A 274,765-nucleotide genomic window follows, 5' to 3' on the forward strand; every position below is an offset into this window, starting at 1 on the left:
TTCTTCTTTCGAATGGGCCACCAGAGGACCACGTGCCAATTTCAATTCCTTCTTCTTTGTTCTTTCCTTTTCTTCCAGTACGCTTTCATCTGTTCACTATGTTTCTTCTTTCTGTCTTCAGACCACTTTGAACCAGTCTTTTTTACTTTCCTACCTTGGAATCCTTCTATTTTCAATACTTTTTCCCGAAAGCCTTCTCTATTATTTATTTCTTCTGTTGTTATATTGTTTTTTTCTAAATCCTTTCTTACTTCATTGACTCAGCTTGTCGTTGATTTCTTACTCCACAAATATCTGAAAATCTTACTGGTTAATCTACTATCTTGCATTCGATATAAATGTCCAAAAAACATAAGTCTCCTTTTCCTCATTACATCTGATATATTTTCTATTTTTTGATATATTTCAGCATTACTTCGTAATTTCCAACCTTCTGCTGTGTTTTGTGGGCCTACTATTTTCCTCATGATTCGCCTTTCTAGTATTTCTAGCTTATCTAAATTATAGTTTAATGCCAGACACTCGCTTGCATATAGGCATTCTGGCTTCACTACTGTGTTGTAATGCCTTATTTTTGCATTTTTGGATAGGCATCTTTTATTGTAGATATCTTTGGTGACACCATAAGCTCTCTCCATTTTATGTACCCTCTCCTCTACTGCAGATTTTTCTAAACCATTTTCTTGGATTATTTCCCCTAGATATTTGAATTTTTTTACCCTCTCTATTTGGCCAATATCTGTTTTCAGAAATTTTGGTGCATCCCAAATATTTGTTAAAAATTTTGTTTTTTCTGCAGAAATTCTTAAGCCAGTTCTGCTGGCGATTCTTTCCAAGACATTTACTTGGGTTATAGCAGATGTCACATTTTCAGAAAGTATTGCAAAGTCATCTGCAAATGCAAGACAATTTATTTCAATCCTTTTGTTTCCTCTTCCTAACCTTATCGGTGAAATGTTGTTCAATAAGTTTTTCGTTCCAAATTCTCACTATTTTCTCTAGGACACAATTAAAAAGAATTGAGGATAGTCCGTCGCCTTGTCGTACACCAGTTTTTATTTTGAAAGGCTGTGATATCTCTCCCAGAAATTTCACTTTAGAGACTGTGTCTGTAAGTGTTTCACGGATTAGATTTGCCAGTTTAGACTTTATGCCAAATTCTCGAATTATTTTATATATAGTTTCTCTGTCAACAGAATCAAAAGCCTTTTTGAAATCTACAAACATGACTACAATGTCCTTTGAAGTAAGTAACCTGTGGCGAACTATTGACTTAAGATTAAATATTTGTTCTGAGCATGTTCTTCCTTTCCTGAAACCACCTTGATATTCACCTAAATGATTGTCTAGTGTTGTTTCTACTCTGTTTAATAAAATCTTGGAAAATATTTTATATGCCACTGCTAATAAAGATATTCCTCTGTAGTTATTAACGTCCTGTTTATTACCTTTTTTGTGGAGTGAATGTATCAAGGCTACTTTCCATTCCTCAGGAATTTTTTCAGTTTTCCAGATTTCTTCAAAGAGTAATTGTAGCTCATTTGCTATATTTGGCAAGGACCACTTCAAAACTTCCGCTGTAATAGAATCTTCTCCGCTAGCTTTGTTGTTTTTGAGGGTTTTAATTACTTCTTCAATTTCTTTTATAGTTGGTGGTATGTCTTCTTCCAAATTTTCATCAATATCTTGAAATTCTAATTTATGACTTGGTTCAGGACAGTTCAAAAGTTGATCAAAATATCTTGCTAATATCTCACAATTTTCAGTATTGCTTAGTCCAATTCTGCCGTTTCCATCCTTGAAACTAACATTTATTTTATTTTATTTTATTTCATTTTCATTCAGCGAAAATCTTTCTTGTAAGCCCATGTTCTTCAAAATAGATTCATTTAAACTAATTCCTTGTCCGCGTCTTGGCCACCACTCGGGTTGTCGGATCTTACATATATACGCACAAATGTTTGAAGATTCCACTGGGCATATATCTTTTCCCCTCACTTGGTCTTTCAGTCCCCCGCTGGCATATATTCTATCTAGTTGAGAAGCGCCATCTTGGTAATAATACGTGTACCCTGCTGACCTCTGTTGCTTCACTTCCCATGTGTTTTTTCCTTGTCTGTGAGCCTGATGGGGTATAGATGTAACAGTTAATACTACTACTTCTAAAATGTATTCATTCCTCCCCTGAAGGTGGAGGCGGGCCTCTTAGACGGTGACGCCGTCTCGCGGGCCAGGAAATTTGTTACGGTGAAGGAGATGCTCGGAGAAGGTGAGGGGGTTGGCGGCCGTGGCCTATACTATGAACTGTCTCGACATTCGCCTTAGTGAGGAGCATGGAAAACCACGGAAAACCATTCCCAGGACAACCGACATTTGGGGCCAGTCGTGAGGTCCAGCCCTGTCCCGTCTCCCGAATGCAGAGGTGTAGAGCCACGGTATAGCCTTGGCCACCCCTCCGTTACTCGGTTGGCCGGTCAGAGTGCAGAGCTGTTGGACCACGGACCAGCCGTGGCCACTTATGGGCCGAGACCCACTCTGTATCTACCGACAGTTTATAGTTAGTAAGTCCCGAATACGTATGCTGATTCCTCGTGAATTTGCTAAAAGTGCTGTGTCCGAGTATGGTATATTGTCCTTTAGGTAGTTGGCTGTACCGCGTTTGTGCTCGTTAACATTAATAATTTTATCGTATCCAGGAATGGTAGCAAGGTCTTCGGTTGCCACTTCTTGCAACATAACTATACCCACCTCCTGGTCAGGAATAATCTGTGTAAGAAGCGACTGTTTACTTGTAGTTTGTATACAGTTTATATTTAGTCTCACCAATGTGTATTTTAACAGCATCCTCAAGAGAGTATGCATGTTTTCTTCTCCTAATAAATTCAACGGAGATGAGAGGAGGGACACTATCGTCTATCTCCTACTCGACGTAATCCCCTGCAGCCATGGGTCTCTTCCGTTGTACGGGTTCTGTGTTTCTTCCCTCGAATGTCGATGTGCTTTTACTTTTTTTTTCCTTTTTTTTTTTTCGAAATGGCAACTTCTTTAACTGGTGTTTCATCTGCCTTCATGCTTTCTTGATCTCGGACCTCGTCTCTTGTATTTCCTTAAGATTTGAGGTTTCCGCTTCGATCGCATCGGCCCATTGCATGCTATTGGTCGTAGTGTCTTGAATAACGCTCTTACTCAATGGTTGAATACTTATAGTACGCGCACTTTTTAGTGATAGATTTTTGTACTCGGTTGAGGAGTAAGAAGGGAGCACTGCCGATTCCGGTAGTACTGCCAACTGAATGAAAATGAAATCTGAATTGAATCGATATTATGATCGATCGATATGAATTTTCTAAACCTTTATTATCTTACGCCAACAACTGTGTCACACACACAATATATAATACTATATAACATTTCTCGATGCGAAACTTGTTCCTAGCATGAATTCTATAGTTTGGTTTTGCTGTGTAAACAACAACAGTACGAGTACGTAAAGTGAACGCCAGATGTCGCACAGCGATGATAAGCGATTCTTAGTTTGTGTTTCAAAGGTTGCCAATACGCATCTCGAAGATAACCGAAGTCGGCCGATTCAGCACTAGAGTGTAAATCTATCGCTAAAAAGTGCGCAGATAATATGCCCCCCCTCTCCTGGTTTCTCTAGTGTCCTAGCATTTATGTTATTCTCCGCTTCAGTGTTGACAGGTGTGTCTACAATTTCCTGTTCGAGATTGTGTATTACAGAAATTTCTCTTCCTATATGACCTTCATTCTTGTATTGACTATTATCGGATGTTTGTTGTTGCTCGTGTTCGACTTGTTTTGATAGTTGTATTTGTTGTTGTGTGCATATTTCCTTCGGTGATGCTGACTGGTTGACTTGTGTCGGGGATAAGGGATTGGAGTAAGTGACTCATCCACTTCATGTTCTGCAGCCTGTGTTTGGACTGTGGCATGTTTCTCTATGTGGGGCATGCTTGTGGGTATAGTGTCCGGCTCGAATACAGCAGGTGAATCAGTGTGACGTTCTGTGTCAGCAACTATCTCACTGAATAATCTGGTCCCTGTTTTGTTTTCTTTCTCGCCTCGCCTTATTGGGCATTGTCGTCTAAAATGATCCATGGCGTTGCAGTAAAATCAACGTGGTATTGCAGTTTTAAATTACATGCGCATAGACCTGAACCATTGTAAATGTTCTGATTTCCCTTACTTACCGATACTTGCTAATAAATTATTATTTTCTCCTTCCACATTTCTATTGGTAGGTTCATCACTGTCCGCCTCTGTGGTGTAGTGGTTAGCGTGATTAGCTGCCACCTCCGGAGAGCCGGGTTCGATTCCCGGTTCTGCCACGAAATTTGAAAAGTGATACGAGGACTGGAACGCGGTCCACTCAGCCTCGGGAGGTCAAATGAGTAGAGATGGGCTCGATTCCCACCTCAGCCATCCTGGAAGTGGTCTTCCGTGGTTTCTCACTTCTCCTCCAGGCAAATGCCGGGATGGTACCTAACTTAAGGCCATGGCACTTCCCTCCCTCTTCCTTGTCTATCCCTTCCAATCTTCCCATCCCCCCACAAGGCCACTGTTCAACATAGCAGGTGAGGCAGCCTGGGCGAGGTACTGGTCACTCTCCCCAGTTGTATCCTCCGGCCCAATGTTCACGCTGCAGGACACTGTCCTTGAGGCTATAGAGGTGGGATCCCTCGCTGAGTCCGAGGGAAATATCAACCCTGGAGGGTAAACAGATTAAGAAGAAGAAGAAGAAGAAGAGGTTCATTAACCAATTTGCTATCGACATCTGCACGCGTTGAAACAATAGCAGAGAAGACACCATTAAATTTTCGTACCTGTGATTTTCCGTTTGTAGTTAGTAATATCTTCTCCATCACTAGTTTACAGGTCAGTTTGATGTAAACAGCGGTCTCCAGACTGTCGAACTGGATGGCTTCCAATTGATCAACTTTAAGTTTCAAGGTTTGCTGAATCCACTCATGAATTTCTGCTGGTCCTGGTTTATTTGTCTTGTCGGTAAATGCACATTTGATTATATTTCTCCTAATGCTAATTGGTTGCCATTTATACTTCTCCTTATTTTACTGAAAAATATTGACGCACCAGCGTCACACGCGATGAAGGCAAAGTGCTGTCCGTTGGTTTAAGGGGCTCCGGGTTCGATTCCCGGCCAGGTTGGAGATTTTAACTTTGTCTGGTTATTTTCTCCGGCCCGGGGGCTGGGTGTTCTTGTTCATCTTAAATGTATAATTCATTTTTCATCAAGTCAATTCATAATTAATAAGAAACAAACAAAATTCAAAAAGTAAATTCATAATTAATAAAAAACATACAAAATTGTAGCTGGCTAAATGGTCGATAGAACCTAAAGCCAATTTTAAATTAAAAATTTAAAAATTATAGGGTACAGCCAACCGCTCTTTGCCACAGCTCAAGCCGTAATTGCCCATGAGGTATAGAAGCTGTAAAATATAACCCCAAGAAACATTTTTATTTATTGTGGACGAATGCTTGTTTCGGGTGAAATGAACTGTGCTTTTTCTGTTTGCATGTATTATTGTTTCTGTTGGATAAAAATGTGTTTTGGTTACGTATATTTTGTGCCTACTTCTCAGTAAATGAGTGATAATGTATTTATTATTGTACCGGGAGGTACACCTCAACACCGCGCATTTGAACTCCTCTATTGGTCAAACAGTGACGTTGATAACACAACAAGTTGGAACTTTAATCAGATGTCTCCACTGAAATGTTAAGTAATTTTGTTATTGTGCAGTTTCCTAAACTGACTGAATTTCTCCTTGTTTTGTTTTGATATACATCAAGAAGTTTGGACATTTTTCTACAGATGACACTACTAAAAACTATGATCATGCACTCTGGCTCAAGGTGGAAGAACTTATAATTTAAGGAAGTTTTTTAGTTCTAGGTTTTTGTAACTGATCTGTGTTCATTTATTTTTGGGTTGGCAATACTTCCTTTCTCTTTCCGCCAATTTTGAATCTGGCCAATCAAAGATTTATGTAATCAATTATCAACATATCATAGGCTTCTTGTTCGATTTTGAGTGTTGCGTTTGAACTTAACCAATAAAATTAAGAGGGTCTGTCCTGGTTAGTCTTCAATGGTCTCGAACCTTCGCCGAGGGTATATAAACTGCAACTTTTTATGTTACTTGGCCAATTGATCGTCGTCTTTCTGAGTGTGTGTGTGTTTAAGCAGGAGGCGGGCGGCCTCTTTCGTCGGCATTTAGAACATCTACAAGGTAATGGCCACATAACTTCATTCTTTCTTGCTACCTCCACAAATTATTCCGAGGGGAAGGTCCGAATCTTTAGTTATGTAACAAACTTTTCTAAAATGTAAATCTTCTTTCGGGTAATGTAAAAACTTCATAAAATCTTTAACTGTAAATCGGGGATAGAGAGTGAGTTACCCTCTCGAGCTCCCCTTCATCTTGGTTTGAGGTGGCTACGTTTTCGCAACCTTTCGTTTCTGTAAGGTATTAAAATTATTTCCATACGAGCCACCTCAGTAGTGTGGGAATAGCCCCAGTTTCATCGGCCAAGAGCCCTGTAGGATTTTATATTTCATTATGTGGAGTGCAGGGTACGCCTCCATTCATTTTATGTTTGGGCCAGTTATCTAACCTGTTCGTTTTTCACAAAGGCCGTGTAGGTTGGGTACTAGATACCCCTGTGTAGAAACCAATTCAATTTGTAAATTGTGGCTTGAGAGGACAGAGATTGTACATCTTGATGTAATGTTGCCTTGTGTAGGCTTGGAAAACTGAGAGCCTGTTAGCTCCTTTTTCGAAGTTTTGTAACAGTAAAGGGTACCTCTGGGAGGCTAGATATTGTGATTTAGGGAGCAAGTGCTCTTGAACTAAGGGATCTCTGCCCTTAACTAAATAATACCACTTCCATTTGTAAAATTGTAAAACTAGGGGCTTGAAGCCCAGAATCTGTAAAAAAAAAATCACTAATCTTGGATTTTCCTAGTCTTGTTTCAAGATTGCTATTTGTACCTGTCATGTTGTTATGTTCACTCAGTGAAAAGATTGTTAAGTTTGTTTTTGGAAAAGAAATATAACCTTTTAAAGTTTTAATTCAATTTTGATGTCGTAGTTAGACCCATTCACCCCGGCACCTTCTTTAACCTCTTTCTGCTCCACGGGTAACCCCGGAACAATTATATCTCTTTCTTGCTAGGTAAGCTTAAAGTCGGTAAAAAGACAAATATTTTCTTGAGCCACTGTATTAAAAAAGAAAGATAAAAGGCTGCTCTTAATTAGTGTTCGTTCATCGTTCGTGTATACAAATGGTTCCGTTAGGCCTTGTCGAAGAATGTGTCAGCCATGCCTGCAGGTTGCTGACTTTGATCGCAGGAGAACTGCAGGTGATCAGATCTGTGGATTATCGATCATCGTGTAAGGTGAAATGCAGCCAAAGTGCTGAGAATATAAGATCAGTGAATCGAGATTCCAAAGAATCCATCGTACCACCAGTTCAACATTGCTACAGTATCGACAAAAACTACGAGTACCCAAAGCTCCAAGTGTTTTGGTTATTTTTGACTGCCCACTAGAAGCAGCTGCAGCTGCGATGATACCTAGAAAGTCGCATATGGAGTGACAAAAGGATCGAATGACAAAATGCATGTCGACGATTTCTTTTCTTTCTACAGCACTATATTGATTGCATACGTATCTGGTGGTATTCCATTATGCTTCGCATACTGGGGTACCGTTAGATTCCAGTCTGGCTCTTTGAATTGTCAGCTTCTACAACGACGACGAAGTCGTTTTCATTCGGGGTGGGCCACCTAGAATTTGTTGGCTGTGGTGACTGCGTGTGAGGCGACGTTTGTGGTGCGGCTTCTGCTGTGGTAGTTGAGGTCGTAACCACTGTTGTAGTAGATGTTGTGTGTAGATTACCGGTATGCTGTTGTTGAAGGTAGTGGGGAGGATGTATAGTAGACTGGGTTGTTCAGGGGTTGGTGGCATAGGAATTGATGATGGCAATGACTGGTGAAGGACGTGAGAGTGCGAGTATGGTGATGGTAACGTATGGAAGGTTGAAGGCAGATGTCGTTGTTGTTGTTGTTGTTGTTGTTGTTGTGGTGGTGGTGGTAGTCAATGACAGACAGGTAGGAATACATGACGGGGAAGCTGACTTCCAGTCGTGGAGTCATCTGCTAGCTTTAAGTATCCGGCAAGGAGCTTGGAGTAAACGGTGCTGATGCACCCGGCCGGTCAAAAAGAGATGATGAATAGCTTCTACGAAGTAAGGAAGTTCGGAGATATTCGAGTTCGGAGAGAGGATGTCAGCTTCGAGGCATTCGGTTCAGAGGATCCTGGGTTAGATCTCCCAATCAATCAATCAATCAATCAATCAATCAATCAATCAATCAATCAATCAATCAATCATCAATAAGCTGCATTTAGGACTATCGCCCACGTGGAAGATTCCCAATCAGTTGTCATCTTAGTGTTTTAAACTTTTTATTATTCAAAGAACTTGGATATTTATCGAACATTCCTCCTCATCATATACATGAATATTTGCCCCAAAACGCCCTCCTGAATTCCAACTTTATCGTAATATTATGATCGTTCCTAATTTTAAAAGCTTCGCTGAAGCTTATTCGTCTACTAATGTCATCCCACGCCATCTTTCTTCCGACAGCTCGAAACATATCCCTAGAAAGCGGAAGTTCAGGGTCTAAAAGGTAATGTTTTAGGCGCCTAAAATAGGCTCCCTAACTGCTATACTTAGGTACTAAAATTAATAATAGGCAGATATATATTTAAAAAACTGAGCAGATATCAAGAAAACAAAACATTGATGTAAGATGACCTTAACTTAATTTAATGAGCGAATTCGGTATTAAAAGAAACCAAATAAATTTTACAATCGGTACATATAACTCTCAATAGGTAATGTACTGAAACACTACCAACAGATGTCTCACGACTAGTACCCGATATGCGCTTGTCGATCGTCATTTGTTTGTATGTGTTTTTAATGGAAGTTACCAAGTTAAATGCTGAAGTTAAAGATTTCATATATCGTTACGACAACAAAGATAACAAGAAAATTGTGATGCATGACTATTACTGTGTTCCAATGTCCCAAAATCAAGGTCGATCGTATTCATACCATCAATTTCCTAAGCAGGATCCTTTCCGTAAAAAGTGATTGCGTGCGATTCGTAGGCAGGACCTACGAAATAAAAATGTGGTTCCTGATATCAAGGTCTGCTCGAAACATTTTACAGTTGAAGATTATGTCATTACTGAAACTGGTAAGTAAGGTAATTAGTACTAATTAAGAAATAATTTTATAATAAGGTAGTGACATTCTGAGGAGTTAATATGACCTATTTCAATAATTTTAGGCGAAAGACGAAGACTTGAAGAGAACGTTGTACCTTCGATATTTTCATGGTGTGGCACCGGTACCATGGATATAACTCCGAGAGCAAGAAGGTATAGAAGTAGGAAAACAGCTATAAGACGGTACCCTGAATCACACAGTGACCTATAATTTAACACTGAAGCACCATCGATTTCAGACTTCCTGAACACAAAATAATTCAAGCATTCCAAATCTGAAATACTTATATTTGTTTTATGGTCCGAAACAAGATCCTGAAACTCGTGCGCTGCACGGAAATGAAGTTCAGTCTTACTGGATGTAGCCCCAGGCACTGCTGTCACACCAATGTCATGCCTTATGTACGCCTCTACCCTACAAAGAAAACAAAAATACCGTATTAGGAATGTTTTCAAAATGCTATTTGTACTCAAAGAATTCAATCTTAACAAAAACGCTAAAAGGAGTTGCTGCATTTAGTCCTTCCCTTTCAATCAACTCTTGCATTTTTCCGGTATTTTTCCGCCCCTTTTCTTCAATTCTGCTTCCAAATCCGCAATCGCCATTACACCTATACCATTTCCCGCCTTGTTAAAGACATTAGGTGAATATGCTTCCATTTTCATGCGTTTAAACCAAAAGTTTCGTTTTGATGATCACAAATGTAGGAGTATTCAATATAAGTCTCATGTAAAACAATCGAGCAGCGGAAAGAGCATACCGGGTATTACCATTACGCTGCCTAGCGGATAAATTTTGCGTGATACATCCCTAATAGGGAGGATAAACATCATGTCCGTAGTTGGCTTCAAAGTAAATAATAAGCACTTTCTCTAAATTGCCCATGGAAAAGTTATGGCGCTCGTCAATAATTTTCAATTTGTACGGTGAGAAAGAGCGTTCAACGTCAACTGAAGACGCAGGGCAATATTTTAAGTTTTTATAAGATATACTGGGATTTCACTTTCACCTTCATCTTCATTCACTCTCGTTAAAATGTTAGCGGCGACGAAGAAACTCTTCAAACCGATGTTTTTCTGAAGAACTGAATCAAAATTATTGATCACTTTTTCAGCTGCAGCTCCAGGTGCTTCAGGTAGTTTCTTCTCTGCTGTGTTCACTAGCTCAATTTGTTCACAAAGAGGTTTCCCATGACTTTCAAGAGCCGTAGTAGTATTTGGAATGAATGTGAAGTGAGCCCTGATGTACACCAAGTCATTTTCAATACGAGAGTCATTCAGAATTTTCTTAGCGTTGGTTACACAAACGGAATCATCCTCAAAAGTTGACACAAGTTCTTTGACTACTCAGTGTAGTAGTCTACTGTTCTCAGCCATGTTCCCCATCGAGTGAGCACTGGTTCTGGAGGAAGGGGAACATCTGGAAGTTTCTGCCTAAAAGCCTGTACTCTCAATGCAGCTTTTACTAAAACTTTCTTCACAGACGAGATTATTTTATTCATCTTCAGAAATTCGAGTCTGATCTGCTCCGTTACCTTACTCAATTTAGGCCATGGGCCAAGCGGGTGACATGGACAAGAGAATGGAAAATCACCTCAAGTGTACGCATGACAGATGCCATATACGAAGCAGCATCTATCAAGATTTTAAAACTTCGTCTTCATCGAGATTTATAACTTTAAGTCCACTGTTCACAAAATGAGCCACTGCATTTTGATTGGTATTCCTCAACTGTTTCGTGTAGATCAGATAAGCTCTTGACGGTGTATAAGGATTAAGCTTTCCAACGATGACAACATACCGCCCAAGGTTGTCAGTAGTTTCATCAACCGAGAACCACAAATATGAATTTCCAAAATCCACCTTTATCCTAGAAAGAGCATCCTCATACTATCTTGTAAATATGTTTTCCAAAGTGTCGACTCGGAAGAGACTGATTGGTGGCAGTACTTCAATAGGAAATTCCTGAAATGGAAGTTTTGTAAAGTTTGAAATGAGATGTTTGCTGCCACGATGACACGACAAAAATCAGCACTGGATGAAGTTGAACCCTTGACTTACCATTCCATCGTTGGTCGGCCACAGCTGCTGCAGTAGAGCAATATCGAACTCTTAAATCTTGGGGTCGTAGCGGGAATAATTCGGTCACGATCTTAACCAAAGGGTGAGGTTCAGAAGAGAGCCTAACTACTTGAAATGAGGAGCAAATATGTGCTTACTAACTTTTATTGAATCAATTAACTGCACACACAAAATCATTTATATAAAATCCTTGATCAAGAAAAAATTTAATTATTTAATGTTTCAAACAGAGTCACATTGCATGGCGTTAGTTTTATTGATTACAGTATCGAAGAATTATCTTCAGAGAAAAGTAGAAATATCACAGATTAGTGGACAGGGAAAACTAGAAAAATGGAAAGTAACCTGAAAATCGGGCACCTATTGATCCAAACGATAACTGAGAAATAACCCACACGATCCATTTAAAATCTGACCTTCAACAAATAGAGTTCCAGATTTACTTTTAATTAAGGTTATCCACCAGTCAAATACCCTGTCGGATATGGGAACACCCGCCGAATTGACCCTTAATCGAACCAAATTGACTATCAGTTGCTTTGGATAGGTTGCGAAATATTACTGGAAAGCATGGTGTTCACTACAAGTTAACAGCAGCATTCACAATTGAAATTAAAATTCCACCATGTACAGTATTGTCATCTCGTAACACCCTTAAGTTATAAAATAATCCCGATGATGAAACGTGCATCATCCAAACAGCTGTTCAGAAGTAACCAACAACAACTCGATCCGAGAGGATCTTACGTTACGTCGTTATGAAGGAACAAAACTGAGAAATGCAGGAAATATTTATTCATCACGCATTTAGAAGAAATGCCAAACACTGAAGTTAAATAAAGAGTGGTAAATCACTTTAAAAATATTATTATAAAACCAACTTTCAGGTTATAAACGGTTACGTTACGTTTAATAAAATTACAAGTCCACGTGGTAAAATAAAATAAAAATATAGGAATTATTTCCTCTACAACAACGACTACCATTACAGATCCATCTACATATTGTTTGTCCCAACAAACTACCTACAAAGTTATTGATCGACCACGATCAACTACGTATATAGATGAAAGAACGAAAAAAATTGAAAAATAAAATATATTCCCGGCTGACGAATCGAACCCGCATTCGTAACTCAAGTCTTACACAACTAAGCTGAGTGTCAACACGCACACTAGCAAAGCAATCGGACGTCAGAACGACAAAACAAATAAGTCCGTAAGTAAAATACTGAAGTTCAATGAACCCAAACACGCGTGGCGAACTGCAGTAATATTCGAATCACCGTTAGCTCCGTACCCAATATTGGACAACCCTCACGTTCATGCCACTAGTGGTTCCATAATCTTAGGTAAACACCTTCCAGCTAGTAAAGTCTGTGCCAAGACATGGCCTCAATAGTACTTAGCTAACACTCTTCGCATTGCATATACTACTGCAGACAGTGCCATCGCTCAAGTCACTTCGCAAAAACACCTAATCTAAGACTTGAGTATATACAGCCGACACCCTAATTCTATCGTCGGGCCTACCTAATGTCTGCACACCCTGACACTAACCTCTATGTACATACACACACCTTCCTAAACCTATCGATGAGCGTGAACTAGGACGTCTCATCATCAGTATACTCCTAGGATAACATGTGGCGTCCTAAACATATTGTCGAGCGGAAACTGGGTTGTCTACGCTTCCTCTACAATGTCAGGCGAAATCGTAACTTCAAACACACTCTTCGATATTTTAGCTGTAAACCTTGTCGAAACTAATAGCACACAATGAAACAAATCTTGCCACAGAATGAACGCAAGTCGGGAAATGCAACTAAGTCCCTATCTTGTTAATGAAACGTGAAATTGAAAATAAATAACGCGTGGCAAGCAATCCACAACTCAAACACGATCTCGACATGCGCGATAAAGTTCGGAAAAATGATAATGACTTTCAGCACACGTCTAACATTACGTGAATATCGCCAAAACAGTAATCATCACCACCGCAAAAATCCACACTATAATTCTAGGGTGAGGCCCTCAAATCGCCTACCATCTCACTATTCCAACTATCCATATCCACTAACTATCCAGTGAAGCGAAATTCAGTGAATCTACACAGCCAAACTATTTATTGGGGCAAACAAATTCTAACTACAACATTGATAGAAATATAGTCACAGACCTGTAATCATAATCGTCATCCTGGATTCTGGCTACATTTAGCCAGCTGGCCTCGTGCCTAGCCTTCCATGGCTACATTTGACATCATCTTCTTATATATATATTCTTAAGTTATATAGATTTTTATACTAGGTGTCGATTAACACCGCAAATACCGCACTTCCTACGCGTTTAACATTCGACGAGCACGCTTCTCAGATGGCGACTGCCACAGTTTTCTCAAAACCCTGCTTCCGTTCACGCTACTGCTGGCCAGGTGTTCAAAACAGGTAAGAAAATCAGAGCTCACTGGTAGCCTCCAGACTTCCCTTTTACAAATATCAAACACACATGCGCTTGTAATACGGAGAGAAACTCAGCTACGTATTTTAACCAAATATCTAAACCTTCACAGTTATCATCGACGGCAGTTCAGGAAAACTTCTATCACCTTCCATTTAATATTCTATTTGAACCATTGACACGAACATAGGCTATAACAAGTTACTTTGAGAACAAAACCCCGCACTTTCTTGCAGACGAGCGACGTGGGTTTCACCGTTCAAATCGTCAGACAGAATGTATAAAATAGGCGGAGGGGGTTTCTTTTATACCCTCTGAGAGGGACGCCACCCTCTCCACGTGGATCGGTTATGCAATCTGCTAATTCCAGATCCACTGGACCAATTTTCTTGAAATTTATTCCATAACTTTGGACAGACTTATAAATCATTATCGTGTTAATTTCATATTTTTCCCGTAATTGCAACGGATGTAATGAATTATTTCTGCCACTGAGTTTCGCGGCTTTTTCTTCAGGAAATTGACCTCGCCACGTGTCGCAGAATCCGCGAGCAGGATGCACTTTTCTCCAGGCTTAACTGCATTTATATTTACCCTGGGCATTCTATCTTCACATACGGTTAATAAATAATTTAGATCCTTTGTTCCTGGATTTACCATGTCGCCAAAATCTCTCGTTATGAAGGATTTCTCGAAATTGACAAATTATTCATTACTCGAGGTCCACCGAAGTGTACCAGGATTTCACGAGCTCGCGGCTCGCTCGTCACGGTAAGTTCGTTCCCATGAGAAAGCGAGGCTCTTGAAATAAAAACACGGCTACTCTCAAAAAGTTGTTTGTAGCTGAAATAAATATTTGGAATTATTAATTTTTTCAGCGTAGAATTATGGGTTCAAAGTCTCGGATGTGTGTGTCAAGTGTGCCTGCTTCAGTTTAGATTTCCGTTGTGTTTGCTTTGTGTAGAACACCCTGCGCGTGTTGTATAAGATGGTACTTTTTACTGGAAACAGGAAAAAGCAAACATTTAAATATTTATGTCATTATTTGCTAACTATTAGTTGGATACAGAATTGTTTCTACTAAGCACGACTAGTTTTGTCATCAAATTATCATATGAAAGTTGAGAAAATCGTCCTATCTTCCTATTTGTTGAGTAATCGGAGAATTCAAGAAGCCATTGTCGGATTAATGATACTTTAAACCCCACGGCACTTAACGCCCTTGAAAGGGCCTTGGCCTGCCCAGTGATCGCTACTCAGACTGAAGGCCTGCACATTACGAGGGGTCGTGTGGTCAGCACGACGCAGCCTCTCGGCCGTTATTGTGGGCTTTCGAGACCGGGGCCGTCATCTCACCGTCAGATAGCTCCTCAATTCTAATCACGTAGACTGAGTGGACCTCGAACCAGCTCTTAGGTCGAGAGAAAAATCCCTTACCTCGCCAGGAATCGATCCCGGGCCACCCGAGCGAGAGGCAGGCACGCTACCCCTACACCATGGGGCCGGCTTAATGATACTTTAGATGATTTTATTTTCGGGATTACGTTTTCTTCAAGTGAACACGTCAAGCTCTAAAGTCCAATAGTACACACGTACCAGATGTGCGGCTGTTGTTCTAGTGAAAGTTTTGGCAAGGTTATACAGTAAAACCCCGTTTATCTGAAATAAAGAAGGCGGAGCCACTTCGGTTGACGCGTTTTTCCGGATGACACATGGTAAATATATTCGAAATAAAAATGCATAAACTTTCTTAAGCAAAAGCGCATACCGTACATTAATATTAAAATGTTTACATTGTCACTCATTGTATAAAATCAGTGATTTTCTTCTGAATTTTCTTGGTGCAGCGCTGTCGTGCAACTATATCACGCCACCGTTTAATCAACAATACATCAGCTGGTGTAGATTAATTGCTTTGTTTAATAAAGCACAAGGCAATCTAAAATAATGAAACAATTTCTTTTGCAATGGGGTAAGAAAAGCATTGGAACTACAGTACGAAGGTGGTTTGAAAAGTCCGTGCAAAGTCCGAGAGATGGCACCACCGGCGCGTATCGAGGTCATGTTTAGATAGTAGTATCTCCTGAATGAACGCACACCAAGTTTCAGCCATATTGGTCTATTTCTTTGTGTTTGGCATTCGTGTGAATCAAGGAAGTCGAGTGATTTTCAAGAAATGGACGAAAAAAAGAATTTCTTGTGGTGATTAAACATTACTTTATCAAAGGCAAAACGCCTCAGGTGACTAAAGAGAAGCTTGATAAACATTATGGTGACTCTGCACCTTCGATTAGAACAGTTTATAAGTGGTTTCAAAATTTTCGGACTGGCCATATGGGCACAAGTGACGCTAAACCTTCTGGACGGCTTGTGGAGGTTACGAATCCAGAAATCATTGATCAAATCCATGATATGGGGATGGATGACAGAACAGTTAAGGTGCATGAGATTGCTAGTGCTGTGGCCATCTCGACTGAACGGGTACATAATATTTTGCATAAACATTTAGACATAAGAAAGCTATCCGCAAGACGGGTGCCACGATTGCTCACGCTTGACCAAAAACCGAATCGTGTGAAGTATTGCAAGGATGGTTTGCAGCTGTTCCAGAAGAATCCGTAGGATTTTAAGCGTCGTTTCGTCACTGTGGATGAAACATGGATACATTACTATACTCCTGAGACCAAACAACAATCTAACCAATGAGTTACCAAAGGGGAATCTGCACTAAAAAAGGCGAAGGCCGTTCCTTCGGCCGGAAAGGTTATGGCGACTGTCTTTTGGGATTCGCAAGGGATAATCCTCATCGACTATCTGGAAAAGGGTAAAACTATTACAGGTGCATATTATTCATCGTTATTGGACCGTTTGAAAACCGAGCTGCAAGAAAATCGCCCGCGATTGGCCCACAAGGAAATCCTTTTCCATCACGACAACGCACCTGCACACACCTCAGCAGCTGTGGTCACAAAATTAATGGAAATAGGTTTCCAACTCGTTTCACATCCCCCCTATTCTCCAAACTTGGCTCCCTCGGACTACTATTTGTTCCCCAATTTGAAGAAATGGCTGTCGGGACAAAGATTTTATTCAAACGAGGAGATGATTGCAAACACTAATGGATATTTTGCAGACTTGGACAAATCCTATTATTAGGAAGGGATCAACAAACTAGAACATCGTTGGACGAAGTGTATAAACCTAAAAGGAGACTATGTCGAAAAATAAAAAAATGTTTACCCCAAACACGTAAGTAGTTTTTATTTTGGATTTTAACCTTCATTGGTTAATTCCAATGGCTCGGGGGCTGGGTTTTTGTGCTGTCCCCAACATCCCTGCAACTCACACACCACACAACACTGTCCTCCACCACACTAACACGCAGTTACCTACTCATGGCAGATGCCGCCCACCCTAATCGGATGGTCTGCCTTACAAGGGCTGCACCCGGCTAGACGTAGCCACACGAAAAACCGCACGGCCAGTGGAACGACCTTGGATGAAAGAAAAAGATAAATGGAGAAGGGTCGCTTGACTTCCAAGGTCCCCTAACAGAAGCTGCACTGCTGCAGTAGTGCTATAGTCCGAGCAGTAAACATGAATTGTGTTAACATGTATCATACTTAAAAACATTTAGCTTGAAATAAATTGTTCTGTCTAAAAAGGGTGAGTTTACAATTATTATTCACTAGCTGATGTACCCGTGCTTCGCTACGGAATTCTATATTGTATACAGAATTCTAGGTTAGGTAGTGTACACGTTGTGAGCAAGATTGTATTAAATTGCAAAGCTCTTAACGTTACCCTAGAAACGCGACGGGGAAGTCACCAAACATCTTTTCTCATATGAAGACTGAGTTAGGGATTTTCACTGTAATGGTAGACCCGCCTGCATACCATCAGTCACAATAAGGTTGGGAAGCTTTCATTTTAATGGTAGACACTCACTCTCCACCTACCTTTTTACATCCTCAGAATGACTGTCTTACTGTTTTTCCCAACTGAAATGAACAAACATTACAGTAACCTCAGTAGGAATGGTGCAATTAAAAACAATGCTTTCATATGAAATACTCGATCAAACACAAACTACACATTTTCTCACTTTTAACGAACAGGTCTAAGCTCCCGATATTGCAGTCCAAAGTTTCAGAGCTGGGATGAGCAAGCCGCAGACAGCCGTGATCCGTGAACACTCTTCGTCTCTTTTTCGGCTGGGAGGAGGTCGAATAGTGGAGACTCCTAGGGCAAAACTCATGCCCTTTTACTAATCTATTTCCTAGGAGTACACGATGAGTCGGTAAATATAAATTCACTACACTGGCGGCGGAAAAATCTGACTTAGAGGCAAATTTCTCCTCCAAGCCCGAGTAGAAACCCCTTCTTCACTGCTAATTTGGAATAAAATGCCTGTAGAATTTAATAAAAGTGAGGAGGAAGAAGCTTAAGAAACGGCTCTTTTCAGGGTTGAATTTTGAGTCATGTAGTGAATTGTGGTGCTATAATTTGGAAGAGGCCTAAATTGTTATTCTAGACCAGGCCATAGGCCTACTACTACTGCTACTACTACTAGTAAGTGAGCCTCTGCCTTATGTATGCACACTGCGCGTTCAAAACAGCGCGTCAGAGTGGAGATCAAACAGCTGGAATACTATGATGAGCCGGTGTGTCACGTACTGTATCAGAAAATGTATGAACCAGAGGAATGGCATGCTAAAGAGGAAAGTTTTCTAACTCCCCGGCTATTTTCCGCCAGTAATCAGTCAAGTTATTATACTCGGTACGCAGCAGTAATCCCATATATCGGAGTTGAGAGGCAGCATAAGAGATAAAGAACACCGCCACTAACAATGGTCAAGGTAATGTTATTGTTTATCAATGTTATGCGCTTTCGATATTGTAGGCCTTCACATTTAGTTTTCTTCCGACTCTGAAACACCACTCCTATCATAGTCGGTACGGTAAAACTGAATAAAATATACATGGTCGGAAATTGTATTCTCTGTAACATTTGTTATGTAGTACTTTTCGATAGGACCAATAACATAGGTATTTTAGGCTCCCTCCTCTAAACTACAATTTAATTCAGTTTGAATAAAATTGTTTATAGCTTAGACAGTAGTTTCTTATTCGCCGTCTCTATTTGCCGATTTTCATTAAATTCTGTTGACCCATTTTCTCGTGCCTCGGCGCTGGGTTATTGATTTTCCGTGAGTGGATCAGAGACCTTGACGTGTGAAAATATATTGTGAATGTTTTAGTCACAATTACACAAGCAAAAAAACAGAAACAGCTCAAATACTGGGTATTCAAATGTGATACCCAACTCGCAAACGTCAGATATAACTGTACTAAGTAGTTCTTGGAACAATCAATCTATAACAATAAGGCACTCATATTGCCAGTACATAACGTATGTGACAAAGAAGCAGATGACAATATGCACATCCCTTAATTACATCCCTTAATTACTTAATCTGCTTACCCTCCAGGGTTGGCTTTTCCCTCGCACTTTGCGAGGGATCCCACCTCTACCGCCTCAAGGGCAGTGTCCTGGAGCGCGGGACATTGGGTCGGGGATACAACAGGGGAGGATGACCAGTACCTCGCCCAGACGGCCTCACCTGCTATGCTGAACAGGGGCCTTGCAGGGGGATGGGAAGATTGGAAGGGATAGACAAGGAAGAGGAAAGGAAGCGGCCGTGGCCTCTTCTTAGGTACCATCCCGGCATTTGCCTGGTGGAGAAGTGGAAAACTACGGAAAATCACTTCCAGGATGGCTGAGTTTGGAATCGAACCCCCCCCCCCTACTCAGTTGACCTTCCGAGGCTGAGCTGAACCATCGTACCACTTTTCAAATTTCGTGGCAGAGCTGGGAATCAAACCCGGGCCTCCGGGAGTGGCAGCTAATCACACTAACCACTACACCACAGAGGCGGACAATATGCACATAATCAATCAATAATGTTAAATTTATTTATTTATTTATTTATTTATTTATTTATTTATTTATTTATTTATTTATTTATTTATTTATTTATTTATTTATTTATTTATTTATTTATGGTGCTACAGAAAAATGCTGAAGGTGAGATGGATAGATTGAATCAGGAATGACGAGATACTGAATCGAATTGGTGAGAGGAGATCGATTTGGCTAAATTTGACAAGAACAGGAGATAGAATGATAGGCCACATCTTAACACACCCAGTAATTATAGACATGATATTGTATAGGCTTTTGGGCTTGTGCCGTGTCATGTCTATAAGTACGGGCCGTGAAAGCATTAATGGCAACACCCAGGAATTGTTCAGTTGTTTTTGAGGGAAGTGTAGGTGGTAAGAACGGTAGGGGTAGACCAAAGTATGGATATGACAAGTCGATTAGAGCAGATGTAGGATGCAGTAGTTCCGTAGAAATGAAAAGGTTAGCACAGGATAGGCTAGCATGGAGATCTGCATCAAACCAGTCTATGGTCTGATGACTCAAACAACATCAACATTTATTTATTTATTTATTTATTTATTTATTTATTTATTTATTTATTTATTTATTTATTTATTTATTTATTTATTTATTTAATCCGTTTACCCCGCAGGGTTGGTTTTTTTCCCCGGACTCAGCGAGGGATCCCACCTCTACCACCTCAAGAGCAGTGTCCTGAAGCATGAGAGATTTGGTCGTGGAGACAACTGGGTGGAGGACCAGTACCTCACTCAGGCAGTCTCACTTGCTATGCTGAACAGGGACCATGTGGGGGATGGAAAGATTGGAAGGGATAGCCAAGGAAGAGGGAAGGAAACGTTCTTGGCCTTAAGTTAGGTACCATCCCAGCATTTGCCTAAAAAAGAAGTGGGGAAACCACGGAAAATCACTTCGAGGACGGCTGAGGCTGGAATCGAAACCCCTCTACTCAGTTGGCATCCTGACACTGAGTGGACCTCGTTCCAGACCTCGTATCACGTTTCAAATTTCGTGGCAGAGCCGGGAATCGAACCTGGGCCTCTGGGGATAGCTGCTAATCACTCTAAACGCTACACCACACAGGTGGAGCTTACTTTTAATAATATTGTAATTTCAATGGCCAGGAGTGTTGCATTTCATGTTACTGCAGATCATTTCACAGGTACTTGGCCACGCCCATAGGAGAGCTATTGTCACCATCCGACGGCTCATCGATCGCATCAGATGCTATTCCATAATGGTTTAACTGTGGAGAATTTCTTGCCATTGTGACCAAGTTTAACCTATCGTTACCAGAGTTGAACGTGATGATTTGAACAGGAGTATAGGAATATGGTTACAACAATCAAGATCAATTTTATGATATCAAGTTTTAGATGAAGATACAGAAGCTCCTAAGCAAATTTCTTTGTAGTTCTATAATAATAACAAAAAAGAATCAAAGAAAGGGCTGTTCGCATTTAAAAAGTTTATAATCTAAACAGATAACAAAAATAATGCGTTGATTTTTTATACTTAGAGTCACAAATTATGGTAACGTACCTAAACACTTCTCAACTGCAAGGTCATAATTCTTCAGAAAATAAATAACTTACGATAAATCGAGCTGGATTTCTGCAATACACAGAGTTTGTATCCTCAAACGTAATTAGATCTGTTTGACGCACACAAAGGGATTAGCAAAATGGCAGGTTCACACGACACAACGAGCCAATAAATTAATTTCTACCGAAAACTCCCATAGTGTATTAAGGCTTCAACAGAAGCCTTAATTACAACGGAAGTATAAACTCCACACACATTTATCAACTCAGCACGTAAGGTACCATAAAACCGACTCGTTTTAAAGGCCTGTTATATTAAGCAGCCAACTTACTAAATTGCGTCTTGGCTCCTAAAATATTGGGGTCTCGTCTCCATATTGCGAAACGTATAACTTTCTAAAATAATTTTTATTTTTTGAGTCCACGTTTTCAATACATTATATTTTTTATTGATTTATATAAATATTTATACATTGTTGTTATATCATAAGCGGGACATGTTTCGCTTATTTTAGGCATCTTGAGCCGCTGTTCCTACTGTCTAAGATCTGGTTTCTGGCACTGCTTCCATTTAATTATATTAGTATTTTCTCTTTAATCTTCTTTCTTCCCTCATCAGTTTGGAGAATTCATCTTAGTAAGAGTAGTACTTTTACTTTTATTTGAGATGATTTATTTTTTCTGAAAATTACAAATTGAGGCTTTCATGAGGTTCTTTAAGTCGGTGGACATTTATTCTTTACCTCCTGGTCCACGGTGACGCCGAGATGGGACTGGGAAAATAGCAGCCATGTCTTTCATTAATGTACAACACCAATATTTTCCTGGATTAAAAGCGAAATCCCATGGAGGAACATCTTCAGGGTTGCCGACGGTACGGTTCTAACCCACCCTCTTCTGAATGCAAGAGTGGGAAAAAAATAGTAGATTTGCATACTATACATAATTCCACGTTAAGAAAACAGTATCGCTCTCATCGACCTACAGGGAGTGAACATACCCCCTCTTAGACACCAATAATTCCCCGTAATTAAGGACTATTATAATGTATTTCTTTTTTTTTTTCATATTATGAAAGAAAGAAAAAAGGATGAGGTGCTTTTTACCCGTGCGTTATTAAAATAACTACTAAAGATTTTCTGTTCCATAAACACATTCGCAGGGAGAAAGCACAATGGCGGAAACAGCTGTCGCTTTGTTGCCTTCCTTCATTTTCCTTTTGTGTCGTTTTGGTAGATGCATCTAAAGGCCGGTCTTCATTGATTAACATTTAACACCAACATGTTAAATTTAACATGTTACAATTGACATGTATATTGTGATTGTGTCTTCCAGTTGACTTCGCATGTTAACTCAGAATGTTGAGGTTATTTGGCGTGTTTTCAATTCGTTGCTCGTGAGATGTTGGCACAGCTGCGGCAACTTCCTTTCCGTTTCCATGTCAACAGATAGCCAAAAGATGCAAACGACGTGCTTCTCGTGAAGTAGGATTATATTTACAACACTCCGCAACACTCATTCTCTTTGTTATAAGCTACAAATACAGTACTGGTACCGATACGCGCACGTGTGTCGTTCTCTCTGCACTATACTAAAATTTATATATAGTCATAAACGGAGTAGAGCAACATTACTTTGGACTTAATTAATGATATAATAGAAAGGCCTTGTTTGTGGAAGGGATGTCTCATCAAAGGAATGCAGGGATTAAGCGAAGAAAGCCGACATTTTTCAGGAACTCTAAATCATCTGTAATTATTCCCGCGAGTGCATCGGAAAAAACCTAGCGTCCCTCCGCTCCCAGTTCAGTCGAGTATTGCAAAAAAATTAGAAAAGTCGGGGGCGGGAGCGAACAAAATTTATACTTCAAAGTGGTTTGCTTTCGAAGCAATGGGCAGGATGAGGGGAGGAAATATGTCTAATAGAACTGCATTTCTAAATCATAACAAGAAGCAACCATGGCAATAACAAAGGCCAAATCCTCTTCAACTAAGTCCATTGTCCTTGTTTGAAAATACCAGACACCACCTAAAAGTATTACCACAAATTGATATGATGAACTAACTACATATAAACAAAGAAAGTCAAGTTTAACATGTTTATTAAGTGTGGACACAATGTTAGATGAAACAGTATTCAACATTTAACATGTTGATGGGGTCACCAGTTAACATTTAACATGTTTTTGTTAAATGTTAATCAGTGGAGACCGGCCTTAACCGATACACTATGAATCGCTGGCAACTTACCACTGTTGCAGAGAGTTCGTATATTTACGAGATGCATATGGTTTTTTTAGTCATTATATGAAAGCGTACTTATCTTCAACGTAAATACTGATTGTCACCAATGTAGGCTATATGGCGCCGTTTTCCCATTATGCTGTGAATATCAAATTGAACGCCCTCTAAGCCTCCAGTCTCCTTGAGTTCATAAAAATAATTTTCAGATTAGTTTCTTCCCTCGTTTATCTTCAACTTAGATACTGAGTTTCACAAATGTGGGTGCCGCCCTCTTCCCGCGATGCCGTTGAGCAGAGCTGTTCGAAATGGCAACCATGTTGTCATAAGAACAATACTGTTTTGTTAACATGGAATGATCTATAGGTGATTTCAATCTGGAAGGAAACATCATTTAACATTAAAATTCGGCAGTAATTTCTCAATAGAAAATATGTGTAAGTTGTTTTAGTTTTAATGATCTCGTGGGTAATAATATTCCTTTCATCCAACATAAAACCTAAAGCTCTGTAATTAATATTTGGTCGGATCTAAGTAGGCCTATTATTCACATCAATGCTCTCCTAGAGTCACAGAAAAAAATACATGCTCAGTCTCCACCAAAGAAGCTTGTTACACCAATCTAGACATAATAAATCATTGGAAGATTGTATACATTTTGTCTAAATATTAATTATTTAGCTTTTTCATTTCACAGGATTTGTACAATATTTACATGATTTGCGAGAATGTGCTTGAAAATGATAACAATTTCAAAATTACTTTCAAAATGGCAAATTAAGTTATTTGAGAAAACAACATATTTTCGTCCTATCAGTCTGATGTAACACAGGCCTCTGCAAAATTCCATTTGACCGGCGGCATGTGTACCGAGAAATCAACCTAGAATTCAGTTGTATTGAAATCTGAGTAAACCCTATGGCCATGTATCTCTCCCGAAGAGGTACATGGGTTCTGAATTTATCAACTTCCAGACGACGCATCGAAGCACGTGTTTCCGGAAAATAAGAAAGGCATATCTTCCTCCACAAGAAACATAAAACCATCTACAATAGCATAATGATCGTCGCCAAATTACAAAAGCTTTCAAGAACACTGCAATAATTGCTGTACTGAAATCCAATAAATCAGCTACTGCCCAACTGCTCTCCTTAGCTCTTGCTACAATATAAGTTCTTGGAAAGACTTTTCTTAAATAGAAGAGCTTCAAATATGCTTCATACTTGAAGGTGTGCCCCTCGAGAATACGGATTCAGACCGAACAAAAACTGTACTAAAGAAATACTCAGTCTCTTTACGCACAGAGACTGGGTTTCAACGAAATAGGAAAACTAATGCAGCTTATGTCGATCTTGCAGCTGACTGTGACACAGTATGGAGAAAAGGATTAATTTATAAACTATTTGGTAACATATAATATTAGATTATTAAAAAATGTGCTGACAGGAAGATCTTTCCATGTAGTATTCAGCAACCAAATCGTACTCAACAGAAACTGAATAATTGGGTCCCTTAGGGTTCAGTTTTAGCACCAGTACTCTTCAACTTGTACATATCAAATATGCCCAGAACTCATTCAAGGAAAGTTGGCTATGCTGATGATCTATTCCGTAGCAGAGTACTGTGCTTCGGTGTGGCTCAACAGTTCCCATGTCAAGAAAACTGATACTTAACTCAATTCGGTTATGAAGACCACGACTGGTTGCATCAAATCTATTTTTTTTTCTTTTTTGCTTTAACCCACATTGCACCGCCGAAGTTGCGAAGACAATAATGTTCTTATGAGGGACTACCGGTATCATATCCGGCTCCGTGGCTAAGTGGTTAGCGTGCTGGCCTTTGGCCACAGAGGTCCCGGATTCGATTCCCGGCAGGGTCTGCAATTGTAACCATCATTGGTTAATTTCGCTGGCACGGGGGCTGGGTGTATGTGTCATCTTCATCATTTCATCCTCATCCCGACGCGCAGGTCACCTATGGAAGTCAAATCAAAAGACCTGCACCTGGCGAGCCGAACATGTCCTCGGACACTCCCGGCACTAAAAGCCATACGCCATTTCATTTTCACCGGTATCATAAAAACAAACTCGACCACCTCTTTAAAGTGTTCGTACCGGTCATGGAATCTGTACGGACAGTGTATTCTAGTATGGTCAGTTTACCTTACCTAAGAGTCACCGAGATCCAGGCCATACAACACATTGTGAGCAACTGTAAAATGACCTCGATAATGTTGTGAGACGGACAGTAGGCAATGACATGATGATAAACGGGGTTAAAATTCAGGTTGTGAGTTTCACAAATAGGAAAACTCCTCTCAGTTTTAATTACGCCGTTGATGGGATGCTATTGGTGTACTCAGCCGATTAAAGTACAAAGTTTCTCGTGGCCTGTTGAAGAGTATTTATCATGCACTAATTGAAAGCCACCTGAATTACATGATTCATATCTGGGCATGTTGCAGTAAAGAACAATTTGAAAAGATCAGTATCTTACAGAAAAGAGCACTGAAAATACTCTTCAACTTACCCATCTTAACACCAACCATACAGGTCTACCAGTATTGTAATGTGCTGTCACTAGATGGTCTTTGTAAAAAAGCTTCAGCTATTATGTTGTATAAATAGAAAAATGGACAAACTCATTCGAACACACTTTGCAACTTGAATTCTGATATACATTCAAACAGTACAAGAGGATCTACTAAAATTCACTGTAAATCATCAAAGTCTACTAAGTATGGCACTAATTCTTTATCGCATTTCTCTGTAAAGTTTTTCAATAGCCTTCCTGAGCATATTCGAAAAGCCGCTAAATTACCCATCTTTAAAACCAAGCTTGTTAATTTTCTAAAAGTAAAAATGCCAAGCCTGTAGAGTACTGATTTAGTATACTATATCAATGCTGTTCATGTTTAATTTCTATCACTATGATACCTTATTATTATTATTATTATTATTATTATTATTATTATTATTATTATTATTATTATTATTATTATTATTATTATTCATTGTACAGTGTATTATATTTTTGTCCTAGAAGCTGATGTTCTCAAGTTCTCATGTTGTTGCCAAATGTAATTAATTGTATTGCACCATTATGAGCCTTGGCTCAGGTGCCTATTTTGAAATAAATTAAATTAAAAATAAAATAAGTTCCCTTTGGGGATCATTCTAAATACTTAGGTATCAATACAAGGAAAGATCTTCGTTGGGGTAAACACATAAGTATGATTGTAAATACAGGGTAAAGATCTCTGCACATGGTTATGAGGGTATTTAGGGGTTATAGTAAGGAAGTAAAGGAGACGGCATATAAGTCTCTAGTAAGACCCCAACTAGAGTATGGGTCCAGTGTATGGGACCCTCACCAGAATTACTTGATTCAAGAACTGGAAAAAGGATCCAAAGAAAAGCAGCTCGATTTGTTCTGGGCGATTTTCGACAAAAGAGTAGAGTTACAAAAATGTTGCAAAGTTTGGCTGGGAAGACTTGGGAGAAAGAAGACTAGCTGCTCGACTAAGTGGTATGTTCCGAGCTGTCAGTGGAGAGATGGCGTGGGAGGACATCAGTAGACGAATGTTTGAGTGGTGTCTTTAAAAGTAGGAAAGATCACAATATGAAGATAAAGTTGGAATTCAAGAGGACAAATTGGGGCAAAAGTTCGTTTATAGGAAGGGGAGTTAGGGATTGGAATAACTTACCAAGGGGGATGTTCAATAAATGTCCAATTTCTTTGTAATCATTTTTAAAAAAGGTTAGGAAAACAACAGATAGGGAATCTGCCACCTAGGCGACTGCTCTAAATGCAGATCAGTAGTGATTGATTGATTGATTGATTGATTGATTGATTGATTGATTGATTGATTGATTGATTGATTGATTGATTGATTGATTGATTGATTGATTGATTGATTGATTGATTGATTGATTGATTGATTGATTGATTGATTGATTGATTGATTGATTGATTGACTGCAAACTGGGGGCCTATCAGGAAAATCTTGCAGACATGCGTGCTGCCACAAATTGCACTTACATGGGTAGAGGAACATAGTATACGTTTAAATATGTACATAATTATGTAAATGTGTCAGTATGAATTTGTACCTCAGCCAACTAATTATTAATTAGTTAATTAATTAATTAATTAATTAAGTAAATACATACTTAAATCAATAAACCTCAGTGAACATCGTGACATCATTCTTCAGTATACTCATCAAGAATCTACGGATATTTCGCTTCATATCGGTATGTCAAATGTTAAGTAAATCACCCCAGCGTTTTACAGCTTTAGAGACCCACGTGGTTCTGGCACTTTCATTATATTAGTATTTTCTCTTTGACTTTCAGATCCTCAATAGATCGACTATTTAATCGTTGAGCAACTTTTGGATGATAAACTGTTCCGCTTTCCGTTGTTCCTTTGTTTATCCAACAGTATTATTCTTATTTATTATTGCCTTATTCATGGTGAAATTAGGGATCTAGGCCGTCTCGTTCACGTAACCACAATGTTTATAATCTAAAATAATTAAAACAAATACATAAATATAATTAACAATAAATGTAAGTAACTAACAAACTAAATTAATGATAATTTAAGTTAAATTTAAGACTTAAAATAAAACATCAAATAATTAAGATCGTAATTATTAAGTAATTAGAAATGTTGAAAGCTAAAATTAAAGAAAATTCTTCCTCCTCTACCTCCTCAACATCGTCCACCACCACTCATGTATTTTTATTGAGTAAAACTTTCGAATGTCATATTTTTCATTAGTGATAATATGTTCGCATGAAAACCACTGAAGTATTGCAAAAAACACTATCCTTTGTATAATTTTGTTTGCTTGCTTTTATACATATTTCTGACCTAATTTGAAAGTCAGAATAGTGAGGTTTTTTGATAAAATGTTTCAAAAAGAGTTTAAATGTTCCGATACCTAACGAAAATTTTATTTGCAGATCTCACGTACGTGAAAGAATTTAAAATAACTACCCTACACACGTGCAGATTAAATAAATCAAATCTTAACAAAAATAGAAATAATATTGTCGATGACTAAATTAAAAAAACGCTTAAAGCCAATAAAATCTACAAGATTAAATACTGCATATTGTTAGGCCTACTTTTTTTTTTTTGCTAGGGGCTTTACGTCGCACCGACACAGATAGGTCTTATGGCGACGATGGGATGGGAAAGGCCTAGGAGTTGGAAGGAAGCGGCCGTGGCCTTAATTAAGGTACAGCCCCAGCATTTGCCTGGTGTGAAAATGGGAAACCACGGAAAACCATCTTCAGGGCTGCCGATACTGGGATTCGAACCTACTATCTCCCGGATGCTATTGTTACTTTTCACTAAAGTAGTAAGTACTAAGATAAGCAATTGTTTATTTTAACTTATGACTAACAAAATCCCTACATAACAAAACTAGCACTACCGGTAGGCCTACCTTTGAGGACATAATTTTGTTTACCTTCTTCAAATTTTTCCGTGCAGCGTCAGCACACGCACCCGTAGTCCGGCTTTCATTCACTCATCTCGTGTTTGCTCTGTTGTTATTCATTTTTTTAATTCCAATAAATGAAAAAGTTTCTCACAAAACACGTATGAGCAAAGTCGTCGACTTATACCCATAATACTAAAAGGAGCGTTTTGACAGATAGGGTTGAAGGGAGGAGGAACTCTAGTGCCATTGCAAGAAATCGCCACATTCCTGCATTCTCTTCTCTTTCCCCTCGCTTTTGGCGCACTTGTTCGTTCGTTCAGACCGCTGTGTGCTGTTTTATATAATTCAGAAGTGTGAGGTTTGGCAACTTCAAGCAACAGTAGATATCCAGCAGTCTTATCTCAATGGCAACTATAGTGGGTCCGCTCACGTTTCCATGGCAACCATACCCCCTACTCCCTTCTTCAAACCCAGGCAAGCAGTAAAGGGACCTCCCTCTAAGAACTCTCAGAACGCATCTTTCAATATTACGACTATAGATCTGATAATAATAATAATAATAATAATAATAATAATAATAATAATAATAATAATAATTTTTGTTCGGGGGATACCCGGGGAGCAGAAAGAGATTAAAGAAGGTGCCGGGGTGAATGGATCTATCTTCAATATCAAAGTTGAGTTAAAACTTTAAAAGGTTATATTTCTTTTCCAAAAACTAACTGAACAATATTTTTCTCTGAGTGAACATAACAATATATCAGGTACAAAAGCAATCTTGAAACAAGACTAGGAAAATCCAAGATTCAGAACTTTAACAATTTTGGGCTTCAAGCCCCTATTTTACAATGTCAGATATACCGGATTCAGTTTACCAAAACTTTAATTCAAACTAAGTAATTATTTATCCAAGGGCAGAAATCCCCTTAATTCAAGAGCACTTGCTCCATCAATTACAATGTCAAGCCTTCCAGAGGCACCCTTCACAATTACAAAACTTTGAAAAAGAGCTAACAGGCTCTCAATTTCTTAAGGCCAACTTTCTGGCCTTCCATGGTCCAACTAATATTTGAAACAGGAGTATCTAGTACCCAACCTATAGGGCCTCTGTGAAAAAGAACAGGTTAAGTAAACGGCCCGAGACACAAACTGAATGGAGGCAAACACTGCGCTCCAGATAATGAAATATTAAAACCTATAGGGCTCTCGGCCGATGAAGCAGGGCCTATTCCCAAACTACTGAGGTGGCTTGCACGGAAACCACTTTAACACATTACAGGAAGAAAACCGTTATAAAACGAAGTCACCTCAAACCAAGACGAAGGGGAGCTTGAGAGGGTAACTCACTCTCTATCCTCGATTTACAATTAAAGATTTTATGATGTTTTTACATTAGCCAAAAGAAAAGTTACATTTTAGAAAAGGTAGGTTACATAGTAAAGATTCGAACCCTCCCCTCAAAGGATAATTTGCGAAGGTAGCAAGAAAGAATTAAGTTAAGTGGCCATTACCTTGTAGATGTTCCAGCTGTCGACGAAAGAGGCCGCCCGCCTCCTGCTTAAACACACACACTCAGAAAGACGACGATCAATTGGCAAGGAAACATGAAAAGCCACAGTTTATATACCCTCAGGGAAGGTTCGAGATCATTCAAGACTAACCAGGACACACCCTCTTAAATGTTATTGGCTAACACAAAGTGAACAAGAAATGCGGGATAGGTTGAAAATTAATTACAAAAATTCCTGATTGGCTAGATTCAAAACTGGCGGAAAGAAAAGGAAGTATTGCCAACCCAAAATAAATGAACATAGATCAGTTATGGAAAACAGGAATACAAAACTTCCTTAAGTTACAAGTTCGTACACCTTGCACCAGGGTGCATGATCATAGATTTTTGTAGTGTCATCTGTGGAAGAATTCCAAACTTCTTGATGAATGCAAACAAAACAAGGAGAAATTCACTCAGTTCAGGAACCTTCACAACAAAACAATTACTAATTTTTTTAGTGGTGACATCTTCTGATTAAAGTTATAAGTTCCTGTTGTAGTAGTTTCCACTTTTGTTCGATAGAGGAGTTCAACAAGGCGCTTTCGAATGCGCGTTATTGAGGTGTATCTCCCGGTACAGACCCCCCCCCCAAATGTCCTTCCTTGGGATGACAGAAGAATTTGAGAAACCTTATCAGTTGAAGAAAAAGTTTTTTCGAAAGTAGATTTGTAGGAAAAATTCTTAAATCCAGCTTTAGAGTGTCCTTGTGGTCGTTGAAGGTTAAATACATGTTGATAGGTTTGACGGCAAGTCCTGCCGCCGCTGCCGATACACAGGTGAGGTCGCCCGGACCCCCTAAGTACACTCAGACACACCTCTCCCGCTATTATGAGAGGGGTAGTCGTGGTGATGGTCGCCGCAGATGAGATGCATGTGTGCAGTCCGCAGATGAGTTGGCGGTAGGGTCACCGCACTTCACCCTTTGCCGGGAAGATGGACTCCGGCGCGCCGTTCAGAAGGAAGCCTTACTAGAGCGAAATGGGCCCTTTCTTTTCTCTTGTGTCGCTCACAAGATGTTACAGTACGGCGGCAGACAGCTGAGGGGGCACTGAAACAGTAAGATCTAGGCGACAGAGAAGTGTTGTTGCTTGAGATAGGAGAGTACGATCTTTATTGGTGATGCAGAGGGGCGGGCGGCGTGGAAAGTGCTTGAATGCCAATAGTGCGTGGATGCAGGAGACGGGGGCTTGGTAATGCCCAACAGGGATTGACAGGCAAACCAAATTTAATAACATAATCGGGGCAGAAGGCCCCGCATAATAATAAAAAAATATAACCTTCCAACTCCTGCTAAATTTAGCGGCTAACGAAAATAGCAAATCAATTATACAGGTTTCACCTGGGAGAGGTGGACTCTAAAGATCCTCTCTGTGGCTGGATTGCTTACTAATAAGGTAACTGGTATCAAAAAATCTAAAATGACGCACGGCCCATGGGATCTGGGGGCAAGCTTGCCCGCTGGAACAAAACTCCTAACCATGACTTTATCTCCGACTTTTAAATTGGTGGGCCTCCGTCCACGATCATATCTTGCCCTAACCTTTTCTTGAGAAACCTTCAGGTTGTGCTTAGCCTTTTTCCATAGATCCCTAATATTATCGGGACCTATTGTCTCTCGTAAAATATCATTGAGTGAACAAAGGTTAGAGAGCGGCGTGTTAGGAACAAATTTAAACATAAGACAAGCTGGAGTAAACTTATGGGATTCATGAAGTGCCGAATTTAAAGCAAAGGCCAACCAATGCAGGGACGTATACCACCTGGAATGATCTTTATGATGAAATGCGATGAGAGCCGATCGAAGATTACGGTTGACCCGCTCAGCCAGAGATGCTTGAGGATAATACGCCGAAGTAATTACAAGTGATATAGACAGATCAAAACAGAATTTACGGAAGAGGTTGGATGTAAAGGCTTTAGTATTATCAGAAACTATATATTGACAGGGACAAAAAGAAGCAAATATGGTATTTAAACAAGAAATGGTGGACTGGGCGGTTGCCAGCTTAGTCGGAAATAACCAGGAAAATCTAGTGAAACCATCCACACACTCTAGAATGAATTTGTTGGAATTCCCCTATATAGAGGCGTTACATGGGGCGCGACGCTTGGTGGGATGAAAATATACCTAGCTTAATGGGCAAGGCGGGTTTACTAAGCAAACAAGATTTACAAGTTTTTACCAATTCTTGAATTTCGCCGTCCATACCTTTCCAAATGAATATATTTCGGATCTTTTCCCTAGTTTTGAAGATGCCTAAATGCCCTCCTAATGGGGTCTCATGATAGTACTTGAAGATCATAGGTACAGGCACGGCTGGAACCACTACTTTCATCTTTTGGTCATGCCTCGACGGCCAACACAAAATCCCGTTCCTCAATACATAAGGTACGACATGTTCCCCAGAAGAAAGGGTCTCAGTAATAGGGGCCAGCACAGGATCTTCACGTTGATATTTTTCAATGTCCCGAAACAACATGGGGGCATCAGTTAGAATGACATTTACCAGAGAAGGTACGGGTACGGGAAGAGAAGAACTATTTTCTTGTTCAGAGATCTCCACGTCATGATCAAACATGCGGCTTAATCCATCCGCAACCACACTTTCCAATCCTCTAATATGCCTAACATCAAACTGGAAGGTCGAAATCCTGATGGGCCAACGGGCTATACGACCAGTACGCCGCGGCCTAGCTAATACCCAACTTAAGGCTTGGTTGTCAGTATCTAGGTCGAACTTGACATGTTCCAGATAGAGTCGGAACTTCTCTAGTGCAAATAAAACTGCCAAACCCACAAGTTCATAGATGGAATATTTGGCCTCTTGAGCCTATAGTGTCCTAGACGCATAGGCGATGGGTCGCCTTCCGAGTTCAGTTTCCTGAAGAAGCACAGCAGCCACCGCCGATGACGAGGCGTCGGTTTGAACGAAGAATTTCTTAGAAAAATCTGGCATAGCAAGGACAGGGGCGTTGCAGAGAGTTAATTTCAGGTCTTGAAAAGCGGCTTGTTGAGAAGGCCCCCATTCAAATTTGACGCCTTTCCTACGGAGTAAGTTCAAGGGCGCCGCTCTGTTAGCGAAGTTAGGAATAAATTTTCTGAAGAAATTCACCATACCGATGAACCTGGCAATACCTTTGATATCCTTAGGTGGTTTGAAATCACGAATGGCCTGTGTTCTAGAGTGATCAATAGAAACACCCATCGGGCGACACAATATGCCGTAGGAATGACATGGAAGGTTTAGCAAAAGCTACCTTAGATAACGTCACAGTCAAACCGGCCTTACGAAGGCCATTGAGTACTTCCTTTAAATGATCTAGATGTTCCTCAAAGGTCTCAGAAAATAAGACGACATCATCAAGATAGTGATACAAGTATTGAAACTTGATGTCGAAGAAGACCCTATCTAGCAGTCTCGTTAGCACAGCTGCCCCCGTGGGGGGCCCCAAAGGAACGCGGTTGTACTCATACAAATTCCAATCCGTGGCAAAAGCTGTTAGATGTTTCGATTCTTCAGCTAGAGGGATCTCGTTGTACGCCTGATTGAGATCAAGGATGGTAAAGAACTTAGCTTTCCGAAACCATGAAAAACAAGAGTGAAGGTCGGGAAGAGGCACAGATTGTAACACTACCTTCCGATTTAAAGCCCTATAATCACCGGGCGAGTTGGCCGTGCGCGTAGAGGCGCGCGGCTGTGAGCTTGCATCCGGGAGATCGTGGGTTCGAGCCCCAGTGTCGGCAGTCCTGAAAATGGTTTTCCGTGGTTTCCCATTTTCACACCAGGCAAATGCTGGGGCTGTACCTTAATTAAGGCCACGGCCGCTTCCTTCCAACTCCTAGGCCTTTCCCATCCCTTCGTCGCCATAAGACCTATCTGTGTCGGTGCGACGTAAAGCAAGTAGCAAAAGCCCTATAATCAATGACAGGCCTGAAGCCACCTTGGGGTTTCGGCATCAGAAAAATGGGCGATGAATAAGCCGACTTGGAGGGTCGAATAATACCGTCCTTTAACATCTGATCGATGATCTCTTTAAGAGCCTTCATTTTAGGTGGAGACAGCCTATAAGGCGGAAATCTAACTGGGATCGAGTCCGTCACCTCAATCGTGTATTTAATAAGGTCAAGAGTATCGGAAAATACACCCGGAAACGACTGACACAACTTACGAATACTTTCAGCCTGCTCGTCAGGTAGATGTCTAAGGTCTAACAACATCTCATCCTGGGCAGGCGAAACAGATGAACATGACACAGAGTTACATTTTAGCAAAGGAATTTTACAATTATTAGAAAATTCGACTTGCTCTGAATGTCGAGCACCAGACCAGTAAAAGACATGAAATCCGCTCCCAATATTACGGGGCACGACAAGTGCTTAGCCACAAAAAAATGTATTTTCCAAGTGAATTTAGAAATTCGGATTCTGGCAAAGATGAAACCTAAAATTTCCAATGAAAAGGAATTTGCCGAAACGCATTGGACGGAAGACGAACAATTATCAGGAAACTTACAGACAGACTTTAATTTGGAATACCATTCAGCCGAAATAATAGATCAAACACTCCCAGAGTCTAATAGAGCGGTTACAGGTTCACTTATCAGTTCAATTTTAAGAAAAGGTACCATTGCGGAGGTCTCCGCCGCAATCCTGAGGCATTCTTTAGGACCTTCAAATGATAGGTTAGAAGAACTTTTACCCGTATCGGAGCTTTCGTTGGGTTTAACGGGGGCTGAGTCTTGGGAACATGAACTTGCCGACTCAGCCGATGACGCTAGTCACTTTCGATTATTAGAGTTAGCGGAGTTGCACTAGAAGTTGAGCAGGAGTGGGTGCTATTGGCATTAGGGCAATGTTTGGTTAGATGAGAAAGAGTCTCAATTGAAACATCCCTGTGATGACCCTGCTCCATTTTTTGTCCCACTCATTTATATCACTGGGCACTTGTTACGGAGATGTTCCGTAGATCCGCAAGCACAGCATTTGCGGGTGGTGAAGGATCAGCGAGGAGGAGGCCGAAGACTACCAGAAGATGGAGGGGGTTCCTTAGCGACTCGTAAGGTTTCGGCATACCTAACTCCTTGGGCTGAGATCGCCATAGCCTCTAATTTTGAAAAGCTTTGAGGGTGCGACGCGTAACAGAAATGCGACCTGTAGGGTGGGGAAATCCCTTCATCAATCCTTTGCACAATTTGATTTTCAGGGAAATGAAGACCGAATACCCTGGTGTAAAACCTAATATCTTGGATGAAGTCTGCAAGATTTTCATCCAGTCGCTGTACTCTGAAATAGTACTTTTGGGTTAATGAAGACATGGCTCGAGCCGGGATGAAGTTAGCTAACAAATGGGCGTAGAAGTCTTCTATGGAAGATTGTTCAGCTATTGCTCTGACTATTTTGTCCGAGAGGACACATATGGAGTATGGGTAAATAATTTGAAGAATGTGGGAGTAAGAGAGAGGAAACACTAGTGCGTGATCCTGAAATTCAACTAGGAATCTTAGAAATGAAATAACATCATTGGTATCATTGGTGGAGTTTACTGAAAATTTAGAAATTCCCCTAAGCAACATCGCCAATGGATGAGGCAAACTACTAAACCCAGGTGACATAATAGGTAACGGCCTAGAAGGTTGAGAAGTCTCTAACACCGCATTATTTAGAAAGAAAGGTGGAAGTTGTGTACGACGATCAGACTCATGTTCTAATGGGGCAGAAGTTTGTTGAGTTGCCACGGATTTTCTACTTTCTACAACTTTGGACGAATCCTCCTCAGCAGGCAAGTTGATTGAAGGGGATTCATCGATTTTGGGAGCGACTTCCCCGGTCAACAAATGACTAACTTTATTTGACATTTCTGAAAGGTGTTCAACAAGATTACTAGCCTCCTTAGCATGGTTCCAGTGTATGGGACCCTCACCAGGATTACCTGATTCAAGAACTGGAAAAAATCCAAAGAAATGCAGCTCGATTTGTTCTGGGTGATTTCCGACAAAAGAGTAGCGTTACAAAAACGTTGCAATGTTTGGGCTGGGAAGAATTGAGAGAAAGAGGGAGAGCTGCTCGACTAAGTGGTATGTTCCGAGCTGTCAGCGGAGAGATGGCGTGGAATGACATTAGTAGACTAATAAGTTTGAATGGCGTTTATAAAAGTAGGAAAGATCACAATATGAAGATAAAGTTGGAATTCAAGAGGACAAACTGGGGCAAATATTCATTTATAGGAAGGGGAGTTAGGGATTGGAATAACTTACCAAGGGAGATGTTCAATAAATTTCCAATTTCTTTGAAATCATTTAGGAAAAGGCTAGGAAAGTAACAGATAGGGAATCTGCCACCTGGGCGACTGCCCTAAATGCAGATCAGTATTGATTGATTGATTGATTGATTGATTGATTGATTGATTGATTGATTTATTGATTGATTGATTGATTGATTGATTGATTGATTGATTGATTGATTGATTGATTGATTGATTGATTGATTGATTGATTGATTGATTGATTGATTGATTGATTGATTGATTGATTGATTGATTGATTGATTTATGATCTTATTTTAATTTGCGAGACAATAGGTTCCTAACCCTGTGATTAAAATGGAACAGTCTAGCCTGCACTCTTTTAAGTTGGTTAGGAGAAGGATCGCTCACTTCAAAAAAACTTACTACAGATGCTAGCTCGGTGGTGTTACCAGTGATAGTGGAGAGAGTCTCATCAATTTCCTTCTCTCCCAAAAGTCGGGATACTAATTGGTAATTCTAGGGATTCCTTAAGTTTGGCAGTATCTGCCGCAATCGTGCCTCCAGATTGAACATTTCTAATAAGTAATTCATAAATTAAATCCTCCTTGCGCAAGTACCCGGGATGGAGGACTTCACGAGGGCCAGACATGATGATAGAAAATTTACAAATTTAGAAAAAAATTCCAGCGACTGAGAAAATTCTTAGAGTTCGATGCGGATTCTATGTTTAGTCGTCAAAAGGGGCTTAATTGAGACCCATTCAACCACGCTCTGCTACCACTTGTTACGGGGATGCCCGTGGAGCAGAAAGAGGTTAAAGAAGGTGCCGGGGTGAATGGGTCTATCTACAATATCAAAGTTGAGTTAAAACTTTAAAAGGTTATGTTTCTTTTCCAAAAACAAACTTAACAATATTTTTCACTGAGTGAACATGACAATATATCAGGTACAAAAGCAATCTTGAAACAAGACTAGGAAAATCCAAGATTCAGAACTTTAACAATTTTGGGCTTCAAGCCCCTATTTTACAATGTAAGAGATACCGGATTCAGTTTACCAAAACTTTAATTCAAACTAAGGAATTATTTATCCAAGGGCAGAAATCCCTTAATTCAAGAGCACTTGCTCCCCCAATTACAATGTCAAGCCTTCCAGAGGCACCCTTCACAATTACAAAACTTTGAAAAAGAGCTAACAGGCTCTCAGTTTCTTACGGCCAACTTTCTGGCCTTCCATGGCCCAACTATAATTTGAAACAGGAGTATGTAGTACCCAACCTATAGGGCCTTTGTGAAAAAGAACAGGTTAAGTAAACGGCCCGAAACACAAACTGAATGTAGGCGAACACTGCGCTCCAGATAATGAAATATTAAAACCTATAGGGTTTTCGGCCGATGAAGCAGGGGCTATTCTCAAACTACTGAGGTGGCTCGCATGGAAATCACTTTTTAACACATTACAGGAAGAACACCGTTACAAACGAAGTCACCTCAAAACAAGATGAAGGGGAGCTCGAGAGGGTAACTCACTCTCTATCCCCGATTTACAATTAAAGATTTTATGAAGTTTTTACATTAACCAAAAGAAAAGTTACATTTTAGAAAAGGTAGGTTAGATAGTAAAGATTCGGACCTTCCCCTCAGGATAATTTGCGGAGATAGCAAGAAAGAATGAAGTTATGGCGCCATTACCTTGTAGATGTTCTAGCTGCCGAACACACACACTCAGAAAGACGACGATCAATTGGCCAGGAAACATGAAAAACCGCAGTTTATATACCCTCAGGGAAGATTCGAGATCATTCCAGACTAATCAGGACACACCCTCTTAAATTTTATTAGCTAACACAAAGTGAACAAGAAATGCGGGATAGGTTGAAAATTAATGACAAAAATTCCTGATTGGCTAGATTAAAAACTGGCAGAAAGTAAAGGAAGTATTGCCAACCCAAAACTAAATGAATATAGATCAGTAATGGAAAACATAGGAATACAAAACTTCTTTAAGATATAACTTCTTACACTTTGCACCAGGGTGCATGATCATAGTTTTTTGGTAGTGTCGTCTGTGCAAGAATGTCCAAACTTCTTGATGAATGGCAAACAAAACAAGGAGAAATTCACTCAGTTTAGGAAACTTCACAATAAAACAGTTACTTAATTTTTCAGTGGTGACATCTTCTAATTTAAGTTCTAAGTTCCTGTTGTAGTAGTTTGCACTTTTGTTCGATAGAGGAGTTCATTAAGGCGCTTATTTTGAATGCGCGGCTTTGAGGTTACCTCCCGGTACAATTTCGTGTGGCTATTTATAGCCGAGTGCAGCCCTTGTAAGGCAGACCCTCCGATGAGGGTGGGCGGCATCTGCCATGTGTAGGTAACTGCGTGTTATTGTGGTGGAGGATAGTGTTATGTGTGGTGTGTGGGTTGCAGGGATGTTGGGGACAGCACAAACATCCAGTGATCGGGCCACTGGAATTAACCAATGAAGGTTAAAATCCCAGACTCGGCCGGGAATCGAACCCGGGACCCTCTGAACCGAAGGCCAATACGCTGGCCATTCAGCCAACGACATAGATCTGATGATATCTATCAGTTCCTTCATCGCTGCTGGACACTTCTTTAAACCATTTCCATGAGCGCTTAAAAAATTCTCTAAGACTCAAACAATGTTTAACCCCTGGGGAGATGAGTCGGTTAGTCCTTTTCTCAATAAAGCCGACATTCCGTCAAGTTTATAACACTAATGCACTTTCCAGTTTTTGCTTCGTAGTTGAAGCTGGTGGCGGTTCCTTTTTTAGTAACTCAGTATGCAATATGTCCGCTTCTGTGGTGTAGTGGTTAGTGTGATTAGCTGCCACCCCCGGAGGCCCGGGTTCGATTCCCGACTCTGCCACGAAATTTGAAAAGTGATACGAGGTCTGGAACGGCGTCCACTCAGCCTCGCGAGGTCAACTGAGTAAAGGTGGGTTCAATTCCCACCTCAGCCATCCTGGAAGTGGTTTTCCGTGGTTTCCCCACTTCTCCTCCAGGCAAATGCTGGGATGATACCTAACTTAAGGCCACGGCCGCTTCCTTCCCTCTTCAATCAATCAATCAATCAATACTGATCTGCATTTAGGGCAGTCGCCCAGGTGGCAGATTCCCTATCTGTTGTTTTCCTAGCCTTTTCCTTAATGATTTCAAAGAAATTGGAAATTTATTGAACGTCTCCCTTGGTAAGTTATTTCAATCCCTAACTCCCCTTCCTATAAATGAATATTTGCCCCAGTTTGTCCTCTTGAATTCCAACTTTATCTTCATATTGTGATCTTTCCTACTTTTATAAATGCCACTCAAACTTATTCGTCTACTAATGTCATTCCATGCCATCTCTCTGCTGACAGCTCGGAACATACCACTTACAAGTACATTTTAGCATGTTTATTACGTTCACACTTCCGTTTTAAATAACTGACAGTGATTTTACCATCTTGGATTCAAACTATGGGAATTGAAGAAACATCCCCCTTTGATGATTGTGTTTACATTCAAGGCCATCACAGTCTTAATGATATTATAAAAAAAAAGGATCCATTTTAGTTTCAAACTCTCAAAATTCATGTTTAACCACATTTTAATCTTCAAAAACAGTTAATTTACTCTTTTTTAACATACTTTGGTGCATTATCGTTGTTTTAGATGTTATTGTATAATGTTTTACGAAATCATTTTTCAACATTTTAACCTATAATTTATAAGATTAGAATGACTCTTCTTTGTCTATCCCTTCCAATCTTCCCATCCCCCCCACAAGGTCCCTGTTCAGCTTAGCAGGTGAGGCCACCTGGGCGAGGTATTGGTCTTTCTCCCCAGTTGTATCCCCGACCCAATGTCTCACGCTGCAGGACACTGCCCTTGAGGCGGTAGAGGTAGAATCCCTCGCTGAGTCCGAGAGAAAAACCAACCCTGGAGGGTAAGCTGATTAAGAAGAAGAAGTTACGCAATATACACTGCTAACATTTTCAATTAATCCTTTTTTTTTATTATGTAAGCTATCTTCGAGATTGTGCTGCTCAGTAAACTTCTCTATTAATTACGCAATCGAAATCTTCATACTGTGAATCAAACATTTCCAAGTCAGTTTCGGCTGATTTTGTGACTGATATATCATTGTATCATTAGTAACAGCACCGTCTACTTGGTCGAGTTTGGTACAGTTTATGTTTCACATTCTTCCTGTTGCAGTTCCCGGTTTTAAATATGCTATACGAACTTTTGCTCCGTACAGGGATTTTATTCTCTGGGTAATTGTTGGGGGCAGGAAGTAGTCATAAAGCCGTCCTAAGCCACCAATAATAGAAAAATATGACTCTAAAGCACCCTGAATACATTTCGATGCTGGTAGATATTGATATCCTTCAGATTGTAGGTTTCGAAATAATCCCTGCAAAATACGGATGGGAACCATGCAGCCTATTTGGAAAGGCAATAAGTAAGTCTTTCCAGTAAGTCTTGCTGATGAAAATAGATCGAATACAGAGCTGCGCGCCGATGTTGTAAGGACATCCAACCCGTCTCAACATCTCTGTCGAAACGGATCGGCATGCCTCGGTGATGAGCTGTCTACCTCGTAAGGTGACACGGACTGGCCGGCTCTTGTGCATTCTCGTACACCAGTTGTTTTACATGGAACACAGAAAAAAATATAAGGTCGTAAGATCGGGTGATCTGGCGGGCCAGGGGACAGGTCCTCCCCTAGCTATCAATTTATCAGGATACGTCGCATGGAGATGGTCACGGACGACCACCGCCGCGTACGGTGGAGCTCCGTCATGTTGAAATCACATTCTGCATCGGTCAAGGAGTGGTACATGTTCCAAAAACGGTGGTAGTTCATCTTGGAGAAACCGCAGATAGCGTTGGCTGGTCAGATGGCCCTCAGAGCAATGAGGACCGATGAGGTGATCATCCATAATTCCACACTATACATTCACGCCCCATTGTACATGAAAAGCTGTCTATCGCACCCAATGGAGATTATTTACACTCCAGTAATGATTGTTATGGCGATTAACGGTTCCATTGTTGCGGAATCGTGCATCGTCCGTAAATAAGAGAGTCGCTAGAGGAGCAGGATCTGTGTCCAAATGTTGTAGGATCCATTGACAGAGCGCCACCTGGGCATCGAAATCATTATCACGGAGCTCCTGGTATAAGTGCAGATGGTACGGGTGAAACTGGTGGGTATGCAATATCCGCATAACAGACACTCGGCTGATGTTCGTCTCCTGTGCAATGGTCCGTGTGCTAGTATGAGGGTTAAGCCGGATAGTGTCAAACACGACCTCTTCAATGTCAGCAGACGTTACGGGATGATCTCGAACAGGCCGTGTCCTTCCCAGGGATGCAGTATCTCGCAGGTCTCTTTCCACACTCCAAAATGTCATGCCCGTCGGTTGTCGTCCATCCGGAGAGCGTTCTTGGTACAGGCGTTGTGCCTGATATGCATTCTGTCTAGCTTCTCCATAGATAAGTAACATACCTACATACTCGTCGCTGGTATACATCTCGAGGCAGTGAATTAACTTCGTGTTGTGAATTGCTTCGAAGGAGGGAAGTTCGCGCAGCTACATACTTACCTGCCATCGCATGTTGTAATCGTTCCAATGGTGTATATTTTGCCCTACCTGTGGTCTACGTAGCTTGAAACATGTATGACATAGCTAACTGGCCACAGACCATCATCTCCTCATCCTCGTCCAACCCAGCACCGTACCCAATGCAACGATACATACGGTCTTTTACAGGGTCAAGTAAACAAATCAGTCCTTGGAAGCTATCAAGTATGCAACCTTACCACATCCCAGGCAACTGGCTGTTAAAAAAAATTATGTGGGATTCGAGCCTTCTACCTCGAGCACTATCCATTATCACATATCTCCCCGCCCGCGCCGGCTTGCCATGTGAGCTACTGCGACACTTGACCTACGGCGCCTATACAGTACCGTGCTCCCGGTCTGTGCGTCCACCTCCTGTTTTAAAGTACGTGTTCTGCGTATCTGTACTCGTTTTACGGGTTCATTCGAGGTACCCATAATGAATTAACAGTGGCGCTCACGATTCCTGCTGTCTTCTAGCCCGTAAACACACATCTCGTTACATTACTCCGATTTAGGGAGAGGGACCGATGTCTTTCAGAATTGTAGTAAATGTGAAGGGATGTATAAAACTGGATCGAAAGGTGCTAGTGGACCACCCGGTATACTCAGTCATAATTCTTTCTTTCTTTCTTTCTTTCTTTCTTTCTTACTTAATCTGCTTACCCTCCAGGGTTGGTTTTTCCCTCGGACTCAGCAAGGGATCTCGCCTCTACCGCCTCAAGGGCAGTGTCTTGGAGCGTGAGACATTGGGTCGGGGGATACAACTGGGGAGAATGACCAGTACCTCGCCCAGGCCGCCTCACCTGCTATGCTGAACAGGGGCCTTGGTGGGGGATGGGAAGATTGGAAGGGATATACAAGGAAGGGGGAAGGAAGCGCCCGTAACCTTAAGTTAGGTACCATCCCAGCATTCGCGTGGAAAAGTAGGAAAACCACTTCCAGGATGGAAGTTGACCTCGCGAGGCTGAGTGGACCCCGTTCCAGCCCTCGTATCACTTTTCAAAATTCGTAGCAGGACCGGGAATCGAACGCGGGCCTCCGGGGGTGGCAGCTAATCACACCACAGAGGCGGACGTCTTCACTTCGTGATTTAATACACAAAACAGAACACCACACAACTGACAAACGGGCCTTTCGATACGCACTCACTAACAAGCTTACCTTATATCTAAGGCTACGTCAATATGCGCGCACACCTCCTGTGCATTGAAATCGGTAAACTTCTGCCATGTCTCCTATGGCAAAAGAACAGTGCGGCTGGTTCTTAGTTCAAATGATCTTACTTTTCGCTGAGATTATATTAACACAGACAGGTCTTACGGCGACGATGGGACAGGAAAGGTACAGCCCCAGCATTTGCCTGGTGTGAAAATGGGAAACCAGGGAAAACCATCTTCAGAGCTGCCGACAGTGGGGTTCGAACCCATAATCTCCCGGGTGCGAGCTCGCAGCTGCACGTTCCTAACCGCACGACCAACTCGCCCGGTAAGTACATTTATTGATCTACAACTAAGTTCTATCAACTTTCAGACGAAACTGAATTCGACCATGCTTGAAAGATACAGAATGGTACCCAGAGCTGTATAACGCAATGTTATGTCGTGATATAAACGAAAGATACCTGGCATATCCCAGCAATATGGCGGCCAGCATCTTCCGAGTATATTTGATCTTTCTATTGAAAATATTCTCCTATTTGTTCAGAACAGTCGTACTTGTTAGGGAATCAACGATTGACTTTAAAAGAAACACACAATGTTCTTACGGCCGATAGTAAAGAAATAAATCTATACTAATATTATGAAAATGAAATGAAAACCTACAACCTGTTTTCCAGTCAATGACCGGGTCAGGGATGTAATGAATGAAGCAGATATAGGCTATTAGTACGATGGGGTCGCCACTCCCAAAGTGATTTATTCATGACTGATAGATGCTATGAAATGAGAATGGAGAGTGTTGCTGGAAAAGATGACGGAGGAAACCGGAGTACCCGGAGAAAATCCTGTCCCCCCTCCGCTTTGTCCAGCACAAATCTCACAAGGAGTGACCGGGATTTGAACCACGGTATCCAGCGGTGAGAGGCCGACGCACTGCCGTCTGAGCCACGGAGGCTTATACTAATATTATAAAGAGGAAAAATGTGTATATTTGTTTGTAACGGATAGACTCAAAAACTACTGAACCGATTTTAAAAATTACCTCACCTATAGAAAGCTACATTGCCAGTGAGTAACATGGGCTGTATTTTATTTTCAAAACAATACGAGGGGGGAGGGGGCGACGGGGGGGGGATATAAAAATAATAGGCAAATATAAGCGAAATCGAATTTGACATATAAGGACGAGACAAAGCTCATTTTAAGCCCCTTGACGCAAAGAACAAAACTCGGTAAGCCATACGGGCCCGAAAACCATGTTCTAAGGCCTTAAAACCAACCGTTATGGAGATATTGGAACCACACTACCTCTGTTCTAGGAATCGGGTAAGGAAGCGAACGGCCGTAACCATGGCAACGTCAGCTCCAGGATTCTACCGCACCGAGGTTATGCATGTACGTTTGGGCATAGCTGCCAACCAAAATTGATACACATATGACTTACTATCTGAAAAAAATAAACTGTTGTGTAAGACGCTCATGGCACTCCTTTGGGCGGATAGAAAGGGAGTGAAGTATAAAAATAATAGCCCCGGAGATCTCCGTTGTACTGCGACCAGCGGTTGCCGACGGGCCTTCCTTTTTACGTACTGGCTTAGGTATCAGCATTCTGCGGAGTCTGTTACCTATTGTTTGAATTATTTGCTATCAAATCATGGAGTAGTAGGATAACTGATGTTGTTAGTGTCGATATTTTGGTCCACTTTTACGATCATTGTAACCATGAAAACAACCTATAGGCCTATACACAATTGTCAAGACTTGACAAAATATTTCAACATTAGGTCTATACTTAGGTTCATTATATGATGTGCGACATGAATGACAAACCCTTATAACCCGTACGAAGAATGAGTACTTCTGTTATTAAAAGGTAATTTTCAAAAATGCCGAGCGAGTTGGCTGTGCGGTTAGGGGCGCGCAGCTGTGAGCTTGCATCCAGTAGATAGTGGGTTCGAACCCCACTGTCGGCAGCCCTGAAGATGGTGTACCGTTGTTTCCCTTTTTCCCAACTGGCAAATGCTGGGGCTGTACCTTAATTAAGGCCACGGCCCCTTCCTTCCCATTCCTAGGCCTTTCCTATCCCATCGTCGCCGTAAGACCTATCTGTCTGTGTAGGTGCGACGTAAAACAAATAGCAATATATATATACAATTAAAAAAAAACAGATATTGAAAACCCGTATCAGTTCAATATTGCTTCGTGTGGCTATTACTAGCCTGATGCATTAAGCAGACCGTCTGCAGCGAGTGGTTTGCGTAGTTATGAAACGAAACTGGTTGCTAATATAGTTGAGGTCGTGATGTGTGTGAGTTGTACGTAGACAGTCGAACGACCCAGCGCCCGAGTCAATGAAGTAACCGTTCACGGTTAAAATCCCAAGAACATCCGGTAATCCAACCCAGGACGCGGAGACCATAACGGCAAAACGCTGACTTACCAGCCACAGATCCGGGGATATTTCAACAATACTGTCCTCGAAATGAGTTTTTCGTGCGAACGATTCGTTTCAATAGATTTAATTCTTAGTATCGTAGCCTCTTTCTTACATCGTAGCCTATTTCCTGTGGTTTCGGGAATATTATTGGAAAAAAGAAAAGTAAACAGGAGTCCTCTTCTCACTAACTTCGGAGACGTCAGGGTGTCGGAATTTTGGTCCGCAGGAGATCTTTCACGTGACACAAAGCTGACGTAGGGTATTTGAGCACTTTTGGGTACAATCGGATTGGATCGAGATCGAATTCATCTCTAACATCATTTAATTCGTTGAAATAATCGCGAGTACCGGTGCCAAAATTCTAAAATTCTTCGAGTTTAATAATCAATTTTTTACCGGGCGAGTTGGCCGTGCGCGTAGAGGCGCGCGGCTGTGAGCTTGCATCCGGGAGATAGTAGGTTCGAATCCCACTATCGGCAGCCCTGAAAATGGTTTTCCGTGGTTTCCCATTTTCACACCAGGCAAATGCTGGGGCTGTACCTTAATTAAGGCCACGGCCGCTTCCTTCCAACTCCTAGGCCTTTCCAATCCCATCGTCGCCATAAGACCTATCTGTGTCGGTGCGACGTAAAGCCCCTAGCAAAAAAAAAAAAAAAAATAATAATAATCAATTTGTTGTTTTAATGGTGTGTACCGGTATCGGTAATTTATATTTTTACTTTACCGTACTGGGAACGGTACCGGTATTCATGTAGTCCACTATCCCCCTCCCACCTACGCAAAATAAAATTGGCCTACAACAGGCGTCACAATATCCTCTTTTCGAATTCCGTAGGCCTACTCGATACAATTCAGTGCCAACTATTGTAGGACCTGAATAATAATACTAATAATAATAATAATAATAATAATAATAATAACAGCCTAATACCGTAATAATCTGAGAAGCAAATGTTGAGTTCCTTTCTAGATATTAGTAAGTAATGATCAGCGCAATTTCTTTTCATATTAAAACCTCATGTGCATTATTTCATTGTACCGTCTATGTTGTATATATTTTACCAGATATACTGTAGTAAAAATTCTACGTTCACGTTCCTACATATTCGGGCTACTGTTGACTTCTGCGAATGCCAATAAAGAGTACCTATTATTACTGTACTTGAGAATTTATCTCCACCAACCCATTTATAAATTACAATGACTGTATTTCCTTATCAATCACTACACTATCTCTATTGGTGGTGAAAAGAAACAATGGGTTAGTCAAGAAATATAATGCTTTTGTTTTTTGAAGGTTAACATGGATATGAGAATGACTTTACTTAAATAAAATGTTTATCCATAGATGGCGTTGACTACCTCGATTGTTACAGTGAGAATTCACCAACAAATAATCTCGTTCGCTTGCATGCAAAGTTGTAAAGGCTGCTATTGTGCAGCTGGCGATACCGCGGGAACGCACTGAGGTAGTGCTATTATGACTGAAGATTTTCGTTCTCTGGCATTAGTTTCGTGAGTTGCTATTTTATAAATGTGTGTGGTGCTATTGTTAAAATTTTTGTGCAACAGTAAGCTGATTGTTTCGTGAAACATGGCGTGTAACTTGTATTATCGGTCACGCCTAGAGTATTTTGCCTATCGATCAGGTTTTACCATTGTCAAACATTATTTGATAGTTACGCAGATAAACGTTGAGAAAATTGTGGGTGGTAAATTCGAAACATTTTGCGTTTGGAAGATTGCGGTGTGTCTTTGTTTTATCCTGTTGATTTATTATTTTAAAGATAATTTGCGTCTTAACCTAACAAGTGCAGACCATGTTTTCACAGCGCATTTATGACGATGGGATTTTATGAATGGTCTTTGACGCTTTCGAAAAAGAATAGATTTGATTCAATTTCCGGTATGACTTATTTAGGTTCAGCGGGTAGAATTATTATTTTCTGTTTTAATTCGATATTGTGAATCATTCTTGATTGAATTAATAACTAAACTCAAGTGTGAAAATATTTGATAACTTGTGGTGGTACTGTGCGTTGTGTATGAAGTAGTTTACCTGTTGAGGTTATGATCGTCCTTGTTATGAAACGGCGCACGTTTTTTATTGTTCTTGTTTATGCGCACTTCAAGTAGAACTGAGTATTCAGAGTCATAATTGATAAACTATAGATATTTGTACAAACATTTTGTTTCCTGATAAGCACAGCTGTAATTAAATGTAAAATATTGTTTTTTGGCTTTCTAGAAGTAAATTTGAGAGACTACAAGTGGGATAACGTGATCTTTGTTCTGCTTTCGATAACTATACGATTTTCACTTTTCATCCACGTAAAGTAGGGACGAGAATCGTTCATAATTATTATTTGTTGCTTTTTTTTTTTTTTTCTTTAACAAATCAGTTTATTAACCAAGCTGCAATGACTATGGCTATCCTGCATTTAGTTTTATCAAAACTTTTCCTCTCTCAGTTCAGAAAAAAGTACCTTGTGTTATGTCAAGGGCAGCTTGTATCAATCCTAGGCCCCCTCATAAGTGTATTTAGAACATTTATACAGTCCCTGTAATGGTATGGGTACAGGTTATCATAAGAGTATACAGGGCTCATGATTGAAGTCATTCCAAGGTACATAAGTTCAGCTTTTCTTTTTAACTATATGGAATCTAATTCTTGGCCCTGGGGAATGTTTCGTATTTGTCTTAAGGTGCACCCAAAATTTTCACCTTTTTCTGAAAAGCCAATTTTTATCTTGTTACCAGCAGAACGTATTGACAATTTCTTATTTTTAAGAATTTAATGAAATACCTTGATATTTTGACCTTACTTTCATTGCAATATTATCTCTTGAATAATGCTCACAATTTAATTTATACTGTAATAGACCGGGCGAGTTGGCTGTGCGGTTAGGAGCACGCAGCTGTGAGCTCGCATCTGGGAGATAGTGGGTTCAAACCCACTGTCGGCAGCCCTGAAGATAGTTTTCTGTGGTTTCCCATTTTCACACCAGGCAAATGTTGGGGCTGTACCTTAATTAAGGCCACGGGCGCTTCCTTCCCATTCCTAGGCCTTTCCTGTCCCATCGTCGCCATAAGACCTATTTGTGTCGGTGCGACGTAAAGCAACTAGCAATATATACATTTCAAATGGTAACTAACTTATCAAACGTTATCCTCTTTTTAGTATTTCCCATAGATATTTTTCATTGTCAGTACCTCAAGTAGTTTTATGTTAAGATTCTAAAGTGATTCTGGGAAATCAGTCCCTGTACTTAGAAAAGAAGTGGGGAGCTCAGTTATCACTAATTTGAGGTGCATCACATTATTGTTTTAGTATTGGATATTTCTTCTTCTACTTCTTGGCACTTGCCCCAATTATTTGAGGACAGCACTTTGTATGGATTTAGCCCACTTTTATGGCCGGATGCCTTTCGTGATGCCAAATCTGTGTGGAGGGATCCATTCATTATTGCGTGCTTTTGCAGTGGTCTTTTGTGTAATATGTTATTTTTATATGAAGATGTGTATTAAGACTAACACAAATACTCTGTCCTCGAGCTGGAGGAATTAACCAGACAGAGTTAAAATCCCCGAACCTGGGACCCTCTGAACCTAACACCACTATGCTGATCATTCAGCCAAGGACCTGGACAATTTCAAACATTACTTGTCTTCTAGAAATGTTTTTTAAACATAAAATTTATCTTTTGTAAGAATAATTGTGTATAGATGCATTTTTTCTAAAAGCCTCCAGACACTTTTTTCACACTTTATCTGTTAATAAAATTCTAAAATGACAGTTTTTTTAGAGAAAACAAATTCTGGTTGTCTATCAAAATCAGGAGAAAGAAAGATACCATTCTACGCCAACTTTTGCAATGCATTAATCACGTACAATGAAACCTCTCATTTACAGGCATCAGAGGACATAGCCATTTGTATGCATCTGGGAGGTGTCCTTTTTGGGGAGGAAGGTTGCCCTATGTAACTATAAATTTCAAATGTGCGTTATGCATGCCTTCACTCTTTGAATGAAACTGATTACTTCAGTTCAAATTACAGTTTAAATGTTTTAAGATTTTTTTTACAGTAGTCGTGGCTAAGGTTGCGGCTGTTATTCTTTCTTTAACATGCATCGTGAAAACAGTTCCATAAGTCTGCAAGGTGATCCCTAGATATTTAAAGTGTGGGACGATTGCTAGTGGCTCATTCTTGTATGTGATCTTGTCATTGGCTGCTGATCTGCCTCCTTTCCTGAACGTCATTGTCACGGTTTTCTTTTCATTAAGTTGCAGTTCATTTCTGCTGGCCCACTTTTTCCAGTTGGTCAAATCCTTCTTGGTCAGGTGACATAAGAACCATGTCGTTGGCATAGGCCAGTATTTTGTTGTCCGCTAGTGAAAGTCAAATTCTTAAAAAAATCTCTGTGTGTATCAAAGTACACCCGATCGTGCCTGGTATATGTGCTGGCAAGAGAAACTGTTTCATAGAAGATCTCCGCCTACTGCAACTACCCTCTACACCGGCATATCAGAATTTGCTCATAGACCTTCAGAGAAAAAGGGAAGAAATATGGCTGGAGTTCTACTCTACAGACGCTATGTTAAACAGCGAATGGAGAAAGTCCGGATATGAACTTAGACACATAATGACGCGATTTGCTGTTCACGGATTTCACCACCGGATATGCAGCAGAGACAACTACCATGAGCCAAACGAATTACAGTGTTTATGCAAATTGTGCGGGAAAAGCTGTGAGAGGTACCACGCAATGTCATGCACTAAATTAGTGTCACTGACTAAATTCTGTCTCGATGAGAGCTAAAACTTTCTTTGCACATTGTGCGAATCTTTTCTCTATTATTATTAAATGTTTTAAGATTGAATTAGAAAGGGTTAAAACTCAAAAGAATCTGTGCCCACATAACATAACTTCATCTATTTCACGGATTGTCAAACATTTAAATGTTAATGGCACTCCCTATAAAATAGCTGACGAGTGAAAAGGAAAACTAAGTTCGTAGTCTGCCTCAAGTGGTATACTGTTTCCATTGCAGTAGTTTCTATGAAGTAAAAATATTTTGGCGTGATGCAAGTGATGTTCATAACACAGTGAAATTTTCCTTGGCACACAACACATTGAGTGGGTGAGATAACGCGATTACAAGCAGCCACTTGGTTGGGCAATTTTTAGTAAACTCTCAAAGGCCAAAATGCTTCCCATAGCAGTATATGTTTGGACTCTGGACCCATCATTCATGCAACATTATATGGTATTCCTAATTCATCCATTTCCAGCTAACGGTACTAGAGTGCTAGGTGCCGGGGTTAGCAGGTACAGTACTACTTACGGAACTCTTGTTGTCGATACTATATATTTCTTCAGCCCACAGTCCTCTTCAGCAGTGGCGGTTAGAAGGGGAAGAGTCACCACCACCGCCACCACCACTTTGTGGAGAAAACATTACATTTTTTTTCCATTTTAGCTGGCTGAAACTAAGAATTTTAGGAATTATTAAAATAAAAAGCAATTTGTACAAGCCCTGTTTCCTTATCAGCTAATGCTCTCCTGTATTTTCGTTAATTATTAACGTAACAAAATTTTTAGCGGAAATACGCACAAAATGTTTTGTTCGTTTCGGCTAACAGATTTGTACAGCGCCACAGCAAGTAGTGGAAATTTGTATGTGCTGTGAGGAAATGTAGAAGGGGTAAGCTGCTGCTTTTTTTTTTTTTTTTTTTTTTTTTTTTTTTGCTAAGGTATGATTCACCTGCTTGCTGCGAACATTAGTCAGTATGGCAGTCTCTTTGGTGTCTGTTAGTTTCTTAGTGTGTAGTCAAATACCAAATGATTTTTAATTATGTAATCATGCCGTACTTCTGTTTAATTGTAATGCATGTGTAATATTGTTCCTTTAGTGAAAGTTTTATTGTATAGTATTGAATCAAAATCTCAAAAAAACTAGTATCACCGCATTTACTGTAAGTTGGTAAACTGTCAACCTTTACCACTCTGTCAAAATTTGCTTAGAGAGCATCAGAAAACGTACAGTTTTGTAGTCCCTCTCCCCCTTTTCAGTTCTGATGTATGTAAACAACCCACCCACACACTCTTCCAATTACCAATCGCCATTACTGCTAAGGTTTCCGTTTTTTTAATGCACAGTACAGTGTATTAGGTCTCACAATACCAGTTCTGTCCATAGTCAAAAAGATAAAGCAAGTTTTAGGTCTCTTGGACAGTTATTAGTCTATATCTGAGAGTGTCAATAAACTAGAGTTGATTTTGCAGTCATTTCTGTATTAGGGCCAATTTCATTTGAGGCATAAAAATTTGTCCGTATTGGAGGAATGTCCGTAAGGAGACATTTCACTGTTTTTTTTTATTTTTTATTTTTTAAATATTGAACTGGAATGTTGCAATCAACCGTTGCCATGTGCAGATTCATTTTTATTATTTCTCCTCAACAAAGTTACACTTTGATTGATTGTATTTCCAACCCTTGTCCCGTTTCTCTACGGGGTTGGGTATGAAGCGAGATGAATCTTCGTAGCAAGTTTTTACGACCAGATGCTCTTCATGATGTCATCCTCATCAGAGGAGTTAATGAGACGAACTGAATGATGTGAAATGTGGTAGTAGGAAGGGAGAATATTAAACCCAGTGCTGGCACATAGCCTGATCCTGTCGAATAGGACCAAGGGGTCTGCTCAAGGCTTTATGTCCCCATCCAATGGACGAATCACCATCAACAGCATCATATGCTCACACTCCATACAAACACTGCGGAGAGATTTGGAATTGAATCCAGGCTTTTGGCATGCAACTTAGTGATTAAAAATTGTGTACCACCACCTCTCCTACCCTGCTCTCCAACATTCTGATGGTGAAAATGTTTTTGACTAATGGGACTTGAACCAGCTAACCACAGTATTAGACCAGATAGACTTGACTTCTTAACAATTATGACCACCAGGCAGGTCTTGCACTTTCATTGATTGTACTCCACAGTTCTTCTAATTTCACAATAGCTCTAAAAGTGTGTAAATTCATGTAAGGTAAATCATTCGGGTATGGGATCTTTGTTACCATTGCTGCAGCTAATATTGATGGATTAAGAGACAATTACTTTTAAGTCTTCAATATAAGGATATTAACATGTAATCTTGTTACTTTCATTGATCTGTCTCAGCTTTATCCTTGGCTTTGACAAAATGAAAGTGATTGAGGTATGAGTGATGCTAGTAATGCCATTCCTTCTGCAGCCAGTCCCTGCTATGAATGGTGTGAAAATATTGCTCATAGGGTCGGTTGGTGCATGCATTTCAGTGGGCTTGGCAGACTGATATGTAATAGCAACTTCTGGCTCAGTGAGGAAAGCAACGGGAAACTACCTCACTCCTCATTTCCCTAGTACGCCTCTTCAGTGATGCCTAGGCCATCTATGACAGCTGATAGCGGAGCTGTTGAGGATCCAACCAGCCTTCGGGCTGAGGACTAAACATACATACATACATACAATAGAATAGAAACAATGCCAGGACTGTATGGGAAGATGGAGCTACAGAAAGAGGAGGTGAAGACAAACATGAAAACCCAAAGAAATGGGAGTCTTCACCTCTTCATACACTGCCATCTGCATATAGATGGGCTCTTTTATCATAAATCCTAGTTCCGTTCTGCATCCATTTCTTCTCAGCCCCTGACATTTGGGCTTCTCAGCTTCATCAGGAGAGTGGGCTTCAATACTCACTGAGGAGCCATTTCAACAGATGTGGAAAGTGTAAGTAGTAGAATGAGGAGAAAGCCAGGTAAATACAGGAAAAGGAAAAAAGACCATGATAAACATGAATAGGGCCTACATGCACAACAAACGCAGAAGAAGAAAAGAAGCCTGGCAAGTCATTGTAATTTATGGAGCAGAACAAAGGAACCAACAAGTGACAAATCAAGTCTTGTATGGAAAGATGAAACATGAGTAGGAACTCGTAGAAAATAAACACATTGACAGGCCAGTGTCACTGCTAATTGCTTTAAAGCGACGTAAAGCCCCTAGAAAAAAAAAAAAAAAAAAAAAAAAAATTGCTTTAAGCTTGTTTGTCCTACAGTGGGTTCTGTGTTGAATCATTTCTAAATGCTTATTGTGGTGGAATTAAGAATTGGCTTTATGTCGCATTGACACAGATAGGTCTTATGGCGACAGTGGGATAGGAAAGGCCTAGGGATGGAAAGGAAGCAGCCATGGCCTTAATTATGGTACAGCCCCAGAATTTGCCTGGTGTAAAAATGGGAAACCATTGAAAACCATCTACAGGGCTACCGACAGTGGGGCTCGAACCCACTATCTCCCAGATGCAAGCTCACAGCTGCGCGCCTCTAACCACATGGCCAACTCGCCTGGTGTGCTGGAATTGATCCCATCACTTTAAGGTGGCAAGTATCTAACCAACTGTGAATTTGTTGTGCATAACGTTCTTTCACACTTTAATTCTCGTGATTCTTACAAAATGTTGTGAAGAATTGCGAGTGACAGCTTTTTAATGTTGCAATTGCTATGTTTAGCTGTAAGAATTTTCAGGATCTAAGAACTTTTTCACATAATTTTGTACCTCATTTGTATTTTTTCATTACATCAAAATTGTACAGTAGATTGGCATCTAAAATTTAATTTCATTTTTGTGGATAGCATATACCAAGCAAGTTGGCCGTGCAGTTAGGGTTGCATAGCTGTGAGTTTATATTCAGGAGATAGTGGGGTGCCTTATCCTCCCAATCCTAGCCCTTTCCTATCCTTGTGTCACAGTAAACGTTTCATCTGTTAGTGCGATGTTAAATCACTAACAAGAAAAGTAGATAGCATATGTTGTGCTGCTGGTTCCAACACCAAATAGCTGAAAATATTATCACCCTCGAGACTCAAACTGTAATCCTCTGCTCAGCGATGATTATGTTTGCTGACTCTGCAAGACAGTCTACACACGAAAGAGACATACTCAGCACTTTCAGCTTCCTTGGAGACTTTTGATGAGTTAAGACTGAATATGAAGCCTTTAAGTTGCCTGGTTTGATCCTGGCTCAGTCCAGTGGTATTTGAAGGTGCTCGAGTACATCAGCCTCATGTTTATAGATTTATCGGCACGTAAATGAACTCTGCGGGACAAAATTCTGCACATTGGTGCCTCTCAAAACTGTGAAAGTAGTTAGTGGAATGTTAAAGATGTTAAACCAATAATATTATTATCATCATCATCATTTGCTCATGGACCCTGTTGGATCATGCATTGCTTTTATGTTCCGCCTTTCTGGTCTTCCCTATGGCTTTGATTTTTTTCTCTGTGAGCCCTATGGCTTTGATTTTTTTTCTCTGTGAGCTCTCTTCCTTTCTTTAGTCCACTTGGTTCCTGGTCTTCTTGGAACTTCATTCTCGGGCTGTACTACCCATTTGTTTACTTTTTTACAGAACAGATTTCTGTATAATGTTTCTGATATATATATCTGGGCGTTCTCCAGGTCCTTTTTGACTTCTTGGATCCATGGGAGACTCTTCAATTTTCTGCTGTAGGGATCTTGTATGTAAGCCTTGTTGTTGGGAGTCTTTGAACATGTCCATAAAATGTCAATCTTTATTTTCTATTATCTGCTGCCAGGTTGCACAATTTCTCTGTTGTCAGTATCCATCTTCAGTTTTTTCTGGACCAAGAATTTTCCTCTTGATCTTTCGTTTTTCAGAATGGTCTCTAGATTATGATGATCATTATTATTATTATTATTATTATTATTATTATTATTATTATTATTATTATTATTATTATTTCTTAAATGGGAAAGCAACCAATAAAATTCGAAGGTCAAAAATACAGAGGAAGATTCAAGAAGAAAGAAGTGACCTCACTGTCCCCTTCACCATGTTGGAGTTGGAAAAAGTCATCAAAGAATGTAAAAATGGAAAATCAGCGGGTCTAGATGACATTTGAGTAGAACAGAAAAAGAAATTTGGGCCTAAAACCAAAGAATGGGTTCTGCAACTCTTCAATAGATGTGTGAGCAGAGGTCAGATACCAAAGACATGGCAAAAAAGTAGAGTAATTGCTTTGCTCAAACCTGGCAAGGAAGGAAATCATCCTAAAGACTTCAGACCTGTTACCCTTTTGTGTCATCTATATAAATTACTGGAAAGGATGGTCCTAAATCGCATTCAACCCATGATTGACCCTCTCCTCATACCACAACAAGCTGGATTTCATCCGGGTAAGAGCTGCACTGAACAACTACTGAATCTTACACATTTCGTTGAGGATGGCTTTGAAAGACACAAGGTGACAGGTGTAGTCTTTGTAGATTTGACTGCAGCGTATGACACCGTCATCCATCAACTTCTGTTAGTTAAAGTCTACAATCTGACCAAGGATATTAAGATAACCAGATTTATCGCAACCGTTCTTCAGAACCGTAGGTTTTTTGTGGACTTCCAAGGACAGCGCAGTCGGTGGAGGACACAAAGAAACGGTTTACCTCAAGGAAGTGTGCTGCCACCAATCCTCTTTAATATATACACGAATGACCAGCCGGTAGCTCCAAATAGCGGAAGTTTCTTGTATGCTGATGGTCTTGTTCTGGCAACACAATCTAGAGACTTTGAGATAGTGGAAAGGAATCTAACCATCGCCCTCGAAAGTTTGTCATTCTATTACAAGGCAAACCAGTTAAGGCCTAACCCTATGAAAACACAAGTTTGTGCCTTTCATCTCAAAAATAGGGAAGCTCATCGTAAGCTGCATATAGTGTGGTCAGGTGTTGAGTTACAATACTGTGAAACTCCAAAATACCTAGGAGTGATGCTTGATAGAGCTCTTACATTCAAGAAACACTGCATGAACACTAAACTTAAAGTTTCCACCAGGAATCATCTTCTACGTAAATTATCTGGATCAGAATGGGGCAGTCAATCAAAATCTATTCGTGCTTCCGCCATGGCACTATGTTATTCTGCAGCGGAATATGCCTGCCCTGTTTGGTACAATTAATCTCATGCCAGACAGGTAGACATAGCACTTAATGAAACCTGCAGACTTGTTACAGGTTGCCTAAAGTCTACTCCAACTGAAAAACTCTATCGTCTTGCAGGGATAGCACCACCCGGTGTGCGAAGAGAAGTAGCTGCAAATAAGGAAAGGACAAAGGTTAAGCACGAAAGTACTCATCTACTGCATGGACATGAGCTTCCAGTACAGAGACTGAAATCTAGGAAGAGCTTCCTACAAACATCTCAGGAACTTATAGTACCAGCTGAGAAGGCAAGGATACAGCTATGGACGATGAAGATCCCCCAAGGCTCTGAGCAGATGGCGGTTGAGGAACGTTTGCCACCCGGTTGCAATGAGAGCTGGACAATCGGGAAATCTCTCAATAGGTTGAGATCAGGAGTGGGAAGGTCCAAAGTTAATTTGGCAAGATGGGGCTTCATCAATGGCGACAACACCAAGTGTGACTGCGGAGAAGATCAAACCATCCAGCATATGCTTCAGTGTCCGCTGTGTCCATCTTTGTGCACGCAAGATGACCTGCATCGAGCTACGAAGAGAGGACTCGAAGTAGCGTTGTATTGGTCCAAGATTATTTAAATGTTACTTAAAATTATTGTAACTGTTTTTTTTTTTATGTATCTGACACGAGAATAATAATAATAATTATTATTATTATTATTATTACGAAACCACCACTGTGTGCTCTTTATCAACTAGTGCCAGAAACTGATCAATTTTTTCTAAACGAGATGTGACTTCTCTTAAAGGGATCATAATTCTAAAGTGAAACGGCTGAAAATGTAATTGCCCTAGGTTCACAAACTCAAATCACTTGCTCTTCAGATAAGTGCATGAACCAATTCCACTAGGATGGTCGAAGGAGACATGTGGTTCTTTTGATGATGATATAACTACCTTTGTAGACACCTCCCTGACAAGGACTGAATGATCACCGTGAAACCATTTGCTCTACCCAGTGCCAGAAACAGACTCAATTTTTGAAACCTGGAAAGTATTTTATGAGTATTATCAAGTAGTTTCATGATAATCCAATCCTTGCCCTGCTCACCAAAATAGACAGTTTATACCTTGATGAAATGATATTCTGGAGGTACTTTTTTTTTGAACTCTGGTCTTCAGAAATGCTCATTCTCATCGTAAATATGGAAATCTAAATTTAGTGGACATTAAATAATACCAAATTCCATTCTTGTTGATATTTAACCAAATGTTCATCTCATCATAGAGTTCATTTCAACCAGATTTTGTTGTCTATATTTTCTCATCTCTTTAGTTTTAGCTACCCTTAATGGAGAGAAGCAAATCTGGGTCGACTGCATATTTTATGCATAATCTGAATATAACAGATGGAAATGGTGATAATGTTCGGTTGTACGAACTGCTGGGACCATACACCGGTTATTGTGATGCTCCATAGTCATGGAGAAAGCGGAAATGTTTTCTTGTTGACCGAACACTATTTATAATCTTGATTTATCATATATACTATTTATAATCATTACAAATAAAAAGTTAAAAACAGAAAAGCCGATCAAATGAATGTTGTTAAACACAGAATGACGTACACATGATAATAAGCTTTTGGGCTTTAGCCTTGTTAGAAAACGGGGTAAAAATTATTTATGATGGAACAAGAAACATCCTAAATGGAGCTCGGAAGGCTAGCACACAGTGAGCCATCTAATAATGAACTACTACAGACCAATGGTAAAGCATTCTTAAATTAAAAACTTCATTATCAAGAGAAGTTTTGCTCGTGAACAGATGAGATTTTCTTCTGAAGATGTGGAGAAAAGTTCTCTGAGAAACGTAAAGAATTTCACCTTTTTTTTCTGACACACCAGAAGCTTATTATTGTGTCTACAATTACAGGCCGTGAAAGTATCAGTCTAAATAACAGAATGACATGTTTTGTCCAGTCAAATTGACACCTTCAGATTCCTCAAATAAAGATAAATTCACCTTGTAAAATATACACATTAAAGATATGTCATTTATTTAAAAAAATTTAACAGTGGGTTAAATAGTTGGAGTTAAATGTTATCACATAGCCTGTAATAGTAAATATGTTATATAGTAGTGTAGAATGTAGTGTAGGTTGTTAGAACTCTTAGCTTGTTCTACAGTTCTCTTTACTAGATGTCCTCCACTGCACTTTACTTAGCAGCTACAATTCACTATTAAGAGAATATAGTTGTTTTAATCTCTTTTAATAAAGTGTATATTTGTTTGATGGTTTTCATTTTGAGTATCAGTTAGGCTGTGCGCAGTGCATTTTTGTTCTACATATAGTACATTTAGTACTGAATTAAGCAAGGAATAACATTAATTAGATTATTAGACATTTGAATTCAGTAAAACCTCTATTAAACAAAATAACTAGATTCTGCATAACCTGAATTTTGGATAATAAGTAAATGGTGATTTTTGTTGCCAGAAAGTAGAAAATTACTTGTGGAGTTAAGATAAGAAATCCCCACTGGTCTTCTGTGTTAGTATGGAATTCTGCTTCTTGCTAGTGTTTTCCCTCTGGTACAGGATGTGCTGTTTTAATCTTGACTCGTCATATACTGTGTCATGCCGATGCTGCTTTGGACATCTACGTGGACATTCCCCATTAATTTCAAAGGAGTGTGTAAAATTGGCAACTGTTCTAGGTGCAGCATTTAGGACGTGGCCGTACCATTGGAGACGTTATTCCCATGCCTTCTCAGTGATAGGTGCGATGCCCATTTACTGGCAAACAGTGTCGTTTTTAACATGATGCAGAAGTGTGATGCCCATCGACCAATGGAGCATATGCATTTCCACGTTGTGTAATTAGCACTCCGTAACTTTGGCAGCTGGTTAACATTCAGCCACTGTCCAAAGCAAGAGGGCATATTACCATGTGGTATACTTTGGATTTCAGATATAGTACCATCCTTCTGTTGCAGAGTACGCCTGTAACTTCCCTCCGTCTCATCCATGCTGCCTTTATCCTGCTTGCACTTCATCACCTATCCCTCCATCAGTCTGTAGACGAGAATCTAGATACCCAAAGCTTACAGTTTTCGTTTCTCCATCAACTTGGATGGAGCCGTTGCTTGGGATGGTTTCCAGGTATTCGGTCTTATTTTGGTTCAGTCTGGAGCCTCTTCTGGTGATATCAGTGAGTGCGACATCATCTGCATATAAGAAAGTCTAAGGGACACTTCTTTGCAGGTTATAAGCATACACCATGGTCACGAAGTGCATAACATATCGCACAGCGTATGAGATTAGGAGTTACAAATTCATTCTTCAAGCGTCCGGCTCCATGGCTAAATGGCTAGCGTGCTGACCTTTGGTCACAGGAGTCCCAGGTTCAATTCCCGGCTGGGTCAGAGAATTTAACCTTAAATTATTAATTCTCTTGGCTCGAGGACTGGGTGTTAGTGCTGTCCCCAACATCCCTGCAATTCACACACCACATGTAACACTATCCTTTACCACAATAACACTGTTACCTATACCGCCCACCCTCATTGGATAGAAATAGCCAATATAGTTGGTCCGTTATTGGACATTATAAATTTTCCAGCTAACTCATTCCTGGTTGTCAGCGTTTTGCCCCAGTGTGCTAAGTTTGGCTCATCAGTTGGTAAATAGCACACCCACCAAGACGCATGGCTAGTGCATACCATGGAGGCCACTGCGTAGGCTACTTGGAGCCACCGGCAGTGCCAATGCACTATGAGAGACTTAGGCCGGTATTCATAGTCGCAATAAGTAATACTTACGTTCAAGTCGAACTTAAATCTCGACTTTTTTCAGATTCCGGCACAAATAAGTCCTACTTAATAGTGATATACTTCATAAAGTCTAACTTCATGAAGCTGGACTTATTGGAATTCATAGTCATTTAAGTGTTACTTATGTGATGAAATAAGTTGAACTTCGTCAAGTCAAGCAGACCCTTGACTTATTTCGCATCTTAACCTATAAATTGGATGAAGATTTTGAGGAAGTGTTAGAAGAAATCCGTGCTCCAAAGCGATACTTGCAAAATATTGAATTTTACAGTGAAGTAGAATTCTAAAACAGGTTCCTGTGATGGCATTTCATATTCGCCCATACCTCCCGCAATTGTCAGCATCTCGCTATAATAAATTATAACCAAATTAGTGCTAGGTATAATAATACTTGAATTGAATTCTTCAGCAATACTTAACCAAGCATCTTCCTTTTGCTTAGTAGATACCGCGTTCGTCTTCTTATTCTCTACTAGTAAATGTACCCGTGCTTCGCTACGGTATTTTACATTGTATACAGATTTCTACTTGAATTACTGTACACACGGTGAGTGAGATTTTATTAAATAGCATGTCTCTTAGCGTTATCGAAGAAAGGCCACGGGAGGACCCCGTACGTTCTTTCCCGTGTAACGTACGAGTTGTGGAGTTGTGATGATAACGGCAGGCTCACTTGCCTACTGCCATTCACAAACAAGTTGGAAAGTTTCACTATAAAGGCAGGCCCCCTTGTCTACTGCCGGTCACAATCGATTTGGGGAGTTTTCGTTACAATGGCAGGCCCCCTTTCCTACTTCCAGACACATTACAGATGAGGAGCTTTCATTACAATGGCAGGCACCTTCCCTACTGCCAATCAATATTGAGTTATGCTGTTATCATTATAATGACAGGCCCCTTTCTAATGCCAGTCAGCTTACTGTCAGTCACACTCGAGTTGGTGAGTTTCAATTACAATACCAGGCCACTTTGCCTAATGCCAGTCACATTTTAATGGGTAAAATTGTTTATAATGGCGGGCACCCTTGTCTACTGCCAGACACAATCGGGTAGGGGGGATTTGAACAAAATTGCATGTTCCCTTGCCATCTGCTAGTCAAACTGAGAAAGGAATTATTCATTAAAATGGTAGGCCCTTCTTACTAATGCCAGTTATACAAGAGTTGGAGAAGGACCCCATTTTTTTTTTTTTTTTTTTTTTTTTACAAATTGCTTTACGTCGCACTGACACAGATAGGTCTTACGGCGACGAGGGGATAGGAAAGGGCTAGGAGTGGGAAGGAAGCGACAGCGGCCTTAATTGAGGTACAGCCCCAGCATTTGTCTGGTGTGAAAATGGGAAACCACGGAAAACCATCTTCAGGGCTGCCGAGAGTGGGGTTCGAGCCCACTATCTCCCGAATACTGGATACTGGCCGCACTTAAGAGACTGAAGCTGTCGAGCTCGGTGGATCCCATTCTTACTGTCAGTCAAAGTAGATGTGGGGAGAATTTATAACAACAGGAAACGCTCTCCTGCTGACAGTCACTATCAATTTGTAAAGTATTAATAAAAATGACACACACTTTCTATATCGCTCCAAACCGACTTGCTTTTATATATAAATGACAGATAAACATGGGCACGTTTGTAAGTGCAGACCTTCATTTCTAGATATACTGCTCCTAAACGGTTCATCATATCGACAGACGGTTTAAGCCGTCAGACGCCACTTTTATCGTTCTACATGTTTGATCCTCAAAATTTTCTCGTATCTCCCATATTTATGGGTTCAGTTGAGTTAGAAAATTTGAATGGGGTGAAATTTGGATACGTTTTAACACTTTATATTATTTTTCGCATACTTACGTGGAAGCTAGAATCATGAAATTTGGCTCGCATGTAGCCAGCATTGGCCGTGTCAGTTTTCGTGCCAAATTCGATGACCCTCTCTTTCCTATAAGTGTGTCAAACTATGAAATATACCTATAAAAATCACAAAATGTACGTACAATCGAGAAATACAGCCACATCTAACGTATAAGGGAGAGAGATACGACAAAAAATCGGAAGTGAAAAATTAAAAATTCTTGGAATTTTTCCGTCGTTTACAGGCTAAAACATATAACTTCGCCAAATTTCAATTTTCTAGCTCGTCTGGCAGATTGTGCCGCCAGCTTGATTTGGGGGGAAGGGGGATAACAATGAGGAATTTTCTGAAAGTTTTTTTTAAAGCCCACTAAACCTATACGTTATTGCTTTTGGGTAAATATATATAAGTACGTTCTTATGCTGAGCCCAAAATTTGAAACCCTCAGGGAATTTTGAGAATTTTCGATTTTTCTAGTAAGTTGTAAGTTTCTGAGATGCCTGGAACTGCCTGTTTAATTCACGTCTATTTTCATTTTTGTATCTTTATATATATATATATTTATAGACCGACTTGCTTATATTAGATTGTTATTATTTGAGAATGTTTCAAGAAAATATCCTTGAAAGCCTCCTTTTCAACGGAAGTAAAATGGTTGCGACTGCTTTTCATATCCATTTAAGAAAAAGTAACTACAATTTTAGCCGCTGAGGAACAGGTAAAAGACAAATAAATAAACAAATAAACTCGGAATAAGGAGCGCAGCGTGGATCTAGTTGGCCGTGTCTGAAGGATGACTCGCATATTCAATTGTTGTGATGATGGCTGTACTATTTCTCATACTATAAAGTTCAACTTAATTGTGCAGAGCGTCTGCATAATAAGTAACGCTTTATCAAGTCCAGCTTAATAAAGTAGAACTTGACCAAGGACTATGAATACGAGAAACGTTTAAGTCGACTTCATGAATAAGTACAACTTTGTTAAGTCGTTCTTATTAGAGAAATAAGTTGCTGATTATGAATACCGGCCTTAGTCTCATTTTCAGAGTCGATTACCATAGGGAACCTGAAATAAATGTGTCCATTCTACCATCAGTTCTCACCGTGATCTAATTGTCAACAACAATGCCTTTGATTGCCTGTAATAACCTACTCCTGATTCCATTATACCTCTGTTTTCTTTTGGTATTCTGTCATATGCCTTCTCTGTATAACTTCCTATTCCTCTCACAGCATTTTTCAGTCACCTGACACCTACTGAAAATCTGGTCCTGATGGCCCTTCCGTGGTGTGAAACCTCATTGTTTCTCATTTAATTCACTCTCCACCATTAATCGCATCTTCTTTTCTAAAATGTCTACGAACACCTTTCCTATGAAAATGAAATGGCGTATGGCTTTTAGTGCTGGGAGTGTCCGAGGACACGTTCAGCTCGCCAGGTGCAGGTCTTTTGATTTGACTCCCGCAGGCGACCTGCACGGGTGATGAGGATGAAATGATGATGAAGATGACACTTCAACCCATATCACTTCTTAATACGATATAAATAAACATATAAGGAGACAAGCTGATATAAAGAACTTTCTAATGAACACTTTGCTTGTCAGTATCAACCTGCAGTGATGTGTAAACTTAATTTATCTATTTTGGTTACAATGAACATTGTATTAAAATTCTTCTTCTGTTAAGTCCAAGTTGAAGCCCTATTAGAATATTCTTTACATTCTATTGTGTATATACTCACGTGGAACAACCTTTGACTAAGTGTTTGTTTACTTCTTTTAACGTGTCAAACATGGCTATAACGCCACTCTAAAAATGAACCAGACTGTTCAACAGATAAAAGTACGGCATATCAAGGTACATACATACATACATTATCATTATAGACTGTTATGCCTTACAGCGTTCAGTCTGCAAGCCTCTGAGAATTTACTAAACGTCGCCACAATCCTCGATTTGCAACTAGTGTTGTGGCCTCATTTAGTTCTATGCCTCTTATCTTTAAATCGTTAGAAACCGAGTCTAACCATCGTCGTCTTGGTCTCCCTCTACTTCTCTTACCCTCCATAACAGAGTCCATTATTCTCCTAGGTAACCTATCCTCCTCCATTCGCCTCACATGACCCCACCACCGAAGACGGTTTATGCGTACAGCTTCATCCATCGAGTTCATTCCTAAATTAGCCTTTATCTCCTCATTCCGAGTACCCTCCTGCCATTGTTCCCACCTGTTTGTACCAACAATCATTCTTGCTACTTTCATGTCTGTTACTTCTAACTTATGAATAAGATATCCTGAGTCCGCCCAGCTTTCGCTCCCGTAAAGCAAAGTTGGTCTGAAAACAGACCGATGTAAAGATAGTTTCGTCTGGGAGCTGACTTCCTTCTTACAGAATACTGCTGAATCAAAAGCTGATAATAATATTTTACTACAAATATATAGTACCAAAAAAATGAATTTTCTTTTAACATGTCATTCTTTTTAATTATAATTAAATATAATATAAAAAACAACCACTATTGTATTAATGATTATCAGCTTATATGTGTAAATATTATTTTAGTTTTAACATGTATATTTTCTAAATTACTATTACGGTATTACTATAAGAGTCACGATCAATGTATCTTATTGTCTTTGTATAATTTGTCCTAGGCTGATGATGACATGTAGTTTTGTCGAAACCGGTACCAAAAGTTCAAAAACGTGATGATTTAACAGAAATGTAGAAATTTTTAGTAATATATAGTATTGAAAAGGTGGATCTTATCATTTTCTTTGTTTATTTTGAATGTTGATTCAATATGAAACCCGAAGAATGAAATTCTTAACGTTAAATTTCTATGGCTTCCCATTTTCGCACCAGGCTGGGTTTGTACCTTAATGCTTTCACCTGGAGATAAAAATCGATATTTTGGTGAAATTTTTTTAATGACTGAAATTGAAAGGATTGAGTTTCTTTTTTCTTGTCACAAAGTTATTCTGCTAAATTCAAACAATTTATCACTGTAATAATGCTTGGTTTGCCAATTGTAATTTTACATTTAAATCCCATTTTTCTCCCATAATATTCTGTCAAATGTAACAAAATTTGTATGGTATATGTATCACAGCTATATTAAGAAACCTGTTTATGGAATTTTTGATTGCAGAATTTTTTCAAGTAGTAGGAATTTTTAAATCCAAAATTTTAGAACGCAAAAATCACACAAACTTTAGCACGATATGTCTTCTTATATAAATTATGACTTGTGAGTAGTGCCATCATGTGTGGAACACCGTGAGTCTTCGCTCCTTTTGATTAGTACCTCAACATGACACATACCATGGTTCTACTTAACTAGCGATAAGTACCATTCTGAGGGGCCTTTGACCTGGATTTTGGACCCTTTTAGACATCATGCATCCTCGATTCAGGATTGTGCTTTAGAAGTGGTCCCTCGGTCAGTAATACTATTATTTATGATAGTTTTTTGAGTCGGATCCGATTGTTTTAAATTCATGTCCATCCATTCATTCTGCATGACATTTTTTATTTTGGTCAGTGGATGATTTTGAACTTTTACTTTGTCATTTCATTTCGTACCATTGGGGCCGATGACCTCGATGTTAGGCCCCTTTAAACAACAAGCATCATCATCATATAAATTATGTACGGAAAAATCAATACGTAGTGCTTTTAAAATAAGTATTATCTACCTAATTACAAATTTACATTAACATGTTAATTAAATTTCATGAAGAAAATGGAATTAAAAATTTTGAAAACAAAAATTTATTTTGGAAAACTATTAATTATATATGAAAGAAATGTTCGTGATATCTCTACTTTTATGTAGGTGACATTGCCACAAAGTTTTGTGAAAATCCATGCATTAGGTAAAAATATCTTTTTATCTTCGGAGTGTCGCCTTAAGACCAAAGTCACTTTCTTCCCAGTTCTAGTCCTGTCCTATTCCATCATCTCCAAATATTAACAACTTGAGTTGATCCGACAATAAACCTATAGTAAAATGAATAATTTCAGGTTCAGACAATCTTTCTTTTTTGTTGTTCATAGTTTACGTGGATCATTTGATGAAAAGTATAAAATGGCAGAGAGGGATTCAGGTGTGTGAAATTGTAGTAAGTGGCTTGACTGTGCTACTGACAGATGTTTGATAAATTTTCAACTTCCTTGAAATCATTTAAGAAAAGACTAGGTAAACAACTGATAGGGCAGCAGTCCTAAATACAGATTGATTGATCGATTGACAGTGCCGAAAGCCTGCAGTTTAATACCTTCGAATTTTAAGAGGTGCAGCGAGTTTGGTCTGAAAATTAGCATTTCCAAGACTAGAGTAATGCCAGTTGGGAAGGTAACTTGAATGTTAAGTAGGAAATACAAAACTGGAACAGGTGGATTGTTTCAAGTACTCTGGATGTGTATTCTCCCAAGATGATAGTATAGTAAGTGAAATCGAATCAAGGTGTAACAAGACGAATGCTATGAGCTTGCAGTTGTAGTTAGCGGCATTCTGTAAGAAAGAAGTGAGTTCTTGGACAGTGATAGTGTTTTGTGAACAGGAATTACGAGAGATACCGATTACGGAAGCAAATTCATGCTATGCCTTCTCTGTAATTGTTGATGAGACAATTGACATGTTTGGAAATGAGCAGCTGTTTATTGGAAATAGGATTGTAACTAGTGTATCATACATACATACATACATACATACATACATACATACATACATACACACGCACACACACATCTTCGTTGTAGATTGTTATGCCTTTTGGCGGTCAGTCTACAAACCTCTGTTAATTTACCAGCAGCTGCTGCAGTTTTCTGTTTGTGACTAGTTCTGTGGCCTCATTTCATTCTATACCTCTTATCTGTAAATCATTAGAAATCGAGACTAAACATCGTCATTTTGGTCTCCCTCTACTTCTCTTACCCTCCATAACGTCCATTATTCTCCTGGGTACCCTATTCTCCATTCACCTCACATGACCCCACCTCCGAAGCCGATTTATGTGTACAGAGTTCATTTCTAACCTAGCCTTTATCTCGTCGTTCTGAGTACCCTCCTGGCATTGTTCCCACCTGTTTGTACACCAGCAGTAATTCTTGTAATTTCATGTCTGTTACTTTTAACTTATGAAAAAGATATCCTGAGTCCACCCAGCTTTCACTTCCGTAAAACAAGGTTGGTCTGAAAACAGACTGATGTAAAGATAATTCAGTCTGGGAACTGACTTCCACCTTACAGAATACTGTTGATTGCAACTATGAACTCGCTCACTGCATTAGCTTTGCTGCACCTTGATTCAATCTCACTTACTATTCTGCCATCCCGGGATACACTTTCTAAATACTTATTACATGTGATACTTGAAATACTTCATATTATCTGCCTTTTCCAGCTTTGTATTCCAACATTCAATTCTCTTAGGTCTCTTACCTACTGACATCACCTTAGTCTTGGAAAGGCTACCCGTGCCTAATTTCAAATTCCAAGCTTGCAAGTTTTCGGCACAGTCTGCCATTAAGACCCAGGTTGTCAGTGTAGGCCAAACTGCTTACTATATTTTCACCTAACAATCCCTTCCTGCCACTTAATAAGTTACTTTTCAGTAGATGATTCATGTAAACTATAAACAAGAAAGGTGTCTAAGGCCTGTAAGTACCTTGAACCAAGAACTCATTTTACCATCAATTCTCACTGCAGCCCAATTGTCAACATAAATGCCTTCGATTGACTTTTGTGACCAGGGTTAGAAATAATTACAAAACAAATGTTTTTTTTTTTTTTTTGTTTTTTTTTTTGTTTCTATTCATTCTTTTAAGGGAAATATATTGCAAATAAAAAGGAATTTTGATAATAGGGCGGGCCGTTTTCAACTCCAGCCTTCAATTCGACTTTTACCGACATAACTTTGTCATCGAAAGGGGGGTAGCAGCCTTTCGGAAGTTGCAAGGGCGGCAGTCCGGATGATTGACTGATATGGCCTTGTAATAATACTACACATGGCTTAGCTGTGTTGATACTGCTACACGGCTGAAAGCAACGGGAAACTACAGCCGTAACTAACTCCCGAGGACATGCAGCTCTCTCTGTATGAATGATGTACTGATGATGGCTTCCTCTTGGGTAAAATATTCTGGAGGTAAACTAGTCCCCCATTCGGATCTCCAGGTGGGGACTATACGAGAGGGGGCGATCATCAGGAAGATGGATACTGACATTCTGCGAGTCGGAGCATGGAATGTTAGAAGTTTGAATCGTTATAAACGCTGGCAACCAGGAATAAGTTAGCTGGAAAATGTATAATGTCCAATAACGGACCATTTATATTGGTATTATAAATTTACTCATTCGGGACAAATATTTCAGATTCCCTATGGGAATCAGCATCTATATCATATGTAAAAGGTGACAAGAATCTAATTGTGATGGGAGACTGGAATGCAGTGGTAGGCCAAGGAAGAGAAGGTAATACAGTAGGAGAATTTGGATTGGGACAAAGGAACGAAAGAGGAAGTCGGCTGGTTGAATTCTGCACTGATCATAATTTAGTCCTTGCCAATACTTGGTTCAAACACCACAAATGACGGCTTTATGCGTGGACGAGACCTGGAGACACTGGAAGGTATCAAATAGACTTCATTATGATTAAGCAGAGATTCAGAAACCAGGTGTTGGATTGCAAAACTTTCCCAGGAGCAGACGTGGACTTGGACCACAACTTGTTGGTCATGAAATGCCATCTGAAGCTGAAGAAATTGAAGAAAGGAAAGAATGCAAAAAGATGGGATCTAGACAAGTTGAAAGAAAAGAATGTGAGGAATTGTTTCAAGGAACATGTTGCAAAAGGACTAAATGAGAAGGCTGAAGGAAACACAATAGAGGAAGAGTGGATAGTCATGAAAAATGAAGTCAGCAGGGCTGCTGAAGATGTGTTAGGAAGGAAGAAAAGATCAACTAAGAATCAGTGGATAACTCAGGAGATACTAGACCTGATTGATGAACGACGAAAATACAAGAATGCTAGAAATGAAGAGGGCAGAAAAGAATACAAGCGATTAATGAATGAAGTGGACAGAAAGTGCAAGGTAGCTAAGGAAGACAGGCTGAAGGAGAAGTGCAAGGATGTCGAAGGTTGTATGGTCCTAGGAAAGGTAGATGCTGCATACAGGAAAATCAAGGAAACCTTTGGAGGAAGGAAATCTAGGTGTATAAATATTAAGAGCTCAGATGGAAAGCCACTTCTAGGGAAAGAAGACAAAGCAGATAGATGGCAGGAACATATCCAACAGTTGTATCAGGGTGAAGATGTAGATGATTTGGTTCTGGAACAAGAAGAGGCTGTTGATGCTGATGAAATGGGAGACCCAATTTTGAGTTTGACAGAGCTGTGAGCGACCTAAATAGGAACAAGGCACCTGGAATTTATGATATTCCCTCTGAATTACTGACTGCCTTAGGAGAAACCAGCTTGGCAAGGTTATTCCATTTAGTGTGTAAGATGTATGAGACAGGAGAAGTTCCATCTGATTTTCGGCAGAATGTTGTTATACCTATTCCCAAGAAAGCCGGTGCGGACAGGTGTGAAAACTATCGCACCATTAGTTTAGTATCTCATGCCTGCAAAATTTTAACACGTATTGTTTACAGAAGAATGGAAAAACAAGTTGAAGCTGAGTTGGGAGATCAGTTTGGCTTCAGAAGAAATGTAGGAACACGTGAAGCAATCCTCAGTTTGGCTTCAGAAGAAATGTAGGAACACGTGAAGCAATCCTGGCTTTACGTCGGATATTAGAGGATCGAATCAAGAAGGACAAGCCCACGTACATGGCATTCGTAGATCTAGAAGGCATTCGATAATGTCGATTGGACCAAGCTATTTAAGATTCTGAAGGTGGTTGGGATCAGATACCGAGAACGAAGAATATCTACAATTTGTATAAAAATCAGTCTGCAGAGATAAGAATCAAGGGCTTTGAAAAAGAAGCAGCAATCCAGAAAGGAGTGAGGCAAGGCTGCAGTTTGTCCCCCCTCCTTTTCAACGTTTACATAGAACAGGCAGTAAAGGAAATCAAAGAGAAATTTGGAAAGGGAATCACAATCCAAGGAGAGGAAATCAAAACCTTGAGATTTGCCGATGATATTGTTATTTTATCTGAGACTGCAGAAGATCTCGAGAAGCTGCTAAATGGTATGGATGAAGTCTTGGGTGAGGAGTACAAGATGAAAATAAATAAGTCCAAAACAAAAGTAATGGAGTGAGTTGAACGAAGGCAGGTTATACAGGGACTATTAAATTGGGAGATGAAGTCTTAAAGGAAGTAGATGAATATTGTTACTTGGGTAGTAAAATAACTAACAATGGCAGAAGTAAAGAGGGCATAAAATGTAGATTAGCACAAGCAAGGAAGAGCTTTCTTAAGAAGAGAAATTTGCTCACTTCAAACATTAATATAGGAATTAGAAAGACGTTTTTGAAGACTTTCGTGTGGAGCTTGGCATTGTATGGAAGTGAAACATGGACGATAACTAGCTCAGAAAGAAAGAGAATAGAAGCTTTTGAAATGTGGTGTTACAGAAGAATGCTGAAGGTGAGATGGATAGATCGAATCACAAATGAAGAGATACTGAATCGAATTGGCAACAGGAGATCGATATGGCTAAATTTGACGAGAAGAAGAGATAGAATGATAGGACACATCTTAAGACACCCAGGACTTGTTCAGTGGTTTTTGAAGGAAGTGTAGGTGGTAAGACCGGTAGGGGTAGGCCAAGGTATGAATATGACAAGCAGATTAGAGCAGATGTAGGATGCAGTAGTTACGCAGAAATGAAAAGGTTAGCACAGGATAGGGTGGCATGGAGAGTTGCATCAAACCAGTCTATGGACTGATGACTCAAACAACAACACAACTTTGTGTTAAATAGCACTTCCAAAGCACAGAGACATACCTTTTTTGATAATTCGTTGCTATTCAAAAAGAATAATAAAAGTGATATGTTAGAATTTTATTCTAACTGGAATTAATTTCTAAACTGTCTTCCAGCAACCTCAAAACAGGTTTTATACAGCACTTTTCAAATCCTGAATGCTTTGCACTTCTTGAAAATATTTATATTCATTCTGGAATCTCCCTTTTGTATTACTGAGTGATCATTAATGTGGAAAAATGGCATTAAAAGATAGAAATAAAATCCAAGCACTATGGGTCGTATGTGGCCCATTGGCTTAAAATGGGTTAATCCTATAGTCCTCCCAGTATGATGAATATCCTTTCTCTTGGTACTCTGTCATATTCCATATCTAAATCTACAAAACATAACTGTCTATTCTTCTTTAACATTTACCTGGGACATACTGAAAGTTTGATCCTGACAGCCCTTCTGTGATCTGAAACCTCATTGGTTTTCATCCAACTTGTTCCCAACACCTTGCCTGGTATATTGATCAGTGAAATGCATCGATAGTTATTGCATTCCTTCCCTGATTGCTTGTTTATAGATAGGTGCAATTACTGCTTTAGTCTAATCAGAAGGTACCTTTCCAACATTTCATGCTAATCTTGTTACTCTATGAAGCCATTTCATTCCTGCTTTATAGCAATGAAATTCATTTAACTTACCATCCTCTCCACTTCTTTAAGCATAATTTCACCATATCATTGCCCTCCTTCCTATGAGCTTGGTTGTTTGCGACTTCACCAATATGATTTCCTTTTACCCATCACTTTTTTGTATCTTTCAGTTCCCTATCCAACTCCGCATTGAAATTGCCCATTAACACTATCCTATCGTTGCTGTTGACCCTGACTACGATGTCACTCAATGCTTCATAAAACTTGTCAACTTCACCCTCATCTGCACTATCACGTGGTGAGTCCACTGAGATAGTTCTCGTCCTAATTCCTCCAGCTGCCAAATCTACCCACATTATTCACTCATTTACATGCCTAAAAGAAACTATGTTGTGTGCAATAGTATTCCTGATGAACAGTCCTACCCCACACTCTGCCCTTCCCTTTTCAACTCCCGTCAAGCACACTTTGTATTCTCCTATCTCTTCCTCATAATCTCCCTTTACCCGAATATCATTAACTTCCAACACATCCAGATGCACCCTCTTTGCTGACAGCCAGTTCTACTTTCTTCCATAAACTCCATTAATATTGCTAGCTCCCCATCAAATTCCATTTCGTTGGCCAAGTTGTTGCCAAAGAGTCCCTCGCCTGTTGAATGGAAGTGGGACTCCATTATGTCCATAGGTCTGAGGCTTTTCTTTTAACTTTCTGAGCGTACTCATTGAAAATTCTGTGAAGCAGGATACTACCCTACTTACACATAGCCCAGTGAGGATCTTTCTAACAGGTTAGGGATCACCAATGTATCGTATAGTTCTAGCTCCCTGAGCACAAGGAGGGCAATGACTCAGAATATGTCCACTCCCAGTCCATAGCAGCTGGCATCCCAACTCTCAGGGCCACTCAACCGTTGCCCATGGTTCACGAAATAGAACATGACTACAGTAACCCACACCACGAAAGTGATGATTTGAAAATATGTGAAGAATTCCTGGTGGTTTCAACATTTAGAAATTAATGCCAGATCAGTCACAACCACAGTCTTGAATTTTTTTAACAAGCTCTGGTCTCTGTGCTACGACAGCAGGACGTGAAGGTGGTGGTATAAAATTAATACAAGATAGTTACCAAAAGCTATATTCTGTCACTGTGCTAGTCATAAACTTAACTTGGTAATAAATGACATCAGTGAACTCTTTACTTGTGTATAATGTGGCAGCTACCATCAAGGAAATCATTTTATTTCATGAAAACGGACCCTCCTTGGCTCAGACAGCAGCACGTCGGCTGCTCATCGCTGGATTCCATGCTTCCAATCCCAGTCGCTCCATGTGAGGTTTTTCTTCGGGTACTCCAGTTTTCCCTGTCATCATTCATTCCAGCAACACTCTTCTAATATCATTTCATCTGTCAGTCATTAATTATTGGCCCAGACGAGACTAACAGATTTCGGTAGCCACCACAGTTTCTATTCTAGCTGTTGTTTCAATTATTCCATTCCTGACCTGTTTGAAACTGGAAGTGGACTGTGAATTTTCATTTTAATTTTGTGAAAGTCAACTTTGGAGGAAGCAGATCAACAGAAGAGGAAAAACCAATCTTCTTTGCTTAAAAACTCTTGAACTAAAGACAAAATATCCTTGTGTTCTTGCCATAAAGTATCCAATGGTTCCAGAGCACCAAATTGCTGCATTTATAGAAGAAAGTAATGAAGAAGAAGAAGAAGAAGAAGAGGAAAGGGATTGTGCATCTCTTCATCTTGCAACAAGTACGTAATGAAACCCATGGTTTGAACCCTCTATGCTCTGGAGAGCTAGCTATTTACATGTAGCTACTTGAAGTGTTCGGATTTGCACATTGTAATTCTACATTCACTGAGAGACCGAAGTTCTCACATAAATAATTTACTAGTGTGTTATAGCCTTAAGACCCGATTTTAAGCCTTAATTAAAAGTTCTAACAGTAGTAATTATATGGTGTAAACTATCAGATCAGGCGTATATCACTCCTATGCTCTTTTCTCACAAAAGAAAATTACTACTTGGACCATTTGGATATTCAGTTCTCCAGCAACAGCTGTATGCGTGGATGTAGTTTGTAGACTACAGTACAGTTTCTTCTTCTTTTTCTTCCACTTTTCGCATACCTGTGGGGTTGCAGTTGCAAATTACATCACACATGTGGATTTGGTCCCGATGCCCTTTGTTGTATACAAGGAACTCGATATACAAAGCGCAACATAAAAGTTTATTATTTGTAAATCTTTACACAGTATATACAAAAAAGGAACGAAAACTGACTTGATGCTTAAAGCGCTGCACACGTTAAATATTGACGTAAACTAGTAGACTGATGGTCTGAGAAATATGTACAATCATATATATATTAATATTCCTATGTACAAATGCTGTCTATCTTGATAAGATATGACGCTTCAAGGAACGAATGTCTGTGATAGCTGATCACTATCTGTAGTTTGTAGAATTATACAGGGAACTTGGATTAAAGTTCGTGGTAGCAGAATGCTAGGCCGAAGTTGGAAAACTTGCAGGGAACTTGTGGTAAAGTTCATGAGTAGCAGAATGCTAGGACAGGACGCATGTGGGTGATACGGGAGGCAGGATACTTGAGGCGGAGATGTCCTGTGGTGAGACCTCCCGACCAGAATTAGTCCACCTGTTCAGAACACTTTTTTAAGAGGGTACCTCCGTGTCTGACATACGGTGTAGTCTGATCGCTGGACACTGTGAGAGTGCCTGCAGTGGAGAAGACGTCGCCCATTTTATACCCGCTGACTGACGTCACACACGATTACATCAGCGCGCAGCAGTCCATACCTCGTGGTATCTAGAAGCGTCCAGGCTGGGCGAGTTGCGGAGCTTGCAGGCGGTGGAGGACACACACAACACCCTTCCTGACACCAACGCTATATGGAAGGATATAATCATTATTTGTGTGCTTCTGTGGTGTTGTCAAAATATGAAGAGGAGAGTGTTGGGCCATACACAAACACCCTGTCCCCAAGCCAGAAGAATTAATCAGAAGTGATTGAATTCTCCGGCCCAGCCAGGAATTGAACCTGGGACCCTCTGTACCAAAGGGCATTAGGCTGATGATTCAGCCAAGGAGTTGGACAGGCTATAGTACAGTGACATTTTGTAGAAATTATTACAGAAGTGGACTCTGCACTACATGGAAGTGTACATTGTTTTTAAGATGGGCCTCATTTACTGCCTCTTGTACGATTTTTGAATTGTAGAGGGAAGCCTATATCAGGCTGTATGTACATAAAATTGCTGTAAGATGATGTGTAAGTCACAACTAAGAGAAATTTAATTCTTAGCAGGCTCAAGAAAGAATAGATGCAGCTAATTCACACAGTATAATTATCATGCATTCCTGGACTGGCATTGAATTTGTCTCAAAATCTCGTACTAAGAGCTACAGGTAGAATTACGAGATTACCTTTCTTACTAGGCTGAATGGCTCATGCGGTAGAGTACGGACTCTCTTAGTCGTAAGTTGGGAAGTTTGTTTAATGCTCTGTCCAGTGGTATTTGAAGGTGCTCGAATATACCAGCTTTATGTCAGGTTTACTGGCTCATTAAAGAACTCCCATGGGGACAATGTTATAACACTTCAACGTCTATGAAAACGTGTAAAAGTAGTTAGTGGGACGTAAAATCCAATTGCAAAGTTATGCAGTAGGCGATTCAATATCATCATTGTTTTGTTATTTGCTTTATGTTCTACTAACTACTGTTACGAATAAAAGTCCATCTGTTTCATTACTCTAATTTATTTTGACAGTATGACCTAATAAATGCACACACACACATATTTAAACACACACAATTCTAACCAGTTATGAATGGCCACACTTACTCATTACAAGTCTATTCTCAAGTCCCTTTACCTTATGACACAGTAGGACGTCCAGCCTGTTGCTATACCTGCGAACGCTTAACTCTTAATTTCATTTCCCCCAAGTCCAGCCACCTTATACAGCAGTTGTGTATAGAGAGTTAGATCTGAACACAGTGCTACGGGCCACTAGATACATGACGACTGTTCGTTGGTTCATTCCATAGACAGTCCAGTAATTCACAGAGTCACACACAGCGAACAACTGAACAGCTCAACAGTATTCAACAGCAGGGCGATACTCTCAACAGCGAACATTAACACAGGTCCATTTATCCTCACACTCACGATAGCGGCTTACCTTGTCGACTCACGCCGATCCCCGGTCCATAGAAATACACGAACACATAGTACAGTCTTCCGTTCTGTCGTCTCCAGCCCATCTACTCACTGGTCTCTCCGACACCACAACAGCAGCTCCTGGATCAGACCTCAGCGGGACACTAGCGACAGCCAACACCTCTTATAAGCTATAAATTTCATTTTTGTTCTGTATTGAAGTGCAATTTCTTGTAATAGCCAACACCTCTGTCACCCTCAGCCCAGCAACCAAACCCCAACGCACCGATTCTCACACTGACTCCACCTCGGAGCCCAACTATCTCTCCTGTCCACAGCTGGCCTCCCTTTATATAGCTCGTGAGGTGGCTAGAAGCAGAATCTCCAAGAAACTCACACGTAAGCCGGCCGACGAGAACAATACAAACAATAGACGAAAGGCCGACCCCTCCACACAACCCGGCTGGGAGATCCCAGGTCGTCTGAGTCACTATCCCCTTCCTGGAAGTACTGAAAGGTGCTGGCACGTAACACTACTTTTACAGTTTTTGGAGATCATCTTACTTCACCAAGTGACCATTGCCTGCTCCCCTCACTTCAGCAGCATAAAAGCTATCTTTTTTTTTTCCTCATTATGACCAGGATGTTTGGGAGAAAACAAATTTTCAAAAAGCTTTGAAAAGCAAGGTGTGAATCGTCATGATGTGTTTTACCAAGAACTGTGAATGGACAGAACAAATTGCAAGAGGCTTTTGTATAGCTGCAACCTGCAGTCTAATATCTTGGAACTAGAAACTGGGTGCAATGAGTAGTATACAAATTAGCATTTCCAAGACAAGTGATGATGTCAGTTGGGAAGATACCTTGGAGGAGTGAATTTCATTTAGGAAATACGAAACTGGAACAGATGGATCATTTAAATGATGATATTTAGGATGAGTTTTTTCCCAGGCTGGTAGTACAGTAAAAGAAATCAAATCAAGGTGTAACAAGGCTAATGCAGTGAATTTGCAGTTACAGTCAATGATATTCTGTGAGAAGGAAGTGAGTTTTCAGACGAAGCAGGAGGGTACTTGTGAACTGGCTGTTATGGCAGGGTCTTGTGAAACAATTTGAGGACAAGTGCCTCGGAGAATAATGGACTTGGACATTGAGAGGAAGAGAAGCCTTTTGCCTTTTTCAGTTGCTAAATGTTCCAAGAACACATGTATAATGGGCTGATATTCTCAATGCTCTGCCTCTTAAATCAACCACGGCAGTCTCTCTATGTGCAGTATATGCTGAGCTGTATTTGAGCAATTATGCCTTGTTACCTTCAAATTTTGTTGAGCTTCATTATAATTACAGTTTGGTTGCCTCACAGACATCAGTTCAAAAGTGGGTGAACTTTTACAGTATATCAGCAGCAGCCAGGGAGTTCATAAAGGAAAACTACAGTCTTTCCTAGAAGAATACAGCCATAAAACTGGGCCGTATCCATATCTTGCGCCGACCCCAATAATAATAATAATAATAATAATAATAATAATAATAATAATAATAATAATAAGTAGCAGTAGTAGTTCACTACTATTTTCTCTTAATGATTCACTCTTTCTATTTCACTACTGTTTGAACACGCCAAGGGGAAGTACTCTGTTCTGTAATACCTTCGTTCAATAACATTCATTACCATCTCACTATCAATTAATGCAGTGTCTTCATGAGAGAAGCATCAAGATTTCATGGTAGTAGATTTGCAGTTTGGTTTTAAAGTACTGAAAAGGTTTTGGAGGTTCTATAGCTGAATATGGACAAGGGAGGGGGGCTGTGATCTCCCAAAAGTCGGATCAGTTTTGGAATGTTGTCTCAAAATATCATACCGTATCAGCTTATCAATACAGAGATTAGGGAAAACAGACAGCTTTAGGTTCTTACACCCATGTTCCCGCATTAGCCCACCTGATGGATGACCATGATCATTAAGGTGTCGAGGTGGCCTGACACCATGGTTAGCCAGTTCAGGTCCCAGTAGTTGAAAAAATTTTACCATCAGAATGTAGGCCGGCAGGGTAGGAGAGGTGGTGGCATATTCCAATCAGTAGATTGGGTACCAAAAGCCTGGATTCAATTTCAAACCTCTATGCAGTGAGGGAATATGATTCTTGATGGTGATTTGTCCCTAGGATGAGGGCATTAAGCTTTGAGCAGACCCCTTGAGGCTTTTGGACAAGAGCAGGCTATATGCCAGCACTGGGATTTTACCTTCTCCCTTCCTATTACCATATATCACATCATTCATATCATTAACTCCTCTGATGTTGTTCATGGCAGGAAGAGCATCCAGTCATAAAAACTACGAGAATTAATCTCATTTCATACCCAATCCCGTAGACAAACAGGGCAAGGGTTTGGAGACTCACCCATGTTCATGAATTTCTAAATTCACTGAAATGTGTCCATCTACAGTCGGAATATAAATTTCCAGTGGCCCTAGAAATCTCATGGTTTTAGAGGATGACCTTCTAGTCTGTAGCCCACCTCAGAATCTTTAGTGTTATACCTTTTTTTTTTCTTTTTTGGCAACAATGGGATAGAAAAGGGCTAGGAATGGGAAAGAAGTGGCTATGGCCTTTAATTAAAGTACAGCCCCGAACATTTGTCTGGTGTGAAAATAGGAAACCACAACTCTCCTGGTCATAGCTTTTCATACTCCTTGTATCAAACAGAGTACAGATAGTAAGACCATCACACAAATTACACTAGCTAACTTGTTAACAAGGACAATTGTTCCAGATTTTGGGACTGAATGCTTGGTTCTTTTACAATAAGTTGAAAATGGACTTTCATCTTCATATTGAGTTGCTGTGACAGATTTGGAATTACAATCTTCACTCAACAACAAAACTTGTAAGAATTGGTCAACAGACTAATCCAACTCTTGCTTCATCAATGCTAGTAAAGGGCACACATAAACTTTTTTTCGGTTTTGCTTATGGGTGAATAAGGATATCCAGTGTTCCCTCATAACTTGTATACTCACAAATATACTCCTGTTCAAAAGAAGCTGCGAAGGTGATGAGAATTTTTAATTTGTTAGCATCATAAGTAAACTTCTCAAATGTTTTAAGCCATTACTCCTATTCTTTTCCTCTTGATGTAGAGTTGGTGTTAACCTCAAAATGAGTGGACCTTCTGCACAGACCAAAGAAGATATAATAGGCAGAAACTCAGTACACTTCATGTCTCAACACTGAAAATATACCACAGAAAACAACAGATTTTGTGAGCAATATATTGTCAGAATACTTGGACAAAAGAATGTTAAGTATATGGCCAGTTTGCACTGTTTGGCCTTGCGTACATCCCCCTCACTACTCCCAAACAGTCACTGTTGAAGTGGTTCCAACCCTCGTTTACTTGTTGTACAACTAAACGACCGAGAGAGGTTTTCAGCTGGGTGTAATACCGATTTATTTTTCACCACTTAATTTTCTCATATGTAGACTTACGGGTTTTTCTACAGAGATTGAGGTACGTTCTAAAACTGAGGAGGAGCGTATAATGTTGGGGTGCAATATTATCAGATGGAATAACCTTAGTGTCAGTGACTGGCTTTGGGTCACACGTTTGTACTAACCAGAAATCAATGTGTATATTTCTTCAACCACTACTAAAAGTAATGAGGTTCGATGGACGCTTTCTGAAAAAGGTATTGGCTATTGCCACTACACAATCCAAGATTCTGTTCCCTTTCTCATTTCTCTCTCCAAAACCCTGTCCTCTATGTATGTATTCTATCATATCCATTCCTCCGACGTGTCCATTTAAGTCACTACCAATGAAGAGGTTCGTTTTCGTCAAGAGATTGTAGGTGAGTTTCAAGGCTGGTTCAGAATTCATCCTCTTCATTTTCGACACGTCTAGTTTGTGGGGCATACCAGGAGATTATGCGCAACAATTTCTTTCCAGTACTAATCTTGATGAATCAGTTGGTCGGATAAATGGCTAATTACACGTTATAATTCTCCTATTTTGGTCCATATTGAGTGTACATTAAAGTCAAAGAAATATTAACCTATAATAATAAAAGGAAGTGTTTGTCTGTTTGTGTGTGTTTTACATGCTGTAGATCTGAAATTTTGAACATACATGGGTAGATGGAAGGGGGTCCGAATGCACCTTGAAGCCAGAATTTTCATTTTCGCTTTCGTTGGCATGAGAACCTAGTTGATGTGACCCTTTCATGCCAAGGACAGTTTTTAAAAGCTCATAAGATGATCCTTTCAGCATGCAGTCCTTATTTCCTATTTTCCATCAACCCAGTATCTTAAACCTTGAAAGTAACAATATAATAAAAATAAAATAATGTATTTCATGCAATTGACGTCAAAACAAAATGAGTTAATAAATATAATGTTTTAATTTGCTTTCAAATAAATGGTTTAGAAACATCTAACGGTTGAATTAATAAACGCAGGCAAAGCCGCGGGCACATGCTAGTGTTTATTAAATTCCACCAATTCAATACATAAAGTTAGCATGTATTGAATAGGTGGCATTTAATAAACATTAATATTTCTTTGACTTTAAACGGTTCATGTCGAAGGCCACAGCCAGTTCCTTTCCACTCCTAGCCATTTCCTGTCCCATCGTCGCCATAAGACCTATCTGTGTCGGTGCGACGTAAAGCAACTAGCAAAAAAAAAAGTTCATGTCGATGCCGTTATCTTGGATGCTAGGGCTCACAGCAATAGCTATGCCATTGCAGTTAGGTGTTTTCCCGTGGTAGAACAACTTGTATCCTTCATCAATATCTTTAGCCTTTGGAACCAGTCCACTATGTTTCTTGGAGGCAGGCTATTTCTATGCGCTGATTATTCAGTACATCAACAAGTCCTTGACTTCGACTCTTCAGAGTACCAATGTTTATGGATGCGATCCTAATTTTTTGGACTTGCTTCTTTAGCCCACTCCATCCTTCATTGGGTAGCCCTTGCCCATTTCTCACACCATTCAAGCGATAATGATGTGCATCGCTGAAAGCGGGGAACACCCTAGCATTTTGTGTCTCAATATTTCTTCTAGCCAATGTGTTTAGATGCAACATATGTTTTACCAACCGGCTTGTTGCTGTAAGCCTGACGTTGAACCTGCTTGGGACCAGCAACAGCAACTACTGAGCTACTCACTTCACCCAGTAGCAACTACAGGCTGATGGTGCAAAATTGGACAAATTTCTTGAAGAGTATGGTGAAAAGTATTTTAGTACTGGTGGGGAAATAAACATACTAGCAGAAACTTTAGGTAAATGGAACATCAAAGTTAATACAAAGAAAACAAAAACCAGGACAGTATGTAAATCCAAGAAAACACCTACAACACACATCAAAATTGGACCTGATAAAATTGAACAAGTGAAACAGTTTTGCTACCTAGGAACCATAATCACAAGTGATAATCGGAGCATATCAGAAGTCATTATTATTATTAGCGTATGGTAATGTACACAAAACAATACAAAGATTAAATATACAGCACAAAATATTATATACATAATTACAAGATAAACACATAACATTGAAAACAATCGTGCAAGCAAAAGGGTTCAAAGAGTTAGATCTAAGTTCTCTAGCCATTGTATGGCCTCAGAAGGAACCACGACAAATTCCTGGCTGAATCCAGCAAATGCCCTTCCAATTCATTCGGTGACAATATGGTTGATGGTCTGCTTAACTGCACCACAGTCACAGGCTGGAGATGATCTCATACCCCATTTAAACAACATTGATCCACATCTCCCGTGGTTAGTACGTACTCTATTGAGGGCTACCCATGTCTTGCAGGGCAAATCAAAGCCAGCTGGAAGATTCTTATAATTGAACAGTGTCTGCCATTGGATCAGAGCTACGCTGTTCCACTCTTGTTGCCAATCAGTTTTTGGATTGAAATCCCTCCTAACAAGTTCCTGTGCTGTTTGAATAGGAGGAGATCTTGATTTGAGGCGACTGAATCTGACGTTAATATCTTTATGGATAGGGAGATCAGGATTGGTTAATATCTTATTGTATTCTCTATACAAGTTGTTCAATCTTCTAATTCTATAGGAGGTTCTATGTGGCTGAGCACTGGCAACCAGAAAAGAGGAGTCGATTTTACTGTGCCACTTATGACACGCATTGTTTCATTCAAGACCGAGTCCACCGTTTTAGTATGAGAGCTGTTGATCCAAACTGAAGAACAGTACTCAGCTGTGGAAAGCACCAGCGCCATAGCTGAAGTACGCAAAGTAGATGCAGAAGCTCCCCATGTGGAGCCAGCAAGCTTGTGGATGATGTTGCGTGACCTTAATTTGGCTGCTAGGTTGGTTAGATGTTTACTGTATGATAGCATTCGGTCGAGAGCAACTCCCAAGATATTTGAGGTTGGCATTGTGTGGGAGAAGACTTCCATTAAGTGACACTTTCAAGGTGATATTCGCTTGTCAGTTATTTAAATGGAAGAAGCAGGTTTCCGTTTTACTAGGGCTTGGTTTCAAGCACCACGTTTTGAAGTATGCACACAGAACATCCAGGTCTGCATTTAAAGTTCTCTCTATCACATTAGCATCCACATGCTGACTAATTATTGCCAGATCGTCGGCATAGGCAAATTGAGGAGTGCTCGTGACAGGTATGTCTGCAATATACAGGTTAAACAGTAATGGAGAGAGAACAGATCCTTGAGGTAGACCATTGTTAAGTACCTTTATTTTGCTGTGATTTGTATGCATGACTACCTGGATAATTCTATTTGAGAGCATATTGTTAATCAGACGCGACATTTGACCACACTTTGTCAGTTTAAAGAACTTATACACAATACCTTCTCTCCACACTGTATCATATGCAGCTGTTAGATCAATAAACACTGCTCCACTCTTTAATTGCTTTTCAAAACCTGTCTCAATATGTGTTGATAAAGCAAGAAGTCATGAAAGGATAGCGGTGGGAAACCGAGCCTTCCAAAATTAAAAAAAAAAAATATGTTGGCCAATAAACATATAGATATTCAAACTCGGAAGGCCTTTGCAAAAACCTTTGTATGGAACATGTTTCTGTACAGTTGCGAAAGCTGGACATTAGGAGAGCAGAAAAAGATAAGACTAAGAGGCATTTGAAATGTGGAGGAGGATCAGAAGATAAGTTGGATCAAAATGAAGAGCAATACCAAACTCCTTAGAGAGAAAGAGTCTGGTAACCAAAATTAAAACTGGAGAATCAAATTTATTGGTCACATTCTGTGGCATGAGGCGTTCCTTTGTAACATCATCTTTATTTCAAGAACCTGTTTTTGAGGATGAACTGCAAGACGTGCACTGAGTTGAAAAGACTGGCTCAGACATCTATGGCTGCAGCGATAAGGCCTTTAAAATATGATAATAATTATGATGGGCAAATGTTATTTTGAAATATTTGTGAAGTGATTGTTATAGCTCAGAAATGTTTCACAATCCACTAGCAATGGAGTACGAACAGTTAAACATCAATGCTGTTTTGTGAAATGGAAAATAAAAAGATCTCCTACACAGTTTTTTAACAATATTTAATTCCTGTTGAATCATATGCCAAAGTTTTAATGCCATACTTTGATCTTTTTAGAGGAAGTCATAGAAATCCAAGCCATAGGCATCAGCTTATGGTATGATTCATGTGTATATAGGGGATTATTGTAATTTCTGTGGGGTGTTTTTTTATCATATTTTAAAATGATTAAAGTAAGTTCCACATATTCTCTTAATTATACATGTGCTCATTACTATGTTTCTTTTCAGGTTATTGGAAGGAAAACCAATTACATCCACGATGGCTTCAGGTCAACAGTTCAACTTACGATGGAATAATCACACAAACAATATTCTTCAGGTAGTGTACTGTTTAAGCTTCTAAGGGCCTGTACTATGACAGCCAGATAAATGTGCTGTTTAAATTTATGTGGTAGTTTGCACCTTTATCTGGAAGTTTAGTTGAAAACGTGTACTACGACTTTCGTTTATGAGAAATCTGGGAGAATATTCTCGAGTTTAGGTATGCCGAAGTTGGAGAGGCAATTAATGCTCTTACCTGGGACTTTGCTCCTATCGGGGACACTACTGTAAAAACCAAGGTGGCTTACACATCAAAATAAATCTACATCTGCTTGATACTATACAAAGAATAAGTTGTTATAATGTAATCTATGTATATATTTATAAAATATATCATGCTTCCTGTCCAGCTATCACAGAATTTTTAAAGATTCCCCAAGCTAGCAAGTTGTTGCTGCTGATTATGTGAGTTGCACGCAAGCAGTTCATCAGCAAGTTTCCTAGATAGCTGCAGTCGTTACGGCAACATCATTTGATACTACCGCGCAGTTATTTATGGGTTCGAGTCCCAATAGGCCAACATTTTTTTACCTCCTAAATGTTAGTCGGTAGGGTACTAGAGGTGGTAGTACACATTTCCTAATCATTAGAGTGCTTGTCAAAAGCTTGGGTTCTATAACAAATCTCTCCGCGACGCACATATGAAGTAAAGGTATATTATGTTGTTCATGGTGATTTGTCCATCGAATGAGGACATTAAGGTTATATTTCTTTGAATTTATAAGAACTTGCTAAAAAGTATTTACACTAAGGTGTGATAAATGCTTGCTAGTTACTATTCTAACATTGTCTTGGAAAAAATAAACTAACTACTTATTAAATTAGCAACATTAAATTGAATTAATAATAAAATGAATTATCCTACACCGCATACAGTGGCATTAATTATGAATATAAACTTTCACTGTAACACGCATCCTAGTAATTACTTACTTACTTACTTACTTACTTACTTACTTACTTACTTACTTACTCACTCACTCACTCACTCACTCACTCACTCACTCACTCACTTACTTGTCGGCGCTACAGTCCTTATAGGTCCTTGGCCTCCTTTATCACCTGCCTCCATTCATCTCGGTCCTTAGCTTTTCTTCTCCAACGTTTAACTCCTAACTGTCCGACTCGTTGGCTGAATGGTCAGCGTACTGGCCTTCAGTTCAGAGGGTCCCGGGTTCGATTCCCGGCAGGGTCGGGGATTTTAACATTCATTAGTTAATTCCAATGGCCCAGGGGCTGGGTGTTTGTGCTGTCCCCAACATCCCTGCAACTCACACACCACACATAACACTACCCTCCACCACAATAACACGCAGTTACTTACACATGGCAGATGCCGCCAACCCTCATCGGAGGGTCTGCCTCACAAGGGCTGCACTCGGCTAGAAATAGCCACACGAAATTATTATACTCCTAACTTTCTAAGATCATCCTCAACATCATCAATCCATCTTTTCCTGGGTCTTCCTCTCCTCCTCCTTCCATCAAGTTTTCCTATAAACACCTTTTTAACGGTGCAGATTTCTGCCAGTCTCTGAACATGATCGGCCCACCTAATTCTTCCCTGCTTAATTTTAGTAACAATATCTGGCTGGCCAAACAGTCCTTGCAGCTCTACGTTTGTCCTCATTCTCTACCCATCCTGATCTCTTACTGCACCGAATATCTTTCTCAATATCTTCCTTTCCCACCATAACAGCCACTGTTCTTCTCTGGAGGTCATCACCCAGAATTCTGATCCATACATAACTATTGGTCTTAGTATGTTGTGTATATTTTAATTTTTGTATTCCTGCTGACATCCCTGGATTTAAACATATTTTGCAAGGCGTAAAAGCATTGGTTTCCACTTGTTATCCTCTCCTGTATTTCCATGGAGGTTTAATTGTCCTCTGTTATTATAGAGCCTAAATATTTGAAAGATGTGACTCTTTGATACTCCTTCCCATTTAATCTTACTGTGGTCCTTCCTCTTACTCCCTCTGTATCTCCCATCTTCATATATTTTGTTTTGTTTATATTCACTTCTAGTCCTAGGTCCCTTGCTGTCTCTTCTAATACTGAGTAGCTCTCTTCAAGAGCTCTTTCATTTCTTGCAATTATTGCTACATCATCAGCATATGCTATCACTTGTACTAATCTGTTCAGAATGGTTCCCCCTGGGTTGATGGGCAATTAATGGATTACTTTTTCCAATCCTGGTTAAAAAGCAGTGTGGAAAGTACATCTCCCTGTCTTAGTCCCCTCTCCACTAAAAACTCTTCTGACAGATCTTGCTCCACTCTCACCTTGCATACTGTTATTTTCAAGGTCATGTCTGTTAATCTAATCATTTTCCTTGGGATTCCAAATTCTTTCATAATCTTGTAAATTTTACCCCTATCTAGACTGCCATACAAAACATTCATAAAACTTCTCTAGCACTTGTCGTAATATAAATATCTGATCCAGAGTAGAACGATGTTTTCTAAAGCCTGCTTGGTAATCCCCTAATATTCTTTCCATCCATAAGTCCAATCTTAAGGCTAGTACCTTACCAAAAACCTTGTACATTCCATCCAGCAAGGTGATCCCTCGATAATTTCCACATTCTGCCTTATCTCCCTTTTTATGTATTGGGTAAATTATACCCAATGTCCAATCTTTGGGTATTTCCTCCTTTGTACAAACCTCCTTAATCACTTCATAAACAGCCTTTTCTATTCCCTTTCCCCCATATCTCAACAGCTCTGACTCCATTCCATCTTCACCTGGGAATCTATTATTCTTTAATGCATTAATTGCAGCTTTGACCTCTTCTAAGTCTGGCTGTTTTACTGATTCCTCTTCCAATTCTCTTTCTTCCCCATCAACATTTATAATTTCCTCCTCTCTATAATCTTCATTATTTCCATTGAGTAACTCGTAAAAATACTCCTGCCATCTTCCAAGCACTTTGCTTTTATCGCCCAGAAGGTTTCCATCTTTATCCTTGAAGGAAACAGCTCTTGGTTGAAATCCTCTCTTAAGGTCTTTTGTTCTTTCATAGAGCTTTCGTACCTCATTTCTCTCCTTCATTTCATCCAGTTCTTCAATTCTCTTTCTTTCAAAAGCTCTTTTCTTATATCTACATATCTGCTCTTCTTTGTTTCTCTCTATACTCTTCTACTGTTTGTCTTGTTCTCCTTTGAAGCATTCTGTTCCTAGCATTATTCCTCTCTTGGATTAATGTTGACCATTCCTCATCAAACCATTCTGCTTTCTTTACCAATTTCTTCTTTCCCAGGGTACTATCTGCAACTTCACTGATAGTTGTTTTCAGTATCTCCCATTTATCTTCCACTTCTCCTTTCTCCCATAATTCCCTTTTTATTTCCAAAGATTCAGAAATTTTATTTTTGTATTTCTGTTGCAATTCTTCATTTTTTAGACCTTCAATATTCTGCTTTGCCTTTCTTCTTACTTTTTCCGTTCTTGCCAAATCTATTTTTTGTCTGTACTTGACTCTAACAAGATATTGGTCTGTATCTGCATCAGCACCTTTGCAGCTTCTAACATCCATAATATCTTATGCATGTCACCTGTGTATGATAACATGGTCTATTTGATTTCTTGTCACACCATCTGGTGAAATCCAGGTCTCCTTGCGAATGTTTTTCCTAGGATGCCAAGTACTTTTAATTCTGCTTTCCACTCACAAAGTCAATCAATCTCAATCCGTTATCATTACTTACTTCATGCAGGCTTTCTTTCCCTACCAAGTGTTTGTACACCTCTTCTCTTCCAATTTTTGCATTTAAATCTCCAAGGATAATTTTCACATCGTGTCTTTGAACTTGATTAATTTCTTCCTCCAATTTAGTATAAAATGCAGCTTTCTTCTCATCTTCTGCCTCCTCAGTACGGACGTACACACAAAACACAGTTACGTTGAAGAATTTTGCCCTAATTCTCACAGAGCACATCCTATCATTGATTGGAGTAAAGTTGATCACGCTTTGCTTTACCGACTTATGTATGAGGAATCCTGTGCCATTACTGCCTGCTTCTTCTCCACTGTACATCAAGATATGTTGTCCAGACATCATCATCCCTTGCCCTTTCCATCTTAGTTCCTGTAGAGCTGCTATTTTCACTCCATACTTATCCATTTCATTCCTTAATTCTTTCAACTTGCCAGGTCTCTTCAATGTCGTAACATTTCACGTTGCTAATATAATATCCTTTTTCCTTCTCTTTAGCCATTTTTCTCGCCGGTTCATCAACAAGTTTTCCAGTCCTGCTTTATTAATTCTTAAGGTATCCATACCAGGTTTTTTTTTTTTTTTTTTTTTTTTTTTACGAGGTAGGGGGGTTAACCCTACACTCAACCCCCAACCTGGAGGAAGAAAGGTATCACTCTTAGTCTGGATCATGACCTTAGACCTGTCTGGCTTGGGTGGCCCTACCAGGAGCAGATGCTCCCGCCGGCATAGCTCTAAGGATCATCTGACCACACAAGCCTCCAATAAACACAAAGTGGTGATACCTTCGGGAGGATCCTCATAAATAGTATTAGACAAAAAAGAAAATTATACCATGTGGTAGGAATTATTTGATAAGATACATAACCTGAACCTTAACCTTTGTGTCCAGGTTACATTTTCAGTGTTTTTACAACCTGTGACAATAAAGTTCGGTGAATGAAGTCAGAACGGTCGATCTGGCAACACTGGCGACACGCAACGCTGCACCTGCATGGCAGCAGGTTTTGACCACCTGCTCCCAACGTTGTTAAGTTGAGCATCGTGTGTGTGCCATGTAAGACCTGTTGACACAGTGTGTATTTAGTGTGTTGGTTCTGAACTGCGAACAGGAACATGAACGACCAAAAGATCAATGTACAGTTTTGTTTTAAGCTTGGCAAGACACCGAAGGAAATGCATGCGATGCTGGTACGTGTTTAGGAAAATCAAGCACTGTCCTTGAAGTGTGTGTACGAGTGGTTTGCCCGTTTTCGAGGAGGCTGGGAAAGTGTTTCTGACAACCCTCGTTGCAGAAGACCGATGACCGCCATCAGTGACAAAAACATTGAGAAGGTGAGGACATTAATCACGAACGATCGGCGATTAACTGTGTGCATGATAGCGAATAAACTGCAGATTAACCGTGAATCTGTGAGACAAATCGTTACCCAGAAGATAAGGAAGAGGAAAACGTGCTATCATCTTGTGCTGCATCACTTGGCTAACGATCAGAAGCATGCACGTTTAGAGGCTTCACAGGATTTTGTCAAAACGGCAGATGCAACACCAAATTTCTTGAACTGTATCGTCTCTAAGGATGAAACCTGGTGCCTCAGGTACGACCCTGAACCGAAATGGCAAAGCATGGAATGGCGTTCTCCGGGATCCCCTCATCTCAAAAATGTCAGAGCCTATTCCCACGATTCAAACTTGCTTTGAAAGGAAATAGATTTGTTGATATTCCTGACATCCAACGAAATGTGACGAGGCTTTTGAACACCATCCCAAAGGAAGCCTTCTTGCAAAGTTTCCAGGACATGTATCGCCAATCTCAGCAGTGCATAGTTATGGGAGGGGACTATTTCGAAGGACAGTAAGGTCACTGTCGTGCATTGTTCATCTATGTTGATAGTACAGGACTATTCACCAAACTTTATTGTCACAGGTTGTACATACCTGCCAACTTTCCCGATTTAGGCGTGAGACTCCCGATTTTCGGCATTGTTTCCCGCCTCCCGATTATTCTATTATTTTTGTAGCTTACTTTTTGTTGAACTATAAAAAACTTTTTTTTTTAAATCCCGCCATTTCAGCATTGTACGCAAGTGGCTGGAAGTTCTTCGCTCATTGCCGCTTTCAAATTAAATATCGACGTTTATTAATACGAGAATGCACGCGAATGTGCGATGTTTATTGAAACCTGAATATCACGACACGTATTTCGATCGTCAATCTCTTGTTGTCACGTGCTACGTTCGTGTTCGTTCACATCAGTCTAGTCGATTCTAGAGACTAGTTGCTAGGTTTGAAGTTTTTTAATAAATTAGTGACAGAATTTCAAAGATAGCAGTTAGTGACTTTTCTGGAGATTTTAGGAGCCATTCGGAGACAGGAGATTTTAGGAGCCATTCGGAGACAATTCTGGCAAATTTAAGTTTATTGCTATAAAAAAATAGTATTGCGATTCGCATAATCGCGCAGGCGTGTGATGCAATATATTCTATGCACTTGCTAAGTAATGGCATCTACAGTAAATGCATGACTGATTCACACATGTGGAGTATGAGTTCATACTATTTTCGGAAGAATAATCAGAGACCGAATATTCACTCACATACTTCCTGTGAGGGACTAGAGATGTGTAATTTTCAACCTTGTAGCGTCGTATAGCAACAGTCGTGTTTTCAGACAATAAGTATTATAATTTTTCCTGATTTTTGTATCCAAATCTCCTGATTTTTGGTTCTGCAAAGTCGACAGGTATGGTTGTATTTTCTACAATTTCTCAGTTTCATTACATAATTAATTACTTTTAACATTTCTTCATATGTACAGATTTAATTCCTAATTCTGTTTTTGACCTGAACTTCCACATTATAGCTTAATAAGAGACTAGTAATAATAATTTCAAAAGGAATAGTGCTAAACAAATGAAAACACCAGGGAACATGTATACCTGTGCGCTGAATTTCACTATTTTCAGTAACCATATCATCAACGCAATAAAAATGTTACTACATCTTCTGCATAACAATACTATAGTTAAAATCTGTTGGTAGTATGTAAGATAATATTTAACTTCTAGTTTGCAAAACTGCAGCCTACGTATCTGGCTGTTTATCTAACAGTCGTAGTACAGGCCCTAAGACATTTTTACACTGGGCTTTTATCCAGAACAAAACTTCATCTTAATTGATTACACCTTGCACGTCGTGTAGATGTAGGCTTGCCCCGGAGGATAGCTTTCCATAGTTTCCCGTAACTGACCAATCAGATGAGTTAAGTTCATAACACTGCCGGTATGCGCCACATGGTCTTTATCATAACCCTTCTGCTCTGGCATGACTTTAATGTTAATGTCGTCATCAAACCTATATTTGTGCGGTGCATTTTTACTCATTTACGGAAAATGTAAGATGAAGTTTAAGAGAAGAAAAAATCTGTGCATTTTAATATCATTTCATTTCACTTTAATGTAAGTAACAGACTCTATTTTAATTGAAAGGTGGCACTGAAAACCGGAAGTCCTCAATTGGCCTGACTTGCTTAGTCCTCTGTTCAGAATTTTCTCTAAGCAACATATGGCATGATTTCCTGGACTCTTCTTCTTCTTCTTCTTCTTCTTCTTTTATGACCACATAGGATCACTTTAGTCAGTCCGTCGTTCAGGTCTCTTTGAAGGGATTGTTCGGGCTTTGCGGTCCTCCCAGTACTTCTTTAGACGCTCCGATCTTCGTGCCCTTTCCTCAGTTGAAAATGTGCGTGTTGTTGGTTTGTTTTGTGTAAGGGTAAAGCGGAGGTTTGTATTCTTGAGTTTTGTATTCAATTTTATCTTATTTTTGGTGTCTTCTGTTGTAAGGCCTATTTCCTTCAGATCCTCTCTTACTTCTCTGATCCATTTACATCCTGTTGTGGTATTTTTTGAGACGAGATTGTGTTGTACTAGTTGTTTCAGAAGTCTCGAGTCCTGCATCCTCATGATATGTCCAAAGAATCCCAGTCTCCTCTTACGCATAGTATCTGTAATGGGTTCTAGCTCTTTGTACACGACTTTGTTAGGTATTAATCGCCACTGTCCATCTTTCTGATATTTTTTGTTGATACAGGTTCTTCCAATCCTCCTTTCAATTTTCTGAAGTCTGTCAGTCTTTGATTGTTTATTCAGGTAAAAGAGTGTTTCTGCTGCATATGTAGCTTCCGGTTTTATAACTGTGTTGTAGTGTTTTATTTTTGTATTTATTGATAGACATTTCTTTTTGTAGATATCCCATGTTAATTTTTGTGCTTTAGCTAATCTATTTGTTCTTACTTGGATTGAGATTTTTTCATTTAAGTTATGTGTTATTACTTCTCCAAGATATTTAAACTGAGTTACTATTTTGATTTTATTACCATTTATGGTGACTTCTTTTAGCTGTGTTGGTTTTTGGGGCATAATTTCTGTTTTTTCAAATGATATTTTGAGGCCAATTTTATTTGCAATGTTTTGAAGTTCTGATATCTGGGTTTTTGCTTCTTTTATGTCCACTGCTAGTAATGCTAAATCGTCAGCAAAACCCAGGCAATTTGTTTTGATTTTTCGGCCAATCTTTATTTTGGGGGGACATTTTCTAAACCATTCCCTCATTACCATTTCTAGAGCACAGTTAAATAATAGTGGTGAGAGCCCATCTCCCTGCCGTAGTCCAGTTTTAATTTCAAATGTCTCTGATGTTTCATCCCTAAACTTCACTTTTGACTTGGTATTGGTGAGAGTCAATTTTATCATGTTTATTAATTTGGGGTGTAGTCCAAGGTGTCTTAAAATTTTAAACAGAGATTCTCTATGGATGCAATCATAAGCTTTCTTGAAATCTACAAATGTTATCACCATATCTCTGTTTCTTCTCCTGTTATAGTCCATTATCAACTTAAGACTCATGATCTGATCAGGACAGCTCCTCCAGGGTCTGAAACCTCCTTGATATTCTCCTAGTTCTTTCTCAAGTTGTAAACTTATCCTATTAAGGATGATTATTGAAAATATTTTGTATGTTATATCTAGGAGAGAGATTCCCCTGTAGTTATTAGGGTCGGTTTTGTCCCCTTTTTTGTGCAGAGGATGAATGAGGGCTGTTGTCCAGTGTTCTGGTAGTTCTTCTTTAATCCAGATAGAGACAAGTTGTTGATGGAGGGCAACTTTTGCTGAGTTTCCTGCATATTTCCAGATTTCCGCAAAGGTCTGATCTTCTCCTGGCGCTTTGTAGTTTTTTAATTTATTCAGAGCCTGGTAGACTTCCTTTATTGTGGGGGGATTGATGTTTTCTGGTGATGTTTTTATCGGGGTGTTGGTGTCCAAATGAAGGAGTTCTGTAGGTTCCTCACAATTTAAAAGCTTGTTGAAATGTTTAGCCAGAATTTCTGCATTGTCTTTATTGTTATGGGCCAGCTTACCATCTTCATCCTTCATCAGTAGGGTCGGGGGTTCATATTTTTGGAGTTGCTTTCTGAAGGTTTTGTAGTAGTCCCTTGATTTAGTTTTACTGAACTGTTCTTCAATTAACTGCAGGGTGTCCTTATGATGTTGTCTTTTTATTCTTCTTAAGATTTGGGTAGTTTCTTTTCTCTGTTTTACTAGCTTTTGATAGGATATTTCTGTCTTTTGGGACTGATGTAATAGCCATGCCTGATGTCTTTTCTCCACTGTTTCATCACATTCACTGTTCCACCATTGGTGTTTTTTACGTGGTTTAATTGGAGCTAGGTCTTCTGCAATTTGTTTAAGGTTGTGTACTAAGTCTTCAAGTTTGTCTGTGATTTTTATTTTTTCAGTTGCTTTCTGGTAATTTTTGTTGTTGATTAGCTGGGTAGGATCTATTTTTCTTTTAGTTTTAAGGGCTTGCTTTTGTTGTCTCCTCTGGGGAGTGAGTTTAATTTTAATTTTAACTACGTAGTGATCTGAACCTGTGTCTATTCCTCGGAGGACTTTGACGTTATAGATCTCTTTGTGGTGGTATTTGTCCATGCAGACGTGGTCCAGTTGCCATTCTCCTTTAGTGTAGTCAGGGTGTTTCCATGTTTTGAGTTTTTGAGGTTTCCTCTTAAAACATGTAGATTTTGAGATTAAATTATGGTTTCTACACAGGTCAACTAGTCTCTCTCCATTTTTATTTGTTTTCTTGTGTGCTGGCCATTTTCCGATGATGTCACGGTATTTTCTTTCTCTGCCTAGTTGAGCGTTGAAGTCGCCTATTAATAATTTTATATGGTGTTTGGGGATGTTATCTATGGTCTGGTCCAATAGGTCCCAAAATTCTCCTGTTTCCTCCTGGTCTTTTGAGGAGTTGTTTTTATCATTAGTGGGAGCATGGGCATTTATTATAGTATAGATTTTATTAGATGCCTTTAAGGTGAGCGTTGAGAGTCGTGGAGACTGTGATCTGAATTCTTGAACTGAGTTTATTATTTTAAGGCTGACCAAAAATCCTGTTCCAAATTGTGGGACATTCTTCATCACTCTCTTCCCGGGTATACCTTTATAAAGTCTGTACCCTTGAGATTCCAAGGCATCCTGGTCAGTGTTTCTAATTTCCTGTAATCCCATGATAAGAATTTTGTGTTGGTCCATTATGTCGGTGATCACTTTTAGTTTACCGGTTTGCATACATAATTAGTTAAAAAGGTTGTGGTCTAAAAAAAATGAAGGCAAAATCATTTTAAAAAAAGAGAATTACGTAAATCAGTTCTCTAGAAACCGCAGGCAGACTATCTGAAGAGTTGGTGTTATGTTTTATTTGCTTGTGATTTAACGTTGCACTAGCACATTGAAGGTTTGCGGCGGCGCAAGGATGGAAAAGGGCTAGGATTGGGATGGAAGCGGCCGTGGCCTTAATTAAGGTACAGCCCAGCATTTGCCTGATGTGAAAATGGGAAACCATCTTCAGAGCTGCTAACGCTGGGATTCAAACCCACCATCTCCCAAATGCAGGCTCACAGATACACGAGCCTAATCGCTCAGTCAACTCACTCAATGTTCTTGTGTTTATATATATATCTGTACTAAGATAGTCTTACGATGAAGATTTTTTTTTTTTGTCCAAAAATGATTGTTATTGGTTGCAATTAATTATTCTCATCTAATTTTTAAATGTGTTTTGTTTAGGTGTTTTTGGAGCAGCTGACTAGTGAGAACCTAGTTGATGTGACTCTTTCATGCCAAGGACAGTTTTTAAAAGCTCATAAGATGATCCTTTCAGCATGCAGTCCTTATTTCCAGGTAGGTTAAAAATTTTGGTTTTGGAACATATTAGTTACTAGTATATAAGCCTGTCTTCGGCAATCTAAATTAATGTGTGAGAAGTACGATAATTGGAGATTTTAAATACACATGTCAAAATGTCGTATGAATGAAACTTATACAGAGTCTACGATAGTAATTACTGTTTAGGAAGTAACTAGAAATTTTAAGTGAACTTGTTAATGTATCTTATGAATAAAGTTATGCTTTTCATGTTACATATAAGGCAATTGAATAATATCAGAACAGGTATTACAGTATTTCCTAATAAACAATTTTGAATGTAGTTGTAGGTGGGAGTTGTACTTGACGTCTGTGAATTTGTGTACACTTAAGAGAACTAAGCTATGCATGGCTAAACACTGGAGAGGAGAGATTTAACCCAACTTTATGTAAAGTTTGTCCCTGTGACACTGGATGAGTCAGAAAAGCTTAAAATTAGAGGAAATTGCCTTCAATTAAGAACAAATAATATATCAGGATTCTTTCTGCTTCTTCCGGGCCTTTGCCCAATTTCTTGGGGTCTGCACTTCGAATGGATTTAACCCAGTTTTATGGCCGGATGCCTTTCTCGATGCTGGTCCATTGTAAATTGGTGTATTCGCTGTTGTGTTTTCCTTTGGTGGATTGTATAACGTAATTTACTGCATTAAAAATAAAAGAATTATGAAATTTAGAACATTAAATAAAATGTAGAAATGTTAAAACACATCGTAACATCAAAATTAAAACAAGGTTTGATAAGGTTAGGATACACGACATCCAAGGTCAGGATATGGGAAACAGCAGAAGCCCTGCAAGGCAGTGGAACGAAGGTCTTTCATGGCTAAAACTTCAAATAAAGCCAATTTTCCTAAGAGTATTATTTTTTTAAGAAAATATGGTTCAAAATTCAAAAAATCAAAACAAAGAAGTCCTAGGAAACATCAGAACTGAGTGACACAACTAAAGAGGATTATTTAATATTTACAAAACAAATGTAAAAACATTGTTCTCAGTCCAACGGAGTGGAGAATTTTACTGGTGCTAAGAGCACCAACCTACAACTTGTTCTACATTGACACGGAGGGCTGATCCCCATACCTATTAAAGAGAAAGAAAAAAACATGAAAGAAAAATCGAAGCATTTAATTTACATTACAAAGAACCTGACAAATGAATGATGACCGAGTTACATACTTTGTAGCAAATAAAAAAGAGGAAAACAGATTTAAGGAAACAGTGTCATGAGGTAAGTTACTTTTTCTGTTTATATAAAAGGTTAGAAAACACTTTGCTCATCACAATTTAGGATGGAGGTAATTGAAAAATTTCTACCCCATTGACACTTAAAAACTTGGCCAATAGACCTAAGTGGGGAAAACTCGTGCACTTGAAGTTAAATTAAGTTACTTTGCCATATTAGGAAAAAACTAAGTCCGAAAAGAAGCGAGTGCTTACCCAAGAAACACTGAACTCATCCACGGACCACTTCCATTCTCTACAAGAACCAGATCGAAAAGACGACTCGTTGACACACACACACCACGGCTGCTGGAAGACAGGGAATTACCTCATCAAAATTAATATCCAATCAAAGTGCAGGATTAACCTCTCTGAAGTCCGGCTCCATGGCTAAATAGTTAGCGTGCTGGCCTTTGGTCACAGGGGTCCCGGGTTTGATTCCCGGCGGGGTCAAGAATTTTAACCATTATTGGTTAATTTCGCTGGCACGGGGACTGGGTGTATGTGTCGTCTTCATCATCATTTCATCCTCATCACGACACGCAGGTTAGCTACGGGAGTCAAATCAAAAGACCTGCACCTGGCGAGCCGAACTTGTCCTCGGACACTCCCGGCACTAAAAGTCATACGCCATTTCATTTCACCTCTCAATAACACACGGATGTTATTTTGACCAATCCAAGTAATCTTCTTTCTTGCTGATGCTTTGAGAATTAAAATGTTCTGGAGAGCGCAGTATGATGAAACTTCTAAAACACAGTCCTTGTACAATAGGTTGTTCCAAAAGTTTTCCAACAAACAAAATTTTAAACAAATAGGGTTACGCAAATAGACTCTCCGTGGCTCAGGCGGCAGTACACCAGCCTCTCACCTGTGGTTCGAATCCTGGTCACTCCATGTGAGATTTGTGCTGGACAAAGCAGAGGCGGGACAGGTTTTTCTCTAGGTACTCCGGTTTTCCCTGTCATCTTTCATTCCAGCAACACTCCCCAATATCATTTCATTTAAATTTCATTTAATCTGTCGGTCATTAATCATTGTCCCAGAGGAGTATGATAGGCTTCGGCAGCCGGCTTAATTCCTATCCTCGCCGCTAAATGGGGGCTTCGTTCATTCTGTTCCTGACCCAGTCGAATGACTGGAAACAGGCTCTGAATTACATAAATGAATGTCCAAAAGAAAGTAAATATTTCTGACAGCTGTATTTTCCCACTCACAGATTGTAGTGTGAAGCGTTCTCTGTTAGGGAAGATGAGTATTAAGACAAACACAAACACCCAGCCCTTAGCTAGAGGAATTAACTATACGAAGTCACGGCCCTCTGAACCGAAGGCAAGTACGCTGACCATTCAGCCAAGGAGTTTGATAGAATAAATAGGTGCCAAATCTAGTTTGGAATAAAACCCTTTCTTCCTGAAGCTGATATCTGTATGAACAATATTTCTGTACAATGGATCTTGTTCGATTGCTACTTTTGAAAAATTTAAACTTTTACTTGAATGAAAATAACCACCAACTATGTCTTGTACAGTATTTTTTGAAATCTAGTTTTGTGGAAACTCAATAATACCATTGTAACCTAGTTCTCCATTGCCATGTTTTAGAAGACGTTCACTGAAGTTAGGATCTGCAACTCTTATCTTCCTTTTTAGTTTAAAAATCCGAATTTCGGTCCTAGTGTAGAAATTTAACTGGACAACAACTGCCCTGTGACCATGAGGAATTACTGCCAGACAATTTTTGAAGTCTCCACCAAGCATGACCACTTCTCTAGCGAAAGGTGATTTGTTGTTCATTATATATATTGCAGTAGCTGATCTATGCTGACACAGCGTGATGGGGAACCATGGTTGCCTTGTCCCATATGAATAACTTAAGCCTGTCTTATTTCTAACTTTGTCAGTTTTACCTTTGGTTACTCTTTCTGATCTTCATCTTGGAGTTTTACTCCATTGGATGGTCGGCTCATTTATATTTTTATGATTTAATAAAATAAATTTTTACAAGAAATGAGAAATATAACGGAAGATCTGTTTGAATCTCAAGGTTATAGAGTGTACAATGGGAAGCCAGGCCGAAGGGTCATGAAACATTGCCCCCAAATTTGGTGCAGGATTTATAGTAAATTTGGAAATAATAGATTCCGTAGTTGATTTTGAAGCCATCTCACTGAGAATTACAATTCTAACTTTACAAACCACAAACAAACTTTACACCATCATAAATACTCATGCCCCTATGAATGAAAACTATTTCCTAACAAAAACTGTGCAAGAAGTCGATAATCTTTGGCATCTCCTTGATCAGACAATGAAAAAAATAAATATGTCAAGAAGTTTATAATTTTTGGGATCTCCTTGATCAGACGATGAATAAAATAAATGTGAATAACATCAAGATCCTTATAGGGGACTTTAACGCTCAACTGGTTAAGGAAAAGATGCATCGAGATGTAGTAGGAATGTAAGATTCTAAATAGTTTCTTTGTCACCTATTCAATACATTAGAAATTTTAAACATTTAAGAATTTATTATTATTTCCATTTGAGACATGTTTCGCACTTCTTTGAGGGCATCGTCATTCACAGTACTACCTCAAGGCATATATCAGGTACCTGATTTGTAATTAAGTCGTAAATACTAAGATATAAAATTGACATATTGTAGTGGGAAATCCAAGAGAAAAACAATGTTCAATGATATAGATATCACTATATCAACCGTACTGTGACTGATGATGCCCTCAAAGAAGGGCGAAACATGTCTCGTATGGAAATAATAATAAATTCCTGAATGTTTAAAATTTCTAATGTATTCAATAGGTGACATAATAAACTATTTAGAATCCTACATATAGTATCCTCAATATGGACCAATAATGATATTTATCACTTGCAGTGTAGTGGGAAAATGGGCTCCTCATAAATATACTAACAGAAATGGCCAAAGACTCATAGAAATTTGCAAAACCCATGGACTAATCTCCAAATCTACATTTTTTAAAAGAAAACCACACAAACTTAAAAACATGGAAACATCCTGATTGGACAAAAGGAGAATGGCAACTAGACCCCGTATGTATGGACAAATTCTTTCACAAGGAAATCCACAATGTCAAAGTTCTGAGGGGAACGGACACTGGTTCAGATCATTACTTAATTAGAATCGGGATGAAATTTACTCTATTAAGAAGAAAAAGACAAAATAGAGTTGGTGAGAAAAGGACATACGACCCTCATCAGTTAATCCAGAATGCCCAGTAGCAACAAAGAACAGAAACTACAAGCCTAACAGACAATTTAGATGACCTAATACCAATTCTTAAACAGAATGCAGAAGATCTAGCTCCATTAAAACCAAGGAAAAGACATGCCTGGTGGACCTCTGATTATGATAGAATGCATGAAGAAAGACATCAAGCTTGGTTCATGAAAGAATGCGTCTTCCGGAACGTGAAGGGGTAACTTTGCTCACTTTCACCTACTTCGGCGTGTCTACAGTGTGCTTCATATCTGCTATGTTCGAGCGGAATCGTAATTATTTTGTATTCGGCGTATCTAGGAACGCCACAATATCACATAGCAGGCAGTGTACGGAGAGGTGGAATCCGCAAACACTGGCGATTGGAATAATAACAATAAGTTAATTTATTAATTTGACCACCTAATCATTACAATAAGTCTTGTCTTTGTTGATTTACATTGACATATTAACTAAAATGCTACATGTTTCGCCTTGTATACTAGAGGACATAGGGATTTAAAGAATCAGTTACAATATATTAAAGAAATAGCTAAATTCAACGGATTTAATACAGATATAATTGATAAAATCATCAACAAAACCAAATGAATACTAGCTACAAATTTAACTCCATTGAAACCCGTCAAACCAAAATACGCTAAATTCACGTTCACTAACCATAGTATTTATCCGATAACCAATTCATTAATGAAACACTATGTGAAAATAGCCTATACTGCAAAAAACACTAATTGTAATTTATTCTGTAATCATAACTCTATTAACATCACAGACAATAGTTACTCCGAATCAGGGATATACCGATTAAAATGCTCTACATGTAATTTTTCTTATGTTGGCCAAAATGGCCGCAGCTTCTCCACCAGATACGCCGAGCATTACAATGCACAATGACACAATAAATTCTCCGCAATGGCCAACCAAATGAGGGACACAGGACATAAATTCACTACAATTCATATCCTCAAAAGAGTCGAGAAAAAATAAACTCATGACAGAATATGAAAATTTATTCATTTTCCTCGACCAGCATTTTAACAACGATAAGAACTTAATTGACATTATTGATTTAAAAAAAGCCCCTTGTACGAACAGATTTTATTTCTATTACAAGAATCAATTCCCCTCACCAATATATTCTTAAAAATTTTCAACCTCAAATTAATAAGCACTCCCACCTCCTCTACAACTAATACACTCCCCTCCCTTCCCCTCACCGCCAGTACCTCTAATTCAAATGCAACCAATAGACCCATAGCCACACCCACTGTAATATCGCTCCCTCCAATGACATCTCACTGTTACAATACGTGCAGCAATACACTTTCCTCTTTCTCTCCCACCAATAGCAGCTCCTCCCCCCCCAAGTACTACAAACAAGCCTATAGTCACGCCTTCACAAACAGATCCCCCTCCAACACAAACCTACAGCTATAACACTCGTAGGAAGAAGTCGACAGTCAATAATTTTTAGCTCAACGTAACAAGTTACCCTCACCATCGTCAAATGGTAAGTGTACACGACTTCCACTTGAACATTTTATTACGATTTTTTCACCCAATTAACACCATGCTTCTGGTTTCCTTTTACAGATTCAACTGTCACATTGCCTTCTGACTAGAATGTCAATAAACCCATATTCTTAACGTTTTAGCATCGCATCAAATTGAGATGGTCCATAAAGGTCCAATTTAAACATCGTTCATCAACCTTCAACTATAACTTCGTATTTTTTCATCAAAGTGAACCACAACTTCACCATTTGCCATTGACTTTCAACTTTTATCTCATGTAAACAAATAATTACAGGTCACTTGACCATCCTTCGACATTATTTTATTCAACATTATGTTTTGAATAAATACGATTTTGATCGTCATTTCAGTCATTGTCTAATTGTAACTGCTGGTCGGTCAACATAATTTTATAGCAATCTTACCACTTGTTTATAACAAACTGTTGCTTTGTTCATTTTAATTATAATAGTAGCCTTCTAATGTCAATATTGCAAATACTTTCACCAATTGTAAACTCCTCACTCATTGCAATATCTTTAAAACCAACATTGTACAAGTCTTTTACTATATGTTAATTTTAGTTCAAGTCTCTCCAAGGCTTTTTAAAAATTAGTTTTATTTTATTTATAATATGTAAATCAGGTGCCTGATTTTATTTCAAGGTTAAGGCAGTGGCTGATGATGCCTATATACGAGGCGAAACATGTACCATTTTAGTTAATATGTCAATGTAAATCAACAAAGACAAGCCTTATTGTATTGATTAGGTGGTCAAATTAATAAATTATTGTTATTGATTCCAATCAAATATCATCAACACGGATCAAAAATTATATTTATCACATGTAGCACTGGCGATGCCGGCAGTTGGCGAAAAAACGTGGCCTACAATCAATTCGTATGCACCAAACAATATTGCCATTGCCGATGAAACTGCATTGTTTGTTTGCTTTATTTGTTTAAATGCAGAGGTAAACGGACTTATAGTTTTAAAGGAGAGAATTGCCTGCTGGGAAATGTGTGTTGCTATGCAGTGCACAGTGCACCAAGCGAGATACTTCCTTCCCCTGTCATAGGAAAGTTCAAAAGGATGTTTCAAGGGCGTCGGGCACTTTCCATGCCAGTAGAAGGCATCTAAAAATGCAGGCAGTACAGTAATCCAAAAGATAAACCATTTGCACAGGGGAGCCAGCATAATTTTTCCTCGTCTTTGAATCGTGTTTTTCTTCCTTTTCGTTGCGCGAGGTTATGTTTGTCATTGTTTTATACAAGTGCATTATTTGAATAATGTAAATGCACCTTGTTGGATAAATTTCTGAAATAGTATTTTCCATGGCATTTGAAAAGTTTAAACTGAGAATCAAGGTGATTGCATGCATTAATGGGTCTTAGAAGTGCCATGGTGGGAAATTGTACAAGTATAGTCACTGTACTGTTGTAATGTACTGATGTGGATGGAAGTGAGAGACTTCCTCCCGTCGCCATAGGGAAGTTTGATAAGCCGCGATGTTTTAAGGGCATCAGGTACATTCCGTGCAAGCACAAGGCATCTAAAATGCATACAGTACAGTAATCCAATGAATAAAGCACTTGCGCAGGGGAGCCAGCATAGATTTCTCCTCATCTTTGAATCATGTTTCCTTTCTTTTGAGTTCATTGTGTGAGGTTGTGTTTGCCAGTGAGTTATCCAAGTGCATTATTTGAATACTGTAAATGCACCTTGTTGAATACATTTTGGAAATCGTTTTTTCCATGGCGTTTTAGAGCTTTAAACTGTGATTCAAGATTAATTGCATGCAGTAACGGGTCTTGGAATATATTGTGAGGCTGCAAGGTTTGGCATTTCCGAAGTACGTGTTGGCGGTTAATCCGAAATCATGTAATTCAAAGTCCGATTTTTGCGTCCCAACAACTTTGAATTAATGAGGTTTTACTGTAGTGTTTTTTGTTGTGTAGGCTATTTTTACATCGTGCTTCATTAAGGAATTGGTTATCAGATGAATACTATGGTTAGTGAACGTATTTTGGTTTGACAGGTTTTAATGGAATTACATTTGTAGCTAGTTTTTGTTTTGTTTTGTTGATGATTTTATTAATTATATCTGTATTAAATCTGTTGAATTTAGCTATTTCTTTAATGAATTGTAATTCTTTTTTTTAAATTACTAGAAGACATAGGGATTTTTAATGCCCTATATATTAGACTGTGATAAGTGGCTTTTTTTATGTGAGTTGGGATGTAATGAATCATTTTTTATGGTTGTTGGAGAAAAGGTGGGTTTTCTGTATATTTGGAAGTCGAACTTGTTTGATATTCATGTGATTTTGATGTCTAGGAAAATTAAAGAGCTATAGATTTCATCTTCTTTAGTGAATTTAATGTTATTATCCAAATTGTTAAGGAATGATAATATGTTATCACTATTGTTGATTTGCTTATCTATGATTGCAATGGTATCATCGACGAAGCAATGCCAAAGATGGAGTCCGTTGATGTTATTAATTATCTTACTGTGTTCGAAATTATCTAAGTATATATATCAGCTAATATTCCAGATAACTTATATTAGTAATCTTCCAATGTCCATATTGCAAATACTTTCACCAATTGAAAACTTCTCACTCATAGCAGTATCTTTAAAACCAACATTGTACTAGTCTACCATATGTTGATTTTCTTTCAAGTCTCTTCAAAGCTTTTTATAAATTTGTTTTATTTTTTACATGTAAATCAGGTGCCTGATTTTATTTCAAGGTTAAACCAATGGCTGATGATGCCTATATGTAAGGCAAAACATATACCATTTTAATTAACATGTCAATGTAATTCAACAAAGACAAGATTTATTGTATTGATTAGGTGGTCAAATTAATAAATTAACTTATTGTTATTATTTTAATCAGTACTACAGTGCCGATCTAACAGTCTAAAGTTCCAGTGCTGGAATGACCAGATTGCAGACAGCCGTGAACACTCCTCTGCCATTATTCCATTAAATATGCACACTGCTCATTCCAGTCAGTGCCTCAAAGTAGGGATTGAATAGCTCGAATGCTATGATGAACCAGTTTGTTATGTAGTACCAGTAGTATCAGAAAATGTATGAACCAGAGCAATGGCATGCTAAAGAAGAACGTTATCTAACTCCCCAGCTACTTGCCGCCAATATTCAGGCAGGCTGTTATACTCGGTACGACAGGGCAAGTTGGCGTGCGGATAGGGGCGCGCAGCTGTGAGCTTGCATCCAGAAGGTAGTGAGTTCCGACCCCAGTGTCGACAGCACTGAAGATGGTTTTCTGTGGTCTCCCGTTTTCACACCAGACAAATGCTGGGGCTGTACCGTAATTAAGGCTAGAACTGCTTCCTTCCCACTCCTAGCCTTTTCCTATCCCATCGTCGCCATGAGTCCTATCTGTGTCGGTGCAACGTAAAGCAAATTTTAATAAACCTTGGTATACAGCAGTAATCCCATATATTGGGGATGAGTGGCAACAGAGACACAAAGCACATCACAACAAACAATGGTCAATGTAATGTTACTGTTGATCAATGTTATGAAATTTCTGTATTGTAGGCCTTCACATTTAGTTTTCTTTCGACTCTGCAATATTAGGGTGTCTTACAAAATTAATTATAGCCGAGACTGTAGTTCCTTATTCCCCAAGCTTACATACCGATTTTCATTAAATTCTATTTACCCATTTTCTCGTGACTGCACTGATATAGACTTAGCAACAAAAATCCAAATTCAAGAATATCTCTGTTACCATAGCGAGTATGGTAAAAATGTATAAGACATAAATGATCGAAATTTAATACTATGTAACTTTAGTTATATACTAGCTGATGTACCCGTGCTTCGCTACGGGATTCTCAGAAAGACTGATTTGGTGGTTTTCCTAACTGAATTCAACGTAGGTCATTACAAAAACGTCGGTAGGAATGTAGCGATTGAAAGCAATGTTATCATATAAAATACTCGATCAAATGAAAAACCGCACACGTTCTCACTTTCAACGAACAGTACGACGGTGCCGATCTAACAGTCCAACGTTCCAGTGCTGGAACAACCAGGTCGCAGACTGCCATCAACAGTCCTCTGTCATTATTCCATTAAATATGCACACTACTCATTCCATTCAGTGCCCCAGAGTAGGGATTGAATAGCTCGAATGCTATGATGAACCAGTGTGTTACGTACCTGCAAATGTATGAACCAGAGGAGTGGTATGCTAAAGAAGAAAGTTTTCCAACTCCCCAGCTATTTCCCGCCAATGTTTAGTCAGGCTGTTATACTCGGTACGCACCAGTAATCCCATCTATCGGAGTTGAGCGGCACGATGAACATCACAACAAACAATGGTCAATGAGGAGTTATTGTTGATCAGTGTTATGCACTTTGGATATTGTAGGCCTTCTGAAATACCACTCTTATCATAGTCGGTACAGTAAAACTGAATGAAACATAAATGACGGAAATTGTATTGTCTATAACTTTTGTTATGTAGTACCGTACTTTTCGATAGCACCAATAACATAGGTACCGGTATTTAAAAATTAAATTTCAGGCGCCTTCCCCTAAACTACCATTTCATCTCGGGAAAATAAAATTATTTACAGCTTATACTGTAGTTTCTTTATTCCCCGACTCTATATAGCGGTTTTCATTAAATTCTGTTAACCCATTTTCTCGTGGCTCGGCGTTGATATGGACTTAGCAATAAAAATACAAATTCACCAATATCTGTGTTATCAGAGCCGGTACAGTAAAAATGTATAAGACATAAATGATTGGAAACTGAATTCTATATATATTATTTATCGATAGGATTGCTAATAATATAAATATTCTATAATTAAATTTAAGGCCTTCCCCTAAACTACCCACTCAGTGTAAATGAAATGATTTATAGCCTAGATTGTAGCGGCTCACCCCCCGACTTTACATACCGATTTTCGTTAAATTCTCTTCAGCCGTTTTCTCGTGATGCGTGTACATACATACAGACAGACAGAAATTACGGAAAAGTAAAAAGTACATTTCCTTGTTACTATGGACATGACCGATTCAGAAATACCAAAGAGGAGTGGTTCGAAAGGGATGAAAGTTGGGGAAAAAACAGAGTCGGCACGGAAGAATAATTGATGTTTATTTCAAACCGATATGCAGGTTACACAATGCGCACGGCATCGACTCAGTAAGATGTAGGACCACCGCGAGCGGCGATGCACGCAGAAACACGTCGAGGTACAGAGTCAATAAGAGTGCGGATGGTGTCCTGAGGGATGGTTCTCCATTCTCTGTCAACCATTTGCCACAGTTGGTCGTCCGTACGAGGCTGGGGCAGAGTTTGCAAACGGCGTCCAATGAGATCCCACACGTGTTCGATTGGTGAGAGATCCGGAGAGTACGCTGGCCACGGAAGCATCTGTACACCTCGTAGAGCCTGTTGGGAGATGCGAGCAGTGTGTGGGCGGGCATTACCCTGCTGAAACAGAGCATTGGGCAGCCCCTGAAGGTACGGGAGTGCCACCGGCCGCAGCACATGCTGCACGTAGCGGTGGGCATTTAACGTGCCTTGAATACGCACTAGAGGTGACGTGGAATCATACGCAATAGCGCCCCAAACCATGATGCCGCGTTGTCTAGCGGTAGGGCGCTCCACAGTTACTGCCGGATTTTACCTTTCTCCACGCCGACGCCACACTCGTCTGCAGTGACTCTCACTGACAGAACAGAAGCGTGACTCATCGGAGAACACGACGTTCCGCCATTCCCTCATCCAAGTCGCTCTAGCCCGGCACCATGCCAGGCGTGCACGTCTATGCTGTGGAGTCAATGGTAGTCTTCTGAGCGGACGCAGGCCGGGAGTGCAGGCCTCCTTCAACCAATCGACGGGAAATTGTTCTGGTCGATATTGGAACAGCCAGGGTGTCTTGCACGTGCTGAAGAATGGCGGTTGACGTGGCGTGCGGGGCTGCCACCGCTTGGCGGCGGATGCGCCGAACCTCGCGTGCTGACGTCACTCGGGCTGCGCCTGGACCCCTCGCACGTGCCACATGTCCCTGCGCCAACCATTTTCGCCACAGGCGCTGCACCGTGGACACATCCCTATGGGTATCGGCTGCGATTTGACGAAGCGACCAACCTGCCCTTCTCAGCCCGATCACCATACCCCTCGTAACGTCGTCTGTCTGCTGGAAATGCCTCCGTTGACGGCGGCCTGGCATTCTTAGCTATACACGTGTCCTGTGGCACACGACAACACGTTCTACAATGACTGTCGGCTGAGAAATCACGGTACGAAGTGGGCCATTCGCCAACGCCGTGTCCCATTTATCGTTCGCTACGTGCGCAGCACAGCGGCGCATTTCACATCATGAGCATACCTCAGTGACGTCAGTCTACCCTGCAATTGGCATAAAGTTCTGACCACTCCTTCTTGGTGTTGCATTTGCTCTGTCAGTCAGTGTATATAGATTTGAGAATTAAATTTTAGGCCTTCCCGTAAACTACCATTTCACTCAGCGTGAATAAAATTATTTATAGCCTACACTGTAGCGATGTATTCTCCGACTATGCATACTGATTTTCATTAAGATAGGACCGCTAATAACATAAATATTTGAGAATTAAATTTTAGGCCTTCCCCTAAACTACCATTTCTCTCAGTATGAATAAGATTATTTTTGGCCTAGATTGTAGCGATATATTCCCGGTGCAACGTACTGTACATACCAATTTTCATTAAACTCTCTTCAGCCGTTTTCTCGTGATGTGTGTATGTACATATAGGCAGATAGACATTACAGAAAATTAAAAAGTGCATTTCCTTGTTAGTGTAGACACGACCGATACAGAAATGTAATTTGCTTTAAATTCTGAGCAGTGTACAGACAAAACTCTTATTTTATATATATACTACACTGCAGACAAAAATCAACAAGCAGAGAATAGGAAGAGTGTTTTAGGAAGGATGAAACAGTATTGGGTTGACGGAAAAAAGAAAAGTCTCTATCGACCTGAGTAAGTAGTCCTATGTTGGCTAAAAAATTAAAATAAAAGAAATAAAAGAAATTCATTAATCCTGTGATAATCAAAGGTTCTTTTCAAGTGAGACTTTGTGATACCTTCATGAATATTAAGTTCTTCCGATAAATTTTTGCTGAAGATGACAGATGTGGCAAAATCAATGGTGTAAATTTTACAGTTGATCATATTAGGCCGACGATGTACACATTGATAAACAATTGGGGAAGTAGTCGAGATCTGTCTAGATTTTAAATCCTTCTCTTCTGGCAGCAAAGTATTAGTGTTTAAACGATTGTAAATGTTCATGTAAAGCCGTCATGGTAAAAGCATATTCATTGTGAGACAGTATCAATTAGACGATGTCTGCTATGTAACCACTTAAACATACAACACAATATTGAATAATGACATTTTAATACTGCTCTCTGCATATGAACTTCATAGCCAGCAGTAAGAGTTGCTTCAGTCTTAATGCCAATAGATGATGTTAATGCAGCCACATCCTCCAAAATAACATCCTCACTTCACTGCATGAGAGGCATTAATGATTGTCTTTTGTCGCTTTCTGTGCGCAGAAATTTCAAAGGAGGCTGTAGGACTTACACCAATAGATGACATTAATGTTTAGTACGCAACAAAATTACAATCTCACCTCACTGAAAGAGAGGCATTTTATCGAGAAGGAACTAAGTACAAAGGTAAATTTAATACAAGGGCTCCACCTTTTCAATACAATACAATTATGTTGCACAGGATTATGTTACGTGTTTATTGTGGTACTGGTTTTGACACATTTTTAGTGTCATTATCATCCTATCACATAAACCAGCAAGAGGACGAAAATATATATACAACAATATACACACATTGATACAATTCATGTAACGAAAGTTCACACTTAAAAGTAAAAATTGTATTTAAAATAGGTATCAGTGTTTACAACGCATTAGCGACGTAATAATCTTATATAATCTTTATGTAGGTGTTGAAATCACTCATTCTAATGTTGAGTTTATGGTAAACATATTAAAATCTTGATGGCTGACTTGTAACATGGTAAAATGAGTCTCAAAGAGGGATGCAACTTTTGTACTGTTGTTGTTTGACAGTCTTCTAAGCATATGTTGTACCGGCACGTCAAAAGGTGGATAGCTGTATACATGTGGGTCCTATGTTAGTGTGCAGGACCAAGGTTTCTCAGTCCGATGCAGAATGTGAGGCCTAAAGAAAGAAGGAGAGCTAATTTAGTATGCAGAAGGCTCAAAGAGGCAAGACAAAATAAAGCAAAAACAGTATGAGGCTCACTTTCACAGCGTGCCATGAAGCTTAACGTGTGGAGAGGAGTTGAGAACTAAAGCAAGTGTATATGCAGGGATGGAGCAGAACACACTGTAATTGACAACAATGGCGCCTTTGCGAATATACCTTTTTGGGCTACGTATGTCGATGACACCTTGGTAATCCTTGATGACAGAACCATTAATGCGACCTCCACTCTTATTAAGTTTAACAATATTGATCCCTATATTAAATTCACTCTTGAATCTGAATCCAACAAATCAATCAACTTTTTAGATCTTACGATAAGCAGGTTCCCATCCTCATTATCGTATATGTAGAAAACCTACACAAACAGCAACCACCATTAGACAGGATTCATCACACACACACATAAATCTGCCACCTACAATAGCTTGGTTGACCGCGCTTTTAAAATGCTGTTGTCCAAAGAAAACTTAAATAAAGAATTAAATACCATCCGTTCCATTGCCAGATTCAATGGATACGACTTTTTTATAGAAAGAATAATTAATAAATTTAAACACCGACCAAATACAACACCAATATAAATGGTCCGTTATTGGACATTATAAATTTTCCAGCTAACTCATTCCTGGTTGCCAGCATTTCGCCCTCGTGTGCTAGGTTGGACTCATCAGTTGGTACCTAGCACACCTACCAAGACGCTGGCTAGTGCATACCGTACTAGGGTTGGGCAGACCAGAACATTCAGTTGTTCCGCAACATTAGGAACTTGAGGCGGAGTGTTTCGGTACAGACTGCCACGACACGGGACACAGGACTGTAACTGCATCGTAGAGAGAACTGACATGACATGCTCTGTGTCAGCTGGAATGTGCCTGTACCGAACGTGCTGTTTCAAGGCCGCACTAGATTAGTTAGCCTTGGCTGTGTCTGACTGTCGATACCGGCTGTGTGCCGCCCTGTGCTGGAGTGTAAACATTTTTTCATCCAGTTATATCTTTAATTCCAAAGCGATGACCTATATTTTTCTTGGGCTTAAAAGTTCCCTTAAAGTCCAAATTAATTTTTAACGTCAATCCCCGAGAAAGTGTTGAGGGAAATTTTCGAAATATTAAAGAAGTTAAATGGAAGTTGAAAGGGAAGGAATTCGAAGTGCAAAGAGCATAACAGCACAAAGGTAATTAAACTGTACAAAAGACGGTAAACTTTGCATAATGTCGCATTGGAGTCCTGTTCAGGACTTTTTTACTAGAAGAAAACCGGACAGAGTGAAATGCAATTTATGTTCTATTTTTTGCCTGCTGCCATTTCTTGATGGATAAAGTACTTTTGTATCCATCTCTCGGCACAGGCCAGAGTAAAGTGTAGCTTTCACCGAAGTCCCAGTCTCATCCATGGCTGTGACAATATGGAAGCTGCTGGGGTATGGGTGGTGCTGAGTAATTGCATTCAGAGCACGACTAGTGCATCTGAGTGTAATGAAAGGTGTTGCTCATAGGGTCAGTCATGCTGCAATAGCACTTTCTGACCCAGTGAGGAAAGCAATGGCAAACTACCTCACGCCTCGTCTTGCCTAGTACGCCTCATTTTGGTGCTGCCATTGGTTTTTGCGGTTTTGTTATAACCGCATAACCTGCGTTGGTTCTATTTGAGGATCCAACCAGCCTCTGGGCTGATTACCTAACAGACACAGGCCAATACATTCAACTGGTGAAAATATTCTTGAATTAGTTACTTTTAAACACCTGCACTGCCATTGTAACCGTGTTATGTGTATTTCATATTGACCGGAAAAATCTTAACCTAAAAGCAGCCTTTAAACATGATTATTGGCGCGAATTTCAGGGTTCCGACTGTTCGTTCACGTTCCGTGCAGCTTTATGCTGGACATGGCCATAACTACACACAGGCACACACCACACAGCACGTTCCGTACAGGCACATTCCCGCTGGCGCGGAGCATGTAATGTTGCCTCTCGAAGTTCTCTCTACACTGTGCAGTTACAGTCCCGAGTCCCATGCGCCCACTGCACAGTTCAGCTAGTAGGCGAAGGGCAGAGCATAGTGGCGCTTCTGACAAGACAGCGAGTCATTGTCTCCGTCTCGCTTGAGAATGTTTCAGAACAATTGACACTCGGTGTTCTGGAACAGCGGAACATAACTGTGCACCGGCACAGTGTGCCGAAACAGGGACATAGTGCCCAACCCTAGTGCATACCGTAGGGGCCACTGCGTAGGCTACTTAGAGCCACCGGCAGTGCCAATACACTATGAGGGACTTTGTCTCTACCGAAAATGATGCCTGCTTGGCCATCAGATGATATAGATGTTGATACCAATTGTATTATAAATTTACTCATTCGGGACAAATATTTCAGATTCCCTATGGAAATAAACATCTATATCAAAAACAACACTACTAAAAGAAAAACCCAACACTGCCACATATTCCACCACTTTCAATGAAGACGTCTGCAGTATTACTAACATCTTCAAGAAACATAATACCAAGATTTTCTTTCGAACCAATTATAGGAATGTGGAAATAGTACATAACTCCAATTTAGTAAACAAAACTAAGGTCTTTCCAAAGTCAGGTGTCTACCGATTTAAATGCAATAACTGTAATTCTTAAATGGGAAAGACCGGACGCAGCATCAAAATTAGGTACATGGAACACGTTAACGCGATCAAATACAATAAATTTTCGGCGGTGGGGCAACATATACATGACGTAAAACACAGTTTCACCACTATAGACCAAGGCTTAGTAATTCTCAGGACTTTAGAAAAAGGCCCTCTCCTTGATGCCTCTGAAAACTGATTTATACATCTTGATCAGTTTTTTAATTTCAACCTAAACCTAAATGAAATCTCGGAGAAACCTAACATCTTCTTCAACTTTCTCATCACAGTTTTTAAAAGCATCAAGTTCTCAAGTAGGCATTCGATCTTTCACGCCATACACAACATCTTCTCGCGCCACATGCCCCTACCACATCGCCCTCCAGACCCGCCTTAAACACCTTCCCCTCATCCCCACATTCCCCAAGCCCCTCCCGCCCTCCCCTCCTCCCTATACCTCTGCTCCATCCTTGCTTACGCTCTTGCTTTAGTTCTCAACTCCTCTCCACATGTTAAGCTTCACGGCACGCTGCGAAGGGTGAGCCTCATACTCTTTTTGCTTTATTTTGTCTTGTCTCTTTGAGCCTTCTGCATACTAAATTAGGCCTCCTTCTTTCTTTAGGCCTCACGTTCTGCATCGGACTGAGAAACCTTGGTCCTGCACACTAACATAGGACCCACATGTATACAGCTATCCACCTTCTAACGTGCTGGTACAACATAAGCTTAGAAGACTCTGTCAAACAACAGCAACAGTACAAAAGTTGCATCCCTCTTTGAGACTCGTTTTAAGTGTGAACTTTTGTTTCATGAATTGTATCAATGTATGTATATTGTTGTATATATAGATTTTTGTCCTCTTGCTCCATTTATGTGATAGACTGATGATGACACTAAAAATGTGTCGAAACCGGTACCACAGTAAACATGTTGTAACATAATCCTGTGCAACAGAATTGTATTGTATTGAAACAGTGAAAATGTTAAATTCAATTTACCTTTGTGATTCTCAGTTCAGTACAGAACAACAATGAAGTTTTTAACTTTAAAAAGAACCAAGTAGGGCCTATGCGAAATTCCGCCTCAGACAGATCATATCTCTACTATGGAAACATCTGCACTGAAGCAGCCATGATCAATTATTTTTACATTTTACTCCCCGTACTTAGGAATGGGAGTTTTTTTTTTTTCATGGTTATGGATGGAGGAAATGCCATTGCATGCTACAGAATGGTGATGATGATTCATTCACTTCACAAAAAAAAATATTTCAGTAGACGTTTGACATATGATGGTCATCATTGTATTGTTCTTGTAACCTCTGTCTGGTGCCATTTCAGCCTTCCAAACTCAGTATCTGTGTGGAAGGCAACAGAACTCAGAATGTACATAGTTTGAACTCATGTTGATAGATAGACCTGTAGATATAATCATGGCGAATATGGGACAATCACTTCGCTGAAAGGAACTATTTTTCTTTAAAATATTCAAGTCATCATCATGTGAGGTTCATTATATTGTTCTTGTGAATGAGAGATAACAATCTATATCTGATGCCAATATCAGCTGTTGAAACATTTTTGTTTTCTCAGTATCACTGTGAAAGACAGACAAAATAGGTATTTTATATATAGATCATTGCTGCTATTGTTGACAGAAAAAAAGGAGTAGAAATGTGTGTTATGATGTGAATGTGTTACATTTCCAAAAATATTGGGAGTACTCCATGTGCTGTCAAATTGTCAAATATATGTTGGTATGTACTGGCTTGCCATGAGTATATTGTTTGGTGTCATATCTTGTCAAAATACATCCACTGTAAGGATAGGTATGTATCAGCAGAGTAATAGATTGAAGCCAGTATTCGTTTATTATGTCCATGATAGGGCAGATTTTCTCAAAGCAGTCAGTACAATCTGATTGCTCAAAACAGTAAATATCAGAGTGAATATTATCTTCAGAATTGACCGGTACATTCTTGTACCTGGAAAGAGAATTGAACGTACAGTGCATAACAGTCTTGTTTGTACACCAATTTATTGCAACGAAATAACTTAAAATTTTGTATACAATTATTGTGTTGTATTTTATTGCCCATATCGTAATAGATACACTATTAAATAATGTAAATAATAAAGAAACGGATCTGTGATCTTACAATTTAATACACTGTAAGTTTCCTATCTCTCTTACTAATTTTACAAACATATAAATCTGCATTTAACTTGAAAAATATGAAATATATGCATTTAAAATGGAAATTATGAAAATTAACATTCATTAAATAAAATACACACTCGTCGGACCTTGTACTCACACTTACTTGTTACCTGCTTACTTACACATACGTTATTTGAAGGGCGCCAGCTGCCACTCAGTGCAGCAATAATAGAATGAGACTCTTGACTATCTCTAGGGTGTGGGGTAATAAGCTTACTTTTGACAACATACCATATAAGTTCTGGGAAAAGGAGATTGGCGTTCGGTTTCCCCATTAATTTTGAGGTTAAGATATTTTACTGTCATTGAAATAAAACCATGAATTCGTTTGATAGAACAATATATATTCTTTAAATAATATATCAAAAAATAGTGAGTCTTGTTGCGATAAAACAGATGAGAATATGAAATTATGACATTGCAACTGAAAGAAACTAGGCATGAATTTGAATTCTTCTTGACCGGACATTTAACAATTTATACGAAATATTTCCCTCACTGATTCACTTGACTCTACCTTCAACACTTTTAGTGTAATCACGACGTATTCCTTTGATCTGGTGTTTACTGTAGATGTGTCACGCCTAACTTGGTGATACATCCTTGTGACTGCTTCTTCTCCATATCATCTGACTTCTTTGTAAGTCAATATGGTATTACCTCTTGGCAGGTCCAGGGTTGCCCTCTCTGACTCCATGGTAAGACCTTGCATTCGTGTCTTCCACTAAGTGACGGACCAACCTTTTGGTCTCACTCTCTCAATGACCAATAATTAATGGCTCACTGAGTCTTCACCATCTCTCGTTCACACTCGTTGACTGACCAACTAAGGCCTCTTGATCTAGTAGACTTCTTCACTGTACTGCTTCCGTTTAAGTAATGACTGACGCTACAATATGCACCCACCTTTTATAGACGTTGGTTGACACAGCTACGTAATCTCCAGAAATAACAATGACATACTCCCACCTACGCGACAGATATTACACACAGTGGTGAAATAGCCCGGGGCGGCCGACTCTCTGAGCACATATTCTAAAAGCTCACGATGACGTAGCCATGACTTGGCAATGACTTGGCAGAATCGCCACCAATCTTGCACAGTGTACCAACGTTACATCCAATCTCTGATATAAACAACAATTCTCACTGTACAGGTATTGAGTGTTATTCTACACATACGTATATATGCATACATCTAAGTACAATCTTGCAAGCAACAGGCATTGCAAAATCGAATTGAATAAAAATGATAATTACAATAATAGTAACAATATCACAGATAACATAATAATAATAATAATAATAATAATAATAATAATAATAATAATAATAAAATCATACAATAATAAAAATACAGATATCATCTTGTAACGGGATTTGAACCGTTACAACACATACCAGCAATGTACCAAAACCGGGCATTTCATCCTGCAACAATCTTGTTTGTACACTTACAGAAAAAATGAAAAGTTCACTCCAAAACACTTGTTACCTTGAATTTAATACTCTGATGAGTATCCTCTGGCCTTGAGAATTGTCCCTTCGCTGCATGGAATGAACCAGTTTCTCACATCTCTTGGGTCGGTTTTACCCCATTCTTCATTGACTATAGGCCTACTTCTTAACTGCTCAAGTGATTGAGGTTTCCTTGCCTGAACCCTTCTTTTTAGATCGACCCATAAATGTTCTATGGGTTTCAAGTCAGGGGATTGGGCAGGAGTTCGCAGTTGCGATGGTACGTTCCATATCAGCCACTGCTTGCAAATATCACCTGTGAGCTTGGGGTCATTGTCTTACTGAAGGATGTAGCGAGACCTCAACTCCATTTTTACTGCACTCTGCTTGACTTTGTTCTTTAAAATGTTTAAATAACCCCATCTGCCCATGATGATTTTGCTATTTCTCACTCCAGAAAACGATATGCACCCCCAAATCATAATTGATCCACCTCCATATTTTACGGTGGGTAGCATATTTGCAGGTTAATTGGCTGTATTTACTTTTCTCCATACATAACTGTTTCCGCCGAAATGTATAGAGATATTTTGGTGTAAGCTGACCAAATAACTTTGTTCCAGAATGTAAAATCCTTGTTTTCATACTCTCTGCAAAATTTCATTCTGGCTTGTCGGTTTGTCTTAGTAACAAATGGCCTTTTCCGTGGTCGTCTACCGTGATAATCATATTTCCACAATACCCTACGAATTGTCTGACTTGACATTTTCTTCATCGTACTTTCTTCCACCATTACGCGGATCTTAGGCGCACTTAATTGTGGATTCTGTTTTACTTGTTTCACATTATAACGTTCATCTTGCCTATTCAGTATCTTTTCTTTTGCTTTTTTTGGCAAATTCTTTGTGGTTCCTCAATATCTGAATTTGTTCAACACCCAGTGCATTGTGGAATGCGGTTTATTTACTTTGCGTCCAGTTTCACACAGATTAATACCCTTGCAATCCGAGAGATACAATTACATTTTTTAGTTCGTCACTTAACTCTGTTCTTTTACCCATTATGTAACACACGGCCTGGTCCACTAACTGCAAAACTATACACTCTAGCACAGCACAGATATACACCAGCTAACTAGGAGTGTTCCCGAATGAATGCAAGGTAGGGAACATGTACAAACAAGACTGTTGCAAGCAAATAGGACACTACAAAACATATTTCACTCCTATTCTTTTAAAATTATGTACCGAGACTTTTGATCGCTAACATCAAGTTCTAAACACCTTGTGCAAAAACTTATCAAAGTCTCGTGCGTTATTTAGAAATTATGAAGACATTATGTCTGCTAAGTGGGGTGTACAAACAAGACTGTTATGCACTGTATTTCTTATCCAATGTGATGTCTTCCTTAAAGATATACAGTAAAACGTCGTTAATTCGAAGTCGTTGGGACTCAAAAATCGGACTTCGAATTACGTGATTTCGAATTAACCGCCAATTCGCAATTCAGATGTACCAACCCTTGCCGCGTTACGAAATATTCTAAGGCCCGTTACTGCATGCAGTTAACCTTGATTCACAGTTTATACCTTTCAAATGCCATGAAAAAAGAACTATTTCCAAAATGTATCCAAAAAGGTGCATTTACAGTGTTCAAATAATGCACTTGCATATCTCACTGGCAAATATAACCTCACGCAACGAAAGAAAGGGAGAAAAAAAAAAAAAAAAAAAGCACGATTCAAACACGAGGAGAAATCTATGCTGGCTCCCATGTGCAAGTGCTTTATTCATTGGAGTACTATACTGTATGCATTTTAGATGCCTTGCATTTACACAGAAAGTACCCGATGCCCTTAAAATCAAACTTTCCTATGACTCTATCCTTGTACGAATTCCCGCCATGGCACTTTTCTCGTACTTCAGAAATGTAAACACTTACCGCGTCACAAAGCATTCTAAGACCCATTAATATATGCAATCACCTCGATTCACAGTTTAAACCTTTCCAAGGCCATAGAAAAACTATTTCCGAAATGTATCCAACAAGGTGCATTTACAATGTTCAAATAATGCACTTGGATAAATCACTGACGAACATAACCTCGCGCAACGAAAGAAAAAAAGAAATCACACAATTCAAAGACGAGGATAAATTATGCTGGTTCCCCTGTGCAAGTGCATTATTTTTTTGATATCTGTACTGTTTGCATTTTTAGATGCTTTGTACTGGAACGGAAAGTGCCCGACTTCCTTAAAACGTAGCTTATCGAACTTTTCTATGACGAGGGATAAAGTTTCTCGCATCCCCGGCTGGCACTTTCTCCTTTAAAACCATAAGACCGTTTGGGCTCGCATTAAAATAAAGCAATGCAGTTTCATCGGCAATGACAGTATTGTTCGGTGCCTACGAATTTATTATATGAGCCACGCTTTTTCGTCAACTGTCGGCATCGCCAATGCTCGCCCATTCTGTTTTCCCGCACACTGCCTGTTGCGTGATATTACGGCGTTCCTGAAAAGGTTGAATACAAAAGAATTCCGATTTCATTCAACTTGGCAATCATGAAGCGCACTGTAGACCCACCGAAGTGAGTGTAAGTGCGGAAAGCTACCCCTCCACGTTCCGGAACACGCGTTCTATTATGATGCGGATACATTTCGAGTTGAAATTACTCGAACATACTATTGTTTTAAAATGTAAAGGCAGTTTCGAATTAAAAGTCTGAATTTCGGTAATGGGGCCGACATTGTACTTCGAATTACGAATTATCCGTATTTCGAATTAAACAATTTAAATAACATGCAAAACTGTATCTCATGTTTCCGGGAACGAGAGCTTCTTCGAATTACGTGGGATTTCGAATTATCGAGGTTCTACTGTACTGAACAATAAATTTGAGGAGGGAGACGTCTGAACCACCCAGTCCGACAATTATTTGAGAGTCCGACAACAGTTATTTCAGAACGTATGAGTTTGCATGGGCATTTAGAAATTAGAGAGGTCATTAGCAAACTCTGAGGAACAATTAATGGTGATGAGCTGTAGTAATTTTGGTATGCAACACTGCATTGATCTAATTAAGAATTTCAGGTACTTGCCAAAACTGTGGAAACCACGATGTACACCTTATAACAGTACAAGAGGAAGGCAGAAAGACAAATTTTGTTGTTATCATTGTTAACTTTATTTCCACATTGGACAACTTGAATCTTCCATGTAGGTATACTTTTTCTTTGAAGGTTGTACTGTTTGATTCTTCTTATCTGCCCAGTACTTCTTCATTCATTCTGATCACAGTGTTCATAATTCATCTGAAATCTCTACAGGCCTTCTGTGCATCATTTCAGTTGAATATGTGTGATTCTTAAGAAGGGTGGTAATTTTATTCTTGTTGTCTGCATATTTAATTTCGAGCCCAAACTGTTTTGAGATCCTCTTGAATTTCTTTGATCCAATGCTCTCCTATCTTCTTTCCCAGGTAATATAATGTTATATATTGTTATAATACATAATAACCAAAACCTTGCAGTTTAACATGTTGTACTATTAGATTGTAGTGGTTGCATTTTCCTAGTTTTTGTTTTGTGTACAGTTATGCATGCTGGAGAAGGCTGTATATGTTGCTTGTGTTCTGCATTTGCACAGAGGAATCTCAAAATCCTGCGTATGGTGCTGGTATCCCAAACCTTCTCTGTTCCACTTCCATCTCCATCTAGCCTGTTAAGGTAATAGCTTTAAAACTATTTAGTAGATGTGTTCCTAACATTTTATTACTATTCCATGTAACATTGTTAGTATGGTAATCATATACTCTGGATTTAAATCTGAATTAAATATTTGCTTAGATGTCTCCATTCATGTAGGCATAACTTGTAAGTCACAGTATTCTTGTCCTTTTTTAATTAAAACGTATTTTTGTCCAGTTTTGAGAAGTTTTGCTAATAATACAATGACACATTTTCATACCAAAATGTTTTTTCATTAGGAACAAGAACTTCTATTAACTGAGTAAAAGAAATGTTAAAGTCATGTAATCTCAGTATACATATAACTGTAACTACACTACATTGTCCTTAATGACCAAAATACCTATTGGCCTAACTGGAACTGCTTTAGTATCAGGATGACTTAAGTCCACTTTTGACACTGCCTCTGTCCTATTTGAAGACTTTCCTCTAAGTTTCACAGATGTTTGAGGTATCTTCTTCCATTCCTGTTGCAAGGTGGTAAAGAGTTCCCTAGCCGTTTTGAGGCTGTGTGGTCAGCCCTTCAACCTGTGGTGTAAACTCATCCCATAAATGTTCAGTTGGGTTTAGGACACAGCTTTGGGCTGGCTATTTGATTTCATTCACTCCCATTTAGACAGACCACTGGGTTATGGCCTTCGCTTTAAGAACGGTGCATTGTCATGTTGAAAATGGCCATTTCTAAATTATTGCCACAGGGTGGGTAGCATAACATTGCCCAATATTGCCTGATAAGTTCTGACATTCATAATTTTAGGAACAAAACCAGTGAAACAAGACCAAACCATGTGTAACAGACCCACATCATAATGCCGCTTCTGTCAAATTTCACTGTGGAAACAGTGCACTCCATAAGAAATGCACGGCTGGCAGTATTCGCCGGTTCATGTCTATCGCATTGTCACAATATGTACAGTGGAACCTCGATTCTCCGTTTTTGGAGAGACCCTGAAAAAAACCTACAACACGGGAAAACTGAAAATCCGGGAACAAATGAACCATCAACAATTTGGCTAAACCTCACAAAAAAGAATAATATGTTTACATATAATATTACAAACACCCCTAAACCAAATGAAACTACAGCCCCAATGGGCTTTCCGCCTACCAAACGACCGCTGCTCGGTCCAAAGGCCTGCAGATTACGAGGTGATGCATGGTCAGTGTGATGAATCCTCTCGGTCATTATTCCTGGCTCTCTAGTCCAAGGTCACCATCTCACCATCAAATAGCTCCTCAATTAAAGGTAATTGTGGAATGAGTGAACTTGGAACTAGCCCTCATATCCACGTAAAAATGCCTGACCTGGCCAGGAATCAAACCCGGGCCCTCCGGGTGAGAGGCAGGCAAGTTTGACCGCGGGGCTGGCTTCAGACATTAATTACCAGTATGTGACTTTAAAAACTTGAAATTTTACATTCAATTTACCAGGGAAACTTTGTCGGATTCCTCTGAAAGCTTCTTTCAGTTCAGCAACTTTGATCAGTCAAACTTTGAAAAGCCTAACAACACCAAGCCAAACAACAATCGACCACAAGTAGTTTTTAATTCTCTAATCTAATAAAATAAAGCATATTGGATACAAAAGCGTCCAACATGATGGTAAAATCTCTTTCTTTAAATTTTCCATTGTAATTTGGTCACCGGTATACTGTTTGTAGTCTGTTTATGGAAATCTTGTACCGCGTAAATTAAGCCTACATCGACTTTTAAAGGTGATGTTGAACTCAAGAATATGGTTTCGAATGTAAGTATCGATTCTCAAGTTCTCGAATGCATTATATTCAGTTCTGCCTGTCACTGATCACAATCAAATTGGAAAGAGGAAAAATATCATCGAAACTTCTGAATTTACGGTTATTCACAATCTTGAGCTCAGCTGGAAAGCACGCTCGCTGTACAAGTTGGTACGAGTGCAAAATTATACAAAGTTTTTAAATGTAACATGTGCAAATAAAACGACTATGGTTTTTATAGCATTTTAACACAAAAATGTGAAATTCCCAGTCTTATATTAGGACCAAAACAGTAATAGGCAGTCCCAAAACCTACCATGGCTTTAAGGTGCAACATTTGTTCTGGTCTCGATAACATAGGTGGACAAGAAATACTTCTTACTACATTTACTGTACATAACACAATTCAATACGGAACAATCATGAGGATAATGACCTGTAACATAATCGTATACGAAAATATTAAAATGCTAAATTTGTGTTACTTAAGAAGGAGCAGTTTCGATTCCTGCCTGAAAGCTCAGTGACTATACAATGCCGTGAGGGAAGTGCCGAAAACCTGTTCGGTGATACACTAGGAAAAAAGTAATAAAATTAACATCTAGCCCTGGACATAATTTAGACTTTTTTTCAATTTGACGAAACTCATTCCGTCTTCAGGTAGAGCTGAATGTATTAGAGAACTATTTAAAATAGTTTTATTTGAATCCGCCTAGTCAATACGGATCAACCAACCATATTAACCTATTATGGTTAAGTTTATCAACTTTCAAGTGGAGCTGTCGAAATGCGCTCTGTCTCCTTCCAGTTGTTGTGGACACACTCTGCTTTGTGATTTTGATTCTCTAAACAATACCACCCGAAGGTGGTCCCTTATGCAAGTTCACTTTTCCGGTATAGTACTTCCTGAAATTACCTCAGTGATGGGACGTTAACACCAAGATCTGTAAGTGTGCTGTAGCCGTCCTTTCGTGAGATACAGTTTCTTGAAAAACGCTTGATTGAGAATTTAGCGTTGATGGGACTGGAATTTCTGGACGGTTAGTATGGGAAACCGTTTCTTCGAGGAACGGATAATGCGGGAGTTTCACAACGTTTTAATTAGGATGCTCACGGTACCACATAATTCGAACGGATAATATGGGAAAACGTACTTTCCGGGAACATATAATCGAGATTCTACTGTAGTGTGATTCCTCACTCCACGTTGTTATGGAGCCCGCAGGCAGTGTGTTTTGTACCACTGTAATTGGTGACACTGTTTAGCAATCCTTGGTTTATATATTGTCCATAGAATCCAAGTACAAATACCTTCCAATGAATGGTACAAGTACAGGCATCACTTCCAGGTGCCAATTGAAAGTTTGTGGCTACAGTTTCGAACAAAACTTGCAGGTTATACTTGACCACAGATTGAAGGCTTTGACGGCTCCTTTTTGTTAATTGTTTTGGCTTCCTGGTCAGGGTGGGGTTTTCATACCTCCCTGTCATTTCCATTTCACACCAACATAACTCACTGCCTATTCAGCCCTCAAGACTGACAGTCATTGTGCTTACATCTGTTTTTCGACACTATAAGTCCTTAACTTTGTAGAATCGTCTTTTTTTTTTTTTTTTTAATTTTTTTTTGTATTTCGTTAGGGCCATCTATGGAGCATGGTGCTTGTGTTTTAGCTGTTTCTTAATGTCGTCGTCGTTGTCTGCCACAATTGGTGTTCTTAGCGGTTGATTTGGCAGCTCTTTTCTTGTTGGTACCTCGAGCTTTCCTGATGGCCCATTAGTCCTTCATTTTCCGGCTAAATTCAATCTTATGTTCCTCAGACCATTTCCTGGTCTCGTCTTTTGGTCTGTGGTAACTTCCGTGAGGGATGTTACAAAGGATTTAGTTTTAAGAGTTGTATGATACTTACTCCGATCAGCTATGTCGTTTTGATTTATATGGAGTTCTGAAAGGTCCTTCTCCACTTGCTTCATCCACACGAATCCAGTAGCTTTGCCCTTGTTAGCAGCCTTGAAGATCCTATGGGATAACCTATTTGAGTCCATTCTGGATAGGTGTCCGTAAAAAGCCAGTCGCCTTCTTCTGATGGCATCTATGAGATTTTCTTGGTGTTTATATAGCTCACGATTTGGTTGATACCATCGGCTTCCATCTGGTAAAATTCTTGGTCCCACTCTCCGTCTCAAGAACTTTCTTGTACCTCGAGGGCTCTTAGTGGGGTCTTCTTAGTTAAATATAGACACTCTGCTGCATAGAGGACTGAAGGTCTGATTACTGCATTATAGTGTCTTAGTTTGACATTCATCGACAGATTTTTTGAAGCATATAGCTTTCTACAGGCATGGTAAGCCTTATCTAGTTTGAGTCTCCTGTGTTCAAGAGCCATTGTTTCACTGAGGTCCTCTGAGAACCATTCCCCAACGTACTTTACACTTTTGACTCTCTTGATGTAGATATTATCACTGACTCATCTTTCCAGGGGCATCTTTGATGTTAGTAACAAACTCGGTCTTTCCTATGTTGATCAAAAGACCCTTTTTAGCCGCTATTGAGTGCAGTGTTTGGAGCTGAGTAGTAGCCTCCTGTATGTCATTTGCCAATAAAGTCAGATTGTTTGCAAATGCTAGGCATGGTATCCTTAGGTTGTCGGCTTTAATCCCCATCCGTAATCCAGTGTCCTCTGGAAGGAATCTCATCCACTCTCTGATTATCTTTTCCAGAACGCAATTAAATAATATACATGAGATGCCATCTCCTTGTCTCTCCAGTTTTAATGGCGAAACTCTCCAAGAGTTGTCCTCTAAACTTTACTCTGGCTGTGGTATTGTGCAAGGTGGCTTGCACCAGCCTATTGATCTTGTCGTTAAGTCCTAGTTCTCTTAATGTCTTATAAAGAGTAATTCTGTCTGCTGAGTCGTTACTTGTAATTTGCTTTCTGGAAGTCGACAAATATAGCTACCCATTGTCGGGCTCTTGACTTGCAGGATTGAAGTATACTCTTCAGATTTTGTATCTGCTCGGTACAGGACCTCGATGCTCTGAACCCTGCTTGATATTCTCCTAACTCTTTATCCAACTGTCTTGTTACATGGCGTTCCAGAATCTTGAAAAATATCTTATAGGTAACAGCAATGAGTGATATTCCTGTGTAGTTACTGGGATCTGTTTTGCTTCCCTTCTTGTGGATTGGATGGATAATGGCTGACATCCAATCATCTGAGAGCCTCTCACTAGTCCATATGTCCAGAATTACTTTATCTATGCTCCTGAAGGTCTGTTCTCCGCCATGTTTTAGCATTTCTGCTACTATCCCGTCTTCCCCAGAAGCTTTATTATTCTTGAGTAGTTTAATTATATCTCTGACTTCTTCATAGGTTGGAGGAGGGATAAACTCAGTATTAGGATTAGTTGGTTCTGTAACTTGGAGATGTTCAATAGGTTCTTCTGCATTTAAGAGTCCTTTGAAGTAGTAAGCTAGGGTCTTGGTACAATCGCTGTCATTAAGACACAGGGATCCATCTGGTCTCTGGAGATGTAAGACAGGGGAAGCGAATTGGGTTGTTTGTTGGTTGAGGCCCTTGTATAGATCTCTAGAGTTGTTCCTTACAAAATGCTCCTCTGCTTGCTTAATCAGTTCCTGGTTGTGCTTCCTCTTGGCCCCTCTTATGATGCTCGACTTAGTTTTCCTTTGTGCAATAAAGACTTGTAAATTAGCTTCGTTCTTAGGTACATTCCATTTAATCCTCGCTAGCCGCTTAGCTTCTATAGCTTTATCACATTCGCTGGACCACCACGGATGCTTGTTCCCTTTAGGTCTATTGGGGATTGTTTCCTGAGCCGCTACTGTTACGGCATCCCTAAGCTGATCCCATTTTGTAGATGTGTTAATCCTGTTGGTATTATGAATCCGTCTCTCTTGCTAACTAGTGCTGCCTTCTTTGAGTTTGGTGATATCAAACCTAGGGATCTTCGTGTTTTTTGCTAACATACTCGTGGTCTTTATTAGTGGTTTCAGGTTCGTTTTAACGAGAGACAGGTAGTGATCATAGTCAATGTTGGCTCCTTGTATCACCTTGACATTCATAATATCCCTGTCGTGCAGCTTGTCTGTTGCTACATGGTTTGTTTGGAATTCACCCACCATGCTATTTGGGCATCACCATGTCATTGCCTTTCTGGGAAGGTGTTTGAAAGCTGTAGACATAAAAAGTAATCCATACTTGGTGCAGATACTGATTAAGCGTTCCCCATTGGTGTTGGTTCTCTTATGGGCAGGATACCTTCCGACAATCTTCCGGTATTTCTGTTCTCTACCGATCTGGGCATTGAAATTGATTTGGTACTTTGCCTAGGGTTTCCTCAAGGGCATCCCAGTACTGGTTTGTCTTTTCTGGGTTTTTCCTGTTAGTCATTGGTAGGAGCTTGGAAGTTAATCATAGAGTATCCCCTATTCTTGCATCTGAAGGAAAGCACTGATGTTCTATCGTTTGGTGATGAAAAGTCAAGTATGCTTTTAACCAGTCAATGGTGTACTGCAAACCCAGTCCCAAGGAATGGTACATTTTCCATTGCTCTATTACCAGGTTTCCCTTTATATATTCTATATCCTTGAGACTCTATGGCTTCTTCATCCGGAAACCTAGTCTCTTGGAGAGCTGCTATACTGATGTTCTTGTTGTTCAGTACATCAAGTGTATGCTTAAGCTTTCCAGTCTTGATCAAGGAGTTTATATTGATTGTGGCTAGATACGTAATATTTCGTTTCAAGTTTCGTTTAGATCCGACTGGGTCACATGAATGTGTAGGTCCCCCAGAATCCGATGATCTACTTGTGGATTGTCTACCACCTGAGGTATTATGTTCATTAAGTTTGTACTTCATATTTGATACAGTCTATCACACAAGTGATTAGGTTAGGTCACCCGAAGGTAACGAGTTGTTAACTATCAGGGTTGTAAGCCCTGAAGCCCCCAGCACTGATCGGTTCACTGACCTAGTTTCCGCTGGGATTGGTTACCCAACCTCCACTGGGTTGCTCAGTTTAGCAGGGACACCTCGTGCAGGTTACGTGCTGGAGTTGGAGTGAAAGAGGCTAGTTGGATTCTCTTGCTGAATCCAATATGTTATGTTGCAGATGGCTGGCAACGATGCATTTCACTCCCTTTTGTCCGGAGTCACATGGACTCCTCCCAGGTTCATTCCCGGAGCCCTTTTTTTATTTTATTTATATAGAATTCACTAATAGATAATGGGTTTTTCATTGTTGCTTAAGAAGATTTTCTTTTTTTTTTTTTCTATTTGTTTTATGTTGCACCAACACAGATAGTTTTTATGGCGAAGATGGGATAGGAAAGGCCTAGGAATGGGAAGGAAGTGGCCGTGGCCTTAATTAAGGTACAGCCCTAGCATTTGCCTGGTGTGAAAATGGGAAATCACGGAAAACCATCTTCAGGGCTCTCAAAAGTTGGGTTCGAACCCACTGTCTGCCGGATGCAAGCTAACAGCTGCGTGCTCCTAACCGCACGGCCAACTCGCCCGGTGGTTAAGAAGATTGACTTGGGGCTAGCATATATGTAACATTTTTGGCTTCACCATATCAGTACCATAGCAAGAAGAAGGACTCTACATTACTAATACAAACATAGGCACTGCAGCTTCTGATTAAAATACTAAATTTAATTATGTTTTAAACAGCAGTTTAGATGTTCAGATGTCAGCTCTTAATATATAATAATCTTATAAAATTATTACTATACCGGGAATGGAGTGCTTTGTGATTGCAACTGTAACTAAGAAGTTTTAGGGTATTAGTATGAAGAATTTTACTCTCAGATGATCAGGAAATGTAATTTAGACTGCAACAAGGAACAGAACTGTTAGCATTTTAATGTAATTTTTTATGTAGATGATTTATTTTAATGTGAATTTTTGTTTTAACATTATTATGTGTTGTAGATTTATGTTCTCCTTAGGGATTTTGAGATTTTATTAGTCACTGAAGAAAAGAATACATCTGTTCTCGAAACATGTACGGTGTTAGGATGTAGTAAATAAGTAAACATATACTATTTTTATATTAATTGTATGAGACTAATAATCATGTCGCATTGACCTCAGTAAACTCTTTGTCATACATCCATTTCGACCACTATAGCTACTAAACATTTCTTCAGAGCACTCACAGCCTTACATAAGCTCACTTCCATTTGATGAGGGGTGATAGAATGCAGATGTTCCAGGGATAATCCCATTTGTCTCTCAAAAATTTTTAAATTCTGCTGAAGTGAACTGGCCTCCATTTTCAGTGGTAATAACATTAGGAAGTCCAAAATGTGCAAAACAATCCCTCATTACCTCAATAGTTGATCATGTATCAGTCTTTGACATTTGATAAACGTCTGGCCACATAGAAAAGGCATCAATAACAAGCAAATACATTTTGCCATTAAATTATCTGAGAAAGTCTACATGAATACTATCAAAAGTATGTTAGACTTCTTCAGATTTTACCAATTTTGCCTTTTCTGGATCTCTCGAATTTCTCGTACAGGGATGACAACTTTTAACATAACATTCTATGTCTTCCTGGCCACCAAAAATATTGACGAGGTAGCATTTTCATTTTTACAGTTCTATTGTGAGCACCAGGAATCTCTTTTACTAGTTCCTCATGGAATTTCTCAATCACTATAATTCTGTATCACTGAGTAAGTGGCTGCGTGGTTTGGGCCACAGCTAACAACTTGCATTCAGGAGGTAGTGGGTTCAAACTCCACTGTCAGCAGCCCTGAAGAGGGTTTTTCATGGCTTCCCATTTCCACACCAGGGAAATTCCGGGGCTGTACCGTAATTAAGGCCACGGTCGCTTCCTTCCCATTCATATCCCTTTCCTATCTCATAAGCGCCATAAGATATGTCTGTGTCAGAGCGACATAAAGCAAATTGTAAATATATATATAATTTGTTTATAGCATAGTAAATGACCGAATATCTTCACTCAGTGGAGTTTAATGTCCGAGAGGCTAAGCATATTAGCCTTTCACCCTTATTAGGATATTCATACAAGAGTACTGCCCCTAATCCAATATTTGATACATCACAAACAAACTTTGAGAGGAAGAGAGAGATAAAAATGAGCTATGCTCTGTTCTGATGCTAACAAGGATTTAACCATTTTGAAAGAATCTTCATACTTGGTAGTCCACTTAAATTCTGCTTTTGCTTTCAACCCCTCAGCACAGTGTATTTAAATGCCCGGTCATCTCTGTGCTGCAGGAGAAGTTCTGAGCGCAGTGTTTAAACTTTATCAGATTCATGCGAGGCTTCATTCAAAGCAACACAACTTTGGTACCATTTGACAAATTTCAATAAAACATTCACGTGCATGTTTAGAAAACTCTATTCTTTTGTTAAATATTATTCTATCTTACCTTAATAGCTGAGTTAGTTGTGGAACGTCCTGAAGCATCCCTAAACGCAGAGACCCGCTTCGCAGTCTGGACACTAAAATACTGTCTCTCTCCGAATTTCCTGTTTGTAGCACACAACATAATTGGATAAATTTTGAAAAGTTTGGAGGGTCCCTGATATGTATCATGTGCCTCATCGTAGCTGAAATGCATAAAATTGCTAACTGATTCAAATATATCCATTGAAATAACAGACCCAAAAATTGGCATAGAAAGAATAGAGCTTTTAGAAAAATAGCTTTGTAATGTAGGCTTTTGTATTGTAGCCATTAACATAAAGAGCAATAACAACGTGTATATCGTCCTTCGTGGCTGGTTTACAACCCCACATTCTGGAATGAAGTGGTAATAGGGGAATGTCGGGAAGTATCGGACAGTTCAACTTTTCTGTCATAATTTGTTTATGGAATAGGAAAAAATTCATGTAATATATTTTATTAGCATCTATATCCATATATCAATGTACTCACTAGAATATATTTAATCCCAATTAAAAACACGGACAATATTAACAAATTAAGGAGGTCATTACACTTTCGTAAGTTTGAAAAATGGATGGTGGTATCGGACAGTCAATCTTTTTTAACAAAAATATTTTTTTTTTTCACATTCAAAATACATACAAATATACGTTTAGCCATTTTGCAAATATCACACTCAGCATTGAAGATTCTTGATTGACTAAAGAAATATTTAGTCATAAGGTCATTTAATTTATCAAAAATATGTCCACTTGCTCCTTGTTGAAGCCTACTGCTCGCTGCAAGCTGATAGACTCAGCCGTCCTCAAACGGAGGTCTTAATGCCTCTTCATAAAATCATAAAAAGGGTCTTTCCTGCCGTCATTTTAGTTTCATTAAACCTATGTTCAGCTCTCAATTCCTCAGCAAATTGATACACAAGTTTTAAAAATTCTTTTTTGATGAGTGGCATGAGCTGACTGTCGGGGCCTTGATATGCATGTACAGGTCATCCTCTTCTTCATCTGAGAATGTTCTCTGATAAGTCTCACTGTTCGCCGTACACGCTTTTATTGGAATCTCTTTACCAGTTTCAAGAGCTTTAAGTCTATCATCTAACGTGCTTTTGTGGAACAGAGGAACATTGACTGGCCTCTCTAACACTCATTCTATTGTCCCTGACACTATTCACGACTAATATATTGCTTTCTTCCCATTATCCTCATATCTTCTCCATGCTTACCTAAAACAAAGGATAGTACTATCAGTTCCCCGGACAGAACTGCAACCTATGTGTCCGATACCACACGCCAGTTTCGTGTCCGATACTGCCTGAATGACTCCCTTAAGAAACAACTGGAACTGAACTAGAACGTTCGAAAAGAAACTGATTCTAAACCCACGATATTACAGAGTAAGGAATACTGCTTCTGCTAATGTACTTACAGTTCAATGCAACTTGTCCTTGTTGCTGCTACTTCTTGGTAAAAATAAATCCATGGCGGCCGAAAATCACACAAAGGACAAAAATACACCACCACTCATAAACGACCCTGCCTTTCGACTGAATAGGATGGAAGTTAAATTGAAATAATAAATATGGTAGTTCAACCTATTCAATACAAGTAAATAAGAAATGTAGAGATTACATTCTTATTTAATTAAAAGTGGAAATGGTACCGGTTTCGACCCCAGTCTGGGTCATCATCAACAGATTATAACTCAAAAAACAATGCATAAGTAAGAAAGAAGTTAACAGTCAAGTCCACACAATATCAGTTGAAGAGGCGATATAAAAATGACGGGGGTTGGCACTGTAAAGTTCAGACAAAGTGGAATGTAAGTCAATTAAAAGAAGTAATGCGTAATCTTCCGAGCATCAGCACGGCACACGCAATGTTTGGCACTGTTGCACAATGTTCATGAAAAGCAGAGAACAGTTAAATGAGCCAGACTGCATACAACGTCAGGCACAAAGTCACAACACAATCCAAATATGAAGATCTAAAGTCATGAAGAAGCCAGAGACGAGCAGCTCAACCGAAGTAACTTGCAAGCTCCAGAAGATCGGCGCGGTGTTTACAACGTCAAGTACTGTAGTTTCATATGCTGACGGAGATTGAAGGATAGATTAATGATCAAGTATTTGCTTAGTTCACGAAAATGTACCTATATATATATATATATATATATATATATATATATATATATATATATAATTATAATACGATTCAATATAATATACTTCATTTGACATTTGACTGATGATGCCCTCAATGAAGGACGAAACATATCTCAAGCGGAATTAATAATAAATTCCTAAATGTAAAATTTATATGTACTGAATAGGTGACAAAATAAACCATTTAGCATCCTACATTACATGCATTGGTCGACATAGTAAGCTTCTTCACACTAATGACATGGTCGACTTCTTGATATGTCGTGAAACTGTCATAAGGACACCCTCCTCCCTCAGTGCTACTTGAACTAAATCTTGCAACGATGTTGTGTGATTTTCCTAGCAAACTTTGTAAAACATCTGTCCTTTCATTACACCTCAAACAAACTTGTCTTCCAGCTTTTCCTCTAACATACTTCCATAGGGCGAGTTGGCCATGTATTTACGGTCGTACAGCTCTGAGCTTGCATCTGGGAGATAGTGGGTTCGAATCCCACTGTCGGCATCCCTAAAGATGGTTTTCCGTGGTTTCCCATTTTCACACCAGGCAATTAATTAAGGCCACGGCCAATTCCTTCCCACTCCTAGCCATTTCCTATCCCATCGTCGCCATAAGACCTATGTGTCAATGCTACTTAAAACAAATTCTAAAACAGAAGAAAAAAACATATTTCCAAACTTGAAGTCGCTAGCCTTCCCCTGAATTCTTATGTACCACTGCCGAACTGTTTCTTGAGATAACTTAGATCAGAAATTATTCTCTCTCTTTGAAAATAGCTATCCTTTTGTTATTAGTAGGCTGTGTACCTGATCTTGTTATCTTTTGTTATGTTGGTTGTATTTTATCATGAAAGTTCACATTCATTAATTAGTCTGTTGTCAGTACAAGTGAAATGTGCTCAGTGTAGCTGTATCTTGTGCCTTGTGAATAAATGAATACTGTTGCTTTAAAAGATTACGTAATTCTTCATTTTATCTTTAGGGAGTGTTGGATCTCGCAAATCCTTCAGTATTGTATACGCCTCCTCCCCAACTAGCTTTAGCAACACTGCCGCTCCCCAACCAGCATTAACTTGATGCACTGTGAAATACTGCTCCGTCCTTTCTTGATAGATATTCCAATCATCTCCACAGTGATATTTAGACAAAGGAGCAAATACAGTTACCTAAAACAAAGGTGATCTTTGTCGCATGTCCAATATCAGCCACAATTTCAGTTTCCACATCTTCAACTGGTGAAGTCATATTTTATGCAGTATGATCTTTATGCATTTAAAATTTCCTAGGATAAAATAATTCATATCCCGATCTCCACATGTAATTTTTTTAATAACATTTCTTACATAATTTCCTTTTAATCAGATATGGCATAAAAACAATAGGATTAATAAAGTGAACATAACATCACTTAACAGTAACTTAGTAACTACAAACATTACAGCTACCTGTTGAAAAAGTCTGTTTTAAGATATTTTACCTTGTTGAACATTTAATATATTTCAGAATACTTGCAATACTCCTGTATATGGCATATGTTATATAATAGAGGAAATATTTTTCAAATTTCTCAGTGTGAATCTAATTATATACTGCTATTTATATTTACAGGAATTGTTCCGTCAACACCATGTGCAGCATCCTGTAGTCATTTTGAATGGAATGAAATACTCGGACATCAAATTAGTTGTGGAGTTCATGTATCGGGGTGAAATAAAGGTATATTTTGTATTTTATTTCTGTTGTCAGTCAGTTCTAACTGTATTCCTGTTTTTAATTTGTCAGTAGACAAATTGTGTACGTGGTAAGAGTGCATTTACTTAAGCCAGGTACATAGAAAGGGCCAAATTACAGTAAATTCCACTTACTTAATGAGGCAAATAATTATTTAATTTCTGGTTCCCTTTTTAGTGTTCCATATCATTTTTTTCATTGTGTGTAGTACGTGATAGGATCCAAAAGTTCAGGGACTGTGTGCACCCGGTAAACAACAGACCAGTTGTTAAAGCAACAGTATGTGAAAAGCAAAGACTGATGCATGCGTATTTATTCCTTGTATCCAGATAAATGTAATCATTCAGTATCTGAGTACTGTACTGTTGTTGGGATCTTGATTTGTCTGTTTTAATTATGTCCATCGCGATGTGGACTTAAACATAAGTTAAACATAAGTGCCTCTCAGGGAATCATTCCCATATCATTTCACACCACCACCACCACCACCTCTACATTCTCACTTCCTTCATCTTGTCCAATGAAAATGCTAGTCTAAAGGACTTCAGCTTAATTTCATTCTTGATCTCTAGGGGCTCTTATGTTGCGAGTGTGAGTTGGCAACCACAGGTCCTTTTGTTGAGTCTAGTATTGCTTCTGCTTGCTAGGCTCCACAAGTTCATCTTCCTCAACTAACTCTCTTTGGCAGCTGTTGTTCACTTTCTATCCCAGTGGTATTAGTTATATGAGGCCTTGCATGCCCTTCTTCAAAAGGTCGGGATTGTTCAGTTTTTTTTCTGATTAACATACATACGTACATACATACATTATCATTATAGACTGTTATGCCTTTCAGCGTTCAGTCTGCAAGCCTCTGCGAATTTACTAAACGTCGCCACAATCCTCGATTTGCAACTAGTGTTGTGGCCTCATTTAGTTCTGTACCTCTTATCTTTAAATCGTTAGAAACCGTGTCTAACCATCGTCGTCTTGGTCTACCTCTACTTCTCTAACCCTCCATAGCAGAGTCCATTATTCTCCTAGGTAACCTATCCTCCTCCATTCGCCTCACATGACCCCACCACCGAAGCCGGTTTATGCATACAGCTTCATCCATAGAGTTAATTCCTAAATTAGCCTTTATCTCGTAATTCCGGGTACCCTCCTGCCATTGTTCCCACCTGTTTGTACCAGCAATCATTCTTGCTACTTTCATGTCTGTTACTTCTAACTTATGAATAAGATATCCTGAATCCACCCAGCTTTCGCTCCCGTAAAGCGAAGTTGGTCTGAAAACAGACCGATGTAAAGATAGTTTCGTCTGGGAGCTGACTTCCTTCTTACAGAATACTGTTGATCGCAGCTGCGAGCTCACTGCATTAGCTTTACAACACCTTGATTCAATCTCACTTACTATATTACCATCCTGGGAGAACACACAACCTAAATACTTGAAATTATCGACCTGTTCTAGCTTTGTATCACCAATCTGACATTCAATTCTGTTGAATTTCTTACCTACTGACATCAATTTAGTCTTCGAGAGGCTAATTTTCATACCATACTCATTGCACCTATTTTCAAGTTCCACGATATTAGACTGTAGGCTTTCGGCACAATCTTCCATTAAGACCAAGTCGTCAGCATAGGCCAGACTGCTTACTACATTTCCACCAAACTGAATCCCTCCCTGCCATTTTATACCTTTCAGGAGCTGATCCATGTAAACTACAAACAGCAAAGGTGAAAGATTACAGCCTTGTCTAACTCCTGTAAGTACCCTGAACCAAGAACTCATTCTACCATCAATTCTCACTGAAGCCCAATTGTCAACATAAATGCCTTTGATTGCTTTTAATAATCTGCCTTTAATTCCATAGTCCCCCAGTATGGCGAACATCTTTTCCCTCGGTACCCTGTCATATGCTTTCTCTAGATCTACGAAACATAAACACAACTGCCTATTCCTCTCGTAGCATTTTTTCATTACCTGGCGCATACTGAAAATCTGATCCTGACAGCCTCTCTGTGGTCTGAAACCACACTGGTTTTCATCCAGCTTCCTCTCAACAACTGTTCGCACCCTCCCTTCCAAGATGCCAGTGAATACTTTGCCTGGTATACTAATCAATGAGATACCTCGATAGTTGTTGCAATCCTTCCTGTTCCCTTGCTTATAGATAGGTGCAGTTACTGCTTTTGTCCAATCTGAAGGTACCTTACCAACACTCCATGCTAATTTTACCACTCTGTGAAGCCATTTCATCCCTGCCTTCCCACTATACTTCACCATTTCAGGTCTAATTTCATCTATTCCTGCTGCCTTATGACAATGGAGTTTATTTACCATCCTTTCCACTTCCTCAAGCATAATTTCACCAACCTCCTGCCTGAGCTTGGTTGTTCACAACACCACCAGGATGATTTCCTTTTACATTGAGAAGATGTTCAAAATATTCCCTCCACCTCTCCAGTGATTCCCTGGGATCTATTATGAGTTCACCTGAATTACTCAAAACACTGTTCATTTCCTTTTTCCCTCCCTTCCTAAGATTCTTTATTACTGTCCAGAAAGGTTTCCCTGCTGCTTGACCTAGCCTTTCCAGGTTGTTACCAAAATCTTCCCATGACTTCTTTTTGGATTCAACAACTATTTGTTTCGCTCTGTTTCTTTCATCTACATACAACTCCCTGTCTGCCTCGGCCCTTGTTTGGAGCCATTTCTGGTAAGCCTTCTTTTTACGTTTACAAGCTGCTCTCACTTCTGATTAACATTAAGAAGCAATTTTTGGACAATGTTAGGCTTGCAAGTCCTAGGCAGTCTTTCAGTTTCATGCCCTTCCTGGCTCTTATGTTTGCTCAGTTGTAGGGAAATTCTACAAGAAAATAGATATGTACATGAAAATGTTCCTTATCGACCCATGGCGTGCACTGAAATCTTCCTTTCTTTAGTTCCTTTGCAATCTCTAAAGATTTTAGTTGGCATATTCTAGTTCACATCTTTCAGTTTGCTTGTTGCTTGTTGTTTTAAGGGGCCTAACATCGAAGGTCATGTGCATTTTGCTCTTGGAAAACTCTACGATCACAGTACTTTTTAATAACATTTCCGGCACGTAAAAGAACTCCTGTGGGACTAAATTCCGGCACCTCGGCGTCTCCGAAGACCGTAAAAGTAGTTAGTGGGATGTAAAGCAAATAACATTATTATTATTAATAACATTTCCTCCTCCTTCTTCTTGTTCTTCTTCTTTTTCTTCTTCCAATCGCAAATGCATGTTTCATCAGTATCATGTTTTCTGCCAATAACATAATTTCCAATGGTCCCAGTTTCCATCACATCGTACAGTAGTTTCCCACTTGCAGTAAATGACTGCAAATGCTTTCTTGAATTCATCACTTGTTAATCAGCTGGCGCACTGTGTGGTTCTGGTAACGTATGCAATTATTGTAATTGGTTCTGGTAACCCAGAAGTGAACGACAGAGCAAGATTTCACCCATTGCCAAGTCGTGACTTGGAACTGCTGTTGTTGCATTGAAGCGCATGTGGAACCTTATATTATGAGGTCAAAGTATGAAAGGTTTGAATATGACCTGCATCTGATTTTCAGAAACAGTGATTTTTGGAAAGAGAAAATGTGCCAGTACTATTCGTGATTTATTCTGTATATCAGGCTTCTCAAATTTTTCTCTTTGTCAAAATCTTAGAGGAAACACTGTTCTGCTTGATTTCTATTCTCACCGGGCGAGTTGGCCATGTGGTTAAGGGTGCGTAGCTGTTTGCTTGCATCCGGGAGATAGTGGGTTCGAACCCCACTGTTGGCAGCCCTCTAGATGGTTTTCTGTGGTTTCCCATTTTCACACCAGGCAAATGCTGAGGCTGTACCTTAACCCTTACCCCTCGAATTAAAGTTCTCTGTGTTGTCTCTACTACTCGTATTTAAATGTGAATTTTTATCTTATATGACCTGTATTCGTCTTTCACGATTTTGGAGATAGCATTTGCGTTTAAATGATGTATTTAGGCTATACACGTTTTAAGCAAGCTATACTGGAGCAAATAAAAGCAATATGTGCAAATTAAGACAAATTATTTTGCATTATTATTATTATTATTATTATTATTATTATTATTATTATTATTATTATTACTATCGTTATCACATACCGATTGGTTTCGTTAATAATTTCACTGAACAAATTATCGGTAAACAGCAATTGAAAAACTCTATTCTGTCTCTGGTTTCATACCTCGTGGTAGTTTGTAGGCTGCTAAACGGCGATTTCTTGAAATCGGGATCAGTTGATTTATAATTGTGCCAGCCATCAGCATTAGTCACATGTTGGGTTATGGTACACAAGCCGAACATCGCCAGTTCACTTTTAGGGTATAAGGCAGGTGAAGAGGTGCAAAAATACTGTGGTTTTGTGTGTTACCCGACATATACAACATTGAACAGTAAACTATATATGACTAGAAGAGCACATGTTTGTTTACTATCGCTCGACCTTTCATGTGCTTAAGTGGACAGCTGACGGCTACACTGCCCTCTAAATAATAGATTATTGACTGACTGTCAAATAATATCTGGATTCTACAAAGTTCCATGCTGAACCAAAAGATGGCAGTACAGTATAGTATCGTTTATTTTGTTGGCTAAGAAACGGTAGACGAGCGGTGGGCGATACAATGTCATGTCGGGTCTCGCCTGACATGCGACCGGAATGGGAATATCGTATTGTCAGGCCTCAACCGACAGACGAGTGGTAAGGGTAAAGTAAGGTCACGGTTGCTTCCTTCCCACTCCTAGGCCTTTCTGATCACATCCCCATCATCGCCATAAGACCTATTTTTGTAGGTGCGACGTAAAGCAAATTGTCGTCATCATCATCATCATTTTTCAGTTCTGGTTTCCCAGGTACTGTTGACAAGCCTCTTCCATTCTGTCTTATTGAGATACGTTCTGTTGTGAATAACGTCCTCCAGTGTCCTTCCCCGATCTGCAATGTTCATCTTTACGATGTCCATCCAGTGGGTTCTTGGTCTTCCCACCATCCGTTTCCCTATCACATGTCGCTACATGTTAACATATGCTGTCCTTGTTGGCTCCATCCTCATTACATGGCCTAAACACCTCAGTCTGGACATGCTGATCCGATCTAACAATGATGTAACAATCACAGCTTCCTTCCTAACTACATCATTCCTCAACTTGTCCAGTTTGGTTTTTTGAATTGTGGACCTAAGGAACTTCATCTCGGATGCCTGCAGGTTTCAGTACCATAGGTTAAGATTGGTATGAAGTACTGAATGAATGAATGAATGAATGAATGAATGAATGAATGAATGAATGAATGAATGAATGAATGAATCCACTTCTCTCCCAGTCACTGATGACCACCAACTGGGGAGAGCGTATTTGTTTATTGTAATCTAAAACATTACATGTAGTTAAATTTGAACGTACTCCAAGCCAACAAACCAATAACTGAAAGTAAGATACAAAAAAATTCAAAGATATTCAAATTCGTTAACAGTTAGATAATGTTAGTATATATTGCAAACCACATACATATTATACATCCTTATAAAAACAGCGAACAGACCCCCTCCCTCCCAAGTCAGGGACAACCGCCCACCGAGGAGGGGGAGAAGGTCCGCCTGCCGCGACCATTGCACCTACATGCAACCAGGATTATCCATTACGGTAAATCAAATATACTTAATTCCACACGACCGATTGGAAACAAAGAACGGACATCCCCCTTCCCCAGTCGCGGATGGCCACCAACCCGGGGAAGAGACCGTCCGATCATCGCATCCATCGCTATCACATGTCGCTGGTTCTGTTCAATTTCGAAATGCCACTCACTTGTGACTGATACCACATTTCAATTATAATTTACTACCACAGACATATTCTTTAATAGTTACTTAAATATATCTTTGAAAGTATACAACCTTATCCTTATGAGGTATTTCCTGGATTTTAACAAAGTTGTACAGTCCAGGATACCTCTTCCGTAACTACATGTAATTATCTCTGTTTTCTTTACATTTTTTCCCCCAAATACCTCTAATAATATTAAATAATGTTCTTATTTTATCCGGTTTCTTCCATTCTCTGTTTAATAGACTTGAAAGTGTGTACAGTTCATGTTCATTTAGAATTTTATCCAACTCTTTCCTTTCTATGTATTTCTCTCTATTGTTTCTTTACAGTCCTTAATCAAATGTGCCACTTCCATATTTGAATTACATAAAATACATTTATTTTCATCATTTTTTTCTCTTAAAGCTTTATTTTTATACACTCCCATCAAACACCAGATTATTTGTGCCCTTTTAGTCATATTCTCACTTATTCTACAAAATTCTATTAGTGTTCTCTTGCTGTTACATTCTGCCGTTATTGTTTGTCTTTCTATATCTTTCACTCTTTGAACTACTTTCTTATGCAATCTCCTGTCATCCCTTGAAATATTATTTACCCAGTATGATCCCAACCCTTTGTACTCTAGAAGCTTCTTCACCGTATGAAGTACTGATTGAACATCACTAGCTTTGATTTTGTTGGCACTTTGGGATCCCAGAGGAGTGTTCGTACTTGCTGGTAAAAGTGAGAGCTCTTCTGCACTCTATTTGCCACCTCCTTTGTGGCTAGTGTATCTCGAGATATTACACTGCCAAGGTATGTAAAGCTTTCCACACTTTCTAGTGGATGGTTTCCTATCATGATGTTTGCTAGTCTTCCCTCTCTGTTTATTGCCACCACTACTGTTTTGAGTTTGCTTATCTTGAGATTGAACTCCTGGAACATAACCTTCCATTCATTGAGTCTCGTCCACAGTATTCGAGTAATACTGCATCATACAAACTCACAGTGATCATTTACGCTGAAACATACGAGAATAGGGCAGCGGGCAGCAAGTATTCAGTGTCCAAATGAAACGTGCACTACCATGGTAACAGAAGTGCACTTCCAGCGGCCAACAAATCTCGCAAAGCATTTCGCGGACCAAAAAACCGGCAAGTTTCCGCAAGTAGAGGAGGATCTGCTTAAATGTATGATTTTGTTGCACAATGTTGGATAAGTTGTTTCTCACAAAATGCTGTATTTTAAAGAATGAGAAATAGCTGCTGCACATGGAATCAGTGTCTCGGATTTGAAGGTTAGCCCGAGACTTGATTAATTTTAGGAAGAGAAATGGACTTTCTCCTTGACGAAGAACAACATTATCCAAAAAATGACAAATGATTTCAACCATTTTCATTGATTTGTGATTGAGAAGCGTAAAGTGAAAGAATATTTGATCTCCTTTGTAGGAATCGCAGGTCAGACGCCAGTCAGTTTCCATATGCCACAAAGTCGAACAATCAATAAGAAAGGAACATACAGTGTTATCCTACGCGCTACTGGAAGCAAAATACAATGATGTACTGCAATGCTTGCTGTAACAGCTGATGGCAGAAAACTTGCACCTTACATTGTTCTAAAACAAAAAACAATGCCTAAAGCAAAATTTCCGTGAGTGATCCACGTTCGCATTCAAGAAAAAAGTGGATGGACATGTCACTCGTACAAAATTGGATACGAACAGTTTGGGGTAATCTAGCAGGGTCCCTCCTTCGACGTTCGGCCCTTCTCGTGTTGGACAGTTTTCTTTTTTTGCCGGTATGTCATTGTTATGACATTACATTAATTGTACTTTTATTAGTTCATGTTTATTTCACTTCAGGTCGTATTGTCAGCTTGTGATGGGAAGAATATTTTCCAGTGTCGGTACTTCAAACCTACGTGTCTAACTTACCTGATGTACCCAATTTGACTTTTAAGAAAAAAATTTCATGCCGGAATTTTACGCCAAATGACAATAACCACAAATGAGTTGAACCAATTGTGTTTATATTATATTTGAGTATCTTTTAAATATAAATGAATTGTAAATAATATTTAAATATCTGAATTCCTTGAATAATTTACGCATCCAAAGTTTTCGCCTTATTTTTCGTCAAAAAGTGCATTAATTATGGGAGAAAATACGGTATTATGCATTTTGTTGCCTGTGTCTGTGCGATATAAATATTATTATTCATATGTGTGATTAATGAGAATGATTTGGTACCTTTTCTTGCAAACTTTTTATGTTTTCTTAGTTTAAGATTGTAAATTTAATGGTCAATTCACATTGTAACTGTAGATATGTATGCCTTTTATCCTGACCTTTTTTCACCTAGACCGTGGTGGAATATATGTGTTGAAATCCAAGAATTAAAAGATCTTCCTATTTTTGGTTACCTGGAAACTTTCCGATTTATTCTTTGTTCTTCCTATTTTTGACCAATATAACCTCCAGTACAGTCAATAATCTTCCCCTAGGAAAAGGATAAATTCATATGTTTTTGTGTAATTTATGCTTCATTTTCAAGCATATTTATTTGATGCTTTATTTCACGAGTGTATCGTCCGTTCCCTTCGTGTATCGTGTTTCTTGCTCACCATAGCAGCACGTGTGCTTTACTGGGGATTTGGGACGGAAATCGTCCCACAAGCAAGAGAGGCTAGCGCGCGCTAACAACTCAGTTAATCTAGATGAATGAATGAGTTTGTTATTGCATGGTTTGCGCACTGTTACCATAATTTCTGCACGTAGTTTTGTTGAAGTTGTAGGCCGCGTGTTTTTTCTTGCGGTTCTTTGTTTCCTCCCCCCCCCCCCCCCCTGTCAAAGTCATGTTAATAATGTATGAGACACATTGATCTGTTTTTTATGTGGTAGTTCTGCATGTTTCTGTGCATTTGTGTTCATTCTTACTTCATAATTTTAATGATTTGCATGTATTGCAGGGAATTGTGTCGGTGACAGTTTATGGTATTTTCTCTTCATGTTATGACCAAAAAACATAACAAACGTTATCTCTAAGTGTTCAGAGATACCTGTAAAATTAAATTTCCATTCATTTTGCAGTCTAATAAAGGGAACTCTTATGCATTTTATTGCTTGTGTTGGTGTGGTATAAATATTATTATTCGTATGTACATACATACATACATATCCCACATCGTTCCATCTTAAGCGATGGGTCGGCAAACGAGGCTTCTCCACCAGTTGCGGTCCCTGAACTTCTCTCCTTCTTCAATGCTTTCCAAAGTATGTCCTCTCTGTTGAATGTCAATCTTCACCATGTCCTTGTACCTGAGTCTTGGTCACCCTCTTGGTCTTTTGTCTTCAAGTTTTAGATCGTACATTTTTTTTGGTAATCTGGTATCACCCATGCGTCGCATATGTCCATACCATCTCAGTCGCTGCACTGTTATTTTGTCCTCATTACGGACTCTGTCCCTCCGTGTTTTGACAATCATGCTACGGACAAATTTCATTTCTGCTGCCTGGATTCTACTAACATCTTTGTTTCTCATGGTCCATATTTCACAACCATAGGTCAGGATTGGTACATAATAAGTTTCATATATGACTCTCTTACATTTTGTTGGTATTTTCTTGTTCCATATTATGTCTTTAACTATTTTGTAAAAGTTGCTACCTGCCTGAATACTGTGAGAAGTTTCCTTATCTATAGAACCAGTATCAGAGATAACACTTCCAAGATATTTGAATTGATGGTTCATCTGTAGCTGTTTCCCCTCCATTTCAATGTGTCCCATTGGTTGCCCATATCTCGTCATGACCATAACCTCACTTTTCTCTTGGCTGAAGATGAGTCCATATTCTTTAGCAGCTTCTGTCCAGTAGTTTATTTGTTCTTGAAGGTCTTCTTTAGAGTCTCCCCACAAGCATATATCATCCGCGAACAATATAACTTTCATTTTCTTACCTCCAATGGTTTGGTGAACTTTTCTCTGGATCTCGTTCATCACAGTGATGAAAAGAAGAGGAGACAGAACACCACCCTGTCTTAACCCAGATTTTATATCAAAGGTTTCAGTCATTCCTACAGGTGTTTTGACTTTACTTCGGGTATCTTCATACAAATTCTTGATCCGGTGTATCATGTCATCCTGTATTCCAATTTTCTTCAGTGCTTCCCACACCTTCTCTCTATTCACTGCATCAAATGCTTTCTTGATATCCAGAAAGGCTAACCATAAATCTTGGTTGTGTTCATAGTATTTTTCCATTAACTGACGGACTGTAAAGATTAAATCAGTTGTTGATCTCCCCTTCCTGAATCCATACTGTTCTTCAAAGAGGTTCTCTTCAATAAGGGGTCTGATTTTACACTCTATAATTCTTTCATAAAGTTTAGCAACTTGAGATGTTAAAGTGATGCCTCTATAGTTGGAACATTTCTTTCTGTCTCCTTTCTTGAAGATTGGAATTATGATGGCTGTTTTCCAATCGACTGGTATGTCCCCTTCTTTCCAGATCTTACGAAAGAGTCTGTAGATCCAATGTTTTCCAGAAATGCCCATTGCCTTGATCATTTCTCCATTAATTTTATCAGCCCCTGCTGATTTTCCAGTTTTGATGTATTTCCAGGCATATTGTACATCATTTCATGTTAATTCTAACCTATTGTTAGAGGCAGACTTGCAGGAGGTAGTACCGGTACTGTCTTTTTGTGTAGGCTGCATGCAATTCACATTTAGTAATTCATCAAAGTAAGTCCTCCAAGTCTCTTTGATCTTCTCATCTTCAGTGATCAGATTTTCATTATCATCTCTTAGGTATTTGGAGTGTTCTTTATCTCTTTTTCTATTTTTCATCATCCCATATAACATTTTCTTATTACCATTAACATCATCTTTCAATTCATCACTCCACTTGTTCAACCACTTCTCTCGTTCTTCTGTAACAACTTTGTTTGCTTGTTTTTTAGCAACCCTGTATAGTTCCTTATTATGATCAGTCTGGTTCTTGAAATATTTTCTGAACATGTTGTTTTTGTTCAGGACAGCAGTTCTTGTTCTGTCATTCCACCATGGAGTTTCCTTCCATCTTCTTGTGCTACTGGTTCGTCCACAAACCTTCTCAGTTATCATTACTAGATTTTCTTTCAGATCCTTCCATTCCTCCTCAACTGTTCTTTCATCTGTCTTTGGTATCACTGATTTGATGTTTTCTTGGAACTCTATTATTTTATCATTGTCCTTCAGCCTCAAGGTCTTGAGTTTCTTTACCTGTGTGGTTCTTACTTCTTTTAACTTGTTAAACTTTAAGTATCCATTGAGGAATCTATGATCACTTTCCAAGGAGACACTAGGAATCACTTTCACATCTAACAGTCTATTTTGTAGTTGTTTCTCGATAATAAAAAAAAGTAATCTATAAGAGATTCACTTTTTCCATCCCATCCATATCTTGTGACCTTATGGCTTTTTTGTTTTTGATACCATGAGTTCCCTATTATAAGGTTGTTCCTCAGGCAGAGGTCCAGTAGTCTTAGTTCCTTCTGGGTTTCGTGGACCCCATCCATGTGCTCCTAGAATACTTTCATATCCATCTCTCACAGTTCCTACTTGAGCATTCATATCCCCTATGATAATTGTTCCATCTCCTCTTTTCTTTCCTCTATGTCTTCTTCAAAATGTTCTTTTTCTTCATCTTTACAACCAGTCTGTGGTGCATAGCACTGAATGATGTTGATGTTCTGGGAAGGATCCAATTTCAGCATTATGTGAAGAATCCAATCAGAAACATATTTTACTTCTACTACATGATCTTTCATTTGATGATCCATAACAACACCAACTCCATTTTTTGCTTGATCTCCACCTGACCAAAATAGATGGTATCCCTCTCTGAGTTCCTTTGATCCTTTTCCCTTCCACTTGGTTTCACTGAGTCCCAGTATGTTTATGTTCCTTGTTTTCATTAAGTCTACACATTCCTCTATTTTGCCAGTTAGTGTCAGAATGTTTAGCGTGGCAATTTTGATTTCAATCTCATATCGAGTTTTGTGTGTTCTCCTCTTTGGTTGTGATGGAGCATTGGGTATTGAACAGTCATTAATATCATTACCAATGAGGGAACTAGTCATTATTTTGGTGATTACAATATTTCCATCCGGGGCCTCATTTAGTTTTGAAAGCAATTCCTAATTATTCAGAAGCTGGCTTGCTGGGCCTATCACTTCCGAAGATTTTTCTGTCGGGGTTATCTCCCTTAGCCTTTAATAGCCCCATACCTGTCAACCCTTCCGATTTACCCGGAAACTCCGGTTTTTAACTCGTCTTCCGACTTTCCGATTTATTTTAAATTCTTCCTATTTTCGACCAATATAACTTCTAGTACAGCCAATACTCTTCCCCTAGAATAAATTCTTATGTGCTTGTGTAATTTACGAAATCTCATTTTCAAGCGTATTTATTTGATGCTTTATTTCGTGAGTGTTTCGTCCGGCGCCTTCGTGTATCGTGTTTCCCTCTCACCACAGCAGCGTGTGCGCTTTAATACAGCTGGGGATTCGGGGCGGCAGTCATCCTGCAAGCAAGACAGGCTGGCGCGCGCTAGCGACTCAGTCAATCAGGATGAAAGAATGAGTTTGTTATTGTTGCTCGCGCGCTGTTAACATCGTTTCTGTGCGTAGTTTCATTGGAGTTGTAGGCCACTTGTTTTTTCTTGCATTTCTATGCTTTCCCTCACTGCCAAAGTCGTATGTCAATAACCAATAGGACATATTGAATTGTTTTGTATGTGGTAGGTTTCGCGTATTTAAGTGCATAATTTTAATGAGTTGAATGTTTTTAAGGGGGTTGTGTCGGTGACAGATAATTTATTTTCTTGTTATGGCCAAAAAATATAACAAACCTTATCTCCAAGTGATCAGAGAAACCTATACATTTCCGTTTATTTTACCGTCTGATAAAGAAAGTACCGTATTCTCTCGCGTAATTAATGCCCTTGCATAATTTACGCATCCCAATATTTTTGAGTCCAAAGTGGAGAAAATAAATGTTCACGTATTTGACGCACCCACAACTTCGAACATCCATCACGCAGCTCCGGATGCGTTTCGAAATAAAGATGTCAACTACTCAAGTAGCAGGCTTCCTATTGCGAAAACGGGCATTCTAAATACAGGGCAACGTGCTGTTATTAGCGGGCAGGAAATCTCACTGCACTAGTTTTACGAGTGTTTCGGGTACGGGACATTCTGTGATCTCAGAATTGTTTGTCAGTTCACAGTATTCGAGTAATACTGCATTCTACTAACTCGCGGTGATCAGTTACGCCGAAACATACGGGAATAGGGCAGCAGGCAACAAGTATTCAATGCCCAAATGAAAAACTTGCACTTCTGCGGTAACAGGCGTTCACTTCAAGCGGCCAACAAGTCTTGCAAAGCCTTTCGCGGACCAAAAAGTGGCAAGTTTCCACAAGTAGAGGAGGATCTGCTTAAATATATGATTTCGTTACGCAACGTTGGATAAGCCATTTTTCACGAAATGCAGTATTTTAAAGAATGTGAAATAACCGCTGCACATGGAATCAGTGTCTCGGATTTGAAAGTTAGCCGAGGCTTGATTAATTTTATGAAGAGAAATGGACTTCCTCTACAGCGAAGAACATCATCATGCCAAAAAATTACGAATCATTGAAACCATTTTCATTGCTTTGTGATTGAGAAGCGTAAAGATGATGATGATGATGCTTGTTGTTTAAAGGGGCCTAACATCGAAGGTCATCGGCCCAAAGCGTAAAGAGAAGGAATATTTGATCTCCCTTATAGGAACCGCAAGAAAGGAAAATACAGTGTTATCGTGCGCGCTACCGGAAGCAAAAAACAACGATGTACTGCAAGGCTTGCTGTAACAGCTGATGGCAGAAAGCTTGCACCTTACATTGTTCTAAAACGTAAAACAATGCCTAAAGCAAAATTTCCGCAAGTGATCCACGTTCGTATTCAGGAAGAAGGGTGGATTGACATGTCACTCGTACAAGATTGGTTACGAACGGTTTGGGGTAATGTAGCAGGGTCCCTCCTTCGATGCCCAGCTCTTTTCATGTGGGACAGTTTTCTTTTTTGATGATTATTTATTTATTTATTTATCGTATGGCAAGTATACAAAGGAAAAAGAAAATTTACACTATATACAAGGACAAGAATGTTGGTAGCGTTCACATTTACAAATCAATGTCCAGTTGCTGTAGCTATTCTAAGAAGGAGGGTGTTGCACTGATGGCATCTTGGGCTGGTCCACCATACTTCCTCAGAGGGCACTCCTCAATAATGTGCTTGTTTAAAGGTGTCTAACATCTAAGGTCATCGGCCTTTTTTTTTTTGCCGGTATGTCATTGTTATGATATTACATGAATTGTACTTTTATTAGTTCATGTTTATTTCACTTCAGGTCGTATCGTCAGCTCATAATGGCAAGAATATATTCCAGTGTCGGTACTTCAGTCCCACGTGTCTAACTTACCTGATGTGCCCTATTTGAATTTTCAGAAAAAATCTCACGCCGGAATTTTACGCCAAACGACGATAACCGCAAACGAGTTGAACGAATTGTGTTTATATTATATTTGATGTATCTTTGAAATGTAAATGAATTGTAAATATCTGAATTCCTTGAATAATTTACGCATCCAAAGTTTTCGCCTGTACTTTTCGTCAAAAAAGTGTGTTAATTACGAGAGATCAATTAGCATTTTGTAATATTTATAAAAACTGACAAAAGCTTTAACTTTAGTCAAATAATTGTATAAAGGAAATAAGTTATAATATGTCACATAAAATATGCTACCAATCTTAATCTAAGGTTTTATGGTGTACACCAAATTTTAATAGTCATGTAAGAATATGTTCAATTTTTTATATATATATATGTATGTTGTAAGTTATGTTAAAATTGTACTTAGGCCTTGGCACAAAGTTTCCTATGGCTGATGATGGCATACAAATAATGCCAAAACCGGTCCCAATGTTTGAAAGGTAATAAATATGTGATGTGTTAATGACGTCACATTGTTTTTGTATTGAAAAGGTGGACATAATTATCCTCAATTTATAGTACAAACAAATATACAAATTTTTCCTCTTTATAATATTAGTATAGATTAGTGATGTAGTAGAAATTCAATAGCATTATGTTATTACTTTTTTTCTTGTAAACCCGTAAATATATACACAGTGTGTTCATACAAAAGTGAATATAAAAAGTGTTCCTATCATTATTATGATGACATTTTTCAAGTTTTCAGATATGCATCAATAGGTTCTACATACTTTCTGGTTCATAGGTCATTCAGAAATTGCGCACACAGTGTGGTAAATACGGAAGCACGGGCAAGCACAAAGTGCCACATCACATTCCTCACAGCAGTAGACAGTTTTCCGTCACCTCTGGTTTGACAGGCACACAACACAATGTTTTCTTGAGTCGGGTTCTCAGATAATTCAACGTCTTTTCTAACCAAGCCAATGTCACGTCACACAGAACAGTTTACCACCATACACAGTCCAATTTACTAAAAGTTATCAGAACATGGACAATTTAGTTCGCAGAACAACTGTATTGTAACAACAATGACAACAACTCGCAAATTTAGTAATTTCAATGTACATATGCACAAATAAATTCTTTACGAAGAATTTGGCGCGGACCGTACGAGGCAACACGAGACAGCTGTCGGACTGCCGCATAGGCACGAACTACCCGACTGGTGTAGGACCGAATAAAAATGAATAGGACAGCAATAATCACATCTAAAATGAATGCAATTAGTTTTAAATTACGGTAGTAGATGGCAGAAGTGATTAAGGATAGCCAAACACCTATAGGCAGCTAACCCTACGTAAGAACACATTTAGAAGTACAAGAACGCCTAAAGGTGTCAAACCCAATACTCGTGCAATAGCTGTAGACGCCTTTAGGTGTCAAACCCAGTTAAGGGGTTAAGTCAGCCTGAACTTCAGCTGAACAGCAGAACTTCCCCGACAGCACTCACTCTCAAGCTGAATTGACTGCACTCCCCAATAGATTCCTTTGGCCAGTGGTTCCAGAACAGTCCGGAAGCTGGATATGTCCAAAAAACCTCTTGGCCCCCATTTCTTAAGGTTTCTGTTAATTGCCAGAGGTTTCCAGAGAGACCAAAGGGAGTTGGGCACATCCCATTACAAGCTCCTCCTTCCTGAAGTGGGCACGCAGGCAACGGCCAATAGCCCAGTTGTGACATTCACTTGAGAGCGGGGCCAAACCAGCTTGCTACACTCGGCTTGGAATTGGCATAGTGGACACCATCACAATACATACATACATGCCAAAGAACGCAGAATGTTGACTTTAAAAAATATCTGTTAATTTGTTACAAAGAACTATTTCATTTTGAGAGGTTCATGTTGTACCTAATTAGTGTTTAGGTTGTCTTGTAGAACAAGATAGTGCTTAGATTTAGTTCAGTTTACTTCTGACACATTACCTGAAAATGTTCACTTTTGCAGGTGTTGGAGACTGAATTGGATGGGCTGTTGGTTACAGCTGAGGCTTTACAAGTCAAGGGATTATCAAATGTACGAAATAAATATGAGAAAGGAGATATTCAAGGTGCAGAACAGCAACAGCAACCTATGCAAGTGGAGCAGCAAGATGTAGATGATTCCACAACCACTGCTCTGTCACCAGACACCCAGTTGCGTAGAAAACGTCGGAAACTCTCTGATACAGTGGTGAGTTGCTATTTATTTACTTAAGATTTCTTGGTTTATACTCTGAGGTTTGTTACAGTAGAACTTCATTCCGCAAAAGTCTGTTCATTGTCTTATAGATCAAACCTGCTCCAAGCTATCTTTTAATCTATAGATGTTTATTTTTAGAAGAATGTATCAAAGAGAGATCATAATTTGTGTTATATCATTACCGTATTTATGCAAATAATCCCCACATATTTTTTAATTCTTTTATTTGAGGCACAAAATTGGGGTGTGAGTTTTATTTGCATCAAGGTTGGCAACACGCTCCTGCTCACCTAGTTTTCGATGTTGGGTGTACAGTTATGCTTTGTGTAACTGCAATTGGAAGAAAACTGCCCCCATTTGTCATATTTGAATGGAAAACAATTCAGACTTTGAATTTAAAACTGCCTTTACATTTTTAAAAAATAGTATTTTACAGAGTAATTTAAATTCAAAATTTCTCCATGTCACGATAGAATGCGTCTTCTGGAATGTGCAGGGGTAGCTTTCCACACTTTCACTTTGGTGTGTCGACAGTGTGTTTCATAGTTGCAATTTCGAGTGAAATTGTCATTCTTTTGTATTCAGAGTTTTAAGGAACGCTACAATATCACGTAATAGGCAGTGTGTGGAGAAGCAGAACCCGCGAACACTTGACAATGCCGACAGTAGGCGAAAAAGCGTGGCTCATAATTATAATCAGTTCGTACGCACTGAGCAATATTGTCAATGCCAATGAAACTGCATTGTTTTTTATGCCTAGCCCAAACTAACTTTTTGAAAGGGGATGGGGTCGTGTACTGTTTTGCAATGCAGACAGAAGCAAAAGACTTCCTCCCTTCATCATAGGAAAGTTCGATAAGCCATAAAGTTTTAAGGGCATCGGGTACTTTTTGTGCAAGTACAAGACATCTAAAAATGCAAATAATACAGTAATCCAAACAATAAAGCACTTACACAGGGGAGCCAGCATAATTTGTCGTTGCTTTGAATTGTGTTTATTATTTTCCTGTTGTTGCATGAGGTTATGTTTGTCAGTGATTTATCCAAGTGCATTATTTGAATAATGTAAATGCACCTTGTTGGATACATTTCGGAAATAGTTCTTTCCATAGTAGTTGAAAGGTTTAAACTGTGCATCAAGGTGACTGCATGCATTAATGGATCTTAGAATACATTGTGATGCGGCAAAGGTTGGCATTCCTGAAATACGACAGAAGTGCCATGATGGGAAATTGTACTAGGATAGAGTTTCTGTCATGTTGCAATGCAGGCGGAAGCAAGAGACCTCCTATGTATCGTATTTTACTCATGTATTAGACACCCTCTCCCCCTTGGATTTTCGATACAAAGAAAATGAAAAAAATAAATCCCGCATACAAGACCCACCCCCCTCAACGTAATTGGAGAAGAACAACGATTCCGCTTCGAAGCGGGTACAAGCCTTATTCAGCTCTGATGACATCACACAAATTTGTAAAGAGTTTCGTCCATACAACTCACGCAATGAAAACGCGTCAAAGTCATGCTGTACATCTATCTTTCGTAGTTAAGAAATGTCTGCTGCAGCTGTGATGACGTCGCACAAATAAGTGAATAGTTTTGTATCCAACCTGCGCATTGCAAGCACGCATCAGTCATGTATATATGTCTGTGTTTTGTAGTTAAGAATGTTCACCAGCGTAATGGTTAGCACAATTAGCTGTTGTTCTCGGGATCCTGAGTTCGGCTCCTGGTACGGTATTGCCAGAGATTTACAAATGGCAGGAAGGTTGATTTGCGGTAAAAATGGTACATGCAATTCCCTTCTACTGGGCGCCTGTCTATAAAAGAGCTGCACCACCTTGAGATGAGGAAACGATTTTACTTTAGTTAAGAAATATTCACAGTTGTTGCTAGGTCTATTAATATGGGCAGGTGAGATCATTAACAAAGTAATCGTTTAATATCTCGTAACTCGGGCCAATATAGAGTTTTTGGGAGAGAAGTAGGCTTAAAACTTGCAATTGTTTTAGTTGCCAACGCACCTAACAAATAATAATAATAATAATAATAATAATAATAATATTGATCTTTTTTTTCATGTCCCCACTTACTTTCAATGAATTTAGGAGACTCCAAACAAAACAAACGAGGGTATGCGTTAATAAAAAATGAGAGACAACGAATGTACAAAATTATACATTATGATAATAAAACGTGTTACCGCCACACCTATAGATATCCATAAATGCGGCAAACTTTCCCTTTATTTATTTTTATTCTTTCCGTCGTGGAACTTTTGGCACTATCCGGGCGATAGCATACCTAACCTAAACAATCCGGTCTCATCTCATTTACAGCTGTTTAGGTAAATCCTGATGTGATAAATGTAGAGAACAAGCATGCAAATATACTTAAAAATAAGGGTCTGGCTTTCAGCCGCAGTTATCAAAAGAATGCTTCTATTCACTATGTGTTACATTCGGAAATACAACTCGTAACATACGCTAGTTATCAGGTGGTGGTTTGTCAGGCTTTCAACAACACGGCTTTATTCAGGAGTGGCTTCTGCTACACATGAACCAACTGGGAATATCAGAGACCATCTCCAGAAACCATTTGGGAATAGCTTCACACACTTTGGACTCTGTAGTCAGGAATGACTATTTTTGAAAGGTTCAAAAAGACGGGACCTCGAATGCTCTTGGTCTCGATGGCAGTGAAGATGATGTCACTTGGGATGACGACACGCCGGTTGGAGGGAAATTAGCGACGCAAGGCAATTAAAATTAAAGTAGTGATCAACTCATAGAGACAAATGACTGGCCATTGAGTTATTTTGTATAAGTATTGCATAATATGATAACATGATGCCCTTATCCCTTTTCTTTACGGGGACGAGTATGAAGTGAGACAAATTTTCATAGCGAGTTTTTACGACCGTATACCTTGCAATTCTCAATAGGCTAAACAAGGGAAGGTTAATGAACAGTCTAGAAAATATTCATATACTTCTAGACAAGTCAATTAATAAGGACAAGAATTTGAATGAAGTAAATGAACAGAGAAACCCCTTATTCGAATGCATATTGAGATACATTGAGTTATTACGAAGGAAGCAAAAACACGCCCAGTGCACACTTCAAGCAATCACAAGGCCGACACGTCACAAGCAGTAACCACCTCCCCGCCCGATATAACAAATGACGACACGTCCGCATTTCCCCTCCCTCCTAACCAGGCTAACTCACGAACTACAGCACACAGTTACAATACAAGGTTGAAGGCAGCCAGATTAAACCCACTCCCGTAGCACGGGAAGTTAAACAAACACGCAAGGCAAGTGTAAGTTCATACTTCCATACTTTCCAACACTCAAAGACTTATTATCCGTCACGTTTTTCAAATTCCAACTAATAACCGCATTTTTTTCCTGCCGGTTACATGTCGTGATACATACGATCCAACTGTTTTCAATTCAAACCACAAATAGCAAACTTCATATTCGAAACAAGCCACACCTCTCCACCCAACAGGAGACAAGAGACATGAAAACACCGGATGCCTTCTTAAGGAAACTTTTTTACCAACAGTTCAACAGAAATACTTCACATAGTGCATACAAGTTCTTCAGTAATCAACGAACTTATGGAAGATTCACAAGACTTATAGTGAACTATATTTTAGTCCATCAGTGCTTTTAACATTAAGATTTTTAATAATAAGTTATAGTTTGACTAACAATTGCCTTCAATGCATCCCCCCCCCCCTACCCTCCCTCCCCAACCACACACACACACACACACATCCATTCACACATGTACGACTAACACTTGTTTTTAAGGTTTTAAGACAATTGTGAGACTGTTCTTAGCTAATTTTACTTTTGCCAAATGTAAGCAGCTGATGATGAATGCAATGCATTTGAAACATGTTCTGAAGTTTTTAATTCAATGTCTTTTGAAGTAGCCTAAGGCTAAATAAAAGTGAAAGTATCAATCAGGTGGATTCTTGTTCCTTCAATTAATTAATTGCCTTTCCTGATGTCGACCTCGTCAGAGGTATCAGTGAGATGAAACGAATGACGTGATATTATGAGTAATTAAAATGGATTATGTTTACTTTATATGTAGGCCTAAAAGTCGTGTTCACCATTTATTGACTTTTTACATTTAGAAATACTGCCTTCTAACGAAAAAAGCCAGTAAAATTTAAATACTGTACATGCATAAGTTTGTTAAAGAGCAGTGTAGAATGTTTGCATTCTTTATAGCCTAGAAGTCATGTGTTCACTGCACAAAATTTGAGGTTATCGCATATTGGACCCCCCTTTCCTTTATATGGCTGTAAAAGTGGGGAGATAGAGGATCTATTATGCAGGTAAATATGGTACTTCCTCCCCTCGTCATAGGAATGTTCAATAAGCCACGATGTTTTAAGGGCATCGGGTTCTTTCCGCATTAGTACAAGGTATCTAAAATGCAGACAGTAGAGTAGTCCAATGAACAAAGTACTTGCACAGGAGAGCCAGCATAAACTTCTCCTGGTTTTGAATTTTTTTTTTTTCTTCCTTTTATCTTTAATTGCCTGAGGTTGTGTTTGCCAGTGAGTTATCAAAGTACATTATTTGAATACTGTAAATGCACTTTGTTGGATACATTTTGGAAATATTTGTTTTCCATGGCATTTGAAAGGTTTAAACTGTGAATCAGTGTTAATTGCATGCAGTAACTGGTCTTTTTGTGACGCGGCAAAGTTTGACATTTCTGAAGTACAAGTTGGCAGTTAATTTGACATAATGTAATTCCAATTCTGATTTTTGCGTCCCAGTGACTTTGAATTAGCAAGGTTTTACTGTATCGCAAAACTAACATCCAAGTTGTGTGCCTGTTTGAAATGTTTACATTGCATGAAAAATATTGTTGATCATTGGTCGTTTTAATATCAAAGTATAAAGAGACCACGTGTGAAAAGTGTTTTAGATGTGGAGTGCAACAAATTTGTAAGTAATTTAACAGAGGATTCTGGTGATGCAAGAAACAACGAATCTTTCGATCTACAGGGAATAGAGTTTATTGCAAGTTAAGATTAATGAAATACCTAGGCGTACTCACTAATTTTCATGGCAAATGTATTTTTTAGCAGTGATAAGGTATTTTTATCATCTGAGATAAATTCAAGCAAAGCAGCTATATCCGTAAATTACCAGGCGAGTTGGCCGTGCGGTTAGAAGCGCGCGGCTGTGTGACTTGCATCCGGGAGATAGTGTGTTCGAATCCCACTGTCGGCAGCCCTGAAGATGGTTTTCCGTGGTTTCCCATTTTTCACACCAGGCAAATGCTGAGGCTGTACTTTAATTAAGGACATGGCTGCTTCCTTCCAACTCCTAGGCCTTTCCTATCCCATCGTCGCAAGAAGACCTATCTGTGTCGGTGTGACGTAAAGCCATTGACAAAAAATAAAATTTAAAAAATAGCCATAAATTTACACGTTCATATTTGCATAAAGACCACGTGGACATCGCAAGGTGATATGAAATATTTGTTTATGCTTACATTACTCTTTCGATGAAAGAAATTTTAGTTAATTTCATTTTTTCAAAATTAGCCTTCCTAAAATTAGGATGTGGGGATTATTAGCATAAATACAGTATTCTCCTTCCAATTCAGGTACTTTTTTCACTAAGCAATACACATATGTTTGGTTTGTTGTAGTACTTCTTTATTTTTTTAATTTGTTACTGATGCACATTCCTTCTTTGGTAGGATTTTCATATACTTATTGCTGTTTGCTTCTTATCAATCATAGAACTAAGTAAATATAATTACATAAACGTAAAATGCTGAAGTGGTTTCTTTCATTACAGAATGGAGAACATGTTGGGTCCTTGGATCCTTTGGAATCTTCCACTGATAATGCTGCTGGTGGTAAACGAACTGTTGCAAATGCAGCTGCCAATTCCAATTCTGATAAAGCCCTTCCTTTCACTCAGGTTGCTGTGAACGATTTTGTTGACGATGATGATCTTCCTGCTACTGTAAGTTCAATAAGTTACTATGCATTTTTGTGTGTTATATCTTTAAAGCAGGGCCCAGATTACATACGTGTAACCTATTTTTTTCCTTGTATCTAAATTAGAAAATTTCAACATATTTTTTTGTGTTCTTTCCATAAGGTTATAAATGTGTAATCTAACAAAGGACTATAGGACTAAAATGGTGCTTTCTTGAAATCCATAAATCCACTTTTTTCTCAAATCCATTTGAGCTACAAGTTATATTAATTTTTTACATTGATTGCACATGTTAAATGAAACCTGTAGAATTTTTCACAATGTGCTGCAGAGCGTGCTGAAAAATAGTAATTTTGGGAGTTTCCTTGAGGACATCAGTGGTCAAAGTGTACTGGAGAGGTCGATATTGCACAATAATTATTTGCATTAATTGAACACTTGAACACAGACTGTTGAAGATATCAGTGCTGACATTGGTGATCTCTGTATTTAACAAGCAATTGATGAGACCACTGATAACTGCTAGCTGAGGATGATTGATTGTGAATGTTGGGGTGGGGAAATTAGATGCCATAGAACAAGGAAAACTACATTGAATCATATGCATGGTGTTGGAGATAACCAATCACTGCACTCTAGCTTGCACTGTCAGAGCATCCTTTGGCTGCGAGAAGAAAGAAATGAAAAATTTGGCTCTTTGTTACTCTCAGTGCTATTTACATGATTACAATGCGAGAAACATTAGAAAATTTATGTCTTGTTATGGTTTATGTCACTTGCCTTGCCAATGATCTACATCGTTTAGCAGAAGGAACGAGAAACGTTTTCCCTGGAGATGGAGACATAATTCCTCCCATTAAGAAGGTATTGCTGAAAGATCCTACTCACATTCAAAAGTTTAAGAGATTTCGTTCTATATCTACCTGTCCCTCTGGAACCTGTTCTAACACATTGGGCTAATTGGCTGGTGGAAACTTTATACATGCCGATCACTACAGCAAAATCAAGGAGTTAATCAAAGCTTTCAACTCGTAGTCAATCAACTCTTAGTCGCTCAAAAAAGAAGTGAGTGTATTGTAGAAGTTCACAAGAAATTAATTTCATAATTTATCACAAGTACCTCGCAGGTACACTTTTATCAGGAACAATTTGATCTATAGATATAATGTTTGTTGTGGGTATCCAGAAGGTTTGTGTTTACATGGGAGGTGAATTATATTTTGATATAATCAAAATTAAGTACAGGTAGCAGTACCTCTTCGGAAGTAGCCCTACCCAGGGAGTGGGGCCCCTGCCTATGTGAGTCCCAGAGCATGCTAACCAAGTCTGTAACATCTGGTAAGGGTCCCAGCTCCGGGTTACGAGTGATGGCCTCAACAGCCTCTACGGTGGAGAAGGTGGACTTTGGTACGATGGAGATGGCAGAAGAGGCAGCCGTGGACTCGGGGATAAATATGAATACAGTCTAAAGAGGTCAATAGGTTCAGGTAGATGTGGCTCTCTAGGAGGGCTGATGGTCCCTTGGTGGAGGTAATATACCACAAGACTCAACTATACATTTCTAAAGGCAAAATTTTCCTTTCATAGCAATGTTACCTCCCTGATATTGTTAAAGGTGCACTTTGACCCTGTATTATCATAACACATACACCTTTGATCACAGAGACGATTGCCTCACATTACTCTCTACAATGGTAGTTCTGTTGCTGTGTCATACAACAAAGAGGACCTGTCTGAAATTTCTGCCGAAGAGAACTGTCTTTACTGTTTGTGATTGATCAGAGCGCCACTGCATTGGCACTGTTTATATCAGGAGTGGTCAGGCACCTTCGCGTGCAATCGGGTGAGCGAGTGAGTTAACTAGAAAGTAGCACAGCTGCCGGACTATGGTGAAATGTGCTATGCAGACAAGTTCTGTAAATATCTAAACCATTGCATGAGCGACAGGTTAAACAAATGTATCACGATGTGTATATAGTGTAATAAACCTAGTATATGTATAATTAAATACATTTCATCTTTCTATGCATATGAACCAGCATGTTGTTCCTAGCACCAAGCGTTCTCAGGGACCTGTCCAATGAGGTCGGAACATGGTCATGCCGGGCAGGATTCGTGAAAGTGTCGTAATGCTATAATATTACATGGTCCTCCGGTGTTTGTGAGTGTATGTTTCGAGTGCTGACAACCTGTGGAGAGAATATTGGAGCACGTGTATCATCCCTGCGGCATGCTGAACTAGACGAGGCGGACAAAGGATAAGTGCACATCAGAGCACTATACCAGAGGTCAGTCATTCCTTTCATTTTTCCTTTCTTTCCTAACTCATATCATGGAGTCTAATGAAGAAAACCTGTTAGTGAAACAACAAGCAGTCATTAAAGGGTCACTGATATTGTACCCGTAAAAATGTGTACATATCTTTAAGGCGCTTGATATTAAATGAACGAGCATGATTCTTAATCAAAGGAGTGGCTTTATCATTGGAGCTGGTACAGAGAGAGGTATAGTCATCAATTTGAGAGATTATTTTGATAAATTGAGTTTATTGATCATCAAAAGCAAGTTCATATCACCTTCGTACAGCAGCGTGGAAGTGTCGAGGCTGGTTGGTACCTCCAAGTCCTGGAATGGTGCTGGACATCGACTGGGCAGGGATCACACCTGCTCGGATGAGGAGTTCTGGAATGTCTGGAGGTTCTGGAAATGTCTCGACGTTCTGGAAGTCTCGACGTTCTGGAATGTCCCGACGTTCTGGAATGTCTCGAAGATTGGCACACGTTCCTGGGTTAGATTCGGGACGTAATTCACACCTGAATTTCCTGCACGGCACTCCACACATTCAGGGCACTGTCTGAACAGATATGACCTTTTAATTATGGTCACTGCACTCTAGATATTAAATCAAAACGTTCTGGAATAATCACTCGAAGAACAAGTACTGGTAGAAATGCAGGTTCATAATGCAAGCCCACTGTAAGTCAGAATGTTCTAGAGGATTACTGTCACTGCAGTCCTAAATGCATAGTTCTGAAGATTTAAAACATTTTGGCAATGAACTGAATAAGTAGCACTCGGAAACTGGCCTGTTGCATTAATAAGCGAAGTGAATAGCCATTAAAGAAAATAATATTCGAAAGAAAAAGTCTGACCTCATAAATTATGGATCACTCAAAATACTGGAAAGTTCTAGGCTTTCGGGAAATGCGATATGCGTATTCCGAATTGTAACAGTCTTTAAGAATCAAAACATAAGTCCCTGTGCAGCACTTGGAAAGCATTGCATATTTCACAATTAAACGTAATGTTTAATGTCCCCTAAGTTCAATGTTCCAGAAATTGATTCAAAAATATAAGTTCGAATAAGTTCGAAACGTAAGTTCAATGCGATACACAACACGCGTGAAATTCAATCGTCATCGAATAAGTAAGTCCTTATGTGGCACTTCAAAAAAAAAACAAAGTTCCAATGTATAGAAATAACAAAGTTCCAATGTGCCAAAATGTTAAAAGTCCCAACACGACACTCGAAGAAAATAAAGTTCCAATGTGTCGAAATGTTAAAGTCCCAACACGACACTCGAAGAAAATAAAGTTCCGATGACAATGTTCCAGTACGTCACCTTAAGAAAATAATAAAGTCTTATAACGACACTTGGCGAAAATAACTAAGTTCCAATGAGACGCTTCAGGAAAAAAAACAAAGTTCTTATATGGCACTTTAAGAAAATATCAGAGTCCAATCACGACACACGAAAAAAAAAAACAAAGTCCCAATGCGGCAATATGACAAAGTTCCAATACGATGCTCTCAAAAGTAAAGTCCCATTCAGGCACTTCAAGAATATGATAAAGTCTTGATACAACACTTAGAGAAAATACCGAACTTGGATTTCGCAGACTGTCGACTAGAAGTTCGACACGCACAACACTTCTCTTGTCACCCGTGTCACAGAGACGGCGGAGTGACAGACACTGAATTCGTAGGTCCTTTTATACACGTTCGCATGGAAGTGTCTAGAACTCGGGTACTATCTACCCTTATAACTTCTATAATACTCGGCGGATTTTCTTGAAATCTGAAGATATGATGTCCATTGTAAAGGCTTTCAAGTTGGCAATGTCAAAATAGCGATAAATTAGCTTAAAAATGTACTTTTGAGGACGAGCTGGATCATTACCATATATGGTAGCGGATAGCTGGCTTACGGCGGCCACGTCACTCGCTGGGTACGTCACTGCGTTCGGCGGGCTGCCTACCTTCCATCTCGCGCGAAGTTCAACAAACATACTTCGAACTTCTCTCGTAGCGGTGTTCCCGGTACAATATGTATCAGTAAATATGTAGACAAGTTTATGGTGGGCACCGATATTAATGCATTACGTAGCAGGTTGAAACAATTACATTCACTCTGGGAAGAATATAAGCATGTTCATTGTAAACTCGAGATTAATGACGACGAGAACTATGAAAATCATGAACGGGATAGGGAACAGTTCGAAGAAAACTATTACAATTTAGAGGCGAGAATGACTACATTGATAGAAAAGAGCACAACCCCCGAGCAGAATATCGATCAGTTATCTCAGCATTCTTGCGATAATTCCAAACAGAATTCCATGGAGATACGATTGCCAGTCATTAACCTCCCTACATTTCATGGGCAGTATGAGACTTGGACTCATTTTCAAGACACTGTTCAGGCTAATTGTTGATAATTTTTTTAAACTATCAAACGTTCAGCGTTGTCATTATCTACATTCATCATTCAAGGGCGAGTCTTATCAATTAATTCAGAACATTCCTGTTTCTAACCCTAACTTTTTAGTAGCTTGGGAAATTATATGCAAGAGGTACAACAACAGAAAACTGATAGCAACACAACATATCAAGGCTCTATTGTCATTACCTACATGTCACAGAGATACAGCATCAGACCTTAGGAAGTTGAACAACTAGTTAGTAAGCAATTTAAACGCTATTCAGAACCTCAAATCTTTCGGTGCCTTTACATGAAGCCTTACTCCAGCATTTGATATTAGACAAGTTAGATCCCGCTACCCGTGGCGAGTTCAAAATGAAATCGCCCAGTGATAATTCTGCGAGACTCGCTGAGGTATCCACCTTTTTGGAAGAGTGTTGGAATTGATGATGACAACACAGGAACAAAGGGGCAGCGCGGCAAATCCACCTAAGGACCAGTATGTGAGAAACAATGAAAGCCCAATTCGAGTTAACTCATACGTATCTACATAAAGGAAGTGTGACTTTTGTGACTTAGATCATCCATTACATTAGTGCAAAGGATTTCTGCAAGCTAACACAAGACAGCGGTATGATTTTGTCAAAAGGAAGGGTTTATAGTTTAACTGTTTTAGGCATCGTAGTGTCAACGTGTGCAAATCTGATAGCTGTAAGACTTGCCAAAATAGACATCACACTTTGATTCACTTCGACAGTGCCACACACAATCAAACGACTACAAACAAGGATACCCATGCTAGTAGAGGTACTGGTATTAGAGACGACGAACAAGGTCAGAGTAATGCTAGTTACTGCATACTAAAATTCAAGCCGCAGTCTCAACTAATGCTGTCCACTGCAACAGTCGGAGTTGCAGACAACAATGGTCGAATTCACCAGTGCCGAGCTCTACCTGACAATGGATTGAGATCGCACTTCATAATCAAGTCGCTTGCGTGTAAGCTGAGGCTGCAGCGACTTATAAACTGTATTCCAATTAGTGGTATAAATAACACTGCTGTCACCACATCTCGAAGTGTTGACGTTCGTATCATTTGTAATGTGTCCAGATTTGAAACTGTCATAACATGTTCTATACTCCCTCACATAACAGACGATATTCCAGCAAACCATATTGATTGTAAATTGTGGAACCTGCCTGAGGATATCACATTGGCGGATCCTTACTTCAACAAGCGAGGACCAGTGGATTTGCTCATCGGTGCTGAGATTTTTATGCAGCTGTTGCAAGAAGGGTGGGGGAAAAACTGTGATGAATTACCCATATTGAAGAATACTGTGTTAGGATGGATACTATCAGGTCCAGTAAAGTCCCGGGCTCGGACTAGTGAGAAAGCTGAAACTCCGCCCACTTCATCACACAACAGGAAGATTGAAAAATTCTGGTCAATAGAAGAAGTAACAACTAGACGAAATCCCCTAACCAAGGAAGAGCAGCACTGCAAGGAGCATTTCATAACTCGCACCAAACGGGACAACAGTGGACATTTCATTGTGAGGTTGCCTACATAGGCAGAAGGTCTGCAACTTGGAAACTCTTACAAAATAGCGGAGAAACGATTCAGATTACTGGAACAGAAGCTTGAGAAGAGAGCTGATCTGCGAACTGATTATGTGAACTTCATGGAGGAGTATGAGACCCTAGGTCATATGAAGCTGGCCCCAGATATATGCAAGGACGAAGAAGCATTCTGCTGTCTTTCACATCATGCAGTTTTGAAGGCAGAGAGTACCACTACGAAGAGACGGGTTGTATTTGATGCGTCCTACAAAACTGACAATGGCGTTTTCCTCAGTGACACTCTCGCGGTGGGACGTACTGTTCAACAAGATCTACTATCAATTGTGACAAGGTTTTGCACACATCAGATTGCAATGACTGCAGGCATTACAAAAATGTATCATCAGATCAGAGTAGACAACAAGGATGTTAACTTATAGCGCATAATCCAGCAAAAACACCCATCCGAGCCTCTACGCACCTACCAACTGAAGACTGTAATGTACAGTACATCCTTAGCGTCCTTCATAGCCGCAAGGTGTCTAACTCAACTGGCTGAAGAAGAAGCCCACGTGTTTCCTACAGCATCTCGCGTGTTGAAGCGGGACTTCTACATGGACGATGTATTGTGTGGTAGCGATACTGTGGAAAATGCTATACAGTTGCGAGAACTACAAGAGTTGCTGCAAAGCGGAGGCTTCCCGCTCTGCAAGTGGACTTCGAATCACTCGGCTGTACTTGAGACAATACCAGCAGAACTGAGAGAATCACAGTTACCCGTATGATTTGAAAAGGAAGACAATATTAAAACGCTAGGATTGCTGTGGCAGCCCTTTCTGTACAAGTTCCAGTTTGAGTTTCACATCACGGAGAACAAAGGAGGCCCCATGAAACGAAAGGTGCTTTCAATTATAGCCTCTATATTTGATCCACTACGGCTGATAGGACCAATAATCGTAATGTGTAAAATTTTCATGCAGCAGTTGTGGCAAGAAAAACTAGGGTGGGATGAACCACTACCATCTCCTTTACTTGAGGGCTGTATTAAAATCTTTACTGATCTTCCAGCACTAAACAACATTCATGTCGACAGGTTGATTCTTCGCACGGGACAAGTCATCCAAATACAAGTTCATGGCTTCTCAGACGCTTCTGAACGGGCCTTTGCAGCATGTTTGTATATCCGCAGTACCAATCAACATGGTGAAGTTTCGGAATATTAGGTATGCTCCTCTGAAACAATAGTCTTTACCTAGATTAGAACTGGGTGGGGCTCTTTTGTTGGCACGTCTGGTGGATAAGACTACCAACACCCTGAATCTGAAAATTGACAACACTTTCTTGTGGACTGACTCGACAATAGTACTCTCGTAGCTTGCAGCTGAACCAACGAGATGGAAAACGTTTGTTGCAAATCGTGTCTCTGAGATACAGCAGTTGACTGGAAGAGCCGAGTGGGGTCATGTTATGTCAGAAGACAACCCATCCAATGTTCTTTCAAGAGGAGAAGGACCACTCAGCTTACAATATAATGAACAATGGTGGCATAGTGCAAGTACCTGGCCCACTAAGGATTCAAGCGATTCTGTAGACGAACTTCCAGAAAGAAGGGATAAGGTACAATGTTTAGTTAGTGCCACTCTATCTGACGAAGTCACGACAAGGTTCTCATCTCTCCGTCGTCTACAGAGGGTGATGGCTTATTGTAACAAATTTGTTTTCAATTCCAGAAGACATAACGTAAGAAAAACGGGACCCTTAGCTGCAGAAGAGCGATGGGACTTCAGATATGTATCAAACTTCCTCAACGTGTAACATTCGCAAGGGAAATAGGCGAGTTGAAGTCAAACTCATCAGTTTCACCTCCAAGTTCAATAAGAAATCTGAACCCATTCCTAGATTGGAACGAGGTATTACAAGTAGGAGGACGCTTACAAAACTCTGAAACCATTTGCAGAAAGGCATCAAATCATTATCTCAGCGTCATAATGTAACCCAGTTGATTGTGGCTGACTAACATATTCACCTGATACATGCTGGTGCAAATCATGTAGCAGCTTTTCTTAGGTCCAAATATTGGGTAGTGAGCATAAAGAAAGTGGTACGGTCTGTCATTCACAAATGTGTGAACTGTTTCAGACTATGAGTCTCAACAGCAACGCAGCTCATGGGGCAGCTACCTTCTCCTCGAGTAACTCCATCACAGCTATTCTTGAATACGGGGTTGACTACGTTGGCCCGTTGTACATTAAACAGGGTGTAACCAGGAGCAAGGTCAAGGTAAAATGCTACGTAGCATTGTTCATTTGCCTTTGCACCAAGGCGATACACTTGGAATTAGTTCGTGACTTGACCACAGAGGCCTTTATTGCCGCCTTATGAAGATTCACAGCCAGGAGGGGGAGGTGTACAAACCTATATAGTGACAATGCTTCCAACTTTGTAGGGGCTAGAAATGAATTGTTGAAGGTGCACCAATCGGAGCTGTGTAAGACAGAAATGCTGAACAACGCAGCGCAAGAGGGATTCACTTGGCACTTCATTCCTCCTGATTCACCTCACTTCGGGGGACTCTGGGAAGCTGGAGTGAAATCCTTGGGGTCCGATGACCTTCAATGTTAGGCCCCTTTAAACAACTAGCATCATCATCATCATCATCATCATTATGAAATAGATGAAACATCATTTGCGAACAACTGCTGGCAATACCTGCTTGACATATCGCGAGATGTATACCCTGCTTTGCATGCCGAAACTTACGGCCGCTCGTTAGACTCAGACAACCGTGATGAACCCTCATACCTGACTCCTGGCCACTTTCTGATCAGTGCTCCCCTGCTATCCTTCCCTGAACCTGACCTTAGTGATGGTGTGCACTGTTATACTTCCAGATGGTACTACATTTAGGCGCTGCAGCAGAACTTTTGGAGATAGTGGTCTAATGACTATCTTAATAGCTTACAACAGTGGCAGAAATGGTTGACGAGTCAGCCTAACCTTCAGCATACCTGCCAACTTTCCCGATTTAGGCGGGAGACTCCTGATTTTCGACAGTTTTTCCCACCTCCCGATTATTCTATCGTTTCTCCCAATTTTAGCTTATTTTTTGGTGAACTTCAAACAGTTGTTTTCAAATCCTGCAGTTTTAGCTTTTTTACGCCAGTGGCTGGAAGTCCTTCGCTCATTGGCCGCTTTCAAACGAAATATCTGTGTTTATTTTTATTAATGCGAGAAATGTGCACGAATGTGCAGGCGAAGAATACACCCACGGATATCCCCTGCCCGTTGTAAGGGGCGACCTAGGGATGGTTGAATTAGAACTATGAGACTACTTATAATTAGTACTACCATGCGTTGAACACTATGGGTCGCTTTTACATGCGCGTAGTACCACTATGTTAGGTACACAATAGGTTTGTGATTAGTAGCGACATTGTGTGAATCACGGTGAGTTTTACAGTACCTGTGATTAGTACCACTATGAGCGACACCATGAGTCTGCCTTGCCTATGATTAGTACTCACTATGTGAGGAACACCACAGGATAGTATGAGTCCCTGTGATTAGTACACCTATGTGAGGAACACCAGAGGTTTGCGTTGCCTGTAAATGGCGCCGCAATGTGAGAAACACCATAGGTCTTTGTTACATGTGTGCATTACATTACCTGTGAGTAGTAGCATTGTGTGTGGAATACCGCGAGTTTACGTTACTTTTGATTAGTACCGCAACATGACAGATACCATGGTTCTATTTTTCTAGCGATAAGTACCATTACGGGGGGGCCAATGACCTGGATTTTGGACCCCTTTAGACTGCAACAATCATCGATTCAGGACTCTGCTCTAGAAGCAGTCCCTTGGTCAGTAATACAATTTTTAACGCTACTTTCTGGGAATGTGGGGCATTGTGGGTCGGATCCACTGATTGTTTTAAATTTATATCCATCCATTCATTCTTCGTCATCACGTTTTGAATTCTGGTCAATGGATGATAACGGACTTTTAACTTGTCATTACATTTCGTCTGTTTGTACCCTCAGGGACCGATGACGTAGATGTTAGGTCGCTTTAAACAACAAGTATCATCGTAAATGGAATAATGACACAGGAAGAGTGTTCGTGGCTGTCTGCGGCCCTGTCATTCTAGCTCTGGAACTTTGAACTGTTAGATCGTCGCTTTAGTACTTTTCTTTAAAAGTGAGAAAATGTGGTGTTTTTCATTTCGTGACATTTGTACTGTCGTCATTGTAATGACCTGTATGTTGACTTCAGTTGCGAAAACTATACGGACAGCCTTTCTGAGAATTCCATAGCGAAGCATGGGTACAGCAGCTAGTTATTTGATACAAATAGCATTGCGCTTCACATAATCGCGCGGGCGCTTGATCATTATATTATCTATGCATTTGCTAAGTAATGGCATTTAAGTGCATGACCGATTCACACGTGTGGAGCATGAGTTCATACTATTTTCGGAAGGCTTATCAGAAACCGATCATCTCACTCGCATACTTCCTGTGAGGTAATAAGAGATGTGTAAATTTTAGCCTTGTAGCCTCGTTATTGCAACAGTCGGACTTTGAGACAATAAGTGTTAACCCTTTCCACTCGAATTATTTGTAACTCCTGATTTCTCCCAACTCGTATTTATTTCTGTCAGCATTCTTCATATATTAAAGCCTGGTATTAAGTACTGGATTAACAATATATATAGGAAGGAACTACAAAATTAATGTATGTATGGTATTTACATGACACAAATATCATGTTTTTCACTTTCTTAATGGTATATCTTGAGTGCATGAAAGCGTTCAAAGCAAATGGCTGGAAGGAGCCCTGCTTGCTTATCCAACCATTCTTCACTAAAATAATCCTGCATTACACCAATAAATGCCTTCAGCTCTTCTGAAGTCACAGCTTTCCAAGAAAACCAGATAGATCTCTTCTGAAGTGGAGTATTTTGCTGTATTTTCATTTCGGCAAATTTATTTGTCTCATGGACAATAGAGTTTATCAACTGATCAGTAAAAAAAAATCGCTACCAGTGCTCTAGTTCTATTTTAGGTCTGTTGCCACAACATATGAATCCACTGACTAACCTGTAAGGAAGTTTGGCTAATCCTGCATCAGCCATTCTCCGCGATCTCCAAGGTATATGTGAAGTCAGTACTGTATGACTGGGACTGGGACGAGTCACAATACTGTCGCCTCCTCCATGATTTCTTGTGAAGCTGATATCAATATCTTCATTTGAATCACTAATGGATATATCACTTTCAGGTTCAAAATTTTAATCATTTTCGTGGTTACTATTATCAAAATCAGCCAAAGGAGACGCAAGAATCTCTCCTTCGATCAGACTGTGCGCCACCTTGTTGCTTCACGCGACTGCTTTCCATTGTCAAGGAAATGGAGTAATTTTGCCAAGCAAAGAGAAACTAACACACACCTATTTGGTTTCTTTTGGTTTCCTGAAGGGACCAGCACTTACAAAACGAGTACAAAAGCCCTGGCATCCCAGGTAACCTAGCAACGAGCGGCGAAACATTGTGTAGACTCAGGGTCGACACATGAGCTATAACGCTAAGTGACGGCTATCGACCTCAGGTCGACACACGAGCGAAAAGGGTTAAAAATATATCATAGTACTGTATTGCACAGGACATGTAGAATAAGCAGTTTTAACCAATTGTATCTCCTGATTTCTCCTGATTTTTCGTGATTTTAATATCAAATTCTCCTGATTTTTTGTTTTGTAAAGTTGGCAGGTATGCTTCAGCCTGGAACTATCGTCTTAGTTAAGGACGACAACATTCCTCCTCTTTCTTGGCAACTTGCAACGGTCGAGGAAACTCATCCTGGGAAGGACGGGCGAGTGCGTACGGTTACAATTCGCAAAAGCAATGGAATTTTAAGGTGTTCTGTACATAAGTTATGTCCATTGCCAGCTCAAGACTGATACTTGCAAATACATTTAGTGTCTCATTTTGTGTTGGTGTTAAATTCTTTGCTCTTGTATTGTATGATTTTAATTACGATCAGTGTCCTTTATTGTGTGTGTTTAGTGCTGTACTTTTTATTGTAGGATTTGAATTTGTTCATCTAGGTTTTATTATTTGATCATCTGTGTACGTTTTTGCTAAGTTATATTGGTTGAAGTTGTGCGTGTCTCTTAATTGGTATATGTATTGATGGTGAAAGAACTTGATAATGACTGTGTGTTCAATTTAAATTCAACAGTTCTTGTAATTGTTAAATGTGATACATTTAGGTGTGGCGGTACGTTTGTGATTGATCAGAGTGCCACTGCATTGGCGCTGCGCCACTACCTGGCATTGATTATATCAGGAGTGGTCGGGCACCTTCGCATTCAGTTGGGTGAGCGAGTGAGTTGCCTAGAAAGCAGCATGGCTGCCGGACTATGGTGAATGTGCTGTGCAGACAAGTTCTTTAAATATCTAAACCATCGCTTGAGCGACAGGTTGAACAAATGTATCATGATGTGTATATAGTGTAATAAAACTAGTATATGTATTATTAAATACATTTCATTTTTCTATGTGTATGAACCAGCATGTGGTTCCTAGCACCAAGTGTTTTCAGGGACCTGTCCATATGAGGTCGGAACATTTACTCAATAGGGAGGTGTGCTGTTGCAGATTTCTTTCAATCGTGTTCAAGGCGTCTTTAGGGACTATAGAGACTTCATCCCAATTAAAGAAGTTTAGCAATGATGATGATCATGCTTATCGTTTAAAGGGGCCTAGCATCTAAGGTCATCGGCCCACAAAGTTTGGCAGATGACGTCCACTTGGAATAACTTCAAATGCTTGATACTGATGTACAGTAGAACCCCGATTATACGTTCCCGGAAACTACGTTTTCCCGTATTATTCGTTCAAATTACGTGGTCCCGCGAGCATCCTAATTAAATCACGTTGTAAAAATCCCTCATTATCCGTTCCTCAAAGAAACAATTTCCCGGATCAACCATCCAGAAATTTCAGTCCCATCAACGCTAAATCCTCGATCACGCGTTTTTCAAGAAACTTATCTTACGAAAAGACGGCTACGGCGTACTTACGGATCTTGGTATTGACGTCCCGTCACTGCGGTAATTTGAGGAAGTACTGTACTGGAAAAGCGATCGGCAGTGAACTTGCATATGGGATCACCTTAGCATCGCATTCGGGTAGTATTGTTTAGAGAATCCTCGGAAATCATAAAGCAGAGAGTGCCCACAATTGGAAGGAGACAGAGCCCATTTCGACATCTTTATTTGAAGACGCAATGAGTTTCGCCAGATATTCGTACTTGCAAAACATCTACATTATGCCCAGTGTAAGAGGTTTATTTTTTTTACTTTTTTCGAGTGTATCGCCGAACAGGTTTTCGGCATTTCCCTCAGGGAACTGTATAGTCACTGGGCTTTCAGGCAGGAATCGAAACTGCTTCTTCTTAAGTAACACAAATTTAATATTATCGTATGCGATTATATTATCGAGACCAGAACAGGTGTTGCACCTTACATACATAAAGCCATGGGGAGGTTTTGGGATTTTCTATTACTGTTTTCGCCCTAATATTATAAGACTGGGAATTTCACGTTTTTGTGTTAAAATGTTATAAAAACCGCAGTCATTTTACTTGCGCACGTTACATTTTAAAACTTTATATCATTTTGCACTCGTACCGTACCGACTTGTACAGCGAGCGCGCTTTCCAGCTGAGCTCAAGGTCGCGAATAATCGTAGGTAATTTCGGAAGTGTTAATGATATTTTTTTTCTTTCCAGTTTGATTGTGATTAGTGACGGACAGAACTAAATATAATGCATTCTAGAACTTGAGGATTGATACTTTCGAAACCATTTTCTCTAGTTCAACATAACCTTTAAAAGTCGATGTAGGCCTAATTTACGGGTACAGGATTTCCATAAACTGACTAGGAACAGTATACCGGTGACCAAATTACAATGGAAGATTTTTTAAAAAGAAGGATTTTGCCATCATGTTGGACACTTTTGTATCTAATGTGCTTTATTTTATTAGATTATAGAATGAAAAACTACTTGTGGTCGATTGTTGTTTGGTTTGGCGTTACGGGTATTCAATTTTTCGAATAGTTTGGCTGATCAAAGTTGTTGAACTGAAAGAAGTTTTCAAAGGAATTTGACGAAGTTTTCAGAGGAAACTGACGAAGTTTCCCTGTTAAAACTTAATGTAAAGTTTCGAGATTTTTAAGTCGCGTACCGGTAATTAACGTTTGAAGCCAGCCCTGCGGGTAACTTGCCTGCCTCTTACCCGGAGGGCCCGGTTTCGATTATTGGCCAGGTCAGGCATTTTTACCTGGATATGAAGGCTGGTTCCAGGTTCAGTCATTCTACATGGCGACCCCGGTCTAGAGAGCCAGGAATAACGGCCGAGAGGATTCGTCACACTGATCATGCGTCACCTCGTAATCTGCAGGCCTTCGGACCGAGGGTGGTCGCTTGGTAGGCGGAAGGCCCATTGGGGCTGTAGTTTGGTTTGATTTAGGGACGTTTGTAAGATTATAAGTATACATATTCCATTTTTCTGATGTTTAGTAAATTGTTGATGGTTCATTCGTTCCCGGATTTTCCATTTTCCCGTGTTGTACGTTTTTTTTTTCCGTGGTCCCTCCAAAAACGGAGAATCGAGGTTCCACTGTATCCATGATTGGCATCAGCAATTTGAATAGTGAATGACCTAACAAACTTGCAGCAATACTTGTCCAAGTGACACACAAAACAACCTTACCTTCTGCATGCAGGATGTGGTACAGAAACATTTTTTCCCCAGCTCCTCCTGGCCTACCATTGAAGTAGGATTGTCCTTTGCCACATCGCAAATTCGCCAAAATTTTGTCTGCAAGTTGCCGTTGCTCATTGTTTAGCTTATCGTAAGTCAACAGACCTGCCTTTTGATTGTCAGCATTGTAGGTTTCTTCTTGTTCTTAGCAGTGAATACAGCAAAGTCTTTAAATCATAGAAATGTGACATCCTTGTCTCTGTTTAGTAAAGGATGAAATTCTTTATCAAATACCTGAAGAACTGTCACACTGTTGTCCTCATGGGCGTGCTTCTTCATTCAAAATATAACTTTCTGTACATCCAAATTTGCGTCATCAGTTATGCACTGATGATAGATTGTTCATGTTACCAAACATCCTTGACTTTCCTGTAGCTTTCTGTAAGAGTATCCATTATATAAAGCACAAGGCTTGCTTTTAGTCGTATCAGTAAATTCCATGTCATAAGCAAGTAGGCAGATTACGACAGAATCTACATTAGCGATGAATGTCTACAGGTGGAATAAGCATGTTACCTCAATTACCTCAAAAATAGTTACAGAGGGGACGGGTTGGGAGAATCCCTAAGCATAGCCTTACCGCATCTGGAGCACACCCTAATTAGCATTCCCCATTCTTCAAGGAGGTTGGAAAACCCATGTGGACTGTTCGTTTTGGTGTTTCCATTATTTTGATAACCATCTGTATATAAAAATCAGGTGAGATGCAGCAATCTCTCAGTAAGAATATGAACTGGCTATCATGTAATGAATAAAACAAGTATGAAATCTTCACATTATCTCATTTTCAATTGTGCGGTGAATATCTGTAATAGTTGGAATCAGAGGTTTTATATTTCATTGTTCCAGATAAAGGTTGAACCCCCAGACATTCGAGACATAGATGAAGAAGAACCTAGTGGTTGGGAATCTCCAAAATTAGTCATAGACTTGGTAAGTAGGACTTTATAACACATTATAAAGGAATTCTAATTTCACTCAATTTTCTAAGTCATGTGTAGACACAACTTCATGACATTGCTGTCGCTGCAATACGCGGGTCAGTAACTATTCTCCGCAATCATTTATATAGCATTTGACGAGCTGTACGTCATGCTATATTTCCGAATGTATTTCTGAGTCTTGTGTTCTTTGCTGTCTTTTCTATCTGACACATTCTAGCAAATTCACCAATGACTTGGAAGACATAATAATTTGCAGTCAGTATCCTTGTGGCAGCCTCCTCTGGGGGAAGTTATATTAATAATAAATAATAATATTTGAAGGCTGTTCAATTAAAGGCCAGACTTTCTTCATGAACATTGTTTAGGCTATTGTTAAAATCAAATCACTATCTTTCAAAAGTATCCAAACATTTTCTCAAAACTGTTTCTCAGATATGCTATCCATTATTGGATGATAATAATACAGGATGAGTCCACCCTTGGTTTTTTATTACACTTTGAATTCTCTAGGGCAGAAGGTCTTCCTGGCGTCTGAACATCTCGGTGGAATGGCATGCCATTCTTCCTGCAGCGCTGTAGCTAGCATAGTTAGCGATATAGTCAGTGGGGTCTGGAGAGTAGTTCATGTTCTAGATCATTCCACAGGTGTTTAATAGGATTGAGGTTGGGGTTGTAGACTGGCCTGTCCATTTCTGGATCCTTATTGTCTACAAACTACTCGTGGACAAGCCCCACTTTATGGCAGGAAAAACATCATGCTGAAACACATTGATCATCTCCGAACTGGTCTTTTCCCATAGCTGGTCAAAATGTCCTTACAGCCATCCTTCCATCTTTATTTGCTCTGTAGTATTACAAGATGACCTAGTTCATTCCATGAAAAATACGTTCATATTCTTACCCCACCTTCACTAAATTTCACTGTGGGTGTTGTACAGTAGGAAAGTATCATTTTCATTATATTTACCACACCTGAACTATCCTATCTGACTGCCACATGGTACAATGTGATTCTTCACTCCATTTTTCTGGTGATGTGTGCCAGAAAATTGGAAAGGGCTTAAGACAAGGATGTGGTTTATCGCCATTTATTTAACATCTATATAGAAGAAGCCATAAAGGAAATGTTAGCTACCAACAACCATAGCATACATATTAATGGCAAAATGTACAGTACCATACAATTTCCAGATGATAGAGCACTGATAACTGAAAATGAAAAAAGATATGGAAAAGGCACTAAATCACATGAACGAATTGCTAAAAGATAGGTGCGGCATTGAAATAAACTAAAAGAAGATCAAGATAATGCCCTGTACAAGGGATAATTACCAAATTGCTAGTGTGCTAATGGATGGAGAAAAACTTGATCAAGTAATGGAATTCAAATATCTAGGAACTCTGATAACATCTGACGGAAAATGTACGAGAGAAGTAAACGCCCGGACTGCAGGTGAAGGGAGCATTCTCAAAAAAGAAGTCTCTTAACATCTAAGATCATCTGGATGGAGGCACGAAAACTCTTCGTGAAAAGTTTTGAATGGAGTGTTGTAAGCTATGACTCGGAAAATGGAAGTGATGAAACTCAAGGCCTTTCAGATGTGGTGTTGAATATCTTGGTCTGATAGAGTAACAAATGAGAACATTCTGAAAAGCAAATGAGATGCGTACCTTCATTGAAACCTTGAGCAAAAGAAGAAATAGCTTTGTTTGTCTCTTGCTTTGTCATTCTAACTGGTGCACAATCCTGTTTGAAGGGAAACTGGAAGGTAGAAGGACCAAAGGGAGGCGTATAGAAGAAGAAGAAGAAGAAGTGGCAGAAACATGGCAACTTTCCTTTTTCGCATTGTGTCTATTTTTTTACTTACTTTGCCGGTATGCCCCTTCGTTAGGCAACAATTGCCATTGTCCATCTGATTGGTGTTTTTTGTTGATGATTGTTCTGGTGATCTGTCTGCCTTCTATAGTATATCTGTTGTTGATGTGGTGTTCAGCTTGAATAGTGTATTACTAGCGTAGCTTGCTTCCATTTTAAGAGTGGATTAGTTATGTTTGAATTTGACGTTTACCAAGAGAGATTTCTTCAGTTGGTCAGTTGATTAGTTATGCTTGTTTCAATTTAGTTGTTCTGCTTTCTATTGATGCTCTCTTGTTTGAGTTCTAGGTTATAATCTCCCGAAGATACTTGAACTTGATTGCAATCTTAATTTGTTTGTTAAGCTATCATTTATTAGTGCCCGGATTCTAATGTAATTACATATTCTACACCTTTACTTGTAGACAACTGAAAATGAAAAATATCAGAGTTACAGTTCTGATATGGCTGTACTTGGGTTTCAGTTTACATATTTTTACATATTCATAGTAATATTACATATTTCACATATTATCTGAAGATTGTAACATTTTTGTACATATCTAGGCAATTATTATTCAAAAAATGTTTCAGTTTGTTTTATTTTTCAGACCCTAGTAAAATACAGTTGAAACTGGTTAAGACTTCACTCTCTAGCAGGTTTTCCTGGTTATTACATCATTATTCCTAAGTCCTAGTCTATGTCCTATTAAATACATGCTAAAGAAACCTGGATAGCACATTCGTGTCACTCTTTAGTATGTTCATAACTCTCACCATAAGGAAGTTAAATTAACATTCCGGCCACATTGTGTGCATGATACGCCAGTTACAGCTGGCCTGGGTAAGGATTTGGTAGAGAACTTAATTTCACGGTTCCAGGCTACCCGGACTACATAGCGCGCTAGCATGTCGGCGTACAGCTCAAAGGGATAGTATTCTAGTGTACCTTGGCTACACAGAGCATTAATCCCAAGCCAGTCTTTGCTGTTGTTTGCATCGCGAAATAGTACTTCGTCTGACGTGTTGGTGCTTAATTTTATATTTATAAGTGAATTGTTTAACAAAGTACATAAATTCTGCTTATTGTACTTGCACATAGGCCTCGTGGTGTGTGGGACATTCAGTTATGGAGAAGAAGAAAACAAGACAGTTTACAAATGATGAAAAATTAAAGTTTATTGAGAAAGTGGATGCTAATCTACAGACGAAACGTGTGCAAATTGCCTGGATGTTGGACATTCATATGATGGTGGTGGTGGTGGTGATTATTGTTTTAAGAGGAAGTACAACTAGCCAACCATCCTCTATATAACACTAATCAGAGGGGAAAAAAGGAAGGGATCCGACACTTCAAAAAATGAAGATATCGGCCAAAGGAAGACAAGGGCCACGAAGGGCATGAAAATGAAAGACTCCCTAGCCCTCATATGACATCTTTGAACACAATTGTATAAGAAATCGAAAGAAGATTGAGGATGCTTGTCTGGCAGGAGGAAGCAGCCAAATGAAACGTGTTCATAAAGGCCAGTTTCCAGCTTCAGGTGATGATCTGGTGAAATGGTTTAAACAAGCTCGGGCTTCGAACAATGATTCAGGCCAAGGCATCACATTTAGCTGCCAAAATGGGATTATGTAAAAAAGGCTTCTAATGGGTTATTATAGATGTATGCATGAATGGGGATGGAAGTGGCTGTGATCTGTATGTTAAATATCATAGCTTTTGCCTGGAGTTCAAGTGGAATTTGGAACCATTTCTCTTCTCGGTTGAGCCGGGCTGAGTGGCTCAGACAGTTGAGGTTCTGGCCTTCTGACCTCAACTTGGCAGGTTCAATCCTGGCTCAGTCCAGTGGTATTTGAAGGTACCCAAATACATCAGACTCGTGTTGGTAGATTTACTGGCATATAAAAGAACTCCTGCTTGACTAAAGTTTGGCAGCACCTTAAAAGTAGTTAGTGGGACATAAAAACCAATAACATTATTATTGTTATTATTATTCTCAGTTGTGCTGTTTTGATTTTCACACCAGAATTTTTAATCCTCAGTGATAGTGTGACTGCACCTAATGAGCAAAATGCTTCAGTGCTAAACGCTAGACTGCAGTGGTAGTTTAATGAGATACAGTTAGAAGATTACTATGATGGTTTAAGTTGTACAATAAACCTAAAATACCAGAACCAACTTTGAATGGCCTTTGTACCTTTTTCCTTAGGTTTAGAGACGGACTCTCATTTAACATTTTTAAATAGATTATAATTATGATATTTCTCTTTCTTTTAGCCTGATGCTGTTTCTGAACAACAACCAGAAGCTAATTCAGTCTCTCAAAAACCTCCTAGACCAAACAAGGCAACAAAAGGTATATGTATATATAATAATTTAAACTCTTACAATCAACAGCTGTTAAGGGTTTTTTTTTATTTTTTTATTTTTTTTTTATTTTTTTTTATTTAGCCTTAAATTTAGGAAGTAATGAGCTTCCAGTTCCAGAAATGAGTTTCTTCATACTTGTGTAGTTGAAGGGGAATGGCCCAGGATGTAACGTTCCTTATTTAGGAATGCTTTCAATCAATCAGTATTGATCTGCATTGAGGGTTGTTGCCCAGGTGACATATTCCCTTTCAATTGTTTGTCTAGTCTTCTCCTAAATGATTTCAAAGAATAACTTGATATTACAGTCTTGTGATAATGAGAATACCTGAAAGTTTATTTTACCCTAATTTGGTTTTTCCAGTCTGAAAACTGTAAATTGCATACTACAGTGGAACCTCGATTCTCTGTTTTTGGAGGGACCATGAAAATAAAACATACAACAGGGGAAAACAGAAAATCCAGGAATGAATGAAAACCATTAACAATTTGGCTGAACATCACAAAAATGAAATATGTATAATTATAATCTTACAAACATTCCTGAACCAAATCAAACTACAGCCCCAATGGGCCTTTGCCTGCCAAGCAACCGCTGCTCAGCGCGAAGGCCTGCAGATTACGAGGTGACGCATGGTCAGTGTGTCGAATCCTCTTGGCCGTTATTCCTGCCTCTCTAGACCAGGGTCGCCATCTCACCATTAGATAGCTCGTCGATTAAAGGTAATCTCGTAGGCTGAGTGGACCTGGAACCAGCCCTTATATCCAGGTAAAAATGGTGGACCTGGCTGGGAATCAAACCCGGGTCCTCCAGATGAGAGACAAGCAAGTTATACCACGCAACCGGCATCAAACATTAATTACTCGTACGCGAGTTCAAAATCTCAATACTTTATATTCAATTTTACAGGGAAAATTTCGTCAGTTTCTGGTGAAAACTTCTTTCAGTTCAGCAACTTTGATTAGCCAAAATCTTTGAAAAACCTAATAAAGCCAGGCCAAACGACAATCGTCCACAAGTAGTTTTTAATTCTCTCATCTAATATAATAAAGCACATTAAATAGAAAAGCGCCCAACACGATGGCAGAATACCTTCTTTTCTTAATCTTCCAATGTAATTTGGTTTCTGCTATACTGTTCATAGTCATTTTCTGGAAATCTTGTACCACGAGCGGTACTGCTAGTCAGGCCTACATTAACTTTTAAAGGTTATGTTGAACTCGAGAACATGGTTTAGAATATAAGTATCGATTCTCAAAAGTTCTTGAATGCGCATTGTATTAAATTCTGCCGGTCACTAATCCAATCAAATTGGAAAGAGAAAAAATATTATTAAAAAACATAAAAAATTACGGTTATTCATGACCTTGAGCTCAGCTGGAAGGTGTGTTCGCTGCACATGTAAGTACGAATTGGAAATTATACAAAACATTTAAATGTAACGTGCACAAATAAAATGACTGCAGTTTTTGACATTTTAACACGAAAACGTAAAATTCCCAGTCTTATGTTAGGACCAAAACAGTAATAGGCAATCCCAAGACCTCCCATGGCTTTTTGTATGAAAGGTGCATCATCTGTTCTGGTCTCGATAACATAATCATATACTATAATATTAATCCTCTCGTACTCAGACTATATGCAGGGGTTTGCTCATAGAAGATCAAACTAATTTCTGTGATTTTCCAACCAAATTACTTAAAATCAACACGTAAATAGTTTAACACATATTAAAATAAAATAAATCACACTAATACAGGAAACTATGAGCATTTCAAAAATTCATATACCTTGGACGTATTATTATTGGTAAAGCCAAAAAAAATTATTGAACTTTGAAAATAAATTTTAAAAAATAAATCACAGAAAGATCAGACATTATTGAGTCTTCCTTCTTTACTCTTACACCTGAAAGAAAGAATATTTAATTCTGAATAATTTGATATCAGTATGATGTGTGTGCTGCAGTTCACTCATGAAGCATGGCACAAAGTTATTCACTGTACACATAACTATCATCGATGTCAGGTCCTCGCGGTCCGATGCACGGTGAGCTTGTAGCGGGAATCACTTTAGGCAAAAAAAAAGGTCATTATTACTGTCTAAATCATCTGAAATTCAAGGACATCGGCCTCATTCGACCTTGAATATGGCCTAGCCATTACAATAAAAAGATGATGCAAGCACGTGCAACAACGGAGTAATGAGAAGGTGTAAAATTATAGTTCGCGAAGTACAGCGAACACACGATATACCAAAGAAACGAAATTAACTCTAAACTAAACCGATAGCAAGATCAAATTGTTGTATTCATAAGCCAGCTAAAACAGATCCACGCAATAACAACTTAGAATAACCACAACATAAACATTCACGGTCAACAGATTTCATTTGTCGAAAATAATAATATTTTCTAGGGCTGGTGGATATATCTGTGGAGTGAAATGCAAATTCAATACTTTAAGTTAATGTCACGATGAACTGTTCCCATTTAACAGCCACACAAATGACCAAAATCCCTAAATAGGACTGAGCCGATGCCATCGGCGCCGTGAGCTTTGTCGCAATAACTTCTCGCGCCGATAGATCGACACACTGAGTGCGAAAGGGTTAAAATATTAGATTTGTGTTAAGAGGAGGCAGTTTTGATTCCTGCCTGAAAGCCCAAGTGCCCTGAGTGCCAAAAACCTGTTCGGCAATACACTGAAATTTCTGGACGATTGATCTGGGAAATCGTTTCTTCAAGGAACAGATAATGCAGGATTTTTACAACGTGATTTAATTATGATGTTTGTGGGACCACATAATTTGAATTGAACTTGGCACCCTGGATGTGGCAGCCGATTTAATATTTAGGAGCTTAGTTAGCAAGTAAATCTGGACGTGGTGTCAATAATTTCAAAGTGTCATAAAACATTTTTGTATTTCACTTGGAAGATGAGTGGTGTAGAAAACTTTCAATCAACAAATTTTAAAGTTTGCAATACTGCATTCTAATAGGACCTAAAGACATTTGGACTTTCATGAACAGATATTTTCAGTCTCATTTATATTTTGTGGAGATTTGTGTATTTAGCCAACATAAATATATTAGCAATAGAAGCCCTTCAGCTTAATCTAAATGAAAGTCTAATTTAGAGACTGGGCTCACTGAAACACATGCAAACCTTGAACGTAGATTAATAGGATCTAATAATAATAATAATAATTTTGCTGGACTTACTGAATCTACTTAAAACCTTGAACGTAGCTCACTGAAATCAGTTCGATCTTAGAACGTGGGTTAATAGAATCTAATAATAATTTTACTAGACTCAACAAATCTACTAAAAGTCTTGAATGTAGGCTCACTGAAACCAACAATAATTTTGCAAATTTTGAGAACAGGTTAACAGAATCAGTTACTCAGATCAATAAAAGTGTTGAAGCTAAGCTAATGAAATTTATAAATCGGAAGCTAAGTTTGTCGAGTCAAGTGCAAACTTAGACTTATGACTCAGTCAAGCTAACGGTCGTATTCAGAAAAGATTTAAAGACACAGATCTTAGAATGGATAATAAACTCACCAGAATCAACGCTCAGTTAACACAGAGTGTGGAAGCTATGAAAGATTCCCTTAAAACACAGGTCATAGAAGTTGTGAGGGAAGACCTACAAAAAATTCTTCCCACTTCACAATGGCTAACTAAAGAACTTGAAAGTCTCAGAACTTAATTTCAAGGATCCCATGCACAATTGTCAGTCATAAAGGCAAGGATTATGTCAATTCAAGAAAACCTTAGCGACTCTTTTAAGAATGATCTTTCTAAAATACATAATGAAGTCAGCTTGTTAAAATCTGAGCATAAGAACTTTGACACATGCTTCTCTACACAAGTAGAAGGTACTCATACTCAGGTTACTAGGTTGTGTAATAATATTAAAGACCTAGGGAAGAAATTGAAGGCACTGTTGACAACATTCAGATCAAAATGAGAAGCCAAATAGAAACCTTAAATGACAAAGTAATAAATTTGGAAAGGTAAGAAATGTTGAGGTTGTTTTCAAACTCATTCGGTATTATAGGAGAAAACCCCATTACCACTGTTATCTGGGTACCAGATGAGAAACCAACTAAGTTTTCCAGTAAAGAAGAATACACAGCTAAAGATTTTCTTCTCAACAAAGAAGAATACTTGAATGAGAACGGGGAAGACCAACGGCTGAGAGCAGCCTCCAAATTGCTGGAAGGCAGAGCAATGGTGTGGTTGTCCGCTTTCAAATTTACCATGAAAACATATGATGACTTTAAAGAACCTTTACTCAAGCTTCTTTGGAACACTGGGACTCGGCACTTGATAAAGCTGCAGTTGTACTCAAAAAGGTACAATACCTCTGTAAATTCTTCTCGGTACTCTGGTTTTTTTATCAGCTCAAGAAGATGCAATTTGTTGACCCTCCATTACCAGAAAAGGAATTAACTCTGGTCATTATTTTGCAATATCCTTCATATGTACAAGAAATCCTTGAAGCTAATGTGCAAAGTCTGGAACAATTGGACAGCATATTACGCAGACTAGATACAGCTCACAAGCAGACTGAAAATAAACTTAATAAATCTAAGGATGTGACTGCACATTCGATTCAGTTTTCAGTACCAGAACCTGCAGATGAAGATCAGAACCAAAGTCGCCAAGATACACGAGAGGAAGAGAGAGAAACTGCAAGAGCTGAACTCATAAAATACAAAGGGTGTGAGACCATATCGTGGGGAAAGACCTTACAACTACAGATCATTCTGGAGAACTCAGAAAGAGTAAACGGAAGAAAGTAAAGATTCTCACCGAGCAGCGCTTGACTAGAGATGGAGAGAAACGCAAAAATACTTCTAGAAACAGGACCAGGACAGCAATCAAGCAGGTGCAACGTCTTTGGCATACCAAGAGTACAATAGAAGACACTTGAACACTGGACAACACCCTAAGTCAATGGTTGCAGTTTTTAAAAAAACTTAAAATTTTTAACAAAGAGATTGCCTGAAAATGAGAAACGTGAGTCATGCTGTGTGGCCAATATTAACTCCTGGCACATTGATGATTACGACCTGCTTCATGAAGATGCGACATCAGGTAGCTCAAAGATACAGCAAATCTTGTGAGTCGTTTCTATTGACATTGGACATATCCAAGTTTCTTCATTAATTTATTCAGGCGCATAAGCATTTCTCATTCCAGATAAAATGTTTGACACTACAAAGTCAGAATATGATGTACTTATGATACCAGTAGCTCAATTAAAGGTACAAGGTGTTATTCCTGACAGGAGTATCCAATGTATCAATCAATCAATACTGATCTGCATTTAGGGCAGTCGCCCAGGTGGCAGATTCCCTATCTGTTGCTTTCCTAGCCTTTTCCTAAATGATTTCAAAGAAATTGGAAATTTATTGAACGTCTCCCTTGGTAAGTTATTCCAATCCCTAACTCCCCTTCCTATAAATGAATATTTGCCCCAGTTTGTCCTCTTGAATTCCAACTTTATCTTCATATTGTGATCTTTCCTACTTTTATAAACGCCATTCAAACTTATTCGTCTACTAATGTCATTCCACGCCATCTCTTCGCTGACAGCTCGGAACATACCACTTAGTCGAGCAGCTCTTCTTCTTTCTCTCAGTTCTTCCCAACCCAAACTTTGCAACATTTTTGTAACGCTACTCTTTTGTCGGAAATCACCCAGAACAAATCGAGCTGCTTTTCTTTGGATTTTTTCCAGTTCTTGAATCAGGTAATCCTGGTGAGGGTCCCATACACTGGAACCATACTCTAGTTGGGGTCTTACCAGAGACTTATATGCACTCTCCTTTACATCCTTACTACAACCCCTAAACACCCTCATAACCATGTGCAGAGATCTGTACCCTTTATTTACAATCATATTTATGTGATTACCCCAATGAAGATCTTTCCTTATATTAACACCTAGATACTTACAATGATCCCCAAAAGGAACTTTCACCTTATCAATGCAGTAATTAAAACTGAGAGGACTTTTCCTATTTGTGAAACTCACAACCTGACTTTTAACCCCGTTTATCAACATACCATTGCCTGCTGTCCATCTCACAACATTTTCGAGGTCACGTTGCAGTTGCTCACAATCCTGCAACTTATTTATCACTCTATAGAGAATAACATCATCCGCAAAAAGCCTTACATCCGATTCCACTCCTTTACTCATATCATTTATATATATAAGAAAACGTAAAGGTCCGATAATACTGCCTTGAGGAATTCCCCTCTTAATTATTACTCTAATTCTCTGAGATCTATTTTCTAGAAATATAGCAACCCATTCAGTCACTCTTTTGTCTAGTCCAATTGCACTCATTTTTGCCAGTAGTCTCCCATGATCCACCCTATCAAATGCTTTAGACAGGTCAATCGCAATACAGTCCATTTGACCTCCAGAATCCAAGATATCTGCTATATCTTGCTGGAATCCTACAAGTTGAGCTTCAGTGGAATAACCTTTCCTAAAACCGAATTGCCTTCTATCGAACCAGTTATTAATTTCACAAACATGTCTAATATATTCAGAAAGAATGCCTTCCCAAAGCTTACATACAATGCATACCTGGGGGTCTGTAGAATTGCAGCTAATTGATGGAGGGGATTGCAGGATTCATGGGATTCATTCTCCACGGATAGAAATTGATGGTAGGATCAGTGATGCTGCGCCAGTCAATGAAGGAGATCCCAAAGAAGAAACAGGACCCGTTGGATGTGAAGAAAAGAGTGATCCCAAGTTAGAGGCGCCCATTATAGAGGAATTTGATGACAGGGGTGAAGACTACCTACATCAATAATTAATACAATTGAAAGCCCAGAAACCAATCCTGACTTAGCTGTTGCAGGGTAGGAAATTTTTCAAGCTTATCCTGATGTATTTGATAATTGCCCAGAGTAATTCAAAACTTCCAGCATCAGTTTGAAGTTAAGGATAAATCCCCTTATAAGAAGAAGCCATACTCAGTCCCTGAGAAGTACCGTGATGAAGCAAGGACATTAATGAAACAGGTGGAAGCTGATGGAATTATTTCCATTTCCTATATGATAATGTGACATACGTCTTCAATCATCTTCCTTTTGATATCAAGAACTCAGGAGCAGTCTTGATTAGCGCTTTAAAATCCCATCTTTCTGAGGAAGTCAAAGAGATCACCACCATCTACATGGATGACATCCTCATAGCATCAGATACCTGGGAGCAGCATCTACAGAATGTTCATCATATCCTACAAGAACTGAGAGACAAGAACTTAAAGATCAATGCTAAGAAGAGCCAATTTTTAAAATCAGAGATCCTATTCTTGGGACATGTAATTAGTGGCGAGGGAGTTAAGTCCAATCTCGCGATGATACGATGCATCTTATAATTGCCAAGACCAACTCGTATCACACACGTTCGGCAATTCCTAGGACTCTGCCAGTTCTTTTCTCAACATTGTCCAGATTACACAACATTGGCAGCATTACGAGAGTTGCTCAAAGAGAGCAACGGGTGGAAGTGGACCGATGAATGCAAACAATCCTTTCATGAGACAAAGATGATGCTGGCAAATAATGTCCAACTAACACACCCTAACTATGATTGGCCATTCCACATCAAGTGCGATGCCAGCATGGTAGGAATAGGTGCTGTCTTATACCAGATTAACCCTGTAGACCCTGACAACAAGCTATTTATATCCTTCATCAGTCGTAAACTCCGAACTCGTGAGAAAGCTTACACTATCACCGAATTGGAAGCTTTAGCCATTGTTTGTTCTCTATCATACTGGAAGAAGATTGTGTATAGCTACCCCATAATAGTTTATACTGATCTCAATGTCATCTGACTTAACTAGTGATAGAATTACTCGGTGGGCTCTATTCATTCAACAGTTTGACATTACAGTTATACATCAACCTGAGAATAAAAATATGTTAGCTGTTGCCTTGAGTCGTAATCCAGTCGATGTTGTGCCTGTTCATGCCATTGAAGTTCTTGATGATGACGATGAAGAGATTTTGAGGAAACTCAGATATTTGCCACAGATGCAAAAAAGAGAGTCAACTAGGGGAACTCATAAGATTCTTCGAGGGTTCTATTCCTGCCAATGATTGGAGTATCCATGAATCGAAAAGACTGCTCCATCATTCTGTCTCCATAATGGCATCCTCTTTAAGTACATTAATGCTGACAAAACTAAATATAGGATATAGGCACCTCCCAAGATACATCCTGCAATTGTTTGGCATTGCCATTCAATCGCGGGGCATGCCGGAACTGATAGTTTCTAATGTAATCTTAGAAAAGTTCACATGGGAGTATTTGAGATGCTCGGTGCGTAAACTGATCCGAACTTGCAACTTGTGCCAAAGGATCAAGCAGTATAATTCTTTGCTGAAAGAATTGCCTATGCCTCTGATTCCTGATAAGCGAAGGGAGATTATGGCTTTAGACCTCTATGGTCCTCTGCCTAAGGCCACCAGGGGAAATCGCCATATAGTGGTCTTGGTGGATGTCTTTTCTAAACACAAGATGCTCTTGCCCATCCAAAAGACTAACGCTGGCAACATTTTAAGGCGCCTCCGTAAGAACATCATTCCAGAGATGGGGAAACCCGAATATCTGCTCACGGACCAAGGGACCCAGTTCACCTCTGTTGAGTTCAGAACAGCCTGAGAAGAGTTACGAATAAGACATGATGAACTCCGTCTGACATCCAGAGGCTAAGTTACATGTAATTAATCTCATAATAGAACTGTATTGAAGATAATATGTTAAAATTGTAAAATCCTTTTATTTACAACCACCTACTCAATACAATACACTCATTGAATTATAAAATAATCATGAGGTGTCTTAATTAATGGGACATGTTTCATTCGGCATAGCGAACATTATCAGCCGTTAATGTATAAAGACTAGGTCAGGGCCCTGAGCTTAAAATGATCAAAATTGTGTCCTCATATTAAAAGAATAACAATGTCGTAATAAAAAGTAATAATATAACATTACACTTAGATTATAACAATATGTACGTACAGATTAACAGCAAGAATTTGATGTGGAATACATTGAACGATGACAGTCTGTGAAGTTAAAAACAATCATGGGTTGTTAAAGTAAAAAATATATATTGTGGACCTTAAAATATATGTCAATGCGTGAAGTGTGGATTAATTAATGAGGATGGACTTCCTTCAGTTATGCAAAAACAAGAGTTGAAATAGAGTTCATTGAATAGTAAGAGTCCAAATTGAACCAGTCAAAAGGTGCATAACGACGAAACTAAGGTTGATATGACGTGAAATCCAATAGTTGCGAATTATGTAGGAGAGATGATCTCGATGCCAGAAGGAAATACAAGTTAACTAGTCCATATTCATGTGTTAGCAGTAAAACTAAAATCGTATGTAACATAGAACAGTAATAATGGACTCTTTAAAGAGTAACGATGATCTTGAATATAAGGAGAGTTCTAGCAATTCTTAGATGAATAGAGCAGATTATAGCACAAATTGGAGTTTGGAATCTTGTCGTTGTTCCATGTTTAAGAAACTGTCTCTGTGAAAGTTACAGAACTAAAATAAACTTCTAATGATTTATGTATATGTATATCAAACAAAGGACAAAGTCATCAAGAATTGTGATGCAGCTTTGACATCCAAAAGGCAGAACTCTGAGCCAACTAAATCTCAGTTGCTGTCTCTAACACCTAACAATAACTGTGTAGCTGTGTATGAAACCATGCTTGACAGACAGTTAAAATCATACTTCATATGGTGTGACACATGCAGTGATTTAAACACATATAAGAAATTGAGCTCCACAGATTAGCTGGTATATTTCTGTAAATTATACTTGCAATAGCAGCATTATCGAATTACAAGAAAAAAATACAAGATCTTCCTATATTCACTGTTTACATCATTTGTTTTCTTTTCAGTGACATGCTATGGCCATAAAATGATTACCATAACCATAACCTAGTAACTAAACCGGTAAAAAAGGTCAAAAGTTTTAAAACTATAGTTTCATTGTTTCTGCACCGCCGCCATCTTTTAATATGAGGACACAATTTTGATCATTTTAAGCTCAGGGCCCTGACCTAGTCTTCGTACATTAACGGCTGATGATGTTCGCTATGCCAAACGAAACATGTCCCATTATTTAAGACACCTCATGATTATTTTACAATTCAGTGATTGTATTGTATTGTATTGTATTGTATGGAGTAGGTGGTTGTAAATAAAAGGATTTTACAATTTTAACTAGTTTATTGTGCCACGGTATGGCGATTCTGCCCTTGCGTTTTTTGTGCACATACTTCATAATTTCATCTGCGACTTCTTTAAAGTGTGCATGTTGCGGAACACGAATGCATTTTTTTGTGCAATACACATTTTTAAGCTATCCTTGTTTTCACGCTAATGCCGAATATTGGCTTTAGTTAGGCCTGTGCCGTATTTTCTTTCAGCTGCACGATTATTCTACATTTACGAGTGTTTAATAACCATTAACTTAAAATTGTCATCATAATATCGACGAGCACCCGTTGAAAATTTGCCGACAATACGTGTTCCACGTATCTTTTCAGTACGACGATCCATCACGAAAATATTCCTGCTATCTATAAGACCTAATTTTACAAAGCGTCAGGTACATTGAACGCTTTATAATTCTGCTGAGTAGCCATGGCCTTTCTAAGAATTCGAAGGCTCGCATTATTTTATGCGATTCTGCTGATTTGAGAAATGATTGCGTAGAGGCTAATATAATGTCATTCTCTCTTCGCTGCTTCCCGAGATCCAGCGACGTTACACATAGGCACTGAACAACCAGCCGCCACGGGCTAGCGATGTATAATAAAGAGACGGTCGTGTATTGTCAACGAGTTTTGTGTGCACGCGCGCTGGGGGGGAATAGCACCGTGGTTACTATGGTAGTTGCCAAGGCAGTGAATGCAAGACGACCCTTGATATTTCGCATGATATTCTGAGGAAAAAAATATGTTGTCTTGGATTCGGAGAAATACGGTATCACTCCAGAGCCTGCTGTGGCAACATTTCCGTTTTCTTCTTCAAACGGCTTCACCTAACCTAACCTAACCTAACCATGCCTGTGTGTATTGTGAAAACACATTTCGAATACATGTACAGAAATGATAACCTCCTTGCTAAAATTTACATCGGAATAGCCATTCCGAAATTTAACTAGACGCGATAAAATATAAACTATCCTCTGAAATCAGTGATGTACTCTGCCACGTCTAGAGGTGTATCACATGTACTCTGCCACGTCTAGAGGTGTATCACATTCTGACTTAATTTCAGTATATAACATTAAAATTAGAAACCGTTTACTTCAGCCTTTATTTTTAACGAGTTAACAGCTGCTATCGGCCACGTTATTTATGCATTTAGTACGAAAACTTATTATTCTCTTCCATTTCAAATTTCCTTTAGAAAACAGCAGTCGACGGGTTTTACTAGGCTAACCAACTCCAACATCGCCTTCAAATGTCGACGAGAGAGCTCGCAAATGCACAAAGTGAGAAAACTATACCGTACCGAAGATGACTGATTGCATTTTGTGGCAAATATTTCAGTTTTCTCATTCAAACAGCATGACCTAACCTAACTTAACCATACTATATTTATCGTGAATACTTATGTACAGTATTTCTAGCGCCAGTAGACAATACTCTTCTCGCTATAAATTTACATGATAATAGCCTTTCTGAAATTAAACAGACGCAAGAAAAATAGAAACTAACCTCTGAAATTAATTATGCACGCTGCCATATCTTGAGGTGTATTTCATCCTTAATTGTGTATTTAGCATTAAAATTAAGCGACCATTTCCTCAGCCTTTATTTTTAACGAGTTAACATATGTTATCGGACACGTTATTTATGCATTTATTATGCAAAAAGTCCTCTTTCATTTTGAATTTTCTTTACGGAAAAGTAGTTGACGTGTTTTACTAATCGGCTCTGACATCGCCTTTGTATGTCGACGAGAAAATTCGCTAGTGAACATAGTGAGGGAACGATACTGAAGGAAATCAATCACATGCAACATAATCGCTGGGGTGCATAACTATCGGTAACGGAAAAAATGCGTCAGTGATAGTGCTCTCATTGTAACCGAACGATAATACACAGTTTTTATTTACGTTTTATGGCTTTCATTGGACCACTCTAGCCAACTTTATACAAAGAATTTTTTCAGTTTCCTGTCAGCCCAGTACTTCTTCATTCTCTCTGATCTTATCCTTCTTTCTTCATAGGAAATCACCCTTCCTATTGTATGTTTGTTGATTCTTATTTGCAGTCTGCTTTGTTTGTCTGTGAGTTTCTTGATTTTATTGGTTTTGTTTCTTAGGTCTTACACTGTAATTTGTACTTCATCCATATATTCCTTGATTTCTGTAATCCACTTAATGTTGTACTTACTATTCCATAATTTTTCTGTTATTCTCCTGATGATCCTTTTCTCTGGTGTCCTGATTAAATGTCCCAAAAATGAAATGCGTTTCTTCCTGATTGTGCTCATTACTGGTTCTATTTCCTTGTAGACTGTTTCATTAGCAGCTACTCTCCAGTGTCCATCTTTTTGATATGATTTGTTGATGCATGTTCTAATGATTTTTCTCTCTATCGTGAGTATTTTGTCTATTTGTGCAGTGTTAGTTGTTTTGAAGATGGTTTCGCTTGCATATGTTATTTCTGGTTGAGTGACTGTTTTGTAATGTTTCAATTTTGTTGCTATTAACTGGCCCTTTTTGTTGTAGGTATTTTTGGTGACATATTGTGCTCTGGTCAGTTTATTTATTCTGTTATGCCATGCTGGCTTTTCATTGAGGTTATATGTTGTGATTTCTCCCAGATATTTAAATTTATCTACAATTTTGATTTCTTGGTTTCATATAGCTATTTTGTTTATGAGTGGTGGGTCTTTTCTGTCTTTTCAAAAGATATTCCAAGACCAAATTTTCTGTGCTATTTCCTGTAGTGATATAACTTGTTGTCTGGTTTCCTGAATATTGTTGGACAAGAGAGCAAGGTCATTGGCAAATCTTAGGCAATTTAAACTTATGTTGTCTTTGGGTCTTCCAATTCGGATGTTCTTTGGGTTACTCTTGTACCATTCCCTCATTATATATTCCAAGGCGCAGTTGAACAGCATTGGTGACAAGCAATCTCCTTGTCTTAAGCCTGTTTTTATGATGAATGGCTCAGAGAATTCCCCTCTGAACTTGACTTTTGATTTAGTGTTGGTTAAGGTGAGTTCTATCAATTTGATTAATTTTGGATGGAGCCCAAAATTTCTTAAAATTTTCAACATTGAAGGTCTATGGATACAGTCGTAAGCTTTTTTGAAGTCCACGAAGGTTATTGCAAGAGGTTTGTTTTGCTTCTTGTAATATGCTATGGCTGATTTTAAAGTGATGATTTGTTCTGCAAAGCTTCTCCAAGGTCTGAAGCCTCCTTAGTATTCACCTAATTCTTCCTCTAGTTGCTCTCTGATCCTCCTGTATAGGTTTCCGGAGAAAATCTTGTACGTGCAGTCTAAGAGAGACATGCCTCTGAACCTATATCTACTCCTCTTAATACTTTAACATTGTAGATTTCTCTGTGGAAGGTTTTGTCCATAAATACGTGATCCAGAAAAGTCACACGTGGATTGCTTGTATCTTCTTTTTTGTGGAGTGGGTGGATTATGGCTGTGGTCCAATGTTCGGGGAACTTTTCTGTTATCCGAATTTTTGTTAGGGCCATGTGTAAGGATGTTCGAACTGTATCACTGGCATATTTCCACATTTCTGCGAAAACTTGGTCTACTCTACATGCGTTATAATTTTTCAAATCTGAGTGCTGTTTCCACCTCTTGGATTGTTGGGTGGTTTATGAGTTCAGGCAGTGTTTTAATAGGTGTGTCTGTATTAATTGCTAAAAGTTCCTGGGGTTCTTTACAATTCAAAAGTTTAATGAATGCTTTTGCTATGATTTCTGCATTTTCCTTGTTATTGTGTGTTGTTTTTTTCATCCTCGCTTTTCAGCATTAATGTGAGAGGGGCAAATTTTTGTACTTGTCTTCCAAACATTTTGTAAAAGTCTCTGGAATTGGTTTTGTGGTAGTTTTCTTCTATTGAGTTGATTAGATCTTTCTGTGATTGTCTCTTGGTTTGCCTGATAATTTGTGTGAACTTTTTCCTGATATTTTTGAGGTTGGTTGCACTTTCTTCTGTTTTGTGTGTTTGAAATTTTAACCATGCCTGGTGTCTTTCTTCATGAATTTTGTCACATTCTGAGGTCCACCAGGCATGTCTTTTACGTGTGTTCAATGGGGCTAAATTTTCAGCTTGTTGTCTGAGAATTAGAGCCAGTTCTTCTAAGTTATCTGTCAGTTTTATGTTTTGTGTGACTTTTCTGTATTTATCATTCCTAATTAATTGGCGTGGATCAAAGTTCCTCTTTCGTTTATTGCATTTTGGTTTCATTTTTAGTGGCGTGAACTTAATTTTGATTTTAATTTAATTAATTTATTAAATACAATGTGTACAATCTTAATTTTGATTTTGACTATGTAATGATCTGAACCTATATGTACTCTTAATACTTTAACATTGTAGATTTCTCTGTGGAAGGCTTTGTCCATAAATACGTGATCCAGCTGCCATTCCCCTTTTCTCCAATCAGGATATTTCCAAGTTTTAAGTTTGTTGGGCCTCCTTTTGAACTAGGTGGACTTTGAGATTAGTTTGTGTTCTCTGCAGAATTCAACAAGTCTTTGACCATTCTTATTTGTATGTTTATGTGGAGCCCATTTCCCAATGATATCTCGGTACAGTAGAAGTCCATTATAGCGAGTACAGCATATAACGAGAACTCCGTTATAGCGATGACTCTTTTCTGTCCCTTCAAAATTCCTATATTAAACTGTGTATCATCCTTCGGTTACAGCGAGAACCCTATCACTGGCACATCCGTTATTACGAGCAAGTAAGCTCGGGCGAATTTTTCCGTTACCGATATTTATGCACCCCAGTGATGATATTGCATGTGATCGATTACCTTCGGCATCGTTTCCTCGCTATGTGCACTAGTGATTTCTCTCGTCGACATTCAAAGGCGATAAAACATAAACATACAGATGTAAGGCTTTTCAGGCGCTTGCTCTATTAACCAGCGTTCATAATAAATGCGTAAATAACATGTCCGATAACGGTTGTTAACTCGTTAAAAATTAAGGCTGATTAAACGACACCTTAATTTTGAAGCTAAATACTGCAATTAAGTAAGAATGAGATACACCTCGAGATATGGCAGAGTGCTTAATTGATTTCAGAGCTTAGTTTATATTTTGTCGCATCTGGTTAAATTACGGAAAGGCTATTATGAAAATTTATAGCGAGAAAGGTATAATTTCTCTACGGGCGCTTGAAGTGTGCTTTCATCATACGTATAGTACGGTTAAGTTAGGATAGGTGACGCTGTTTGAATAAGAAAACTGAAACGTTTGCAACAAAATGCGATAGATCATCTTCGGTACGGTATAGTTTTCTCACTTCGTGCATTTGCAAGCTGTCTCGTTGCCATTGAAAGGCGATGTTGGAGTTCATTAGTAATACCCATCGACTGCTTTTGTCTAAAGAAAATTTGAAATGAAAGAGGATAACACGTTTTCGTAATAAATGCGTAAATAACGTGGCCGATAGCAGTCGTTAGCTCGTAAAAAATAAAGACTGAAGTAAACGATATCTTAATTTTAATGTTATATACGGAAATTAAGTATGAACGTGATACACCTCAAGATATGGCAGAGTACATCACTGATTTCAGAGGATATTTCATATCTTCTCGCGTCTAGTTACGGCTATTTACATGTAAAATTTTCGCGAGGTGGTTATTTCTCTACATGCGTTTAAAATATGTTTTCATGATAGGCTACATATACGGTTAGGTTAGGTGACGCTGTTTGAATAAGAAAGCTGAGGTGTTTGCCACAGAAATCTCTGGAATGATACCGTATTTCTCCAAATCCAAGACTTTTTTCCTTCTCAAAATCTCATTCAAAAACTCAAGGGTTGTTTGCGGCCTAACAGTAAGTTAATGGATACCACTGGCAACTACCGCAGTAACCACGCTGCTTCTTTTCACACGCGCACAGAACTCTTTGACAATAAACGACCGCCTCTTTACTACACATCGCTAGCCGTGACAACCGGTTGTATAGAGCCTGTATGTTTCTCAAATCTGCAGAATGGCATCAAAGCATGCGACCCTTCGAATTCTTAGAAAAGCCATGGCTACTCAGTGGCAGAGTCATAACGCGTCTATTGTACTTGACACCTAGTAAAATTAAGGTTTATAGACAGCAGTAATATTTTCATGATTGTAAAGATACGTGGAAAAAGTATTGCCGGCAAATTTTCAACGGGTTCTAGTCGATATTATGATGCCAATTTTAAGTTAATGTTTATTAAACACTCGGAAATGTAGAATAATTGTGCAGCCACAAGAAAATACGGCATAAGCCTAACTAAAGCCAATATTTGGCGTTAGCATGAAGACAAAGAGCTAAAACAAAATGCGTACTGGATAAAAAATTCGTTCAGGGGTCCACAACAAGGACGCTTTAAAGAAGTCGAAGATGAAATTGTGAGGTATGTGCACGAAAAATGCAAGGGCGAAATGGCCATACCGTGGCGCAATAAACTCATTCGTTGACTTTCAACATTCGCTATTAGGCCTATACATCGCTAGCCGCTGAATTTGGCCGAGCCTGACACGTGAGGCGTGCGTGAAGCGGCAGCCGGTTATATCTGACGCTGCGTAAAAGTAACAGTTTTATAGACAGCAAGAATAATTTCCTGATGGATCGTTGTATTGTAGAGACGCATGGAATAGATATTGCCAGAAAATTTTCAATGGGCTCTCTTCGGTATTACGATGCCAATGTTAAGTTAATGGTCCTTAAACCCGCGGAAATAAATAATAATTGTGCAGCCGCAAAAAAAAAAAAAGAAAAAAGAAATACGGCGTGACGAAAGTCAATGTTCAGTGTCTAAAAATGCGTAGGCCTACTGTACAACAAGGCATTCATATGATTTTACAAACTTCTTTTTGAGCCTGATTTAAATTTTTTGAAGGAAAAGGTAGGGTTCATCTTGGATTCGGAGATATACGGTACTATATTTTTTTTCAGAATGAAATTAAACGTACACTTCCACGTAGTATCAGATTACGAAAAATAACAAACAAGTAAGCTGTAGTGTGGATATCATCTGCGAAAACGTAAGTTTTGAACAAACCGATTGCCATTTCATACCGATTTTAAAGTGCATGAAGAGTTTTCCAACTTTTATACAAAAATCGGATATAACGACAATCCGTTATAGCGAGTAAATTTTTCGCTGTTATGAATTCTCGCTATAACGGACTTCTACTGTATTTCTTTTCCCTTCCGAGTTGGGCATTGAAGTCCCCTAATAGGATCTTAACGTTTTTAATATTTATTTGGTTTACAGTTTGGTCAAGGAGATCCCAAAACTTTTCTACTTCTTTCCTAGTCTTTGTTAGAAAATTCTTTTCATTAGTAGGGGCATGGGCATTTATGATGATATAAATTTTGTTGGATGCTTTTAAACTCAAAGTTGCAATTCTAGGTGAGATGGCTTGAAAATCAATTATCGAATCTATTATCACTTTGACTATAAACCCAGTTCCAGATTGGGGACATTGTTTCATAACCATTAGTCCAGGTTTCCCGTTGTGAATTCTGTAGCCTTGCCCATTACCAATAAAAATAACAAAGGTGACAGAACATATCCTTGTCTCAAATTTGTTTCTATTTTAAAGCAATCTTGTGTTCCCTATTTTCATTTTCATGCAATGTTCTAATTATATCTATTGTACTGTTTTCTGTACCCACATATTTCTGCATCAGGGTTCCCAAACCTATCTGTATTTACACTGTCATAGGCCTTTTACATCAATGAAAATCATCACCAGCTCCTCCCCATACTCCCAGTTCTTTTTCATACTGTATCTCAAGATAAAGATTGGTGCTATTGTTGATCTTCTGCACCTAAATCCAAATTGTTTGAATTTGGGACTCTCATTTTACTCTTAAGCTTTCTTTGTGTTATCCTTCTATTATTTTGGCAACCCAATATATATTGCGATTCTTCTATATTTACAGCAGACCATACCCTCTATCTTGATTATTGATCAATGGAACGTATTCTACGCATGTTTTCTTATAGTTCAGAGCGTTCGAGGTCAAATCTGTCCATTGTGGGTGCCTTGGACGTGGTGAACATAAGCTTATGGCCTGCTGTTTCAAAATACATGTCAATGTGAAGGACCCAGTAGCTACATTGCAGCATGGAATATTGTTCTGTTGCTGATTCGTAGTGTGAAGCAGTTTATTTATTCTTGCATATTATTAATTATATTTTTACCAAGCAAGTGGCTGCGCAGTTTGGTTCACATAGCTATTACCTTGCATTCGGGAGATAGTTGGTTTGAACCTCACTGTCAGCAGCCCTGAAGATGGTTTTCTGTGGTTACCCATTTTTACACCAGGCCACAGTCGCTTCTTACCTACTCCTAACCCTTTCCTATCCCATTCTTGCCATAAGACCTATCTGTGTCATTGCTGTTGTTATAACATTTGATTTTTCCTTACTCATCATCATCATCATCATCATCATCAATGTCCCATTCCAGTCGCCCGGGTGTGGTTAACAAGCCGCCTCCTCTCCTTTCTATCCTTCCGCTTTTCCTGCTCCATTACTTCCACCACATCCAATCCAGCTTCTCTAATGTCCTTTCCTTACTATTCATTTATAATGTCACTGATGTGAATTATACCCATACACATTACCGAAAAAAGAACTTTGTAGCCTGCCTCTTATAAGTTATGCCATTAGGTTGTATGTTTTTCTCAATTTATACAAAAAAAAAATTTATGGAAATTCATGCTATGCTATATTTATACAATTTCATGGAGTTGAAAAAATGACACTTATTGGAGAGTCATATCGATACACATGGTCCATTGCAAAAGGTTTTGGTACCATATGGACCCAAATTCTTTTACATGGACCCTGTGTATCAGTATAGCTCACTGTAAGAAAGTCTGTTCTGATATATCATGCAGATGAGTCACTGATTTCTTTCAGTGTATTGTGGCCATTTATAATCCAATTTGTAAGAATGTGCACTCGGCTCCATTGGGAAAAATTATCCAGAACTGGCTTACCATTGTTTAGGTTAGAGCATTTGTAGGATCTTTAACATTTATATTGTGTTACCATATTCATGTTTTACTATTTCAGCCCTGAGATTTCTGTTTAGGTCATCTTATTTTATACATTAATCTTATTGTATTTACATATTGCCTAAAATTTGAACTCTGTATTGTATTATCAGTGATACCTCATTTACATGTATGTTTATATGGTCACTGTTTATTTCCGTTCTAAATTGCTGTAATTTTTTAACCACATGTGATTAAGTGGAACCAAGGGAAGCAAGTTAAAATAGACTACTGCAGCCTGTAATCTTTATCAAGGCAACTGATGTGCCTTTACTTGATTATTATAAAATGAGAAGGGATACATCAGTCACCTTTATAAATAATACTAAAATTATTCAAAATGTAAGTAACCTGTACTAAAATGTACATAAAATAATACGTGATTCAACCTGAAAAGAGAACTTTACAGCAGTTTAACAGACCATAGAAACTTCATCTCTAAGATGCTATTTTAAAATGTTAAATAAGTCTGTCAAAAGCAAAATTTGATTAGCATCTCTTGACAAATTATATATTTTATTTCTGAATTAAGATGTTAATTTGTGTAGTGGGCTCCCCGTCTGAATATGGAAAGCCACGTTATTTGATGGAATTCCCATCTGCACCAGGACCTAGTCAGGATAATGTGACCCTTGCCAATGAACTGTTAACAAATCAACGTGATCAGCGCAAGCAAGTCAATCAGTGGCTCAGGAAACGAACTGGAAAAATTCCTAGACCTCCTAATGCTTTCATGATCTTTGCTAATGAATGGCGCCGTAAACTTGCCTTCCAGCACCCAAGTAAGTATACTAGCAGATTGCTTTTGTCCTGAGTCTTCTTATTTAATAATTACTTGCTGTTGTACTTGTTGTAAATAGGACAAACAGTTAACATGTGCATGATTACATTTTAGTAAACCACTTATTGAGCAATTTGCATAGAACTGGGACTTTGAAATATCAATATATTGATTTAATGTCTTCATATTTCAAGGTTTTGTTTCTATTGATAGGTACCTATGTGAAGAGTACCCATCTCCAATCCTAACTCTTCCCTTCTCTTCTGGCTTGTCAGCATGTCTTGAAATCCATTAATATGCAGAATATAAATAAGGGAAATAAGAGCATTGCCTTCCCTACTGCTACACATGTTTGGATTATATTGATATTATAGATGGAGATATTAGTGCATTTTATTATCTTTGTCTTCATGCTACCCTCTCTGCCCTCCTTATCCTTCATACAGTTCACAAAATTCCAGTCAAAAAACAAAGTATCAGGCTTATGCTCCAAAAGTACAGGCAAACAATTTATTATATATACTAGCTGAATGCCCATTCTTCACATGGGATACTGCATTATCTTTTATTTTAAGACGAAAATGAGGAATTTCTGTTTGAAGCATAATAGCATAGTTCTTATCACTACTTGAGAAACACTGTGAGGAGGTGACTATGTATAGTTCCTTATAGGGAGTTTTATTTTTGGCAGTCCTCTTGCCTACTGCCTGGGAAGTTCTATTTTTGGCAGTTTCCCTTGCCTACTGCATTCACTTTTCAGACTTTCAGAAAGCAGAGTATTTATAGTTGAATTGTCTTTCTGGCGTGATTCTCAGCTTCGCCTCTCTGGATAATATAATTTTCACTTCTTTCATGTGGAGACAATTTGTGGACTCTCTTCCATATGTACTTACCTCTGCAATAGCCTTCTCTTTGTCAAGTTTTGCTTACTGAAAATACGGTAAGGAAAATAATACAGTGCTCTCTTATTTACGCTCCAAACCAACCAAATCTCTTACCACTTTTTCATGTCTTTATGTTATAGGTCAAGTCTCTGTCCCATGCTTTGTTGTAGGGATGAAATATGTCTTGTACATCATTTCCCTAGCCTTCAGTGGTAGGCCTATATCTTTATTCTACAATAGGTTTCTTATATTCTGGCAGAAAGCACTTCCCATTTTCATTCTTCTGCTTTCCGTATCTGCCAAGCATTTGCCATTAGTCCATTAGTTCATATCCCATGTGCCTTTTTTTTAATCCTGCCTCCAATTTTTATTCCTCCTCTCCCTTCCCTCTTTCCTTTGGTCATTACTATTGTCTTACTCTTCTCTACACTGTTCTTCATTCTTCATTGTTCAATTTTTGTACTGACGGTATTCATCTGTTCCTTCTCTCACACACATCCTTTCTCCAGGTATCAATATCAGCAGCAAACAGCATTACATTCTTCCTTGTTCCTTCATAGGCTGTTTTTTACTACCTTCATGAAATATTGAGCTGTAAATAGATTAGTTTTTAATCCACTAATTCATTTTAATCGTGTTTTCACAGCCGAAAGCAACAAAGAAATATCGGTACGCTTGGGAGTGATGTGGAAAAATCTATCATCAGATACAAAAGAAAGCTATTACACAGCATCCCGGCAGGCAGATGAAGAGCACAAGAGAAAGTATCCCGGCTACTACTACAGTCCAAAGGAAGCACGGTTACGCAAAAACCTCAATCTCATGGCCCGGAGAGGACCTAAAAAGGCTGTAGAAGCTATGCATCTGGTCAAGGTATGATCATAATAATAATGTCTGCAGATTGAGGTCCTGTTACACTCATTATAAGTCGATTCAGAGTACCTTTAAGAGATCTTCAGGTAAAAAATACAGAAAAACCCTGATTTTGTGTGACTTCAAATTAGTGTAAACCCGCATTTAATGGAAGAAATTTCCAGTCCCGAAAATTATTCCATAAGAGCAATACAATTTTATATTCAATTTAACGTAATTCACAATAGCTATCAAAGCTATAGTACTCTTATATAGCTGTATATTAATCTCGATCTTCTAGCTTCCCTTCTTTTCTCAATAATTCACTTCAAAAATTTTCTTTTCAGTCATTCACTTGAAACCAAATTAAACAATAGATCACTACATCTGATGAAAAGGAGCACTTATTCAAGTTGTAAATGTCCCCTTCAGGCTACATATAAACCATTACTCATGTTACTATTCAACAAGACATAATTTACAAATGAAATGGCTCAGCTATATAGATAAAAAATACCAACTCCTAGATCGACTCAAGAACATTTGGTTACTATAAGGATGATGGCATGATCCAACACCAACTGCAGGAGTTTTGATGTGTCATTTTGGATTGTTATAAGTGTGTAGTCAGACTTCATCAATGTTTTAGACAGCTGCCTCTGTAGATCATTTGGTAGAGTATTGGCCTCCGGATCCCAAGATAGCGAGTTCAAGCCCGGCAGAGGCAGTCGGATTTTTTAAGGGCGGAAAAAAATTCATTAGACACTCTATGTCTTACGATGTCGGCATGTAAAAGATCTCTGGTGACACATTTGGTGTTAATTAATTAATAGAGAAATGTACACTCAAGTTTGAGCATTAAAACATTTGGTGTTAACCCGACAAAATTCATTAACCCTTACCCCTCGAATTAAAGTTCTCTGTGTTGTCTCTACTACTCGTATTTTAAGAGTAAATTTTTATCTTATATGACCTGTATTCATATTTCACGATTTTAGAGATAGCACTTGCTTTTAAATGATGTAGTTAGGCTGTATACGTTCACAACAAGCTATACTGAAGCAAATAAAAGCAATATGTGGAATGTAAGACAAATTATTTTGCATTTTTATTATTATTATCATCGCATACCGATCGGTTTCGTTAATAATTTCAGTGTACAAATTATTGCTAAAAATCAACTGAAAACCTCCATTCTGTCTGTGATTTCATACCTCGCGGTAGTTTGTAGGCTAAAACTACTGTAAACGGCGATTTCTTGAAATCTGGATCTCTTGATTTATAATTGTGCCAGCCGTCAACATCACCGGTATACTGTTCGTAGTCAGTTTCTGGAAATCTCGTACCGCGCAAATTAGGCCTACATCGACTTTTAAAGGTTATGTTGAACTCGAAAACATGGTTTCGAATGTATGTATCGATTCTTAAAAGTTCTTGAATGCATTAAATTCAATTATGCGCGTCACAAATCCAATCAAATTGGAAAGATCAAAGAAATATCAAAACTTCAGAAATTACGGTTATTCGTGACCTTGAGGTCATCTGGAAAGCGCGCTCACTGCTCATGTCAGTACGAGTTTGAAATGATACCAACCATTTAAAATGTAACGTGCGCAAATAAAACGACTGCGGTTTTTGGTATTTTAACACGAAAACGTAAAATTCCCAGTCTTACATTAGAACCTAAACAGTAATAGGCAATCCCAAGACCTCCCATGCCTTTCTTATTTTTTTTTAATGTAAGGTGCAACGTCTGTTTTGGTCTCGCTAACATAATTATGTACGATAATATCAAAAACACTGAATTTGTGTTAAGAAGGAGCAGTTTCAATTCCTGCCTGAAAGCCCAGTTACTCTGCAGTGCCCTGAGCAAAGTGCTGAAAACCTCTTCGGCAGTACGATCGAAAAAATGTCAAAATATAAACATCTAACCCTGGACATAATATGGACGTTTTATAAGTGCGAACATTTGACGAAACTCGTTCTGTCTTCAAGCAGAGCTGTTGAAATGCGCCGTGTCTCCTTGCAATTGTTGTGGCCACTCTCTGGTTTATGATTTTCCGAGATTTTCTAAACAATACCACCCGAATGCGATGCTAAGATGGTCCCTTATGCAAGTTCACCGCCGACTGCTTTTCCAGTACCGGTACAGTAGGCCCTACTTGCTTTAATTATCGCAGTGATCCATAAATATTCCATAGCTGTCCTTTCGTGAGATACAGTTTATTAAAGAACGATTGATAGAGGATTTAGCATTGATGGGACTGGAATTTCTGGACGGTTGATCCGGGAAATCGTTTCTTCGAGGAACGGATAATGCGCGACTTTTACAACGTGATTTAATTACAATGCTCGCGGGACCGCGTAATTTGAATGCATATTCCGGGAAAACGTATTTTCCGGGAACGGATAATCGAGGTTCCACTGTACAACTTTTGTGATATCTACTTTGCCCACTTGTGATTTTTTTAGCTGATGATGACGCAATAAGCGTCGAAACCGGTACTAATAATATAATAAATAATATGTTGTGAACACCCTGTAAAACACATTTTGTATTGAAAAGGTTGAACCTTCCTTTAATTCTAATTGTGAATCTCAGTTCAATACGGGAAAATGAAGTTTTTAACTTATAATGCGCAAGCAAGTGAATCTTGGGTGAGCCAGAGCTCTCCTCATCCTCACAACTCTGACTGGTGCAAATAAACATTGGGATAACATGTTTTCATAATAAGTGCAATGACAGCAGTTGTTAGCTCCTTAGAAAAGGTTGAAGTAAACAATTGCTTAATTGTAATACTTTTTCTGCATCCATTCCCTTTTCCAGATTCTCTCTGGGTAGAGTAGTGTACCAGAGCCCTCCATCTTACTCGATCTTTCCACCATTCCTCTGTCTGACTCTTTGCCTGAATGGTCAGCGTGCTGGCCTTTGGTTCAGAGGGTCCTGGGTTCGATTCCCAGCAGGGTTGGGGATTTTAACCTTAATTGGTTAATTCCAATGGCTCGGGGACTGGGTGTGTGTGGCGTATTCAGCATTAGAAATCATCCTAGGTAGGGCCCTCATCTCACATACATTCAAGTCGCCTAATAGGCCGTCTACGAGAAAAAGACCCACACCAGGTCTCTCCTGAGGCCATACGCCATTATATTATACCATTCCTCTTCTAGTACTTTATTGCTGTCGACTCCTCTATTTACAATACAGTCCACAACAGAACTCCTCCATCTCATTCTAGGCCATCCCTTAGGCCTGTTTGTAGTCTCTGTATCCATGAATGTTCCCTTTGGTATTCTCTCTCTTGGTATTCTCATCATGTGTCCAGTCCATTTTAGCTTTGCTATATCAATCTCTTCTTGAAGTTTACACACTCCCACGCTTCTCCTTATTTCCTCATTTTGTATTCTATCTCGTCTTGTGTTTCCCTCTATGCTCCTCAAGAACCTCATTTCAGCTGCGCCGGGCTGAGTGGCTCAGACGGTTGAGGCGCTGGCCTTCTGACCCCAACTTGGCAGGTTCGATCCTGGCTCAGTCCAGTGTTATTTGAAGGTGCTCAAATACGCCAGCCTCGTGTCGGTAAATTTATTGGGACGTAAAAGAACTCCTGTGGGACAAAATTCCAGCACCTCGGCATCTCCGAAAAACCGTAAAAGTAGTTAGTGGGACGTAAAGCAAATAGCATTATTATTACAGTAGAAGTCCATTATAGCAAGAATTCATAACAGCAAAAAATTTACTCGCTATAGTGGATTGACGTTATATCTGACTTTTTGTAAAAGTCGGGAAAACCACCATACACATTAAATTCCGTATGAAATGGCAATCAGTTTATTCAAAATTTTAATTTTTGCGGATAATATCCACACTGCGGCTTACTTGTTCGTTGTTTATCGAAATCCGATACTACGTAAAAGTGTGTGTTTAAATTCATTCTGAAAAAAATATTATTACTGCATTTCTCCGAATCCAAGATGACCCACACTTTTTCCTTCAAAAAATTATCAGGCTCAAAAAGTGCTTTGTAAAATCATATGAATGCCTTTGTTGTACAGTACACATTTTTAGATACCAAACATTGGCTTTCGTTATGCCAGTTGTGGTGGTTTTTTTTTTTTTCCGGCTGCACAATTATTCTTTATTTCTGCGGGTTTACTGACCATTAACTTAAAATTGGCATCATAATACCGAAGAGAACCCATTGAAAATTTGCCGGCAATACCTATTCCATGCGTCTCTACAATACGATGGTTCATCAGGAAAATATTTGTGCTGTCTATAAAATTTACTTTTACGCAGCGTCAGATATAACCAGCTACCGCTACACGCACGTCTCGCTTGCCGGGTTCGGCCAACTTCAGCGGCTAGCAACGTATAAGCCTAATTGCTGATGTTGAAGGTCAACGAACGAGTTTATTACACCACGGTATGGCCATTCCGCCCCTGCGTTTTTCGTGCACATGCCTCACAATTTCATCTTCAACTCCTTTAAAGCGTCCTTGTTGCAGACCACTGAATGAATTTTTTGTACAGTACTCATTTTTAAAAACTATCTTTGTCTTCACGCTAACGCCAAATATTGGCTTTAGTTAGGCCTATGGCGTATTTTCTTGCGGATGACACAATTATTCTACATTTCCGAGTGTTTAATAACCATTAACTTAAAATTGGCATCATAATATCGACGAGAACCGATGAATATTTGCCGGCAATTCCTGTTCCATGTATCTTTACAATACGACCATCCATTATGAAAATATTCCTGCTGTCTATAAAACTTAATTTTACTAAGCTTCAGGTACTGTAGACGCCTTATAACTCTGCCACTAAGTAGTCGTGGCCTTACAAAGAATTCAAAGGCTCACATGTTTTGATGCCATTCTGCAGATTTGAGGATCATTTTTGTAAGGCTAATAGAACGTCATTCTCTCTTCACTATTTCCTGAGATCCAGTGACGTTACACACAGGCACTGTACAGCCGGTTGTCGCGGCTAGCGATGTATAATATTATTATCAACGAGTTTTGTCTGTGCTTACACGTGTTGGGGGGCAGGGGGATGAAGAAGCAGCGTGGTTACCACGGTAGTTTCCAGTGGTATTCATTAACTTACTGTTAGGCCATGAATGCAAGACAACCCTTGATTTTTTGCATGAGATTGTGAGAAAAAACCGTCATCTCGATTTCAGAGATATACGGTATCACTCCAGAGGCTTCTGTGGCAAACATTTCAGTTTTCTTCTTCAAATGGCGTCACACGTCGCATCGTATATGTATCATGAAAACACGTTTGAAATGATAACCTCCTCACTAAAAATTTACATGTGACTAGCCTTTCCGAAATTTAACTAGACGCGAGAAATATGAACTATCCTATGAAATCAGTGAGGTACTCTGCCATGTCTTGAGGTGTATCACATTCTTACTTAATTTCAGTATATAAAATTAAAATTAAGAGATCGTTTATTTCAGCCTTTACTTTTAACGAGTTTACAACTGCTATCGGCCATGCTATTTACGCATTTATTACGAAAACACACTTCAAGCACCAGTAGAGAAATGATAACCTTCTTGCTATAAATTTTCATGATAAAAGCCTTTCCGTAATTTAACCAGACATGAGAAAATATAAACTAACCTCTGAAATCCGTTATGCACTCTGCCATATCTTGAGGTGTATCCCATTCTTACTTAATTGCAGTATTTAGCATTAAAATTAAGCGATCGTTTAGTCAGCCTTATTTTTAATGAGTAAACAACTGTTATTAAGCATTTTTTTTGCTAGTGGCTTTATGTCGCATCGACACAGATGGGTCATATGGTGACGAATGGGATAGGTAAGGCCTAGGAATTGGAAGGAAGCGGCCGTGCGTAGCCTTAATTAAGGTACAGCCCCAGCATTTGCCTGGTGTGAAAATGGGAAACCATGGAAAACCATCTTCAGGGGTGCCGACAGTGGGATTCGAACCCACGCGCCTCTAACCGCACAGCCAACTCGCCCGGTACAGGTATTACTAAGCGACTCTGTCATCGCCTTCAAATGTCGACGAGAAAACTCGCTAGTGGACATAGCTAGGAAACGATACCGAAGGTAATCGATCGCATGCAACATAATCGCTGGAGTGCATAAATACGGTAACTGAAAAAATCGTGTGCGCTTAATCACTCGTAATAACGGATGCGTCAGTGATAGGGCTCTCGCCGTAACCGAAGGATAATATACAGTTTAATATAGGAATTTTGAAGGGACAGCAAAAATTGTCGTTACAATGGGATTCTCGTTATATGCTGTACTAGCTATAGCAGACTTCTACTGTATTTAGAATCTTCATCATGGTGATGAAGTGTGGAAATTTGTCAAGAAATTACTGTGCCATAAAATAGCAGGAATGGAAGATATAAGCACATAAATGGCAAGATATATTGCAGGAAAGATTTGAATAGCTGTACAAAATAATAAAAATAGCTTGGTATATAGAATATCATACCTGATACCCAGGGACCCCATATTTTTGAAAATCAGTTTTTCATGAATGCTTATAAATAGTTCAGTAAATGCTTATATAATTGTTTTCTAATATCTGTTGCACCATTTTTTTTAATGTTTTACAGTTGCTACATATCATGAATTTTTGTCATTTTTACCTTTTTTGGATGAGCCCCTTTAGTTCGAATGATGTTCCTCTTAGTGGAGGAAATGACACTCAGGGTCATCACACATTAGGCCTAACGGCAAAGCGGGCGGGGGAGGAACTACTGCAGTTCTGGAAGCGGAAGAGGTCATGCCAGATGAACTGGCTGCAAAGGCGCAGCTCAACTTTTCTTGAGCTGGCAGCAGTTCTTCGCAGTTTTGGTGTTCTGAAATCACACGTCTCGTGCTTCATGTGCTGTAATGAATAGCTCCAGAATCCTAGTGAGTAGGTCACTTCCTGGCAAGTTGCGATCCACATTAAACAAAAATCATGCCAATGGTAATCTCTCATGCCATTTCCTTTAGAAGTCCAACAACGGGAAGAAGAGAAACATCAGAGACGTAAACTACGCCAGGCCCAGCAACATCCTCCACCTTACATTAAGTGCAGTCATTGTGGCCTTATGTTTGATACCAAGATTGGTCTGCTAAGCCATCAAAAACATCTGCATAGAACATGCAGATACGAAAGAATTGCAGGAGAGAAATTAATACTCGGGTACAAGTATCAGCTGACAGTGATGTACATTTTTTTTTTCATGAATTTTTACGTAATTTTCAGGTATTTTACATTGTATAATCAGACTTTATCTGTATGTTTTAAACAGTTATTTAATTCAAAAATTAAATTCGCAGAGCGTCCATAATATAATTTCACCAATTGCAAGTATTAAATTATTTATGTTCTCTAGGCGTTCTCAGTCGTGAAATTACGAGCGTTGTGGCAATGAGAACTCATCAGTTATGTATTTATTTTTGTTTGCATAAATACAGTACATTTTGATGCGTCTCAGATTATTATAAGGTACCATATTTACTCATGTATTAAACCCCTTTTTACCCCACTTTTACAGCAAAAAAAAAAAAAAAAGAAAGGAAAGGGGGGGTCCAATATGCGATAACCTCAAGTTTTTTTCAGTGAACACATGACTTCTAGGCTATAAAGAGCTATAAATTGTACATGCATAGATTCTACACTGTTCTTTAACAAACTTACAAATGTTTTTGAGTTATACTGGCTATTTTCGTTGGAAGGCAGTATTTCTAAATGTAAAACGTCTATAAATGTGAATACGACTTTTAGGCCTACATATGAAGTAAATATAATCCGTTTTAGTTACTCATTATATCACATCATTAGTTTCATCTCATTTATTCCTGATGAGGTCGGCATCAGGAAAGGCATACGGTCATAAAAACTAACTACGAAAATTTGTCTCACTTCATACTCGACCCCGTAGAGAAAGGTGATAAGGATATTATATTATTCAATATTGATACAAAATAACTCAATGGCCAGTCATTTGTCTCTGTCACTTGAGCAGTAGGCATACCACACAGCTTTCATTTTAACACATTGCAGACCAGGTGATTATCACACTGCTCAATCCCTGCGCCCGGCCATTTTCTGTGTAACTTACTGCTACAGCGCATGCACATAAATTAGTCTAACTTCACTAACCTTCTACTGATTATGGTGAAATTTACTGGAGACTTTTGGTAAGAGTCCTAATAATATTTCCTGTTGTGGTAGGCTGTGTAGCAATGACCTCCGTGAAGGGACACACAGCAAATTTTGAGGGTATCAGTTGACCAGTAGTCTTTTCAACATGATATTTTTACCTGTCCTGTCAATATAAACAAAGCAAACAATTTTTGCAATATACAGCTGGTTTCATCAGGCCACTTCAAGCCCTTAGGGGATATTTTGTGTAATGAAGTATTTCGCTGGATACAAGTTCGTCTGCTTGGCGAGAAGTTCAAAGAAATCATCACAAAAAATAAGCCCTACTACTTCGTAAATGTTTTGAGGCTCATCAAGTCTTACCGTTATGCCATGAACTCCTGGGAAATCCTTTAAAGTAGGCAAACTATTATTTTTACCCATTCGTAAGAAATAGACATATCACTTCCATTTACACTCATAACATCACTTTCAGCCTTGTTCAACCAACAATACTTCACATCGTTTTGGAGGGCGCACATCATCGTTATCAACCGAGTCACTTTTGTCAGAATAGCTATCAACATCGAACTTGCGATCGTCAACATCACTGGGGCAATCTGAATACTTATCCGCATATAATTCATTAAAAATCTCGTCTGCATCTACGCTCATGTTCAGTCTGGGAAGCGCCATCTTACCTACCACATGGCTCCTTGAAAGATGTAAATACGAGGTCGTAAACCTTAGCATATGAATCATAAAACAGAAGAACGTATGCAAAGCTAGCATGGAATAAGCAAACGCTTCAACCACCAGCTGATAACTAGCGTATGTTACGAGTTGTTTTTCCGAATGTAATACATTGTGACTGGAAGCATTCTTTTGATAAATGCGGCTGTTGAAAGCCAGACCCTTATTTTTAAGTATATTTCATGCTTGTTCTCTACATTTATCACATCAGGATTTACCTAAACAGCTCTAAATGAGATAAGACAGACCTCATTGTTTAGGTTAGGTATGCTATCGCCCGGATAGTGCCAAAAGTTCCACGGCGGAAAGAATAAAAATAAATAACAGGAAAGTTTGCCGTATTTATGGATATCTACAGGTGTGGTGGTAATGCGTTTTATTGTCATAATGTTTAATTTCGTACGTTCGTTGCCTCCCATTTTTTTGTTTGGCGTCTCCGAAAATCGTTTGAAAGTAAGGGGGGACATACAAAATCAATATTATTATCATTTGTTAGGAACGTCGGTGAGTAAAATAATTGTGATTGGATTGTTTTATCACAATTTAAACCTACTTCTCTCTCCCCCCCCCCCCCCCAAAAAAACTATATTTGCCCGAGTTATGAAATATTAAATGATCGCTTTGTTAACGATCTCGTCTGCCTCTATTTTAACTAAAGTAAACTCATTTCCACGTCCCAAGGTGGAGCAGCTATCTTTTAGACAGGCCCCCAGTGGAAGGGAGTTGCCTGTACCATTTTTACCCAACTACAGAGTGGAAAAAGACGGTGGGAAGCAGCAACGGAGACGCACCTGCACAGTATGTTCTCGAATGCCAAACTTCCAAGTGGATTCCAACTACCACGTAAAACATGGTCTGCTCTGAACAGAATAAGAACAGGCCATGGCAGATGCAGAGACATGCTGTTTAAATGGAACAAGTTGCCGACACCCGCATGTGACTGTGGAGCTGCACGACAAACCATACATCATATTGTCAGAGAGTGTGAAACGCGGGCATACACAGGCAGCAAAGTGGATTTCCTGATGGCAACTTCAGAAGCAATACAGTGGATCAGTGATCTTGACATTCAGTTGTAGGGAGCCTTTTCTTGTTCATTGTTTTCTTGTTATGTAAATATGTATATAATTTATATCTGAACTCAACTTGATTGTATGGGCCATACGCTAACTAAATCAATAACCTCAAATCAACCTTCCTGCCATTCGTAAATCTCTGACAATACGATACCGGGAATCGAACTCAGGCTCCTGAGAATGGCAGCTAATTGTGCTAACCATTACGCTGGCAGACATTCTTAACTACAAAAAACAGACATATATACATGACTAATGCGTGTTAGCAATGCGCGGGTCGGACACGAAACTATTCACTTGTTTGTGTGACGTCATCAGAGCTGTAGTAGGCCTGCGCTACAGAGATGGACATTTCTTAACTACGAAACACAGATGTACCGCATAACTTACGCGTGTTTTCATTGGATGGGTTGTACGGGTGAAACTATTCGCAAATTTGTGTGATGTCATCAGAGCTGCAATAAGACTTGTACCCGCTTCGAAGCAGAATCGTTCTTCTCTGACAAATTTCATTGGGGGGTCTTGTATGCAAGATTTATTTTTTTATCTCAAAATGCCAAGGGGGTCTAATACACGATTAAATAATATATTTCAATATTTGATTGTGGTGAGCTCATTATAATAATAATAATAATAATAATAATAATAATAATAATAATAATAATAATAATAATCGTATGGCCTCAGCTACCGTGTGCAGACATTTTGATTTGACGCCATCTGGCTGTCTGCTCGTCAATTTCGACGTTCCGTTTTACTCTAGGTCCGCTAGATGGCAGACAGAGTAAACCGGATCTCTCTTGGGCGTCTATGACTGAGATTTAATTAATTTTGTCTGGCAAATACTAAATGTATCACCAGAGATCTTTTACATGCCAACATCGTACGACATGGAGTGTCGAATGGACTTTTTTCCGCCCTTCAAAAATCCGACTACCTCTACTGGGTTTGAACCCGCTATCTTGGGATCCGGAGGCCGACACTACCACGGATCCACAGAGGCAGCTTAGCTCACTATAATAACAGTGTACCGGCCGAGTTGGCCGTGCGCGTAGAGGCGCGCGGCTGTGAGCTTGCATCCGGGAGATAGTAGGTTCGAATCCCACTATCGGCAGCCCTGAAGATGGTTTTCCGTGGTTTCCCATTTTCACACCAGGCAAATGCTGGGGCTGTACCTTAATTAAGGCTACGGCCTCTTCCTTCCAACTCCTAGGCCTTTCCTATCCCAAGGACGCCATAAGACCTATCTGTGTCGGTGCGACGTAAAGCCCCTAGCAAAAAAAAAAATTAAAAAATAATAGTGTATATGAAGTGTCACAGTGGATCAGGAGAGGCAAAATGTAGGTCAGTGTTCCACAACCCAACCCAGAAACTCCCTAGACAAAGGGTGACAGTAGAAGAAGAAATTTGATATTATCTCGTGATATTCAGAATTTAAAAAAAAAAAAAGCCAAACCCCATGGCTCTAAAGCCCTTGAAGGTCCTTGGCCTACCAAGCGACCGCTGCTCAGCCCGAAGGCCTGCAGATTACGAAGTGTCGTGTGGTCAGCCAGACGAATCCTCTCGGCCGTTATTCTTGGCTTCCTAGACCGGGGCAGCTATCTCACCGTCTGATGGCTCCTCAATTCTAATCACGTAGGCTGAGTGGACCTCAAACCAGCCCTCAGATCCAGGTAAAAATCCCTGACCTGGCCGGGAATCGAACCCGGGACCTCCGGGTAAGAGGCAAGGACGCTACCCCTACACCACAGGGCCGGCATGATATTCAGAATATTGTGTTAAAATCTCTACAGGTGTGGTCTCTACAGCTTAATACAGCTTTTCAATTAGTTTCCATAAATGATTTAATTGGAACAGTTTCCCTTATTGCACGTAGTATTTACCAAATTATTTTTGCATTTTGGATATTTCTGTTTGCTCTATATACCCAAATCCATGTCTTAATGGTATGGGCTAGATCAAGTGTCTTACTTCAGTTTTTTCTGTCTGAGTCTCGTCCTTGGCTTTGGCAATATGAAAGTGACTTAGGTATGAGCGATGCTAGTTAACGCTATTCCTTACATGGCCAGTCCCTGTGATGAATGGTGTGAAAGTGATGTTCATAGGGTCAGTTGGTGAATACATTTCAGTGGGCTTGGCAGACTGATATGTAACAGCAACCTGTGGACCAGTGAGGAAAGCAATGGCAAAATACATTGCAGTTCTTCAGTAATGCCTAGGCTACTTATGACGGCTGTTGGTGAATGGTTCCAACCAGCCCTGGGCTGAGGACTCAGCATACTGTATGCTAAAGGGGTTAGTTTCTAGGAAAATTGTTAGTTATTGAAGTGAATTTTCTAGAATTCTTGGGCATGCCCTTACCATTATTAGTATTGTTATTGCTACTGGACCTGTGCAAGCTCATTATACAGAGTTATTCAAAATTATTTTCATGAAAATAACATTAAGTAACTCTGTATACATAGTTAACGTACATAGTGCATAAATTGACATAACATCAAGATTTGTTTGCAATGTTTTACAGATGTTCAATGCAGCTCCTGTTTGTCATTTGGTAGAAATCCCACCTGTACCAAAATTCATCCCAGATAAGTGTGAGCATGTCCGTTTCTACCCGAGCAAATGCAGCATTGATCCATTGGAGAAACTCGTGGAGAATCGTTGGAAGTGGAGGGATTTACGCATTATCTCTATCATAGCCCGACAGAGAAAAATCCAGTGGCGTGAAATTGGGAGGTGGTGGTGGCCAAGCTATGTTCCCACCACTTCCTATCCCAGCAAGAGTGGTGTGGGATAGGTACGTAATGACCTTCCGGTAGTAATGAGGGAGCGCTCCATCTTGTTGGAAAATATAATTTTCTCCCATTTCTACTTAGAGCTGTGGCATCAGGTAGTTTTGCAACATATCTAGATATGTGATGCCAATCACTGTCTTCTCATGAAAAAAAGAATCGTCCATACACTTCCACAGAGATTAATTCTCGAAACACATTCAGCTTTGGTGAGTCCCGGGTATGTTCTAAGCAGTCCGGTGGTTTCTGTGTGCCTCACATTGTGACGCTTTACTGTACAGTGGAACCTCGATACTCCGTTTTTGGAGGGACCACGGAAAAAAACGTACAACACGGGAAAACGAAAAATCCAGGAACGAACGAACCATCAACAATTTGGCAAAACATCACAAAAGTGAAATATGTACACTTATAATCTTCCCTAAACCAAACCAAACCAAACCAAACTACAGCCCCAATGGGCCTTCCACCTCCCAAACGACCGCCCTCGGTCTGAAAGCCTGCAGATTACGAGGTGACGCATGGTCAGTGTGACGAATCCTCTCTGCCGTTATTCCTGACTTTCTAGACTAGGGTCGCCATATCAACATTAAATAGCTCCTCAATTAAAGGTAATAGTAGAACGACTGAACCTGGAACCATTCCTCATATCCAGGTAAAAATACCTGACCTGGCCAAATAATCGAACCCGGGCCCTCCGGGTGAGAGGCAAATTAGACTGCGAGGCTGGCTTCAAACATTAATTAGCGGTACGCGACTTAAAAATCTCGAATCTTTACATTCAGTTTTACCGGGTAAACTTAGTCAGATTCCATTAAAAACTTCTTTCATTTCACCAACTTTGATCAACAAAACTCTTCGAAAAATCTAATCCCCGTAACGCCAAGCCAAACAACAATCGACCAGAAGTAGTTTTTAATTCTCTAATCCAGGGCCTTTCAGGGTGCATGCGCGTGGTGCATGCACTGTGCACGGTGCAAAAGACGACTTGGCTTGGTTGACCAGAGTGCAGACCCCCACTCCTCGATTTGGAGCAATAGCGCTTACTCTCTCTTTCCTCACGCCTGTCTCGCTCGCTCCGCCTGTCTCCCTCTGCCCCACTTGCGCCGTAGCGCTCCAAATCCGGGCTGACTTGAGGCGAGTTGAGCCGAGCTTAGCCGAGTAGCCCAGAGACGAAGCGTTGATCCGAGCCATGCCGAGCGGCAGCGATGCAGAGTGCATGGAGCTCTTGCGCCTCTATCTGCACGCGTGAGATTTTGGGCGTTTCAGAGGCCCTGCTCTAATCTAATAAAATAAACCATATTAGATACAAAAGCACCCAATATGATGGCGAAATCCTTTATTTTTTTATCTTCCATTGTAATTTGGTCGCTGGAATACTGTTCGTAGTCAGTTTATGGAAATCTTGTACCGGGTAAATTAGGCCTACGTCGACTTTTAAAGGTTATGTTGAACTCGAGAATGTGGTTTTGAATGTAAGTATCAATCCTGAAGTTCTCAAATGCATTATATACAATTCTGCCCGTCACTAATCACAATCAAATTAGAAAGAGAAAAAATATCATTAACACTTCCAAAATTACGATTATTCATGACCTTGAACTCAACGGGAAAGCGCGCTCACTGTACAAGTCGGTACGAGTGAGAAATGATACAAAGTTTTCAAATGTAACGTGCGCAAATAAAACGACTACAGTTTTTTTTTACATTTTAACACAAAAACGTGAAATCCCCAGACTTATATTAGGACGAAAACAGTAATAGCTAATTCCAAAACATCCAGTGGCTTTATGTATGTAAGGTGCAACATCTGTTCTGGTCTATTTAAAGTTAAGAACTTCATTTTGGTCCATATTGAATCTAGATTTACACTATAAATTGAGGATAATTATGTCCACCTTTTCAATACAAATACAATGTGACGTCATTAACACATCACAAATTTATTACCTTTCAAAAAATTTGGGACCGGTTTCGGCATTATTTGTATGCCATCATCAGCCATAGGAAACTTTGTGACAAGGCTTAAGTACAATATTAATATAACATACAACATAAATATATATAAAAATTGACCATATTCTTACATAACTATTAAAAAAATTTTGGTGTGGTCCTTAAACCTTAAGATTAATATTGGTAGCATATTATATGCAACATATTATGACTTATTACTTCTATACAATTTTTGACTAAAGTTAAAGCTTTGTCAGGTTCTTTAAATATTACAAAATGCTGATTTAGCATCCAGTTTTTAAAAATTTTCAATCTTTGAAAATTTTTTTACTACTAGGCGTTCAAAGGTAATTGTGCATTTTGGTCAAAAATACCTAAAAATGACGTATTAAAATGAGTTCGCCTATTAACAAATTGGAAACAGTAACCTATTTGTACTAGGTGTAGAGATATGTTACAGTATAAACTTAAGTCTTTGGTAACTCAATATCTTGCGTTAATGCAGTTTGGTTATTTAACAGCAAATCGAGTAAAATGATAAGTTCGGCTGATATTATTTTAGACTTTAAAACATTATTTGTCCATTATAGAGGTCCCTTGAGTAAAGATTTTTTTAGTGGGCAAAGCAGTTCCTTATTAGAATTGATTACAGGTTCACTCTGTTTTGGGGTTTGAATAGAATGAAATTCTTATTTCATTATATAATGTTGTTGTGCAGTATTCATATACATAATGTTCCGTCTTTGCTAGTGTTCTTAAAATATAGATCGACTTAACAGGAGTGGACTGGTGAACCGGAATTTCTTGGTGCATTACATTCAAGGTGTTTGAGGTTCTATCTCGATCCAAGACGGACCTAGGAGAAAGATATATATACTGCATATTAGCATAAGAATAACAAAGTTTGAGAAGGCTCTATTTCTATTTAAATAGAAACTCACCCCAAGCACTACGTTGTCGAGAATAAAGCCAGAGAGGAACTGTCTACTGGAAAGGCAGATAACAGACTAAAAGTACTAGAAGAGGGGCGGAGCATATGATGTAGGGGAAGGGGGATCGCGGTAATGCGAGGTTATTGGTCGGGAGGGCGTGGATTACGGAGCTGATGGTAGATGAGCATATTGCGCACCATTTTGTGTACTGGTTGATTTATTGGTCTTTTTAGATTGTTGATCACTGAAATGAGCGTGTCAAACAATATCATGGGTTTTTCGGATACCTCATTCAGATTATAATTAGGGTTAAAATACTGGTCCAATGATATGAAACAATGTTCAGTTATATCAAGTAAGGGCCCTTTTCCCAATATTTCTACGATGTCATTGTCATGATTGATGTCATTAAAACTATGTTTATAGTCATTTGTGTTGTCCTATAGCTGAAAATCTCCTATATTTAATGGCGTTGACGTGCTCATTATACCTAACCTTAAAGGATCTCCCTGTTTGTCCAATGTATGTACTATCGCAGCTGTTACAGTGAAATCTGTATTCGCCCAATTTATCATATGGGTTTGGTGCGTTGACTAGTTTAGCGTTATGAAATATGTCAAGATTTCTGTTGTTGGTTTTAAAAGAAATGTTGATATTTTTCTTGTATATTTTTGTAATTCTATATATGTTAGGATTATATGTGAATGTTGAGAAGACTTTTGGTCTAGTTATTTCTTTTTGTTTTTGTAGGTTTGATTTCGGTCTGTGCTTAAACTTATAAATTATTCGTTCTATGAAACTACGATTATAGCCGTTATGGACTGCAATGCTACGTATTGTTTTTAGTTAAGTCTGATTTTGACATGGGAATACTAAAAGCCCGGTGTATCATACTATTATAGGTTGCCCGCTTTTGGCTGGGTGGGTGTATGGAGTCATTATGAATGGTTGTGGCAGTATGCGTTCGTTTTCTATAGATCCTATATTTAAAGGAATGCGGGAACCGATGATGGTTAAATCTAGGAAGTTAAGGACTCTGTTATCTTCGAATTCTATTGTAAATTTAATATCTGGATCAATATTATTAAGGTGTACCAGGGTGGTGGGTGTGTCTGAAATGTGCTGGTCGATATGTTCAGATGCACGCATTCTGGCTTATCGAACTTTACTCTGCCAAGGGAAGTAAGTGTCTCACTTACGCATGCATTGCAACACAGTACAATGACCCCCACCCTTGTACGATTTCCTGACTGGCACTTCTCTCCTTTAAAATCATAAGTCCGTTTGGGCTCGGCATTTTAAAAAATGCAGTTTCACCAGCATTCACAATACTGTTCGGTGCATACGAATTGCTCATATGAGCCACAGTTTTCACCAGCTGTCGGTATCGCCAGTGTTTGCTGATTCTGCTTCTCCGCACATTATCTGCTACGTGATATTGTGGCTCCTTAAAACACTGAATACAAAAGAATTGCAATTTCACTTAGCAAATACGAAGCTCACTGTAGACACACTAAAGTGAATGGAAGTACAGAAAGCTACCCCCTGCATATTCCGGAAGACGCGTTCTTTCATGACGCTGAAGAATTTTGAATTTAAATTATTCTGTAAAATCCTTTCCTTTTTTTTTTTCAATGTAGATGCAGTTTCAAATTAAAAGTCTGAATTTTGGTAATGGGACCAGCATTGTTCTTCGTTTATCCGTATTTCGAATTAAACAGTTTAACATGCAAAACTGTACCTCATATTTCCAGGAATGAGAGCTTGTTTGAATTAGCGGGATTTTGAATTAACCCAATTTGAATTATCGAGGTTCTACTGTATATATATTCATGTTTAGTGTTGGAAATTTAAATTTCCTAATTCAAGTTCCATTGTTGATCATTTATTGTAGAGATGGGGAATTAATGGCAGAATAATTACCTCTGAATATTTCTAATTAGAAGAAATACTGTACTTGTTCTTGGCAGTTACTAGAAACTATTACACCTTGGTCAGTAGATAAAGGAATGCGGGAACCGATGATGGTTAAATCTAGGAAGTTAAGGACTCTGTTATCCTCGAATTCTATTGTAAATTTTATTTACTGAAATTACTTAGCCTTGCACAGATCTTGGCCCAGTTACAGAAGCATTATTTCTCAAATGGAATATCTTAAATGCAGGATCCTTTGTGGTTCTCATATGTTTGTTCCATAACAGTCTTGCCTCTTAATTTTTAAAACGTTGATGTTTTGAAGATAATTATTTGCTTCCTGTTTCTTGAATTTCATTCTGAGTTCTCTCCTTCCTCTGCACCTCAGAAACTGCTTATTTCTCTATATTCATAGGTTTATTATTTTGTTTTAAATAAAGTTGGATGCTGGGATTCAACCAGTAAATCTTGTAGGTGTTGATGACTGATGGGAAGTCGCACTCTCCATATGTAATGCTTCCCGAGTCGCAGCAACAGATTGAGAAGGATGTTCACCTTGGAAAAAGAAGAGGAGCTAGGAATATGAAACCCTTTCTGCTGAGCAGTGAAGGTGCAACAGAGGCGTCTGTTATTGTCGATAAGGATGATGAACCACATATTCTGGAGGATGAACCTAAATTGAGTTCTAATGAAGTATCACCTGTAAAAAGTGAAACTCCAGAGGTGATGAACGACAAGGACCTGTCACCAGGAAAGGAAACTACAGAGAAGTAATTAGTTATAAGTGATGTAAGGTTTCCTAATGTATGTGTGTTTGTATGTATGTGTGTTCATGTGATTTTGCAAACCAATTGATGATCTTTGGTGTAATATTTAATTGGGAAGTGATGTGAAGATTATGATCACCATACTTGAAATGGAATAATAAAAGCAAATGAAGACTTACATATTATTTGAAATGTTATGAAGGAAATTGTTCTCTTTTTTTTTTTTTTTTTTTTCAAATAGTTGCTCTTCATATCACTTTTCAAATGCTGGTAAATTTTTCAGGTAATATTCGTTTTTAACAAAACTACTGTAGAGAACAGTTTTGTAGCATTAATAGAACAGAAAGTGTTCAAAGACTGCTGTATACATTCTTGTACTCAATTTTTTACTTCAGCTGAAATTTTAGAACCTGCTACGCTTTTAAGACAGGCTTCCATATCGTTGATTCTTTGATGGTCATCTTTTATTGTTCCATTGCTTTATATTGTCTTTTTATCTTTTTGCTATTAATTTCTGGTATGAATGTTGACCAGTTTTTCACAATTACTGCACCACTCTGAGGTAGTAATACCTATTATTACAGATTCTCTTATTGTAATATTAAAAAAATATTAGTGCTAATATTAAGTTTGTGGTGGTGGTGGTGGTGATGATTTAGGATGGATAGATTTCTGAATGATTTAACTTCAACTCATCAATTCCAAAGAGTCTGTATCATATTCACAATTAATAGTATAGTGCAATGGTTCCATAACCTTTCAATTTCATGATGCCTTTGTTAAATGAATGCTTTCCCATGGCATCCAAAGTTGAAGCATGTCTAACAGCTAATTTTCATTACTGGTTAGGTTAGGAAAAAATATACACTTGACAAGCAATTGAATTAGAGATGCCTGGCTAGCAGCGTATAGTACCCCCTTACATGCTGATAATCAGTAGCGGCGATTGGGGGGGGGGGGGGCGGGGCAGTCTCTCCCCCCCCCCCCCCTTTTCTGGAGATAATATTACATTTTTATTCCATTTTAACTGGCTGAAACTAAGAATTTAGGAATTATTTAAAAAAGCCACTTGTACAAGCCCTGTTGTCTTATCAGATAATTATTTTCTTTAATCATTACGAAAATTATTAGTGGAAATACTCAAAAAATGTCCTTCGCCCCGGCTAACCAATATGTATACCACCACAGCAAATAGTGGAGACTTTGCCTGTGCTTTGAGGATGGGTACCAGGGCTATATTTTTTTGCTAAGGTCATAGACACTGAGGTATGATTCATTCATCAGTCTGGCAGTCTCTGTAGTGTCCGTTAGTTTTTTAGTGTATAGTCAAATACTAAATGATTTTAATTGTATAATGATGCCGTATTTCTTTTTATGTGTAATATTGTTCCTTTGGTGAAAATTTTATTGTATAGTATTGAATCAAAATCTCTATACCGCATTCAAGTTGGTAAACTGTCAGTCTTTACCTCTGTGTCGAAATTTGCTGAGAGAGCATAAAAACTTGCCATTTTGTGGCCTTTTTGGTCTTTTTAAAGTTTTGATGTATATACCCCCCCCCCCCATCCCTCCCCGCCATTTCCCACAAACCCGGGTACTGTTTGTTGTCTGTATATTTTTTTGCTCCCGCACTTTTAATTCCCAGTCGCTGCTACTGCTGATAATACCAATGATGTGGCATGACATGGAATCCACAACATATCAAAAGGTATTAGAGAGCCATACTGATCCATGACCGCTGTACAACCTCTCAAAATGCATGGAGATTGGTCAAAGCAGGTTCCAGGCTGCACAGATTCCTCCCAATAGCATCTCAGAAGCCCTAAATAGGATTGAGATTGGATGACCTTTAGGAGTAGACAAACGTCCTCATGTCTTCCTTGAACTAATCGGCCACAGTTTGGGAGCAAGGGACCGGTGCATTGTCTTGCTGCAGGAAAAGGGTTTTTTTCTTTTGCTTTACGTCGCACCGACACAGATAGGTCTTATGGAGACGATGGGATAGGAATGGGATGGAAGCAGCCTTGGCCTTAATTGAGGTACAATCCCAGCATTTTCCTGGTGTGAAAATGGAAAACCACGGAAAACCATCTATACGGCTGCCGGCAGTGGGGTTCAAACTCACTATCTCCCAAATTATTATTATGATTATTATTATTATTATTATTATTATTATTATTATTATTATTATTATTATTACAAACATGCACTAAACATCAGTATACTTCATTATAACATGCAAAGTGACAACAGCACCACAGCACGTATCTAACTGCATCTGTACCGCATGTGTATAAAATGTGCACCACCCTCACATCTCGGGCATTATTCGTAATGATCCTGTAAATTGTCGAACATATTGGTGAACGCAGTTTGACGCAAGGGTACAAAATATTACTATCTTCTCTCATAATTTGGGGGCATGCTGAAAGAGCCCATTTTTTGGTCAAATGGCTCACCTATGAATGTTCAAGAATTATGACAAGATACAGGCAAAATGTCGGTCTTTGAAGCCACCTGTATTCAACAACATGTTCGACAATCTGCAAGACCATTATGAACTATGCGTAAGACATGAGGTGCACATTTTGAATATGGGATGTATCAATGCCGTTAGATAAGTGTTACTGTTATCTCCTTGCATATTATGGCATATCTTGATGTTCAAAGCATGTTCGTAATTTCAATACTATATTCACAATTGTCTTTTCGAGTAGGTATATTAACATCATCTTCCACCATTTCTTATATTTCTGCAGAAAGTTCTGAAAGTTCCTGCTCCAGGTAGTTAATAAATTTATTTACTCAAAGTTAGTGTCGGCAGACTGAAGAGCCTAACAGTTATAAATTAACTGAGTCAGAACTGAAAAGAGATGGCTTCATATATTACACACACACACACACACACACACACACACACACACACACACACAAACTTTGTTTTTTACATCTGAGACTGTATATGTAGCCATTGATGCTTTCACGGCCCGTACTATATTTTCTTGTAAGATTGTTTCATGCTCTAAATCACAGAGCTTGTACGAAAGCCATTGATATTCCAAGCCAGAGATGAGTAAATGCTGGTACAGGCTTTGCCCAATGTGCGAGCAAATCAGAAGAAATTGTGTTGTTCGGCTCTGCCTGGCTTCCGAGTGGAACATGTGAAAGAACATGTACGAAGTGGGTAATTATACTAGGAGTGGTGATTTTTAGCATTTTGATTTGTCCATTAGCATTTTGTAGCGTGCATACATTTGCGATTTAGCATATCGTATTTTGAAGAAAACCCTAGAACTTTGGTATATTCTGGTAAATAGATAATATGTCGTAATAATAAGCCAAACTCCATGGTGCAACAGCCCCGAAGGGCCATGGCCTATCAAGCGACCACTCCTCAGCCTGATGGCCTGTTGATTACAAAGTGTCGTGTGGTCAGCACAACGAATCCTCTCAGCCGTTATTCTTGGCTTTTCGGCAGCCCTGAAAATGGTTTTCCGTGGTTTCCCATTTTCACACCAGGCAAATGCTGGGGCTGTACCTTAATTAAGGCCATGGCCGCTTCCTTCCCACTCCTAGCCCTTCCCTGTCCCATCATCGCCATAAGACCTATATGTGTCGGTGCGACGTAAAGCAACTAGCAAAAAAAATTCTTGGTTTTCTAGACCGGGACCACCATCTCACCATCAGATAGCTCCTCAATATTGTAATCACATAGGCTGAGTGGACCTTGAACTAGCCCTCATATCCATGTGAAAATCCATGACCTGGCGAGGAATCAAACCTGGGACCTCCGGGTAAGAGGCTGGCATGCTACCCCTACACTGCAGGGCCAGCATCTCTTGATGAAAAGAATATGAAATTAAAATCACATTTGTATAGAGCTTTTTTTTCCTTTCTTTTTTCAAGTTGCTTTACATTGCACCGACAGAGATAGGTTGTATGGCGATGATAGGCTAGGGAAGGGCTAGGAATGGGAAGGAAGTGGCTGTGGCCTTAACACGTTGACTGCCAGGACACACAGCAAGAAATGCCCCGGTGGCCAAAGCATTTTTTCTACTATGCATGTAGTAAATAAGCAGTAAAGCAAAATTCGAAGTGATATTTCACATAAGTGTTCAATGTACGTACGAAATACAATAAAAATTCTCAGCACCCCGAGGTACCGCCGTGGCCCCACAGAAAAGTTCACTGCATGGTTTTGCCTAGACGGCTAGAGCGGTACAGTCTAGCGGTACCATAAGCTTGCATCGCTTGATAGTACACATTGTAGATAACAGAGCGTGCCACGATTTGTTTACTAGCGCTTAGGACTACAATCGCAAGGCACTCATTCTTTAACAGTAGGGTGTGTGTGAAATACTTGCGAGATATTTCTAAGTTATTTTACCAGTGAACGGAGAGGTTAGTTATAAAAATGAAACCGTTTTCTTCTCGAACTCGGAAGATAATGACGCTAGCCCTTCAGTATGAGATCTCTGGTAAGTAGTGTCCATGTCAAACTGATCTATTGCGTTTTGCAACACAAAAAACTCTTCACCAAATTAAATTTGAAATATATTTATTTCCTGTTTACTCCTCGCCAAATGCTCAACGGTAATGTAAAATTTTGCTATGTTGTCAATGAATGTTGTCAATTTAGAAAATACAAATACGCTCATTTTTACGCTATATTTATTGCGATAACCTTAGAAATCAACTCAGGTATGGGTGCAACAATTTGGAAGGAATCAGCGTGGCCTATAGATTAGGTAAGCATAAGCTTGGGGTGAAAATGGGAAATCACAGAAATCCATAACCAGGTTTCCCGACAGTAGTATTCGCGCCCACGATCTCCAAAATCTTGAGCTTGCGAGTTAGCTAACCCGGCATACCTAAGCGCATGGCTAAACTGATTGGACAAATACTCAAATATTGCCAATAAAAGGAGGTTGGATTATTAAAAAAATAAAGACTATATTTTGGAAACCAAGCACGCCAGGATTTGCTCCGAGGCCATAGTGGTACACTAGCATAGCGAATTCAACGGCTCAGTGGTCCGCCGGCCCGGCAGGGAAAGTCAAATAGCAACACCTGTCAGCGGTACTTTGTACCGCCGTGGCCTTGTGAGACACTCACTCAGCGGTACAATGTACTGCTCTGGCAGCCAACGTGTTAATTAAGGTACAACCCCAGTATTTTCCTGTAAAACCATCTTCAGGGCTGCTAACAGTGGTGTTCAAATCCACTATCTCCCGAATGCAAGCTCACAACTGTGTACCCCTGATGGCACGACCAACTCGCTCAGTAGAGGTAATTGTAAAATAAAAATGCATTGAGTATAATAAAATTTTACATTTATTTTTTACTGCTATCAACTAAAACATGACAAGGCACAACAGAAAAATTTATTGATTCAAAATTAGGGTAATAAAAAGAAAATATGCAAAACTAACTGAAGTCATTTTCATGAATCAGTAACACTGTTGAAGGAAATCATAGAACATACCTGAATGTTTTGTTCTGTCGTTCGTGTTCCCCTTTGACTTACAATTTTATTTACTAAAATATCTTTCATCTTCTACAGTTTTGGTAGGACTCCAAATACATAGAGTTGATTGGAAAAACTCTGGTTATTTAAGCTTAATAGCCAACAGCATTTTCAGGCAGTGCAAGGGTGTACAATCTCCTCAGTTTAAGTTTCCAGAAGAAGAATTAAAAGACTTAAATAAAGTTTTGTTCAAAAATATTTTATTTCTCTTTTATATCGCATTTTAGATTACATTTTACTGCATTTTCAAAACACATTAGAAAGTGGTTTGGATGTTGTGAAAAATGAAAATACAAAAGTACAAACTTTTGTAAGCATTTTGCGTAATGTCACTATTGTGAAAAATCACCATTCCTAACTATACTCTAGAATATTTATTTTTGATATTCTTATACAATGAAAACAACTTCCTTCTAGTATATTCTAGTGTCTTGAATGTTGTATTGTCAGGGAAGAATTCTGTCATTTTCAATCATTTTAATTTGAAGATATAGGATTAGAAATGTTTATAAATCTAAATTTATGTTGGTTTCAATTCATAATGTATAATTTAATTTTACTGAATAGGTCTCTGGAGCATAGTAATTTATTCAAATTTTAACCAGATCCACAATTGTAGAGCTAATGGAACAATAAAGAGAAAGTCTTATAAACTTCTAGAAGTGACAAAAACCAAGTTAAATACTGTAATAAAAGAATTTCAATGTAGGAAGAATTTGGAATAAATAAACCTGTCAAACTTTTCATACCATTACTGCATAAGTATTTTCCTGAAATTAGTTCTTCTTTGACAACCTTTCTTCAATTACAGTAAAGGTAATATTGATTATATTTTTAATGAATTTCCTGAATGGAGATAGAAAGTTGTTGGGTTTTTAATTATTTTTTACAGAGTTCTGTTGAAACGATACAGTGAATCAAGAATGTATACTTCAGATTTTGCATTTGTGTCTGTAAAACTTTCTTAAAAGCCTTGTATCGTGAATCTTGTAGAGAGATTGAACTGGAACTTGTTTAAAGTTCTTGCAAGTGGTTTTCTGAGAATTTGTACATTTTAAAACAGAAACGGCCAAAGACCTCGTAGAAAGTGACGGGTTTCATCAATAGTTTGTACTCGATGATAGTTATTATGAATATTGTGTAGCTATTTTTACACTTGGTCAGTAGAATCCTGTGTTATCTTGTAGACTTTCCATGGTATCAATCCATTTGAATTTGTGATTTTTTATTATTTTGTGTTGTATATTGCCATCGATGATGTTTCCTTTCATATTTGCTCTAGTGCTAGTTTTGATGTTTCATTACATGTGCGAGTTGGGCTTCATATGTGATAATAGCGATCATATTGAGCTTCTCTTCTGTTTATACGTTTTTGTTGAAATGGGAACTAATTTTTTGAATGAATTATGTTGATATGAAGAGTTTTATGTTTCCTATTTTGAATTACATTAATAATCTTTTGTACTTTCTTCATCAGTAAGATGGGAGTCGTGTGTATGTATATATAGTGAATCATGAGAGTTTGTTTTTATTTAAAGAATGACAATATTGTCCTGTTACATCTTGTACATCTTCAGTTATATTTTTGTTTCTCTCTCACAAATCACAAATAATTTATAGTTAAATTATTGGAAATGAAAGTTATTAATGTGGGATAGTTGTGCCAACTCTCCTACTTTGAAAATTAATGTTCTGCTCTCCCAGTTTTCTTTACATTTTGAAGTCTTGTGCACAGGTAACTTAAAAATTATGCTTATTCCTAGTGGAAACAAGTTACCATTATATAAATTCATTTCAAATCTGTTAAATTTTTAAATTCCATTGGATTAATCCCGTAGTTATTTGTTAGTCATCTTCCACCAGTTACTGTAGCTATAGTTTGTTGATATGTTACAATTGTGTTATTTAGATGTTAAAAATATGATCATCTAATCGATATACTTGCTCTTGCTCTGTGTACATGCCTGTATTGTGCTAGTGTGTGTATCTAATTAAATTGAACGAGACAGACAAAGGTGTTCTTGGCCAAACCACTCTTGATAAAATTTCTCTGGTCACCATAAATAGAGACCACATGTCTGAATTACAAATTTCTTGGAAGATGTCCAAGAGAGGTTAAGTTTTATTCCACATTTTGTTCTATTTATCTTTTCTCTCGGTTTCCTAGTACTATACCCGTAAATGGAAGATAAGATTATTCAGTGTGCTTTACATAAATACTCTGCTTGCTTCAAGTTATTGGCTTTCTGTCATTGTATTCTCTGCTCTTTTTCTATCATAGTACTTTTTTTATCTTCTCCCTCAAAAATAAATGATAAATAATTGAATAATTAAAGAAATAATATACATCATACGTCATGTTGAAAATAATGCTTGTTTTACAGAAATATATGGGCATCATCTAATTTACAGTATTGACTATTATTCATTATACTTTGAAGACATATCCAGCTCTCAATTATTCTAGTTCTACTACTAGAAATTCAATAACTTGATTTCTTAATCTCTACGGTAATAATAATAATTTCGTATGGCTATTTCTAGCCGAGTGCAGCCCTTGTAAGGCAGACCCTCCGATGAGGGTGGGCGGCATCTGCCATTTGTAGGTAACTGCGTGTTATTGTGGTGGAGGATAGTGTTATGTGTGGTGTGTGAGTTGCAGGGATGTTGGGGACAGCACAAACACCCAGCCCCCGGGCCACTGGAATTAACCAATTAAGGTTAAAATCCCCGACCCGGCCGGGAATCGAACCCGGGACCCTCTGAACCGAAGGCCAGTACGCTGACCATTCAGCCAACGAGTCGGACATCTTTATGGTGAAAGGATATGTTTTCTCCCACATTTTGTTTCATCTATCATTCCTGTCAATTGCCTAGTACCCATAAATAAAAACACAGGACATTAGGTATACAGTTACTAAAGTAAATTAGTTGAAACTATGACATTCCCCAGGCTTGAAACCAGTATCTCCTGCTCTTTATACATAATCGATTCAGCTAGTATCATCTACATACAAGGGAATCACAGATCAGACACTGAAATAAATCACTCTACTGAATAAATGTCACAGTACTGTGCTTTCACATTACAGTGCTTGAGTATGCTGCATGCCCTCCCAGCCTAGGTTGGAACCTCACTAATTTTTTAAGAATCCTTTAAAGGATAAGTGATCTTAAAGCAGTTGGTACCTAAAGAGAAAGAAGTGAAAAAAACTTTATTGCCTTCAGAATTCAAATACACATCAGCCTCTCTCCAGATGGGTATGTTAATGTGTACCATTCTTATGGTCCACACATAATATAGAGAGAGAGATAGAAATGCATAATAGGACAAACAAAATGACAGGTCAGTATTAGAAGAAGGAACAAGAAAATAAGACAGGCTTAAATATCATTGAGATGCCATCATGAGAGATCTTCAGTCTTGTTGGAAGTGCGGGATAAGAAGAAAGCTGGATAAATGCAGCAAAAGGAAAGAGACAAAAGATGAATACAAATAGTAAAAGACATGGAACACAGGACAAATACAAAAGGAGAAATGGAACCCAATGCATCAATGTAAGTAATAGAAAGGAATAAACAAATGTCCTTGTCTCCATTTTCCATTGCTCTCTCTTCATATGCTGACTTGTAATTTTGCTTATCCTATGATTTGTTCCTATCTTTCATTTATATATACTTGACATAAAGGAAATTCATTAACTAATACATAGATCGCATTGCTAGATATTAAAAAAATTGAGATAATTCTTTGGAATGTCACAATGGAGTTTATTTTTTTTTTTACTTTTTAAGCATCGGAGAGAGAGAGAGCTCTGAAGTTTTCTGATGCATAGACTGCTCTTGAAGAATCTATTAACACATCTGTCCAGACAATAACTGGAAATCCAAGCTGGTATCCTAAAGAATGGGGATCATACATTCAACTCATTCACATACAGGAACCCTTGCGTTAAGTGAAGTTTTCTGCTAATGCCAGTTGTGTGATTGTCTTTTGTCATCATCAGTCATAAATAAAGTTAATAACTAGCGATTATGGATGTTACAAATCTCATTCCATAATTTGTCTTCATTTACATTTTTGAACTACATATTTCAATTTTATCACTTGCATTTTTAAACTCTTTTCTGTTAATATGAAGTAGAACATCTTATTATAGATTGATAATTCAGACATAAGATTGAAAATGAAAACCTACAACCTGTGTTCCAGTCTTTGACCGGGTCAGTGATGAAATGAATGGACCATATATAGGCTATTATTACAATGGGGTCGCCACTCCCAAGATGATTTATTAATGACTGATAAATGCTATGAAATGATAATGGAGAGTGTTGCTGGAATGAAAGATGACAGAGAAAACCAGAATACCCAGAGAAAAACCTGTCCCGCCTCCACTTTGTCCTGCATAAATCTCACATGGAGTGACCGGGATTTGAACCATGGTATCCAGTGGTGAGACCGACGTGCTGCCGCCTGAGACACAGAGGCTTCCTCAGACATGAGATTATATTCCTAGAATTGACCGGTTTTGTGTTGAAGTTACAATTTTCACCTAGAATTCAGAGGGCTCACTGTTTGCATTTCTTGAAGAAAGTTCTGTTGATATTCATTCTCTATAAACATTTCTATTTGTAATATTTTCAAATCAAGACCAAAGTTGAAAGTTAAATTAAATATTGTTTCTTCAGTTACATGTGTACATTGATGCAATATCCCCATAATAATCTTCAAACATCATATGAAATGTTCTGTTAATTTTTCTTGTGTTCTCGTACTTTTTTAAAGTTTTAAATGTCATTACACAGATTTCAAGTTGTCTTTATAAGAAAAGGTAAATACGATTGAAGGAGTAATCAAAACCCATTTAATATTGAAGATGATTGATGAAAGCAGGCTTAAATGGTTCCAGGATGATAGGTCCATTAAATCTTTATAAAATAAAACTGTCGTACTTTTATAAACATAAATTTAAAAGCTTTTCATTGGCTTTAGGCTTCTGCACATAGATTAAATGTACCCATATGATCATGGACATTATAAATGTGGGCACAAATATTAACTTTTTGAGTGCTGAGTATTTGTAAATGAATTGATTATTCTATTTCAAATTATTTTCACAACAGTGAACCTCCTCATACGTTTGGATCAACTGAACCCATTCACTCTTCAGTTCCTGTATTATGTTATTGTTCCATGTTATACATGAAATTATGTATGGTATACATGTACACTGTCTTATTTATATTACCTTTGAGTTTCATTGTCATTAAATAATTTTGAAGCATGTGATACTGAAAAAGCCATTCGTGATATAGAATTCTGGGTCACAGGTGCTCAAACTACTGGGAAGATCGTCTTCATTGTCATCCTCCAATTCTAAGCTTGACAGCATTAGTCAGTCAGAAGGCATATCACAGAATTTTTGTATAACTTGAAAAAACATGCTTATCTGCCAGTGATTTTGGCTCACTAAGATATTATTTTTCTAATTCTACAAGGCACGTTTTTTTTTAAGTAAGTACCGTTTTGATATAGAAAAAGTAATGCTATTTTTTAACTCTTTTTTTTTACATGTGAGCATGTACCTTAAACTACTACCAAATACTTTAATACACCAATACCGGACAGCTCTATCTCAACAGCATTGAGTTGAGTGCGAACAGCGATGGTGGTGACATCTAGCGTGTTGGTGTGAACTGCATACTCGTCTATGCTACAGTTGAGAGGAATGCACTACACTCATTGGAAATATTTTTGTTAAAATAATAAATTGAATAATCATAATAATTAAGAATGACATTTTAAAATATGAAATGCCTCTTTCATAAACCTCCAAACGAGCATTATGTTACCCGTGCCTTTCGCTATGTCTTGAAAATTAAAAGCAGCATTTGTTTGAGGATCCAACCATCCTCTGGGGGAAATATTTAACAACTACCTACTCTCTCCAGTTTCTTCTAGCCTGGCGAAGGACGTTGTATGGACTTGGCCTAGTTTTGCGGCCGGATGCCTTTCCTATCACCAATCGTAAGTGGAGGGATATATATTCACTACCTCGTGTTTCTGTGGTTGTTTCTCGTGTGATGTGTTGTATATATTTGAAGATGCGTATGAATACGAACACAAACCCGTAGCCCCCGATCTACAGGAATTAACAGACGCGAATAAAATCTACGACTCAGTCGGGAATCGTACCAGGGTCCTCTGAACCGAAGGCCAGTACGCTGACCTTTCCGTGGTGGTTATTTTTTAAGAGGAAGTACAACTGGCCATCCATCCTCTATTAACACTAATCAGAAGGGAAATGGAAGAGATCCAACACTCCGAAGAATGAAGGTATCATAAAAACGGGGGGCACGAAGCGCTAACCATTCAGCCAAAGCGCCAGAGCGGGCAGATAACTTAACAACATCCATGATTTATTACAATTTTGGAAAAGAGAAGCTGTAATTAAGGAGCAGGAGTTCTGATCCATTATTTTTACTTCTTTTCTTCTTCTTATTCTTCTCCTTCTTCTACTTCTTCTTCGATACGGCCGATCTTCCCGAATGCTACAGGAGAACTAAGCTCACGCTGCTCTCTCGTTTTTGCTGTACTTTGAATTTTCTGTTTCACCTCTGAAGACAGAAATACGTAATATGTATAATACATTGGGGTTACGGTGAATGAACTAGGATGTTCTTGACAAAGAAGAAGTGTTCAGAATTTCCTAAAGTCTCTTTCACAAATTTATGCATGAAGCATTACCATACACACGTATTAAATTAGTTGGACTGGTGCTCAAGCCTATGCCTGTAATACACTGAAATAATTGTCTTGCCCGCTTCTGTGGTGTAGTGGTTCATGTCATTAGCTAATACCCCCGGAGGCCCGAGTTCGATTCCAGGCTCTGCCACGGAAATGAAAAGTGGTACGAGGGCTGGAACGGGGTCCTCTCAGTCTCGGGAGGTCAACTGAATAGAGGTGGGTTCGATTCCCACCTCAGCCATCCTGGAAGTGGCCATCCTTTTCCAGGCAAATGCCGGGATGGTACCTAACTTAAGGCCACGGACACTTCGTTCACTCTTCCTTGTCTATCCCTTCCAATCTTCCTATGCCCCCGCAAGGCCCCTGTTCAGCATAGCAGGTGAGGCCGCCTGGACGAGGTACTGGTCATCCTCCCCAGTTATATCCCCCGACCCAGATTCTGAAGCTCCAAGACACTGCCCTTGAGGCGGTAGAGGTGGGATCCATGGCTGAGTCCGAGGGAAAAACCGACCCTGGAGGGTAAACAGATAAAGAAGAATTTTCTTACGCCGGGCTGAGTGGCTCAGACGGTTGACGCGATGGCCTTCTGATCCAAATTTGGCAGGTTCGATCCTGGCTCAGTCCGGTGGTATTAGAAGGTGCTCAAATACGTCAGCCTCGTGTAGGTAGATTTACTGGCATGTAAAAGAATTCCTGGGGGACTATATTCCGGCACCTCGGCGTCTCCGAAAACCGTAAAAGTACTTAGTGGGACGTAAAGAAAATTATTATTATTATTATTATTATTATTATTATTATTATTTTCTTACAGTAAAATGACTGGATTCGAAACCCATGGCCTTCAATTTTCAACTTCAAGACTACCGTGATAACCATTACGCTACAGGCCCACAAGTTTTTGTTTGTGAAATTTATGGTACTGTTTAACAATGTGGACCCTCAAGTTTGAGTATACTAGAGTTCCATATGTGTTAATATTATTGTTTTTACGTCCCACTAACATTTCAGTAGAGTATTTGATTTTCTTAATATAAGGGTCATAGAATGTAACCTCAACACAGATGCGAGGTCATAACTTTTTTAATACTTGCTGTCCTTATCAGTTCCCATGCCCATTAGCTTGTGGGTAATTTGTTCAGCGCATAACACTTTTCTTAGAATATAACTGCAATGTAAGATTATTTAGTGACAAACACTGATACATTATAAACAACACGGCAGTGCGCCAAGAATCATACAGATGACAATATGTTATTGAAGAGTTGGTCACACCAAGCCATGTAGGTAGCAGCACTATCGACTTTCTCGCTGAAAACAGCAAGCTGTCCGGTATTATCATATTAAAGTATTTGCTACTACTCAGCATAAGTTCCAAGCATATTAAGGGGCACTTGACATATCATGAAATCAGCTTCAGCTTCTGAATTCCATCCTCACAGAAAACTGCCGCCTGATGTACCAGCCATTGCAGCACAGTATTTTTTAGGTCGTCATCTTCGTGGCACTGACCTCCTAAACGATTTATGAAGTACAGGAACAAGTGGTAATCTCTAGGTGCTAAGTCAGGACTATACTGAAGATGATCAAATTGTTCCCATCCAAATGAAGCATTAAGGACTCGGGTTTGATCAGCCATGTTAGGTCACGCATTGTCATGAAACAAAAGAATCCCCTTTGTGAGCATACCACGCCATTTGTTTTGGACTGCATGGCGGAGTTGACGTAAGGTCTCACAGTAAGTCTCGCATTTATTGTGTCCTCCCCGCACAAAAAATCCACAGTGGCTGGCACATCAGGTGATAGATTTCTATGGGGATGGAATTCAGAAGCTGGTTTCACAATATGACAAGTGGCTTAATATGCTTGGAACTTGTGTTGAGAAGTAGTTTAAGGTACTCACTTACATGTAAAAAGAGAATTGTTTAAAAAATGGCATTACTTTTTTAATATCAAAACGGTACTTATTTAAATAAAATGGTAGTAAATACTGCCATAAAATAAATGAATAAGTATGCATCCTAACAATATCCTCGTAATCAGTGCGTTGAAAGTGGTGATTGGTTTTGTCAGCAGCATTCTAAAGGTTAAGTCTTGTTTCCTTGCCTTTATTCTTATCCTACATCTGATTACAGTTTTAGACACCACTGCTCTACAGGTATTAAAGCACAGAGTATGAGGCATCATGAACATAGAACTGATGATCATAATGCCACTTGCATTTAAAAATATTATATGAAATTCTTTTGATTAAAACAAAACATGCAATTATGAAAGTTCTTAAAAATGGTTGTATTTGGATTGCCAAATCTATGTTCAAGAAATAGGATTGTTAATCTGTTAATTGTTTCTGCTGTACATAGTTCCCATGGATTTATTGCCATATTTATACTAGAAATCCCCAAAATATATTTTTGTCTTGTGATGCGGTCGTCTTTATTATTGTTATGTGTTGAATTAATGAATTTGTAACAATGCAAGTATATACTTGCTCTATTGATCATTGAAATGAAATTAATTGTATAGTGCTTAATCATTTTACAAATCACATGTGCTGTCTTTGTGTTATTCTAGTTATTAATTTGTGATAATTTCTTACCAAGACTCGATTGTTCGGTTGTTTGGGCAGTGAAATTACTTTCAGTTTTGTTCTCATTTGGGCCCCTACTTTAACAAGACTGCTTCATTTTAGCATGAGATCAGCAAAGAAAGACAGTGAGTTGATTTCACTGCTGCATCAACATTTTACTGGTCATTAAAATAAATATAATGTACATATTATACCTCAGTTTAGAAAGCTAAATAGGCTAGTTATTTCTTTGTCCTTAAGCTGTAGTTTTTTCTTTAAACCAGAAGTAGTTTTGAGTAATAGTAGCATAAAGTTCAAGCCATGAATATTGTATAAATGGTGTAAAATATGAGGATCATGATCTGTAGATAATTTCTTAGAATTTTAGTTTTACTATTGTTACCAAATAAACTAGAGACAGGAAATGAATACAGCGGAATCTCGTTAGTTCGTTCCTCATTGACATGTTTTCTCACTAAATTCAAAGTCCAAATTCCCATCGTATTAAATCTGCATAAAAATACCACTCTTATTGCATCACGATTTTTCACTATTACCACTTAGTACAATCACATTTTCCTAGCCCTGAAAATATTCAATGTCATCCCTTGTGAAAGGAACATTATTTCCAACACACCTAAGAGCTCTTGCTGCAGGAGGCAGGTTGGAAAAGTTTCTGCAATAGCAGGAAAAAATGCCTTAAATTCATGAACATCACAGGGTAAGGTGCTCCTTGGGAACAAGCTGTTAACCCCAGAAATGTTCAATTTTGCTGGCTGGTTAGCAGTAAGATTGCTAAATAACCTTGTGAGCCTGTTTGTGCTTATATATTGCATTCCATTCAGAAGTTAGAAACATATTCTTTGTTGAGTGGTACAGTGAAGCATAGTGAATATTTGTGGCATGATAGCCTACCGATAATACAGATATTGATTCCAATAGGGAACTTGAAATATTTGTCCTGAACGAGTAAATTCATAATTTCAATTCTGTTATTGAGCAGAAAAAAAAAGTCATGTTATTGCTTACTAATGAAGACAAAATTAAAATCCTTCAGTAAGTGGACTGGCATCTGCAACTTTAAGCATATACTGTACAGATAGCACAAATGTTGAAACTCGCACCTTTTGAGTTTCAACTCGAGTCAGTCGAAGATTTGCCATGTTCAAAATGGTGGTCAAAGTCATTCTCTCAGACATGGCCAAGAGTAACCTCTGACTAATTCATGGTCAAAGAGTGCGATCGGAAAACAATGTTTAATAACCCATTGCTCTGAAATATAGGACTTCAACTATCATTTGTTATAAAAAGAGTGTAATCTGGAACAGTAACTCTTTTCATATTTGTTGTCTGGTGTTTTTCACAGCTTTCAGTCAATCAATCAATATTCTAAAGGCTAATGCCTTGTCGATGCAACCACTCTTTTCTTTCAATGGCCGTTCGTTTCAGTACCATTTAATTGACACAACCTAATCTCCTCTTGATGTCGTCCAAATACTTCATCCTAGGTCTTCCTCTGCCTTTCTTTCCCAGCACTTTCCCTTCAAGTATGTTAGTGATGAAAGTATTGTCTGATGACATGTCCAATAAATTTTAATTTCCTGTTTTCCATTTCATTTAAAAATCTCTCTTCTTTAACTTCCCTTAAGACTTCCAGGTTGGTTTTTCTTTCCGTCCAGCTCGTTCTGGTCATTATCGCCATATCCACATTTCAGCATCTTCAAGTCGATTCCTTTCCAACTTACCCAGAGTCCAACTCTCACTTCCATACTGAAGTGTACTCCATACAAATGATTTTGCAAAGGATTTTCTGACATTTATATTCATGTGTGTGCTGGTTAAAATGTTTTTCTTGCTCATAAATACCTGTTTTGCCAATGCTATTCTTCACTTTACTTCCAGGAAGCATGAATTATCCTCTGTTATCATACTACCAAGATAACAGAATTGTTTGACCTGATCAATTCTGACGTCATCAATTTTGATATTGGTTTCAATTTCTTCCATATTTTTCTGTACTACCATTACCTTCGTTTTCCGTTTGTTTACTTTTAATTTCCATAGCTTAAGAGTGCCTCAGAGGACTTTCAGCATTCTATTCATTTCTTTTTCTGAGTTGTTATTTTATAAGCCCCATTGGAAAAGATTTTCATATTTGTTCTCATGTTTTTCACAACTTTTAATACTCTACCCTCATCTTTAGAAACAGTAGATATAGCTTTCACTGTGCCCACACGTACACGACATAAAATGCACTCCTGTCTCTTCGTGTTTTCCATATCCCTGTTGGACAGATTTTATTCGTGTATTCAGTAGCATATTTTCTCGCTTAACATGTTCTCTTTCCTGCCCCCTGCAGAAAGGTCTTAACAAGGTTTTACTGTATACTGATTTGCAGAAGAAACATTTACTTTAGTGTAAGTTCCATTTGCAAAGGATATCTTACCAGTAATCATATGCTATCTGTCTCTGGTAAGGTGTGATATAACTATTTTCATTATCAAATTGTTTATTTTCAAGGATTCAGGTGTTGATAGCCTGTTTTTTTGCCCCTTTACGCTATCACCACAACCACCACCACTTCTTTAACCAGAAGTGGTTTGGAGTAATATAATAGTGCAAAGTTCAAAGAATATGACAAGCCAGGAATGATGTAAATCCTTTCTTATTTCTGCATTTGTCCTGTGTTCGTAGTCGTTTGTTACGTTCATTCATCTTCATCTTTTGGTTCTTCTCTTTTTGTATGTTCATCTGGTTTTCTTATCATACACTTCTGGCATCTAGACTGAAGATATATCAAAAGGCCCCTTGGTGAGCATTGATGCCCACTCCTGATGAAGCTGGGAAACAGAAAAGCTTCATTGGGGACTAAGAAGAAATGGAGGTGGTAAGAACTTCAATCGATGAGGAGAGATGGCAGTGTCTAAAGATTTGGAGACTGTCGTCCTTTTGTGTTTTCTTTCGTGTTTTCTTTCTGTCATTTCCTCCTCCCACGTTGACCTGTCATTGTGTTTGTCCTATTGTTTGTCACTTTTCTATTTCTCTGTATCCTCCTCAGACCCACAGAAAGTTGAAAACATAATTAAATGTAATTAGGATATATTTACTAGCATGTGCCCGTGGCTTTGACCCGCGTTTATTAATCAACCTTGTTAGATGTTTCTAAACCGTTTAATTAAATGCAAAAGAAAAACTATATTTATTAACATACATCGTTTCCACTTTTAATATTTGTCGTTTTCTATTATTTTAATATTTCACCCCCTTTCCACCCCTGCCCGTAGGGGTGTCTTACCCTACAGTTTTCTTTCCCAAACATTAAGTTATATGAATATCATGCTTGGTTGAGAGCTGTGCTGCAACATGTACACGTACATCCATGATCTCGGTCATTTTTAACATTCCATTCATCCCTTCTATCCCCCACCCCGATTGGGAATGAACTCCAGCTCAAACAGCATCCGGAGTGTCACGGTTCATCTCAGCTACCCCAAAGACTATGAACTCGCCAGTAATATCGGTCATTTTTTGGATTTTTACATTTCACCCCTTTCTTTAGTGGTGGTAGGGGTTTCTTGCCCCTGGAGTAATTTTTCCAGATAGTAAGTTATATGTGTATCTAGTTTGGTTGAGAGCTATGCTGAAACATACACATACATTCACCCGTAATCTCTGTCATTTTCAACATTTTCTTTCTTCACTACTCGCCCCCTATGATATGGGGACTGAACTAGGACTTTTCCTTTTGATATACCATTCATAGAAGAAAAGTTTTAAGAGAAACATCATAATCTTCACATACTGTTGGTTAGGCAACCAACTGAATCGGACTTGTGCATTTTACTTACCTTCCCTTATTTTTTTCACCCTCTATGCTGAACTACCCATCAGATTTCATTCAAACCACTTCCTAAACCTTCCCAGGAGTAATAAGAACAAATTGTGACATTTTCAGCATAATCGCTCCAGTCGTTTTTGAGTCCATTCGAGACATACATACTGCAACCTTACCACCCACACCGTTGTCCCATAGAACCACATGACAGCATCATTGTCCCCATAATTTCAGTTCGCAATACAATTGGGAACCATAAATATATTTCCGCCAATGACTTAGGGCTGTTATAATGGCTAACATCTCAAGCTCAGTTACGGTATATTTCAATTCATGTGCTCGTAACTTACGGCTCATGAATGTCAAAAATGTGATCTTCGGTTCCTTCTCGGGGTCTTCCTGATACAGGACGGCGCCTACTCCTATATTTGATGCGTCCGTCTGTACAATGAATTTCCCTTTATAATCTGGATACCCGAGCTTTATGCTGTTTGTGAGGAGTTCCTTCGTTTTTACGAATGCCGCCTCGCATTCATCGTCCCACTTCCATCGATTATTCTTTTTCTTCAAATTTTACAGAGGGGCCACAACCTCTGTGTACCCTGGACAGTGGTCTGCGAAAAAAATTATAAATACCCAGAAACTGTCTAATATGTTTCACCCTAGTTGGTCTCGGAAACTATTGAATGGCCTAAATCTTTACTCAATTTGGGGTCACACCTCCAGAATCAATAATATGACCCAGAAATAGAATGCTCCTTTGGCATAGTTGGGATTTCGAGAGGTTAATTTTTAAATTGTTTCTGTCCAAATCTACAAGTAATTTCTTGATATTCTCAAGATGTTGGTCTACAGTTTCCAATGCAATCAAAATGTCATCGACATATCTTATTGTGAAGCCCTTCACTACATCACTCAAATTTCTATCTAAAGCTCTAATGAGGGCAGATCCTGCATTCATTATCCCAAATGGGAGTCTGTTAAAAACATATGTAGTTTGATCAAACATAAAACCTGTTAATATTTTAGTTTTTGGATCGAGTTCCACATGGTGAAATGATGAAATCAAGTCAACCCCTGTGAAAAATTTCATATGATGATATTTCTTCATAATATCCTTGATACAAGGAGCTTGGTCATACTCTGGAACAAGAAGTTGGTTTATTGCCCGAGCATCTAAGCAAACCCGTAATGACCTATTTGCTTTCTCCACAATCACTAGCAGATTTAAGAATGGTGTGGGGGATTTAGAAATCAGTCCGCTCTATTCCATTTCACGGATAATCGGGCTTACTGTATTATGGTATTTCTCTGGCACAGAGTAAGGACGCTGTCTAAAAGGTTCCCAGCTATTTACCACTAATGTGTATTGAAATTTTGGAATCTTCCCCGGTCTTTATCCGAAAACTTCCTTTTGTTGTTCTATAATTTCTTGCAGGCGGATTCTATCTTCATCTCCGATCTTGGCCTTACTGATCTTCTTCTGGACTAATGATTCAAATAACAATTCTTCCACTGCCGTGACCATAATTCCAGACTCATCAAAGATCTTTCTACTCATCTCATCCATTTCTAATACATTTTCCTCCTCTTCTTGTCCTGAACACAATTGGGTGTTCCAAATCATCTCTTGATCTAAATTTTCAACGTCATTCAATTTTATCTCCTTTTGGACAGAGTCGAATGTAAAGCAAATCTCATTACTTTCCATGTTGATATTTGCTTTATATTCTCGTAGGAAATCTGACCCAATAATAACATTGTACTCCATATTTGTTAGTACAATAAGCGGATGTGAAATAATATTGTCCCTCAGTTCCAAATCAAGATATGCTTAAGTATTACAAATCGTAGTTCAGTCGGGAATCACATCACAAACGTTGATATTCGATATTGGAATCACTGGAATGTGGTTCTTCAACTTCAGTTTTTCAACAAAGCCTTTGATACGATGCTGACACTTGCGCCCGTATCTACCAAGCATCGAACCCGTACTCCATTGACCTTTGTATTCATTTGGTTCTTGTCTTCTAATAGCTTATCCGGCTGTATCACCCACGTGTTTTACTATAGTCCATGTATAAGTTTGAGGATTGATAGCCTCTAAAAGACTATCTCCTCGCTTAGCAATCGTGCTTTTTTAAAGATGAATTTCCTCGTTAGCCTCATATTCGGGGGCATGAGGATTTAACCTGTTCTGATTAGCTTTATGGTTCTGTAATGCGAGGCTCTCAGCTCCTCGGCATTCCCCTGTTTGCGTCAACTGCCGTATGGGTTGTTCACATGTCTTTCCCTGGTCTCAACCCATTTAAGTCTCTAAGGTATTGCTGAGACTCCCTCTGTCTATCTTCGAGATACCCTCAGTTGTATTCTTTCTGCTGCCTGAAATTTTGGTTATTCTGGCGTGGCCACCTAGAATATGGTTGACAATTTCTTTTATATCCCTTTTGCCTGTACTGCTGTCCGCTGTCTCCCCAAGAACGAAAATTCCATTTGGTGTCCCTAATATTTCGATTACCAACATATGCCCGAGTGGTATTCGTGCCTTGATCTTTGACTACTGTTGTACTTTGTTTCTCTTGACAATCCAATGTATTAACCATTTCTGATTGTCTGGCCCTAGGTTGATGTCCACTCAAAGTTTGATCAAGGTATCGTAAGACATGTTCTGCCTCCACAGCCGTCTTTACATCCGCTGCGATCAAGATTCATTGAACATCAGCTGGGAACTGTTTAGTAATGGCTGATATGAGTTCTACTTCAGCCGGAGGGTTATCAAGCTCCCTCATTTTTACTAATTGCCCAGTGAAAAATTCACAAAATCGCATTGGGCCGGTCATGGAATAACGACGTGAATACAGTTCCAAAAGCAATCCTAATTGCGTTTCCATTCCCCAGTATTTATCTAGAAATAGTCTCTTAAAGGTGTCGTAGCTATCAAAACAATATCTGAAAGCCTGAAACCATACCAGTGCCTGGTCCTCTAAGAATCTCTCCACGACTTTTAATCTACGTTCTGGAGCTACCTGATGGTCCACTATGTAACCGTCCATCTCAGCCAAAAATGTCTTTGGTGTCACATTACCTCCTGGTTTGAATCGCTTTGGTTTATCTTCATTCATCCGAATTACATTATAAAACGGTATGGATTCAATTGGCAAGGTTGTGGAGTTATGCACCTGTGGCTCCGATATCTGATCTGCACTGTTATTCAAGCCCTTGAATAAACCCATTCCTTCATCTTCTATCTTAAGATCATAAGGATTAGCGTAGCTTTTTTTGATCGGATCTGATTTTATTCCTGGTTCCTGAAAGTCATCCTGTAATTCCAATTTCACAATCTTTTCTCTCAACTCATGTATAAGGTCGTCATGTATATCTACTTTTATCTTCGCCTTTTGCATCTTGTGCGACCAGTCCTCGATCCTATGTCACGTCCTATCCTCATTCTTCCGTACCTCTTCTTGGATTGCGACTATTCCATCGAATGCCTGCTTTCTGACCTCAGATATTCACTTATCCACATTAGTAACAATTTCCTGTTTCAACGAGGTGGTTTGGTTCCGAATTTCTTGCATATCGACCTGAGTTTGATGGACCTCCTTCTTAACATCTTCTATTATCCTATGTGTGGTTTCCTGGTGAACTGTCACCGTTTGAATATGAACATCGATTTGTTCTGTCATACTTAAAGTCTGAGCCTCAACACGTTCGACGTGCTCAATTACCGTGCCTAACGAGTTTTCTAGCCGTTCCTGTTTTTCGTGCGTATTATCCAGTCGTTTTTCTAACTGTGCTGTGTTCCTTTCACATTGTGTCTGGTAACCATTATCTGTCCTACCAGTTCGTCATTACGTTCCATTGTTTCCTCCAACCGTACATTAAAGTTTTGCCATCTGTTTATTAATCTTATCTCTCCCTTCCTTACACTCCTGTATTCTCTCTATATGTTCGTTAACCTGATCTATTTTCTGATCAATCATGTCCTTAACCTTTTCACTACTCTGATCTATCTTCTGATCAATCATGTCCCTAACCTTTTCCCTACTCTGATCTATCTTCTGATCAATCATGTCCCTAACCTTTTCACTACTCTGATCTATCTTCTGATCAATCATGCCCTTAAGGTTTTCACTCTCTTCCTTTTGTTCCTTCCTATTGTTTTCATTACTCTGTCATATCATATTTTAACGTCCTCTTTCATGTCCTCTATCAGAGCCCTCATGGCTTTTACATCCATTTTACACAATCTTTCATAAAAGTGAGCCCTCCTTAACTCGAACCTCGGATTAGGAACAATTAACTTAAAAATGAAATCAATTCAGGGTTACCTTAATCCAACTTCTCTTTTTTTACAACAATCTGACTTGAATTAAATATATAGCCTGAATACAGCTATCTCAAAATTGTCTAACAGTGTATTTTATCAAGGGTGCCTTTCATCACAAAATGTTCTCATAGGTAGCCTAAAATTATTATTATTATTATTATTATTATTATTATTATTATAATTTTGAATAAGTTCGTAAAATTAAAATATTGCAAGTTAAATACCAACACAAGTGGTATATGCCAATAAATTAGGCTATCCTTCCTGTGTTGAGGCAGATACACCTAATACAATGGGTAATACCATCCCATGGCCGATGACCTTCGATGTTAGGCCCCTTTAAACATCAAGCATCATCAATACCATCCCAAAACTTTCCACATGAATCCTAACTTACTGCCATTTCATAACAAACTCTAAAGGCCTTAGGTCACCTTTACCTACCGTGAAAGACGAACACAAATTTAATAAATGATTCACTATAAGTAATGAGGCCTGTTACAACCAGTACCTCCTGACAAGTACCCATGAATTATGACTACCTGAAGGGTATCGATATTCATTTTTCCTCAGATTTGGGAAAATCATTTTATTGTTTCCCAGGATTTAATTAAATCCCTACTTGATTTTGGGTACGTCAATTACTATGAATGACTGGCATGGTTATCGTCACTTTGATTATAACCACGACTATGTTTTCATTTTGCCTCAAATATAACATCAATTTTAATCTGCCATTCACTTCACATACTGGTCCAATTATCAGCATCCTGCAACGTGAACAACCATAGTGTTCCTTCATATAATAATTGGTCAGTCCTATATTTCTAAATATGGCATTACCATGCCTTGCACCCATTTTTGCAAAAGTCAGCATTTGAAGTTATCTATCGAAAATGCTGAAAAATTCTGAAAATGCTAAAATCCCGAAAATATCAAATATTGCTAATGCTCAAAAATGCCAAAAACGTTGAGCACCAAAACCAACCTTACCACCCATGCCATTGCCCCATAGAACCACATGACAGCATCATTGTCCCCATAATTTCGAGCTACCGCCATATAGAACCATACGCCAAGGCGTTCGATGGTATGGGACCTTTTTAGTCTAGAGTCAAATGCCACCTCATCTAGAAAAACGAAGAAAAATAAACTTCAAAATGATGGGTGAGCAAAAGCTCTTTCGACCGTTCAAGGATCAACTGCACTCCTCCGTTCCAAAGAATCAAACCAACAGCCTCCCAGAGGCATGGTGCGTTCGCGATAAAAGACCATAATATAACACTTAACTAACTTAAAGGCATAAATAAACAGAGGGAATTAGGATGCAATGTTTTTCCAGCAAAAATGACAATCAAAGAAAAGTTTTTTAAAACCTATTTATTAATCCTTGATAAAATCACGATTAATTGAAATTAACCCTGAATAATTCTAATATAATGAAAATAAAATATACAATGTCCGATGGACTAAATACAAATTTGGAGATATCACTCCTTTCATTGATAAAATTAATGAATTCAATTTTGTTAATATTTATCGATTAAATGTCAAAAATGTTTGTTCCATTTACTTTTTGACATGACAATAAGTATTACATGAAATAATCGGTACAAAATCGTTTTTAGGAACAGAAATATCCTTATAAATGTCACGGTTCTCATTACATTCCTTCTTCACTATTAGAAGAAACAATTATCTATGCGAAAAATTGGAGACAACTTGGAGTGGTCACCTAACTAAATAAATATATTATTAAATAAGTAAACAAAAGAATAAGTGAACACTAGTTGATAAAATCATAATCATCAAAATAAAATTTGACTGATGTCGGGTCCGGAAATCGAACCCACATCACAATGAATCTGATGACAAATAACGAGACAGAACCTGTTTTGTCAATCAAACCAAAAAAAATTAAACATAACTCAAGGAGCATATTTTAAAAAAATATGTACACATATTTTAAAACAAACTATAAACAATATACGCATGAAACTGGCTGTATAACGTAAAAGAAATATTGTGTGACAAAGAAAATCCATGGTCTGCCTTGGAGTTCGAACCGATGATCATCAGGAGGACATCGACAGACGGGTCTCTAAAAACTCCCTTTTTCAGTTATTCATAAGATCAACAAATCAATAATAATACTGACGTTCCAGTTATTCAATTTCTTTATAAAAATAAACATGAAAGCATTAAAAGAATCCTTTAAATGTAATCGGGTTTATGCGAAACTCCCTACTTTCAGTCTTAGTGGACAGGCTTGAACAATGCACTTGGCAGTGACCCTTCTCACAAGGGAAGAGCTCACGCACCTTCTAAGTCATAAATCATACGTCTAACCACAGCAAATAATGGTCGGCAGCAGAATATTTCTTGTCAACAACTCAAGGCGAGTCCAATCGTCTCCCTTAAAATACATCATGGTAAATAATGTCATTTCAACTGATATCCCCATATCATATTCCAAAGCTCCACTGGCTTATTAATTCATTGCCCTGTTACAATTCTTTAATTCAGTATCAAGCCACTATTCATATTTTTAATTTCACATCCATAGACTTAGAATGTCCAGGTTCATATCGATCCGACTACATAGAATATCTCAGCCTATGTTTTCCTACAGTTTGAAAGACAAAAAAAGAATCAAAAATGGATTTAAATGTATCCATAATGTTATTCTCATATTACAGAAAAGCGAATATTTGACATAAAGGAAAACACTTATCTAAATGGGAGGGCGTTTGTTCGTTGTCCAGGCTTGTCACAAGTTGCGCATATAATTAATACAGCCATCTACATATTCTTATCATGCAAAATTACATTAAAACAAGAGTGCCCTCCTATCTTCATGATATAAGCCGGTAGTGTATTGAATATCCCATAAAATAAAATATACATATCACGGTTTGAGATCATCAATAATCAGATCTACATTTTCCCACCTAATTTAAAGCACTCTCAGACTTACTGATATTTTTCCATTAAATCACGTACATGCATAACATTAAATATTTTTCAGGCCAGAAATTTTAGCCCATATAATAGAATTTCAATTCCCATCTAGATGAATATAGAAACAATATGAAGACCACTCACAAGTTCTCTCTAATTCAAGAATACATGGAATTTACTTTTCTAACTTAATTTATGTGATCTACATATTACATAACCGTGCATTTATTTAGATAAAATTAATATTTTCTGTACTTATCGTCATGTCGTGAAATCCATGGTTCGAGCCCAGGAAAAAGGCCCTTATCGTCGCTTAGCCTCTCATGGCGCTGACGTGAGTCCCAGGTTCGAATCCACTACTATTCCTGCTGGGCACGAATCCCAGGGTCCTCTTCTGCACTGTAACAACTCTAATGATGTTGAAATAAGTTGTGTCACTCAAAACACAATTTTTCAAAACTGTAACACAGTTCTCGTAGTCACGTTGCGTAAACACTTTCAATACTATCACTTGGACAAGGTTTTTCACATCGCCTATTTGCAAAATGTATATTATCACTGCCAAATACAGGTAAGGTCAGAACACCGGTGGACCGTGGGTCTGCCTTCAATCTTTCGCGTCAAGTGGATGTTGTGTCATCATGGCTGCCCCTTTTATAACCTTACCCCTACACACACAATAGACGGCAGTCAATCCCCACCACTTTTTTTAATTAGTGGTTCTACATGTTGTATGACATCAGTAATGCGCTCAAATGTGTGACTCAGAATCTTAAGTACTCGTGTTATGTGCGGAGTATGCATCGATTGGCGGTTTATTTAAAATTTATTATCAAAATGATGCCTTGACAGAATCCCCCGTGAGGATTCTGCGTATTTAGTTAGCGTGGGTACGCTATTAGTGGTTATATAATCAGATGGTCGCGTATTTTTCCACACGTTAACATTTTATAAACAACTTGAATTTTGGCAGAGGTCTGTTATGAAACCATATGACATGCCAAGGTTTCCCTTACTAATTGTTATGCATATTTCGAAATCATATCATACAAATCAAGCTTGCACGTTGGCATCGCCGTGTTTCGGCCATTTTTTTAGCAGGCAGAGGTATTAGTATTGATTTTCTTTCCTTGTCATGTTTCCTCTCCCTCTCCCTCTCTCTCTCTCTCTCTCTCTCTCTCTCTCTCTCTCTCTCTATCTGGAGATTCCTTCAGTTACAATGGAGTCGTGTTTACCAAGTTAGAAGCGTTGTGCAAACAGATGCAACCTAATGCAACATTCTGTAATATGTACAAGGGAGCTTAACAAAAGTTTTCACTGCCTAAAATAATTATTAAATAAACATGTACATGACCAATACGGTCACAATACATACATTCATTTATATATATAGATTTGCTTTATGTGTAAGAAACAACAACAACAAAATATGTATTACGAAAGTCAAATATTTTTGGCACAAAAATGGCATGACCCCTATAGCGGACAAGGGCTATAAGGTGTGAATTCCAAGTGTTAATCAATAATCACCTTTTTTATCCAAACGATTGTTACATTGTTACACTTTCGGAGGTGAAGATTATGGGGAAACATATCTGCAACCACTTCAAGAGTCGGACTCAACTTCCTTAGAGATTTGGTTTTCCACGAACATATTGCCTCATGCTAACATGTCCATAAAATGGTATTATCTGTTCATCAACAGAAACAGTTGCAGTTCTAGAATTTTTCAGGCAACCTTCTCTCACACAACGTTGAACATGGGTTGCACATTCCAAAATTTATCTTTACCTCTGTCATCCTCAGACACAGAATCGTCATCAATAAGTGTGAGGTTGTTCCTCAGAAGCAAGAACCTATTTCGGGGCATTTTATCTGTAACTGTGGAAACCTTTGTGCGATTCGACCAATACATTCGCATTTGTGGGTATCACGGATATGACATTGTTATAAGAATTCCACATATAACTTTTATTTCATGTGAAGCTGTGTTCAGTAATTTTCTCGTCTTCACATGATAGCGATGATTAATCTTCTCACTCACAAGTTCATAAAGCTCTAGTGGAAGATCATTAAAGCTCTAGTGGAAGATATTTCAAGATAATCAGAAGATGATTACTTTCGATATGAACATCTGGTCGATACTCTGGAACAGGAGGAAGAGGTTCAAAAACCATGGTATGCTTCCAACAAACCCACTGTGTTTCATTAGCATAAGAGACGTCATTGACTTGAGCTTCACCTTCTTCTTCTTCTTTTTCTTCTTGGTGCTTTCCTTCACTAGAAGTTGAGTCCGACTCTTGAAATGGTTGCAGTGTTTCCCCATAATCTTCACCCTCCTAAATATCAATGTAATACATCCCCATTAAGACTTTCAGTGATGTCTTTTTCTGGCAAGCCTAATGAACAAAGAAATTCATGATAAAATATTATTTTAAATGGGATCATCATACACACATCCCACATATGTACACTCCGATCATAGCCCATAATTCTATTCAACCAGATACAAAACAGAGAAACAATGTTCACTACATTAGCAAAGCCAAAAACCCGATGTCCCCTATAGGGGAGATCAAAACTTAACATGTACTAGATCCAAAGTAAGGTTTAGTAACAATTATATTACTGCCAACATATATTCCATCAACACTGATAGTGTTATTTTCATTGCCACAAATAAATATTCTGTAGTGTGAAATACAGAAAATGTGACATTGGCCTCTGCTTGCAGCACATGCTCTGGTAGCAGACATTTCTACTGAACTGGGAGTGTTACCATCCAACAATAGTTAACATTTGGTGCTAAAATACTGTTCTCTTACAAGGCAACAATGCAAGAATAAAACACTGAAAGTAGAAAGAATCCCAAGGTTATTTCAAAATTAATAATAATAATTTCGTGTGGTTATTTCTAGCTGAGTGCAGCCCTTGTAAGGCAGACCCTCCGATGAGGGTGGGCGGCATCTGCCATGTGTAGGTAACTGCATGTTATTGTGGTGGAGTATAGTATTATGTGTGGTGTGTGAGTTCCAGGGATGTCGGGGACAGCACAAACACCCAGCCCCCGAGCCAATGGAATTAACCAATGAAGGTTAAAATCCCCGACCCGGCCGGGAATCGAACCCGGGACCCTCTGAACCGAAGGCCAGTACGCTGACCATTCAGCCAACAAGTCGGGCATTTCAAAATTAAATGTCCCGTATAGGGGACAGCGGGTCTGAGGAGGTCCTTTTGTGTTTTCTTCTTCCCACATTGACCTGTCATTGTGTTCATCCTATTGTGGGTCACTTTTCTATATCTCTCTATATGACTATAAGTTTCAAATTATCCCTAAAGATATTATTGACTTTATTTTACAGTGAACCCAGCCAACACGTTATTTTTACAGTTACAATCACAAGAAAGTAGACAAAATTATTTCACCTGTGAACTTTTAAGTTGTATTAAGAACTCCCAGAGGTTCACAGATCAATCTTTGTTATTGTTGCTGGAAATTATGGAAACAGTTATTCCTTTTATTTTTTCTACTTGTGTGTGATTCTTGTCACCAGAACTGTTTTCAACATGAACATCAAGTAGGTACTTTTTTTTTTTTTTTTTTTTTTCTTTCCAGTCGCTGACATAACCTTTCTCTTCCACTCCACCTACTATTACCTCTCGCTGTTGAATGTAAGTGCCAAATGATGTCAGTTTCTATAATATTCTTGCCTAGTTAACAAGCAGTACTTACCTTTTTTTTTACCTCCGACAATTGATATCATTGCATTGTCATTCCATTTCAGTACAGTATAAGATTATTCTGAAAACTTTTTTTTTTTAAGCCATCATATGCAAAATTCATGGCTGATAGTAAAATATGTTCCACATTAGAATTAGGAAACTAAAGTGGTTCAGTTTGATTCTGCTAACGTTTCTTAGAAGTTTTTGTCCATGAAATAATATTTCAGAGCCTAGTTCATTGTCAACCTATTTGTGAATGTTTCCCTTTGTAAATGGAACCAATACTAATTACATATTTGAAGCAGTTAGTAAGTTCCTTGTTAAGTGAATTATTTGCTATGATAACTTAAAAATTACCTTGTTATTTGCATTTTCTACTTGTGTAAACCTTTGTTACGGTTTGTGATACCAACATTTGTATATACATTGTATGTACATAGAAGTAGTAATTTTATATAGATTGACGTTTTAAAAGTGCCTTATTTAGCTGTAAAATCTTCACTGATGTGTCTCGTGCTTTAAATCAGTCATGTATATATTAAAGTAATTTTAGTCTTTATTGTGCATATTAGTTACATTTTTGCTTCACAATACCTTGTCAGTCATTTCTTGATGTCTTTCATTGACTCCATTTTATCTTACAAAAAGAGTCATCGATGATGCAGAATTGTAATGGATGGACAAGCTGAAGGCTACAGATTTCTCTTTCTCCAGACAGGCAGGAATGCTCTTATGCTCCTATGATCATATTTCTTTGGCTGCCAGTGGCAGGTCTTTAGAGATAATACTACGTAGGAGCCTTACCTCTCAATTTCAGCATTTTATTCTCACTAACAAGTCATACCACTGTAGTTAACCCCAGTCAGCATTTGTACCAGTGAAACTAGAACTCCATGTAGATTTATTAAAATATTGATAGAATACATGTTGTGTTATGGGTTTTGCCATATTCAGAATGTCAATCATTTTTTATGTCTTTAATTGACTCTTATTTTATCTTATAAGAATTAATTTATGATGCAAAATTGCAAGGAATGGACAAATTGAAAGCTACATTTCTCTCTTCAGACTGGCAGGAACTCTTATGCTCCTATGATCTTGCCCTAAAGAAGCAGGCATACAAACCATTTGATCACCAGCAATCAGCTTTTGCTTTTATAAAACACATCTCAGAGATCCCCATTTTTAAACTATTTTTTGGAAATTAAAAATGCAACTTCAATATTTTTCATAATTGTGGATGGTTTGAAATGTGTTGAAAATAAATGTCCATTTTACAGTCGCCTATAAGTTTCTTGTATGTTATATATCTGGTTCTTACATTACAAACGATTTTTCCTCTTTTTGGTTGAAGCTGTTGGGGAAGCTGTACACCCCTAATAATTCTTGAAAATGTGATGTGGCTTGAAATGTTCAAGGTATAGACCCACACCAAAAGTTGTATAGCTATGTTGCCTCTTTCCTTATCTTCTCCTATCAGGCAATACAGCGATTTGCTGTCTTCGCTTCTTTGGCAGCTGATGTCCCCTGTCAGGCGTAAAGGCATTTCTCCTGGCGTTTTCGAATATTTCTTTACAGTAACCTCATGATAATGCTGTTCAGCGAGTTCCTTGGCTAACTTACGTTTGAACTCGTTGAATGTCCTGTTCTGTTGCGGGGGTGGGGGTACAAATTTATTATCATCCCATCCTGTTTCTGAAACTATGTATCAGTGATCCAGTATTTCTTAGATTTTACTCTGTAGACGTCACCTGAAGCCTGAGGTTGCAAGTTATCCAGAACTCACTATAGTATGCATTACAAGCCACTTATAGACTGCTTATGTAGTTCTCATACCAATGTGCTTATGGCATTCATGAGAAAGAGGAAACAGGACCTATTTTTTAAAAAAAATTAAAATACCTTGCAATGATAGGATGAATCTCCAGAATTGGAAGCATCTTACAGCAGACTCATCATACTTGGCATTACAATTCTCTTTTGCATCATTGTCCCAAAGTACGTTACCTCAAATCTTTGAACACATCTCAAATGTCTCATTTTTGTAAGCTTATCACTGGGCAAGAGTGAAAAAGGAGAAGCGGTGGGAAGATAAAGAGGAGATGGAGAGGCTTAAAGCTGGAAACTGCATATGATAATGATCACTATGAACTAAACTGAAATCTGTACCATTATTTGCCAATCATCATGAATCCTGATCGAAGATCTTTCACTGTATCACTGTGTATATCGATCATTCAGAGCAGCTTTGAACCACCTAATAATGCTACTATTTTGGGATTGCAGTATGGATGTTGGACATTTAGGCTGATTTGATGATTGATCCAGCACGTCGTCTATTTAGTGTCTGCTATAAATATCTAGAACCAACTTACTGAATGCATTCGGCACATTGCTTGAGGTTAGTTTTTCACACCAGAATGAGGGATTGTCCATTCAAACCTTTTCATCGACTAACTAAAACATTTTATAGTCACTGTTTGAGGCTTTAAAATGAAATTTGTTGATTTTCTTCAGTCTGCTGTGATACATAGCCAAGAGTATTTCCTGATATGTTGTCTGTGAAAGAACGTTGGGGGCACTGTCAATAAATTGTGGCCTAAGAGTTGCAGGGGGAAGATTGCATCATAACAATAGATACTTAACGTACTTTAAGCCAGTGTTCAGAAGTACAGGGCGGACACTTACGCATTACAGTGAAACTTCTCATTTTTGGACAACGAAGGGACATAACAGTCTTTTTGTATCAGAATTTTTTTATTTTTTATTGGGAAGGATCTAAATGTAAATTTGTAACATGCATTAACACATTAAAGTTATAATATATGGCCACATTGTTGACTGTGGAATCAGATTTAATTTGTCCACCAGTAGTTCGAGCATACCTGTCACACAAAAACTTGCATAAAATACTAACTAATGAAGATAATTCACTCAAATTTCACATTTATGCCATTGAAAGTTATGCCTTACTCATACTTCATTACTGCTGGCTGTAGTACAAATGTTTCATTTGAAATAATTTCAAAAGGAGCAGATCTGTGTACTCTAAAACATCGCAACTTCGGATAGTGGACAAACTAAATTTTTCGTATTTATGAAACACCACTGTATCCACAGAATGGATGTATATAGGATTATTGTCTTTTTTCTTCTATTTCCAATTACTAAGATTCTTTTGTGTCACTGGCAGCACGCTTTTAGAAGGACCTGATGTGGCACTTTCACTCTCACTTTCTTCAATGCTCTGCACACTTTAGTGACTTTCACTGTTGCTATCACTAATTTTGAACTCGAATTTGTTTTCCAAAATGTTTTTATTGCCAAAATCACCACCTAAAAGACGGTCTACAAGCGCTTTCAAACTCTGGTCGCCATTAGCGCAATGCCGGTTCTATTGCATGATGAATACTGTATACCAATAAATACAAACTGTTGTTCAAGAATCCCAGTGTCACACAGATATACAGACTGCATTGTTTACCAACAGTACATGCCTCTAGTTCCTTACAGTGTGTATTGTGAGAAAATACATTGCGAAGGGAATTCAATATACAAAGATAAACGAGTCATTGCAAGCTAAGCTCGTCATTTGATTCAAGCGCCCAAACACCGCGTGCGACCACAGACTGCCAAAACATTGCGTGCGACCACAGACTACCAAATCACGCAAATGAGTTAAGCATATATTTGCTCTTTAAATTAAATTTATTATTTTAATGCTTAACACAGTATAAATGCTTTAAAACAATGAATTAGAATCGGTCAAAAGAAAGGAAAATATCATACAATTTTATTCTAGGCCCAAAATAAGTTATACAGTATTTGAAGTTTAGAGTAATAGTTCTCAAATAATATAGTGTATAGCATTGCGGAATTATGTGAAAAAGTTGGTCAGTTGTCAACTGCACTTTGCACTGTTGTATTTATTTATGTCTTTCCTATACAGAATTTACTGACATGCACATGAACACTGCATTTACTTGTTACTGCACACTTGACAACAACTTCTTTTGCAGATTGTTAAACCTTTATGGTTATATGCCATGTCACTCACAACAAAACAGCTGACAAATCAGTGAATGAAAAAATCAAGTTACACTATGTTTATCACAATTAATGGAATTCATACTCATCAGCCAGGCAACATTTTATGACATTCTTTATTCACCCACTTCCAGCTAATGGTACTGGAGAGCTAGCAGGGATGCTACTATTAGGGAAACCTTATTGTATGTATCTGTACAGTCCTCAAAACTAATTTTTCCATTTTTGTAACATAGTACAGTGTATTAGGTCTCAAAATCCCAGTTCTATCCATAGTGAAGAGAAAAAACATGCCTTAGGGCTCTCGAAACAGCTGCTCGTATCTGATTATACCTATAAACGAGAGTTGTATTATTTCATTTGGAACATAAAAACCTGTCCATATTTGAGGAGGACTGTCCATAAGGAAAGGTTTCACTACAAATTAACAAAACAGATTAATTGGAAAGATATGTATGAAGTATTGTCTATTGAAATAAAGATGAAGATAAAATATCCAAATGGTTTGAACGTAATGAGGACGGAGCCTTCATGAACAGTCAGAGTGCGCTTGGAAAGAGAGAGAGAGAAAGAAAATACCTGGATGGAAGACCTAGAACCTGTTGGGTAGATATGGCCAAGATTGAGTACACAGAGGTGCCAATTATTACGGATTTCACCTCACGATTACGGAGTTACGGTCAAAGGGGAAATTATTACGAAAAAGCTGACATCACGAAAAAATTTCAATGGAAAAAAAAGAAAAGAAGGAAAAATATTCAATCCTTTCGAGCCTTTCTCCTAAATTGTCCTCGTTTCAATGCTTGTGAGTTGGCAACAATACTTATTCATTCATGACTTCCTTCTGCTACCCATAAGCGTTGTAAAATTCATTGTGAATGAAGGAGCTCAGGCACTGCTCTTCTCTGTATAAATCCTTCAGTAATGTTGCATTGCTGTGTTATGTGTATCTGACAGTTGACAGAAAGATTGAGAAAGAAGTGAGGCCTACATTAAGCACATCTGCACTGGAATTGCTTATGGTTCAGAATGTATTACAGAACTATTTAAAATAGTTTTATTTTAATCCGCCTTGTCAATACACTTATTTATGAAAGAAAACTATTTATTTCCCGTAACATGTATGGTTAAATAAATAGTTTTCTTTCATTAATAAGTGTATTAACAAGGCAGGTTCAAATAAAACTATTTTAAATAGTTCTGTAATACATTTAGACTAGTCAATACAGATCGAACAACCATATTAACCTATCATGGTTAAGTTTATCAACTATGGTTCAGAAGACGAAAATGTCATCACAGTGGGAAAGATGCTTCAAGAAAAACTACAATGAAAAGCAGCTGCTGCGTGAGAAACAAGCTACAAGGAAGGTTTATCACAGAACTGACGGGTTGTGTGCAAATGTTATTGTGTAATATGATATGCTTTCGAATAGATTGCTAGAGGGAAGGGCAAAGGGGGTGTCATTATCGAGAAGGAAGGAGCATGCTTTGGACTTGACTCAAATTTTTCTCGGGGGTGGAGGGCGATTACTGATAATCCACTTCAAAGGTTGGCACCTCTGAGTACAGTTAGTATACTATAAAAGGAATATGGCTCAGGTACCATGTGAGTTTAGTGTTGTGAGCCTTATAGGAACTTATCATATCAACAGTTTATCGTACTTTTATAGTTCCGGCCATCAGTGACTGTTCTGAGATGTTCAAATACTGTCATTATTGTAAATTCAATATCATCAGATGGAAATTCGTAGACTGAATCTAAACTACATTCATTTTTGGTTGGTTATTCTAGTGAAGTGTGATATCTGAGGGTGAGAAAATTTAATCATTGGTGAATTAGTTTGAGTATTAGTTTATATCTGTGTATACATGAGGTGAACATTACTTCTACTCTAGATGATTAAATGTCCAGCTCACCCTTAGTACTCACCTGAGGAAGACTTTTTATATCAGATCAATATCTAAGAAATTCACTTCTTCACTTTTTCTGTGCTTTTTTCCTACCTATGCAGGATCAGTTCTGGAGAGTCACTTCCTCCTAGCTCTTCTTCCTTGAGTCCTTTCACTCAAATCCTTGTTGTTCTTCCTCGTCCTCTGATATCCGTGACATTCACAATGCCAACTCTTGTACCTACATAGTCATCATTCCTTCTCATCAAATGGTCATATCAATGCAGTCAGCTCTCTTTGATCTTTTTGGACATTCGTACTGCCTTAGTACTGAATATTTTATTTAACCTTGGTGAATGTGTGAAGAATTCAAAGATACGGCTTAATATGTTAGAATTTATATCCTGCAGGCTTGATTTTGCATATGCATTTTGAGATGCCAGGCTGTGAAGCATTTTTCACTTGCATAGCTTATCTATACTTTCCACCTTATTTACAGTTCTGCTATAGTAATATGTTCCATGGGTAGTTTCTTTAGTCACTGTTGTCTAGTGGTTGTATTGTCTGTTGCTATCTTACTGATCCTGCTGTTAGATTCCCAGCCCAAGAAGAAGTCAGACCCAGTATCAGGAGGATAATTGGAAAGTTAATTGGTATGAGAAGTAACACACTTCACACAGCTGTGAGCTTCCATTCAGGAGAGTGGGTTCGATTTCTGCTGTTGGCAGCCCTGAAGATAGTTTTCTGTGGTTTCCCATTTTCATATCAGGCAAATGTTGAAACTTTCCCTTAATTAAGGCCACAGCCACTTCCTTCCCAGTCCTAGCTCTTTCCTATCCTATTGTTGCCATAAGACCATTCTGTGTTGGTGTGCCGTAAAGCAACTTGGAAGAAGAAGAAAAAAAAGCAACACACTTAGCAGTAAATAAGGTTAACAATTTAGGCTAGGAGCAGGATAGTAGCTGGGGGAAAGGACTGAAAAACTACCAAGTTAACTGTCAGGTAATTTTGTATGTTGAACAATGTCAGGGATATTACAAGTATAGACTTTAATTGTTTTGAAGAGGAAGTGCTGGTGGTGTAATGAATATGGTGCTTAAATCTTGAAATAATTGTTTTAGCTCTCCAATATGGATATATTTTGATATTTTATTCTGGAATTGACATTTAGTTACAGATGATGTATGAATAAATTTGATATAGAACTTATTGTGCTTATAAAATTATGTTTTTATTAAATGACAACAGTAAATGGTTTAACATGTTATTCAGCCATTTAATTTCATGTTACACTGGAAGTGTTTGTAGTGCCATGATTAAATAAATATAAGATTATGAAGCAGAAGAGAGCTTTTTCTGCATTCTTCAATATCCATGTTTAATTTTTTGTATGATGCAATAAAATAGTAAGTTTAAACAACTATCTTAAGTATTATTTTAGGTCTAAAGAGCTGAAATTGTGATCACTCTTGGGACTCAAACTTGAATTCCACATTCTGCACAGGGTTACGTTAATTGATTCGACTAGGACACTTAATATACAAGCGAGAAACGCTCAGGTCTTTGACGATGTACTGGTTGTCTGAGTTTTGAGAGCAGTCATATTTCAGCTCTTTTGATTTAGAATAACAGCCAGTTTAAGAAAAGCCTTACTCTAATATAAATCTATAGATTGCTTGCATCTGCAGTAGATAATTTTATCCCCTTGCTGTACTGTGAAAACACTGTCTAGAGTGAAGTATGACTTTGTGGGCAGACAACAATCTTGCAAGTGGAGGGCAGTAGGCATATAATAGGAAGGTCTCTACAAGCACAGATTGATGTTACTAGATTGCTTATTTACAGGCCTTTGCTATTTGAAATGTAATTTCTTGGCAAATCTTCTATCTTGGGAAACTTAATTTTCTTTATTTGACACTTGGTTGTTCCTTTCCAGTAAGTTGCTTACTTTAGTGTTCTTTTGTAGTGCAACTAGAATGTGGGTAGTAATGCATTCTAATGAAGGAAACTAATGTTCTGAAATTTTACACTTACAGCAGTAATAATAAAATATAGTCTTCCCTTCTTCATGTCAGGTTCCTTGGCTGAGTGGTGAGCGTAGTGGCCCCAGGATCGATTCCTGACCAGACCGGGAATTTTTCTAGATTTCGTTTAATTCCTCTAGATCAGGGGTTGGTTGTGATCATCTTAGTACAAATCTTCATTCACATACATCACATCACATTTCCAATTACCACAGAAACACGCGATAGTACATACATCATTTCAACTCAGTGTTGGCATCTGGCTGCAAAACTCGGCTTAATCCACTTTAGTGCTGGTTCAGATGATTAGGAAAATCCCAGGAAGGGAAGTAAGTCATCTTCCTAGCTTTTTCCCCGCCAATTTGTTGGGGCTGGCACCTGATGTGGATTCACCCAATTTTACGCCAGATGGCCTTCCCAGTGCCAACCCTCTGTGAGATGATATATTTACTATCATGTGTTTCTGTGGCAGTTGGAAGTGTAATGTATTGTATGTGAATGCAGAGAAGTGTATTGAGACAAACACAAACGTCCAGTCTGTGAGTTCGAGGAATTTACCATAATCGGTTAAAATTCTTCGAAAGACCAGGAAAACACGAACACCCAGTTAGCCCCATTCCCAGCCTACTTGGTGAATCAGAAGTTCCATCTTTACAAAGAAGACTGCTGCAAATACTCCTCACATATGCTGCCAAAATTCGTGAAATGCCACAAATGCCTCTTTAATACCCAATAACAGCAGAGGTATGAAAATCGGCCGAATGCCCCATGACCAGTTGAGATTAAATTGATAGTATCATAAGTTGGATGTAGCTATCGGTGGAATGGACCCCTAGCAAGGTACCTCCATGGCTAGTTCTGCAGCCGGTTATACGGCTAGATCTACTTCATGGAACAAAGGTGAACACGGGTGCCACTGTTCATCGAAAGTATTTCCAGGACTTCGTTCACCAGTATCCAGACATGCGACGTGTCTTCAGGAGATGGGAGAAAATATTCGATGCAATTTTTTCTCCGATAATGTTAGCATGAATATCTCACTTCCTAGTGTCTGTAGCGTATATACTGCAGAGCTCTTTGACATCTTAGAAGCTTGCAGTTTGCGCTTGATTGAAGAACAAGGCCATTTTCTCGTGTGTACCGATTTGTTAATTTCTCTGCAGTCTATTAATACCTGTTTCCCACACACCCACTGGTGCTGTAGATTCATGACCTTGCCTGGTTGCACGATGCTAGCACCAGAATAACTTTCACGTGGCTTCCAAGCCACATTGGGATAATGTTAGCATGAATATCTCACTTCCTAGTGTCTGTAGCGTATATACTGCAGAGCTCTTTGACATCTTAGAAGCTTGCAGTTTGTGCTTGATTGAAGAACAAGGCCATTTTCTCGTGTGTGCCGATTTGTTAATTTCTCTGCAGTCTATTAATACCTGTTTCCCACACACCCACTGGTGCTGTAGATTCATGACCTTGCCTGGTTGCATGATGCTGGCACCAGAATAACTTTCACGTGGCTTCCAAGCCACATTGGGATTGTGGGAAATGAACTTGTGGATCAAGCTGCAAAAATGTGGTAGTTTTACCACGTAGACCTGTGAATGTACCTACTACGGATACGTGTTCTCAGCTACATCGAACCATTTTGGTGTCGTAGGACTCGAAGTGGCTAGTATCCAAACTCTCAACAAGCTGAGAGTGATTTAAGAAGACAACTGCCATGTGGCGGTCCTCTTTCTAGCCTTCCCGGAGGGAGACCGTAGTTTTGTGTAGGCTGTTAATAGGTTAATAGATTTACGTACACCAGTGTGTTCTTGTGGTGCCGAATTCACTGAGGAGTACGCCGATCTCTTTGACCTAAGACTGAACTTAGCCAATGATGAGAATACTGCTGATCTCATCATTCGCCTTATGTATGGGATTGGATTAAGCGAGGGCTTAACCCTCTCCCGCCTATATTGAAATGCATGTTTTTCCCAGAATTAAAGGAATTCTTTTCAGCAACCCTTCTAAAAATGCAGACATGTATAAATATATATATATTGTACAGAAACTAATAAATATAGAAATATGATTTACCTCCTTTCATATTTTTAATCACTTAAGAAAATAAGAGATAAATAACTGATAGGAAATCTGCCACCTCGGAGATAGTTCTAAATGCAGATCATTGATTGATTGATTGATTGATTGATTGATTGATTGATTGATTGATTGGTACCCCACAGTAGGCTTTGACAAGTCATTAAAACTCGGGAACGAACTATGCTCCCCATTAGAATATTTAGTTAGGGTTGTAGCCTATATCACCAGATGGCAGCACTACTGTCAAAGTTAATGATGTGTGATATCACACCAGGCAAATGCTGGGGCTGTTCCTTAATTAAGGCCACGGCCGCTTCCTTCCCACTCCTAGCCCTTTCCCGTCCCATCGTCGCCATAAGACCTATCTGTGTCGGTGCGACGTAAAGCAAATAGCAAAAAAATGATGTGTGATATTTTCCATCATCACTTTCATTTAAACTTTCAACTTCACAGAGTTCACTTAGGTCGCTACTAACAGTTTCACAGTCAGAATTATCGTTATCGTTCTCCAAACGTTCAATGCCGTTATCGCATAAAACATTTCAACGCGAAAATGCTGACATGTTTGTTTACAATATGTCACTGCCTTCCGTATATCGTGTTCTAATATGCCTGATAAGGTTTTAAAATTTAAAAAACTAATATCGTTGGTCTCAAGGAAGTGCACATGCTAGTAACATTAACCCTTTGAACCCCAAGAGTAAAAATAATTTTAATACAATTTGTATTTGTGCTGTTCCATACTATTAGGTCACATTCAAATGTATTTTTGCCATTTTCCAAAAAATTCCCTCCTAGACTTGGATTTTTGAACATGTTGCTTCAGAGCTACATTGGGGCTCAGTGGTAATTCGAAGACAAAATAAACTGAAATTTTAAATATTCTACTCTACTTTATTAAGACATTACACAGTACCAGAAACATTACAATATCATAATTAAGATTAAAGTGTACAAGAAACATTAAAATATAAAAAGAACATGTTTTAGAACACTGGATGATGGGAGAAACGTCACATTACTTTAACAACTTTCCTTTACAAGAACTATCATTCCAGAAACAAATACAGTACACAAGAAAGGCCTACTTCGTATGGAACAGAGTGAAGCAATTTTTTGCTGGCTGTTAGGTCATCAGCCAAGAGGCTGGTTGGATCCTCAAACAACACCACCAAAGGCTATGCAGCTATACGAAAACCACAAAAAACAATGACAACACCAAAATGAGGCATACTTGGCAAGACGAGGTGTGAGGCAGTTTGCCATTGCTGCAGTTAGGCACAAGTTTACATTAAATTTTGCACATACTACTTGAGTGAATCCACCTGGGCAAAATTTGCGTCTGCCTTTACCAGAGTATCCCGGCCAGTGTTCATCCTCGTGTACCGAATGTCATCATCTGGGCGGACTGCAAATGTTCGCCTTTTAGTGGGTTCTTTGAGTGCTTCACTGGAGCGACGTTTTGTACCTTTCCCTTTCCCTGGTCTCGTAAGCGCACTTGCAATATTTGCCTGGAATTTTGCCAGCGAATATTGACATTTTCTATGTCGTTGAACCCGATGTCTACGGTACAACAACCATCCATTCACAAAGGCAACACTAATACACCAGTATATAATTCTAGTGTACCACTTCACTGATCTCAAATCAATTCTGTACAATTCCTGAAGCATACCAGCCTAATCTACCCCTCCAATGAAGAAGTTATACTCTTTTGTAACACTGGGGCAATCTATTTCCATGGTTACCTTTTGTGATGCATTCCACCTCTTACATTCCCCTACTGGATCAATTGCAGCATTAGCTGATATAAAATTCACTTTTTTCTCTTATACCATCTTGTAAGTGCCACATTACTGTTCTTTTCCACACGCCAGTCGTAGCTGACTCTTCCAGAGCGTTTCAGTTCAGCTTCAGACATCAGGGGACACTTGCCCATCCTGTCATTACGTAGTGTGCCCACACAGAATAATCCCCCTTTCTTTCAGTGCTATGGCAAGTTGAAGAGAAGAAACCAGTTATCGAAGTAAACTTTGAAGTTCTTGTGTTCAGGAAGCTCATTTGTGAGAGCCACAACTATGCTCGAAGAAATACGGCTGTTTCATCTTCCGAGTCCTCAAACTCTGACAATTCATCTATTTCAGAATTAATTCCATCTGATAACTGTTCAAGAATATCAAGAACGTCCTTTTCGTTCCTTATTTGTGTCGGTTTCATGTTGGGTATTGGCATAAAACAAGTATAGAATGGAATTACAATCCGGTTGGTAAAAGTTAGGTTAGAATGATTTGTTTATACTTAACCCCAATGTAGCTTGAGAGCAACACCATTTTCTAATCAGACATATTCACAAGCTATGATATTTATTTCAGTTTATCGCGGTACATAATCTTACAACAGTACATTAAGTTGACAAATACACTAATATAAAAAGTTAACTCACAATTAATTGTTCTGAAAAGTGATTTTGTAACACTGGCGTAACTAGATCACAGCCAGCTGATTCACTTCACATACTAAACGCACACACTGCCACCTAGATCAGTGCTGTAAGTGGCATTTGTAGTCATTTTATGAAAACACATACCTGTAGCTTTATGGCAACAATGGGATTGAAGGGACCACTCTAAATAAAAACTGGCGAGGTGTCCTTGAAATACACGTTGCTTAGGAGCAACACTGGTAGCGATAGGGTTAAGTTATATTTGTCTATCTGCCGATTGATGGCTTATAAATGTGACTAAAATTCACGTTATGCATTACTACACTGTGGGCAGGAAAGGGTTAATAAATTAATTTTTGTTTTATTTTTTAATGTGTTCTCAAATTTCTCCACTAATATGTAGTTTTTCTTTTATTTTTATGTCCGTTTAAACAAAATTTGTTCATAGAGGATGGTTACCTAATTGTGCTTCCTCCTCAAACAAAAATCACCACCACCACTCCCAAGCTAAAGGAATTTACCGTACTCTCTTAAAATGCTTGGCCCAGCCAGGAATCAAAACCAGTCCTCGCTGAACCAAAGGCTGGTATGCTGACCGTTCAGTCAAGGAGCTAGAGTATAGTATTTCCAAATATTATTAGTGCACACCTCCTGCCACAATATATGTGCATAGATAATTATGATCTAGTATGGAGTAAGGGGAAATACCAGTATCAATCATCTGACTGGTTCAAACCTTTTCTATCAAATGCACGTGAGCCCTCCACTTCCATCCCAACCAGGTACCTCACATGTTGAATTGGCTACCAATATTAAGAGTTGATTGTTCAAGGAGGAGTCTTGATCATCAGCAGAGACATACTACTGGAGGCACTCGAACAATGTGTTGATTTTGATGAAATTTGGTCCTCTCTGGATGTAGTTGTGATTTTCCATCCCTTTGCTCCTGCTACATGCTGCTTTTACACAATTTAGACATGCATGTACTGTATGCAGCTCTGTATGGGATAATGCATCAGCCAGGTTGTCCACAGAGGCAATGGGCCATCTATTGGGCTGTATGCCTCTCTTAGTACAGTCATTATTAATTGGCTGCACGTATTTAATAAGTATAAGTTATTAAACAATATGGGTCCTCTGCCTGTGGCCAAAGTATACCCAACAAAGCAGGACATACACAACTACTACATCTGTACATACGTAATGATGATCAGTCACTTCTCATAGAGCACTGAAGGGAAAGATAGCTGCTGCCTCTGGGCTGTGAGTAGCTCAGAAAATAGAGAGCACTGGCATTCTGAGCTCAAGTTGGTGGGTTCAATCCTGGCTCAGTTCAGTAGTATATCAAGGAACTCAGATACGTCAGACTCGTGTTAATAATTTTACTGGAAAATGAAAGAAATCCTGCAGAACAAAATTCTGGCACCTTGGGATTTCCAGAAAACTTGAAAGTAGTTAGTGGGGCATAAAGCCAACATTATTAATACTGTTATCACTGTAACTGTTGCAGTTTTAGCTCCATTTCCCATCTTAGGTATCCAAAAGACGTGCTCCCAATGCACGAAGGTAGGGACTACTTCTGTAATGGACTGAGTTTATATATCTGCACTAACATCTGCTGTTTTCCCTCTTGAGTTACGTACATCATGAAAGTCGCGGAATGTGTAACTGTAGAACATGGGCTGGCCAGTGACAATCCCAGGTTAGGATATGCCAAATGAACACGGGATAGTTTGCAATCATCCAGCACACCCAAACACACCTGCTGTGCATTATGAAGCATCTTCCAGTACACAAGAGTAGATTGTGAATATATTGGAGATGGATTCTAAAATTGTTGGTGAGTGTCTACAAATAGTGTTCAACATTGACGCTGACTATTGTGGGGCATGGAGTGGAGAATGGACTTCGATATAGACCTGGAATTGAAGCAGAAGTTCAGTTGGTGATAGCCTGTCCAGTCCCCAGCACTGCAATATTGAGGGGAGGGGGGTAAGACAGTGAACACATTCTTTCTGAAGCGGTAATTAACATTATAAAATCAGTAGGATGTGGATTAGGTAAGATCATGATTGGATGTGTGTGTTAATAAGCTGGGATTAGAAGAGATTTGGTGTGGGGTCTGGAGGTAGAAGTTAGAGCATGATATGTATGGAGTCCATGAGGATGAGTCAACATTAACCCTAGCTGCCCGCTTGGTTTGAATTCCAGGAACAGACGGTGAACATGGTCAAATACTGAAGAGGAATCAGAAGATTAATTGTGAAAAGGGTCTTGGATGATGTTATTCATAACAGAAAATGCAAATGGCCCTAGCTACATGTGGGCCTTGGTGAAGTCTAGGCAAATGAACATCCTGGGAGAGAACTTGGTGTGACAATTACTCATGCTGGTGTCTAAATATGGGACTGAGTGAGCGAAAGGAGTATCAGAAGCGAGTTTTTGACAGATGATAATTGGATGTTTCTAGAAGAGATGACGTGTCTGAAGAAGGTCCGCTGGTTCTCAGTTTGCCAAGTATTATCATCATCTAATAATTTTATTATTTTCATCGTTACACAGGGTCTTCCTCATCATTGTCGGCCAAATGATGTCCTAGGGCACACTGGCCGTACTCTTAATCTTAAAGGTTGTTGTAGTTAGTGACTGGTCGCCACAAAAGGGATGTGCAGGACTGTTCTGCCTTTGCTAGTCAGACATCCTCCGACTTGCCACCGTTCCACACTACATATTGCTTTTGTACCGTTTGAGCACGTGTATTGGTTGCTTGCTGTGGAAAAGATTTGATCTTTGCCAAGTCACTAGGGAATTGTTAGATTGTCAAGTGCCTCAACCCCTTGTTCATCATACAACATCTCGGCTGACCTTGGGCTGATATTCTAATGTGGACAGCACGTTGGACACTTAAATTCCTGTGGCGCTGGACAGCATAATATAGAACGTATACTCTCTTCATAAAATCTGTGACATAAGGTCACGCATGATGATATTCAGGAGAGGGCAGAGCCTGACCACGCTTCCTTTCTGTACTCTCTCCCAGCTAGTTGGTGTCAGCGTGATGCTCACACTCCTGCTCTATTCCTTCACACAGAGTACACATTGGACCAGCCAGCTGCGATGCTGCCTACTGAGAAGGCTTGGTTTCTCACAGCTACTTCATATAAATTTTGTGAACAAGTTTAGAGAGTTAAATGTCTCTGTGTGCGACGATTGAGAGAGGTTGGTAACTTTTATGTATTTATTCACCAATTCAAACCTTGCCCCACAGCCAAATCAGAATAGTGGTTTAGTTTCAGTCATCCTACTTTCCACAACCCTCTCCATAAAACTCACTCAGTTGTTCACATAGTGCCTCACATGACTTTGTCAGGGCATTCTTAGCTGTAAGTAATCTCTTCTTGTTAAATATGTTCAAGCAAACTATCTGCATTGAGGAGTCAGAAACTTTCATTTTTCAAATATGGTTCGTGATGGTGATATGTTCTGCAGATGTTAATGGGAGTTTGTTTGCAACAAGAAATACAGTCAGTATTGCTGTTGCCATAATTTCATCAACTTCTTAACTTGCTGCATGAATTACTCTGTATTCTTGGATGATAGAAAGTTAGTAATTGAAAAGTGAATGCAAGAATGTAATTGCTGTAACGACATTAAAATACCATGCAGTGTTTCCACTACTGCAGTGTACTGAAGTAATGTGGTTTTTAGTTGTATGTGAATCTCTTTTATATTATTTTCCTAGTTTGTCATTAGGTTGCTTTCCTTATGACTGAATCAATGTATTTAACTAGGCATGTGCCAAACCATAACTTATGTTGTGTAAATAACATTTCTTTTTATGCATATATTGTACTGGTGATTACTGGGATCTTTGGCCACACCTAAAGGTAAACAGCTGGTGATGAGCCCATCGTGCTGTACCCGTGTTATGACGACAGCATAGTACTGACCAAACCGTAAACATTGCTTACGAGCAATATGCTGTTCACCTCATCACATTCCCAAAACTATGCCTTCCAAACTGAGCATAATCATGCTGATGTAAGTAGGTAGACTGTGCCCCTCTCTTACTACAGAAGATGGTATGACTCCTCTAGCATGGCTACAGAACACAGCAATTGACACTATATGATCTTTGTGTGAGAAAATTACCATTTCCTTTGTATAATGAACATTGTACATGTATTTGTATTGAATTCAATTTGCAATACATCTGCTTGGAAACTTCATGAAGAACTGTAATTTTACTTTCTTTAAAATCATGTGAAATTTGTAATTTCATTTTACTTAATTTCATGTTATAGGTATTTGTACATAGCCTTTGCTGTTATTAAAAGTTTGAAATTGTACATTGTTCGAATCAATGTTCCAGAATTATAAATGTAAAATTGTTAATTCAGAACCTCAGTCTGTGTATGCTAATGTTAATGTATTAGTAAATTGTTTTTTAAAAAATAATGTGACATGCCTAAAGAGTCAAATTATTATATGATATATTCTAACATCCACATCAAAGTCCGAATACCTTGTTATAAACATGCAACAGGCTATTATCCTACCCACATCCAAATAAGTTTTCTTGAGTTTATCATTATGATCCACCTCCTTAACGCCAGAGCAGTCAAAGTGATCGCTACACATTTTCCAAACTCAATTTTTACTACAGTTTTTATTGTAGGATATTGAGCTGCAGGGACTTTTCCTGACTAATGTGTCAGCTTGTCACAGTACAGTAAGAATGTCTCATAAACCATCACTTGCTGAGTCTATTGCATGAAATTTCTGAAGATATGCTGATGTAGAATGTGATCCAGATATAAAGGACCTAAGAAGAGAAAATGCATACGAAGATTACTACCAATCAAATGATAACTTGAAAAGCAGTGATTCAGATCATGCTGAAAACCAGATTGTTGAGGCTGAAGATAAATTGATATTGTATTATTATAACTATCAGCATAACAACTTCGGTGAAATTCCTCGATTTACATCAAATTCAAATTATAATGATGCCTCGCATAGGCCGAGTACCGGTACTGACAAGTTTTCAATTATTCTATTACAGCAATAGAAACAGTAACCCGTAAAGCATATGGTATCATAGGGGACATGACAACTAAGGTAAAAGTCTCCCATGGCCAGATAATGCATCATTAGGTAATGATGGCATAACGGAGTGGACTGTAGCAGACTTTGGGAAAACTACAACTGGTAGGTTTGCTCGCCATAACCCCTCGAAAGAAAATCAAGGATTTAATCCATATTCAAAGCAGCATATTTCTGACGACAGTGTAACGTGTGTGTATCAGTATTGAAACTCATAAAGCAATGTACAGAAACAGAGGCAAAATGGTAATAATGAGGAAGTGTGCATATCGAGAATGAAAATATAATAATTTTAATAGCAGTCAGAATGACCGCATCGGCGGTTCAAGGTGTATAATATATTCTGGCAGTTCTTCTGCTGCTCCCTGTATCTGACTCCTTGTCAGATAGGGTAATGAATCAATTATCTCCACCCCACTCCTTCCTTCACTTTCTGTATCCATCTTCTCCCTGAGATACTGTACCTCTTGGTACATTCATGTACATGTACATGTTAATTTAAGCATTGCTCTTGGAATTATTGTTTCTTCCATCCTTCTGACATGGCCATACCATTTCTGCTGGTTTATCTCTATTTTATCTTGTAGTTTCTCCATCCTAGCTTGTCCTGTACCTCTGTGTTATTAGTATTACCCTTACTAGTTTTTTGTAGCCTAATTTGCAGAAACTTCATTTCACTTTCCAGTATTTGCTTTCCTCTCTGGCTGTTGTAACCCATGTTTCTGCTTCATATATGAAAACTGGGACAAAACGGGTCTTGTTACCTGTTCATTCCACACCAGATCTCTTTCACTCTGATAGAATCTTCCTGCAAGTTGTACCCTGTTGCTGATTGTGTTATTGTTCCTTCCTGTGACAGAGCACTTCCCAAATATTTGAAATGCTCTAGCACGTATAATGGCCCATTATATAATTTTTCCACTCTTCCTTGTCACTACCAATGTTTTACTCTTATCCTTCCTTATTTTCACATCTCACTCTTCCATAACGTCACTCTATGTATTTGGCCCACTCTGTTCCTGTTCATTCTCAACCCATATGATATTTTCTGTAAATAGCCATGCTTTTGTTTTTCCATGCTCCACCTTCCTCTTTCTCAATTTCATCCATCACAATAATAAACAACAATGATAACAACATACTCCTTGCCACAGACCTGTCTTCACTTCATATCACTCCATCATGCCAAGCTGTGACTGAAGAAAATCAAATTAACTGTCATAAAGTGCAGTGCACTTGAGTCTAATGTTCATTCTGCTCATATTTAGATACTATCCGATGAAGTTACTGGGGAGTTACTGGTAGGGGTGGGAAATGAGAGTGCATGTCTCAGTGTCTTGCTCATGAGAGGTGGTGGTTCTTATTCTTTTAAGTGGAAATACAACTGGACAACCATCCTCTCTTAACACATTGATGATGGGCCACAAACAGAGGCTGCTATCCCATCTTGGCTGGATAGTTCCAAGTCTCCAAGAAAATAATTACACTGCTGGACTCAAACTACTGCAACAAAGTATTTAAGATATTGACCTCCAATTTGGAACATGTACTCACCATGTACTTATTATATTCAAGTAGGCAAGGATTTTTCTTAATGGTTACTCCCCATTTAGCATTAGCCATAACTCTCAAGTATTAAAGGTTATAAACAGAGATGTTTCTAAATTTCTATACAAATTTCACCATTTTTTTTTTTTTTTTTTAATAGTTTCATTTGATAGAATTTGATGATGTTCTTTCAAGAATGAAAAATGTCATTCTTTGTTTAATGCTGTTTTTTAATAGATACTGTATGTTATAGTGTTGTAGGTGTTATAATTAGTGTTTGACAGACTGAAAAGGATTACAAAGAGCTACAAAGGCTATGAAAACGAACGACTCCCTAGGCCTTGCAAACCTAATACCAGCGGGTTTGGAAGAGAACACGAGTTGGCTAAGAGAGGTCAGATAGGAAAGGTGACCGTGAGGAGCCAGACACAAGTAAGTAGAAGCAAAGCTAGACTCAGCTAGAGAAAACGTAGTCACCACCCCACACTTCCAAGTTACAGCCCTTGGTCCCTTTTGTAGTTGCCTCTTATGTGGATGTATTCTACTGCTCCCATTCACTAGCAGACGTCTCATGAGACTCTCAGAAAGAGTAAGCATGCTTCTTTCATCACACACAGTACATAGAGCAACATGATGTTGTAACATCTCGGTCGACCAGACAAGCCAGGAGACGGTTTGGTCATCCATTCACAATGAATAGCATAGACCAGGGGTGTTCAACGTTGATAAAACTTCTGATGGAAGATCGCTACATCTTATCCACCAAACCCATGTATACATCTTACTAATTAATGAAATGTTAATGTCTCACATAATTATTTGTAATACATGGAATAAACCTAAATGTCTTAATTAATTAATATTTGAATGACTTCAGGTTTTTGTTAGTATCTTGGAGACCACATAATTCACTTTTACAACTGCTTCTGTATAGGGATTCACTTTCTAGAAATTGTTTTGTTGAGATGTTAGGGTTCTTTAAAACCACATACTTTGTCTTTAATCATCTGTCCACTCTATTCACCATATTTCTTTGCACATTTTGTGTAATAATGTCTTTTATGGCCAGTTTCATGAAACTCTGTTAAGGACTTTACATTGCATTCATCCACTCTATTCACCGTATTTGCTTGCATGTTTTGTGCCGTAATGTCTTTTAGGGCCGGTTTCATCAAACTCTTTTAAGGATGTAATATTGCATTAAACTGCTTTAATGGAATTGTTGACAGAATGGCTATTTTATCAATCTTTGATAACGCTAACGTGCCATTAAACTCTCCATTAATTTAACGTAATGCTCTCATCCCATTGAGCTGCTGAACGTTGTGTTAAAATAAAAATGGCTGGAAGACATTTTGTGTTTCATGCTCAGTTGTTTTAATTATTAGACTATTTTCACAATGCCGAGAAACTAGAAGTTTTACGCAGAAGTAGTGATATGCTTTACCTCACAAGAAAGCAGTTCCCAGAGTGATAGGCCAGGTTATCGAAGTTGTCGTGAGAAAAGGACTTGATGAGATGAGAGGTTAGAGTACACTACAGGAAGAAATTCACCTATATCTCCAATGCAGCAATTGCTGATTGCACTGAGATATTATGCAGATCGTTACGGGAGATATTATTTGTTTATTTATTTATTTATTAGTGCCTTGTTCAGTGATGAAGTTAGGGCTCTAGGCCCTCTCTTACACTTAATCACATTTTGATTACAATCTAAAATAAAATTCAATTTTGTAAATTGTAGAAGAGAGGAAGGTACATATAGGCCTAGTGATATTCCATTAACTTATTAATATGTAACAAACACTTTTGTATTGAAAAATAAATTGAAAGGAAGGGAGTTCATAATCAGATGTAGCCTACACCATGTATAACTTGACAGGCCTAATTGGGAATATGATTGTGGTACTGAAGATATTAATGATCTGTCCAGTTAATAAAATTCCGTTTAAAAACCTCCCAATTGTAATACGAAAGAAATATCTCACACAATAACAACACTTTAAAACCAAAGCATAATTTTGTATAATGACATTTCTAATGTCTCATGATATTCTGCATCACAGTCAGTGTCACATGAAGAGGTTTAACTTCATCACTGATTGATGCAATGATCTTTGAATAAATGTACCACCTTCTGTCTTTGACTACTCCAACTTGTCCTTCAAATAATCTTTTTTGTGCTTCTTGTTAGGTTTATTATTAAAGAAACTATTTAAAATAATTTTCAATCATTACAAGTGTATTGTCAAGGTGGACCCAACATAAACTATTTTAAATAGTTTCTTTAATAGATTTAGACAAGTCAATACAGGATCAAATAAAATACCTATTATTGTTAATTTTATCTTGTCGTAGGTTGTCTTACAGGTATTTTATTTGGTTTGCTGATCGCATGGTCACATTTAATTGGCTGTTGAATGCACTTGCTAACTCACTGCATGCCTATTTTTGTTCCCCTTTAGGGATGTACCATTCATCTTTTTAATACATAACACACCCACATATTTTCGAAAGTAAATTGACAATTTTTTTTTCTCCATTGAAGCAAAATTACTGCCCCGAAGACTTTTTCCCATCACCTTCCATTATGATTATTTTTCTTCTGTGCATAATTTAATTTACTATCTCTTCCTATAACCAAGTAAGTTCAGTTTCAAATGGAACCTCTTATTCCACGCAAAAAGTGCACAGGAAAAAAGTTTCGAATGAATAACATTATGATCAGCACCATTCAGAAGAGTGAAATAATTTTTAATGCTACACAGTGTTGACTTGATCATTAACGATAACGCCACGTTAGTTAACAAGATTGTTATAGAAATGCGATTTCCATCACGGTATTAACTACCGCTTTGTTAGCAGATTTTAACAGTGGTTGATGAAACTGGCCCTACAAATAAAACGCACTGCCTTACCTCTAAATTTACAAGAAAAATATAGTTCTGTCTACTCCTTACAAGACCTATGCTTGGTCCCACACATGTTCTATCGGGGACAGATCTGTGGATCATCTTTTCTTTTTTACCATTTGCTTTACGTCACACCAACACATATAGGTTTTATGGTGACGATGGGATAGGGACGGCCTACCGTGGCCTTAATTAAGGTACAGCCCCAGCATTTGCCTGGTGTGAAAATGGGAAAACACGGAAAATCATCTTTAGGGTTGCCGACAGTGGGGTTCGAACCCATGCAAGCTCACAGCTGCATGGCCAACTCCGGGGATCTTGCTGGCCACGGGAGTACCTTAACATCATGCAGACAATTCATAGAGAAACATGCCGTGTGTAGATCTGTTGAAAAATGGCACCACGATAGGTTATCACATGAGAGATAACATGAGGATGCAGGATGCCCATGACATACAGTTGTGCCGTCAGAATTCCCTCAATCACTACCAGCCATGACCTGAAGTCATACCCAATGGCTCCCTACACCATGATGCCAGGATTAACGCCGCTGTGCCTCTCCAAAACATTGGAAGAATGGAACCTCTCCCGAGGTCGCTGCCATACTCGCAGACGACTTTCGTCCGGGGTAGCTCAGAACCACGATTCATCGCTAAACACAGTATGACGCCATTCATCAGAAGTACATGCTTCCCACTTACAGTACCACTCCCAAACACAGCCGTTTGTTTTGTGGTGTTAACAGCAGCCTACGTATGGGATAGTAATTTCCTAGTCTGGCTGCTGCTAGTCTCAGACCAATGGTGTGAAATGACACAGAATGTTGCAGGAAATCATTACTTGTTCTTGGATAGCAGGCACAGATGTGAAAGGATTACGATGTGCTTGGTGGTCAGACATGGTTGAATGAAACCTTGACCACGAATAAGCCTGCCCTCATGTTCCCATGCACTCCAACATTGGGCCACTGTCATCACATCCACATGCCTCACAAATCTGGATATAGCAGCCGGCCAAATGGAGACCCACAATGAGGCCCCTTTCACACTCTGTCGGGTGCTGATAACGCTATCTCACATGAGTACACTGCATCTCTATGTCCTTCGCAGTGATCACTCAACGTCTGACGTTCATGCCCCTTATATACCATACCAGGACTAGTAACAACACTAATGCACTCTGGTGGCTGTTCTACCTGTCACAGACAATTGCAACTCTAATCATTTACATACCTGCCGATGGTGTGTATGTGTACGAAGTTTCATTAACATTGACCAGGGCCGATGACCTAGATGTTAGGCCCTTAAAACAACAAGCATAACATTGACCATTTCTACTGGGTGCTTTAATTTTTTTTGCCAGGCAGTGTACTTTCTACTCCGGCATTCTTTGTACCTTGTCCTTCCATGCCCTGTATCTTACTCATCATCATCATCAATGTCCCACTCCAGCCGCCCGGGTATGGTTAACAAGCCTCCTCCACTCCTTTCTGTCCTTCCACTTTTCCTGCTCCATTACTTGTGCCACATCCAATCCAGCTTCTCTAATGTCCTTCCAAATCTGATCCATCCACCTTCTTCTTGGTCTTCCAACTGGTCTCTTTCCCTTAACTTCTCTTTCCAATTCCCTTCTTGCTACCCGTTTCTTTCCCATTCTTCTTACATGTCCGAACCATCTGTCTGGCTTTCTGTATGTTCTGTACTAACGGTTCTATATTTAGCTCTTCTCTGATTTTAATATTTTGAATTCTATCTCTTCTTGTCTTTTTAACCAATGTTCATTTCTATTGTTGGATCTTACTATCTTGCCCACCAAGCTCGATAGCTGCAGTCGCTTAAGTGCGGCCAGTATCCAGTATTTGGGAGATAGTAGGTTTGAACCCCACTGTCGGCAGCCCTGAAAATGGTTTTCCATTTTCACACCAGGAAAATGCTGGGGCTGTACCTTAATTAAGGCCACGGCCGCTTCCTTCCCACTCATAGCCCTCCCCTGTCCCGTCGTCGCCATAAGACCTATCTGTGTCGGTGCGACGTAAAACAACTAGCAAAAAAAAATCTTGTCTCTTATTACTTACTAGTGTTTCTAGTCTGTATGTTACAATTGGTAGAAAATACTGTTTATATAATGTTAATTTAGTTCTTTTGGGTACTTTGTCATCCCATAAAAGCTCTCTGACTTGATAAAATGTTGTACCTTTACTTAGTCTGTTATTAATTTCAGGGTTGAGTTCATTTCTTCCATTAACAATGCTACCCAGATATGTAAAATGTTCTACATTCTCTAACCATTCTCTGTGTATGTTCACTTGGCTTCTCTTTTCCACAGTGCATGACTACAGTTCTCTTTTTACTAATTACCATTCCAAACTCTTCATATTTTCATTCCAAATGTCCAGTCTCCTTTCTTACTTCCTTTTCTCTCTTTCCCCAAATCACCATATCATCTGCAAGTACCAAAGCATTCACTTCACTGATACTCTGTTTTACACGTTTTATGATTTCATCCATCAATAGAATAAACAATAATGGCGACAGTGCACTTGCTTGAGACCTTTTCTTTGTATAAAATGTTTCAAAGTCACCACTCCCCACTTGCACACTGCTTTTACTTTTATGCAGAGGTGCCAACCTTTGAAGTGGATTATCAGTAATCGCCCTCCGCCCCCCAAGAAAAATTTCGAGTCAAGTCCAAAGCATGCTCCTTCCTTCTCGATAATGACACCCCTCTAGCAATCTATCCGAATGTACAGTATATCATATTACACAATAACATTTGCACGTAACCTGTTAGTTCTGTGACAAAACATTCCTTGTAGCTTGTCTCACACAGCAGCTGCTTTTCAGTGTAGTTTTTCTTGAAGCATCCTTCCCATTGTGATGACATTTTCGTCTTCTGAACCATAAGGTATTCCAGTGCAGATGTACTTAATGTAGGCCTCACTTCTTTCTCAATCTTTCTGTCAACTGTCAGGTACACTTAACACAGCAAATACAACATTACTGAAGGATTTACAGTGGAGAAGAGCAGCGCCTGAGCTCATTCATTCACAGTGAATTTTACGATATTGGTAGCAAAAGGAAGTCACGATCGAATAAGTATCGTTGCCAACTCACAAGCATTGAAACTAGGAAGATTTATGAGAAAGGCTCGAAAGGATTGAACATTTTTCCTTTTCTTTTTTTCTTTCGTAGAAAATTATTTTTTTCGTGATAATGTCAGCTTTTCCGTAATAATTTCCCCTTTGACCGTAATTGTGAGGTGAAATCCGTAATAATTACAGACAATCTGTAATAATTGGCACCTCTGTTTTATGATACAACATTTTTATCTTGTTAATTAATGATTTTGGTACATTCCTTTTCAGTAGGCATTCCCATACATGTTTTCTCTTAATTGTATCATTAGCTTTTTCCAAATCCAAAAATACAAAGGTGATTTCTTTGTTCCTTTCCAGATGTTTTTCCATTATTGTTTGCACTGTAAATATCAAGTCTATTGTTGATCTATTCGGTCTAAAGCCATATTGTTCGTCCTCTAACTGTGTTTCTATGATCTCCCTCAATCTTCTGTCTATGACTTTCTCCATTATTTTTAGCCCAGGTGATAATAGGGTTATACCTCTATAATTTTCATATTTCTTCTATTTCCTTTTATGAACAATTGTACAATGCTTCCTTGTTGCCAATCTTCAGATGTCCTTTCATCCTTCCATATGGCATTGAGGGCTCAGTATAGCCAGTGTAGTCCACTACTTCCTGCTGCCTTAATTATAACAGCATTGAATTTGTCTTTTCCACTTGCTTTACCTTTGGTCATTGCTTTCACTGCCCTTTCAAGTTCCAGCCACGTTATAGGGGTTCTCTTCTTTTTCTCCATCTGTTATTTCCATTTTCTTATCTCCTCCTCCTCCAAGCAGTCATCCTCATTATAAAGTTTTTCAAAATACTTTGCCATCACCTTCTGGACCCTTTTGGTCATATACTATGGATCCATCTTCTCTGTCTAATGCCTTGATTTTTTCTTGATTTATTTTTTCCATGTTATTACTCTGTATAATAGTTTCTGTTTCCTTGACTATCTTACTACTTTTCTATCACCTAAAAATTCCAATTAATTTTAAATACTTATTCATGTTTAAGTAATAAAGACAATGAAACTGTGATGATCTTCCTGAGGTGTTCAGCCCAAAGATTGGTTTGTAGCAGCTCTCTGTGATGTCCTGTAAGCAGCCAGTCTCAAAGTAGCTGTAGCAGCATTTGTCCCGCATGATTTGTTCCACATATGCCAAATATGCTCTTTCTCTACCATTTTTCCCTTCCACAGAGCCTTCCGGTATTGTGAAAATTCTTACCCAAATACACCATTGACTCACAGGAGGAAATATTTGATTAGACTGTACTGTACATATTTGTTGATACTTCATTAAAGGAGGAGAAACAGTCAATTCAAAAAAGATATCAAGCAGATGATTTAAATGTGAGTTATATCCAAGGGAACGTTCTGTTTTTAAGATGTACACCTTGAAATAGAGTCTAAAATAATAATAATTATTATTAGGAATAAAATGCATGGCTGTACCATAGGAAAACTACCATGCTCAACAGTTACAGTAATTTTAATAATAATAATGTTATTTGTTTTACGTCCCACTAACTACTCTTTTCCGGTTTTCGGAGACGCCAAGGTGCCAGAATTTAGTCCCGCAGGAGTTCTTTTTACATGCCAGTAAATCTACCGACATGAGGCTGTCGTATTTGAGTACCTTCAAATACCACTGGACTGAGCCAGGATTAAACCTGCCAAGTTGAGGTCAGAAGGCCAGCGCCTTAACCGTCTGAGCCACTCATCCAGTAATTTTGGAATTTGCTCAGTTACATGGATCCAAAACTGTCCTTATGGTGTGTACATTATTCTGAACAGAAGAAGGCTTTTACAACTAGATTAAAGCTCTTTCACAGTTGTTTTTAAAATACTTTTCAACAATTAGCAACTGGTCAATTTTATTTTCCATATCAGTTTAGTGAAGCTTGTAACTGCAATGCAGTTTTATTCAGGAATAGCTAGCTTAGTGAAATTACATTGCAGTTAATTGTTTTCTTGACTGGCAATTGTTTGTCTAGCTAGCTTTTCCAGTTTTTTTTTTTTTTTTTTACATGGCAAGCCTCAAAATTGTGGACGTTCAGCATATCTGTGTAGCAAACAAGAAGTCCAAGGCTGAAAAAAAAAATTGGTATTTCCACTCATTGTCCATGGAAATACAGTACATCTGATAAGAACTCTTCTTAAAAAATAAAATGCACTCATGTACTGCTGGGGGATACCTACCGTAGTATCAGGCCCTAACTCATTTGTTTAATTCATAAATCAATGTATCAGAAGGAAATAGCCTTAGAATCTGAATAAACATAAAGTTGTGTAAGGAGAGGAAAATGAAAAGGAACATACAAAAGGATGAACACGAGAGGGCAGTGTAGGAAGAGGGAGCAGGAGCAAGAAAGAGAAGACAAGGACAATCTCCACATCTTCACATAATTGTCATATTTGAATAGACAGGCTATCTCCTCTTCAATCCCTGTTCTTCATCCGTCTCACCTCAGCCCAACAGGCTTATTTTTGTTTCACATCTTTGTCAGGAGGCCAGGAAACATTCCTTTTTAAGGGGCAATCTTGACAGATTTTCAGTCTTCATGCAGTAAGTGTAGGACAAGAAGTATGCTGGATAAATACAAGAAGTGGGAAGAAATTAAAGATAAATATGAATACAGTCAACCAAAGATTAGGAATATAAGACACAATCAAAAGGAAAAAAGGATCCCAATGGAATAGTATAAGTTGTGTTTGTTCTATTATCTTCCTATCTTTGCACGATTTAATTTGATTTGATACGTGTTGGTTCCTTTTCAGTACTTATATTATTTCATTGGGATCCATTTGTGCATGTTCTGTGTTTCTAATCTTCTACCACCTGTATTCATATTTGTTATATTTCTTCTGTTTATTCGGCATAGTTCTTACCCTACACTGCCCGCATGAAGAAAGATCTGTCCAGATGGCCCCCGATGGGTGGGGGCAGTATAACACCCTTGGTATCCCCTGCCAGTTGTAAGAAGTGATTAAAAGGGGCCCCAGGGGCTCTGCACTTAAGCTACCATGGGCCCTTAGCTGAGTCCTGGCATTGCTTCCATTCACTTGTGTCAGACTCCTCACTTTCATCTATCCTATCCGACCTCTCTTGGTCAAATCTTGTTCTTTTTTGCAACCCCGACAGTATTAGAGTATGATATAGACGTTGATTCCCATAGGAAACCAGAAATATTTGCCCCAAATGAGTAAATTTATAATACCAATATAGTTGGTTTGTTATTGGACATTATAAATTTTCCGCCTAACTCATTTCTGGTTGACAACGTTTCGCCCCTGTGTGCTAAGTTGGGCTCATCAGTTGGTAAATAGCACACCTACCAAAACGCATAGCTTGTGCATACCGTGGAGGCCACTTCGTAGGCTACTTGAGCCACCAGCAGTGCCAATGCACTATGAGAGACTTTCTCATTTTCAAAAATTGATGCTTGCCTTGCCATCAGATGGTTTAAATGTTTATTCCCATTTGTGGTATGAACAGAAGCCAGTTTCCAAGAGAAACCACCAAAATGTAGACGCAAATTGGTCATATCTGAGAAAGAAAGAAAGATTAGAAGTGAAAGGTTGAAGAGGTTCTGGGAGGAGGAGAAGAAGAGAAAGCCTTAGGTTCAATGCGGTCCATAGGCGGCCAAATTCAAAAACAACAAGGTATGGACAGAAGGTCCTGAGAAACATAATGTACTTTTAAACCACTTAAATCTGCAACATCCTTCAATCAACATCTACGGTGTATCATCTTATGGCCATGCAGGCATCAATTTTTGAAAATGAGGCAGTCTCTCACAGTAGATTGGAACTGCCGGTAGCTCCAAGTAGCCTACGCAGTGGCCTCCACGAGGTCAGTAGATGCAGAGTGGATCTCGGCCCATAAGTGAGTATGGCTGGTACGTGATCCGATAGCTC

At 38.8% G+C, this 274,765-nt stretch overlaps 1 protein-coding gene across 2 annotated transcripts; it reads left to right on the plus strand.

Moving 5' to 3' along the window:
* Nucleotides 1-47,512: 47,512 nt before the first annotated feature.
* Nucleotides 47,513-216,198, plus strand: LOC136867426 (uncharacterized). Of its 2 annotated transcripts, none has more exons than XM_067144627.2 (11): nt 47,513-47,641; nt 84,383-84,473; nt 95,321-95,434; nt 132,771-132,878; nt 149,279-149,503; nt 155,358-155,528; nt 171,452-171,535; nt 175,683-175,761; nt 195,683-195,916; nt 197,446-197,672; nt 215,678-216,198. In XM_067144627.2, exons 1-11 carry the CDS (start codon nt 47,607-47,609, stop codon nt 215,975-215,977), a joined length of 1,668 nt encoding a protein of 555 aa, XP_067000728.2. In that variant the 5' UTR covers nt 47,513-47,606; the 3' UTR covers nt 215,978-216,198. The 2 variants fall into 2 exon arrangements, with proteins under 2 accessions (XP_067000728.2, XP_067000729.2); XM_067144628.2 differs by having other exon boundaries at nt 47,579-47,595.
* Nucleotides 216,199-274,765: the final 58,567 nt, after the last annotated feature.

Source organism: Anabrus simplex, chromosome 3 (assembly GCF_040414725.1).
Source record: "Anabrus simplex isolate iqAnaSimp1 chromosome 3, ASM4041472v1, whole genome shotgun sequence".
In the NCBI taxonomy this organism is placed as follows: domain Eukaryota; kingdom Metazoa; phylum Arthropoda; class Insecta; order Orthoptera; family Tettigoniidae; genus Anabrus; species Anabrus simplex.

Bases quoted from the DNA above. Each gene is read 5' to 3' on its own strand.
- LOC136867426 (XM_067144627.2), top strand. From the start codon at position 47,607: ATGACTGAAGATTTTCGTTCTCTGGCATTAGTTTC. The intron at 132,879-149,278 runs GTATATTTTGTA...TCACTTTTGCAG, and splicing joins TGTATCGGGGTGAAATAAAG to GTGTTGGAGACTGAATTGGA. The intron at 171,536-175,682 runs GTAAGTAGGACT...TCTTTCTTTTAG, and splicing joins CAAAATTAGTCATAGACTTG to CCTGATGCTGTTTCTGAACA.